At 35.9% G+C, this 251,691-nt stretch overlaps 58 protein-coding genes, 1 long non-coding RNA gene, 1 other non-coding gene and 2 pseudogenes across 75 annotated transcripts in view; 33 read left to right on the top strand and 29 right to left on the bottom strand.

Moving 5' to 3' along the window:
• Positions 1–994, bottom strand: part of LOC9329200 (DEAD-box ATP-dependent RNA helicase 42) — a 4,846-nt gene extending 3,852 nt beyond the window's left edge. The window contains exons 1-2 of the mRNA XM_021015076.1: positions 817–994; positions 7–741 (exon numbers count right to left, since the gene is read on the bottom strand). Of these exons, the coding sequence (XP_020870735.1) occupies positions 7–657 (651 nt within the window). The 5' untranslated portion in view covers positions 658–741; positions 817–994. The remainder of the gene's footprint in view (positions 1–6; positions 742–816) is intronic.
• Positions 995–2,326: 1,332 nt separating this feature from the next.
• LOC9326477 (AT-rich interactive domain-containing protein 6) lies at positions 2,327–6,959 on the top strand. 2 transcript variants are annotated; one of them, XM_021015083.1, is made up of 14 exons: positions 2,327–2,643; positions 3,001–3,308; positions 3,444–3,577; positions 3,664–3,703; positions 4,083–4,135; positions 4,232–4,277; positions 4,702–4,794; positions 5,269–5,391; positions 5,478–5,526; positions 5,603–5,666; positions 5,841–5,907; positions 6,020–6,070; positions 6,369–6,461; positions 6,571–6,959. In XM_021015083.1, exons 2-14 carry the CDS (start codon positions 3,015–3,017, stop codon positions 6,664–6,666), a joined length of 1,203 nt encoding a protein of 400 aa, XP_020870742.1. In that variant the 5' UTR covers positions 2,327–2,643; positions 3,001–3,014; the 3' UTR covers positions 6,667–6,959. The 2 variants fall into 2 exon arrangements, with proteins under 2 accessions (XP_020870742.1, XP_020870741.1); XM_021015082.1 differs by having other exon boundaries at positions 2,328–2,643; positions 2,996–3,308.
• A 2,893-nt stretch (positions 6,960–9,852) lies between these two features.
• Positions 9,853–11,513, bottom strand: LOC9329199 (AT-hook motif nuclear-localized protein 27). The gene has a single exon (XM_002890368.2). The coding sequence runs from the start codon at positions 10,993–10,995 to the stop codon at positions 10,051–10,053; it is 945 nt and encodes a 314-aa protein (XP_002890414.1). The 5' UTR covers positions 10,996–11,513; the 3' UTR covers positions 9,853–10,050.
• A 6,047-nt stretch (positions 11,514–17,560) lies between these two features.
• LOC9329198 lies at positions 17,561–19,109 on the top strand. 2 transcript variants are annotated; one of them, XM_021015092.1, is made up of 7 exons: positions 17,561–17,679; positions 17,807–17,917; positions 18,010–18,148; positions 18,237–18,368; positions 18,458–18,548; positions 18,627–18,780; positions 18,934–19,109. In XM_021015092.1, exons 2-6 carry the CDS (start codon positions 17,829–17,831, stop codon positions 18,767–18,769), a joined length of 594 nt encoding a protein of 197 aa, XP_020870751.1. In that variant the 5' UTR covers positions 17,561–17,679; positions 17,807–17,828; the 3' UTR covers positions 18,770–18,780; positions 18,934–19,109. The 2 variants fall into 2 exon arrangements, with proteins under 2 accessions (XP_020870751.1, XP_002893137.1); XM_002893091.2 differs by lacking the exon at positions 18,934–19,109 and having other exon boundaries at positions 17,562–17,679; positions 17,819–17,917; positions 18,627–18,898.
• Positions 19,110–19,229: 120 nt separating this feature from the next.
• On the top strand, positions 19,230–22,790 carry LOC9329197 (RNA-binding protein 24). Its single transcript, XM_021015087.1, has 7 exons — positions 19,230–20,242; positions 20,597–20,741; positions 20,889–21,015; positions 21,535–21,577; positions 21,681–21,979; positions 22,089–22,185; positions 22,267–22,790. The coding sequence occupies exons 1-6, from the start codon at positions 20,036–20,038 to the stop codon at positions 22,093–22,095; spliced, it is 828 nt and encodes a 275-aa protein (XP_020870746.1). The 5' UTR covers positions 19,230–20,035; the 3' UTR covers positions 22,096–22,185; positions 22,267–22,790.
• A 1,729-nt stretch (positions 22,791–24,519) lies between these two features.
• On the top strand, positions 24,520–26,893 carry LOC9329196 (increased DNA methylation 3). Its single transcript, XM_021015079.1, has 3 exons — positions 24,520–24,591; positions 25,173–26,349; positions 26,448–26,893. The coding sequence occupies exons 2-3, from the start codon at positions 25,197–25,199 to the stop codon at positions 26,690–26,692; spliced, it is 1,398 nt and encodes a 465-aa protein (XP_020870738.1). The 5' UTR covers positions 24,520–24,591; positions 25,173–25,196; the 3' UTR covers positions 26,693–26,893.
• A 304-nt stretch (positions 26,894–27,197) lies between these two features.
• Positions 27,198–29,954, top strand: LOC9326476 (probable inorganic phosphate transporter 1-8). Its single transcript, XM_002893088.2, has 2 exons — positions 27,198–27,971; positions 28,780–29,954. Exons 1-2 carry the CDS (start codon positions 27,286–27,288, stop codon positions 29,702–29,704), a joined length of 1,611 nt encoding a protein of 536 aa, XP_002893134.1. The 5' UTR covers positions 27,198–27,285; the 3' UTR covers positions 29,705–29,954.
• Positions 29,955–30,058: 104 nt separating this feature from the next.
• On the bottom strand, positions 30,059–31,602 carry LOC9329195 (cysteine protease XCP2). Its single transcript, XM_021015085.1, has 4 exons — positions 31,084–31,602; positions 30,753–30,988; positions 30,520–30,660; positions 30,059–30,429 (listed from the first exon to the last, which is right to left on the bottom strand). Exons 1-4 carry the CDS (start codon positions 31,559–31,561, stop codon positions 30,214–30,216), a joined length of 1,071 nt encoding a protein of 356 aa, XP_020870744.1. The 5' UTR covers positions 31,562–31,602; the 3' UTR covers positions 30,059–30,213.
• Positions 31,603–38,391: 6,789 nt separating this feature from the next.
• On the top strand, positions 38,392–41,976 carry LOC9326475 (monosaccharide-sensing protein 1). Of its 2 annotated transcripts, none has more exons than XM_021015077.1 (6): positions 38,392–38,871; positions 39,189–39,280; positions 39,402–39,962; positions 40,039–40,961; positions 41,086–41,273; positions 41,361–41,976. In XM_021015077.1, the coding sequence occupies exons 2-6, from the start codon at positions 39,202–39,204 to the stop codon at positions 41,815–41,817; spliced, it is 2,208 nt and encodes a 735-aa protein (XP_020870736.1). In that variant the 5' UTR covers positions 38,392–38,871; positions 39,189–39,201; the 3' UTR covers positions 41,818–41,976. The 2 variants fall into 2 exon arrangements, with proteins under 2 accessions (XP_020870736.1, XP_020870737.1); XM_021015078.1 differs by lacking the exon at positions 38,392–38,871 and adding an exon at positions 39,008–39,086.
• Positions 41,962–44,003, bottom strand: LOC9326474 (protein MULTIPLE CHLOROPLAST DIVISION SITE 1). The gene is made up of 5 exons (XM_002890366.2): positions 43,910–44,003; positions 43,501–43,788; positions 42,951–43,123; positions 42,422–42,809; positions 41,962–42,329 (listed from the first exon to the last, which is right to left on the bottom strand). Exons 1-5 carry the CDS (start codon positions 43,988–43,990, stop codon positions 42,171–42,173), a joined length of 1,089 nt encoding a protein of 362 aa, XP_002890412.2. The 5' UTR covers positions 43,991–44,003; the 3' UTR covers positions 41,962–42,170.
• Positions 44,004–44,092: 89 nt separating this feature from the next.
• On the top strand, positions 44,093–44,164 carry TRNAW-CCA. Its single transcript has one exon. It is a non-coding gene; the product is annotated as a tRNA-Trp (tRNA).
• A 2,815-nt stretch (positions 44,165–46,979) lies between these two features.
• On the bottom strand, positions 46,980–47,840 carry LOC9326473 (RING-H2 finger protein ATL80). Its single transcript, XM_021015090.1, has one exon. It carries the CDS (start codon positions 47,738–47,740, stop codon positions 47,147–47,149), a length of 594 nt encoding a protein of 197 aa, XP_020870749.1. The 5' UTR covers positions 47,741–47,840; the 3' UTR covers positions 46,980–47,146.
• A 3,539-nt stretch (positions 47,841–51,379) lies between these two features.
• On the bottom strand, positions 51,380–52,827 carry LOC9326472 (outer envelope pore protein 21A, chloroplastic). The gene is made up of 5 exons (XM_002890364.2): positions 52,549–52,827; positions 52,122–52,196; positions 51,886–52,038; positions 51,696–51,794; positions 51,380–51,597 (listed from the first exon to the last, which is right to left on the bottom strand). The coding sequence occupies exons 1-5, from the start codon at positions 52,639–52,641 to the stop codon at positions 51,514–51,516; spliced, it is 504 nt and encodes a 167-aa protein (XP_002890410.1). The 5' UTR covers positions 52,642–52,827; the 3' UTR covers positions 51,380–51,513.
• Positions 52,828–52,929: 102 nt separating this feature from the next.
• LOC9329194 (peptidyl-prolyl cis-trans isomerase FKBP18, chloroplastic) lies at positions 52,930–54,593 on the bottom strand. Of its 2 annotated transcripts, none has more exons than XM_021015091.1 (6): positions 54,280–54,593; positions 53,909–53,979; positions 53,731–53,817; positions 53,495–53,644; positions 53,292–53,380; positions 52,930–53,196 (listed from the first exon to the last, which is right to left on the bottom strand). In XM_021015091.1, exons 1-6 carry the CDS (start codon positions 54,536–54,538, stop codon positions 53,175–53,177), a joined length of 678 nt encoding a protein of 225 aa, XP_020870750.1. In that variant the 5' UTR covers positions 54,539–54,593; the 3' UTR covers positions 52,930–53,174. The 2 variants fall into 2 exon arrangements, with proteins under 2 accessions (XP_020870750.1, XP_002890409.1); XM_002890363.2 differs by having other exon boundaries at positions 53,321–53,380; positions 54,280–54,590.
• Positions 54,594–54,703: 110 nt separating this feature from the next.
• LOC9329193 (putative F-box protein At1g20800) lies at positions 54,704–55,580 on the top strand. Its single transcript, XM_002893086.2, has one exon. The coding sequence runs from the start codon at positions 54,929–54,931 to the stop codon at positions 55,460–55,462; it is 534 nt and encodes a 177-aa protein (XP_002893132.1). The 5' UTR covers positions 54,704–54,928; the 3' UTR covers positions 55,463–55,580.
• A 572-nt stretch (positions 55,581–56,152) lies between these two features.
• On the top strand, positions 56,153–57,840 carry LOC9326471 (putative F-box protein At1g20795). The gene has a single exon (XM_021015081.1). The coding sequence runs from the start codon at positions 56,318–56,320 to the stop codon at positions 57,707–57,709; it is 1,392 nt and encodes a 463-aa protein (XP_020870740.1). The 5' UTR covers positions 56,153–56,317; the 3' UTR covers positions 57,710–57,840.
• A 1,328-nt stretch (positions 57,841–59,168) lies between these two features.
• LOC9329192 (U-box domain-containing protein 44) lies at positions 59,169–62,937 on the bottom strand. Of its 3 annotated transcripts, XM_021013937.1 has the most exons (5): positions 62,612–62,937; positions 62,360–62,489; positions 61,662–62,216; positions 61,257–61,566; positions 59,169–60,944 (listed from the first exon to the last, which is right to left on the bottom strand). In XM_021013937.1, the coding sequence occupies exons 3-5, from the start codon at positions 62,196–62,198 to the stop codon at positions 59,374–59,376; spliced, it is 2,418 nt and encodes an 805-aa protein (XP_020869596.1). In that variant the 5' UTR covers positions 62,199–62,216; positions 62,360–62,489; positions 62,612–62,937; the 3' UTR covers positions 59,169–59,373. The 3 variants fall into 3 exon arrangements, with proteins under 3 accessions (XP_020869596.1, XP_020869597.1, XP_002890408.1); XM_021013938.1 differs by lacking the exon at positions 62,360–62,489 and having other exon boundaries at positions 62,593–62,937; XM_002890362.2 differs by lacking the exon at positions 62,360–62,489.
• Positions 62,938–63,177: 240 nt separating this feature from the next.
• On the top strand, positions 63,178–70,238 carry LOC9326470 (coiled-coil domain-containing protein 115). 2 transcript variants are annotated; one of them, XM_021013940.1, is made up of 7 exons: positions 63,178–63,238; positions 68,369–68,592; positions 69,067–69,184; positions 69,316–69,462; positions 69,551–69,597; positions 69,694–69,781; positions 69,865–70,238. In XM_021013940.1, exons 2-7 carry the CDS (start codon positions 68,425–68,427, stop codon positions 69,939–69,941), a joined length of 645 nt encoding a protein of 214 aa, XP_020869599.1. In that variant the 5' UTR covers positions 63,178–63,238; positions 68,369–68,424; the 3' UTR covers positions 69,942–70,238. The 2 variants fall into 2 exon arrangements, with proteins under 2 accessions (XP_020869599.1, XP_020869598.1); XM_021013939.1 differs by having other exon boundaries at positions 63,181–63,238; positions 69,548–69,597.
• A 75-nt stretch (positions 70,239–70,313) lies between these two features.
• Positions 70,314–75,972, bottom strand: LOC9329190 (epidermal growth factor receptor substrate 15-like 1). Its single transcript, XM_002890361.2, has 12 exons — positions 75,675–75,972; positions 74,183–75,221; positions 73,714–73,932; positions 73,456–73,628; positions 73,293–73,367; positions 72,720–72,791; positions 72,543–72,641; positions 72,186–72,257; positions 71,987–72,101; positions 71,807–71,875; positions 71,374–71,714; positions 70,314–71,114 (listed from the first exon to the last, which is right to left on the bottom strand). The coding sequence occupies exons 1-12, from the start codon at positions 75,813–75,815 to the stop codon at positions 70,536–70,538; spliced, it is 2,994 nt and encodes a 997-aa protein (XP_002890407.1). The 5' UTR covers positions 75,816–75,972; the 3' UTR covers positions 70,314–70,535.
• A 110-nt stretch (positions 75,973–76,082) lies between these two features.
• LOC9326469 (Fanconi anemia group J protein) lies at positions 76,083–82,201 on the top strand. Its single transcript, XM_021011145.1, is given in 26 exon segments — positions 76,083–76,707; positions 76,795–76,858; positions 76,955–77,030; positions 77,130–77,194; positions 77,284–77,331; positions 77,423–77,523; positions 77,601–77,736; positions 77,874–77,935; positions 78,004–78,077; positions 78,162–78,232; positions 78,304–78,391; positions 78,477–78,555; positions 78,649–78,738; positions 78,830–78,932; positions 79,045–79,138; positions 79,213–79,296; positions 79,399–79,555; positions 79,665–79,846; positions 79,951–79,995; positions 80,111–80,139; positions 80,222–80,391; positions 80,487–80,536; positions 80,538–80,606; positions 80,685–81,524; positions 81,598–81,722; positions 82,054–82,201. Coding segments are annotated over 26 exon segments (3,327 nt in total). The 5' UTR covers positions 76,083–76,382; the 3' UTR covers positions 82,154–82,201.
• A 908-nt stretch (positions 82,202–83,109) lies between these two features.
• Positions 83,110–83,995, bottom strand: LOC9326468. Its single transcript, XM_021014246.1, has 4 exons — positions 83,907–83,995; positions 83,612–83,798; positions 83,294–83,519; positions 83,110–83,135 (listed from the first exon to the last, which is right to left on the bottom strand). Exons 1-4 carry the CDS (start codon positions 83,993–83,995, stop codon positions 83,110–83,112), a joined length of 528 nt encoding a protein of 175 aa, XP_020869905.1.
• Positions 83,996–85,136: 1,141 nt separating this feature from the next.
• LOC9329189 (transport and Golgi organization protein 2 homolog) lies at positions 85,137–86,926 on the bottom strand. The gene is made up of 5 exons (XM_021014495.1): positions 86,590–86,926; positions 86,326–86,546; positions 86,011–86,241; positions 85,749–85,892; positions 85,137–85,644 (listed from the first exon to the last, which is right to left on the bottom strand). The coding sequence occupies exons 1-5, from the start codon at positions 86,666–86,668 to the stop codon at positions 85,504–85,506; spliced, it is 816 nt and encodes a 271-aa protein (XP_020870154.1). The 5' UTR covers positions 86,669–86,926; the 3' UTR covers positions 85,137–85,503.
• Positions 86,927–88,840: 1,914 nt separating this feature from the next.
• LOC9326467 (Fanconi anemia group J protein homolog) lies at positions 88,841–96,382 on the top strand. 3 transcript variants are annotated; one of them, XM_021014450.1, is made up of 29 exons: positions 88,841–89,253; positions 89,329–89,410; positions 89,505–89,580; positions 89,700–89,764; positions 89,882–89,929; positions 90,020–90,120; positions 90,199–90,340; positions 90,476–90,537; positions 90,624–90,697; positions 90,779–90,849; positions 91,246–91,333; positions 91,417–91,495; positions 91,582–91,671; positions 91,771–91,879; positions 92,218–92,311; positions 92,386–92,469; positions 92,587–92,743; positions 92,827–93,008; positions 93,189–93,233; positions 93,338–93,366; positions 93,451–93,572; positions 93,636–93,713; positions 93,804–93,928; positions 94,003–94,137; positions 94,223–94,437; positions 94,659–95,532; positions 95,625–95,696; positions 95,871–95,993; positions 96,079–96,382. In XM_021014450.1, exons 1-29 carry the CDS (start codon positions 88,872–88,874, stop codon positions 96,121–96,123), a joined length of 3,849 nt encoding a protein of 1,282 aa, XP_020870109.1. In that variant the 5' UTR covers positions 88,841–88,871; the 3' UTR covers positions 96,124–96,382. The 3 variants fall into 3 exon arrangements, with proteins under 3 accessions (XP_020870109.1, XP_020870110.1, XP_020870111.1); XM_021014451.1 differs by having other exon boundaries at positions 93,666–93,713; positions 96,079–96,381; XM_021014452.1 differs by lacking the exons at positions 88,841–89,253; positions 89,329–89,410; positions 89,505–89,580; positions 89,700–89,764; positions 89,882–89,929 and having other exon boundaries at positions 90,028–90,113; positions 96,079–96,380.
• A 133-nt stretch (positions 96,383–96,515) lies between these two features.
• On the bottom strand, positions 96,516–97,523 carry LOC9326466 (putative WUSCHEL-related homeobox 10). The gene has a single exon (XM_021014453.1). It carries the CDS (start codon positions 97,042–97,044, stop codon positions 96,631–96,633), a length of 414 nt encoding a protein of 137 aa, XP_020870112.1. The 5' UTR covers positions 97,045–97,523; the 3' UTR covers positions 96,516–96,630.
• Positions 97,524–97,716: 193 nt separating this feature from the next.
• On the bottom strand, positions 97,717–99,535 carry LOC9326465 (WUSCHEL-related homeobox 14). The gene is made up of 3 exons (XM_002890357.2): positions 99,100–99,535; positions 98,080–98,466; positions 97,717–97,952 (listed from the first exon to the last, which is right to left on the bottom strand). Exons 1-3 carry the CDS (start codon positions 99,287–99,289, stop codon positions 97,909–97,911), a joined length of 621 nt encoding a protein of 206 aa, XP_002890403.1. The 5' UTR covers positions 99,290–99,535; the 3' UTR covers positions 97,717–97,908.
• A 969-nt stretch (positions 99,536–100,504) lies between these two features.
• Positions 100,505–102,472, bottom strand: LOC9326464 (high mobility group B protein 3). Its single transcript, XM_021012555.1, has 8 exons — positions 102,330–102,472; positions 102,101–102,149; positions 101,876–101,971; positions 101,542–101,599; positions 101,382–101,426; positions 101,212–101,292; positions 100,889–100,975; positions 100,505–100,782 (listed from the first exon to the last, which is right to left on the bottom strand). Exons 2-8 carry the CDS (start codon positions 102,139–102,141, stop codon positions 100,765–100,767), a joined length of 426 nt encoding a protein of 141 aa, XP_020868214.1. The 5' UTR covers positions 102,142–102,149; positions 102,330–102,472; the 3' UTR covers positions 100,505–100,764.
• A 710-nt stretch (positions 102,473–103,182) lies between these two features.
• On the bottom strand, positions 103,183–105,164 carry LOC9326463 (high mobility group B protein 2). The gene is made up of 8 exons (XM_021012554.1): positions 104,978–105,164; positions 104,648–104,696; positions 104,422–104,526; positions 104,088–104,145; positions 103,954–103,998; positions 103,755–103,835; positions 103,588–103,674; positions 103,183–103,489 (listed from the first exon to the last, which is right to left on the bottom strand). The coding sequence occupies exons 2-8, from the start codon at positions 104,686–104,688 to the stop codon at positions 103,472–103,474; spliced, it is 435 nt and encodes a 144-aa protein (XP_020868213.1). The 5' UTR covers positions 104,689–104,696; positions 104,978–105,164; the 3' UTR covers positions 103,183–103,471.
• A 6,625-nt stretch (positions 105,165–111,789) lies between these two features.
• Positions 111,790–112,234, bottom strand: LOC9326461. Its single transcript, XM_021014237.1, has 2 exons — positions 112,103–112,234; positions 111,790–112,004 (listed from the first exon to the last, which is right to left on the bottom strand). Exons 1-2 carry the CDS (start codon positions 112,232–112,234, stop codon positions 111,867–111,869), a joined length of 270 nt encoding a protein of 89 aa, XP_020869896.1. The 3' UTR covers positions 111,790–111,866.
• A 1,952-nt stretch (positions 112,235–114,186) lies between these two features.
• LOC110224666 (putative F-box/kelch-repeat protein At1g20940) lies at positions 114,187–115,740 on the bottom strand. The gene is made up of 2 exons (XM_021011172.1): positions 114,508–115,740; positions 114,187–114,421 (listed from the first exon to the last, which is right to left on the bottom strand). Exons 1-2 carry the CDS (start codon positions 115,647–115,649, stop codon positions 114,337–114,339), a joined length of 1,227 nt encoding a protein of 408 aa, XP_020866831.1. The 5' UTR covers positions 115,650–115,740; the 3' UTR covers positions 114,187–114,336.
• A 2,429-nt stretch (positions 115,741–118,169) lies between these two features.
• LOC9329188 lies at positions 118,170–119,777 on the bottom strand. The gene is made up of 5 exons (XM_021014434.1): positions 119,457–119,777; positions 119,164–119,350; positions 118,855–119,079; positions 118,568–118,726; positions 118,170–118,488 (listed from the first exon to the last, which is right to left on the bottom strand). The coding sequence occupies exons 1-5, from the start codon at positions 119,537–119,539 to the stop codon at positions 118,351–118,353; spliced, it is 792 nt and encodes a 263-aa protein (XP_020870093.1). The 5' UTR covers positions 119,540–119,777; the 3' UTR covers positions 118,170–118,350.
• Positions 119,778–121,079: 1,302 nt separating this feature from the next.
• On the top strand, positions 121,080–125,037 carry LOC9329187 (bromodomain-containing protein 9). The gene is made up of 9 exons (XM_021013605.1): positions 121,080–121,607; positions 122,171–122,207; positions 122,360–122,438; positions 122,550–122,595; positions 122,683–122,781; positions 123,106–123,174; positions 123,248–123,596; positions 123,680–123,828; positions 123,905–125,037. Exons 1-9 carry the CDS (start codon positions 121,176–121,178, stop codon positions 124,574–124,576), a joined length of 1,932 nt encoding a protein of 643 aa, XP_020869264.1. The 5' UTR covers positions 121,080–121,175; the 3' UTR covers positions 124,577–125,037.
• A 749-nt stretch (positions 125,038–125,786) lies between these two features.
• LOC9326460 lies at positions 125,787–127,067 on the top strand (annotated as a pseudogene).
• A 2,784-nt stretch (positions 127,068–129,851) lies between these two features.
• LOC9326459 (probable serine/threonine-protein kinase PBL21) lies at positions 129,852–132,105 on the top strand. Its single transcript, XM_021011028.1, has 6 exons — positions 129,852–130,413; positions 130,501–130,548; positions 130,638–130,792; positions 130,886–131,075; positions 131,176–131,567; positions 131,649–132,105. Exons 1-6 carry the CDS (start codon positions 130,314–130,316, stop codon positions 131,907–131,909), a joined length of 1,146 nt encoding a protein of 381 aa, XP_020866687.1. The 5' UTR covers positions 129,852–130,313; the 3' UTR covers positions 131,910–132,105.
• On the bottom strand, positions 132,064–136,028 carry LOC9326458 (protein NLP4). The gene is made up of 5 exons (XM_021011026.1): positions 135,582–136,028; positions 134,375–135,185; positions 134,246–134,293; positions 133,262–134,171; positions 132,064–133,164 (listed from the first exon to the last, which is right to left on the bottom strand). The coding sequence occupies exons 2-5, from the start codon at positions 135,152–135,154 to the stop codon at positions 132,374–132,376; spliced, it is 2,529 nt and encodes an 842-aa protein (XP_020866685.1). The 5' UTR covers positions 135,155–135,185; positions 135,582–136,028; the 3' UTR covers positions 132,064–132,373.
• A 5,324-nt stretch (positions 136,029–141,352) lies between these two features.
• Positions 141,353–144,656, bottom strand: LOC110224639 (catalase-1). The gene is made up of 7 exons (XM_021011027.1): positions 144,412–144,656; positions 143,717–143,813; positions 143,169–143,446; positions 142,217–142,993; positions 142,031–142,120; positions 141,883–141,950; positions 141,353–141,772 (listed from the first exon to the last, which is right to left on the bottom strand). The coding sequence occupies exons 1-7, from the start codon at positions 144,424–144,426 to the stop codon at positions 141,619–141,621; spliced, it is 1,479 nt and encodes a 492-aa protein (XP_020866686.1). The 5' UTR covers positions 144,427–144,656; the 3' UTR covers positions 141,353–141,618.
• Positions 144,657–145,006: 350 nt separating this feature from the next.
• On the bottom strand, positions 145,007–148,376 carry LOC9326457 (catalase-3). Of its 2 annotated transcripts, XM_021011025.1 has the most exons (7): positions 148,268–148,376; positions 147,163–147,259; positions 146,712–146,989; positions 145,833–146,609; positions 145,660–145,749; positions 145,399–145,560; positions 145,007–145,307 (listed from the first exon to the last, which is right to left on the bottom strand). In XM_021011025.1, exons 1-7 carry the CDS (start codon positions 148,280–148,282, stop codon positions 145,248–145,250), a joined length of 1,479 nt encoding a protein of 492 aa, XP_020866684.1. In that variant the 5' UTR covers positions 148,283–148,376; the 3' UTR covers positions 145,007–145,247. The 2 variants fall into 2 exon arrangements, with proteins under 2 accessions (XP_020866684.1, XP_020866683.1); XM_021011024.1 differs by having other exon boundaries at positions 145,007–145,560.
• An 8,864-nt stretch (positions 148,377–157,240) lies between these two features.
• LOC9329184 lies at positions 157,241–158,182 on the top strand. 2 transcript variants are annotated; one of them, XR_002329743.1, is made up of 3 exons: positions 157,241–157,436; positions 157,768–157,895; positions 157,981–158,182. It is a non-coding gene; the product is annotated as an uncharacterized LOC9329184 (long non-coding RNA). The 2 variants fall into 2 exon arrangements; XR_002329744.1 differs by having other exon boundaries at positions 157,242–157,436; positions 157,768–157,891.
• Positions 158,183–163,686: 5,504 nt separating this feature from the next.
• On the top strand, positions 163,687–164,250 carry LOC9326456. Its single transcript, XM_002893076.2, has 2 exons — positions 163,687–163,887; positions 163,962–164,250. The coding sequence occupies exons 1-2, from the start codon at positions 163,708–163,710 to the stop codon at positions 164,199–164,201; spliced, it is 420 nt and encodes a 139-aa protein (XP_002893122.2). The 5' UTR covers positions 163,687–163,707; the 3' UTR covers positions 164,202–164,250.
• A 378-nt stretch (positions 164,251–164,628) lies between these two features.
• Positions 164,629–165,964, bottom strand: LOC110225390 (uncharacterized protein At3g43530-like). The gene is made up of 3 exons (XM_021015032.1): positions 165,720–165,964; positions 165,087–165,630; positions 164,629–165,006 (listed from the first exon to the last, which is right to left on the bottom strand). Exons 1-3 carry the CDS (start codon positions 165,798–165,800, stop codon positions 164,795–164,797), a joined length of 837 nt encoding a protein of 278 aa, XP_020870691.1. The 5' UTR covers positions 165,801–165,964; the 3' UTR covers positions 164,629–164,794.
• Positions 165,965–168,703: 2,739 nt separating this feature from the next.
• Positions 168,704–171,797, top strand: LOC9326455 (cyclin-B2-3). Its single transcript, XM_021012964.1, has 12 exons — positions 168,704–168,978; positions 169,221–169,293; positions 169,385–169,511; positions 169,608–169,655; positions 169,741–169,789; positions 169,895–170,041; positions 170,129–170,263; positions 170,374–170,463; positions 170,556–170,777; positions 170,864–170,962; positions 171,060–171,238; positions 171,331–171,797. Exons 2-12 carry the CDS (start codon positions 169,239–169,241, stop codon positions 171,461–171,463), a joined length of 1,284 nt encoding a protein of 427 aa, XP_020868623.1. The 5' UTR covers positions 168,704–168,978; positions 169,221–169,238; the 3' UTR covers positions 171,464–171,797.
• Positions 171,798–172,086: 289 nt separating this feature from the next.
• Positions 172,087–173,618, bottom strand: LOC9329182 (small nuclear ribonucleoprotein SmD3b). The gene is made up of 5 exons (XM_021012965.1): positions 173,353–173,618; positions 172,902–172,954; positions 172,721–172,787; positions 172,573–172,626; positions 172,087–172,381 (listed from the first exon to the last, which is right to left on the bottom strand). The coding sequence occupies exons 1-5, from the start codon at positions 173,509–173,511 to the stop codon at positions 172,319–172,321; spliced, it is 396 nt and encodes a 131-aa protein (XP_020868624.1). The 5' UTR covers positions 173,512–173,618; the 3' UTR covers positions 172,087–172,318.
• Positions 173,619–173,734: 116 nt separating this feature from the next.
• On the top strand, positions 173,735–175,741 carry LOC9329181 (probable dolichol-phosphate mannosyltransferase). The gene is made up of 8 exons (XM_002893074.2): positions 173,735–173,926; positions 174,366–174,465; positions 174,563–174,596; positions 174,678–174,754; positions 174,831–174,856; positions 174,944–175,108; positions 175,196–175,310; positions 175,409–175,741. The coding sequence occupies exons 1-8, from the start codon at positions 173,808–173,810 to the stop codon at positions 175,511–175,513; spliced, it is 741 nt and encodes a 246-aa protein (XP_002893120.1). The 5' UTR covers positions 173,735–173,807; the 3' UTR covers positions 175,514–175,741.
• Positions 175,742–175,868: 127 nt separating this feature from the next.
• Positions 175,869–180,779, top strand: LOC9329180 (gamma-tubulin complex component 5). Of its 2 annotated transcripts, none has more exons than XM_021011296.1 (16): positions 175,869–176,117; positions 176,196–176,456; positions 176,554–176,651; positions 176,756–176,918; positions 177,011–177,121; positions 177,288–178,286; positions 178,360–178,551; positions 178,631–178,730; positions 178,807–178,901; positions 179,073–179,267; positions 179,372–179,428; positions 179,507–179,578; positions 179,752–179,850; positions 179,986–180,117; positions 180,190–180,363; positions 180,449–180,779. In XM_021011296.1, exons 1-16 carry the CDS (start codon positions 175,986–175,988, stop codon positions 180,569–180,571), a joined length of 3,003 nt encoding a protein of 1,000 aa, XP_020866955.1. In that variant the 5' UTR covers positions 175,869–175,985; the 3' UTR covers positions 180,572–180,779. The 2 variants fall into 2 exon arrangements, with proteins under 2 accessions (XP_020866955.1, XP_020866956.1); XM_021011297.1 differs by having other exon boundaries at positions 175,870–176,117; positions 178,399–178,551.
• A 52-nt stretch (positions 180,780–180,831) lies between these two features.
• On the top strand, positions 180,832–182,937 carry LOC9329179 (probable acyl-activating enzyme 1, peroxisomal). The gene is made up of 2 exons (XM_021011298.1): positions 180,832–181,127; positions 181,290–182,937. Exons 1-2 carry the CDS (start codon positions 180,930–180,932, stop codon positions 182,757–182,759), a joined length of 1,668 nt encoding a protein of 555 aa, XP_020866957.1. The 5' UTR covers positions 180,832–180,929; the 3' UTR covers positions 182,760–182,937.
• A 1,504-nt stretch (positions 182,938–184,441) lies between these two features.
• LOC9326454 (uncharacterized protein At1g04910) lies at positions 184,442–187,538 on the top strand. Of its 2 annotated transcripts, none has more exons than XM_021013266.1 (9): positions 184,442–184,954; positions 185,038–185,100; positions 185,199–185,289; positions 185,441–185,517; positions 185,612–185,700; positions 185,792–185,975; positions 186,079–186,363; positions 186,451–186,782; positions 186,881–187,538. In XM_021013266.1, exons 1-9 carry the CDS (start codon positions 184,805–184,807, stop codon positions 187,311–187,313), a joined length of 1,704 nt encoding a protein of 567 aa, XP_020868925.1. In that variant the 5' UTR covers positions 184,442–184,804; the 3' UTR covers positions 187,314–187,538. The 2 variants fall into 2 exon arrangements, with proteins under 2 accessions (XP_020868925.1, XP_020868923.1); XM_021013264.1 differs by having other exon boundaries at positions 184,455–184,954; positions 185,399–185,517; positions 186,881–187,421.
• LOC9329178 (WD repeat-containing protein DWA2) lies at positions 187,467–190,244 on the bottom strand. Its single transcript, XM_002890345.2, has 13 exons — positions 190,119–190,244; positions 189,951–190,034; positions 189,708–189,840; positions 189,499–189,610; positions 189,266–189,365; positions 189,026–189,153; positions 188,759–188,828; positions 188,512–188,600; positions 188,366–188,411; positions 188,084–188,157; positions 187,921–187,994; positions 187,797–187,855; positions 187,467–187,685 (listed from the first exon to the last, which is right to left on the bottom strand). Exons 1-13 carry the CDS (start codon positions 190,161–190,163, stop codon positions 187,644–187,646), a joined length of 1,056 nt encoding a protein of 351 aa, XP_002890391.1. The 5' UTR covers positions 190,164–190,244; the 3' UTR covers positions 187,467–187,643.
• A 5,526-nt stretch (positions 190,245–195,770) lies between these two features.
• LOC9329177 lies at positions 195,771–198,445 on the top strand. Its single transcript, XM_002893070.2, has 3 exons — positions 195,771–196,952; positions 197,038–197,261; positions 197,338–198,445. The coding sequence occupies exons 1-3, from the start codon at positions 195,978–195,980 to the stop codon at positions 197,975–197,977; spliced, it is 1,839 nt and encodes a 612-aa protein (XP_002893116.1). The 5' UTR covers positions 195,771–195,977; the 3' UTR covers positions 197,978–198,445.
• Positions 198,446–198,743: 298 nt separating this feature from the next.
• Positions 198,744–199,501, top strand: LOC9329176. Its single transcript, XM_021011144.1, is given in 2 exon segments — positions 198,744–198,826; positions 198,828–199,501. Coding segments are annotated over 2 exon segments (684 nt in total). The 3' UTR covers positions 199,429–199,501.
• Positions 199,502–205,570: 6,069 nt separating this feature from the next.
• Positions 205,571–208,109, top strand: LOC9329175 (4-coumarate--CoA ligase-like 5). The gene is made up of 4 exons (XM_021011143.1): positions 205,571–206,989; positions 207,082–207,227; positions 207,517–207,584; positions 207,659–208,109. Exons 1-4 carry the CDS (start codon positions 205,786–205,788, stop codon positions 207,879–207,881), a joined length of 1,641 nt encoding a protein of 546 aa, XP_020866802.1. The 5' UTR covers positions 205,571–205,785; the 3' UTR covers positions 207,882–208,109.
• A 240-nt stretch (positions 208,110–208,349) lies between these two features.
• On the top strand, positions 208,350–210,705 carry LOC110224657 (4-coumarate--CoA ligase-like 8). The gene is made up of 4 exons (XM_021011142.1): positions 208,350–209,744; positions 209,818–209,963; positions 210,170–210,237; positions 210,314–210,705. Exons 1-4 carry the CDS (start codon positions 208,505–208,507, stop codon positions 210,534–210,536), a joined length of 1,677 nt encoding a protein of 558 aa, XP_020866801.1. The 5' UTR covers positions 208,350–208,504; the 3' UTR covers positions 210,537–210,705.
• Positions 210,706–211,065: 360 nt separating this feature from the next.
• LOC110225191 (4-coumarate--CoA ligase-like 4) lies at positions 211,066–213,852 on the top strand. The gene is made up of 5 exons (XM_021014245.1): positions 211,066–212,602; positions 212,971–213,110; positions 213,190–213,257; positions 213,391–213,493; positions 213,617–213,852. The coding sequence occupies exons 1-5, from the start codon at positions 211,378–211,380 to the stop codon at positions 213,728–213,730; spliced, it is 1,650 nt and encodes a 549-aa protein (XP_020869904.1). The 5' UTR covers positions 211,066–211,377; the 3' UTR covers positions 213,731–213,852.
• Positions 213,853–214,327: 475 nt separating this feature from the next.
• Positions 214,328–217,261, top strand: LOC9326453 (4-coumarate--CoA ligase-like 2). The gene is made up of 6 exons (XM_021014244.1): positions 214,328–215,704; positions 215,798–215,943; positions 216,033–216,100; positions 216,201–216,303; positions 216,392–216,529; positions 216,659–217,261. Exons 1-5 carry the CDS (start codon positions 214,444–214,446, stop codon positions 216,503–216,505), a joined length of 1,692 nt encoding a protein of 563 aa, XP_020869903.1. The 5' UTR covers positions 214,328–214,443; the 3' UTR covers positions 216,506–216,529; positions 216,659–217,261.
• Positions 216,587–217,206, bottom strand: LOC9326452 (auxin-responsive protein SAUR61). The gene has a single exon (XM_002890344.2). It carries the CDS (start codon positions 217,145–217,147, stop codon positions 216,704–216,706), a length of 444 nt encoding a protein of 147 aa, XP_002890390.1. The 5' UTR covers positions 217,148–217,206; the 3' UTR covers positions 216,587–216,703.
• A 786-nt stretch (positions 217,262–218,047) lies between the features above and the next one.
• Positions 218,048–220,492, bottom strand: LOC9329174. Its single transcript, XM_002890343.2, has 2 exons — positions 219,834–220,492; positions 218,048–218,704 (listed from the first exon to the last, which is right to left on the bottom strand). The coding sequence occupies exons 1-2, from the start codon at positions 219,947–219,949 to the stop codon at positions 218,497–218,499; spliced, it is 324 nt and encodes a 107-aa protein (XP_002890389.1). The 5' UTR covers positions 219,950–220,492; the 3' UTR covers positions 218,048–218,496.
• Positions 220,493–222,096: 1,604 nt separating this feature from the next.
• LOC9329173 (dehydrin ERD10) lies at positions 222,097–223,288 on the top strand. Its single transcript, XM_021014701.1, has 2 exons — positions 222,097–222,533; positions 222,619–223,288. Exons 1-2 carry the CDS (start codon positions 222,216–222,218, stop codon positions 223,069–223,071), a joined length of 771 nt encoding a protein of 256 aa, XP_020870360.1. The 5' UTR covers positions 222,097–222,215; the 3' UTR covers positions 223,072–223,288.
• A 2,850-nt stretch (positions 223,289–226,138) lies between these two features.
• LOC9329172 (dehydrin COR47) lies at positions 226,139–227,351 on the top strand. Its single transcript, XM_002893065.2, has 2 exons — positions 226,139–226,586; positions 226,726–227,351. Exons 1-2 carry the CDS (start codon positions 226,248–226,250, stop codon positions 227,179–227,181), a joined length of 795 nt encoding a protein of 264 aa, XP_002893111.1. The 5' UTR covers positions 226,139–226,247; the 3' UTR covers positions 227,182–227,351.
• A 685-nt stretch (positions 227,352–228,036) lies between these two features.
• Positions 228,037–228,836, top strand: LOC9326451. Its single transcript, XM_021015163.1, has one exon. The coding sequence runs from the start codon at positions 228,200–228,202 to the stop codon at positions 228,548–228,550; it is 351 nt and encodes a 116-aa protein (XP_020870822.1). The 5' UTR covers positions 228,037–228,199; the 3' UTR covers positions 228,551–228,836.
• Positions 228,837–230,535: 1,699 nt separating this feature from the next.
• On the top strand, positions 230,536–233,625 carry LOC9329170 (laccase-8). The gene is made up of 6 exons (XM_021013768.1): positions 230,536–230,691; positions 231,250–231,401; positions 231,525–231,769; positions 232,065–232,175; positions 232,312–233,271; positions 233,364–233,625. Exons 1-6 carry the CDS (start codon positions 230,593–230,595, stop codon positions 233,546–233,548), a joined length of 1,752 nt encoding a protein of 583 aa, XP_020869427.1. The 5' UTR covers positions 230,536–230,592; the 3' UTR covers positions 233,549–233,625.
• A 1,026-nt stretch (positions 233,626–234,651) lies between these two features.
• On the top strand, positions 234,652–238,406 carry LOC9326450 (putative tRNA pseudouridine synthase Pus10). 3 transcript variants are annotated; one of them, XM_002893062.2, is made up of 15 exons: positions 234,652–234,868; positions 235,006–235,340; positions 235,440–235,548; positions 235,720–235,831; positions 236,331–236,377; positions 236,496–236,567; positions 236,726–236,794; positions 236,885–236,965; positions 237,044–237,163; positions 237,252–237,326; positions 237,445–237,525; positions 237,643–237,716; positions 237,812–237,872; positions 237,957–238,012; positions 238,177–238,406. In XM_002893062.2, exons 1-15 carry the CDS (start codon positions 234,722–234,724, stop codon positions 238,250–238,252), a joined length of 1,515 nt encoding a protein of 504 aa, XP_002893108.1. In that variant the 5' UTR covers positions 234,652–234,721; the 3' UTR covers positions 238,253–238,406. The 3 variants fall into 3 exon arrangements, with proteins under 3 accessions (XP_002893108.1, XP_020870633.1, XP_020870632.1); XM_021014974.1 differs by lacking the exon at positions 234,652–234,868 and having other exon boundaries at positions 235,073–235,165; positions 235,264–235,340; XM_021014973.1 differs by lacking the exon at positions 234,652–234,868 and having other exon boundaries at positions 235,078–235,165; positions 235,242–235,340.
• Positions 238,407–239,180: 774 nt separating this feature from the next.
• LOC9326449 lies at positions 239,181–240,611 on the bottom strand. The gene is made up of 5 exons (XM_021014208.1): positions 240,497–240,611; positions 240,229–240,425; positions 239,917–240,135; positions 239,637–239,783; positions 239,181–239,549 (listed from the first exon to the last, which is right to left on the bottom strand). Exons 1-5 carry the CDS (start codon positions 240,609–240,611, stop codon positions 239,412–239,414), a joined length of 816 nt encoding a protein of 271 aa, XP_020869867.1. The 3' UTR covers positions 239,181–239,411.
• A 3,269-nt stretch (positions 240,612–243,880) lies between these two features.
• LOC9326448 lies at positions 243,881–245,136 on the bottom strand (annotated as a pseudogene).
• Positions 245,137–247,115: 1,979 nt separating this feature from the next.
• On the bottom strand, positions 247,116–250,857 carry LOC9326447 (prolyl endopeptidase). Its single transcript, XM_002890339.2, has 11 exons — positions 250,663–250,857; positions 250,090–250,309; positions 249,807–250,007; positions 249,656–249,726; positions 249,387–249,549; positions 248,680–249,273; positions 248,210–248,590; positions 247,989–248,128; positions 247,774–247,909; positions 247,577–247,690; positions 247,116–247,502 (listed from the first exon to the last, which is right to left on the bottom strand). The coding sequence occupies exons 1-11, from the start codon at positions 250,770–250,772 to the stop codon at positions 247,437–247,439; spliced, it is 2,196 nt and encodes a 731-aa protein (XP_002890385.1). The 5' UTR covers positions 250,773–250,857; the 3' UTR covers positions 247,116–247,436.
• Positions 250,858–251,691: the final 834 nt, after the last annotated feature.

Genomic DNA, 251,691 nt, shown 5'->3' with positions numbered 1-251,691 from the left:
GTTTCAGTCACGCTTGACATCATCATCACTCTCTTCATTGCCAACCTCTCGTGACCTTTCCCTTTCCCGGTTCCTCCTACTACCCCTTTCTTTCTCACGTTCTCTCCTATCCCTCTCTCCATCTTCACGTTCCCGCCTCTCTCTTTCTTTAACTCTCTCCTTCTCCCGCTCTTCCCGTTCCCGTTCTCTCCTCTCTCTATCCTTCTCCCTTTCTCTTTCTTTCTCCTTCCTCTCATCCCTCCCTCTATCTCTATCCCTTTTCCGGTCTTTCCCTCTATCTCTCTCATGTTCTCGATGCCCTCTCTCCTTCTCCTTCACTCTACGTTTATCCCTCTCATCCTCTTCTTCATCGTCATCCTCAGAATCACTACTCTTCCTTCTCTCAGAACGTCTCTTCACTCTCTCCTTATCCCTCCGTCTCCGCTCCCTCTCCTTCTCTTTACGTTTCTCCCTCTCTTCATCATCATCTCTATCGTAATCATCTTCAGAATCACTACTCTTAACTCTCTCAGACCGCCTCTTCCGCCTATCCTTCTCTCGACGCTTCTCCGAACCCCTATCCTTCTTCCGCTCCTTACTCCGATCACGATCTCGCCGACTCTCCTCCTCCACAACGTCCAAATCTTCGCTCCTATATTTGGATTTCTCTACCTCCATTCCTAAAATTCAGCTAGATAAACACGCAGATTCAATGAAAAATCAATGAAAATTCGCCCGCCGCGGCGATCCACCGCGAATTGCCTGATTCAGAATCAATGTGTGAGGAGATAATCTCAGATTAATCGAACAGAAAACAAACAAGGTTTTGAAGCTTACAGAGATAAATCTTCGATGGAGAAGACGAAGCTAAGCGAAGAATCTAGAGTGAACAAGAACGTCGGAACCCTAAACTTCTGGAAATTGTGGAAAAGGTTTGCTATAAATCTGAGATGGCGGTTTTTCTTAATTATTTATGTTAATAACAGAAATCAGCCGACCTGATTTGGATCCATATTAAGCCCATATTTGGCATGACGATTTTGGTTATATTTTTGGGCCTAAAGACCAAAGTGAGATTGCAGCTTTTTATTATTTTTTAATTTTTTTTTCCCAAATATAATTTCGCAATTTTTTTTAGTAAGATATTTCCTTATATATATCCCATTTTAATTGAAAATCTCTTAAATATAGAAGAAAATATTTTATAATAAATATTTTCCTTAGTATGTGAACTATACTTGGTAAGTTCACAATTACCACCACAGCTTTGAATTTATCAGTCAAACAATTTACCACCACAGCTTTGAAATTTATTAGTTTCAAAGAGGAATAATAAAAATACCAAAGAAGTTTAAATTAAAAAAAGTTTTATTTTTTTTCTAAATATATTAACCTAACGCATGTATTGCAAAAGTACTTTTTCTAAATATATTAACCTAACGCATGTATTGCAAAAGTACTGACTACTGAGAAAAAATTAATATTAGATACTAAACATATAATAATATCTAAATGTCAAAAAAAAAATCGGTTAATAATGTTTATCACGTGTAATTAATGTGTGGTTAACAAAAAAAAAATGTTTATCACGTGATATTATCAAAAATTTGTAAGTTTTCATTAATTTATGAATTTTTTGAAAATGTTTACAAGTTTAGAAAATTTTCAGAAATTTTTATCTATTTTTTACGTGTTTTGAAAACATTTACGAGTTTACAATATCTAAAATAATTTTTATCTTATATTTGAAAATGAATGATTTAGAAATTTTTGATAAGCTATTATATACATTTAAGTGACAAGCTTTGATATATTTTACGTGTTTTTGGCAACATTTACGTGTTTACAATATCTCAATATAGTTTATCTTACATTTAAACCTTAAGGTTTTGGAAATATTCATACATATAATGCATTTTACGTGTTTTTGAAAATGTTTACATGATTACATTGTCTTAATATAGTTTATCTTATATTTAAAAGATCAATGTTTTGAAATTTTATATACGTTTTAATATATTTGTGATCTTGAATTTCTTTGTATATATTTACCCTGTAAGAATATTGGTTATATCTTCATTAAGATGTTGTTTCCCACATCTTAACTCCAAATCATGAAACCTAAATTTTATTCCCAACATTATATACTTTAACTATCATCTTGAACCTCGTTTGAAATGTAAAATTATTTTATAAACTTTAACCTAGACCTAAATTTTCATACACAAATAACAATAGTTGGTATTAGATTTGAACTGTTAAACTTTTTTTCAATGTTTATCTTTGATTGTTATTGCATATAGTTGTCCCAATCAATATTCAACAACAATAGAAGGAACAAAACCCAAATTTACCAAAAATTAACAAAATCTAAAATACTAATAAATACAAAAAGAAGGAAAAAAATTGTTTACTTTTTGAGAGTAAAACAAAGTTGGCCAAGTTAAAAACCACATCCATCCATCATTTTTACTAATACCTTCCTCCATTGACAAAAGATTTCTCTCCTCTTTCGAATTTGTCTCTCCTTTTTCAGCTCTCTTCTTCTTCTTCTTCCAGTTTCTTTCAATCTCTCCGGCCGCTTAACCCTAGCGCGCCGCCGGAGGTCCTGCGTTCTTATCCCGTGCTTTCCTCGCCGTCGCCGTCGCCGTCGCTGCAGAACTCGTAAGCATATGTTTTTTTTTTGCTGCTCTCAAGCTTTTCGGTTTTCTCGGCTTGTTTATCTGTCGTAGTTTTGATTAGTCTGAGGTTTTGAAGTAATAGAGTGAGTGAGTGAGCTTTCTCCAATTCTTGATTGTGTTTAGTGAGAGAGAGAGGGAGAGAGAGAGAGGGAGAGAGAGAGAGAGAGAGAGAGAGAGAGAGAAGCTATAGTTTATAGGCGGAGAAGAAATACAATTCCTTTTTGTAATATTTGAAATCACCAATAGTCATTTAAAGTGTTTATCTTTTTCGTTTTTTTTTCCTGGATTTGTCTTCCTTTTGTATGACGGTGTCTTGCTGTGACTGACTACTCCAGAACAGAATTGAAGCATAAGATGGTGGATACCGAAATGCAAGAGCAAGATGTGACTTTTGGTGCTGAAGATGTCCTTGTTGAGACAAAGTATTTAGAGGAAGAACCTTTGGAGCCAGAAAATCATCAGAACCCTAGTGAAATCCCTCAGCCCCTTGTTCTTGGAGATGGTCAGGCTAATAATGGTCATGGGATGAATGGTGGTGTTGGAGTTGTTGACCACTCTGAAAGGAAGACTCGTAAGGTGCAAATCTTGAGTCCTAAGACTGAAGTTGAAAACACCAGAAAGCGGAAGACTTGGCTGCTGGATTCTGAGGTTAATAGACTGTGTTTCTTTAGATTTGGCTTGAAAAGCCTGTGTTTTTTTTGTATTCTCATGATTGAATATCACTGTTTTGTGGTAAAAATTATTGTGGTGATTGGTCACTTACTAGTTCACCTTTCTTTACAGGCACAGGGAATTGATGAGGCAGGGACACCAGTAGAACAAGTGGCGTTTCTAAGAGAAGTGGAGGCCTTTTACAAGGAGAATTTCCTGGAATTTAAACCTCCTAAGTTTTATGGACAGCCTTTAAACATTCTCAAGTGAGTTGTTGAAAAAGTGTTGCTTTTGTTCTTAAATAAACCATATAATCTGGTTATTCAGTGCCTGACTTTTGCATGCAATGTAGGCTATGGCGAGCAGTCGTTAATCTAGGTGGATATGAAGTGGTAATTATCCAAAACCATATCATTTTTAGTTCGCAGTTTATACGTCTTGGTTATTTAAGTTGGCTTGTATGAGTATCACCTACATTTTTATTGTTTGAATTGTGGATGACATGTGAACTGTATAAGGTATAACTATTGAATCGGTAAGCTAATTGATGATAAGGGTATCTATAACCATGTGGCTTTCAGGGAAGATTTATGACTTTTTAGTGAATAATTAAGCAGGTGTGTTAAAGAATGTTTGGTTGTTGGGAAACTGATTTATTTTACTGTTGTTAGCTATATTTGGGAGTATATATTCAATGTTTTCTTAATCTTCTGCTGAAATTGAATGTCTTATGGTCTTTAAGATTCCTTTGTTTTTTTCATGGTAATGTAGGTCACCACAAATAAGCTGTGGCGGCAAGTTGGAGAATCCTTCCATCCTCCCAAGTATGGCTGATGTTTCCCTTAGACTCTCTGTTAGACTTTGCCAGTTTTTCATAATGCTAATCTTTTTCCACATTTGGTTAAACTATCTTTATTCAGGACATGCACAACAGTCTCCTACACATTCCGCAATTTCTACGAGAAGGTGAGTTTGTTTTTGTGCATAAGTATCATATATTTATCCTGTCTTCATTCTTACTTATCCACTTCAGACAGTTCTCCTTGTGCTTCTTCTTGGTATGGTATGTTATAATAGTTAGTTTGATTCTTTGTCTTGCCGAGGTATGGCACTTTATTCTGGACTATTCTTTTGGCACTTTGAATGCACTGATTATTTTCTTTCTATCTTATCATATAGATATAGGTGTCAAAAACCTTGTTTCTGTATAAAGATTTCTTATCATTAACGTGGTGGAGGCTTAGCCTTATATACATACAATGAATCAATATTAAACCTAGATACATTAGGGAAATAACCAAACTATACATAAGTTATTTCCTAATTGTACAATAGACCCCGTATATCTCAATAAGGTGCATTATGATCTATATCTTTGCTTCAATTGCAGGCACTTTTGGAGTACGAAAAGTGTTTAAGGAAAAATGGTGAGCTTAACCTTCCTGGTTCAACATTGCCTCTGTCTTCCAGCCTCGAGAAAGAGGTAAGAATTTCCCCTAAAAATGTGACTTTTATGGCTTTTGGAATTTAGACACTATTGAATATATGGAAAAACTTGTAAATATGGAAAGTTTGGATGAACATCGATATAGCACCGTGAAAATTAAAGAAAAGTATCTACTTGTCAATCTATTGTGGGAAGGGTTCATGTATTGATAAAATGTTGTTGACACTGAAGAAATGATAGCTTAAGAGTTATTTTTCAGTATTTATCTAATGCAGATAGAACCTTCTGGAATGTATAATACCACCTAAACCTTTTAAACCCTACTATCTGCAATCTGACTGAATAAAGCTGTAGCCTTTTTGTGTCTGATACAAAAGCCATTAGAAATCCGTGTGCATAACCCTGTAGATTACCATATAAGTTCCAGAAAACCTAAAGAAAATTCATGTGCCTTTCTTTTTTCCCTTCTCCATATTTTTTTTCTTCCCTGATATAAGGACTTTGATGTAGGCAAGTAGCCATCAAGGTCCAGGGTCAGGCAGGGCACGAAGAGATTCTGCAGCTCGTGCTATGCAAGGTTGGCATGCGCAGCGCCTTGTTGGATCTGGAGAGGTTTCTGCGCCTGTTGTTAAGGTTTCACTTCAATCCTTACTACACTTTGTGATTCCATTATACAGAAATTTTTCATGCACCAGGATGATTTTCTCCTTTTGTTTCAGGATAAGGGCTTAAACTCAACCCCAAAGCATAAGAAACTCAAAAGCATTGGTAAATATAATTCTCAAGGCTTTGCTATTTTGTCAACGTGGGTTGCTTAACATTATGTTTTAAACGTTTTTTTCAGGGCTACAAAAACACAAACCACAAAATAGCATGGACCTTTTTGTTTCAAATGAAGCTGACAAACAGTTACGGAATGCTTATCCTCTCCTGCTTGCTTGCAATTCTAGATAGTTATATTAATTTTTCGTTTCTTCTTTCAATCCCTCTTAGCAGTAATGAGATGAAAACAGAGCATTTTCTTGACCTGAACATATATATTACTATAAATTAACGTTAAGGTTTCCTTTTTGTCTTGATAGGTCGGCTGCTGAGGTTGTTGATGTTGGACCCCTTGCTGACTGGGTGAAGATCAATGTCAAAGAAACTGTGAGTAACTTCTGCCAACGGCTAAAGAAACGCCAAAAACTTGCAAACTGGATGTTTGTTTCCAGTATGGAATTCTTACCAAATCTGTTTTCTTTTTTTCTTGAATTCACAGAAGGATTCCTTCGAGATATTTGCCTTGGTACCTGGACTTCTTCGCAAAGAGGTGAGCAGTCCTTTGTAACCATGTCTCGGAAAAGCTACTTGATAAGTCTTTGTCTTTGAATTTTGTATGAATGCATATTACTGTGGCAGTACATAGCAAGTACTAAGAAATTTGTTAGGTTACCAAAGCAGTTCCGTAGACTATTTTTCCTTACGTTATACACCTGAAGCAGCATAGATATTTGGAAGTTTTGACCTTTAGTTTCATAGTCTCAGTACACAGTGTTGTTGGCAATAAGTATTGTCTGGTAAAATCAATACTAAGTTTCGATTATTGAACGTAAGTTGTCTTTTCTCAGGTTCGAATTCAATCAGATCCTGCGGGAAAGGTGGTTATAACAGGCCAGCCAGAGCAGCTTGACAATCCTTGGGGCATTACACCCTTCAAAAAGGTAAAAGTTTTCTTCTATATTCCAGATATGTCCATTAACTGATACAGAGACAGCGAGACCTGTGTATCGAACTGAGAACCTTCCTGTCATTTTGATATGATTTCACCAGATTGTTGACTTATCAGCAAGAATCGATCCGCTTAACACATCTGCGGTCATGAGCATGCATGGCCGGTTGTTCATACGAGTTCCGTTTGAGCAGTGATGGATGTCAAGAGTGAGCTGGTCATTTGTTCTTGGTTTCTTCTAGGAATTCATCATATGTTTCAGAACCAAATTGTTAGGCGGCTGAAGCAGTTTTGTAACTGTGATCTGAGTCTGAAGACTGAAGTTAGGAACATGCAAACAAACATTTGATCTTACTGTAAGATTTGTCTTTTGTAAAATTTGAGATTAGTAGGAGAAACTGCTCTAAATCTTAGTTTAAATCCATTTAGGATGCAACCAACAATGATGATTGAATGATATGCTTTTCTTATACATGTTTTTTTTTATATAGATGAATAGATGTGCCTATCCAATCTACTAGTTAGTTCTAATAGTATACTTTTATGTTCTCATGCTTTTCGGTTTTTCATAAAGTTCTCCTGAGATGATTTGTTTTCAAAAAGTAAAAGTGAAAGTATGCAAATATTGGTGGTGCATCCTATTATTAAAGGGAAAACAATTACAGCAAAAACTATTGACATTTCCCTGAATCTTAAAAGTTCATGATTGTCCCTTCGGGAACATATGATTAAGAAAAAAAAAAGAAAAAAAGGTTCATAATTTTGAAGTCCACTCTAGTTTTAGACATCAGAAATATACAGCAGGATCATGACAGAAAACATTTGTTTGGTCTAAATAATGTTCATTTTACATAAAATAGCATGATTAAGTTTGTTTTAGTGGATTAGAAGGTAACAATCACACACACATTTTATATTTTAATTATCTGTTTTTTGTCTTTAATCATGCAAAAAGTTCACAGTGATAAAAAAAGTTTTTTTTTTTTTCTTATTCTGAACTTGGTGTAGCTCAATTGCATGTAAGGCACATGACATGACCGCATGGGAATTTGATAATATCTACAACTGCAATGCTTGCTTTTTCTATCTACATGTTCCAAGCCCCAAAAAAGCCATAGACAGTACAAGCAAATAAAAACGATTTTTACTCAAAGACATCTAATCACTAAAATTTTAACTAATTGTATATTATGGGATTAATCTGCAATTTGTTCCATAATATTTAGTTGCCAAAAAAGAGATCTTTGATTGAACATTCGCTCTCATCTTACAACAGACTAATTCAATTAACAATAATCATTCACATAACATATTCATCAAATTTTAGTAGCTCCACAAACCCAACTATCTTTTGGACTTTAACTTATGTATTGGTTATCTAAAAGCAGTTAATTTAATTATTTTTACTGTTTTAGTATGTTTCTATCATTATTTAAATAACGTTTAGGGTCTGACTGGTTGATATACATAGTAGAAAAGGAATTAGAAGAAAACAAATTCTTCTCAAAGTGTAATATAAAATAACCAGTCAAGAAAAAAGAGGAATAAAAGTAATTCTTCTGTATTCCTTAAAAAAGTAGAAAAATCATTCAACTCAAAATTAGAAGTTAGAAAATTTTCATCTCGTTTCCTCTAATAGTAGCTTTTCCTCTACTTTATTTTTTTTCTTTTCAATTCTTTCTGTTTCTTCTAAAATTAAACCAATCAGACCCTTAAACTTTCTTTTAAAAAAAAAAATAATACTGCTTGCTTAAGCTTCTTTTTGTTCCTAGTCAATAAATTAGTCCCTAGGGAATTGGAACATTCCTCTTTTTCACATATCTTGGTAATCAAAACCCCATTTTTGTTATGTTGCGGCAGAGACTAGCTCTTAACTGACACTACAAATGATTTTTGTTCATTGTTAATCTTCCCATGTTATAAGTTCACTAATTTGTATGTAACCGACGTACGTGAGATAACATTAATTTACTTCATGTTTCTACTGTGCTTTGTAACGGTTATCTTTAACCAATATACCTTGACTAAAATCCCCAAAACAATACTAGTATGCTCTAAAAATGGTTAAAGATCTAATTAATAGATGGAATGAAGATGTATGAGGACATATTAAATAAAAGAATAATCCCTCTCTTTTTTTTTTTGCATAATAGCAAAAGCATATTTTTCTATGAATGAATTTGTTTATTTTTTAGCGGGATGTTAGATGACGATTATACCATTCTATTTAAGGAAAGTGATTAGATTTTAGCAGAATATAGATTGAATTGAATGCTTCATTGCCATATTTTTATCTCTCTAATTAAACAATTATTTGCACTTTTAATTTCATGCCTTGTCCCCAATATCATTTTCTTGCTCTTTTTATCATTAAATATAGAAAAATCATAGTATTTTGTAGTGGAGGAACACGAAAATACTATTTGAACTGTTGGTTGAGAGTTGAGATACAGATTCTCCATAACAGCCAAAATTAAGGGGTTTAAAATCTCAAACCAAAAAAAGGATTGTAACATGAACAGTATATATGTGACCTACAAATATCGGTTTAAAGCTACTTGTTGCCAACTATTTGAATGGTGTTGGATTTACAACTCTCTTGGAAAGGATCGAACTGGTCGCATAGAAGCATGCATATATATTTTATGCATGAAAATAACTCTACTGGTCGAATGAAAAACATTGACATGGGCACATGGCCACTCCAAGCATACATGCATGTAATATTTCTAAATATTACTAGGTGAAAGAGATCGCTTAGACGGTCATGTCTTAAATTGTTTAGATAACACATTCAATAGGATCTTAAACGGTACAAAGGGCTAAAAATACGTTCCAAACAGTCAAATGATTTAACTACAAAATTATATAGATGCACGAAACCTTTTGATCAATATGTAAGTTAATTATTAACCTTATAGATATATCACATTGAAGTTGTGATCTTAAACGGTATACGCAGCTAAAAAGATGCTATATATAAGCGTCAAATATATTAATTAGATGCCCCAAACGTTTTGATCTATATGTATACTCATTTTTAACCTTGGATATATTAACTGGAATTGTGAAAAAGTTGAAAGGGAAATGTTACGAGAGATATGAGATATCAGATATGTATGACAGTATGAGTCTTAGGCGTTGATATATAAACATCAGATTCATATAATTACTTCTGAGATGTACCCACATATATATATATATATATATATATATATTTCATCAATATAATTAATACGTGGTTAAGCTTAAAATTTCTTTAAAAGAATAACGAACTCATTATTATATAGACCTATCTATAATCTATCAAATCGAGCTAATTATCATAAGAAATACAGGGTACTGCAGCGCACGAAACCCTAGCAATGAATAAAAGAAACGCATACATGTAAAGTTTTTTCTAGCAGCACGAGAGACAAATTATGCATTTCTCTAACATCTATGCAAAAATGAGAAGAAGAAAAAGAAAAAACACGAGAAATCATATGCATATCAACTAAATTTAAACACCAAAGATCCCAAAAGAAAGACGACTCCACAAGATGATAAAAACACATAAATTTCCGGACATTAAAATTCAATTAAAAAGGTGGTCTTGAAGGTGTTCCAGCTCCCCATCCAAGCAAATGAGGATCACCAGAAAACCCATAACCACCCACATTACCTCCTAACTGTCCCTGACCGGTCACTCCAGACGGCGGAGATGCTGATGGAGCTTGCTGCATCTGCGGTGGCCCTCCTCCTCCTCCTCCACCACCACCACCACCCTCTTCCTCCTCCTCCTCAATCGGTAGTCTCTCGAAAACCGCATTTGAGAACGAAGCAGCCATTAGTATAACCGGAGCTGATGCAATAAGGGGAGCCACCACACTTCCTCCGACCACCTGACCTTGTCCTCCAGCTAGAAATATAGACAAACCACCGGCACCAGGAGGTGCAGGAGGTGGCAAAACAGTCCCGGTTAGTGAAAGAATCTCAAACCTTCCATGTAAAGTCACAACTCCTCCTCCTCCGGACACACCACCGCCATTTCCGGGATTGACTGGCTGACGGAGAGTGACGTTAGATACGGTGCCGTTTCCTCCTAAAACGGAGACGCCTCTCCCTCTCCTCCTTGCGTAAGTGGAAACACTCTCAACTATATCAGCTCCAGGTGATACCTCAAGGACGTGAGATCTAAGCGCGTTGGGGCTATCGCGGGTTACTATGATCGGTGGCTTGGCTTTGTTCTTAGATCCTGGTGGACGTCCACGTGGACGTTTTCCGGGTGCTGAACTTGATGTATTCGGGTCTGAATCGGGTCGACCCTGTTGATGATGATCTTTGTTTGAGTGATCAGATTCTCTCGAATCATCAGACTTTTGTTGTTGTTGTTGTTGTTGATGATGTTGCTGGTGCTGATGATGATGCTGGTCGATAAGATTGATCCCACCCTGCGGTTGAAGCTGTTGGTGGTGAATCTCCGGTCTAAAGAGGTTATGGAAGTATCTAGAAGCTCCACCGCCTTGCTCGTAACCGCCTTCCATCGCCGCCGCATCTACTAATTCCCTGTCCCACCACTGCTTATTCGCCAGCTCAAATCAATTTCTTGATATCTTGATCCTTCTCGCTCATATATTGGGAGCTAGGTGAAGAAGAGCGTGAAGAGAGAAAAAGGAAACTCAGATCGAGAAGTCAAAACTCAGGATTTTGAGGAACCAATAGCTAAAGCATTAAGGTGTGATCGGTTACACAAGCCGACAAAATATAGAAACAGACCAAGAACAGAACTAAATTAAAGACGAAGCAAAAGATAAAAAAAGGTGACTTATGTTAAATGATCTCTCTCATGAAAGGTAAGAGGAAACCCTAGTTAGGTAGCTTAATTAGGGCAAGAGAAAGAAGCAGCTTCTTATTGCATACGAGTCGTATTTAGCGATTCTGATGTGCTCTGGAAAAAAAAAGGAGAGAGAAGCTTGAGATTCATGTGCGACTCTGCAATAAATTTTTGGTCCTCTCCTTGAACGAGGAAAGTAAAAGCAAAGACATTACACCGAGAATTTAGCGGAGAAACAGTCCCCTTTATTATATCACTAATATAATAAGTACTTTATTATTATGAATAATATGTTCTTTTTTAAGTACATTAATATTTAATACATTTGCACAAAAGCCGACAAAAAAAATTATGTGTGTAAGTGGTTATCCTTACATAAGATCCCAAAGAAAACTAGGGGTTCGTCGCAGTTTTTCTTTGGCTCCAATCGGATAAATATAAAAGAAATTTTGAGATAGAAGTCTTATATTTGAAAGCCTGAGATAAGATTTACGGAAGAGAAGCAAAAAAAATAATTGGTCAATTTGTTTATGAGAAATTATACGAAATAAAGAAAACGTATCATTTTTTGAAAAAAAATCAACACAAAATGTCAAGTGGAAGTTGGGTACAAAGATTAAAAACGAGTCCTATATATACTCTCCCTTTAAGGCGCGTGGAGGTTAAATTATTTAATACTAAATGTTATCATATTACTAATTTAATTATGGTTTTAGTAACTTAAAAAGGTTTTCGTAGAAGTAAAAGTGAGAAATAATTAAGTACTATTTAGTCTTCTCTTACTTGAGAAAATATTTCTATATGTAATTTTATTTGGAATTTTAATATATTTAAGCTTCTTTTTATTGTAAAATTTAGTATAAACTTGCATTAATTAATTCTTACTAGATATTTGTAGGCTAGTCATTTTCATAGTGCTGCTGATATATGTTATTATTCAGATTCAAACTGGATACATGAGTTATACAGTTAAACCTCTATAAATTAATACTCGATAAATTAATAAATACGATAAAATAATAAATTTTGCTGGTCCCAAGTCGGGTCAATGTAAAAATTAACCAAATTCGATAAGATAATAAGATAATAATTCTTTTCAAATCCCTATGTAAAAATATGGTCCCAATAATATCATAAATTAATAATCATGTGAATTTACATATATATATATATAAAGATAATATATTTTTAGTAGTTTTTAAAAATGAATTTCTATTCATAAAATAGCTAACTTATATAAGTTTTCAAAATTTAAATAAGTATAATTTTTATTTGAATAATCGTATAGGCCGTTCAAATACAACAGTTGAAGTCACTATGTTACATATTTTTTGTATACGTGAATTTATCTATAATCTTAGTTATTATTGTTTAAAAAATTTTGTCTTTCTTCTAAATATTAAATATTCAAGTCTAAAATTACCAAAGTTATAGCATCCAAAACATTACTTTTAGTCTTTTATTTAGATCAAATTATTTTTTCTCATATTTTTAAAAAAAGTTTTAAAAATTAAAAACAAAAACTCTCTATAAATTAATAAATATTAATTTACACTATAAATTAATATCACTATAAATTAATAAATTATCATGGTCCCAACATTATTAATTTATAGAGGTTTTACTGTATATAGTATATTATTACTATTTTTGTCAACTAATCTGGTAAAATGTATAATAATTTAAAATAAATAAATAGTATATGGTTAGCAAAGACAATTTTCTAAGAAGAACCCACGTTCTTTAATAAACAAACGGATACGAACAATCTTTACTATATAAAAAAAAAAAGAGAATTAGTCACTTTTAAGCGTTGCAGAACAATAATTGATTTAACTTTGCTTTATCTATGTCTGTGTGTTTGTTGTTACTAAATTATCTTGCTAAACCCGAGCTAATTAGATATCAAAGAATCAATGTTCTTAGTAAAGTTTCCCACTTGTTGCATCTGATATTTATTTATATCTACTTTAGAAAATAAGTGTATGATTATCAAGGGTTTTTTAACAATAGCTCTTAGTAATTTTTTAGTATTAAAATCTTAAAATTTATCTCTTACAAACATGTTTTGGTTTTTAGCTAAGAAACCTTTCTTACCAATCTTACCAGTTGCCATTTAATTAAATACTTTTTAATACTTAAGATTTACTTAAAATTTGGTTTAAAACCTACCAATAATCATGGTCTTAGCCGCATAACAAAGAACAATGATCAATCTAGGTAATGGTCCGTTATTATACTGAGATCTGTGTATATTCCTTTAAATATCGTAAAACGAGTGGACCCTTTTTGATGATAAGTTTGGAGAAAGTTAATGATCCATTAATGTGGAAGACTAGCTAATAATTATCACAATGTCAAATTAGTTGATACTACTATTTTATATTCTAAAAAATAATTGATTAGTTCTTCACCTTTCTTTTTACCTTAGGTCGAATTTGGTGTATTACTAATTAGAAGTATCTTCATACAAATTATATCAAACTTTTAATTTACAAAAATTGTTTGGGAAAAAACGATAATTAATCCCAAAAATACTTACCAATTGCATCAATCCATTCAAATAATTGCATATTAATTTATTGAACTGGCTAAACTCGATCCGACCCATTAATGCATGACCTTATATCGGACCGTGACTGGTTGTCTTAATTTTTAACTGCACCCATATAGTAACACCGAAGCTCCCTCAACGTGGACGCATGTGGCCTGAACTATGTGGGACCGAAACTCAGTAGGAAAGTAGGAAATGGATCGGAACCGTCCATCCTCATGGCATGCGGGACCCATGAACCGTCGTTTTCATCGGCGTAACCTGGCGAGTCAGGGCTCGGTGCAATGTACTTGAACCGGACACGTTAGCTTGGTCCGCACGTGCACAGACAAAAGTCACGTGCGGTCAAAAGGTCAGAGCATGAAAGTGAAAGCCAAGCTGTGTGACCACGTGGAGGCGGTCGGAATCATCGGTACTTGCTCAGTCAATACCTTATCCAATCACAGCCCTTCTCCCGAATCTATCAAACTTACTTTCGTTTCTTTTGCCCGTATTTCTAATTCTTAAAAGCAAAAACGTACGTGAACTTTTGTTTTTGAGTATTTTAAACATCGGAAACTCTAAACTGGTCCAACTCTTCTTCTTTTTTAATTGATACGTCATATGTAAATCGAAAACCGAAATGTGTGGATTGTGGAACGTCTACGGTCTATCATCGACAAACTTAGAAAATAAGTGGGAAGTGTACATATAATTTAATTTTAAGCGAGAGAACGCCAAATTAAGCACATTATGTAAGTCTAAATATGTGGCTGTCCTATGTTCTTACGCTACTCATCTAGATCATGAACCCATTTCACTCTAATTTATAAAGAATATATATATATATATATTATTGAATCGATACGTCCAGTTATTGTCGCGTGGAATTTAATGTTAAAACTTATAACTAACCGCAAATGCATTTGTCTATAAGTTAAGTTTTTGGTATTCGTAAATATTTACCAAACATGGAATAAATCAGTTATAATTATTCCGACAAACACACATACTGATCAAAACATTTTTTTTGTCAGCGATCAAAATATCGTAAGGATGCAGTAGATATATACGTGAGGTTTGAACAACACTAAAGAAAGGTTTAAAGAAAGGTTTCTATCAATTTGGTTCAGGTTCATTCAATTCTCCCATTGTCCTCTTACTACTTAATTGATCTCTTGATGATGTTGTAGCTGTTATTGTTCATCACATTAATATGGTAAAAGATTGTGATGTTTAGGGATACCCATCAATCAGTATGCTTATTTCTCTTTATTTCCTTATCAATCAAAATACCACGAGGCAGATACATACATACATATATATATATATAATTTGAGATAGTAACGTTAACGTCATCCATATCGTTTATATAAAAACAAAAATCACGTATCGATTCTAATCTCTACGGTACCTTTAAAATATGTTTTTTTTTTTGTTTTTAAAGCTTAAGCAATGAGTTCGCTGTATAAAATGGAAAAAATGTTAGCTAGTCTTGAAATCTCAGTTCACATTAATTTTATGTACGTTAGTTAAAAAGTTTTGGTTAAACTATTTCGTGGCTTTCTTAAACCAAATACAAAACACATGTATTATTTTCACACAAAAAACAAACAAACATGTATTATAGTGATTTTCTAACTCAAAATTTGATATATTTTCTCTAAAAACTCTCCAACCGATTGTTAACTATAATGATTTATTTTCTGAATGTAATATTAAATTATATTTAAAATTATAACTAATACATCGAATTTTTGATAAAATTAAAAACTGAAATTAGATAGTTGACTATCATGATTAAATTTACTATCATACTTTTTAAAATATTGTTCATTGATAGTTGATAATATGAATTTATGGATGCATAAGATCACCATTAACAAGGGTATTTTAAAGAGTTCTTAAGTAAGAAATGTAGCTTAGCTAAGACCCAAAACTAAGAAAAGTGGCTTAGCTAAGACCCAAAACTAACCTTAAGAACCAACCACATGTTATATTATTACTTTAATATTTCTGAAAACCATTTTTAAGATACAATTGTTAATCATGCTCTAAAGTCCTTAGTAAGAAAACAATCAACATGTCTAATCGAGTTCTTTATATCAAATTGTCAATCAAATCATACTTTTTAATTAGTTTGTCGCACGAAATCTAACATGTCCCGCATGTTTTCTTGTACAAGAAGAAATACGTAAAGATGAGTTGCATATTATTAGAGTGAATTGCTTTAGTAAATATATGGCACTAAATATATGGCAAAAAAAAAAAAAAAAAAGATTGGCCATTTGATGAAGTGGACGGATCTTATTGTCAAAATTTCCTCTATTCACTTAATTCTAAAATGGTACCTCATTTTATGTATTCTTTTGTTTTTTTATCCTAAAAAAAAAATCGATTTGATTTCGTTGACCTACGAAATTATCTACAGTATTGCGGTTGCATATAGTATATCGTATGATATGAATTTATAATAATAAATCTACATTCCTCGAAAAATTAATATGAGAATCTAAGTAGAGCACGACATATAATTTAATGGTTTGTGAAACATCATCACTATGTTATCATTTGGAAAATATGTTATTAGTCCAAACCAAATTTAAATATGTTACCATTAGTTCAAAAAAATATGTAAACCTAACTAAGTATTCGTCAATCTATATAACTAATATATAATAGACTGTAACTAAATTTGTTCTATAGATCAATAATTACATGGTCATATCCTTAAATCATAGTGTTTTGTGGTCATCGACTCTTATATTTTCTCTATATTTTATTAAGCATTTAAGCTATATATGATTATTTAACTCTTACGACTTTGACTTGACATTTTATTCTACATAGATAACTCTAATAGGATGAAATCTGTATTTTATTGCTCCTATCAATCTGGAGAACTTGGTTTCCCAAATATATACCTATGTTACTATAAAATTAATTTGTGTATAATAATATTTTTTTACCAATGTAATGATGCTCACAAGTTAACAGGAACTAGTAAAAAATCAATTATAATTAGTGGTCGCCAGACTCTTCACTATATTTTTTATAAATAAACTCAAAAGTAGTGTGATCCATCAGAAATTACGGGTCAACTTTTTCGATAATGCCCAATGCCATTCTCACATCTTTGGCGACTTGTGATCTACCACCACCCCATCCACCACTTTTAAAATTATTTTATAAATTATAAAGCCGGAGAATAAAACAAAACCAAGTGTCTTTTCGAAAAAATGCCTCTTTTATTGTTTTTCTAGTCAGTTTGTGGAGAAAACCTATCAAACTAAAAAGTGTTAAAAATCATTTTTGGATTAAATATTGTAATTTGTATATAGTGAAAATTAAAAGTGATTTATTGACGTAAGATAATAAAAATAAAAATAAAGGTGATATATTGAATAGAATTAACTATTTAAGAAGGAAGCAACATGGGCAAATTGCCAATTTGGTTTGTAAAGGAGCCCACATGTTTACCTGACTGTTTTGGACTTTCTGAGTTAGTGTCGAAGGCCTTCGGGCCCATAAAGCGGACCCTACACCAAGACAGGACAAAATATTCTTAGAACTCGCCACGTAGATATCACGACGTGGAGATCTGACCACGTGTAGACAGTTTCTGTCCTGATTCTCGTAAGAGTGACGTGGACGGTCATGATCCGCTGTCACTTTCACTTTGTCTACAAGCTAAGTATATTAAATTGGGCCTTAAATTAGCCCAATTAATTATGAAAGGCCCAAATCTCACTATCGATCGTCGACAACGATTTTGAGTCTTTCTCCGAAGTCGCCGGAATCGTATTCGCCGAGCCAAGTGTCGCATAGAAACTGTCATCTCCGGCGAGAGACTGATCTCTGGTAAGTGAATCGATTTCGCGCGTTTTCCATCTTCTGTTATTTCTGTGTTCCGTTGCTGAGAAAAAAAATGCCGAGATTGCTTCAAGCTTTTACTTTAACCGATTCATCAAATTGACATCTTCTTTAGGGATTGTTTCAGGACTCTTAGGATGCTCGATTTACACTACAAAGAATGCTACTTTCTCATCTGTCTTCTCGTCTTCATAAATTTTGTGCCTTGTTACAGCGATGAGAGACTGTAAGTGTTGTTGAAAAACCTCACATTATCCTCAAAATCATCAATTTGGATTCTTTATTGGTACTGTAGAAATGATGTTATATATATCTTAGGTTTGATGGAAAAATTTTATATGCTGGGAAGGAACTATGGAAGGAGACTCTGCCATTGAAATCTGGATCTCGAGTTTACAAATTACAAGAGCTGAAGTCAAATTCTTGGTATGAAGTCAAGATATCGTACCCAGCTTCTGTATGTCAAATGTGTTATATTGTTCTTACTTATGTTTCCATGTTTCTTCTTGTGCTTGTTGAAAATCTGATCTTGGTTATGATAACAGATACCGGCTTTGTTTACGCTGCAACTACTAAAGAACGGTGTAATGGGTTTGAAGCTTAACCATATGAGGAGATTGCTAAACACTGAGAAGTTGATCTTCAAAACGGAAAGTCTTGAAGAAGTTGATAACGAGGTATTGCTATCATCTTCAATCAGTTCCTACAACTTGGAAAGAGGCACGAATACAAGTTCATGAGTCTTTTTTTTTGTTTCTGATTATAGGACGGATTGTATGTTTTGGTGACTGTGGAACCTGAAGGAATCGTGGCTATACCAAATTCCAAAGAACGGGCGTCTATCATTTATAACATAGGCAAGCTTCTTTTGTTTTTGCTTACACTTGTAGTGAGTGTAGTGCTTCTTCTAAAGTCTGAAATTCTCATGGTGACAGTTTGTGAAGAACAGCTCTTAGGCATCCCTTACTCAAGCTGGTCAGTGGTGGTTTTAGTAGTGTTGTGTCTGGTGGTCGCGTTGATTCTTCCCCGGTTTCTCCCATCTTATCTTCTAATCAAAGATGTAGATCGTGATCGTTAAGAAGAAGCATGGTTAATAGCTAATACAGTTTTATCACATCTTTCTTTTGTTACTCTGTTCACTTTATGATGTTTGTTCATCTAATTTTGTATGATTTTTAGTTCTTACATGTCCATTGTCTTATTCATATACCTTACCTTACTTTACCACACCATGCTTTTCAGGGCCATTTCGATGCAAAATAGAGCAAAGAGGAGTAAATAAGTCTACATGTTTTCGAGTGATTTGTATTGTATATATATAGTTAGTACTTAGTAGTAGATCGATGGTCTATTAACGCTTATCCATTTGCGTTTCTATCCAAACATTCCACAAGATGAATGTACACCGTATTATTATCTTTTGGGAATTGGGAGTAAACTAAAAGAACAGAGGTAAAGAATCAATGAAAATAAAAAAAAATTCATTAAATAACAGTTAATTTCCCGGCAGTAATCCGCTAAATATGATTAAAAAAAAACTATAGAATTCGGACATAATCACAATTTGCTTATAATTTGATTACAGCGTTAGGCATATAAATTAGATGAAAGCGGGACCCATTTTTATGAGGGTGAAGAACAACTCCTTTTTTTTTTGTTTTCTCTCTCTCTCGAAGAATTCATGAATCATAAAATCACGCTTCATCGTCCTCGTCATCACCAACTTCTCCTTCTTCTTCATCAATGTTAAAACTTCCATGAACAAATCCTTCCCTTTTCCCCTTCTTCCTCTTTATCTAAATCCCTGAAACCACTCTAATTCGTCCATCTTTCTCTCTTCCCCATTTAACCAACGCTTGATTCGAATTCGTCTCCGAATCGTCTCTCTCGTTTCTGTTCACTATTCGTCGCAATCACCAATTGAGAAACCCTAGACCCATACTTGTACCTACCGGCGCCGACTCTTCTCTTCTTCCGTGGCCCATCTTTCAAAGTTTTAATTTTTAAACCCTTTTTCCCCTCCTAACTTCTTTTTTTTTTCTGTTTTTTTTCCCGGGAAATTTTCTCTCTCTTTTTTTTTTCATGATCATTTACTTGTCAAAATGTCAAGTATGATCCTTTATTAGGTTTCTTTGGGGCCGATCTCGCTTTTTCTGTTTCTCTCCTTATTCTCTTCGCAGACCCTTGTAAACCCTAGAATCTCCTCTTTCAATTCGATGGTGTTCTGTATCTTCATCTTCAGGTTTACTCATTCAATCTATCTCTAGGGTTTACTGGGTCAAGTCAAAGGTCCATACTTCTTCATCTTCTCGTCAAAAAAAGTTTCAGTCTTTGGTTCTAATTCATGGCGTATCATTCGATTCCGAGCTCTGGGTTTCATTACTTGAACTCTCCTTTTGGTGATACAACCTTTACTAAAGTCTTTGTGGGTGGCCTTGCCTGGGAGACTCAAAGCGAGACTCTTCGTCGGCATTTCGAACAATATGGTGATATCCTTGAGGCGGTTGTGATTACTGATAAGAACACCGGTCGATCCAAAGGTTACGGCTTTGTGAGTATTCTAATTTTGTTCATTCTTTGGTTTCTATTTTCTGAAGTTGGTTTATTGCTGCTTGTAATAAACATTTTCTGCTTCCGTGTTATGCTTAGGTATGTTTGGGTACTAAATGTTCCTCTAGACTCATAATTGTAGTGACACTTTTGGTAATTTGGTAAATGATCTGCTTGACTTAGGATTCCTAGCTCTTTAAATAAACAAAAAGCACTTGAACTCGAAATGCTGGTTTTGATGAAACTTCTGTCCATCTTTGCTAACCATAGGAGTCCCTTTCATTCGTTTGATTTTATATGTTCATGGTTGTAGACTGACTAACCGCTATATTTATGGTTTGTATGGAGGATTTAGGTGACTTTCCGAGATCCAGAGGCTGCTAGGAGAGCATGTGTCGACCCAGCACCTATTATAGATGGCAGACGAGCGAATTGTAATCTCGCTTCTCTTGGGAGGCCTCGGCTTCCAATGCAATATGCAGTGATACCCCATGTTCCTGGTCAGTCTTACTTCAGTATTCATCTATTCCTTTTCTTCGCACTACTTACAGAGACCTTTATAATTTTGGTGAAGTATTCAATTTTTCAATGGATTGCTGTTAACGTGTAAACCTTTAACTCATTGCATTGTTTCTTTTTTTGGTTAGGACGGATAAGACCTGTTTCCCCATATCTTGGAAGTGTGCAGAGTCCTCGCGGTTCACTTTTTGGAAGCCATCCGTATCACCAGCCACCTGCTTATAACTACCAACAAGGAGTGGTGTACCCTTATGGGTGAGTTACGCAATTTAATGCTCAGAAACTTGCGTTGCGATTGTATATCTGCTATAACAGACATGCTGTGACGAGCGTATCAGTTTTAATGTCTACCTGCTAGTCCATCTAACAGCCACTTTGATCAAGTGGCATTTTTCAATCACAACATGGACAATCACTTAGCCACTTAGGGATCTTGAGTGTAGCACTATGATGTGACATGTTGTGATTGGTAACTTGCAGGAATACAAAAATATAACTGCAGAGGATATGTGGCCGAGCTCAATTTGTTTTGGACAGGCAAGGTCATGAATGTTTTTGGACTTTGATAGTGCCAAAATTATCTAGATTCTTGGAATAGACATTTTGGAGTGGAATTTTAGACTTTTTTCCCCTAGCTTAGCATCTTCTTTTCATAGTGTAATGTATTCTAGCTGTTTCTGTATAATTGCTACTCTTCTTCTCTAATAATAGTGTCTAGCCTAAACTTTGCTCATATGTCTCTAATATTAGTTGTTCTTTTTGGTGTTCTTTCAGGGTTACACCATATGGACCTGACTACATGTACTCACAGTCTCAGGTAGGCGTTTGAAATTGTTGCAGTTTCTTCTTGCCTTCTTTATGCATTTTAAACTTTTATGACTTCAGTTATAAACTCATGTCTTCTCTTCATGGTGTTGTAGGGCTTCTATGGTCCTTACATGGGTCAACAGTACCTTCAGGTTTATGGAGTACCTGGGGCAGTTAACTCACCGGGTTATCAATATGGGCAATATAGTCAGACTATTCCTGGTGGTCACGGTTATACAGCGGTTCAAGGTTATTCACATCCAGGAAGTCATGTTCTACAGCTTGGTGCAACTTCACCTATGGCTGCTATTCAATCTCCATACCCTTCGGCTTCAACTCCAATGCAGCAACGTATCATTGTCCAGACTCCTCCTCAGTATATGCAGAGTAGCGGTTCTGATCAAACAACAGGGTGAAAAATGGATCAACATAAGCATATTCTTGGATTCATTTTGATTGTCCAAATTGGATTGGGGTTAATACGCACTTACACCACCTCATTGTTATTTGTGGGGTTTCAGTTATTAATCCTTGAAGACTGCAGAAAAGGGACAAATGCTACTCGGGCAGGATTCCTGTTTAAACTTTGCACATTATTTTTATTTACATTCTAGAGAGGTAAGCTTGTTTCCTTAGGTACCCCTTTAAGTTTCAGCACTTGCAAATGTTTTCAATCTCACCTCATTACCATTGTTACAGGTATTAAGTAGTCTTGCTCACTGAAGAAGTCAAAAAAGGGGGAAAGGAGAATGGAAGTTTCAGGTGTTTGTGCTTTTGTTGTCTTTAACCCTCTCATCATATGTATATAGCCCACAACAAGCTTGATGGCATAAACTATATGAATGGTTTCACCCCGGAAACAAGGGTTTTCGCGGTAAACCGGTAGGAATAAGTTTGGTGTACAAAGAAAGTGAATATATAAATAGATAAACTCATAAACACATACAGATGCATATAGAATGGTGGAATCAAAATCTGATTCTTTTATGTGGTTAAAGTAGTCTTCTTACTACACACTTTCTCAAGGCGTAGGAGTGTTGGTAAGATTATTAGGTAGACTTTTATGTCCTCTCAAGTCGAGTCCTCTGCATTGTAAGTAAAAAATTAATGACTATGGAGTTCACTTTAGCTTCTTTGTCTGTGGATATATTTTAGCTCCAGGATTCTTATCTTTTCTCTGTCTGTACAGTTTCTACTTTTTAGACTCATAAATTGTTCTTCTTAATTGTTTTCTGTCTATGACTCCCATCTTCTGCTCTGATTCCTCTGTTTATCACTTCGTTTACTACTTGTTTTCGAGATGTAAGATTGGTGTTTTTACTTAAATCCATCGTCATATAAACTTTTGTTAAGAAAAAGAGATATATGTAATTATTTACATGCTACTGTTTTCTATTCATTTCTCATGAGAAAACTCTTTAAGAGTCCCATTTTTTGGGGTCGAGGTATTTACCTTTCTTTCTTGGATCCATCAAATTAAAATTTTTGATATCAACACATAACTAAAATTACATTATGAGGTAGTGACATAGTAACGATGTTTTGATGCCAACAAAACTGAATCTAGAAATAGTTTAGTCAACACAAACAATGAACCAACCAGATTAATAGAATTACATCGGTGTATTTAATGTTCCCATTTTCCTACCACTTCTTCTCATTTTCTCATTTTCTATTCATTTACCACAGCTGATTTTGAAAATACCTAGGCCCCTTCGTTTGCTAACAAATTTGCAAAACGTCTGTTACAAAATTGTCCCACAAAAACTATATTTTTCTGAGAAATAACTAAATCCATCACTTATCTCAAATTTTAATAAATTTTTTTTTAATTATGTGTTCTTTAGCAATTTTACAAGAAAAAAACTTTAGTATCACTTTATTGGATTTTATTAAAATAATTATTATTTGACTTAAGAAAAGTACAAAAATTTAAATATCTAAAATTTTCAAAACAAAATTAATATACTTTTTTTCAAATTTTCTACATAGGTTTAAAAGACGTGCGAGTGAAACAAACTTTTGAAGATTAATAGTATAACTAGCAACGATCAAAGTTTTGTTCCTCGAAGCTAGTTGAACCAATGCTATCTGAAGATTTCTGATCATGCCAATGATTTCACTAATAACACTGCGACACCAAAGCCTAGTAATCGTGGCAGACAGGTCATTCACATTGCATCTTCTGTGAATTTTTTTAGCAAGTTCACCAATAAAATTGGCCAAGTTTGCTTCAATGTTCATTTGAACATCTTCTAAATCAGAATAAAATTCTAGAGAAATTTGTAATAATTTGAAGCCCAAATGTATCAAGACCTTTCAAAATTCCATCTTTGTTACTATCAGTTATGAGTGTCTGGTGAGCTAACATTCTACAATGAGCTCTTCTGGCTTTAACATAACTATTATACACAATTTGATAAACAAATTTTAATATATTTTTTATACTCTATTTGTATCATAAAGAATAAATTTTGAGGTTTATCATCAAGATTAAGAAAACAATAAATGATGTACATTTATTAATTATTTTTGTGTTATATCTTTTAAAAAGTTAATTTCAAACTGCTTTTTACTCCATTTACTCAAATCAATTGATATTGAAAATAAAAATGTATTAAATATACTACAGAAAATCATTTTTTGATATATAAGAATAAAAACTTAAAAATCATTATTTTTGATATAAATGGAGTAATTTTTTTAAACACCTTAAAAGAATAATCTTTTAACAAATGAAAAAGAAAAAGAATAAAAGACCAAAAAAAAAAAACATTTGGGCCTTACACTTTAAAAAAGCCCAAAAATGCGAAAACAAGACGGCACGTGGTGAGCCAGGTGACAAGCGATACCTACAAATGCGGTTATTTGAGGGACCCACGTGGTAGCCACGTGTAAGAAGCAAGGACCTCCATCCTCTTTTGCATTTTTCCCCTTTACACCAACAATTTCTTTCTCGCTTCCTTCCCTCTTCTTGCACACAAATCTCTCTTCTCCTCCTTATGCTTAAAACATCTCCACAAGGTAAAATCCCGTCACTGATCATTTTCTCTCATGTTTCAGTTTCTGATATCTTCTCGTTTTTTCCCCATGAATGTTGCTTGAATTTTCACAATCGCTGGACTTGTAAGGTTGAAATTGGCATAATCCCTATTCTGTGGTTTAGTTTTTATTGCAGACAATGTGGGATCGATTTTTGCTGTAAAAAGTACAAAGAGTGTCGTCTTCAAGCGTAGTGACCTTTAGATTTAAGAAAAATTTGTTGACTTTGAACTAACTAGTGAAAATTTGTTCGATTATCATATTTCTCTGGGTAAAATTGGACTGTTTTTGTAATGTGAAGTCTATATATGAAGCAAAGTTTTAATCTTTCTCAGAATTTCAACATAATCTTATCAGGTTTAGATTTTGATGTTAATAAGTGAAGTTTTTAGGGTTTGAAGATGTTTTCTCCTTAGTATAGTTATAACACAAAACATTATGGAGACTAAATTTATTGTTAGAGAATGGTTAAACTTAAGAATCTATGACTAAATCTGGCAAATTTGAGAATGTCCTTATTGCTTCCATATGTGACACTGTTTCCACATTCATATGTAATGCAGGTCCTTTTGTTTGGAATTGAAACCATGAGTCTGTGTAGCGATGGTTTATCGAGCGATCAGTATTTCTTGGTGAATTTCATCATGAGCAATTACTTGGGTCCTGATGTGTATTCGGATAACCCAAGATGTTCAGCTTCTCAAAGATTAGCCAAAGGTTCACCACCTTACACTTTGATGCACATTGGATCTTCCTCTTTAACTGTTGCGCAGCTGCAGAACTTGTACTATAATGTACTGAAATATGCAAAGTCCAGCCTTGTTCTCCATCCAGACATGATTTATATGTATCTCAAGGGATACCTACCTTTGGAACCAAGTGGAAAATTTCCTCAGTTCACGCATTTTTTCCCGACGAACCTTCACCCGCAGAAAAGGTATTCCCCGAGCCATGAGATTGTGAAAGGAATTGTTGTTATTGATGATCCTGCAGTTGCATTCATAAACAAGGAGGAACTCCAAAGATTCAGATACTTGTCGCGTTTGGACGACCTGAAAATCGATAGAGTCGTGTCTTTATCTCCTCGGGGTGTGAAGCTGGATGAAAGCCGGGAAACAGAGCTGGACTATTCAAGAAATGGGGAAGCGACAACAGCTAATGGACTTGTACGTAACGAAGACTACAATTCATCTGGAGAGCTTCAAGAAACGTGCAAGAAAAAGAAAGGGGAAGAAGCGGTTGCTAGTTGCGTAATCAGTGAACCAGAAAGACTTTTGGGAGACTTACCAGAAAGCCAGGAAATGAAGCAGGACTGTTCAAGAAACGGAGAATTGGCATTCAATGGAATTGTCTCTGACCAAGAATACTATTCATTTGTAGAGCCTCGAGAAACATGCAAGCGAAAGAACGAGGAAGAAGAAGCAGTTACTGGTCATGCTGTTTGTGGAATAAGTAAAACCCCTGAAAGATTTCGTGAGACATACAAGAGAAAACGGTTTAAGAACTCATCAAAAAAGGCAACAAACAAGAATGGCGAAACTTCTTTGGAACGAGAAAAAACAGATAAGCCTATACCTGTTCCTCCTGAGATGAAGGAAAGCGATGCAGAACCATCAGTTGTAACTACCGGAACAGCCAGTAAAGAAACTCTAGGAACATCTGTTGGTGTCGTCGACATTGGTGTCAACAAAGTTGCTTACTTTTTTCAGGTTGCTTTGCCCGGTGTCCGCAAAGATTACGGTATATAATTATACTTTGTTACCCATCTAACTATTTCTATACGCCACATCGGGTCTAAGTGATGAACACATGAATTGGTTTGGTCCTTTTGTGTGCAGGTGAATTCAGCTGCGAGATTGAATCAGATGGTAAGGTGATACTTGAGGGATCGACTACCACAGGCGAAAAAACGATCAAGAGGCATTCTCGGGTTTTTGAAATGAATATCCGGAAGCTGTGTCCTCCTGGACCATTCAAGCTGTGCTTTAACCTCCCAGGACCAGTTGATCCGCGTCTATTATCTCCTAACTTCCGATCAGATGGTATCTTTGAGGCTGTCATCATCAGACACAAAAACTCTTAATTAAACCGGAGCAAGTTGAGAATTTTAGGATCTCTCTAAATCTTTATGTTAATGGACATATATAGAAGGAAGGCGAATCAAACAGCATGCAAGGACAAATCTTTCACTTTTTGGACGTGACTCTATAGATTTTGCATGATTTTGCTAACTATATATCCGTTTTCGTAATGATTTTCATCAAACTGAGAATCCGTTAAGACTGTTTGTGTGTTGCTGCTGTTACTTGTTTAGTTGTTAGTTACTCTTCTCAATAAGAGAATTAAACCGAAATTAAAACCGTACTGAACCGAGTAATGCAAAACCGGTTTAATTTGGTTACTAATTGCTAGAAAATTTCAAGCAATATATGATGTTGTGCCTTAATGTGACAACATAGGAAAATTGAAGCTCTTATAAACAAACTGACCAAGTCTTTCTCGGAGTCAAATCATAAGCATATTCCATGCTCATAGCAATTAATTACTGAAAATAACAAAGAGACTTATTAATCCTTATAAAGATCGTTGTTCTGTTTCACTCATCATGAATTCGAAATTTCGATAAAAGAAACGAAAAAAACTCTGGATTCGGAATCTCAGATCAAGAAACAAACGATGCCGATAAAGGTATTGTCGTCGCTTGATGCAGCTCGAATACAATGGTACCATTTCAAAGCGATCATAGTAGCAGGAATGGGTCTATTCACTGACGCATACGATCTTTTCTGCATCGCACCGGTCTTGAAAATGATTAGCCATGTTTATTACAACGGTGACTCAATCAACACGGCGGTTCTTTCGACTTCTTACGCCATCGCTCTACTCGGCACAGCCACGGGTCAACTCCTCTTCGGTTACCTCGGTGACCGAGTCGGTCGTCGCCGAGTCTACGGACTTTGTTTGATTATTATGATCCTTAGCTCTTTTGGCTGTGGCTTTTCCGTGTGCACCACTCGTCGGTCTTGTGTTATGGTTAGCCTCGGTTTTTTCCGGTTTATTCTTGGTTTGGGTATCGGTGGTGATTACCCGCTTTCGGCTACCATTATGTCGGAGTTTGCTAATAAGAAGACACGTGGCGCGTTTATTGCTGCGGTGTTCTCCATGCAAGGGTTGGGGATTTTGGTTAGCTCTGCCGTGACCATGGCTGTTTGCGTGGCGTTTAAGAGCGGTGGTGGTGGTTTGGAGGTGGATGCGGCGGCTCCGACAGAAGCCGACGTGGCGTGGAGACTTATACTTATGATCGGTGCTCTTCCTGCTGCATTGACATTCTATTGGCGAATGCTGATGCCTGAAACCGCAAGGTCCGTCCAAAACCTTTTATTTTATTTTTTACCAATCACAAATCATAAAGGACGTAATGCACAAACAATGTTCTTGTCTCACTATTTATTTGCTATTTTTCCCAAATAAAAAATCTTGAAATCAACTAGATTTAATTATATCGTTCCTATAGAATTAAAATTACATTATTTGTCCTTCTGACGTACACGCAGTTTCCTTTGTTCTGTTTATGTGAACGATTCTCTAGTTTAGGAGCATATAGTATGTTATTTCAACCCATAAAAATAAAATTTTGTATGTTATATTGTTTTTCAAGTAATTGACATGACCGTTCCGATCTCACACACTGATACACACATACACATATTATAAGATTCCTTAAAAGCAATATTATTAGTTTTGGTATATATTACTAGCTAGATCTTAATCTTATAATTATAGGTATCAATTATTGAAAGGGTTACAAATTAGTAGTTAGCTTGAAAGGATCATTGACTTTCTGAGGGATAGATACCATAATTCTGTGGTATATACTCTTATCCTTACATGGCTACACCAATCATATATATTTACTTCTTTTTTTTTTATCACTACATTTTTTTTTTATTATATTCTTTGATATAATATTGACACATACCTCAGCTATCATACTACCAGCTCCAGCTAATCAATCAAGTTTTATCTTTTCATTACAACAAATTTAAATAATCCTCACACGTATACGCTTCCAGTTATTCCAAAAAACTAAAGAAGACAGTCAATAAAAAAAATAACGATTTAATTTCGTAACACATATTTATCAATTAAAATTGATATTGATGCATGCAGATACACAGCACTTGTGGAAAACAATATCGTCCAAGCAGCAAAAGACATGCAAAGAGTCATGTCAATATCTCATATCTCCGATGAAGCCACGACGGAGCCACCTCCTCCTCCTCCTCCGCCACCTTCCTACAAACTCTTCTCCCGCTGCTTCTTCCGTCTCCATGGCCGCGACCTCTTCGCCGCCTCCTTTAATTGGTTCCTAGTAGACATTGTCTTCTACACAAGCAACCTCCTCCTCTCCCATATCTTCAGTCACTACTCCAACAAACCTTCTTCCTCCACCGCAGAAAACGTCTATGATGCAGCCTTCGAAGTGGCGGAATTAGGAGCCATCATTGCCGCTTGCTCAACCATTCCCGGTTATTGGTTCACAGTTTACTTCATCGACAAGATAGGTCGTGTCAAAATCCAAGTTATGGGGTTTTTCTTCATGGCCGTTATTTATTTAGTTGCTGGGATTCCGTACAGTTGGTATTGGTCAAAGCACGAGCAGAATAATAAAGGCTTTATGGTTCTCTACGGTTTGATTTTCTTCTTTTGCAACTTTGGTCCCAACACTACAACTTTTATTATTCCCGCAGAGCTTTTTCCGGCTAGGTTTAGGTCTACTTGCCACGGGATCTCTGGCGCCGCTGGTAAGCTTGGGGCTATTGTGGGCACTGTTGGGTTCTTGTGGGCTACCAAGAAGATGGAAGGCGATGATAAAAACCAGGTTTATACCGAAGTGAACCGTATGAGAGTTGCTTTCTTGATTCTTGGTGGCGTTTGTATTGCCGGAATCTTTGTGACGTATTTCTTCACTAAGGAAACTATGGGAAGATCGTTAGAGGAGAACGAGCATGAACAAGATAACAATGATGAGATCGAAGTTGAGCCACAGATTGTTGACGGGCAATCCTCGGCCAGCACTTTGCTTCAGTCATGATCAATGATATCGAACACATAATCAATTCAAGTTCATACAAAGGGAGCCACATTCATTGTTTATTTCTGCTAATCTCTCCTAGAGTTCGTCTATATTTTGTTTCAATTGCTTCTTCCCCAAGAAGCTGTTTAATCTATGTTTCCTCTGTTTTTTCAGTTACTTTATTAACCTATAAACTGTTCAATCTAAAGATTGCTCTGTTTTTTTCAATTATTTCTTCCCCAAGAAACTATTTAACCAACTCTTCCTTTGTTTTTCTTCAGTTAATGCTCTATTCTTTTCTTCAATCATCATTTTTAATATTCTCTGCCTGTTTTTCTTCTTGGTTTGGTACAAGAAATTTGTTAATTATTCTCTGCTACTTATATATAGGTATTATTGCACATAGTTGTTACAAGACTTACATCAAAAGAGAAAAAACGAAGACACTGTAGTTTAATGACGAAAATATTCATATCGATGTTATGAAGATGATGATCAAATGCAGATAAGAGAGAATGATCTGATGATCACTTAGTTTTGGTGGGGAAAGAAGCCATCTTGTTGATTCCACAGAGACCCTCTGGTTTCCCAGTGTTCCTCTTCAGCCTGATGTAACCTTTCTCTCCCCATTTTGGTCCCCAAGAATTCTTCACAATTATGTAATCTGAACCCTTGCTTGATCCATACCCAACCGCAGCCACACCGTGGTCCAGGTCAACCCCGCACCGCCCATCAAACACACCCTTCATATATCAAATACAAAGTGATTCAACATCAACAAGAGCAATTAACTAACAACAATTTTCTTGATTCATGGTTTATAATGTACTTACGCCGCTGTAGAACTGGAACTCTCTACCAGAGGCGTCAATGGCGACACTGAGAGGCTGATGAGCCAATGCCTTCAAAAGGCTCTTCTCATCATTCGTAGGTACATCTTGGTGTCCATCAATGGTTACTGTTTCAGATTCATCCTGTTTTAAAAACAGAGATAATTAGAATGGAACCAACTTAATTGTTATTATTCCTAAGTTTATCTTTGATTTTGTTTCGCATATACGAAAACCTTTTGCATCTCGCAAGTTCCTTCTTCCATAGAGTAAGGATAATCCTCTTCCTTGCGTAGACCTCCGTTTTTAACAATGTACTCGAATGCATAGTCCATGAGACCACCGTTGCAGCCATTGTTGTAGGTCGTGTCACAGTCTATGAGTTCTTGTTCGGACAATGTTGTCAAGTTTCCTGTCACAATCTTGTTTATACCTTCCACTGCTGCCACTGTCGAAAACGCCCAACAACTTCCTGCGAAACAATTTTTAAAAAAATTGAACGCTTAAGTTACGAGTCAAAACTTTCATTAACACATCAGAGAGACAGAGACCAAGATTTCATATTACCACAAGAGCCCTGGTTCTTAACTTCAGCCACTGCTCCTTTCTTTCTCCAGTCAACAGACTTAGGCACAGCTTCAACGTCCCTATAAGCGAACTCCGCGTAAGATCTTTCTTCGTCTCGTCTCACTATATCAGTCTTGAGTCCTAAATACATTTTCTTGAACTCTTCGTGGCTCAAATCCGCAAACTCGTTGAGCCCGAGCCAGTAGCTTTTCACTTTCTTGTTAGTCTCATCGATGTGTTTCAGATTGTCCTTGAAAACTTCGAACCTAAGCAACTTCTCTTCAACGGTTTCATAAGCTTTCTCAAAATTGGAGATCCAGTTTTCAAAGAGTTCTATGAGTTTGTCATGAGATTCTAAATCCTCGGGGGAATATCCAACGATGGAGTAATCGTGGGAAGCAGCGACAGAGAGGGAGAGAGTTGCAGCGGATAAGGCAAGAGGAAAACAGAGGATTCTTGAAGGTGAAGAGAGAGCCATTTGAGTAAGTTTGTTTTTCTTTTGTTAGTTGATAGAGAAAATAGAAGAGAAGGGCGTGTTTATATAGGCTGGGGATTGGATAGAGGTCGCTCTTTTTGCTTTAGAGTAAAGTAGTCTGAATCTGAATCTTGTGTAAAGTCTGTGTCTTTAAGCTTAGTTTTGTCTTTCCATGAGGTTACTTTGACTCCAAGTACTAATTGTATATGGTTTATTAGTTCTCTGCAGAAGCAGAACCCTCTGCCTCGGTCAGAGGTAATCATTTAAGGGAGGCCTCTGGATGATAAGTATGATTAGGCTCCTAAACAAGCCCATACTGAGCCAACATATATAGAGTTGCTGAATTTGGATAATTTGAAGATCAATTTTTTCCCAATTTATTTACACCTACAGATAAAATAAATCATTATAAAAGCTCAATCAATACCTCAACACTTAAGGAAGCCCAAAAAGTGGCCCATCTATTGTTCCAGAATTTAGTCTTATAATTAGCTCTTCTGTTGTTCACTGTTCTAAAATGTTTAAACATAATTCTTAATGAGAATATATAAACTTCATAAAACATGAGATTACAGTGAAGTATTTTTCTGTCTTTTTATAAGATATTTATTCTGTAAAGAACAAAGTTTGACCTGTCAATCCACCAAGATTTCTGATAACAAAGTCAGGAGGATAAGGATCTTCGTTTTACTTAGTTTTTAATCAGCTTATGGATATAAATATTTAAGAACCTAATACGTATAAACTTATTTTTATAATGATGACCCACCAACCACTATGAAGTATGATCTAAATTAACACCATATTTTTCATAAAGTGGATTCATTTAAAACATGAATCATGATAAAGTTCAATTGAAAACTCACTGGTTCTAACTTTACAGGACATCTACTTGACTGCTTGTACAAATGAAATAAATGATTGTTATTTCTTATGCAGGGAAAAAATCAACAAACTACTCCCTCCGTTCTTTTATACAGTAAGTGATGTTTTAAGAGAATGCACATGGATTTAGAAATCATTTAATTTTTGTTTATTTCAAACTAAAACATCATTTATTATCTAATTAACCAATGAAAAAACAATCTACGGAATCTAAATAGTCAAAACTAATAAAAAGTAATTAATTTTGCATTGAAAATTGAAAACATCATCTATTTAAAAAGAAAATTAGAAACTTAAAACATCAAATATAAAAAAACAGTAGAAGTATATAAGAATGAAAATAAAATGATAATAAAACATATCATAAGATCCGTTTGAGGTGGAGACACGTGGTCGAAAATGCTCGAATGATTTGGGAGCACGAACTCTATCAAGAAAAAGACCGTTCTCTTATTTTTTAGGTCGTACATATGTAATATACTAATATCTATTGTTTTAGAGCTTTTTTTTTTTTTTGATAAAATATCATTTCAGAGTTAATAAATATGAAGAGGAACGTAGATATTTATATATATACTCAAATAGCCTTGTGCTGAGAAAGGAAAATCATCAACTTGTCACAGAGTTAGAAAACTATACGTATATATGCTATCAATGTTGCATTTTTCTAAAATTTATTATGGTTTCATATAAAAAATACTAGTAGAGGAGAAGTAATTGGTAGGGCATAAAAGGTTACGTGAGAAAGTGACAAAGCACTAATATTATAAATCACATGCTCTCTCATTGACGCCATGTTCGTCTCCCATTGCACTAACCCCATCTGTCTCTTAATTTTTAATAGTAATATAATGTTATTTTATAGTAATCTTTGTAATTTCCTTCCAAAATCTATAATATTTTTAGCCGTAAATTTACAGTAGATCCACGATTGTGTGTGTGTATGTGTATGTTTGTAATTCTATAGCTGAGATAATTAAGCCACATGATTACATGTGAATTCCTGTACGTAAGATATTCGCACGAAATGTTAATCCCCACCAATCACCAATCTATGATTCAAATTCGAAAAATGAAATGACTAAATAAAGAAGATTAACGAAAGGATCGTTTATGAAAAAATAACAGTGAAAACGTTATTAACCTGCGACAGTGATTGTGATGTTGATTTATAACGTGGATCCTCTGTATTTGCATGTTCCACATTGATCCGGTATTCCGGTCCTAAAAGTTTTCAACTTCATTGCTGTTTCTTTTTGGTCTCTTCTGCTATTTGGATATCAGAAGATTTTACTTAAAAATTAGAATTAATTACGGATTTTGCCATTTTTCATAATGGCATTTGTGGATTTTGCCATTTTTTTGAATAGTTTGTGGATTTTGCCATTTTTCAGGTTCCAAAAATATGATTTAACATGCGTTTCACTCGTTATGTTTGGGTTTAGTCGGTTCCATTTGTTCTTAGGGTTTAGTATTTGGTATAAAGTACGTATTTTTGCAAAAAAAAATCATAAATACATACATTTATAAGTGTTAAAAATGGCAAAATCCGTAAACTATTCAAAAAATGGCATTTTCGTAAGTTTTCCCAAAAAAAATGGCATTTTAGACAATAATCCCTAAAAATTATTACTAATTAACTTCTTAGGATTCCAACTGACGATATTGGAAAAACTAAAGAGTTCGAATGTTCGATTAGTGGATCAGATTTTAAACAGTGTTATAAATATTTTTTCTATTGGTATACAAAAACGCTGGATAGTGACGATAGTTAAAAGATAACAATTTAACATGAAAACAATACATTTTTAGAGACAAATTTAGCATATTAATATATTAATTAAAATTTTCTAAGGATAAATTTAAAATAATGTGACAAATAAGTTAGTTTTCGCAATGTTCTAAAATATGCTAGGCGCGCGGTAGTCGGACGGTAGATCACCGTATAGCGCCTAACTGTATATACGGTTGTATATACGGAGTATATACGGTGAATATATTTTTATAAAAATACATATATAATTATATATATATATATATAAAATTTTAAAGCAACGACAAACTATGATATTAAATTTTGAGAGCATTTATCCCACACAAATTAATTTTAAAGCAACGACAAACTATGATATTAAATTTTGTCGTTTATAAATATTTATTTTCTGGTTTTGGCGATTAAACCCCTCTTAACAAAGAGTAGAAGTTGTTAGTGAATTTAACATCAACCTTGCATCTTGGAAAATTCTCCCATCTTAAATAGAGAACTAGATCAGGACCCGCACATACGTGCAGGGTTTCTTATTTTAAGAAAATGTACTGTAATAAACTTTTGGTAAATATAGAATATTTTGTTGTTTAGTGATATATATTGTTGTATATATATTATAATGTACACAGAAAATTGTAAAATGCTATTTATAATGTTTATGACAGAATAACTAATATTGTGAACCATAGGTTAAATTTTAGAGTTTGAAATTGAAGAATAAATTAGAAAGAAAAAATCTTATTAGATGAAAATATAATATAGGTTAGATTGATGTAAACAAATTTATTTTATATAGTATTTATAACACAATCTTAGATTAATTGTGAGATAATCAACGACGTGGATGTATGCATAATATTTATAGGAAATAGATTGTACATGAAATTAGGTTTAATTTTGTGGATGATGACAAAAAATATTAATCTTAATTGCATATTTTAAATTTATGATGACAAAAATATTAAAAAAAATTCTAAAAATTCCTATGATCCTTATGCATTATCGCAAATATGGTGATTATGATTGTTCAAATACAACTAATGAGCTGTTAAAAAAATTCTATTAATGTTTGTTAGTAGAAAAGACGCTATTCAAATTTAATAGAAAAATAAGAATATTGGTGTGAATGAATATTTTCTCATTTTAAAGTATTTGCATTGCAAATTTAAACATTGATATTTAAATTATATTTTAATGTTTTTTGAAAAAATAAAATAATCAAACTTAAAAGAATATATATTCCAAAAGCTTGTAACAATTTGAGACCTAATAAAATAATTTACTTGATTTGATATATTATTTATTTGGCTTTAAATAAAATAATTTGATATATTTTTATATAATTCAAATTTATTTTAGTGATATATATTTTAAATAATGAAAACTACCCATTTCTAAAAAATATATTTCAAAATTTATATCATTTAAATTCTAATTAATATGTCAAATAATTGAATTTATACTGAAATATTATCTAGATATTTAGAATCTAAAATCCAAAATTATTTGTTGAATAGGTTATATTTTAAAGGATGAAAGTATTTAGTTTAGATTATATATGACAAATATGCTAAATATTTTTTCATATTTGGAAAATAAAATATTAAAATCATTTTTTTTCATGTGTACTACTAATCAGAATTAATTAGCATAGTTTTGTTAAGGAAATGAATTAAAATCTAAATTAAATGATAATTTGTTATATTAAATTAGATTACCGGAAATATCTAATAATATATTACCAAAATAATATACAATTTCGAATTAAATAACTTGATTTATTATAGAATCTTCTTTAAACTATTTCCAAAAATATTGGGCAGTTATTATTTTATTGATTTATTTTCGATTATTTAAAAAATGTTTTTTTTTTCTTTCTTCAAATTTTTAAAAAATCAATGGCATTCTATGTAATATTCTACAACTAAAAGGTTTTTTATTATTTAGTGATTCCCAATTAATAGTATAGATAATTAGTTTGTTATTTTGATGACAAAAAAATTATTTTAATACTATAATTTTTCAGTATTTGGTGAGTTTAACATCAATACCATTAAATTGGACAAATTATGATATTCACGTTTTTTTTGGGAGATTGACAAAAATAGCACTAAATAAAGTTTTTCTTCCAAAAGTAGCACTACATTTGAAAAGTTCCACAAATAACACTATAAAATTTAAATAAATATTAAATATGAATAATTTGTTGAATTAAAATAAATAAATAAATAAAATTGGAAATTTCCCGCCAAAAATTTTCCATAACGTAAATATATTTTCCCGCCAAAATTTTTTTATCAAAATTTTCCCGCTAAATTTTTTTCAACATTTTCCAGTAGAAAAAAATTCCGTCAAAATTTTCCCGCCAAAAAAAATTCACAAAATTCAGGAAGGATTTCACGAAATTCAGGAATGATTCTTTGAATTTCAGGAAAGAATTCCTAAAAGGATTACACGAAATTTAGGAAGGATTCAACGAAATTCATGAAGGATTCCACGTAATTCAGGAAGGCTTTCATGAATTCATGAATTTTAGGAAGGATTCCACGTAATTCAGGAAGGATTTCCCGATTCGTCAAATCCTTCCTAAATTACGTGAAATCCTTCCTGAATTTCTTGGATTTTTTTTGGCGGGAAAATTTTGACGATATTTTTTTTTCCGGGAACGGAAAATATTTTGGCGGGAAAATATTGAAGGGATTTTATTTTGGCGGGAAAATATTAACGATGAATTTGTGATTTTTTATATTTATTTATAATTATTTATTAATTTTAAAAATAAAAAATAAGGTGCTATTTTTGCCCAATAAACTTTTAAGTGCTATTCTTGTCCCAAAAACTTAATTTGGGGCTATTAGAGGCAATTTCTCTTTTTTTTTTTTGTAATAAATTCATTTTCTAGTTTTAACTGTTGCACCCTCGTTTTTAAGTAAATGGAAATTGTTGACACAATTTTTTTTTTCTTTTGGTAATATCTTTTTCCTCTGTTTCAAAATATAGGATATTTGATATAAAAACACAAAGTTTAAGAAACTAATTTATTCATTTAATGTTTAGATATTTTACATTAAAATATAATTTGGACAATGATATGATTTACTGCAGAATCTGAACAGTCATAAAATTATACAAACTTAATTTTTTGCATAGAACTTGAATTGTTTTTCCAAAACATCATATTTTATGATGCAAAATAAAAGGGGCTTTTGCAAAAATGCCACTTTTTCAATGCCACTTTTCAAAAATACCCCCTTTTTAAAATTTTATAAAAAATGCTCTTAAAAATATAAGATTTACCCAAATATGTATGTAATATTATTAAAACATACACAAACTACATTTCTATGTATCTAAAATCTTATAAATACTTTATAAATACCTTATAAATGCATTTTAAATACCTTTAAAAACCTTTAAAATATCTTGTAAAACCTTTGAAAAACCTTAAAAATCCTTTAAAATAACTTGTAAAACCTTTAAAAATATCTTATAAAACCTTATAAATACTTGGATCGAGTCTTCAAGTAGTAGTTACAATCCATAAGTACCTTATAAACCTAATAAAACTTTATAAAAATTTCAGATTTAAAAAGGGGCATTTTTTAAAATAGACATCTAAAGGGGGCATTTTTGAAAAGGGGCACACCAAAAAGAGTATTTTTAACAATTTCCCAAAATAAAATGGCTAAAACATCATATAATATAAACAGAGGGAATAGTTTTATTTACCGTTTACATAATCTATCAATATTGCTCTTTAATCAATTATTTAAAAGGTTTGTCCGTGCGAAATAAAAAAAAAAATTTGTTTTGCTTGTAAATTTGAAAAAACAAAGACTAAAAAGGTTCAACTTTTACACGAAAGTGACAGACGTCCGGACCACTCTTAAATATAACTTTCATATAATTTATTTTTTTAAAATCATCTAAATGAAAAACCAAAATGCTGTCAAAAAAAAAAAAAAAAAAAACCAAAATGTTAGTCTAATCCATGTTGCAATGGACGGACCCCATAAATTATTATCCTCCCAAAAAATCTACTCACAAACGAGTCATGACAATGATTTTCTATTAATATTCAGATATTGTTTTCCCCAGATCTCTCCATCGGAAAATCTTGATAAAATAAAGACGCTAGATTTTTATTAATGTAACTAGTCAATTTTCATTATGAGTTCTATATAAAGTTTCGAAAAACATTACCAATAATCCTCGTAAATCACTCCCCACCTTATATTTTTAGCCGCCAGAAGAACTGATTGGTGTAAAATCCAATTTTGTTGTTGTTAGTTTTTTTACTTTCCCGAGGAAAAAAAGTAATCCCGGCGGTGAGAATTTTTCTCGGCAGATTCTCCCTTGGGAACTTGCTCCGATCTCATTTCCAAAAGAAAAAACAAAACTTTTTTTTTGTAGCAATAATTGTAAAAAAGACAATCTTTTTGTCCTTATTGTAGATTCCATCGCCGGAGCCTGTCCGAAAATAAAATTAACTAAACTTGGCAAAATTCATTCAAACGAGTCCAAATCAAATCACCCCTATTTCAACGCCTCTTTTTCTCTGATTTATATATATATATATATATATATATATCGGTGAAATTTTAAGGCAAAGAGCAAAGCTTTCTCATTTCCTCGTAATTGCCGGCGAATTCTACTAAAGGTGAGACTTTTTTTTTTTCCCAGAAAGTGAAGCAATCTTTTGGGTTTTATTTATTTAGTCTCTTTAGCTTTCTTAACTGAAGAAACTAAAAAAGCAATTCTCTTTTCCCTCCTATAAATAAAGTTTAGGGGTTTTAATCTAATTGAGCATTCTGGGTTCATCAGATTTTTATAATTTTGTGAATTGGTTAAGATTTAGATCTGGATTTGGAAAAGATTAGATTTTTTTTTTTTTGTTTATGGTTGACTGAAAGCTTGAAACTTCATTTTAGAGAATCACACTGTATGGACTGATTTGAATTTTGATGGTGTTTGTAGGGTTGGTTGAGCAATGAAGGGAGCGACTCTCGTTGCTCTCGCCGCCACAATCGGCAATTTCTTGCAAGGATGGGACAATGCCACCATTGCTGGTTTGTTTTTTCACTCTTGTTGCTGCAATTGAGTTTGTTTGGAATCTTTAGATCATTATCACCATAAAACAGATCAATTATCATTTGACATTGAAACTGTTGCAATGTTAATTGTGTGCAGGAGCTATGGTTTATATCAACAAAGACTTGAATCTACCAACCTCTGTTCAAGGTCTTGTGGTTGCTATGTCATTGATTGGTGCTACGGTCATCACGACTTGCTCTGGACCGATATCTGATTGGCTCGGGAGACGCCCGATGCTCATTTTATCATCAGTAATGTATTTCGTCTGCGGTTTGATTATGCTGTGGTCCCCCAATGTCTATGTTTTGTGCTTTGCTAGACTTCTGAATGGGTTTGGTGCCGGGCTCGCGGTTACGCTTGTCCCTGTTTACATTTCTGAAACCGCTCCTCCCGAGATCAGAGGACAGTTAAATACTCTCCCTCAATTTCTTGGCTCTGGTGGAATGTTTTTGTCTTACTGTATGGTTTTCACTATGTCCCTGAGCGATTCGCCTAGCTGGAGAGCGATGCTCGGTGTCCTCTCGATCCCTTCTCTTCTTTATTTGTTTCTCACGGTGTTTTATTTGCCCGAGTCTCCTCGTTGGCTGGTTAGTAAAGGAAGAATGGACGAGGCTAAGCGGGTTCTTCAACAGTTATGTGGCAGAGAAGATGTTACCGGTAAGGTTTTCCTCTCTATCTTTCTTTGGTTATAATCACTTGATTCCGCTTTTAACGGTTCTTTTTATATTTTCAGATGAGATGGCTTTACTAGTCGAAGGACTAGATATCGGAGGAGAAAAAACAATGGAGGATCTCTTAGTAACTTTGGAGGATCATGAAGGTGATGCGCTTGAAACCGTTGATGAGGACGGACAAATGCGGCTTTACGGAACCCACGAGAATCAATCTTATATTGCTAGACCAGTCCCAGAACACCAGAGTTCAGTTGGGCTACGCTCTCGGCATGGAAGCTTAGCAAACCAAAGCATGATCCTTAAAGATCCGCTCGTCAATCTATTCGGCAGTCTCCACGAGAAGATGCCAGAAGCAGGCGGAAACACTCGGAGTGGGATTTTTCCTCATTTTGGAAGCATGTTCAGTACTAATGCCGATGCGCCTCACGGTAAACCGGCTCATTGGGAAAAAGACATAGAAAGCCATTACAACAAAGACAATGATGACTATGCAACTGATGATGGTGCGGGTGATGATGATGACTCGGATAATGATCTACGTAGCCCGTTAATGTCGCGCCAGACAACGAGCATGGACAAGGATATGATCCCACATCCTACAAGCGGAAGCACTCTGAGCATGAGACGGCACAGTACGCTTATGCAAGGCAACGGCGAAAGCAGCATGGGAATTGGTGGTGGTTGGCATATGGGATATAGATATGAAAACGACGAATACAAAAGGTATTATCTTAAAGAGGATGGTGCTGAATCTCGTCGTGGCTCGATCATTTCTGTTCCCGGAGGTCCTGATGGTGGAGGCAGCTACATTCACGCTTCTGCCCTTGTAAGCAGATCAGTTCTTGGTCCTAAATCGGTCCATGGTTCTGCCATGGTTCTTCCGGAGAAAATCGCTGGCTCTGGACCACTCTGGTCTGCTCTTCTTGAACCTGGTGTCAAGCGTGCGTTGGTCGTTGGTGTCGGCATTCAGATACTACAGCAGGTACGATGAAACTTTTGATTGTTCAGACACAAGTACTCTTGGATCCATCATTTTATCTCTTCTCGGATTATCTTGAGTTTTATATCCTTTAACATTCTTGACTTTTTGTTAACCTTCTATGCAGTTTTCGGGTATCAATGGAGTTCTCTACTACACCCCTCAGATTCTAGAACGGGCTGGCGTGGATGTTCTTCTTTCGAGCCTCGGACTAAGTTCCATCTCGGCGTCATTCCTCATTAGCGGTTTAACAACATTACTCATGCTCCCAGCCATTGTCGTTGCCATGAGACTCATGGATGTTTCCGGCAGAAGGTATATATAATATCAAAACCTATAAGATCTTTTACCTGTTTCCTTGTTCTCACATGATTCTAAAATCATCTCTGTTTCACTTTGCAGATCATTACTTCTCTGGACAATCCCAGTTCTCATCGTCTCACTTGTCGTCCTTGTCATCAGCGAGCTCGTCCACATCAGCAAAGTCGTGAACGCAGCGCTCTCCACGGGTTGTGTCGTGCTCTACTTCTGCTTCTTCGTGATGGGTTACGGTCCGATTCCAAACATCCTCTGTTCTGAAATCTTCCCAACAAGAGTCCGTGGTCTCTGCATCGCCATTTGCGCTATGGTCTTTTGGATTGGAGACATAATTGTCACATACTCACTTCCGGTGCTCCTCAGCTCGATCGGACTAGTTGGTGTTTTCAGCATTTACGCTGCGGTTTGCGTTATCTCATGGATCTTCGTTTACATGAAAGTCCCGGAGACTAAAGGCATGCCTTTGGAAGTTATCACAGACTACTTTGCCTTTGGAGCTCAAGCACAAGCACAAGCTTCTGCTCCTTCCAAGGATATATAACTTGTAACCTTGATTCTTCTTCTTCTTCATTTGCTGTGTACCTAAAGATTCTCTTCATCCCCTTTTTGTTTTGTTTCTCAGAAACCTTCATTTCGTTTTTGTTCCTTTTCTTTTTTTTCCTTTGTTTTGTTATCAATCTAATAATTACTCAATTTTCTCTTTCCTTGACCAAAACCGATAGTTTCAAAGATTAAAGACTAAAGCTCTTGCTTTTCTATCAGACTTCCAAGTTATGATGGTAAAGCAAATAGAAAAAAAAAACCTAGATTTACTACAAAGAAAATCTCCAGTTTCTTGGAACGCAAGTTTGATTCTCAAGGGAAAACCGTATTTACAAGTAGCTTAGTACGTTCTCAGGACTGGTTCGTTTCCTCAGAGGATGAATTGCCTGTATGATTATCCTGAGAATTTTTCTGGATATTCTCGCCTTCAAGCTTGGCTGAGAACTTGTATGGCCTTTGAAAATCTCTGGCATTTTGACTGTCAATACCCAGATTGTTCAATTTCTCTTCCTGTAGGAAACAAACTCATCAATCACAATTTCACGGTACTCGGTTGGTTCTGCGAAATACAAATATTAGTTCTCAGAAATAAAAAAGCTTACATTTTGTAAAGCTTCAAGCTTTTTCTGCATAGCTTCATGCTCAGCTCGAATCCGGAAAGGAACACCTTGCTTCTGGTAGACATTATTCTGGGCAAGGTCTTGATCGATATCACTAACGGTGGTTGCAAACGGATGATTGGCCGGGATCCATCTGACTGTCTCGGGATCAACATCAGGTGGTATCGAGTCTCCTTCTTTGAGAAAAATCGTTGGTCGCTTCCATTGGTATGCTCTTGACCTTCTTTTCTGATGAATAGTTTGTTCTTTCTCTGTAAGTGTGACTGGAGCTAGCCGATATACTTTCCCGCACATCTCTACAGTTGAGCTTCCTTTATCAAGTTTCACAAAAGGGTTGTTGAATGGGTCCTCGTAGTTAAGAGACTTGGAGCTGATAAAGAAAATGGAAAAACATCATGAGATTAAAGCTTTAGAGAAGTTAAACACACATCTACCTACATGAATCCAATGATGTGCTTGATTATTCAGAGTGAGAACTGGAAAGAAGATAAAGAGTGTGTGAGTTTCATACATGCCTCTTCTATCGCCAGACCTCAGCTGGCCACGTCTCACAAGATCAGTAACAGAGCCAGCACGCTGATTATCTCTTGACTTTCTTACTACATAAGCCCTGATCGCAGCGACCAAAACCGTAGCGGTGATGCAGATCCCGATCCAAATGCTGTTCCCTGAGCACTTCTTCATCTAAAACAGAGAAGATATTAAAATACCCCAATGAAGATCCAAATTCATGTGCCATAGTAGTCAATAAACAGAAGAACCACTAGAAGTTTTATCTAAACATGTTTTCTTTCGCCATTTCACCTTAAAAGCAAACGAACATATAAAGAAAGAGTGCTTAACGAAACTAAGAACATAACATTTCCTATTCAGGACAGTAAACAAATCAACTATCAATAAAACTCAGGAAAGATTCAAACTTAGGTAGCCTCTAATAGATAAAATGAACAATCTATATTCCACCATCAAAGAATTTGATATCACAGTGAAGGAGAAAAATCCATCAAAATCAGATTTTTACAGGAAAAATCAAAACTTGAAGCGATAAGAGAGAATCATACCACGAAGACAAGAGGAGGGAATGTGGTAATCATACTACGAAACCTCGAAACTGAATACTCGGAATCATGGGGAATAATGTCACTCTGAGCCGTAGCAGCAGTAACAACAACAACATTATTATCATTTTGAGTGTTCTGAATTTCTTCATCTGGAGTCGAGGAATTATCAATCGCTTTACACGCGAACCTTCTTTTAGTTTCAAATTGAACCCAGTTCAGATTTACGGGTCTCCGTCTGAAAATAACCAAACTTGAAGGAATCTGGAGCTTGGTTCTTCCAATCGACGACTAGGGTATCAAAAACAGCAACAAAGGACGCGAGATTTAAGAGTTCAATCACTGGAAAAGGAATTATAGGAGAAAGCAGTATTGGTGTTAGTGGAGAAGAAGAGATGGGTTCGATTGTTACCTGGAGATTGCAGAGAGAATGGAATTGGAGAGAATCAATGGATGCCATTTCATTGCTAAGGAACGGACCAACAATTCCCATGTTTTATTCAACCTCTTTATCATTAGTATATATATAATTAAGTGGTTATTCAACCTCTTTATCATTAGTATATATATAATTAAGTGGTTATACTTGGCAAGGGGATTCGTGGCGCAATGGTAGCGCGTCTGACTCCAGATCAGAAGGTTGCGTGTTCGATTCACGTCGGGTTCAAAATACCGAAATATATATTCGGAATTCCCCAATTTTTTTTTTTTTTTTTTTTAAGAAATATCTAGGGCCTCTAGGCCGTTAAGAGAATCCAGCAAAAGAAGGGAAGTGGCCACTTGGGCCGGTATCGGAATCATACATAGAAAGACCCCTCACAATATTTATTCCTCAGTCAAATTGCTGACAACACTTCGAATTCTCCACCGGTGCTTTTTTTTTACTTCACCAGTGGTGAATCACCACTATAAATATTATTCCCAAAAACATTTTTATTAATCAAAAAGGATCAATGAAACTGTATATATAAAAGGCGAAATCATCGCATCCACTAGAAATGGAACTTTCTAGTCGTGCCAAAAGGTCGACACTTAGTATATAAACTACAGAGTTTGATGGATTCTTTGCCTTTGCCTTGGCCATTTTATGGGTATTTTATATGTCTGTCTATGTTTATATTTAACAAACAAATTGAATGTTGTATTTCTTAAAGTGTGTTTGACGTGTAAACACTAATACTCTGTTTTAAAGAATTAACAATGTAGACAATGGTGTAAGAATATAAGCTAGACCGGGTAAAATATATACTATTTTATTTAGCAAATATTTATTTTGCAACACCCATTTGCAAAAAGTGGTATTAATCATTCACGTAATAAACAGAAACAATCAGTAATGCACAAAATAGTGCTGAACATAAATATGGGAATCTCCAGCCTCATTGGTAACTTTACAACTCTCATCATTTTAGTCTGCGAATTTATAGTCCTTCGACAAAACATAAAGTACTCTCTTCACTTTTTGGTTTATATATACTTCTCTTTCTTGAGGGACGATTTCAAAAAGATTTCTTACAAGCTAGCTAGTTTTCAAAATTTCATAACCATATTTCAGTATAAACATTTGTGATGATCTTAAACGATTATAAGATTTAGTTTGTAATGATCGTAAAAGATAAAACATTTGTAAATTAAAGCTCTACTTTTATACATGACCGAACTTCATAACAAAATAAACGAAAAAATACGACCTGGTAACAACCTCACACGAGCCTCTCACGTACGTATCCAGCGCCCGTAAAAGTAAACCCTATGAAATTCCTAATATGTTGTCAACATGCGGGTATTCTCTTGAAGCTCATACTCTCTTTTTTAGCAAAAGCCAAAAATCGATTCTTAGAGGCTAGAGATTGATAAAACCTAGTTTAACAAAAAATGGTTATGACAAATTTACCTTATAATATGTATTTTCTGATTTTGGGCGTACCGTTGGACGTTTCTAATTCTTAACACAATTTTTTAACTATTGCTATGCATAAATGTTCAATATCATATATTTTTCTCTCACAGGCCACTATAATTTGAACTTTAGGTTAATGGTTTATAATAAGTTCTCGTTGAACTTCAGGTTACTGGTCATAATTTTTTGTAGATTTAAAAATTGATTAAATTAAAATTATAAATATCTTATATATAATATATATGGTTAGCAGCACTACTAAGCACAAGGACGCACTTTCCGTAGTGGAAATGCTTGTGATGGGTGGACCATCCGTCGTATTTAATTCAACGGCTCCCCTACAAAACGAATAACTATAATATTCATTTTAATTAGTTTCTAAATAACTAAATCACCCAATTGTTGACAAACTAAACCATTAATTTATAAATTCTATAATTCCCTTCTTAAAACATTAACTTATATATTATACTTCAAATATTTTAACAAAGAACTTGTAGTTTAAATATATACATGATACATGATAACGCCATCTATTTGTTAGGTCAAATCTCAAAAGCTAGAACACAAGACAAAGAGAATTTGTTGAAGTCATCTAGACTCTTTCAATTATACTATACAATACCTATAATATATTATATTTCCACTGTCAATTTAACTCATTTCAAATTATGATTAATAGTTAGATAGATATATATAAAGAAAGGTACATTTATTTTTTCATTTGATTACTTAATGTATAACCCCAAAAAATGAAAAAGAAGTTGAAGAAACACGACAATTTTGAGTTTGCTGCTTTACAAAATTATAAGATGAAAATTGGAAAGTGAAAATTGAGCTAACACATTACATACCATTTGTATGTGTCACACACAATGGCCAGAGTTCCTTTCCCATTTACTAGGGAATATACCATGATTAGCTATTATAATAATCATGTAATCACCTGATTAAATAGTCTTTTGGTGCTTCCATTTCCTTTTAATAAAATTAGATGTATTCAAATGAAAGTCCACTGTGCACTCCAGTTTCGTTTATATTTATAAATATATAATTTATGAACCAAGTTTAATATTATAGTGGTTAAAGCTAGTGAGTGACTAATTGTTGAATTAAAAAACGCAATTGACTAGCTTGAGCTTCCTAGAAAAGGCTATCAATCGATAGTGTCCACTAATGAGTAATGACTACATATATTTCCTGAATATAATACTATATTTCATTCTCAATCAAGTGTCGTTGTATTAATTTGTATATTTTTCACACAAAAAACTTATGAAACAAACATGAAGTCACAAAAGAAACTTATTATGAAAATGATATAGTGATACATAATGCATAAAAATTTAAAATCAATCTTCATGAAACAAGTAACAATACCACACTATTTCTCCTTAACATTGGAAAATTTTATTTCCATAAAGTAAAATTGTTGATTACCAGTCAAATGTGCAAACTTAACAACCATGATTGGCTATTCGATGAAGTAACTTCGAGTAGGTCTACTATTTATTGTTCAGCAATTACATGAGTTTTTTTTTTTTTTTTTGCTATTACATGAATTGATTTGAAAAACCCAAAGTAATAAAAGGCTCAAATGCAAATAGTTAAATTTCCAATTCATACAACATTTACAAATTACAATAAACCATGTACATTAAGAGACTAAACACTATCACACTAAAATGATGATCTGCATTAAATTAAATTATACTAGTTTTCTAATAAAATAAATGGGAAAGTAAATGATTATGGCAAGAAGGAGCTGGGATCATCTTCGCCTTGTTTGATTCGGATCTCGATTTCGGGTTCGGATTCGGGTCCGGAGCTAGAGCTACCGGGTAAACCGCCACACTTGTGACACCTGGCAACAACCAAGATCTGACGGCAAGAAGGACAAGACGAGTGAGATCCTAGCCACGTGTCAATGCAAGACACGTGGAATCCGTGACCACACTGCGGTAAAACTCGGAGCTCATCGCCGGCGGAGAATTCAGCTAGACAGATCGCACATTCGACGAATTTCTCCGACTCCGGTGACTCCGGCGAGAAGGCAAGTTTCGGGAGAGATTGGAGAACCTTCTTCTTCAGGCCTTTGTTCGCCGCTGCGACTGGAGGTGGAGGAGATTGACCTTGAGATCCGGAGGCTGTTCTGTTTCCGGCTGCAAAACGACGGAGCCAGACGCATCGAGAAACGGCGATTAAGCCGAGAACACATATCAAAGCGCAGAGGAGAGCAGCGAGGATGACGACGAGATCGGAATTCAACGCGGCGTTGGAGTTATCAATCGCCGGCGACGGGGTGTTGGATTCTACGAGAAGACGGAAGAGAAGGCGAGCCATTTCTAGCGAGTAAGAAGTTTTGTTGTTGTTGTTGTTGTGTATAAAATTTGAAAAATGGAAGAAGATTGATTTGAGTTTGAGAGGGTTTGGGAGTGGCAACGAGAAGCAGAGATTTATAGAGGGAGAGATTTCTTCTGGTTTGGTCTTAAAAATATCGATGTCGGTTAAGGTTATTTCAGTCATTTACAACACGGTTTTTTTTAGTTTAATTGTTATTGACGTTACACTTATACACTTGTTGCTTTCGGTCCAGACTCATTGAAAATGAAAATCATTTAATTATGTGGATTTAATGTCTTTGTCACAATCTTATGTAAATTACTTAGAAAATTTTAAATATCATTCACGGCCTGTTATTATATGATTTAAAGATTATTTATCACATTAATGAAATAAACTCAACTTTTATTGGTTTGACTGAATGGTAAATTTGGCATTGTTAATTTGTAAAAAGACATTTACATGTCTTAAAAATGATTCTTTAAAAAAAAAACCCGAAAATAAGACATTTTTTTTATAAACGGAAAAAACGAAATTATGATAGTAGTACTTAATGATTGTCAGTGTATGGCTTGACCATTTATATTGTTGGTACCATTAAATATGTAACCGAAAAACTGTGGGCGTGTGTTATATTGGGACCTTGGGATGTTGGGAACTACAACCGAAGATTCGTTCTTCTGTCAGTTAACCAATAGTTGCCTTTTGACTCGAAGACACATACTTTTATCTTAAAACTATATACTATACTACTAGTATTTATCATCAGATGGATAAAATTAGAGAACTGTAAAATAATCCTGGTAAGTAAGTAATCAACAACAAAACTATACAACTATTTATTCGCATTTAGTTAGATAATAAACGTACCTAAGTAGTAGTATATTTTTCTTACATTTGTAAATCAAGTTAATAAGATTAAACAATGGAATAACTTTAACTAATATCACCTATAGAATAAGACGGAAACTCACTTATTTTGATATATTATGACCGAATGTTGGGTGTTTTTTTTTTTGGCCACATGGTCCATTCAAAGTGCAAAGGTGAATGTTCTCTTGACCAAAAAGGTAAAATAAATAAAACTCCACGGATGGTTGTAAATTGCAAAAGGCTATGAAAATATAAACAAATAAGAAAATTTTCATAAAAAGGTAGAGTCTTAGTGAAGATCAAAGATGCCTTGGTAAAGAAAGAGCATTGCAGATGCCAATTTAACTCGAACCGTCCATAGTAAGATCCTATAATTTGCACTCAAACAACTTTCCATGTTTATTGGTTTATATTTTAAACAATTTATAATTAGGTTAAACTAATTAGTGATTCAATAGTTTTAAGTATCTGTTCAACTGATGATTTTGGTAGGAGAGAACTTAATGACGACTCCCCTTGTGGCAAATTATGATTCTTATTCGTTATTGCTAGAATGCTAGGTGATTAATATTCGGAAACCACCAAAAGATACTATACTAGTATTAAGTTATTTAATAAAGACTTTTAACGTATATGAATTGTTAAATTCAAGTTTTGTAAGCGATTTCTTACGTGTAACTACTATCTTACCTTTGATAGCCGAATTACCCAAAGGAGAAATGGAGAATTGTTTTTGAGATACACATTACTTTGTAGGGAAAACATTTTTCGCCATCAGAATGATGCCACATGTCAGTCAGCAGATCGCTTTGCTTGTGTGCAAACTGCCATACGACACTATACTTTAGAGGAAGTTTATTACGTAGTGCATAAGCATTCAACCCCAAATCTAAACAAATACAATATTCTATTACATAATGTTTATAAAGACTATAGTTTAATATAAATCTGATAAGTTTCGAGTTTTATTTCGGTAAATGTGAATATATATATATATACGACCGAAGTTGTTTCATGTTTTGTATGAGTAGAGCTGAATTTATATAATTCTTCTAGACATATTAACTTTGTGGAGATCAAATAGTAGCCAGAATCGGCCGAAGATATGGTCGGCCTCGTGTTACGTTACTTACTTGTAATGACATAAAACCTTTGTGTCCGATGATGATACATAACTAACTTCAATAACAGGTGTAAGACACTAAGACTCAACGATTTGGTGAAAGAGAGTGGAGAGACACTTGTCAATATTTCTTTTAAAAGGTTTCTAGTTTAGATACCATTCATATATAAGTATGTGTTTTCTTGATTATATTGAGAACATTATTATATTGATTTTTAATCTTGTCACAGAAGAGAAACAATGGAAACACCTTAAACGTGTCGTTTAGAAATTATTGTTTGTTTAAAACTTATTATGTTCATTAAGCTTAAGTTTTTCTTTTTGGGTCAAAAATTAAGCTTAAGGTGTACACAAACTAATTAACAGATTATATCTAATCTTCCCCAAGAGAAGTAAACGAGGAGAAAACGTGTAAACTAGGAGTTTCCTAATATAGTAACTCGGAGAAAAATTAAAAATGAGTACTAATTTTCTGGTTGACTCTTTCTCGTTTCAGTGCACTCTCCACTTTCTGATAATCGCACCGCCCACTTCTTCTTCTCCCCACATGCTCTACTTTTTTCTCGTTAAAATTATTAAATATGGGATGACTAATACGAAGATCACATCTAAAACATGTCACTATACAAAACCTTTTTTCAGACAATATACTAAATGATTATGGGTAAGTCTATAATCATCTCGCATGACTAGCGTATAAATAGTCAAATAAAGTTATGAGGAAACTTCATTCCTCCACTAATTAATTTATTGCAAGTTTGAAAAAATAATGCAGCCTCGAGGAAAATGCATTGAAATTGACCAAACTCAGTCAATTTGTGGGCACGAAATTGCTCTAAGCCACATTTGCGGTTTATGACAATGACTTTAGCAATTTCCAGTGTCGTCTAACTTTTCAAGATGGCCTTCGAGTATTTTACAATCGAAGTCAAATTATATTTTGTAGTGATATTATCCAAAGATCAAATAATTAGACTATAAATAAGACAATAGAGACCCGATTATGTTGGAATATAAAGCCGCCTCTACTACTAACTAAACCGTTGTTTGGAACTTAATATGCATAGTTATCACGTGGCGTTTAGTAAGCTAAAACCACCACCAACTAACTAAAAATATGTGAATTTTTGTTAATGTTTATTCGATTTACTGTTGATATTGAAAACTAATGGTTGATTCTTGGTCATTGTGGGGTGTTATGCAAGATCTTTGATTCATGACCACCAGAAGCAAATCTTTATAGAACAAGATCTTCTGCACATGTGTGTGGGACTAAAAATTGTTGATTTTATACTGGTGGTGATGTTCAAGGCTCATATTAGCAGCATCACGATCTCAAAGTCAACCAGAACCGTAACGCAAACCAAACTATACCGATCTGAGATGACCGGATTTCTAATGTTTGGTTTGTGAATCATAACACCGTGCTTAGGATTTTTGGCTTGGTATGTATTTTCCGGTCAACTATTACAGTATCACAAAGTAAAGAGATCTCTAAAGGAACCTAAGTGGGGTTTAAGACCACGCATAAAGTCAAAACTAGTTAGATTCGGATTCTATCTTTAGACAAGGAAATAAATAATAGCTATATGAGCCTAGGAGACAAAAACTAAGTTCTTAGATGCTTGCAAGAGTAAAAGTGATTGATGATCTATGAATTTGCTCTCAATTGGCTGAATCAAAGTGAGTTTTTTTTCTATCAGTAATACATTTCTCAAAATGATACAAATATGAAAATGTGATCTGACTATTCTCTGTTTCTGTTCCTGTTTATTCATTACAGATCAAACCTCACATTCCATTTTCCTTTCAAGTTGGTGTTGAAAGTCCAATTGTTTTCTCTAATCTGCATATAAGGGACCTGTAACAGAGAAAGCAAACACATAGTATGTATAGTGTTCAGTGATCCAATAAGAACCATTGTTGTTTGCTTTTGTTAAAAGGTGAGCTCAAGCGTACCCTCTCAAACATTTCGTAGCCAATTCTGAGGCGTAAATCCTGATCTTTCTGAAACTTCCATATGTTCCAATCAAATTCAGCAGCTCCTTTCGCGTTCCTCTGTCGGGCAAAATCACAAAATCTCAGTCCATTCTTTAGTTTTAAAAACCATCAAAGAAACATAACTGATGGAAAAAAGAAAGAGGCAAACCTGAACAAAGTCCTGATCAAAATCACATCTTCCTTTGATATTAAAGGTTACAACCTCATCAGTTATCACAGGAAACTTCTTTTTCCCACGTACAAGACACCGAAGCTTTTCGCGTTTAACATAATGCAAACCAAGGCCAAGGCTTGTTGAAGCCTATACATATAATTCATGGTAATCAAAAAAAGGTTTGTTAAAAGGTTCACTCAAGCAAAGAAACACAAATTGAAGATGAAAACCTCATGGAAAAAGTGTCTTATCATTGCACAGAAGTAACTTGGCACTCCAGCTCCTGTATCTAGCTCTCCATGAAGCTAATCAAAAAATGTAAAACCAACAAAACAAAGTAAGAACACAAACACTCTCTGCTCTATATCCCGATAAGGCGGCGATAGACTGTAGCCAAAAAACAGGTTTAAGTATAATCTTCCAAAAACCTATCGATTCATCTTTATACCTACACAGCTATTTCTTCTTAAGACTAAAAGACTCTAAAGCCTGAACATAGAGAATAACTCCTAATTGAAATTTCTAAGAGGAAGACCATAAACCCTGACAATCACAAGTAAGAGGCTTTGGGCATTCAATAATCATCACATCTGGGAAGAGAATCAAAAGAAGAAATCCCAATCAAAATTGAACAGCCACTAATTTGAAGAAATTCACCTGCAGGCGAGTTTTGGAGTTCACCGGGAACTTCTCCTTGGCATGAATTTTCAAAGACCTGGAATTGGTAGCATATCTCAGAGAAGTCTCCATTTTTCTCAGTAGATTTTCTCGGGAAAAGAAAGAAGCTACCGGAGATATCGCTACCAAAGCAACCAGCAAAGTCCGCTCCGCAACCAAATTCTCACCTACAGACGAGCTGTGGGCATTTCGGTTACTATCGGTTTCGCTTCGGTTTACAAAATTTGTCAAACTAAAACCAAATTAATTATGGTTTGACATTCGGTTTGGTTTTCTCAGTTGATTTCAAACCATTTAAAAGTTTTGAATTGATTTGGTTTGGTTGGTTTAACATATTTCAACCAATGAGAAGCAGCCACATAAGAAATCATTACTTTTTAACAAATTTTCGTCCAGCAAATATTCCTCGGTTCTTTCAGTGTACCAGAGTTTGGTGTATAACAACCAGACACCAAATAAATACAGTACTCCAAAATTTACATCTTTCCCTCTTTTCTCCTTTGTTATCTTTAGACAAATGTTGGGACTTGGGACAATGCTTCAAATTTCTCTTATCAGTGTTCACTACTCTTCTGGGGGAGGTGTCACTCGAAGCAGCTCTATGTTTAACTCAAATGTAGCTCCAGGCTGCACAAACAACATACATGTTTTTATTATCTCTTAAACCCCAAGCATTATACCACATTTTTTGTAATTAGTTCTCTGCAAAAGACGGAGCTTTCCTCATATACAATTTGTAGTAGGTTCTCACCGGTATCTCATTCATTCCTTTCTGACCATAACCAGCTTCTGGAGGAACAATCACAGTTCTCTGCAGGAACAAAAGAAAGAAAGAAAGATGTCAAGAACTACTAACATTGCCTACATTACAAAGTAACTAAGTGTCATGCAAAGTAGGAAGCGAAATTGTGGCCCTGTTCCTAACCTTGCCTCCGACTTTCATTCCTTCGGTTATGTAATACATTGCTGGAGGAGGTTTTGGTGCAGCCTGTGCAGAGAACAACCCGTTTGGATTGTCAACGAATTCACGCTTCCTTTCCTTTCCTGGCGTTGATCCCACCTTGAACTCGTAAGGCTGTTCCAGAAACAAGTAAGCCACCGTCAACTAAAAACTATGCAGAATCAAAAACTGTAAACAAAAGAGATGGATGGTTTAGTAACCTGAGCAATACTACGATTTCCAGCTAAAAGCTTGGATTCTCGGGTAGAAATTGCAGTGATGCTTCTGTAACGGCAATCGAAATGCACCTGAATGTGGAAAAGACAGACACATTACAATGTAAAAGGCGAGAACTCGATTTCGATATAGAGAAATTACAGTGTGAATCATAAGAGAGACCTGAGCAGTTGATCCCTTTGTGGCTACTGGACCTTTGCCTTCCTCAATGTCATAGAATTTTAACCCTTCAGCTGCAAGAACAGAGTAACAGAAACATTGTGTTAATAACAGGCTAAAGTTTATGTTTTTACAATCTCCAGAAACTTCTCATACAAGTCAAGCAAATCTTTTTTTTCCCAATTCACAATTTTGTCGAATCAGAAACTCTCAAAACTCAATTAGCCAAGAGAGTAATCATGGGCAAAAACAAAGAACACTGATTTTGAAACTTAAGTGGAATCGATAATCGCAAAGAACGAATTCTGAACCCTAATTGTGAAAATCTGTGCAGAAGACGAACCGATAGCTAAGAAGAGAGCGAGGGACTTAACGGCCAGTGGAATATTCCTCGAGAGGGATAACTTTTCTGCTCCGTCTCTCTCTGGCTTCCGAAGAGCTCGGCGGTATAACAAAGAAGCTTGTCAATGGAAGCGAGCCGAGAAGGATGATACTCGCGTCTCTTCTTGATATGGGAACCGGAAAGACAACGAATTGTTTAATGGGTCGAGGTTGGTCAGCCTCAGAAATGATTCGAGGAAGACGAGAGTGTTGAGTAGATGCCCAACTGTGTAAGCTACTAATGGAAGCCATTGATGAAGAAGCATAGAGCTCTGTTCACATATCCATATCCTAATTTCTCACTGCTTGAAGTTAATGACTTTTTTACCCCTAAAGCTGGATAAGAGAAGAAGACTAGACATTCACCAAACGCTGTCGTTTTCGGAAACAAACTATTAATTCACCTTGTACTTGTAGTCGTTTTGGTTTGGTCTCACAAAACTGTCAAAACATATACATGCTTAAAAGCAAAAAAAGTCATAAAAAATCTTCCTTTTTAATAACAAGTTTTGCCATATTTCCTTAGGTCTATAAATATATATCCACTATAACATCACCAAAACTTCTGGAATAATTACACCATCACAGAACTAAGCAAAAAGCCCTAACTTTTTCCTCTCTTTTTTTCTTCCTAGATCAATCATGGATAGATTACCTTTTCACATCCTTGAAGAGATTCTCTTCAGATTGGATCCCAAATCTCTGGCTATGATGCAATGCACGGATCGATCTATCAACTCGCATATAACCGACGATCCGCTTTTCAAATCTGTATATAAGAAGGACCATTACGACGAGGGAGTGGTTCATGGGAACGACTTGAAAGCTAACAAGTGGGGAGTCATGGATTGGATTCCACGGTGGTGCGATGGTAAACGAGACTTTTATCAGTCCAAACCGTCTTTGACATCTTCTTCGATGGAACTAGATGAGAATGTGGACGTCGACATGATTAATCATGATGATGATAAACGAATCTCCTCTCTAAGCAAAATTACGAGACTAATTAGTGGAATCTCACCATATGCTCAGAGCCTGTTCAAGAAAAAGGGAAAGCTACTTGGAAAAAGATTGATGATTGAAGAAGAAACGAAATTGAAGATGATGATTGATGAGCCTAATTCTTCCAAGTTCCTAGACGTGGAGAGAATCAACAAAAGAAGAAGAGTCAAGTAGACAAAATTCGTATTGTGGCTAATTTTGGTTAATGGAATAGAAGTTTAAGAGTTATGTTTTTCCTTTGTTTTTTTTACTACTTTTCTTTTTATATGTTTTGCTAAGATATGATGTTACTTGAGAGATTTAGAACAGACTTCTAATTTCCAAAGCCCCAAAAAAAATAAAAGGCCATTAGAAAGACATAGAAATTTGGTGGGTAAAAGCAGATTAATGATCCTTCTTGTTATTAGCAAAACATATTTTTCGGAAAAGTTTAAGATTCTTTGATCTTTCGAGTGTTTAGTTAGCACGGAACTAGCTGATTAGTTAAGATGTTAACGGTTCCTACTTTTCCGTATAAAAATCAATCTATAAGAGATTTTTTTTTTTTTAAACTCATTTTTTTTTTTTCTGGTAGGCTTTAAACTGATTATAAAATCTAATCTATTTTTGAATTCCAATCATTTCTTCATAATACATGTATCTCATCAGTCAATAGGAAGAATTTATAGATTCTGATTATTTACTTTTTAAGTTTTAAAATGTTAATGAATGACTTACGAAACGTAAACGTTTTCGGTTTGTAGTAGTTCCTTTTTCGAAGAGATACTACAATTATTACCTTTATACTCATATATTCAGAAAACGTAGTCATTTTGTTAAAAAAGGAAGAGAATATTATTCATTCGAAATATTTCCGTTTTATCCGAAACGTTCAAACTTTTTTATTGGGAAATTTTGTTAAAAATAATTAATTACGGCGATAAATACATATGCACTAGAAGTAACAAATTACAGCGAATAATCACATCAAAGAACTAAGAAAAAACCCTAATCTCTTCCTCTCTCTCTCTCTTTTTGCTTAGTTCGATCATGGAGAGCTTACCTTTGCCTCTCCTCGAAAAGATTTTATTCAAATTGGATCCCAAATCTCTGGCTATGATGCAATGCACTAGAAGATCTATCAACTCGCATATATCTGACGATCCGTACTTTAAATCCAAATACTTGTCTGGGGTCGGATCCGGTTTGCTTCAAATCTCCGGCTTTGGCTCCACCACCCTCTTCTGCAACCCTTTCGTCAATTCTAGGTTATTCAGAAACAAAGCTTTCTTAGAGATCAAATCTCAGATTCTCTCCTTTTGTTCTGGCCTTCTCCTACTCTTCATCGATGGTCTCTGTGTCGCAAATCCGCTCACAAAGAGGTATCGATTCCTGGATCACTCTAAGTCAATGTTTCTTAGTCGTGTTGACAGAAGGGGAAATGTAAGCTTTTACCTTCGATGGCATAAAATGAATCGCATTGGTTTTGCGGTTGATCAAATTGATCGAACAACTCAGGCTTTCAAAGTTGTCTGCATGAACGATACTGATGCTTCGAATCCAGACGAAACCATGTATCAATTCGAGATTAGCACTGGAGATTCTTGTTGGAGATTGTCGGAAACAACTATTACTTGCACCGCAAGTGGTCTCATCAAGGATAAGAAACCGGTTTACTTTGACGGATCTCTTCACTGGTTGAGAAAGGACGGAAGCATTTTAGCTTTCAATCCAGAAACAGAGCAGGCACGGCTGATTCCAATCAAGTTTCCCCCACAACTAAGCTCTGCCAACTTGTTCGCAGCCGCAGAGAAGGAACTAGCATTGATATCAGCGACGGAGGAATTGATTAACGTTTATGCCCTCGAGGATACTCTCACCGATCCCAAGTGGGTCTTAGTGAAGCAAATCCCGAACGGAGTGTTGGACAAAGAAACAATGAGGTGCTGGAACGTTGGGGCATACGACGGCGAGTTCTTAGTGTTGTGGGAAATGAACAACAAGGAATGGTACGACGGAGTTGTTCATGGCTACGACTTGAGAGCTAACAATTGGGGAGTCATAGGTTCTGTTCCAGTGTGGTGCGATCGTAATCAAGTCTTTTACCACTTTAAACCGTCTTTCTCCTCTGCGATAGAACTGAATGAGAAGGTCGACGTCGAGACAATGGTTCATGGTGATGATGAAAATAAACGTATCTCCACTCTAAGCAAAATTATGAGACTGATTGATGAAATCTCACCTTATGCTAAGAGCCGGTCCAAGAAAAAGGGAAAAAGATTGATGACTGAAGAAGAAACGAAACTGAAGATGATGATGGATGAGCCTTCTTCTTCCAAGTTCCTAGACGTGAAGCGTTTTTGCAAAAAAATAAAGTTCTTAGGCATGGAGAAAATCAACAAAAGAAGAAGAAGTCAAGTTCGCAGGCGGAGTCGGTGTTAGAGAGCTTTGTGTTCTACGCCGTTGACGGTTCAATATTCTCGGACCACCGGTGAAAGACTTCCAATCGCTATGGTTTTCTATGATCGCTTATATCTCCAAGAACATAATCATCAAAATTGCTTATCACTTCATTTGACTCCGAAAAATCTCAAATGGACTAAATGTTTTCATTTTCCATGTTTTTTTTTTTTTGCCATGAGACCAATATAAAAGCTTTATTATTTTTGACTTTTTTTTGGGTTAATTATGGTTTCTTTTGTATTTAATTTACACTGTTTTTTTTTTTTTTTTCACCAGAAGAGGATATTGATCTTTTTATATGCGGTATATACATAACGATCTTTTTTTTTTTTTTTTTAATATGTTCCTCTGAAAAGTTGTATATTTTTGAATTCGAAGAATTCCTATCCCATCAGTCAATAAACCGAAATTATAGCATTTTAAGTGTTATCTCAGTAGTCAATAGAATCTTGTTAGAGATTAATGACTCCTAGATCCCTTTAATTGGAATTTTTTTCTTTTCTGAAACAAAATATTACATTTTTCCCTTTCTTGTCAACCTATTAAACTTTGCCTTATTAACCCATACTTTTCCTATTATTAATGGGTTTATCTTTACCAAATTGGATTCGAAATCCAAATGAAACAATGTACAAATTCGAAATTAATTAACGAGGGAGATTCATGGAGAATTGGAGATTGTCAAAAACCACAGTTACTTGCAGCTCAAGCAATTTTGACGAGCGTATGAGACCTGTTTACGTCAACGGATCTCTTCACTGGTTGAGAAAGGACGGAAGCATCATAGCTTTTAACCCCGAAACAGAGGAGGCACGGCTGATTCCTATCAAATTCCGCCAAGAACTGTGTGGTGAGTCATGGGGGTTGGATACTTGGATTCCAAGGTGGTGCGGTGGACTCACGGACATTTATCTGTTTTCACCGTCCTATCCCTCTGTGATTGGATTGGATGAGAAGCTGAAGCCTTGTGATGATAAACACATCTCGATTATGGGATTGATTGTTGGAATCTCACCGGAGAAAGTGAAAACGCAACTTAGAAAAAGATTGATTGAAGAAGAAGAAACTAGATTGATGTTAAAGAAGCAACGAAACTAATGTTCAAGATGATGGAAAAGCCTCCCAAGATCTTCTTTCACAATCACATGCATGCAACGAACCAACAAAAGGAGTGGACAACGTCGTACGTAGCACCTGTGGAATTAATATGTACCTTTCTTCTCAGATTATGTCTTTAATTTCTAGCGTTGTATGCTTATTACCTCACTGAGCAGCATATACCCGTGAAACAAATTATTCGGAAATAAATTAGGTCAAAATCTAAATTCTTAATCAACAGTAGAGGAGCCTCATATTTTGATGATTTCTTATTAGAGCCCGGATTTTTCTGGACCTGTTACCAAACTCTATGACCTAGTGTCGTAGCTTGTAGGCATTGTCTTTTAAACTGATTAACCTTTCCAATGTAGGATATAAACAAACAAATCAAATAGCTTAAAGCACACGCAAACAAGAATCGGAATTTACAATATATATACCCAGAAATAACTGGATGCCTATTAACAAGTAATACCATCAAAACAAAACAAAAAAACACAGTTTTAAATCACTAAAACTCACCGGACAGATTCAAAGAGATTCCCCTATGCCATATTTGGGACCATATTTGGGAATATACCTGAGAAGTTTGGGATCTTATCAATGTGTTTCAGCGCGTTCTCAGCGATCTGTCGCGTTCTATAATCAGCGTTTTGGAAAGCGTCCACAAGTGCAGCGCTCAGGGTCTGTTCCTCTGCCACCTCTCTTGCTATGACTTCAATCCGCAAGATCCTTTCCACCATCCAAACTGCTCTCCTCGTCAGCCTCTCTGTTCGGTTCTCCCTCAGGACGTTTAGTATATGCGGTATCCCCTCAGCTTCATCAAGTATCTTGACCCCTTTCTCTACATCTAGTCCGTCTTCGAGTAAGCTTGAAAGAGCTGCAAGTGCGGCCTCAACCACTTTCTCATTTTCATGGTCTAATAGAGCCACTAATTTCTCCACAGCTTCTCCTTCGACAAGGCAAAATGTTTCTCTTAATGAACATATTCCCTGGTGGATCTTGCATAGCCCGTTTACAACGTGTGGTTTTCTCATACATGAAAAGATCGACCCACAGTAGTTCAGAGGAGGCGGATCAGGCATCCTTGTCAGCTTTATAGACTCTAGTGAAAGATTCTCTAAAGCCATGGCGGAAACCATCTGGATGTTATCTTGACCGTTGGATTGAAGCAGATGAAGGAAGAGCGAAGCAACATTGTACTCACGGCAAAAGGTAATGGCCCGAGCCTCTTTGTTGACAACAAAAGTAATCCTAGCAAGTATACACACAAGTCCTTCCAGAAAAGGACTCACAAACCTCATTCCCTTGATATCCCCTTGGCGGATTCCAATCACTTTGGAGATGATTTTTTCAAAAGTACCAACTTCTAACATCTCCTGAGTAAGACCCAAATCCCTATCTGGCAATTCAGCTAAGAGCCCAGCAGCTGCGGCCTGTTCTTCAGTGATTGGTGTCTTTTCTGAAATGATTGCAACAAGGCTTCCGAGTTGTCCTGCAGTGCCACATAAGGCCTTAGCTAGTTCTTCACTCATGAATGGGGAAAGGTTATGAAGAAGCTTTATGGAAGCCAAACGCAAATCATCATTCTCTCGGACCTCTATAAACTGAACCAAACTGATGATTGCACCAGAGGTTTTTATTGCATAAACAACTTTTGGAACTGTTTTTGGGCAACTGGTGAGTCCAACAAGAACCTCCAACAGCTTGCACTGGATCGCTGGACCTGTGTTGCTAATTAGATGGAGCAGATTCTCCACTCTGTTGTCTGAAACAAGAGTGACTTTGTCAAAGTCATACCCGATGTTCACTATGTTAGCAAGAATAGTGGCAGAGACTTCTTTCAACCGAATTGGAAGGTTGTTTGGCCCCACATAAAACAGATCTTTGATAAGTGGGGGGAGAATTCCTTTGCTGATCAAGACCTTAGCACTCCCTTCGAACGATGAGATTTTGTTAAGAGCTTTCAAAGCAGCTTCCCGTTGGGGCATGTCACCACTTCTCATAAGATCGACAAGAGAAGAACCCACAGTCTGAGCCACAAGAACCTTCACATCGTTATTTAAGGGAAGCTCCCCGAGAAAGGAAGCCATAGAGAGTTTTGTTTCAGGTGAACCTGCAGATCATGTTTCACATGTGGTGTCATTATTCATGCATGAAACTTGCCGTATAACAGAGGAAAATAATTAAAAATTTGACCATCTGGGTAGAAGAAAATGACGCTTCTTACAAGCGAACATGTAAAATTCCAAGAGCAAACAAATTATAAGGCAGAATACCATAACACCGTTATGCATCCGTGCGACTTAAGGAAGATAATAACATGTTTTATGCAAATGGAGCAGAGAGAATATTTTTAAATTTAAAACCAAGCAAAGAAAAGCAGTTCTAAATTCAGCTGATCGTTAAGAAAGTAGGGATCAATCACCTTCAAGGAGTTTTCCTAGAAGAGGCTGGAGTCTACCATATGAAGCCATCTGCCTAACAATTTCCTCTGACCTCTCCATGTTTTCCAAGGTTCTATCAGCTTTCTCAACAATTGAAACATTTTCTGAGTTGCTGCTTGTCAGACCAATCAATAATATAAGTGCTCCATGAATGGAACCAATCTTCTCGCACAAAGCTTCTGATTTAGAGAGCTCAAACAGCAAGGAAACAGCTGCCTCCCTCCCCTTTGATGGCTCGTGTGATAAGAACTTAACTAGTGTACGCACAGTGTCCCCTTCAGCTACTATCGCCTGCAAGATGCTGAAAATTTAATTACAACCCGCTCAATTTTCCATTACAATGCTATACAAAGGATTCAGCAGAGATGAAAGAAATCAGATTCAACCTTGCTCTCGTCATCTCCTTCAACGACAACTTGAAGAGTTTGTAGAGCTTTATACCGCACTCTATGGCTACTACTTTTTAACATGTCGATGATCATATGGATAAGCTGAGAGTTGCGCACACCATGCCTATTTGATCGGATGGTCCTGCAAATCTGTCGCACATGCATCAAAGCTTGCAAAATATCGGTCTCAGCATTTCCTAAAAACAGTGACTGACGAGCAATGTCAAGCTTGGCAGCATCATTCCTGGATCTCCACTCTTCGATAGTGTTACGCAGAGCTATGCTGGGGCTTACATCAGTGCTGCTGAGCTCACGAGAAGTCAAAGGGCAAGATGGAGGTCTCCCACTGTCCCGACACTCCTTGAACCATTTTTCAATGGCTTCACGCTCGAATGTTCGGCCATTCTCTAAAGTGACAGGATCATGCATAACCTCCTTTGTCAATGGGCAGATGAATGCTTCATAGATATGATCTACTCCTCGCTCAAAATGAGAGCTATCATCTGACTGATTACCATCCGAGCTTCCAACCATCTTAATCCTTCAAACTCACTGCAAATAATAATCAAATACCACACTATTATAAAACATATCCTACACGATTGGATACATCAATGCAAGCGTCTGGTAAGAAAGTGTCCAACTTTGATAGTAAATGAATGAGAAAGTTATGGAAACACAAAAGGGGATAGTACCAGATATAGCTAATTTACTTCACAGTGCGGTTCTTTCACAGCCAAGGAAAATAAATTCAAACTTGCAATCAAAACTAAAACCTAAAATACAAAAAGTAACAGTCTCCCAAAATCACCATTCACATGAACCCTAATATAGCAAGATTACAAAATTTAGCAATATTCGTCAAAACAGGAAAAAAAAGAAGAAGAAGAAGAAGAGAAACATCTAATTAAAGCATTTCAAAAAATACCAAAAGAGAGCACACCAACCAGTTCCAATCGAAGAAGCGTTTCCTCAAAGCTATACAGAGAAGGAACAGTGCTTAAAAAAAAAAAACCAAAGTTGATTCTTCTTCTAAGTTGACAATTCGAAAAACGACCACTTCTTTTAATAATCTCCTTGAGCTAAAAGCGCGCGACAAAGTTTGAGTTCTTCGTCATCCATGGATCTAATTGGAAGCAATCGAGCTTGCTCCTACTAAAATCTCGAGCTTAAATTCAACAGAGTTGTTTTTATCTCCGTGCGAGAACGAGAGAGACAGGTAAAAAAGCGAGAGGAAATAACAGAGAAGATGTGTTGAAGAAAAAAATCGAATTTGTTTTTAAGAGAAAAGCACGAAAGGTTGACTAAAATCGAAAAGTCATGAGAGAGAGAGACGTGGAGCCACCAAACGCCAACTTGACAAACAGAGACAAACAGCCTGGCGCTGTGTACACACTCGATTTGTTCTACCCACCCACAAACATAACCGGGTTTGACCCGGAAGTGAAAATATTTCGACTTGGGCTATTGGGCTTAATGGGCCTTTATTAATTGAAATATTACGAAAATAGCCTCGTTTACTCGAGAATTGATTCTCTCTCTCGATCTCTCGATCACTTTGTTGTGTGCTACGTTCTCATGCCAAAGATTTGAAAGATAGAGAGACCACTCGTTCTCATGAAGAAGATAAGTTGACGAAGAATAAGATTACTGTGGAGACACAGGCTAGTTTGCCACTGAACCGAAAATGTTAATCACGACTGCCATTTTGGAGTCTGAATGCCACCTCACAATAGGATAATACTTCTTTACCCTTAATGAATATCAATATCCTTTAATTGAATTAATTTGAAAAGGAAAAAAAAACAATTGAAATTGAGAAATGAATTCTCGATCCAATCTCGAATCTGTGTTTTCCCTTCCCCCGACATTGTTGAAGCGAAGACACAGAGCCATGGTTGCTTGGAGATTTGCGGTATCGATGGCGATTGATCAAGGTAGGGAAGAGAGAAGACTGTGTATGTTCTCGGTCGAAGACATTGGAGGTAGAAGAAGAAGATGTTCACGGTGATTTGATTCATCGGATGATGTTGGTTTCAAGATTTCGAAATCGTTAAGCTGTTAGTTAGTTAATCTCTATCTCTCGGTGACAAGAAGATTTGTGTTATTGCGAGTAGACAAAAGAACTCGCAGGTTACAAAGTTTATCAAGAATGGTATGTGGTGGAGGTCTTTCACCGGCAATATTGTTTACTGATTCAAGGAATGCATGAGTTCAAGCAATTAGGCTCAAGCGATGAAATCAGAGATTCAAAGATTATTCAAGAAAGAAGAGGTTTGAGGCTGCTGCAGAGCACTAGATCAAAGGGAAAATTTACGATCGGTGTTGATGATATCTAGATGCTGAATGATGGAGATTATTCATTGGTAATGTTGAAGCGTCTGTTACAAGAATTTGTGAGTTAAAGGACGTGACTCATGGTTACAAAGATCAACGTTGGATTAACAATTCTCAAGGGCCAATTCTTGAAGACTTATAGTCTGTTTCCGCTGAAATCACAAGGTACAATGTGATGTTCTCTGTGAAGGTTTCCGGATACTCGATGTTTATATATTCAAGGATTAGAGTATAATGAAGCTCAAGGTTTTGAACACTGATTCTGCAAATGGATAGCCAAGATTAGTAATGGCTTCAGGCTGTATGATTTGTTAATCAAATCTGGTTGTTAAAGTTAGATATTTGCAGTGTTCAAGTATGGTTTAAAGATCAGCCATTGGATTAAGATTCTTGATATTGGGGGACGCCTTAGTTTAAGGAATCTTATGTGTGTTAGTGGTTGGTTAAAATTTATTGAAGCTTTGTTGTTGGTAAGCGTCAGTGGCACATTGTTGCTGGAGTAAAGGTGGAGTCTTAGAGAGACTGTTGAAACATAATGGTTTCGGTTTTAACAACAGATGTGAATGAAATATGTTATTATGAGTTAGTGAAAGCTCATAAACATAAAGCAAAAGAAGAATGATCAAGTCATTTGAAAATGAGTTAAGTTCAGCCGTATAAAGATATGTTGAAGCATTGGAAGCTTGTGTGCACAATATTCAGCTGTGTGCTGGAACAAGAGACTCAATGTGGTAAAAACAACATGAATTTGTTTGAAAAGATTGCGAAAATATTGAAGGAAACTCAGGTCAGAGTCTTCATAGGCAGTCTCAAAGTATATTTTCTGAAGATGACAAGAAATTAATGTGCTCTTGCTAGAACTGGTGGTGAGATCAGTGGTAAAAGAAACCAAGTAATTGAAGACGGTTTCAGGCTCTAATGCATACTATTAGTTCAACTAGGTACATCAAATTTGTATTTTTTTATTAAATTATTAAGTTATAAATTAAGATTTATATAAGAAATTCCCTAATAGAACCAAATGCATTGCTCCTGTGGAAGATACATGATTATTAATTAAAAGAATTCTTGATGACTAAAAATCCTTTGTATTTGTCGTACAACCATGTTCGACTGGGTACAACTAGGTTCGACTAGTACAACTAAGACCATAAGTATACTGAGTACAACTAAAACCATAACTATAACCATATATGTATAAATATATGTACTTGTCGTATTCGTACAACAATGTTCAACTGGATATAATTAGGTTTTGACAAGGTACAACTAAGATCATAAATGTATTTGTATGTGTATTTAACAAATATGAAAAACGATAAATTAGAGTTAACAAGGACTCCAAAAACATGTGGAACAATAAAGAAACAATTTTAAATAAATAAAACTTGAATTTATCATTTTCTTAGTGCATACTATTGTTTTCATATAAAATACTCTTTATAGTACAAGGAACACTTTATAGGTGATCACTTCTTTTGATGCAAAATAGGTGAAAATTATGATTTCGTACAAATTATATTATGAAAACCTCTTAAATGATAATTAATAGTGTAACATCATGTGTCCAACTTAAAATTACTAATTTTTATTAAAGTCCAACTAGAAATACACAAAAATCGCTAAAGTCCAACTATGAATATGAGAGTACAACTGGACAACTAGGTACAACTATGTTTAAAACAAAACAATTTTTTATTAATATCATGTTGTCTTTGGCCCACTTTACCACGTGTGATGATTTTAAATTAATATCCTGCCGCCAAAAATCATGCTTACGTGGGTCATATTTAATTTTTATTTTTTTATTTTTTTTATTTCGTTTAAATTTATTTTATTATCAATTTAATTAATTTTTAATTTTTTAAAAAGATTATTTTTAATTGTCTCAGTTGTACCTAAATGATCTAGTTGTACTTTCTTATAAGTAACCCATACACGTAGTTGTACCTAAATAGACCAGTTGTACCTACAAAACCAATTGAACATAAATATAATCTAAATATTTTTTTGGTTTACAAAAATATGAAGTCATTTGTTCTTAATCCACAACACAACAAAATACAGAAATGAAATACAAAAACATAAGTCATGTGCAATCTTAATCCACAAGTACGTGCAGACTTGACTTGTGCGCTTTCTTTCCAGTTCTTGATCAAGCTCTTCTTTCCAGTCAATGCCTTTTTGCATCTACCCAAATCAAGCAAAAAGTATTACACCTAGTTCTATCATCTAAACTCTCCTTGCCTTCTAGAAATCTCTTCAATCAATTTATGCATTCCACAACACAAACCTTGGCGCAGGAGGATCTCCCAACACCAAATCATCATTCAAACCACTATTAAACTCTCCACAAAACTCTTTAGTTCTTCATTTTATTGAACCAAATGATGTAGACTCCTTGTACATAATCCATATCTGAATTCAGAAACAAAAATCAACAAGTAAAGATACAAACAAGTACACATTCATCAAAAACATGAAAAATGTGTGAGCGGTATAAGGAGAGAATAATTCTAAGGTTTATGTCAAACTAAAGCTACAAATCTGATTAGAAAAAACATAGCTATCCATACAAAAAAAAAACTATTTAAAAGGATCAAAATCAAACCAAGCCTAACAAACCTCTAAACAAGCTATCCATACCAAAAAAAACTGACAAAACAGAAGCTACTCACACATATCATGTCTCCAGACAAAAAAAGTATGATCATTTATGCTTGCAAATTTCTAACCATCAATTTATAATTCGATCCCACAACTTACAAATCGATTTGTTGAATAACTCAAACCTATGAATCATTGACCCAAAGCTTGTTCATTTTATCCTCTAGATCAAAGCAATGGCAAAGTAAAACCAAACAATTTTCTTAAATCTCAATGCAAGAGAACCATAATCCTCATCAACATTCATTAAGCAAGCCCGACATGGATTCTTAAAACATGAGAAACAACGGACATTAAATTCTATCTAATTGGCATGACCATGAGTGCACAATGCCAAGTAAGAACGCATACCTCATTTTTCAGATCACCTTCCATAGAATATGCAGGTTGATTGGATCTTCCACCATACCTAGAGCTTGAGGATCTGATAGATGATCTAGAAGCCCGAATTGGAACAAGAGAAGGTGCACCAATATCTCATGGAGAAGCAGAAGGCATTACATGTGAAGAAGGACATGGTAATAAATCTCGTTGTTAATCTTTTCTCGTCGTTGCAACTAATAAAACCAAATTACAAATATTAAAATTCAAACACAACACACAAGTTGAACGTGGTGTATCTAGAATCAAAGCCTCACTTTTTCAATAATCAAACAAAGATACATCACTAAATAATCAAATCCTGGGATCCAAATCAAAAAGTCACGCACAATTGTCTCGAAATTCAGATCGGGAACTTACTCTTTCTCAATGACGGCAACATTCGTCGAGGCCAGCTCCGGGAGGCTGCTGCTGCTGACGCATGCGACGCTTCGTGAGGAGACTATCCCTTTTTCCATTACAATTACATTTTCCGTTTCTCTGGGAGGTTCTTCTGTTTCTAGCCCATCTCTTCCTTCTGTTGCGTCTATGGACGCTTCCCCTGAACCATTCAAGCCACCAACTCCTTATGTTGGATCAGTCTCTCGCTCAGCCTCTCGGGCCAACTCGGTCTTATCGATTGTAGTTTCTTTCGGAGTTTCTTTTTCACTCTCGGAATCCTCTTCCATGTCGGCGGTACCTTTCCGACTCTCAATCTTCGATGCATATGTTGGTGGGTCTATCAGATCAACTTCCATCTCCGCGGTTCCTTTTGGAGTCTCAAACTCCGAAACATTTGTTGGTGGTTCTTCTCCGACAGTTTCTTCTCTCCGACGCCTCTCCGTCGACTCGTATACCAAACCATCACCGTCTTTAACACGAGCCATTACTACCGGCGACATGATTCTCAAAGGATTACTATCGGGGGACGAACACTCCGTTAATTTCACTCCCACGGCGATGAACTCGACGAAACAACACTCCCACGGCGACGAACTCGACGAAATTTCACTTCGATTCCACGAATTCGAGAAGATTTTTGTTGATTTTCGATTTGGGAAAAAATGAGAAATTAGGGATTTGATTTGATTTTTGAGTAAAGGGGAAAAAAGGAGAAACTCAAAAAACGATCAAGTTTCGAAATCTCGTTTTCTAAATTAAATGGTTTTGGGTCGGATGGGCTTGGATCTGGATAGATTTGTTAGGTCGCATGGGTTTTTGGTCTTTTCATAATTTTCTGATTTAAATTGCTTTATTTTTAATTCTCTCATAAATAAAAATTAAATGGATGGCATTCCAGCATTTTTTTCTCTCAAAAGTGGCTTTCCAGCCATTGTTTCTCTCTACTCGTGTAAGCTTTGAATTGTTGATTCTCATGTGTTGGAGCTAAATTCCGATGGCGGAGATTTTCGAGGAAGGAGATGAATCAATGGATGTGAATAATGAAGCGGAAGTGAAACCTGAGGTGGGAAAAGAGGGAGGAGATGAGAATGTTTTGCAGTTTCTAGATTCGTTGGATGGGTATTTAACTCTTATGGATTCTCTGAATTCTAAGCTTCGAGAGGTAATGGGAATGAGTTTTCCTTCTGTTGTTTTGGTTTATCAAGCTAAAATGGGATCTTATGGGAATGATACTCTAGTTTTGGTATATATCATCATGACTTTAGATGATTGTCTTCTCTTGGAGATATACATATAATAGAGGATGATCTTTATCTACGGAAGATGTTACTTAGCCTGTGTTTAGTTGAATTTAGTGGTTAATTTTGGTCTCTATATCATTTTAAAGTTCAGATTTTGTATGCGTTTGGCTACAGTTTCTGTTGTAAGATTTTTTGTGCATTCTCGTTGAACGTCTAGAAATTCTGTGTTGAATTGGATTTGAGATTAAAAAGGATTGCGTGGAAACCGTTTTCGTTGAATATCTAGCTATGGAAGTCATGAGGAGAAACTTTTTAATGAATTTGTATCAGTGATATGATTAGACTCTGCCTTAATTAACTTATTTGGTATGGAACTGAAATGTGTTGTTTTGCAGGGATGGTTTGATCTAGCTAGTGCTCGGCATTCTATGGGAACTTTACGTATTAATAGCACTCTCTTAGACCTCAAGTATCATCCCGCTGCTTCAACATTGCAAGTCACAGACCAAGAGGGTAAGTTTGGCTTATGCTCTGAGCGTTTGATTGTTTAATGGTTTAATTTATATGCTATGAATTTATGAATACTTAGCATTTTTTTACGAGGAAGCAACTTATATACAGTTTATGTCTATGGACTCTTGTAGTTGAATCTTTGGGGTCAGTACCTCATTTTGCTTTGTCCAAGTGGGCTTCCAAGGGCGGTAGCGGAAAAGGCAAAGACTTGTCTACTGATACAGATTCGGAGATAGGCTCACCTCTCAGCCCACAGCTACGGCATCGAGGATTTTCTGGTAAAAAAAAAGACTTATCTGTTGGTTATTATGTGCTCTTTGTTTGTTTGTGTCTCATCATCTCTTGCTTTCTGTAATTTGATAGAAGAGAAACCATCAGCCAAGGATGAAACCATTTTAGTAGCTGATGAAGAGGTGAGCCAGAGCAATCATTTAACCTTCTGCACAAACTCTACTTGTTTTCAAAATGTAGAACGAGGGTTTTACTAATTCAAATGTCTTAATCTCCAGATTAAGAAAGAAAGAGCAAAATCTCTTTCGGTATTTGGAGGCTTAGTCTCGCCTAAGCTACGCGGCGCTCAACTTTCATTTGAGACAGGTAACATCATCATCACCACTAGTATACTCAAAGGAAGATTCCAGTTTACAACTGAAACTCTCTTTTTTCTCGTCATTGGACAGCTCTTGAAACTCTTGTGGAAATAGCCAACATGCGTGCATCAATGCTATCTGCCTTTGAGCGGATCAAAGAGAAGTGAAGTTCCTAAGTTACGACTGACCCTGAAATGTGCTCAATGGATTCAGCAGAAGCAGAATGGAGCCAATCTCAAAGACGAGGTTATGTGGAAGATGGGAATTTGGTGATGGGAATCATGTCTTTTTTTCAAGCCAGAGAGCTAGAATTTGCCAATGCTATTAGCTTGATTTTCAATTTTGTAGCTAAATCTTCGGTGTAAGCACAGTATCTGTTTCGATCTGGTTAAAGTTTTACCAGACTATCTTACGGACCTTGAGCTTTACAAAGATCAAAATAATAAAACATTTTGGAGAAGAAAGAATCAGAAAAATGGAGAAAAAAGTAAAATCTTGTACACACATTACATTGTCTTTTTATTCGTTCTCCACGACGAAAGCCTCAAATATTTCTTTCATTTAAGCAAATGAATTCTTACGAACAGAACAGAGAGATACAGTAGGAAACTCATACAAAGACAAACTTTACAAATTACAAATAGTCTAACGCTATTGTCTCATCCAAAACCAGAATTTGGTGAAAAAATTATAAGCTTTTTATAAAACAAACCACTAGTTCATCAAGCGAGGAAAAAAAAAGGGATGATAATAAACTGAGGCTAGAAGGAGTTCCAATTATCTGACCTTTTCTTAGGGCTTTCATCTGAAGAGACTTTGAAGGGACCCGTGGAACCAAACGGGTCTGCATCATCAAACGAGTATCCATGACTGCCACTGAAATCCTTTGTACTATTAATGGAGTCGAATCTTGAAAGCGAGGGACCACCAAAGTCTTTGCTACTGTTGATGGAATCGAACCTCGAAAGTTTCTCAGCGCCAGTGACGTCTCTCGAACTGTTAATTGAGTCGAACCTGGAGAAGGCAGCTCCACCAAAGTCTTTGGAGCTGTTGATGGAATCAAACCGAGACAGTCTCTCGGGCTGGGAAGAAAACCCGGCGCCTGCTTCACTGGTGTTGAAGGAGTCGAACCTTGAGAAGCTATCAAAGTTATTATCTCTTGCTGATGCATCGCTGAACCGAGGTGGAGAGTTCCCGAATCTTGAGAGTGGAGTGCTGGGGACTGAATCATCAAATGCAAATGGGCTCTTTCTCTGGGCGCCGAAGCTTCTTGAACTTGGAGAATCTGCTCTTCCTGTGTTTCCACCAAAATCGCCACCCGATCCATAGTAATCTCCATCCTGCCAATGTTGACATTGAAAATGCTAAGCTTGGATAAGACTCTGAATAGGAAACTAAATGATTCAGCATACAGAAGCCAAATGTACCATCCCAGATCTGAAAGCATGAACTTAACCAAGATATGGATTTTCAAAATCGTGTATAAATTAAAAGATCAGTTCAATGTCTATTCCATAATCACAACTGAAAGATTTGATTCAATATTTTGATGGATGGAGTAATGTGTTAAAGCGAGAGACACTATGTTTATGCACTAACCTGGCTTTTTGATGCATCAAATCCCCAGACTGAATCCACATCATCGTTAGTGTCAAATGCACTTGCCCAATTCGAGTCATCAAAGAATTCAGAATTCTTTCCCTGAGAATAATCTGGAGATGGGATCTCAGTAGCAGTCCTAGAGACAGGACTGTCTCTAGGACTTCTGCCTGATTCATCTTCACTGCGGCGGTCTGAGGTTTCTGAAAAAGGTCCATAGTTTTCATCTATATGGGTCGGCGAATCAGGTAGCCCACTACCATCATCCACCGTACCGTTTTCCTTCTCACGAGACGAGTTTTGCTCTTTTGATTTGTCAAAAGTGATCTCATTGCCAAAACCTAACAGTGGGAGTATTATCAGTCAATGTCCTTGTTATGTGCTTAACTATAGATATCTAAGTGTTAAACAAAAATAGGAAAAACCATTGTACCTTCATCTTCAAACTTATCCCATTCTTCATCCCAAAGAGCTGCCCCTTCTTGAATTCCAGGTTGCCAGCCTGTAAGTCATAACATAACAAATTCCACATGAGTTGTTTGTTTACAAAAACATGTTATTTGCAATCATCTACAATGAAAGCAAGAAGTCAAAAGGCGACGGAATCATATACCAGCTGGAAGGTCTACAAGGGCCTTCGAGTTAACCTCCAACCCATGTTTCTTGCAACGTTCAGTTAAAGCCTTCATCAGTTCCTCTAGATCTGATTGTATTCTGTCAGCCCGGACCTAAATGTGCCCAGTAAAGCATCAGATCATACAGCAGATACCCGACAGTTAAGGCATCCCATAAGCATAGAGAATAACATGTACCTGAAGGAGACCATCAGCACTTCCACCTTGCTCCATGTTCACAATTGCTTGACTCAACTCCATCTTCCGCCCCTGGATGGGTTAGCAAAAGTTCAAAAGTAACAGATTTCCGTAAGAGATGTGTAACAAAATTGTTCAAAGCCCCTTCACCAGTAAAGGAGAAAGAAGGAAGCATTCGACCATAGACTAAGGGGACAGGACAAGACGCACAACATGATCCAGAGAAAGAAAAAAGAAAATATAGTGATAAAGTTTGAAAAATAATAAGCCTAGTAAGGGAAAAGGCACATAGAAGAATTGGAGAAAAAATATACGGCTTGAGTGTACATAGTTGTTGCCACTTCAAATTAGTCATACCTCAATCTCGCGGAACCTGGCCTCTTCAATAGTTAATTTTGACCCTATTTCTGCAACTTGCTTATACTTCTCCTCATACTTCTTTGCCAATGTTTCAGCCTGCAGCAGAAATTGTTCTGGATAAGACAGAATTGCTTCTAAACAAATGAGAAAAGTGATTCTCTATGTGAAAAGCACCTCACGCTTGTCAGCAGAAGCCCTTTCGGAGATCTCATTTAATCTATTGTCACACCTGCTTTTGTACAAGACCTGACAGAAAGAGGAACGAAAAAGTGGGATAATAAGAATTGGATCTCAGCACTAGAACCTTACTCTCTGACACACAGGATGTAAATATAATCTACATAAGATAATAGATCAGGCTGAAGAAGTAGCTCTAGCAAAGCCTCAAACAGGAAATATGTTCCTATAGGAAAAGGTCAGAACTTCAGGGAGAACAACAATCTTAAACTTATAAGACCATTACCTAGATAACATTCAAGTTCTGCAGCTTAGCCTAGATGGTCAGATTCCAGTAGATTGGTCTTAATCTTACTACAATCTTTCACACTTTTCCAGAGAAAAATCAACTAGATATCAAGATTCCCTCTTTCAAAAGAGCTAACAATTTATTCAAGGATTTAATGAATACAAATATATCAAAGTTTACATCAACAATAGTTAACTACTTCCAAATATAGAAAACTGAGACAGATCAAAGTAATTTCTCACTTCTTAAATAACAAGAGTAATTTATAATGGAGTACTCACAATATCCTGCATTTTCGTCCGGTAGTATTCAAGTTTCTCCCTGGAGTCCATATAGGCATTCTGCTTTTCATCAACCTACATAGATTAGAAAATTATGTTTCACAAGCCTCCAAGGAAATGTATATGGAAATGCAACTCATCTAAGCTTAAATATCCTGATCACCTTTTCCTCATCAGCTGCTGCTTCTGGAAGATTTGAGCTTGCAGAATATCCATTACTTAGCTGATTAGGTGGTATACCACTGCCAGGGTGAGGGCCTGGTGCAGGAACTGGTGGTCTCATACCAGTCGTTGGAGTAATTGGCCGCACACCCATCCCTGGTTGCTGTACGAAACCTTCCAATAGGGAAATTTGACTTAAAGTAAAGTACCAGGGAAAAGGAAAAGATCATCACTAAAATGCATGAAATCTGAGTAATACCTTGACCAGATCCCCATCCAGCATTTGCATAGCCATGAGTGGGTGCGCCTGAGATAGATAACAGTGTTTCATCAAACATGATGCTGCTAGGAAGTGCGGTCGGGAGAGGACGGCCTTCTCTATACCGCTCCATCAAATACAATGAAATGCAGAACTCCCTCAGAGAAAGCATAGTATCATTATCCTGATCAGATAATTCCCACACATGCTTCAATACCTCTGGAAATAAGCAAAAGGAATATGTTAGCATAATCACTTGCATAAGTTATTAAAGGAACATAAGCCTCAGGAGGGTAGCAAATAAATTTAACATAACAGCACATGGTCTGTCCCATGAAGAAAAGAAGTTCTAAGAGGATTTTTCAATCCAGAATTGCATCTAATTACAACAGAGGTAACTTCATTTCACATAGTAACAGGAAAATTATATTCTTCATGTGAAGTGGACTGCGAGATTGAAAATCCTTACCCCTGGGTAACCTCCAGCTTAAAAATAGATTCCTTGCCTGCTCACCAGTGATTTTCCCATCCTTGTCACTATCAACTTCCATAAATACCTTTGTGTATTTCTGGACATCGGATGGTTTCATTTTTGGCCACGGAGGCTGATTATTTTCAGCAGGAGTTGAATGGCCAGATCCAACTGCACTTCCAGGTGGCAAACCGGAGGATGGACCTTGTAAGGACACTGCAGGCTGTGAGCTTGCTGCTGGCCTTGGCTGCTGACGCTGATTTCCTGGAGGTAACATTGAGAAAGTATTTTGTAGGGAATCGAGAGCATTAGGCTTTGTTGGAGGTTGGATTCCAGCAGAAGTAGGAACAATGGCTGAACTGATTGAAGAATTACTCAGAGTGGGTTCATGTTTTTGCTGGAAAGAGGAAAACATGTCACCTCCATTTCCAGATACAACAAGCGCCTTCGGATCAATTTGTGAATCTGGTTTTAAGCCAGGAGAAGGTGCTGCGAAGCTGCCCCCTCCAAAGCCTGATGAGTATCCGCTGGTGTTTCCCGCTACAGCATACAAATTATTTAGATTGAGCGTTGAACTACCAGGACCAGATACACTAGTTGGAACAGGCTGAGGACGCGCAACACTACCAACAAGAACTGGTTGGAATTGACCTGGTAAGGCACTTGGTCTATATTCTGGACCAGCTGCTGGTCTAAGTGAAGTCAGCCCAGATATTCCTTGATTTGGTCTTATTTGCTGGTTTTGCTGAGGTGGAAAATAATTCTGATTGACATTCGCATTTGGAGCTCCTGGTCCTCCAAACCCAGAAACCGGACCGACCGTAGTAGCAGTAGGATTAGATCGGGGTGCAGGAATAGCTGAAAGATTAATTTTGGGAGGTGGTATTTTGGCTGCTGCAGGAGTATTGAGTGCTGCATTAACAATCTCAGGTGTCAGATCTCTCTTGCTTTGTGCAACTGTTACAAGTCTCAGAGAATTATAAAAGTTTTGCCGATCAAGGAAACCACTGTGTGACCGATCAGAAAGCGACCATATCTACAAATGCAAAACACAACTGATCAGTAGACAATTTAATATAGAAAACGCCGCTAAATAGAACCCCTCCAAGAAAACTGTATGCCAGAAAATTTTCCAGATTCAAATACATAATTACTGGAGCACCAAAAGATTTAAAGCTTATATCCACACAAATGTACCATAATGTGAATTGACAACAACCATAGAATCTTACTATCATACACTTATAACTTCTCCAAAAGAAATCCTAGAAGGGAGGAAATGAAAATCCAAGGTCTCAAATCTGCCTCTTAACTTCTTATTCAGTTCATAGGCAATTCAAAATCTCGGAAATAGAACGCAGTTCAAATGGAACAATCAAAACTACGGCATTTTGGATATTCAAATCAGCTGCGTAGAAAACGAAATCAGATCTTTCTCCGGATAACTAAAAAAATCAGAAAGCAGAGAGATCCAAGAAGAAATGATTACCTGGGCGAGAACCTGCTTAGACAAACCAGATCCTTGAAAAAAACCAACAGCTTCGGCTCCACTGATCCGACCATCTCCGTCCAAATCTGCTCTTTTGAAGTAGGCCTCGAATTGATCCATGTTAGGATTCTGACCCGCCATCTCAAGGATCACCGGAGCTAACCAAAAACTTAGAGATCAGAGCTTAGAAATCAATCAAAATCCTATCTCCAGATTTCTTCTCCTTGTCCAGACGAAAATTGCCCGATTCCAACAGATGAAATGATGAATAATGAACAAAACGCATAAAATAAAATTAAAATTTAAAAAAAAAAAAAAAAAAAACGTATTAGACTGACACAGCAAAAGATCGAATCGTCTTAACGATTGTTTTTTTGAGTTTTTTTTCTTTCTCTTTCGCTTTGCTGGTAAATGGGCTTTTATAGGCCTAATTAACTTTTCAAACAACAGAAAATTAGTAAATGGGCTTTTAGAAGCCCAATTCTTTCCCTCGTCAATGAAGCGAAAGTACTGCCGTTCTTTCGTAACTGATCAGAACTGTACGTCGTTTTTAGATCCTAGCTTGTCAGACAAGCTGTAACAATGGCGAAAAAGGGTAATATTTTCCCGCCCACTTAATTTTAACAACGCAAAATTCTCGAAACTCAATTCTCTCCTACTTATTGTTTATCTTCCGTCACCGAATCCAACGATATAGATTAACGGAAGATGGCTCCCGCAACCAGCAAATCGGATTCGAAGGAAGAAGTGAAACAAACCCTAAACTCCAAAAACCCTAAAAACGTCTACCAAATCGGAGGCCTTCAAGTTGAATTCCCTTATCAACCGTATGGAACCCAGCTTGCTTTCATGAGCCGGGTCATATCTACGCTTGATCGTGCCCAGCGAGATGGTCACTCCCACGCTTTGCTCGAGTCTCCCACTGGAACAGGCAAATCTCTGTCTTTGCTCTGCTCCGTTCTCGCTTGGCAAAAGAGCTATAAATCGCGGTTTCCGAATGGAAATTTGACTCATTCGAGAACGCATCCCTCAGGTTCGTCATGACCCTAATAATACTGCATCTATGATTAGGAAGATTATTTTCTATTAGTTGTTAATTAGTGGTTATATCTCTCAACAGATAATGCTGCATCTTGTAATGTTGAGCCACCTGAACCTGCAATTCCTACCATATACTATGCTTCGTAAGCATTATTACATCATTAGTTATTGGAAATGTTGCAAATAAAGTTTATGTTTTTCTTCTTGTTATTGATTGATTGTTTGTTTTTGTTTCTTAGACGAACTCATGCTCAGATCACTCAAGTCATTCGTGAGTATCGGAAAACCGGTTACAGAGTTCCCATGACTGTATTGGTATGTCAAAACTTGATCTTGCTCTCTTTTGAGGATCTTGTTTTTTTTTTTATGTTTTATTTGCAGCTACTCATTAACATTGTTTCTTCATTGTGTTAGGGTTCAAGGAAACGTTACTGCACCAATAGTCATGTACAGGGGAAAGAGAATGTTGACGAAAAGTGGTAAGTTTTCATCCATAATTATACCATCTCATTATCCTTTTCAACTATAGCATAACACCTTTATACTAACATCTATTCTTTTATTCTAGTCGGTTGCTCCTAAAAGATAAGAAAAACATAAAATGTGCTGAGTTCAAGTGAGTTTTCCCTAATAATCTAAGTTCTTTGTGTTTCCTCATCTGTTGTTACCTCGTGCAATCCATGTAATTGCTTTCTTTAAACTTCCAGAGGCGTCGGTCAGATCTTAGCTTACCCATCACTTCAGCAAAACGGTCACAATGGGGTTCATGATATTGAAGATCTTGTAAAAATTGGAAAAACTGTTACAGGTTAGTATCTGGTTTATTTCACTTTTAATTGATTGTATTTTTCAACTTCTTAATCCTCTAATAATTTTTCTTTTTAGGCTGTCCATATTTTGCTTCCTGGAAAATGTTGGAGGTTGCACAATTGGTTTTTTGCCCTTATTCCTATATAATTGATCCTGTCATTCGAGGCGGAGTAAATCTACAAGGAGCGATTATAATCTTCGATGAAGCACAGTAAGCGCTTCAGAACACTTCTTAGTTTTACAATTACAATTTCCTGGTATGAAAAATCAAGTTTTCAAATTTCTTAGCATGCTTCATGATGTTGATGGTTAAGACCGTCTTCTACTAAAATCTTTCACTGTCCACAGTAATATGGAAGACATTGCTCGTGAAGCAGGAAGCATTAACATGGAAGAAGATATTCTTTTCAGTAAGTACTACTCAAACACAAGTTTTGTTCACTGAAATATCTTTACTAATGTGGCTTGTGTTATGCAGAATTGAAGAATGAACTAGAACAGGTGAGTGAGAATGAGCCAGAGATATATGAATCCTTGTATATAGTAGTAGAGGTAAGTCATCTATCTGGAAGATAATATTAAGAGGTAGCTTTGCTGTCTAATTTTTAATATTGAGTAATGTTCTATGTATTCTAGGGATTGATAAGCTGGATTGGGAGAAAAAAGGATTCACTAGTAAAACGTGATTCTGAGCACTATTTCTCTAAGTACGTCTTCCAATCTTCTACTTTACTTTTGAATTGAAAAATGGTTCCAACTCTGTTTATCAATGTGACAGTTGGACTGGAGACAGAGCTTTAAAAGAGTTAAAGGAATTCAATATCACTCCTGAAAACTTCCCAAACTTAGAGGCATGTTTTAACCAAGTAAGTCATTTCTTCTATGTTATCTGGCTAAGCCTGCATGCGTTTTTTACTATGCTTGAATGTGACGTTGTGCTTACTGGTCAAGGCGATCACAAAATCAGAGGCATCAGAAATGGACCCGGATAAGCCTTATTTGAGTGGGATATCTGTCTCCACACTAGAAGGTTTTTTTTTTGCGTCTCACTAACTTTGTTAAGCATTGATCTTTTGTAATGTAATCTTTGAGAATGAGAGCTTATTGAACAATTTTCATGCAGAGTTGTTTGCTACACTTACATACTTCTTTTCAAGAAATGGAAGTCACGTCCTAGATTATGAAATGGGTTTACAACGGTCTGCTAAGAGAGGTACAAGTGAATTCTTTATAGATAATGTGTGAAAACTTCACCCATTTTTTGAAAAACAAAAGGTGTTCATTGTTGCTTTAATGGGATGCAGGAGATAATGGGTGGACGCATACTTTCAGTTTGTGGTGCATGAATCCGTCTGTTGTTTTCAAAGACTTAGCTGATCTTTCTTTATCCATCATTTTAACATCTGGGTAAGCAGTAGTATCCTGTTGCTTACTATTGCTTCTGCAAAAGAGTTATGTCATTCTGCAAAGAGTTATGTTTCTTGAGCCATCCATCTCCTTGGTTATGAAATATATATAGGACTTTGTCACCGATGAATTCTTTCTCATCTGAACTTGGGATGCAATTTGGCACTTGTTTAGAGGCTCCACATGTGATTGATCCTAATATGCAGGTTCTGACTAAAGCTCTCCACTTAGCAACACATTCAAGAACTGAAATTATGATTTAACAATATATTTGTTCCAGGTGTGGGCTGGTGCAATCTCCAGTGGTCCTGGTAATTTTCCTCTAAATGCAAGTTATAAAACAGCTGATGCATATGCATTCCAGGTACTGCTTCAAGTTCTTTTTGCCTGTAAATTTGTTCTTTTTCGTAATGTGATTCGATATTTTTTTTGTGTTGTAAAACGAATGCTCTGCTTTGCATTGAAGGATGCTCTAGGGAAATCGTTGGAAGAGATTTGCAGTATTGTACCAGGAGGCTCTCTGGTATTCTTTCCAAGCTATAAGTTGATGGAAAAACTCTGCACGCGTTGGCATGAAACTGGACAATGGTCTCGGCTCTGCTTGAAAAGGGACTTTTTTATCGGTAAGTAACATCTATCTTCTGTGATCATGTAAAAACTGTTGCAACACTTCCTATACTGATGCATTCTTTTTCTTGTCAAAAACCTTAAAATAACTTTCCTTGGTTGCAGAACCAAGAGGAGGAGCCAAGGACGATTTCGAAACTGTTCTGAAGGAATATTATGATTCGATAAGCGGAAATAACAGATCGAATGGAAGAAATAGCAGAGTTAAGAAAGCAGGGTCTGTTATAACTGAGGCTCAAGATGATTCTAAGAGAGGATCTGCATTTCTTGCAGTATGTAGAGGAAAGGTTTGTTGTTGTTTTTTTGTCTTAGTTTCTGTTATTGATGTCTATTTAAAGGGACCATATGAGCATGACATGATTTGAGTTTAAATTCTACATGTTTCTCTTAGGTTTCAGAAGGGCTTGATTTTTCTGATGACAATGCCAGGGCAGTGGTATCCTTTTTTGAGTTTGAGTGCTCTGCTGCAATAGAAACTTTATGATATTTTTGATTTATACTACTGAAATTGGCTTATGAATGGACTGTTAAACCTTGATGATTACGTACAGATAATTGTTGGCATTCCATTTCCAAACTTGTAAGAATTCTATTTCAATTAAAATCTTTTAGCTTCGTTTGAAATCTTCGACAGTTTTTCTTACGAATCACTTTCTTGCCAGGGGCGATATTCTAGTCGAACTAAAGAGGAAATATAATGATACCAACAAATCATCTAAAAAACTTCTTGGAGGGAGTGAGTGGTATTGCCAACAGGCGTACCGTGCTTTAAATCAAGCAGCAGGGCGATGTATCCGGCATAGGTTTGATTATGGTGCCATCATATTCTTGGGTAATTTTATAAGACTTCAATATCTAATGAAACGTTTTGTTTCCAGTTCAGTTATGATAGATTTGAGGCTGTCTTGTTTTGGTGTCCCAGATGAGCGATACCGACAACCAAGGAACAGAGCTTCTATTTCAAAGTGGCTAAGGCAGTCTATCAAAGTGTATGATAATTTTGAAGCTTCTATGGAAGGATTAAGATATTTTTTCAACAGTGTCAAGGTTTTAAACAATCTCATTCCTTTCCTTCAAACTTTATTACATACATAATCATTAAAATTCTTTGAGAATTGCATGCAGGAGACAGTTGACAGTAAGATATTAGAGTCCCATGAGCAGAATTTGTTCCCTAAAAACCAAAGCAATGCAGATCCAGAAAAGGAAACCTCTGGTATTTCAGCAGCCAGTCCATGTTCTAGCTCAAAGAATGAAAGCTCTAGCCTAGAAACAGGTCTGAGATCTCTGAGGTCTCCTGATCAATTCTTAAAACGGCATGTATCTACTTCAAACTTCGGAAGACCTCCTCTTGGTGCTGAGTCGTCTGTAATAGTAACTCCGGAGAGATATTCCATTGGTGATACCCGTAGTTCGATTCTAGAAGCAGAGTCACCGTTGAACATGAGTGTTAATTCCCATGCTTTGAAGAGAAGAAAGTTTACTACCTCTCCAATCATCATTGACCTTGAAGAAGAAAACAGTAACTCTCCTGATACTAGACCCGAGGATCACACGCGTTTCACAAGAAGAATTGAATTTGGGTTTCCGGAAGTGGATCAGAGAGTGATGAGGATATCTTGTTCACTCTGCAGAAGTTCATTAGGTCACCCTGAGAACCACTCATATCCCAAATGCTTGTTGACTTCGTCGTCCAAAATGTATTTGCTGTCTCTTCTGAAAGAAACATCAGGAATTGGTTCTGCAGAAATGCCAACAAGTGTTTCAGTTATCATGACAGATTGCTCATTGGTTAATCAGAGACTCTGCAGAAGTTCTGAAATCTCAAAAGGTCAGGGTATTTGGTCCGAACAAGATGGATGTGTTTTCAAAACTATCTTTTGCCCTTTCTGTAGTGTCCCAAACACCTGCCTTGGAGTGCAAGTCATGGCTACTGATTCATCAAACGCCCAGTTTATGAGCAAAGTAAGCTCAACTTAGTGATTCATCAGAGTGCATTGTTTTGATATTAAGATCTCTTTTTACTTTTTTTTTGCAGATTTTATTCTTTGCTGATCATCTAGAAGTCACGAATGATGCTGCAAGCAAGCAAACAACGTTAACGCACAAGGTATTCTATTCTTGCATACCATTAAGTCTTTAGAAGCAATTCTGAGGTTTCAGTTTGGAATAAATGGAAGTGAAAATATTTTGAAATAGAACTGAAGTTATTTTATTTCTTTCAGGATAACTCTTGACAGGAAATTCCACAAATCTAGCATCTTATATGATGTGGCATAGTACAATCTGGGATCAATTTCATTTTGTTAAAACATAATCATTACCTATTGGTATTGTAGGAATCTCTTGCTTTTTTTCACACAACAATAACTTTTTTTTTCTTAACTTAAATATATATTATACACAATCTTTTTTATACAAATGCCTTGATATATTCGTTAAAATTAAAAAAAACATAAACTAACCTCATCAGCTTTTGGTATAATATATATGATCTGTTACAAGTTACAACTGATTTTAGACCTCTAAATATTGCATATGGGAAACAAACACTCGTACAAATCGGGACACTTTGCTCTATTGACCCAACATAATTAAAAAAAGCATGAGATAGATATACTTAGGTTGTATCAATGAGTCCCATGACCGCAGTTAGATCAGAGATCACTAGAAGCTATAATCACCTTCTCCTGCTCATCTCCCTCGACAAAGACCAAGGAGGGTGTAAAATACGATGTGGTGTCAAAGCTTCTGACAAAGAACTTTAACGGTTCTTGACCAATTGCTTGAAATTGCTCGATCAGGGTTCCCGAAAATACTATAACCTACCCTTAATGTCTGCATTCATTCTGCAAACCATGGCTCGGTGTCATCAACCGAATTGAGAGATACAAATTAAGTTGAAAGTACAGTGAAAGAGAAACTATAGATATATAAATAGCTTACGAATTGTATAGATGGAACCAAAATAAAAGTGAACTTTAAGTTGGCATAGGAGTCTTAGAAAATCAACTATTTATTTATGTATATCAAGTAGAATGTTCATAGACGACTGGAGATATATTTAGTGTGACCAAGGAAATAGGTTTCCGTGAATCTTAACAAGGTAAATAAATTAGAGAGATCTATTTACAGCATCAACGAGATTATTTAATAATTAGAGATAATAATATTCGGATGCTTCCCAATGTTTGTTTGTAACTCTACTGGATGTTGAAAGCGAAGTCGTGTGTCTTCCATGCACCATTCTCATCCATGTACCTCTCAAATAGCATCACTTCTCTAGTGCGTTTCACCACCAATGCTGTCGTACTTGTTGTTCCAAAGCGTTGCATTCCAAGCTGAATTGAAATGGGGAAAATAGAGATTAATGAAGGGATGGTGAGGAATCATAAAAACAGTTGATAAATTTCTTACTTCTCCAGAAGGATGGTTACGTATAGTTTGGCGAAACACCCCGTATGCTCTTCCTTCAGAATCATACATAAACCTCCCAGCACTATCGTTCATATGTGCTTGTTCATTGTTTCCCAAGTCAAGAATTATCTGGCTAAACAAGCTTTTCAGGCATAAATCCTGCATAATACCAACAAAAAATAACAGAGTGTTTTGATTTTAGACATAAATAAAGAAACTATACGAAAAGATTTGCAAAAATGGACTACCGTGACAATGCTACTCTATTACAAGACATTTGTAATTAATTACCCTGGGAGATTCTGTGGAATCGAGACCTTCCAAAGGAGAAAGTGTATGAACACCAAACGGAACGGGTTGTATTATGACAATTGGCACTTGTTGCGAGGGTTTCCTGATATGAACCATTGAATTCAAAGTCATGTCTGCGACTATAAGGCTATAGGACCACCCATCGGCCGGATCATCCAGTTCTCCATTATAATGTCTTTCCTCTTCACGCTGTGCCACGTGGAGAGCAAAATCCTGTGGACTCCTATTGCTCTGCAATCAAACAAAGCAATACCTTGATCAAATAAAGATATTCAAAGATGTTTGAACAATAATGAAAAGCAAAAAAATAAAATCAAACAAACCTCCAAGAATTCAATTGGGTACAACTCAGAGCCTGTGTTTTGATCAACGCGGTCAAACAGTATCTCTGCACTCATGAGAAAAGCGACTCGGCCTCCTCTAGAAATACCAAACCACGTTCCGCCGTTATCTTCGCACCGACCACTCAATATCTCGCCATTTCCATTCCAAGATGCCTCACTTATGACCCTATTAATCACTCATAGAAATAAAGATTAAAAAATCAGAAAAGTATTCAGAAACAATGTCTTATACACAAACTAAAACAAACACGTCGAATGAAAATGTTAAACTTGCCTATTTTCCCAATTTTCTCGGTTCATCAGCAGCGTGAGTTGGTTGTTGTTTCCCTCTCCCTCTGCCCAGTTGAATGCTACGATTCCCATTTTGTTTTTGAAAGAATATATAAGTTTTTTTTGCTATCTGAATCTCTTGCTCTCTGTTGTGCTTGTTGTGATTTGTGTTGTGACCCCTACTCTGTATTTATAGCCGAGAGATGATTCAACTGTGCTCTGCTTTTTCCTTAACTTGTCAACTTCTTCCAACGTAAGTACCCCAACGCGCTTAAGAGCTTCTTTATCCATTTTTGGATTTAGCTTTTGCTGTTTTCTGTCACCATCATACTTTCTCTTCCATTCAGTAACCACCAGAATATGTATTGCTATTTTAATTTTACAGATTCATGTATGTAAAAACGTTGAAAAAGTGGCTTCTAGTAGCATAAACTTGCTATAGTAAGTAAAATGGAAGACACATTGTTTCAATATCTCTCCAATTGTTCCACTTTTGCTCTATATTTTGTTTTTTTTTTCTTTTCTGATTGAGTAAGGAGGACTCAGGTCTATGTGTGAACCATTTAGAAGTATTTCTTTTACTATATTAAGAATATACAAGAAGTGGTTTACTAGTAGCACACAAGTTTAAGACTCAAATCCAACTACTCTTTGGTCTTAATTAACTTTGGTAGTCTGATTCTAGTGGCTCTAGTGCTTATTGAGTAAGGAGGAGTCATGTTTATGTGGAACCAGTTAGAAAAAGTACTTTTACTAATCTGAGTAAAATTGAAATGAAGACGTTAAAGAAAACACGATGGAGATGATGAGGTGACAGCTAGGGACTTTTTTGGTTGCGGATTGATTTTACTAATCTGAGAAAAAGGGAAACCAAGACGTTCAGGAAAACACCAATAATGAGATGATGAGGTGTTGTGATCTCCACTCTGTTTATATAGCCGAGAGATTCTCTCTCCTCTGCATTTTCCATTACTCTGAACAATCTCTTCATGTCTTGTCTTTCTTGTTATAGTTGTTATGATAAATGTCTAGTGTGCTTGCTTTTTCTTATTTTCTATATGTTCTTGCCTTTTCTAAATTCCTACTCTCTTGAATTTTCTTTTAATATCCATATATGTTCTTGCTTTTTCTTGATTTCATTGTTCTTGTTCATTACCGCATACGACGTGGTGTCAATGTTTTTGAGAAAGCAACAAGGGTTCTTGACGAATTGCTCAATCAGGGTTTCCAAAACGAGTATAAGCTATCCCAGTTGTGTACATTCATTCTGCAAACTATGGCTCGATCGATGTTCTCATTGGATTTGAAAAATACATGAATTAACGTGAAAGTAAAGTTAACGAGAAACTCTGGAAAAATAACTCAAGAACTGAATAAGATGAAATATAAACTGAACAGTCTACATAGGAAAGTTTCAGAAATCCAACTAGTTTTTATTTATTTAGAGGATAACGTTCATAGACTAGAGATTTATAGTGTGTGACCAAGGAAATAGGTTTCCCTGAACCGACAAGATTATGATGTATTAATTAATTACAGCATCAACAAGATTATTTAGTATAGATAATAATATTCGGATGCTGCGGAATGTCTCATTGTAACTAGATGATGGTGAACGCGAAGTCGTGATCTTCCCAGTTATCATTAAATTTCTCCCTGTACCTCTCAAAGAACATCACGTCGTTGGTGCGTTTCACCACCAATGCTGTCGTACTTCTTGTTCCATAGTGTTCGGATCCAATCTGAATCAAAAAGGTAAAAAAAAGAAGAAGAGAGATTACAATAATATAATGTAGGTGATGATCATAAAAAAGGTGGCTCAATTATAATGTTTTGAGTTTCTTACCCTCATGTCGACGACAAAAATAGACATCAGTGGGACTCTTTCGTAAGCTCTGACTGGATCATACATAATCCTAGCAAGCTCCCTTATTGGTGGTAGTCGTTCTCTGTTAATCATCTCACCAAAAGAGTTTTTCAGATGTAAGTCCTGCATGAGACCGAAAAAAAAGGGTTTGCTTTTAAAGCTATACATTTCTATATGAAAAGATTTGCAAATAGAATATCATAAAGAAAAACTCTGTTACAAGATTCTTGTACTAAATTACCCTGCGTCCATCTTCGGAATCGAGTCCATCTGAAGATAGGGTATGAACACCAGGACCAACAGGCTCTATATGGACAATGCCATTTTCAGACAAAGATGGTTTGGAGATATAAAACATTGAGTTTGAAGCTATGTCGGCCACAATTAGCTGATAGGATATCTGCGTGTTACGTGCGGTATGTCCGGTATCTGCAGCCAATGACTTTGCAAAGTCCTCTGGACTCTCGTTGCTCTGTAATCAAGTAATCAACGCAATCCAGTGGGAATCCAGATAGTTTAAACAAAAAAATCAACAAAAATCAATCATTAATCAAACCTCTAAGAACTCAAGAGTACGACGCTCGGCACCGATGAATCTGTCATTGACAAGTAGGGGCCATGCATCCACAAGAAAAGCGACTCGGCCTCGAATAGAAATACCTAACCACGTCCCATCGGTCTCTTCGCAACGACCACTCAATATCTGGTAAGTTCCAGTTTCATCCCGTTCCCAAGCCGCCTTTCTTATTGACCTATTAATCACCCATAAAAAAAAGGTTATTCAACAATGTGTGATGCACAAATTATAACCTAACACGTCGAAAGAATTTTAAACTTGCCTTGATTGCCAGTTCTCTCTGTTCTGCAGCAGCGTCAGTATGTTTTCTCCCTCTCTCCATTGGAATGCTACGATCCCCATCTTTTTTTTTGAAAGAATATTTAAGTTTTTTGCTATTTGAATCTCTTGCTCTCTGTTGTGCTTGTTGTGATTTTGAGTTGTGACCCCCTCTCTGTATTTATAGCAGAGAGATGATTCAACTGTGCTCTGATTTTTTCCTTAACTTGTCAACTTCTTCCAACGTAAGTACCCCAACGCGCTTAAGAGATTCTTTATCCATTTTTGGATATAGCTTTTGCTGTTTTCTGTCACCATCATACTCTCTCCTCCGACTAGGAGCCGTGTCTATGTGATGCAATTTACTTTTACAGATTCATGTATGTGGAAGACAAATTGTTTCAACATTTCTCAAATTGTTCCACTTTTGCTCTATAGCTTTTTTCTGATTGAGTAAGGAGAACTCTTGTCTATGTGGGAACCATTAAGAATTATTTTTACTATACTAAGAAAATACAACAAGTGGTTTACTAGTAGCACACAAGTTTAAAACTCAAATCCAACTACTCTTTGGTCTTAATTAGCTTTGGTAGTCTGATTATAGTGCTGATTGAGTAAGGAGGAGTCATGTATATGTGGAACCAGTTAGAAAATACTTTTACTAATTTGAGTAAAATTGAAATGAAGACGTTAAAGAAAACACATTGGAAGGCAGCTAGGGCCATTTTTGTTGGTTGTGTCTTGAGGTTTCAGTTTGGAATAAATGAAGAGTTTGAAATAGAACTGAAGTTATTTTAATTATTTCAGGACAAAGCTTGACAGGAAATTCCACAAAATCGAGCATCTTATATGATGTGGCATAATACAATCTTGGATCAATTTTTCATTTTGTGAAAACATAATCATATAAAGACAATAACACACATTCCGGTTATAAAACTCTGTCTAGTTCCATACCCTCAATCTTAATAACCTTTGCAACAAGCTAGAAAGCTTAAACCAGGATGTTTTCAGCATTGCTTGTCCGACCCTTTTTTTAGAGGCGTAAAGCAAACTTATTATAATGTGGCCTTAGATTTGTAAATTTTATTCATTTTTATTTATATTTTTATAATGTTTAGAAAATTATATAGGTGTTTTGTAAAGAAAAAATAAACTAATGAGGGATTTTTTTTTTTTTTTTTCAAACTACAACATCATATGATAAGCTTGAAAACTCTTACCTATGAAATATGTTTTGAAAAAAACTAGTGTTTTTAAACCCGACCCAGATAGTGAACCGGACTACCTTCTGGGTCATCGGGTCACTGGGTTAAACGGGTTCGACCACGGGTCAATTGATTAAAATTTTATTTAATATATTTAATATTTATAGAAATGATTTAGTTTTTATAAATATAAAAATAAAAATATTCTTAATATATTATAAAATATGAAGTCTAACAATATAATAAAGTGATTCAAATAAAATTTTTAAATCCAGTTTAAAAGTCTAAAACCGTAACAAATATTAAAATAGTATGAGATCGCGAATGACATAAATAAACTAATAAAACATCGCAAATTCAAAATAGCTAATCTCGGTTATTTCTCTCACCATTCCATTCATTCTCCTTAGACGGCACTGTGAAGTTTCATTAAAAAATTTAAAACAACAAATGAATCTAAAATCTAAAAAAAATTCTAAAAATGATTGAATAGAGTCTAAAACTCTATATTTTATTCCAAAATCAAATGATATTTTTAAAACTCATACCTAATCGGTTCAACCGGTTCACTGGGTCGCGGGTTAATGGCGGATTTTGTGGGTTTTCTCGGTTCTTAAAATGACGGATATTAGCATAAAACCCAAACCGAAAAAGTGTATGGGTCGTGGGTTAACCGGTCGGACCGGACGGTTCGGATCGGGCGTGAAAACATTGAAAAAAAGATTGCATAATACGATTATGAAAGTGGAGAGAAGACAATTGAACATGACACCATCTCAATTACGTGATTGCCTCCACACAAATGGGCTTTAATAAGCCCAGTTATGGTCCAATATCTTAATGAATACGGAAGTATTGCCGTTCTCTCTTAAATAATCAGAACTGTACGTCGTTTTAATGTCTCAGCTTACCACAGACAATAACAATGGCGGGCGCCAAAAGAAGAGAAACTCGAAAAGGGGTCGAATTTTCCCGCCCATTTATCTACAACGCGAAATGCTCGAAATTCTCTTCTCGTAGTTCTCATTTTTCTTCAGTCACCGACTCTCGACGAAGAAGATGGCTTCCACAACCAGCAAATCGGATTCGAAGGAAGAAGTGAAACAAACCCTAAACTCCAAAAACCCTAAAAATGTCTACCAGATCGGAGGCCTTCAAGTTGAATTCCCTTATCAACCGTACGGAACCCAGCTTGCGTTCATGAGCCGGGTCATATCTACGCTCGATCGTGCCCAGAGAGACGGTCACTGCCACGCGTTGCTCGAGTCTCCCACTGGTACGGGCAAATCTCTGTCTTTGCTCTGCTCGGTTCTCGCTTGGCAACAGAACTATAAATCTCGGCTTCTGAAAGGGAATTTGTCTCATTCGAAAGCTGCCCCTGAAGCAGCCACCGATCCATTGAATCACGGAGGCGGATTCATACCGGAAACGCAACCCTCAGGTTCGTCATTGACTTTTAACGAAATTGCATTTATGATTAGGGTTTATCTCTGAATAGTGGTAAATCTCTGAATAGATACTCCTGCATCTACAAATGTGGAGAAAGCTGAAACTGCAACTAAGAAGAGAACCAAAATTCCTACCATATACTATGCTTCGTAAGCTTTAACATCAGCAATTTTGGAAATGTTGTGAATATAAATTAATGGTTTTCTTCTTATTGATTGATTGTTTGTTTTTGTTCATCTTAAGACGAACTCATTCTCAGATTACTCAAGTGATTCGTGAGTATAGGAAAACTGGTTACAGAGTGCCCATGGCTGTATTGGTATGTTAACTTGACTTTGCTCTCTTTTGTGGACTTGCTTATTTTATGGTTAATCAAGATCATATGTCATATACTAAAGTTGTTTTCTTTTCCTCACGGGTCTGTCTTCATTGTGCAAGGCTTCAAGAAAACATTACTGCACTAATCGTCATGTACTTGGGAAAGACAATGTAGATGATGAATGGTATGTTTCATCAACATTCATACAATCTTATCTTTTATTAACTTGTAATCTTTTCCTAGTCGGTTACTCCTAAAAGATACGGGATATCCTCTGTACTAACTTGTAATCTTTTCCTAGTCGGTTACTCCTAAAAGATAAGGCAAACATACAATGTTCTGAGTTCAAGTGAGTTTCTCCTGATGATATAAGTTCTTTGTTTTTCCCCCTTTTGTTGTTAGCTCGTCAAATCATGTAACTGTTTTCCTTAACTTCCAGGAACGTCAATAAAATCACATCTCATCCATCACTTCAGCCCAGAGGTCACAATGAGGTTCATGATATTGAAGATCTTGTAAAAGTTGGAAAAAATGTTAGAGGTTAGAATTGGTTTATTAAGTTGTACTTTTAATTGACTGTATTTTTCTGTTTCTGAATCTCTAATAATTTTCTTGTAGGCTGCCCATATTTTGCTTCCTGGTCAATGGCGGAGAACGCACAATTGGTATTTTGCCCTTATTCCTATATAGTTAATCCTGTCATTCGAGCAGGAGTTGAAGTAGATCTGAAAGGAGCGATTATAATTTTTGATGAAGCACAGTAAGCTTCAGAACCTTCTTACTTTTAATATATTCACACTTAGAATTTGCTGGTTGAAACATAAGTTTGTAGATTTCTTAGCATGCTTGTGATGTTGATGATAAGGCCGTCTACTAAATCTTTCACTGTCCACAGTAATATGGAAGACATTGCTCGTGAAGCAGGAAGCATTAATTTGGAAGAAGACACTCTTTTCAGTATGTACCACTCAAACTATCCTTGCAGATATTCATGGTTTTGTTCACTTCGTTTCCTTTACTAATGTGGTTTAAGTGTTATGCAGAATTACAGAATGAACTAGAACAGATGAGCTTGGCGCAGCCAATGATTTATCAACCCTTGTGTGAAGTAGTAGAGGTAAGTCATTTTAACTGCAAGATAATTTTCGGATGTATCTTTGCTGATAACTTTTTAATATTGAGTGTTCTATGTATTTAGGGACTAATAAGCTGGATTGGAAGAAAAAAGGACTCATTAGCAAAACGTGATTTTCAGCATTATTTCTCTAGGTACGTTGATACTCTTCTTTTAAACATGTGCATTACTTCTAAAAATTTTAAATGTTTTAACTGTATTTATATTTTTAGTTTTCTTATTTTCCATGAGAACTGGTCTTGTTTGGACAACTCTTAACAGCTGAATACATTGTTACTCTATGTAGCATTGGTGTCTGAAATGTGGTTAGATATATACCTTGTGATAACCCACCAGAAAATTTTGTGCACTTGCATGTAGGCATAATCTGCATTGTATATGTAGTTATCAGATAATCTAGTGTTACCAGGAAATAATTCACCTGCCATTGGTTAACTTTCTTTCCCAAAACATTTCAAGTTAAGTAGGGAAACCGTGTTTGTAAAACAGTAACCAAGTATCATTTTAGTTCTACAATGACATGATTGCAGCTGGACTGGAGACAAAGCTTTAAGAGAGCTTGAGGAATCTAATATCACTCGTGAATGCTTCCCAATCTTATTGGAATGCTTTACAAAGGTTAGTCATTCCTTCAATGTTATCTGGCTAGGCCCACAGGCCTTATATGATGCTTGAATGTGCAATTGTGATTACTGTTCTAGGCTATCAGAACATCAAAGGAGGCAGAAATGGAATCAGATATGCTTTATTTGAGCGGGATATCTGTCTTGACACTAGAAGGTTTTTTGCGTCTCCCTAACTTTTTAAGCATTGTTTCCTGTAAAATCATTTCGAGGATGAGAGCTTATTGCACTATATTCATGCAGAGTTGTTCTCTTCACTTACATACTTCTTTTCAAGAAATGGAAGTCACATCTTAGATTACCAACTGGGTTTACAACGCTCTACTAAAAGAGGTAGAACTGAATTTTGATACACCTTTTGAACCGAATGTGTGAAAATTTTACCTGTCTGTAAAAACAAAAGGTGTTCATTGTTGCTCTACTTGGCTGCAGGAGATCCTTCTCGTACCTGGACGCATACTTTCAGTTTGTGGTGCATGAATCCTGCTGTTGTTTTCAAAGACTTAGCTGATATATCTTTATCCATCATTTTAACATCTGGGTAAGCTGTAGTTTCCTGTTTCTTACTATTGCTTCTGCAAAAAATTATGTTATCCAGTACAAAGTCACCTACACCTTTTTCCATCTGAAATTTTGCAAGTAATAACGGCCTGTTATATAAGTCTTGTTTAAAACCACAACGTCTTCAGTGTACAATGATCATACGCATTATTCTTTTTGTTAAGTTTTATCACACATTTAGTTTTTGTGCTTCACATTCAATATGTGCATAGCGTTCTACTCCCCTCCTTAACCCATTTGTAATTGTTAGCTTAATTTTTATTATTTTTTGAGCCATCTCGTTCAGTAATGATTAAGTTTTGCGGTTGTGAAATATAGGACTTTGTCACCAATGAATTCTTTCTCATCTGAACTTGGGATGCAGTTTGGCACTTCTTTAGAGGCTCCACATGTTATTGATCCTAATATGCAGGTTTTGACTTAAGCTCTCCACTTAGTAACAGTTTCGAGAATTGAATGTGAGATTTAACAATATCTTCGTTCCAGGTGTGGGCTGGCGCAATCTCCAATGGTCCTAGTAATTATCCTCTAAATGCAAGTTATAAAACAGCTGATACATATTCATTCCAGGTACCGGTCATTTTTAGTCACTGGGTCAAGCTCTTTTTGCTTGTAAATGTGTTCATCTTGTACTGTGATGCATTGTTTTTGTGTATCGTGAATGCAATGCTCTACTTTTCTTTGAAGGATGCTCTTGGGAAATCATTGGAAGAAATCTGCACTATTGTACCAGGAGGCTCTCTGATATTCTTTCCAAGCTATAAGTTGATGGAAAAACTCTGCACGCGTTGGCGTGAAACTGGGCAGTGGTCTCGGCTCTGCTTGAAAAAGGACCTTTTTGTTGGTGAGTAACTGTTGCAACAAATCATATTGTGATGGTTTTCTTTTTTCTTGTCAAAAATCTCGAATAAGTGTCCTTTATTGCAGAACCAAGAGGAGGCGCCCAGGACGAATTTGATTCTGTTCTGAAGGGATATTATGATTCTATACGCGGGAAGAATAAATTAGTTGGAAGAAATAGAAGAGCTAAGAAAGCAGGGCCTATTAAAACTGAGACTCAAGATGATTCCAAGAAGGGAGCTGCATTTCTTGCAGTATGTAGAGGAAAGGTTTGTTTTTGTTTTTGCTCTTGTCTTAGTTTCTATTAAACAAAGCAATCCAATCTTAAGATATTGGGTGTCATTGGATCCTATGAGCATGACATGGGTACCTTTTATCATTCAAAGAATATAGCGTGTTTAAAAACATGAATGACTTGAGGTTTGAGTTTAAAGCTATGCTTCTAACAGGTTTCAGAAGGGATTGACTTTGCTGATGACAACGCCAGGGCAGTGGTATCCTTTTTAGCTGCATTGTCTTGGATATTTTTGATAAATAAGATTTATACTGCTCAAACTGTCTTATGAATGGACTGTTAAACCTTGATGTTTACATACAGATAATTGTTGGCATTCCATTTCCAAACTTGTAAGAATTCCTCTAAATTCTTTGAGCTTTGTTCCAATCCATCTTAGGGGGGAACAGTTTTCTAATTAATCACTTTCTTGCCAGACATGATATTCAAGTCGGACTGAAGAAAAAATATAATGATACCTACAAGTCATCTAAAAGTCTTCTTGGAGGGAGTGAATGGTATTGCCAACAGGCCTATCGTGCTCTAAATCAAGCTGCAGGTGCAATGTGATAACTTGCATTCTGTCACTTCGTTATTCCAGTCAATTTTAATACTGTAACAGGTTATTCTGCCATGGTATATTTATTTATAGGACGATGTATCCGGCATAGGTTTGATTATGGTGCCATCATATTCTTAGGTAATTATAAGATTTCATTACTCAACTTTATTAAAAATTAAGATCAATTCAGTTATGATAGCTCTGAGGTTGTCTTGTTTTGGTGTCCAGATGAGCGATACAAAGAACAAAGGAACAGAGCGTCTATTTCAAAGTGGCTAAGGCAGTCTATCAAAGTGTATGATAATTTTGAAGCATCTATGGAAGGGTTGAGATATTTTTTCAACAGTGTCAAGGTTCAAAACAATCTCATTCCCTTCCTTGAAACTTTATTACATAATCATTAAAATTCTCTGAAAATTGCATGCAGGAGCAAGTTGACAGTAAGATGTTAGGGTCCCAGGACGATACTGTTGAGAAGAACTTTTCCTTGGAAAACCAAAGCAAAGAATACAGAAGGAAGGAAAATCAGATTCAGAACAAATCTAGTCAAGTGGAACCAAAAGTACATTTTAAAGCAAACAATTTATTCTGTGTTGTGGTGTTCTCTTATGAATTCATTTTGTTATTGATAATGAATTTGTGTGCAGGTGGAGGACGTGGAGAACTACACAAATTCGAATCCAAAATATCCTTTTATAGATGAAAGCAAAGCCTTTGGGGATCACAGAGATGTGGAACCAAAAATAGCTGAAGATTTGAGATACATGGGGCATTCGGCGCAGACATTTGTTCAAGTTAAAGAGGAAGCTGAATGCTGTAGAGAAGTTATTGACCTTGAGTGCGGTGTCCAACCTGAGCCTGGGTAAATAAATCAGACAAGTTTTCTTAAGAAATATCTAATTAGATCTGTACCATTTCTATCTCACGTGTAATGCTTGATAAATTGTCCTAAAGTAGCATGTTTGTTAGTGTTAGCTTCAACTAGAAGAGTAGCATGTCATGTGGACCTTGATTTGAAATACCGCAGAATGTAAGGTTATATTATGCAGATCCTTAAGAAAACTTAACAACCTTCATGTGCAGGTATTGTGAGGTATCATCGGTGACCAACTATGATGAAGATCTGGAAACATCTTTTGTCAAGGAAAGCTCTGGTATGATCAATGGTATTTCAGTTGCCAGTCCATGTTCTTGCTCGGTGAATGAAAGCTCTAGTCCAACAACAATAGGTCGGAGATCTCCGAGGTCTCCTGATCAATTATTAAAGCAGCATATATCTACTCCAAATTTCAGAAAATCTCCTCTTGGAGCTGAGTCGTCCGTAGTAGCAACTTCTGAGAGATATTCCTTTGGTGACACCCGTAGTTTGACTCTAGAAGCAGAGTCATCTTTCAACATGAGCGTTAATTCTCAAGCTTTGAAGCGAAGAAAGTTTACCAGCTCTCCTGTCATTGACCTTGAAGACGAAAACAGCGATGCTCCTAGTACTAGACCCTCGGAACACATGACTTTAACAAGAAAAATTGAGTTTGGATGTGGGAGTACGGAACCAAAATCCCAAAACTTCAACATATATTCTTTTCCAGAAGTGAATCAGAAAGTGCAGCTTTCTTGTTCGCTCTGCAGAAGTCCATTAGGTCTACCTGAGAATCACTCATATCTCAATTGCTTGTTGACTTCGTCTTCCAAAAAGTATTTGCTGTCTCTTCTGAAAAAAACGTCAAGAACTGGAGCTGCAGAAATGCCAACAAGTGTTTCAATTATCATGACAGATTGCTCAATGGTTAATCAGAGACTCTGCAGAAAATTTGAAGGCTCAAAAGGTCAGGGAATTTGGTGCGAGCAAGATGGATGTGTTTTCAATACTATCTCTTGCCCTTTCTGCAGTATTCCAAACACATGTCTCGGAGTGCAAGTCATGGCTACTGATTCATCAAATGTCCAGTTTTTGAGCAAAGTAAGCTGACTTTAGTGGTGATTCCTTTGAGTGATTGGGATTATTGTCTTGAGCTCTCGCTAATATCAAGATCTAATTTTACTTGTTTGCAGATTTTGTTCTTTGCTGATCATCTAGAAGTCACTAATGAAGCTGCAAGCAAGGATTCAACGTTAAAGCACAAGGTATTCTTGCAAACCCTTAAGTCTTTAGAAGCAATTTGAGGCTTCAGTTTGGGACAAATGGAGATGCGAAAGATTTTGAAACAGGACTGAATTTGTTTCAATTCTTTCAGGACAAAGCTTGTGGTATCAATTACACTGTGTGCATAAATAATAATAACCTAATGAATATTGTAGGAACCTCTTGCTGAGACTAATGCAGCTGTGGATAAGAGTGATGTGTTTAAGTCAATAGAAAGATTTGCATACTCCCCAAATCAGCAGCAAGATTCAGGAGGCTGGAGGACTACAAAATCAAAGGTCTGTAAAGACAATATTACCATGCATTCCGGTTTCTGTTTACATTGTTAGTCTGATCCCACACTTCAATCTTGATTCTGTGCAGTTGAGACTACCAAAACGCAATTTGCCAACGAGCCAGAAAACCTAGAGAAAGGATGCATCAACAAGATGAAGCGGTCTGATTCATAATGAGGAATAAGTCAAGACAGCCAAACCAGCACCAAGTTGTCATAAACGAACCAAGGAACTTTGCTCATGTGGCCGAAGAAAGATTGGTTTTTGCATCTAAACATGGCCCGCTTCGTTCAGAACTTAATTTATGTTCAGGTAGTGGCAATCCCTTGTTAATTCGAGTAGTTCATGATGAGTTAGGTACGTGTATATACATGTTTTACCAGAAATTTGTGAAAAGTAAATTCTACAATTAAAAAAAAAATTGTTGAATGGCCACAGAAAGTAAATTCTACACACGATGATATCAATTTATTGAGAAAACCAAAGAAGAGCAGAGGGAGGAGAGTTCTTCATCTTTGTTTCACTCTCAGTCTATAAATTTGTCCCTATTCAGCAAATGCTCAATCCCTGAAACCACAAAAAGTTCACCAATCATCTCTGACTCAATTAAACCAAAATACGATGCATAGACACATAAAAATCATATAGTAAGATATTTACCTAAATCAGGACTCGGGAAAAGTATATGCTCATAAGACTCAAACGCTCCAGAATCTCCTCCACAACTCTCTCTCTCATCAGTTGTTGTCACGGCCGCATCATCCGCCTGACCAGAGGTAATTGTCGTTGTCTGAGGTTGCTTTCGTTTGGACCGAGCTCGTCGGTTTTGAAACCAATTGTAGACACTTTTCTCCGTGATTTCTCCATGTTCAGACAGTTCCATCGTGATCTCTTTAATTCTCCGCGGATTTGGGGTTCCACTTCCTTCCTTGTAAATGTTCTCGAGAATCTGAAGTTGCATTGACGTTGGAGTCCATCGATGCCGAGTCGACATTCCATGAGCGCTTGACGATGCCACCATCGGATCAAAGTATCCGCCTCCCATTGAATTCATTCCTATTGTATATTCTCAAATCATTACCATAAAAATTCAGTTACGTGACCCTTAAGTTTCTCCCAAATCCAATTATGGAGTATTGTACGTACCTGATGAGAGAAGTGGGACAGAAGAAAGAGAATTGTGGAGGAAGACGAGCTGGTCACAAAGAACTGCGTAAATGGCGATTTGCTTACGGAGAGCCTCCATTTGCTCCTCCGTCATTACTCTATCATCAAACGTACCGTTTAGGCTCTCTTGCTCCATCTCCTCTTTCACCACTTTGTCTTCTCCTCTCTTCTTTTTACCATATGAAGAAGACAATGAGGAAGTGAATGAGCTATGTATACTTTTTTTTTTTTATAGAAATCTTTAGTTTATTTGTTACCGTTAACTTTAAACACATTTTTGGAAAGATGATCAATTGGTCCGATTTGTTTTTTTTTTTTCAATTACCAGTTAATTGAGGTAATTTTCGGATACAATTGGATTATAATTGATATAATTATATTCTAATTTTGTTGTCATATAACCAATATCCGATTTTATATGATTTTTGTGAGATGACAATACATTTAAATTTAATAACAATGGAAAAGGCTATTATCATAACTAGGATCGGTTTTTGTCAATTGTTTCCACTGTTTAGTGTCATTTTAATCGAGATTTACAGGCCAATATATAAACCGAGTTTTATATGGCCTCACTTTTCTTTCTGATGCTAAAGAAGGTGTGGGCATATCAATTTGAGGAACACAAAAGTACAATAAAAGACTTGTTGTTAATGTCACACACACAATTCTGTTTTATGAAAACAGAGAAAAGAAAAAAGAAGAGATTAGAGATCTTCTTCATCGTCCCTTTATGTCAGTCTATACGAATTTAACTCTCCATAAATTTCCCTATACTCAACAAGTGCTCAATCCCTGAAACCACAAAAAAAAGACAACCAACCACCGCTTCAAACTCAAAACTCAATTTGAACTCAAACCAATTTAAAAAAAAAAAAAGTTTAAACCTAATGAAATGCAAGAAAACTCAAATGATCTTTACCTAAATCAGGACTTGGGAAAAGTATATGCTCATAAGACTCTAATCCTCCTGAATCTCCACAACTCCTCCTTTCCTCCGCTGTCACGGTCACATCGTCAGCCTGACCATTAGCCGTCGTTGTTTGAGGCTGCTTTCGTTTGGACCTAGCTCGCCGGTTCTGAAACCAATTGTAGACATTTGTTTCCGTGATCTGTCCATGTTCAGACAGCTCCGTTGCAATCTCTCTAATCCTCCGTCGATTCGGTGTTCCGCTTCCTTCCTCGTAAATGCTCTCAAGTATCTGAAGCTGTGTTGAAGTCGGAGTCCACCGATGCCTAGTCGATATCCTATGAGAACTTGACGATGTCCCCATCGGATCAAAGTATCCGCCAACCACTGGCCTCACTCCTTTTTATACTCAAAATCATTACAGAAAAAATCAGTGACGTGACTCTTAAGTTTCTTGCAAGTACAATATATGTATTATCAAAACCACATAACACTAATAACCCTCATTCAAACCAAGCTTCTAAAAAATCGGCCACGAGGTGATTATACTCAAAATCGGATTAAATTTGGAGAAAAAAATAAATAATTGATCGAATTGATCAGTCTAAGCGATTATAAACTATATCTATAAATAGCAATACTTTAATAAAGAAAATTAAATAACAAATTTTTTTAGCAATGATGAATCGATATCTAAGCGGTAGGTAAACTGTCTTCGAATGTCTAAAACATTATGAAATTTGATTCAAAGTTATGCATCGAACACTAAAAAAAAAGCGTTTTGAGTTCGTTAGTTGTATACCAAACGGCAAACACAGTTTTCACTTTATAATACTAAAATCTCAGTGGTTCAAGTGTACGAATGGAAACAACGTTTGCATCGCAAAAAACGCTGCGTTTAAAACTTTCTTCTTACACACTTCATCTACCGTATGCAAAGAAGCTCAATGGTCTTTTTGTAAAAATCTAAGACATATAATAACGTGATCGTTGTAAATCAGAAGAACACACACTTAGAGAGAGAAGTGTTACCTGATGAGAGGGGATTGAAAGAAGAGAGAGAGTTGTGGAGGAGGACGAGCTGGTCACAAATAACGGCGTAAACGGCGATCTGCTTACGGAGGATCTCCATCTGCTCCTCCGTCATCACTCTCCCATTATACGCACCGTTTTGCGTCTCCCTCTCCATCTCTTCTATCAATTTGCTTTTCTCCTTTTCCATTTTTTTACTATATGAACAAGACAATGAGAAAGTGAATGATATATATTCTTTTGTTTAGTGAATAAAGGATCTTTTGTTTACTTGTTACCGTTAAATTAAACACTTTTTGGAAAAGATGTCTTGACTAATGATCAATTGGTCCGATTTAATCTTGTCTGTTACCAGTTTATTACAGGGTAGCTAGAGATACAATTGTAAATGATTAAATTAGATTATTTTTCTGTAAATAATCCAAATTTTTGGTCACAAATTAAAAACTTTGGAAAATTATGGCTATAACTAGGATAGATTTTGGTCAACGGTGTTCACAATTTTGTGTTAGAATTTCAACACTTTAATCGAGTTTTACGGGTCAAGATATCCACCATTTGGAAAAGAAAAATGTGTTCATCCAAAAATATCTAAGATTATCTTAATCCTATGTGTTGATGACATAATAAGACACCACACTAATATATAAAAACAACCTAATTAATTCCAGGTATTGGTTACATCAGTAGCTTGTATCCGTAGAGGAACACAAACTGTGTATCTTACTTTATGTATATAGTGGTTGGGTAAAGCCGGAAGCAAGGCTTAATCACAGCATTATATAATATATTATCGTTGTGACTTATGACTAATGATTAAACTATTGAGAAAATAAAGAAGAGCATGCTTTCTTTTGTTAGTTGATTAAGAAAAAAATATATGAATTTGACCAAAAAGGTTCGTTGATATAATAAAGATATTGATTATAACATAAGTGAGACTATTCTGCATTTCTGCTGCTATTACGCGGATTTCACTCAAATCTTCACTTTTGTCAAAATGATCAAAATTTTAACTTACTTCTTATGTTAAACGAAGTAATACATCCATAGAGAAACTCAATTCTCCTGTAAACTTTTATTTTTTTTCAAATGATGAAAAGGGAACCATATGACATGGCGTTGGTCCATTTGGAAAGTTCAAAGAATGGCCTTAAACCAATTTTATCAACCTGTGTGTCTAAAGTCAATTAACCAAACAAAAAGTAAAAACATGGTTTACACTTTATGGAACACATTGATTAAGAGCGTGATTATGCAATCGTTACAACCCCAATATGATAAAAGTAAAAACATGGTTTTATACTAATAATTTTTTCAGGGTTATAAATCCACATAAGACAATTATCAAGTTATCAACTACAAACAGAGTTTAAAGAGCATTAAGGTAATAACAAACGTAGAGTAATTAAAAAGCTAAATCATTCATTATATAAAGCTGCAAATCTCTCATTCATCTAAACATTCTACATACTTTTTCCATTACCCGTAGAATCAGTGGGAAGATAGGTGATTGCTTACTAAAACGAAACATCAGTAAAAAAGAAAGAGAAAAAAAAAAAGAGCCACTTTAACCAGCCGAATTAATATTTTAAGAGAAAAGATAAAAAACATCCGAGAGATTCCTTGCAGCCTTCTATATTATGCTACCACAACTTCAACTTCTTAGTCATCGTCTTCCTCCTACATTGCATATATAACAGAGTTAATACAATGATTTACTTCTTCATACCAAAGATATTTATTTAGATGCAATGATGCAAAATAGCTAATAGAATCAACCCCAAACCTCTTCACTCCCATCCTCAGCATCATCCTCATCGTTTACCTCTGAGACTGACTTGTCAGATTCCTCATCTTCCTTTGGACCTTCCTCCTGAAAACACAACAAACCACTGTTATTCAAGCACTACCACTAACCCAATTACCAGTTGCTTGTATCATCATTGTTTAAAATAAACATAACTCACACTTCAATCATATGATATTAGTATAAAAAGCCTTTCAATAATGTGACTACTGACTAGTATAAAGAAAGCAGACAACCCAATAACGTGATCAGTATAAACATAACACAGCCTTGTATGAACTGAATGCAAATAACCAATTTACCAGTTTCTTGTTGTAGGCTTTCATGTTCTTCTCATACTCGACCTTGCGCTTGTCAGCTTTAGCCACATAAGGAGCCTTCTCCTACATTATTATAACACCCACAGGTTAATAACACACTTGAAACAATTGACTTAATACACAACTATAGATAACTAGCTTAGAAAACGCACAGAGTCAGACAACGATTTCCACTTTTCACCACCAGCTTTGCCAACCTATAATCCATTGAAATTCATTGTTAGTAACAACTTCAAACACAAAAAGCTAAGGCAAAAAAAAAAAAAAATCATCAAACAAGTTTTGGAATAGGAGCAACAAATCACAACTCACAGCAGCGACAGACTTGTTCTTGGGGTGCTCCTTCTTGTACGTCTCACGGAAATCTTCCCTACAAATCATAAATCAACGCAAGTTTTAGCACACTTAAATAGAATCAGTTTATGAATAATTAACGATACTAACTGGATTATACAGTCAACGATCCAGAACATTTAGGAATGAACAATAACATCAATAGTACGATAGCAAACAAAAAATGGTACTAATCTCGCTTTTGAAAAAGAATCGTACGAGTCAGATTCAGAACTTTTGACCAGAATAAAGTTATTCCATAGAACCAAAGCAGAAGTACTAAACAGAGAAAATTGAAGAAACGAAGGATTACATGAACACGAAGAAGGCACTGGAAGGCCTCTTAGGTTTGTTTGGATCTTTAGCAGCACCTTTGCCTCCCTTCGCAGGCTTCTTAGTCACAGAGAGCCTATATCATCCATCACCAACAAAAATTGAGTCAGAAAACGACAACGAGTTTTGAATACGGATCTGAATCCAGAGATCTAGGAATTAACTAGAAAACAAAAAAATTAATCGATCTAGGTGAAAAACTCACTTTGCGTTCCTGGTTTCAGTCTTGGATTTACCTCCTTTCATGATTGATTCTGCAGAAACAAAAGTAGAAATAGGAATTAAACAGAGAAAAAACCTAGCAGCAGAGAATATTCGGTTCTAAGCTGAGGAAAAACAATTGTGGAGACGAAATTATCACATCTAGAGATCGAAACGCAGAGAATCAAGACGAATTAGAGACGGAAACTGGAAAAAAAATCGAAGGAAATTACCTTGAAGAAGATCTTCGTAGGTGTTGAAGAGAGAGAAATAGAGAGAGAGTAAAGAGAGAATAACAAGGTGTTTGTGAATTGTACGCTTTGTGAAGGAGATTCGAGTGAGAGGCCGAGAGATGAGAGGGTTAAGTGGGGGATGTTAAAATATCTGATGAAACAATTAAAAGATATTTCAATTTCCCACGACATGTGAAAATTCTTTAGGGGTTTAGGCGGGATTTCAAATATATTTCGCCACGTCATCGATCCGAGTGGTTTCTCATCACTGGCTTTTCACATTCTCGCGCCTTTTTTATCCTTGTGTTTTCTTCTGTGTTTCGTAAATTTGTATTTATTTATTTAAGAGAAAAAAAAAAAAAACAGATCGGTTAGGTCAAATTCGAAAGCGAGGCTTAATGACAGAATCATACTCGAATCTTCTCTTTCCTAAAATATTATTAATACTTTCCATATCTGTGTATGATTAACTAATCAATTCACATAATTAATTTCTTTAATCTTTATGTTTAATTTCCTTTTAAGCAAAATGAAAAGAAAACTGATCTCTAGAATAGAGATGGATCAGGATTACTTTTACTCTTTCTGAAGAAAACTAAGTCAACATGCCCTTGTTATATTTTACAAACTTGCTTAATTTAAGACAATTTAGCCATTAATCACAGTTTGTGAAAAAACTTGAGTAAGAACGATTTAGTGGTTAAACCCCCATCAACCTAACACACCATGATTATGGCACATTTGTGGATAATTAACGATGCTAGAGTTTAAGGCACATTTTTTTCTGACAAAATAATGCTTAAGGAATATATAACAACACTATGGTGACAATTTTTTACAAACTGACAAAAGATTTAACCAACATCATTAACGATTTATATCATAAATGAGAAAAGAAAACTAAATTGTTTTATAGGGCAAAGAGTACAGAGCTGCAAGTCTCACTTTCACCATCTAAACATTCTACAATTCACTTTCTCCATCCAAAGGGCTTTAGTGGGAGACCGTGGAAATACAAGATAAAAGAAAGACCCTTTTAATCAGCCCCATCAACATTTCAAGTAAAATAAAATAAAAAAGGATAATCGCCCAGAGAGATCTTTGCAGCCATCTATACTAATGCTACCACAACTTCAGCTTCTTTAGTCATCGTCCTCCTCCTGCATTTTAATAACAGACAAAAGTAACAAGAATTAAAAACAAAGGTCTTTATATATGCAATGATGTAAAAATAACATTAAAAGACTCAACCACTAACCTCTTCACTACCATCCTCAGCATCATCCTCGTCATTGACCTCTGACACTGACTTGTCAGATTCCTCATCTTCCTTTGGACCTTCCTCCTAAAACCACAACCATATCATGATTGGTCAGACAACTATCACTTTCTTTAAAATTGACACATGATTGACATTTGATTTACCAATTTCTTGTTGTAAGCTTTAATGTTCTTCTCATATTCAACCTTGCGTTTCTCAGCCTTAGCAACATAAGGAGCTTTCTCCTGAAATATTGTAAAACCCACCACACATATCATCAGACTTTCATTGTTACATTAAGAAACGTGACATTCTAAATCATAACTAAATTCTGGTCAAACTGTTCAGAAAAAGAGAACGTACAGAATCTGACAAGGATTTCCACTTGTCTCCAGCAGCTTTTCCAACCTGTAATTCACCATCAGTAGTCAGCACAACTTTATAAATCCAAAGATTAAGGTACAAGAAGTTTTAAATTGACCACAAATAACACTCACAGTAGCAACAGACTTGTTCTTGGGGTTTTCCTTCTTGAAAGTCTCACGGAAATCTTCCCTACGTATCACAAAATGTCAACACAAGTATTAACACACAGGATAAAGGAACCATCAACAATCAGTTCAATAGTGAGAATAATTCACAAAGAATAATAAGAGATTCGTTGGAGTACTATCAGATACTTTTTGACTCAACGATAGCAGACAAAGGATTCTCTATTAATCTCACCTTTAAATAAAGATTGGTAGTAACCAGATGAAAAAACTTTTGTACGGCAATAAAAGTTTTATCCATGGAAACTACTGAACACAGAGAATTTGAGGCGAAGATTACATGAAAACGAAGAAGGCACTGGCTGGCCTCTTTGGTTTGTTTGGATCCTTAGCAGCCGCTTTGCCACGCCCTGCTCCTTTTGCCGGCTTCTTGGTCACAGAGAGCCTATCACCACAAAAATGAAGTAACAAAACGCTTCAGAAAAACATACAACGACATGGACAGGAATTTAAATTCCAGAGATCTAACCAAAACAAATTCACAAATAGATCTAGCTGAGACTTACTTGGAGCTCCTGGTTTCAGTCTTTGATTTAGCTCCTTTCATAATTGATTCTGCAAACATATCACAAGATCAGCGAAGAAACTATCGCAAGCTGTAGAAAATTCGATTCTATACATAGAAGCGATAATTGAAAAATTATCATCTAAACAGATCGATACACATCCAAAATCGAGATAGATGCTACAGAAACTAAGCAAGTCAAGCATAAATCACAATCATCCAGAACATGAAATTCAAATTTTGAAACGTGGAATTCGATATGAATAGCCAAAAACCATCACCAAAACAGATCGAACACACAAAATCAAACAAGAAAAACGAAGAAAATTACCTTGGCGAGGAAAATCGTAGGGATCGAGAAGAGAGAGAGAGAAGAAGAAGGAATTTGTGATTGATCAATTTGTGGGAGATTCAAGTGAGAGGCCAAGAGAGAAGAGAGAAGGGCTTAGTGGAGAAAGGCTTGTAAAATATCTTTGGTCAATCAATAAAGGATATTGAAAAAATTGAAATTTCGCACGAAAATGTAAAAACTGAGGGGTTTAGGCGGGATTTCAAATATATTTTGCCAGGTCATCGATCCGTGTGGTTTCACGTTATTGGCTATTATCTTCTCAAGTTTTGATCCTTGGCCTTTGGTTATGTGTTTTCTCTTGTGCTTCTTCTCAGCGTGAGAATTCAGCGGCAAGCGATATGACTCATTGCCCTTATTTTGGTCCCTAAATAATTAATTTAAAATCATAGCAGTAATTACGGATATATTTATTCTCATTAATATATCAATCTCCTCGAGAATCCGGTTCGGTTTGCTGCGTCGGTCATCCGGTTTGATTTGGATTTATTAGTTTTCTAGGGTTTGTGGTTTTAAAATGCGAATTCGATTTGGGAGAAATTGTTCGATATATATGAGCTCCTGCATCGCCGCCTTGATTATGGAAAACATTTTGATATTTCAATCGTCCATGGATCTTTTCTTGCTTCGCTTTGTAGTCTTAGATTTTCACTTATATCCATTGCTCAATAAAATTAAGGTTTTTTGATGTTTGTGTAGTGTTACTGCTTGAATTGATTACATCTTTTTTGAGTTAGGATTAGAACTTATGGTGCAAAGAGGGAGAGAGAGAGCAAATGATGGGATACACTTGATCTCTGAACTTCACAGGTAAGTTTGCTTGTTGATAACTACTGGTCTGCTGATGCTCTCTCTCACACACTCTGCACCTGATTGAGGTTTTTGTTGCTGAGATTGATGATGTGAGACGTTGCTGTGATTTAAGTGTTGAAGAATTTGATGTGTAGTTTAAACATGAGGACAGAACAACTCGTATAATTAGAGTAATGATTGATTTTATTTTATATCAAGTTTATCATAATGCATTGGAACATGATATTTAGAAAATGCATCAAATATGTTTGAATGAAAGCGAAACTTAAATCCTATCCACCTCCCCCGCCAAGATAAGGAAATGACGGGATCTGGAAGTCCTTTTGAAGATTGTTTGACTAGTCATCTTTGTGAAGTTTATTTGACTGGTTCAAGGAATCAGTTAGTAAGAGACGAGCAAGTGAGTACGATGATTCAGAATAATATATTTTTGCTTGTTGTTGATACGAATATTTTTGTTTGTTTCATTATTTACAGATGATGTTGTTAAATAGAGAGGACAAATTTAACTTAAAAATATATATATATATATATATATATATATATATATATGTAATGATCAATGCAAGGAAAATCTCACCAATTTTATTTATTAAATTTTGATGGATTTGATTTATCAGATGACCCAAAAAAATGATGGATTTTGGAAGATAATTTAAATTTATAGATAATAAATTATCTTAATGAAATCATGAAGATATAGAAATACTATATATTTATAGTTTTTTTAAGATTGTCAAATGACCAATTAGTTATTAATTTCAACAAATAATGATAGATTTTTCTTAATTTCTAGATATATCTATATGTAAACTTTTAAAAATATTTAATGAATAACATTGGATTAAAGTTAATGGAAAAATTATTTTTTAAATATTTAATGAATAACATTCTATGAAAGTTGATTAATATTCACAATAATGTTGCATTAATGGAAAGATTATTTTTTCAAAAGAAATTTTAATAAAGTTTCTACAAATTCTTTGTTGGAATAAGTCTATGGTGAAATTTCGTAAATTAAGATTAGATACGTTAGCATGTTTGCTATATAAAAAGAAAAGAGTCATTACAAAAAAATGCGATGTGGTCGATGTGGTCCAAGTGCTTTTGACGATCGACAAAGTAACTTAATTAAACTGGTTTTGACGAATGCGTGAAGTTACTCGATTGAGAAATATATGAATACAAGGTGAAAGTAAAGTGGAAGAGAGAGTAAGAAAAGTTAAAGCAAAACCCATCCATTGGACTGAATTAATAGATTGAAGAAGATACAAACGAAATTTAAGTCATCGTCATAAGAAGGTTTAGAAAAACCAACCATTTATTTATTAGTTTTTAAGAGTATTAACCTCAGGAAAATAGGTTTCCCTGATTCGACAAATTTTTATTTATAATAGCGTAAACTAGATAACTTATGATAAATAATAATAATGATAGGAGGTTTGTATTAGTCATCAACATCACGGTTCACTTGTCGAATTGTCTAAAGCGGTCGTCCCAGTTACCAGCAGACTTCAAACGCTTCTCATAGAGGTGTGCGTGTGGTCTATTGGCTTTCACATCCAGTCCCACTGTGTGTTTTGTACGCGGCACCACCACATTGCCCTAAATAAATTCAAAAAATTAACAGAAAAGTAAAGTGGGATTAGAGAGAGAGAGCCAGAGAGGAGCCCGGAAATATCAATATGCATGCAGGTGAGTTGCTTACAGAAGAATCAAACATGTTGATGAAAACTGGAGGGTCCATCATCACATCCTCAACAATTTTCTCAATTGACACTTCTGTTTTTTCAAAGTCAGCAATATTAATCTTCGCAATAATCGAATTTCTCATAATTGTATCCTGCATATATATAAGACCAAAGTTAGGGTTTCATTTTTTCAAAAAAGATTTGCAACACACGCTTCTACTATATTTACCTGGTGAGAGCTGGAATCAAATCCGTTTACAGAAGAAATGGTATGAACACCATGAGCAACATCAATTATACGGAGGCTTCCCTCATCTCCAGGCATTTTCGAGACATAAACCATTGATCCAGAACCTATGTCTGCTAACACTAGGTGCAACTTCAACCCAAAGGATTTAGCTTCCGTTTGGTCCAAGAAATGGGCAAACCCACGTGGAGTCATTGTGGACTGCATAACCAAAGCAAATCTCGTGAGATCTTAATAATTTTAACAGAGAAATAAACTTTTATAATGACATTAATGTATTAGAAACACACTAATTATACCTTGAAGAAACTAGGAATCACGGTAGTGCTGTGTTTTAAATTATCGCTGTCCAAAAGAAAAGCAAATCGGCCTTGTTTATAACCTAACCATGAACCGCCCCACATCTCATCGCTACATTGCAATGTAGAACCCTCCACATCCGCAGCCTCTCCTTCCCTTTTGATCAAATTAATCAAGGATGCATATTAGTATTGACGTATAAATTAAATCCAAAAGATTTGAATAAGTTAAGACTTGCAAATGATCCCAGTTGTCTCTGTTCACGAGGAGCAAGAATTCGTTTCCTCTCCATTCTACTGCCGCTGTCCCCATTCTTCTCTCGTCCGGTTTGTTTAAATTCTTTCACTATTGGAATCTGTTTCTGATCTTGTTGTGATTTGTATTGTGACCCCCTTCTCTCTCTTTTTATAGCCGAGAGATGATTCACTGTTCTCTGCTTTTTCCTTTACTTACAATTTCTTCCAACGCGTTTAAGAGCTTCTTTATCCATTTTTGGGTTTCGCTTTTTCTGTTTTCTGTCGCTGTCATACTCTCTCCTCCATCGTGTAACCACCATGAGCCGTGTCTATGTTATACAATTTACTTTTACAGATTCATGTATGTAAAACGAAATTAGTAGCTTCTAGTAGATCAATGTGCTATACTAAGTAAAATGGAAGACGTAGAGTTTCAACATTTCTAAATTGTTCCACGTTTGCTCTAGCTTTTTGCTAATTGAGTGATGGAAGAGAAGTCATGTGTATGTGGAACCATTTAGAAAATACTTTTACTAATCCGAGTAAAATTGAAATGAAGACGTTAAAGAAAACACGATGGAGATGATGAGGTCCACATATTTTGTTTGCTATCGAATGAATCACTTGTGGTCTTGTAGTCGATTCTCTGCTCTGTTTTTCCTTTACTACTTCAACTACTTCACGCGCTTAAGAGATTAATTATCTTATTTTAGTATGGCTTTTGCTGTTTTATGTCATCATCATGCTCTACTAAGAATCTCGTCGATTGAGTACCGAGGAGGCATGTGTATGTGATACAAATTATTTTTGACAAAGATATATAGAAAAAAAAGGTGGTTTCTAGAGCACAATGTGCTATAGTAAGTACAATGAAGAAACAGAGTTTCATTCAATATTTTCCAAATTGATCCACTTTTGCTCTAGCTTATTGACTAAGGAGAGTCATGAGTAAGATACATTGTTTCAACATTTCTCAAATTTTTCCACTTTTGCTCTACAGCTTTTTTCTGATGGCGTAAGGAGGACTCATGTCTATGTGGGAACCATTTAGAATTATTCTTTTACTATAGTAAGAAAATACAACAAGTGGTTTCTAGTAGCACACAAGTTTAAAACTCAAATCCAACCACTCTTTGGTCTTAGCTTAGCTTTGGTAGTCCGATTCTAGTGGCTCTAGTGCTGATTGCGTATAGCGTATGTGGAACCATTTACAAAAGATACTTTTACTAATCAGAGTAAAATTGAAATGAAGACGTTAAGAATGATTTCTTTTACTATATTAAGAAAATACAATGAGTGGTTTACTAGTAGCACACAAGCAGAGCCGGCGCAGTAAATATAGGGGCCACAAGCCCAATTAATGTTTGGGCTGAATTATTATGTGAACAAAGCAAAAAAATCAAAAAATGTAAAAACTGTCTTTATGAAGGATCGAACTCAGGATACCAGATAGTATCTTTTAACACTTAAACCACTAGACTAACGAGACATTTTACAAATTTGGGGCCGATTAAGACATTTATATTATGGGGTCACAGGCACATGCTTCATTGGCTTGTGCAAAGAGCCGGCTCTGCACACAAGTTTAAGACTCAAATCCAACTATTCTTTGGTCTTAGCTTAGCTTTGGTAGTCCGATTCTATTGGCTCTAGTAGCACACCAGTTAGAAAATACTTTTAACTAATCTGAGTAAAATTGAAATGGAGATGATGAGGTGATTGATAGCTAGGGGGACTTCTGTGGTTATGTGATTGATTTTGTATGTTGAGGGTGTTTTCAAATCGATTTTAGTTGGGCCTTATTTGGGCTATGCTTCAATATTTTACATGAGATTTATTTCCCAAGCTTCGATATTTACTCTTGTTTTTTTTAAGGTACGTATAGTTGGGCCTTTATTTGGGGTAATACTTATTTTTTCAGTAAACGAGAGGTTCTATAGTATTCTTTTAACTCAAAAATAATTAAGAGTTTGAGTGGGCTTGCTAAACTGGACCCAAAAAAGAAAGGCCAGGCCATTTTTGTTCTTTTATCATATAACAAGAGAGAGAAGGAATTGAACGTGTTTGTGAGGGAGATTCATCCGGTTCGGTTTAATATCTCCCCGAGAATCCGGTTCGATTTGGATTTGTAATTTGGCTAGGGTTTCTGGTTTGGGGATGTGAGGATCAATTGCATCGCCGCCATAAATAAGGAAAACAATTGATCTTTCAATCGTCGATGAATCTTCTTCTCGCATTGTTTTCTAGTCTTTAGTCGATTTTGTTTATGTGCAGTGTAGTGTTATCGCCTGAATTGATTACAGTCTATTTTTGAGTGTTAGGATTAGAACTTAATTATGGTGCAAAGAGAGATGGGAGAGAGAGCAAATGATGGGATACACTTGATCTCTGAACTTCACAGGTAAGTTTGCTTGTTGATAACTTCTGGTCTGCTGATGCTCTCTCTCTCTCTCTCTCTCTCACACACTCTCTTCACAGGATTGAGATTTTTGTTCATGAGATTGATGATGTGAGACGTTGCTGTGTCTAAGTGTATAAGACTCTGATGTGTAGTTTTAAGTATAGAAGCAACTAGTCTTTAACTAGAGGAATGATTGATTCTGATGTTCATTGGAACATGATCTTTAGAAAATGCATCAAATATGTTTTTTGATGAAATGCCTGAGAGAAGAAACTGATATCCACCATTGTTGAAGTAGATGCCACTTTATTTTAAATGTCAAAGTCTGTGGATTTTGAAGCATTTGTGAAGTCTCTTTGACTGATTCAAGGAATCAGGTAGGTAGTCAGAGAGGAACAAGTGAGTGCGATGATTCGGAGCCTAAAGCACCAAATTAGTGTCATTTGGGAAATGGAAGCATCAAGCTGTCTTCTTGATCATTGAACTGACTTGGCAAGAACAGTGAGACGACACTGTCATATGTTTAGTTTTGAGGTTTGATCACTGAATTTGTACAATTATAGAACTTGATATTCTTCTCCTTTTGCTAAGCTTCGAATCAAACCTATATTTCCATATTCATTCTTAGTTTTTGGTCGCTTAGCCTCTTTAACACCAGTTTCTCGATGAGTTATCTCTGCATTTCATTCAAATTTCAAATGTTTTTTTAATCTACCCTTGTAATAGACATCAATGGTTCGACAAGTTGTATGATAAACCCCGTGTTTGTTGATTTGGTTTGACTATTCTTCTGCGTCATTGCTGCTATTGTAAGAGATTCTGCTTGGGTTTATACTACATTGTCTTATACCATTGATTTTAATTTTTAGACTAAATACTTCAACAATGAGATTACTATTAGATCAGCATAAAGAAACGACCATTCTCCTTTAATTCAGTTTGTTTCTGTATTACCTAATCACTCAAATTAAGCGTTGCGTTAAGAAGTTGCTCCATTGAGAAATACTTGAATACAAGGTGAAAATAAAGTGGTAGAGAAAAAGTAAGAAAGTATAGTAAAACCAACCATTTATTTATTAATTTTAAGGATTCGACAATATATGATTTATATAACAGGAGGGTCAACTAGATATTTAACTTATTAATAATAATAGGGAGATTTGTAATTATCTAGTCATCAGCATCACACGTACGGGTCACTTATCGCACCTAGCCCTACCCATTTACCATCATCATTCAAATGCCTCTCATAGAACCGCGCTTTTGGTCTGTTGGCTTTTATGTCCATTCCGAATGTACGTACTGTTCGATACTTCTTGCCCTAAATAGAAAGAAAAGAGAAAGTAAAGTGGAATGAGAGGATTGAGCCAGAAAACATCAATGCATGCAGGTGTGAGCTGAGTGATTTAATTTTCTTACAGGAATATCCAAAGTAACGAGAAAAAATGGAGGCTCCCTCATAAGATCCTCAACAATTTTCTGAATTGGCGGCAGTTCTGCATGTCCAGCAATCATAGCATTAAAGTTTTCTCTCAGACAATTATCCTGCATATAAGACCAAAAAGAGGGTTTGATTTTTCAGAAAATATTTGCCTTGAATAGATTACCCCTAACAAATTTTTTTCTAGTATAATACCTTTAGAGAGTTGGAATCAAATCCGGTTTCAGAAATGGTATGAACACCATGAGCAACATCATCTACATGGAGTCTTTTTTCATGTATAGACCTTTTCCAGACATAAACCATTGATCCTGTATTTATGTCTGCTACAAGTAGTTTCAACCCAGGCCCAAAGGCTTCAACTTCCTCTTGGGGAAAGTCCTCTACAAATCGACGTGGAGTCTTTGCGCACTGCATAACCAAAGCAAATCCGATCCGGCCTTGAGATCCAAATAATTTAACAAAAATAAACTTTTAACTATAACATTTATTTATGTATTAGAAATACACTAATTATATATACCTCGAAGAAACTGGGCAGCAGGTCAAGGTGAATAAAATGCTGATGGCTATTGGAAAGATAAAAAACTCGTCCTTCTTTATAACCAAACCATACGTTGCCCCAATTCTCTTGCGTACCTCTTAAACCATTAGCTTCCGACCAAACCATAGGGTCGGGTGTGCTGTTAATCACACAGAAATTTAGATAAAGTACAATTTTGATGCACAAACTAAACCCAAAAGGTCAAATAAATTAGACTTGCCTAGGTTCATAGCCTCCTGTGTTCACGAGGAGCACGAATGCGTCACCGCTCCATTGAAACACCACTGTGTCTGTGTCTGTGTCCATTCTTCTCTAGTCGGATTCGTTTAATTTTTTTCACTATTGGAATCTGTTTCTGATCTTGTTGTGACTTGTGAGTTGTGATCCCCTCTCTCTATTTATAGCCAAGAGATGATTCAACTATGCTCTTCTTTTTCTTTTACTTGTCAACTTCTTCCAACGTAAGTTCCACGAAAGCGTTTAAGAGCTTCTTTATCCATTTTTGGATATAGCTTTTGCTGTTTTCTGTCACCATCATACATACTCTCTCTTCCATTCACTAACCACCAGGAGCCGTGTCTATGTGATGCAATTTACTTTTACAGATTCATGTATGTTATGAAAAACCACGAAAAAAGTGGCTTCTAGTAGCATAAACTTGCTATACTAAGTAATATGGAAGACACATTGTTTCAACACTTCTCCAATTGTTCCACTTTTGTTCTATAGCTTTTTTCGGATTGAGTAAGGAGAACTCACTTGTCTATGTGGAAACCATTCAGAATTATTTTTACTATACTAAGAAAATACAACAAGTGGTTTACTAGTAGCACACAAGTTTAAAACTCAAATCCAACTACTCTTTGGTCTTAGCTTAGCTTTGGGGTAGTCCGATTCTATTGGCTCTAGCTAGTGCTGATTGAGTAAGGAGGATTCATTTGTATGTGGAACCACTTCGAAAATACTTTTACTAATCTGAGTAAAATTGAAACCAAGACGTTAAACAAAACACGTTGGAGATGAAGATGATGAGGTGGCAGTTTGTTGGTCGTGTGTTTTATTTTAATTTATTTAGGCATATATAGCCATTATTATTCGGTAACATTATAAGATCAAAATGTCACAATGCTAACGCATGACTTGAGATTCCAACATTTTAGTCATAACTCAAAGGACACACGGGACACATTTGTCCAAATCACTCATCTGGCTCACTAGTCCGGTACGGACCTGCTTTGCTTTGTAGTCTTTAGATGTTCAATTATATCCATTGTTCAATTAAATTAAGGTTTTTTGATGTTTGTGTAGTGTTATTGCTTGAATTGATTACAGTCTTTTTCTGAGTTAGGATTAGAACTTATGGTCCCAAAGAGATGGGAGAGAGAGCAGGTGATGGGATACACTTGATCTCTGAACTTCATAGGTAAGTTTTCTTGTTGATAACTTCTGGTATGCTGTGTCTAAGTGTATAAGAATCTGATGTGTAGTTTGAACATGAGGACAGAACAACTCGTATAATTAGAGGAATGATTGATTTTATTATATATCAAGTTAATCATAATGCACTGGAACATGATATTTAGAAAATGCATCAAATATGTTTGAATGAATTGCCTATGAGAAACTTAAATCCACCTCCTCCGCCATTGTTGTAGATTACACTACATTTTAAAATTGATAGCAACGGAAATGACCGGATCTGTAAGTCCCTGTGAAGAAGCTTGGATTCGTCCTTTTTGTGAGGTCTCTTTGACTGGTTTAAGGAATCAGGTAGTGAGTGAGTGCGATGATTAATAATAATATATTGTCTCAAAATAATCAAACAATGTGATAGTTTACCTTGTTGGATCAATGACTTCCAAAAGTGTAGTTAGATAGGAGATGTGTTGGTCATCAGAAGCTACAATCACCTTTGTCTGCTCATCCTCCTCAATAGAGAAATAGGAGGGCGTAAACATATAGAAGTCTTCGGACCAACATTCGACTCCCCCCAAAACTCGCCAACTGTCAGCTTCCACATTATTCTCCAACACCACTAGACACTTGCCGTCATATGCAACTACGTTCCAATATTTAAACCTTGTTTTCTCCATTGATACATTCTTGATCTGCCTTTCGAGTGCCCACTTGTGATTCCCAAGCAGTGTGTAGATTGAGATTTCTTTTATCGTCCCTGATATCAAGGTCATGGGGTTGATCTTATCTTTTGCTGCGAAAAGCACCTTCGTGTCCGGTGTTGGATGGAAGCTACAAGGAATCAGTCGTGCTTGCTCTGTCTCGGGATTGAATGCTATGAGGCTCCAGTCGTTTCTCAACCAGTGAAGATTGCCGTCTACGTAAACAGGTTTTATCCGCGTCTTGAGACCACTTTTGGAGCTAGTCGTTAGGGTCGTTTTCGATAACCTCCAAGAATCTCCGTCGCTGATTTCGAATCTGTACTTCGTTTCCATCTCAAGTATGCAGACGATCTTGAATCTCTTGGTGGTTTGAGATGGATCTACCACGAAACCAACGCACATCGCTCTCTCTGTACGACGAACAAGGGGACCATCGGGGTCATAAGGATCATACTTTTCGACACAACCAACTATGTGAGGCAGAAGCTTTGAACCAGAGTGATTCAGGATTCGAAACTTCTTTGTCAAGGGATTTGCGACGAAGAGATGACCAATGTATATTAGGAGAAGGCCGGAGCATGAGCCAAAAATGTAACATCGGTCGTTGATGAACCCTGCTATGTATTCTAGTGCCACAGAATCAGATGAAGAGACCAAAGGCTGGCAGCCGACGAGAGATCTGTCAGAGGTCGAAAGGTTAATCAAATTGGATCTGACCCATAAAGGGTATTGAGGTCCAAATCTTGGGTCAGTTAAATACGATTTGATAGATTTGTTTGTACATCGCATCATCGCCATGGATTTGGGTTCTAATCTGAAGAGAATCTCGTCGAGAAGATGCAAAGGTAAATCATTCATGATCATAGTTGAATCAAAGCAAGATTTTTTAGCTTGTTGATTCGATTATTTTTGTTTGTCAATTCCAGTTATTACTAAGGAAGTTATAAATAGAGAACAAAATATAATTTAATGATCATTTCAAGAGACAATCTCACCATTATAAGAAAATCAAAATTACCATGTTTTAATTAAATTTTGATGGATTTTAAAAGATGATTTAAAACTCTAGATAGTCTTTGATGAAATCATGAAGATATTATATAGTTATTGATTTCAACAAAAGGTCAAAAATATACATCCAATAATAATTACAATTTCTTAAATTCTAAATTTATTTCTTTTTACAATTTTGAAAATTAATTTTTAAATAAGAATGGATTAAAGTTCTCTATCAAAGTTGATTTAATATTCACAAAATCGGATAACACTCCCAAAATCTCCAAGATATATATGAATATGACACGTCATGCATTGGTTTTGTTACAAACTTAGTTTGTTTTTTTTTTTTTTTTGAATGAAAGTTAGAACTTAAAAACTTAGTTTACGGAAAAACTCTCTAGATATTCCCCCATCAAACATGTCTTCTTGAAAAAAAAAACATATGAATATTGCATTAATGGAAATATTGTTCAAAATCTAAAAATTCGATGTGGTCCAAGTGCTTTTGACGACAAAGTATTTGACGTATGCGTGAGAAGTTGCTCGATTGAGAAATACATGAATACAAAGGTCAAGGTGAAATTAAAGTGGAAGAGAACAAATTAAAACAACTCGGCCTTCTTTATGACCAAACCATACCACGCCACACCTCTTACAGCTTAAACCATCAGCGTCCGACCAAGCCAACGGTTCGCGTGTGCTGTTAATCACATAGAAAAATTAGATAAAATAATGATTTTGATGCATAAACTAAACCCAAAAGGTCGAATAAATTAGACTTGCCCACGTTCATTGCCGTCTGTCTTCATGAGGAGCACCAATCCGTCACCGCAATATAGAAACGTCACTGTGTCTATGTCCATTCTTCACTAGTCGGATTAGTTTAAAGTTTTTCACTATTGGAATCTGTTTCTGATCTTGTTGTGATTTGTATTGTGACTCCCTCTTTGTATTTATAGCCGAGAGATGATTCACTGTGCTATGCTTTTTCCTTTACTTGTCAACTTCTTCCAACGTAAGTTCCACGAACGCGCTTAAGAGCTTCTTTATCCATTTTTGGATATAGTTTTTGCTGTTTTCTGTCACTATCATACATACTCTCTCCTCCATTCACTAACCACTAGGAACCGTGCCTATGTTATACAGTTTACTTTTACAGATTCATATATGTAAAACGAATAAAGTGGTTTCTAGTAACACAATGTGCTATAATAAGTAAAATTGAAGATGCAGAGTTTCAACATTTTCTTGACTGTTCCACTTTCGAGCAGATTGAGTAAGGAGGACTCATGTGTATGTGGAGACCATTTAGAATTATTTTTTACTATACTAAGAATATACAAGAAGTAGTTTCTTGTATAGCACACAAGTTTTAGAGCTTCTGTATCCAATTTTGGATATAGTTTTTGCTGTTTTCTGTCACCATCATACTCTCTCCTCCATCGAGTAACCACCAGAAGTCTTGTCTATGTAATGAAGTTTACTTTTACAGATTCATGTATGTAAAACGAATAAAGTGGCTTCTAGTTTCACAATTTGCTATACTAAGTAAAATGGAAGATGCAGATTTAGTAAGGAGGACTAATGTGTATGTGGAACACTTTAGAAATATTTGTACTATACTAAAAATATACAAAAGTGGTTTCTAGTGGCACACAAGTTTAAGACTCAGATCCACCTATTATTTGATCTTAGCATTTGTAATCCTAGACTAGTAGCTATGTGATCTGTTTTAATTTTCTCGTATAATGATCATTTATGTGTGCATGTGGAATCATTAAGACTTATTACCCAAAAAAATAAGAGAAAAGAGATTTCTTGTGACACAAGTTGAAGATTTGCATAATATTCATACTAAAAACTTGATCACTTTCGACATGGAGATGTGAAATGAAGAACAAGGACAAGTCTGCTTAATTTCTCTAGGAGTTTTGCTTTTTCTTGATTTCAATGTTATGATAAATGTTAGTGCGTCTGGTTTTTCTTAATTTCTATATGTTCTTGTCTTTTCTAAACTCATACGTTCTTGTTTTTTTCTTGATTGATACCCATAAATGTTCTTGCTTTTCTTGATTTCAATGTTTTTGTTCATTTCTTAATTACGTTTCTACAAGTTCACAAGTACTAGCTAGAGTCTAGAGTCACTATAAAAAATAGTGATGTGGTACTGTCAACGCTTTGGAGAAAGTACTAGCTAGAGTCTTGACGAATTGCTTGAAATTGCTTAATCAGGATTTCCAAAAAGAATATAAGTTAGCCCAATTGTCTGCATTCACTCTGCAAAGTGCAAACTATGGCTTGGTGTTTATCACCGAAATTGAGAAATACATATATTAAGTTGGAAAATAGCTCAAGAATTTTATAGATGGAAAATATAAAGTCAACTTTAAGAAAATCCACTATTTATTAATTTATATCAAGCATAATGTTCATAGACTAGAAACCAAGGAAATAAGTTTCCCTGAATCTTAACAAGGTTAATTAAAAAGATGTATTTACAGCATCAACAAGATTATTTACTACTATAATATAATATTCGGATGCTGCCCAAAGCTTCTTTGTAACTCTACTGGATGTTGAAAGCGAAGTGGTTCTTGGTCCATGCACCATTCTCCTCCATGTACCTCTCAAAGAGCATCACTTCCTTGGTGCGTTTCACAACCAATGCTGTCGTACTTGTTGTTCCAAAGCGTTGGCTTCCAAGCTGAATAGAAATGGGAAAAAAGGAGATTTATTAAGGGATATATAGTGAGGATCATAACAACAGTAGATCAATATCTTACATTTCCAGAAGGATGATCATCTCTAGTTTGGAGAAACACCGCGTCTCTTCCTCCTGCAGCATCATACATAAACCTTCCAGCAATCCCCTCCATCTGTGATTTTTCAATGTTTCCCAAATCAACAATCATCTGGCTAAAAAGGCCTCTCAGGCGTGAATCCTGAATGATACCAAAAAATAAGCAAACAGAGGATTTGGTTTTAGACATAAAAAAGAAACTATACGAAACATTTGCAAAATGGTTGTAACAACTCTACTCTATTACAAGACACTTGTAGATAAAATTACCCTGGAAGATTCTGTGGAATCGAGGCCCTGGTAAGAAGAAAGTGTATGCACACCAAACGGAACGGTCTCTATTATGACATCCGACTTAGTATCCAAGGGTTTCAGGATATGAACCATTGAACTCGAAGTCATGTCTGCAACGATAAGACTATAGACATGCCTTTCATTACTCTGCTTTTCATGCAGTCTCAGTTCGTTGGCAAACTGGTCTGGACTCATATTGCCCTGTAATCAAAAGCAATCCCGTGATCAAAGAGATCGAAAAGAGTTTGGATATAAATGAAGAGAAGAAAAGCAAACAAACCAAACCTCCAAGAAATGAACGGGATACAACTCCGAGCCGCTGTTTGCCTTAACGCGGTCTAACAACAACGATGTATTCACGAGAAAAGCGACTCGGCCTCGTTTAGTGATACCAAACCACGTTCCGTTGTTAGCTTTGCACCGACCACTCAAAATCTGGCCGTTTCGACTCCAAGATGCCCCACTTATGACCCTATTAATCACTCACAGAAAGAAAAAAAGAATCAAAAAAGGTATTCAACAACAATGTCTGATGCACAAAATTAAAACCAAAAATGTAGAATGAATATTAAACTTGCCTGTTTTCCCAATTGTCTCTGTTCATCAGCAGCGTGAGTTGGTTGTTGTTTCCCTCTGTCCAGTTGAATGCTACGATCCCCATTTTTGCTTTTGAAAGAATATTATAAGTTTTTTGCTATTTGATCTCTTGCTCTGTGTTGTTCTGTAGTAGTGATTTGTGTTGTGACCCTCTCTCTGTTTTTATAGCCGAGAGATGAGTCTCTCTGCTCTACTTTTTCCTTTGCTTCTTCTTCTTCTTCTCCCAACTGCCCCACGCGCTTAAGAAATTCTTTATCCATTTTAGGTATAGCTTTTGCTGTTTTTCTGTCACCATCATACTCTCTCCTTCATTTAGTAACCACCAGAAGCCGTGTCTATGTGATCCAATTCACTTTTACAGATTCATGTATGTAAAACCACAAAAGTGGCTTCTAGTAGCTCAATGTGCCATACTAAGTACAATGGAAGACACATTGTTTCAACATTTCTCAAATTGTTCCACTTTTTGCTTATTGAGTAAGGAGTAAGGAGGACTAATGTCTATGTGGGAACCATTTAGAATTAATTTTTACTATACTAAGAAAATAAAAGAAGTGGTTTCTGGTAGCACACAAGTTTAAAACTCAAATCCAACTATTCTTTGGTCTTAATTTGCTTTGGTAGTCCGAATCTAGTGGCTCTAGCTAGTGCTGATTGAGTAAGGAGATGTCATTTGTATGTGGAACCACTTAGAAAATACTTTTAATCTGAGTAAAATTGAAATGAAGACGTTACTTGAGAAAACACAAAGGAGATGATGAGGTGGCAGCTATGGCCATTTTTGATGGTTGTATGATTGATTTTATATATGTTCAAATCGGTTTTAGTCATGCTCGATTTTTTTAGTGATGATTATATAGTGTTTGCTTAGTTGGTGCTTTATTTGGATTATGCTAATGTCATACTAAAATGTCTTTACCATATTGTTAGTACAAAAAAATGAAATCAGAAACATTCATGATTTTTTTTTCCCTCCCATAGAGGAAAGACCAGAGATGATGTTACCAAGACCCATAATCAAATAGATAATAAATCGACCAGAATGGTCCCCAGGAGAAGTAACAAAGCAGTAACTCAATTTATTAACCTGAGGCATGAAAAGAAACAGGGAAGCCAATTCATCAGCTCTCAAAATAAAAAGAAAAGACTCATTTTACAGAATTGTGATTTACCTTGGTTAAAGAAGCTCCCAAGGCCTTTCGAATGGCTTCCTTGTTGAAGTAGTCTCCAAAAGACCAATTTCTAAGCATTTTAAAGAAGGTGTGATGATGGTCAGTATCTTTGCTCACATCATGGAGATCATCATGTTCTCCACCAGCACGAATACACGTTCTCAGTGTTACATGCGTGATTTAGCTTGTTGAGCTCGGAATTTGGCCACTCGATGATCTTCGATTCTCCAGACATGACTACGACGACTGCCTTGAAGACCAAACAATATCAACGAACGCAACTCATATTTGGGCCTATAACGGCCCATTAAATTATTAGCCCAAACTTGTCCAGTAATCATAAGAAAAAGCACGAATTTCTCAGCACGTGCGAGTTCACAATCACACACATTAGAGTTTTTTTTTCCTAAAAAAACGTAAGAAAACACAAAACCAAAACGCCTGTTTAGGAGGAGAAACAGAGAGAGAGAGAGAGATAGAGAGAGAAAGAGGAGAGAGAAAGGGGAAATAGAGAGAGAGAGAGAGAAAATGGGTGAGGTAGCTGATACAATGACGAAGAAGAAGAAGAAAGGAAGGCCATCTCTATTAGACCTTCAAAAACGAGCTATCAAACAACAACAATTACAACAGCAACAACAACACAAGAACCATCAAGAAGACGATGACCACAACCACAACAATAGATCCGGCTCCAAAAACCCTAATTCTCTCAATCACAATCCAAACTCCGCCTCCCGATCCAAACGCCGGAACCCTAATTCAAACGGTGTATCTTCCGATTCCCCTTGGATCAAAGACGAAGCCGCTGAGGAAGACGATGACGAGCGGCGAGAGAAGAAACATAAGCTTTTACATGGATTGAACTCTCACTCTCATCGACATTCTCCTAATTCTCAATCCGGTGGTTCCGATCTGAATCTTGACAGACGCAAGATCGACGGCGGCGGATCTGATTATACGGTAGAAATTCAATTCCTTTTTCGGATATCGAATTCGTTTTCCCCAAATTGAAATTAGGTTTTAAATAATTTCGCGCGTTTGTTGAGTTCTTCTTCTTCTTCGTCTCTGCTTGAATTATAGTGAGTGGGAATGAGTTTGACTGAGTCATTTTTTCCCCCTTGGATTTTAATTGGTGGGAATCAGAATTCATAATTCTGCTTTTTCTCTGTAAATTAAATTTTCCCTTTTTCGTCTTCGGCTTAAGAAAATTCTCTCGCTTGTGTGTTTATCCGATTTTATTCTCTCGCTTTATTATATAATATTGATTTTTCCTGGTGATTAAAAGTGTTAGTTTACCTCTGAATTAAAGATGCCTCTCTCTGCACTGAAAACTGAAACCATCATGTCTGAAAACAAGTAGTTTCAGTTTGTCTTTTCCTCACTTACTATCTATCAGTTCCTTGCGTGAACGTGAAACATAAACACATGTGTACTTTGTTTTCTCTGTGAGTTTACGAAAGCTTTACCTTTTTAATGGACATACTTTGGAGTTGATGATCTGTTGGTTAATACTACTCTTGCAGGGAGAAAAGGCTTCGAAAGCGACAGACATTCTTCAAGGTTTATATATATATATATATATTAATTCTCTTTTTTAATTTTAATTCTTGAAAAAGGCAAATAAACTGATAAATTTCGTACGAGGATAAAAGCGTAGGGGAATTTTCTGCGGGGATTAAATTAAAAGGAATTTTTGGATTACATGTGGACAGGGTCTCCCGTGGAGTCTGGCCCCACTACATCTTTGCCAGACAAAAAGTTGTTAGTCTTCATCCTCGATAGACTTCAAAAGTATGTTCATTTCCTTCTTCTCTGTCATTCTCTCGTTTCTTGTATCTTTGGTTCAAGCAACTACTGGGTTTTGGTTTTTCTGATCGTTTGTTGTTTTATAAACACTTGAAGGAAGGATACTTATGGCGTTTACTCAGATCCAGTTGATCCTGAGGAGGTGAGAATGTCTTTCTTGTTGATGTTAAGCTCGTTAATATTACGAGATTCTGTTTGTCTTATCTGTGTTTCGGTATGTTGTTTGCAGCTTCCTGATTATCATGAGATTATTACGAATCCAATGGATTTTAGCACATTGCGGAAGAAATTAGACTCTGGAGCATATGCCACTTTAGAACAATTTGAGGTATGTCTTTGTACTCCTCTTTTTGGATCAAGTCCTCTCCTTGATGGTTTTCATGCGTTCGATAGCTACAGAAAGTTTTGTTTCTTAGCATCTTCATTTTGAAACTTCGTTAGGACTTCTTATGGAGAACCATTGCTTGATGATGTTTATTTGTGTGCATTTTCTTTCAGTTATGAGATTTTAAGGCTTTACCACTGCTAAGTGTTAACTAATGAAGATACATGTAGTGTAGGGTGTATGTTATTTGTGAGGAGATTGGTGTAGGAACAACCTTTCTTTTCCCCTCTCTGATATATAAAGCTTCTCGCCCTGTTCTTTTTGCAGAGAGATGTGTTTTTAATATGTACAAATGCAATGGAATACAATTCAGCAGACACTGTATATTATCGACAGGTATGTCCTTATTCTTCTTTCTTTTGATATTTCATTCCAGGATTCTGAAAATAGTGTGTAATTTGGTTTACAGGCACGGGCTATACAAGAATTGGCGAAAAAGGACTTTGAGAATTTAAGGCAAGACAGTGATGATGAAGAACCACAAAGCCAACAACAACAACAGCAGCAGCCAAAAGTTGCCAGAAGAGGCCGTCCGCCAAAGAAACAGCCTGAACCATCTTCGATTGACCGTACTGCTTCTGAAATTTCAGCTGATGCTCTCATTCCTGGAGATAGCTCTAATAAGTTTTCTGGTGCTTACAATTTAAGAAAGGCTCCTCCTTCATACAAATTCCGTCAAGCAGAATCATCAGTTAGAATCAATCATAACAGCGAAACCCAAAGTGGTTGGTCGGTAGACTGGGAGAACGAATTTCCATGTACAATAATCTCTGCCTCTGCTCTACCTTCTTTCATACTTTCTTTTTTTGCCTATATGAACCATCTTCTTGTTTCTCTGTAGCTTCGGTTGTGAAGGCGGTTAACAAGTATGGGATGAAACATTTCAATGTGGACGATAACAGACGCGATACCTACAACCACCTCTCGACTTCTACCCAGGAACCGTCGGTTTTGACAACGCTTGAAGACGAGTTAAAACAGTTAATTCCAGTACGTATTTACCAGCTCTAATATTTCCTTTGTATAGAGAAACAAGAGTCTGACCATTGTTATCCTTATTCATCAGGTTGGGCTGAACATGGAGTACGGTTACGCGAAGAGTCTAGCACGATATGCTGCAAATATCGGTCCTGTTGCCTGGAAAATTGCATCGAGGAGAATCGAGACTGTATTGCCCTCTGGAATCAAATTTGGTCAAGGTTGGGTTGGAGAGAACCCAGCAGGACCTGAAGAGGATGATTCTCAGAAACAAAACTTATTAATGTCGTCCGGAAAACAAAAGTGTTCTAATGACTTAGCGTCTGATGATCATTCGAACAGAATCCTGTCTCCAACCGCTTCAGTCTCGAGCGCTTTCATAGGAAACAGACATTCTTCTTCTCAACCCATCGAAGAGACCGCACCACCACCTGCGAATCCAGAAATTGATCACCCATCATCCTCCTCTCACCAGGCAGGGCCGCTAATCAAAACAGAGAGCAGCAACGGCCTTATCCGCGGATTCAGCCATAATGCAAATCAGATGCTCGGAATTGCGAGACAGCAACAACCAAAGGTAAGCAACGAGGCCACACCGGGCTCGCAACAACAAGGGTCATTGTTTCCTTACACCAAACAGGAATTCCACCGATTTCCACCGGACCTAAACGCTAGGCTAGTCTCACCAAACTCCCCGGGCTCTAATCAGCAGACTGGTTCGTCCTCGTCGCAGCATCCGGATCTGGCATTACAGCTCTGAAGATGAGTATGGATATTTGAAAGAAGAAGAAGAAGAAGAAGAAGAGGCATTTTCCATTGGCTATCTCAGCCATAGATTTTCTGGAATGAAATCTTGTGGAAAGTCATGGCTTATTTGTTGTGACATGAAAATATATGGGACAAGTCTCTCTCTCTATTGTACAGATTGTTGCGACTTCCATAATTTTTTTAGGGGTAAAAAGAGAAAACAAGAAGAAAAAGAAAAAACCACAGGAGTCACGCAGGCTGTAGAATATATAATTTTTTCTTTCCCAGAATTTTTCAGATATATTTTCGTTATGTTCTTCTAACCTTGGCCATAAAAAAGGAAGATAAACAAAGTAATGTTAGATTTGTGTCCTTGGCATTTGACCTTTTGTAAGAGTTGTAAGTTTCTTTCTTGGAAGACTTTGCCGGCTTCGATTTTCAAGCTCCTCGGTAATGAGAACTCTGATTGTTTTTTTTTTTAATCTTAATCAGTCATGTGCTTAATCAGAAAACATAGTACTCCTAGTGTATGTTTGACCATCAAATTCTAAATTACATTAAAGGTGTTCGATCGTATGCCTTCGTCAATGGTGTCTTAATTTGACATTTTGTCAAGAGAGGGGCTCACGGCATCACGGGATTTACGTGAACGTCTCTGTTTGGTGGGTCTCGACGTCTCGTGATATTTATTTTCCTCTCTAACCATTGGTTTATCTCTTCACCAATGATACTGATATGAGTCATATCGTAAAAAAAAAAACCGTTTTATGTAGTTGAAGCAAACGATCTTGGATTTCGATTTTACACGTATGTATATAACTTTTAACGGTTTATAATAGATTTGCTCTGTTTCCTATTTAAAAAGGGTAATAATAATATATACTACTAGTTTTACTTTTTTGTTGAATACACAGTTATAATTAAGGAAGACATGCAAAATGATGTAAATGTTCTTATTATAAAATGATATTTACAGAATTGAAACAGATTATAAGTAGCCCTATGATGAGAACTTGCGTGCCAAGCAAGTCGCTAGAAACAGCAGAGTTCTCCGTTCCCGGCGAAGGTAGCAGAGAAGATCACCAACGAAGTCGTTTTCAATAGCCAGCTTTTTTTATCTTTCGCAATCTAGACTTATATATAGGCCCTTATATGTTATCTTTGTTTTATCTGAAAAGCCCTAGGGTTTTGTTATATTATCGTTTATAAAGAATCAAAGACTAGGGTTTATCTGACGAAAAGAAAAAACAGAGACTTTAGGGACAGCTATGAAAACACGGCGCAATACACGATCTTGTTCGAATTCAAGGAAAAGAGGAGAGCAAAACTCCGAAACGATCCTCCCGTTCGATCTCGTTATCGAGATACTCGCGAGATTGCCGGCGAAGTCTATAGCGAGATTTCATTGCTTATCGAAGCTATGTGCTTCCACGCTTGGCAATCCATATTTCACCGAATCTTTCTTCACCATATCTTCGTCACGCCCGAAGCTATTGTTCGCCTTCCCAAGAGACGGCGAAACGTTCTTCTTCTCATCACCAAAGCCTCATGATTTCTTCTCCTTTAGCAGTCAATTTTCATATGAGCTTCCCTATTAATCGTCCCTGTGATATTTGTCGTCCTGTTTGTGGCTTCGTATATGGTTTCAACAGTCATAGGACATAAAAGGGAAGAACAATTTCTGTGCCACTGATATGTATCCCTAGCACAGGGCAATCATGTGAAAACGAATAGAACTATAATACAAGCTATTTTGGGTATGATCCGATCGACAAAGAGTTCAAAGTATTATGTATGACCCGGTCAATTTTAGGAGTCTTTGGGGAGCATCAAGTTCTGACATTAGGAACTGGAAAGAAACCGTCATGGAGGAAGATCAAATGTGGCATGGCACATTCTCCTGTTCCTGTGGATTATGAAGCTAATTATCGTTATCCCCGGCCTTTATATGATGGGATATGCATCAATGGTGTTTTGTATTACTTAGCCCAAGTTTGTGATGACTTAGACGGCCGGGTCCCCTGATATAGTTTGCTTTGATATTAAGTCTGAGAAGTTTAATTAGTTATGTAAAGAAAGCTCATGGCATGAAACTTAACTCAGGAGGTAAGCTTCAACCAACTCTTGTAAACTACAAGGGTAAAATAGCTAAACTCCAGCCAAACATTGGTCCTGGCTTAATACGATATACTTGAATTCAACTATGGGTTTTAGAAGATGCCGAGAAACATCAATGGTCGAGTTATATCTACGTTTTGCCTCCTCCTTTGAAGAATATAATCGAAGAGGCAAAGTTACGATTTGTTGGAATGAGTGACACGGGTGATATTGTATTGTCGCCATACAATATATCTGACTCTTTCTACCTTCTCTACTACAATCCCGAGAGGAACACTATCACTAGAGTTGAAATCCAAGGAATGGAAGCCTTTAAGCCTCATAAAGCTTACGCCTTTCTAGACTACTATGCAGAGAACGTTGTAAAGCTTAAGCCAAGATCGTAACGTAGTCCTTTTATTATTGAATTAAGATCCTAAAGTATATATCTTTGATCAAGAACTTGTGATTATAAGAACACCTTTTCTTATTACTTTTGAAACTAACTCAAAACAAAAGTACACAAATCTCTCAATCCCTAAACTCTCTCATATGACATACCACATCTTTGGTAGCTCATATTTATACACACAAAACATAAAACCTAATCATTAAACCGACTTGTTTAAACCGACTTAGAGAGCTTAGGTAATATCTTGTTTTTAGATAACTCCTAAAAACCTTTTATCTTTTATCTCAAGTTAACTACTAACTCTAGTTAACTTCTTTGATCATAAGCTTCTTAACTCAAGCTTACTTCAACAATCACCCCCTTAAGCTTGAGAACTTCTTGTGATACGTCTTGAACTCCTACGAGATCCCTCATTTCTTTAAACTTGATTCTCCCTAAGGCTTTAGTCAAGATGTCAGCCTTTTGTATATCCCCTGGAACATGATCCATTGGGAATTTTGGCTTTGATGAGTTCTATGTTAGTCATCATCCGTATGTTAAACAAAAAACACTACAATAGAGCCAAGGAATTTTAGTTGAGGAGATTGTGGATGGATTAATTAAAATCATACGAAACTGTAAAGGTAGAATCTAGATTCCAAACGAAACCATCACATATTTCTAAACCCACAAGAAAGACAAAATGCATCATATCGTTTTTGAAAACATGGACATATAAAACGATATTTTTTCAAACAAAAACTAAAAGAAATAATAACGGTTTTGAATGGTTGCATATTAAAATAATACTAGTTGTAGTTATAGATTTTTTTTTAAATAGCAATGGAAACTAAAAGTAATATTTAATGGCAACACATTAGCCATTAAATATTAGTAGCAGTAAATTCACAATAAAGTTATTAACGCCATGCAAAAATATGGAGGACACATAAGAACGCTCATAATAATTTTCTCATTGGTTAAAAATCTTAATTCCATTAACATGCTTTAAATTGTAGGTCAACAAAAATGTCATAAATACGAGAAAAAAACAAAAAAAAACAGCTCGATGATTAAAAAAAAAAAAAAAAAAAAAGAAGAAGCAAAGATATGATAGAAAAAGATAGGTGAAAAATTCCAAACTTATCAGCTAATAATTGATAGATTATAAAGTAGCCATTATTATTCTTATGATGACAGGAACAGAATTTACTAAAACGGTAAATAAAGTCAATGCGGGGAAGGCAGAGGACAGTGAATATGACCCACTGAAATACGTAAGGTCAAGATAATCTAATCTGGACCGTCCATTTGTCAAAATCTCAACTTCAAAATCCACTGTCGGCCTCATGGGTGTTCTCTCAAAACACTGTACTGTTCGTCGAGGCTACTATAGTAATTCGACCAAGCGTGGTTATCAGAGAGGGTATAGTCGTAATTTAAAGCACGAAGAGGGGACCAAACCGGTTTAAATGCCAGAGAAGAAGAGAGGAGGGGGATAATGATAAAAGAGTTTAATTTTGGGGGAAACATTTTAAATTTTGATTTTAGAAAAGAAAGATAGAGAATGAGTTTAAAAAATTAAATTTTTCTTTATTGGAAAAATGGGACCTAGTTGGAAAAGAACAAAACGAAACTCGTCGTCTTCTACCACTTAAATATTAGTAGCTCCAACTAAAAAAAAAAAAGAGTAGAAAATAAATACATAAGGAAGAAGAACAAAAATTCAGTTGTTACAAATTTAGGGGGTTTATTGGATCATTGATTTGAATGGAATTGAAAATCCAAGTAAAATCATGTGTTATTCAATCATTGATTTTAAAATTCTTATAAAAATCATGTGGTATTGGTTCAATGATTTACAAATACTAGTTAAAATCACCCTTTATTCAATATTGAAGATTTGAGTATGGATTTGATTTCATATTGGATTTGAATGGATTTGAAAATCTGTTTTAGTTATAAATAGAGAGATTGAAATCCTTGAGTTCCACCAAGTTATTTGGGTGGATTTGAAAAAAAAAATATTAGTAGTTTTTATTTTCCATAATGCAAGTATGATGTAGAGTAATGTTTTGAATATTAAAAAGAAAAAAAAAACTGCTAATACAAAAATCACGAAAAATCTTCGTATAATACTTTCAAGCATATCAATCACAAAAAAAAAACTGCTAATACCAAAGATCATGAAACACCTTCATATAAAAGTATATTTTATCATATAATAAAAATCAAAAATACTAGAAAACAAAGGGTAGTTTTCGAAACCAAACAAGACTAGACGAAAAATTCTAGAAAACTAACAATACTAGAAAACAAAAAAATAATTAATCTAGCATTCCATAATGTTACGCTTAATCCAATCATGACGCTCATTAGTGGACATACTAACAAAGACTTATTTCATTCCTAATTGGTGAATCACTTTAACCGCATCGTAACGAACGGTTTTTTTTTTCCAAATTATGGACTTCTTTGATATCTTCCCATATGTGTGGAGAGAACAATCAGTGGAGAGAAACAAGAGCATCAAACATGTAGAGTGATTCAATTCAGAGTTCATAGATAAGAACATGATAGGTTATTTTGTTTATCATAAAAAATTTCATGTTTTAAAATTTTATAATTTCTTTTCTATGATTTTCAAATCCATTTTACTTGACTCTAAAATCAACTTTATTTGATTTTCAAATCCACATTATTTGATTTTAAAGTCAGTGAATTATGTGTGAATTTCCAAATGTTATAAGGATTTCTAATTCTATTCAAATCAATAATCCAATAACCCCTACTAAGTCTCTCCCGTGATTTTCTGGTTTTTGCTCTACTGTTTAAACCCTTTTTTTTTTTTTTTTTTTTTTTTTTTTTTTTTTTGATCCTTGTCATTTTTTGTCGTGATTAGATGGAATTTGTATAATTTTAGTAACTCTACATTTTTTTTTTAACAATAATTTTTCTCTCTCTGTCTTCCTGCAATCTATCGCCGATTCAATAATTCGCTTTACTCTGCCCAAAAAGTTTGTTCTTTTGTTTTCTGGGATTATCCAAGGAGAAGAAACAGAGAAATCAATCTCTTTTAACCCTTTTTTTCTTAGTTTCAGACCCAAAATCCTAGGTTTCGATCTTTTTTTTTCTCTTAGTAATTTTGTCAGGTTTTGTGTCTGGTGTTGGGATTTTCGGAGCTTGGTTTTCTCAAAAACCAGCTCCATTTTCTAAAATCCCTTCTTTAGTCGCCATTGTTGTAATCTTGAAGAAAAAGAAGATGACTTGTTGTTTCTCTTGTTTGAATCCTCGAACCAAGGACATAAGAGTCGACATTGATAACGCTCGATGCAACTCTCGTTACCAAACCGATTCATCAGGTTCTTTTTTCTTTTCCACAATTCGAAAACTTTCATTGTTTTTACCTCTGAAGTTTTCATTTTTGTTTTTTTTTTTTGTGATTTCAGTTCATGGAAGTGATACAACAGGAACAGAGTCGATTTCGGGTATTTTAGGTGAGTCATGAGTTGTTTCTTGATTATGACCCTTTTATTGTCTTTTTCACACATTTTTTGGGTTAATTGTCTGTCCGAATTTGGAACAGTAAACGGTAAAGTGAATAGTCCGATACCTGGTGGTGGAGCTCGGAGCTTCACGTTCAAGGAGTTAGCTGCAGCCACAAGAAACTTCCGGGAGGTGAATTTGCTCGGTGAAGGAGGCTTTGGCAGAGTTTATAAGGGACGTTTAGATTCAGGACAAGTCAGATCTCTCTCTCCCTCTCTCTTCCTCATGCCCTCCTTTTACAGAGAAACTCTGTTTTTATGAGATTTTGATTTGATTTGATGAAAACAGGTAGTGGCTATTAAGCAATTGAATCCAGATGGGCTTCAAGGCAACCGAGAATTTATAGTAGAAGTTCTTATGCTTAGCTTATTGCATCATCCGAATCTTGTTACATTGATTGGTTACTGTACTTCTGGTGATCAGAGACTTCTTGTCTATGAATACATGCCAATGGGAAGCCTAGAAGATCACCTTTTTGGTTAGTTACTTTACTCCTTTGTTGTTTCAAATGTTTTGCTGTTATTTTCTTTTAAGGATTTTCAATTTCAAATGTCGTACTCTTTTGTTTAATTTTTCAGATCTCGAGTCCAATCAAGAACCATTAAGTTGGAATACTCGAATGAAAATCGCGGTTGGTGCAGCTCGCGGAATAGAGTATCTTCACTGCACAGCTAACCCTCCAGTGATTTACCGCGATTTGAAATCTGCAAACATATTGTTAGACAAAGAGTTCAGTCCAAAACTCTCGGACTTCGGATTGGCGAAACTCGGTCCAGTAGGTGATCGAACTCATGTATCGACCCGTGTCATGGGAACTTACGGATACTGTGCTCCTGAATACGCAATGAGCGGGAAATTAACTGTTAAATCGGATATCTACTGCTTCGGTGTAGTGTTGCTTGAGCTGATTACTGGGAGAAAAGCTATTGATTTGAGTCAAAAGCAAGGCGAGCAGAATCTTGTTACTTGGGTAAGAAACCTACTAAACCGATTAATACGTAGTTCATAAAATCCTACTCTAGCTATAACCAAAACTTTGTTGTCTCTGCAGTCACGTTCATACCTCAAGGATCAGAAGAAGTTTGGACATTTAGTGGATCCGTCTCTACGAGGAAAATACCCAAGACGGTGTTTAAACTATGCGATTGCGATAATAGCAATGTGTCTTAACGAAGAAGCTCATTATCGACCGTTCATAGGTGACATAGTTGTGGCACTAGAGTACTTAGCCGCACAGAGCCGATCTCATGAAGCTCGAAACGTCTCGTCCCCATCACCGGAGGTTACAAGAACGCCGCCACGAGACTTGTAAAACACACAAACAGTCTTGAGCTTTTGTTAAGAATTTCAGTTTGATGTTATGTAAAAATGTTTTTTTTTTTTTTTTTCCTGGAAAACAATATATATTTGGTAAATGTTTTGTTTTTAATTTCTTTTACTTGTTTGTTTCCTATATATGATGTATATGACAATTATGGAAACAATTAAAGTTCTTTTATATGTATCTACATTTGAAAACAGCATTACATAGGAATTTCAGAAAACAAAAAAAAACCATCTTCAATATCTCAGGAAGATAAGATCTTTACATGTTCTTCTCTTCTTGTCTCTGGTGCGTTTTTAAAAACAAAACCCAAAGCACCTCTCCTAGTAATCTTTCAAAAAAAAAAACGAAGATAAAATTATGAACAATTGTAACAGAACACAAAGGTATTATTATCTTCTGTGTCATGTCCTAAAACGCTTCTTTTTCTGTTTTCTTTCTCTGATTTGAGGTCAGTGCCATAAACTGTATTCTGTAGCTGAAGAACGTTCAGGGAAATGATGAGAAGAAACCTGAAGCAAAAGCTTAATGGTGTGACTCGGTGTGGTTCTGCAGACATCTACACACTCTTCTACATCTTCGTCGCAAGTCAACAAAACCCATTCATTGTCTTCGTCTAAGTACTTTAGATCATACCTGCTCATATCCTCTATGCTAAACCGCTTCCCGATCTCCCACAATAGATCTGTTAACCTGCGCGAATTCCGCATCCGTAATCTGATCTTCTCTTCTCCGTAGCTAACTTTAATCCTCAGAAAGTCATCATCTTGAGATGATAACAAGTTGGTGCCTTGAGGGATGTTTTCTAAACTGGAGAGAGTCAAAATTGTCTCATCAAGACTAGAGCTTTGAAGCTCAATTTCGCTACTTGTCTTCTTCAATGATCCTACTACATCAGTTGAAGGAGGATCGGTTGTTGCACCGCTGTTTAGTTGGGTTTCGCTGGAGCAACATTGGCTAGAGTTTGAACTGTGACTATATGAGGATACAGGGGACTTTGCTAACTGCACTGGCGGCGGAGGAGGAGGCGAGGTCTTGGCTTGTGATGGTTCTTGTGACTGTGAGACTAAATTTGGGAAATTCGCATAGAAGGAACCTATCGGAAGAGGACCAGAAACACCTTGAACCGAATCAATAACCCGTTGGATCTTCTGCAGAGAATGTCCCACTTTCTTGATCTTTCTTGAAGGCCATCTCTGTATACCATGCTGTCTGCATATTCTCTTCAAGGTCGTTGGACAAACTGAAAATTTTCCAAGAGAAGAAAAAGGCAAAAAGAAGAGATCAGTCTTGGGACTTTCCGATGAATTGAATCGAGAAGATAAAGAAATGCTGCTTACCACCAATATTCTTGGCTGCATCTTTCAAGCTCCCTGCGAAATACTGTCGAAGAACATCCAAAGTGATGGTTTTATCTGCTTTTGTACGCTTTTTCTCAGCCATCATACTGAAACCGCCACTAGAGAAAGTGCTGCTCTCATTGACATTAGAATCCATGGTGTAGTCAAAACCTCTTTTTAAGCCAAACCCATCATGTGGTTCTCCTCCATCAAATACCAATCCAAGATTCTGAGGATTACTAGTATTATTACTCCGCTGGATTTCTTCGAGAGAGGCGTTCCATGGGGAATTTCCATGGAGTTCCGATGCGTTTTCTATCTTTGGCGTTACTATCTCTTCCCTTTCTATCACTTCACTCTCTTCTTCTAGTTCTTTATCTGTAACAGTCCTTAAGCTTCTAGGCACATGAGCCATAATAGTTGAAAGAGCATTCAACATTGTCCTCTGTTCCTCCAGATCATCGCATTCTTTGGGCAAAAAGAACTCTAAGACGAAATCAGCAGGGCCCGTGTGGATGCAGCGCAGGCGAATTGCAACCGCGCCATGTAAACCGTACATATTAGCATGGTGAGAGAGAGGGTACTCTGATTTCTTGTAGTTAGATACATCAGACGAAAAGCAAGGTCCATTGGTCAAGAAGGCTTGACCTGCAACTCCTTGGCCTTTCAAGAGGTGATGCTCAGAGCAAGCTTCGTGGAACTCGCGAACTGTTGGATCACCAACATAGCAAGCATCATCAATGGTTGATACGCAATGGATGTAGTTCTCATCGTTGTGACGGCACCCGCTTTTGTTTTGTTGTTGACAAGAGACCCATGTCTGAGCTAAAGGTAGTTTATGAGTCTCACAAGCACATCTCAAGAGGTTTCGGATTTCAGGTAATGCAGCTTGGTAGGATAAGTCACATCCCTGATTAAAGAAGAAGCAATCTGATTTATACCACAAATCGGAACTTAAAGAACTCATGTAGTTTCTTTGATTACCTTTAGAGTAGGCGGAATCGGAAGTTCGGTGCTCCTAAGATCAACTGCCTGCAAAAAGGAAACACATACATCCCTCTCAGAAAACCATTTCAATAGCAAAAGCTGAGAGCTTCAGAGAAGGACACAAACCTGAAGTGCTCTGCAAATGCTTTCAAGCTCAGGTCTTAGTTTAACCATCTCAGTGGTCATTACAACCTCAATAACACCCAAACAAATCTTACTACCTTGTTCAAACACCGGAATCGCCAGCGTTCCACGGACACCGCAGTCCTGAGCGTGGTGTACTCTCGGATACTCCTCGCTCTTGAAAAACCTAACATCAGGAGTCCATTCAGGAAGCTTCCCCAAGAAAACCCTTCCAGGCAAACCAGTTAAGGCCTTTGAATCATCTTGCTCAGCAGAGAACTGATATTTCACAGAGATCTCTCTATAGTTTGCAAGTCTTTGACACAACGGATCATGGCTAAAAGGTTGTTCCTTTGTGGTCAAAACTCGCTTACCGCCTCTATTAACCGGAACCCATAACTGAATAAGCGAGCCTCTCTCCGTTGTGTAATCTTTAATGTATTCAACTGCTTGAACCAATCTCTCAGTAACAGAAGAACCACCACCTCCTGGTCCAATCCACCATCGTTTGTTCCATTGAAACTCATCAAGACTCGATCTTTCTACACAGTCCTGACCATACATCTGAGATACAACTCCCGATGTACAGAGAGCTGATGTATCTTGAGTTGGAGACCACATGAAGGAAGATGGATCAAAAGGGCTAACAGAAGAAGTTGAAGGAGCTATGTTAAGAAACTCAGATCCATCTGTTGTCTCTAACCAACAACCATCTAGTAGCAATCCATCCATGAAGTCAGCGTCCATAACGGCGTTCTCAGATTGAAGAAAACTATCTTCCATGGATATATCTCCAAAATCAATGAAGCAACATCTGAAAAAACGAAGCATCCATTTTAAGAAACAAAACAAACAAAAGTCCGAGATCGAGTTTTTGTTTTTTTTGTTTTTCTTCATGCTTGCATTTTCAGAAAGTGATAGGACTCATGAGTATAGAATTCACCAACCGATAAAGTAGGAAATTAAAGGGCACAAATCAAAACATTTAACGAAACACTAGTCAAGCGCAAATCTTGTCTAAATCTAATTCATGAAGACAAAATGAAATAATCCAACACAAACAAAAAACCAAACTTTTTATTTGATTCCTTCAAACTGGTCAAACCATATGGCTCAATGAAACCCAAAAAAAAACGAACTTTGAACTAATCAGCTTCGTTCTCAACGAAAAACCAAACCTTTAGAAGAGAAAGTAGAAGGAAAAACTCACAAGTCAGAGAGAGATTCTCAAAGATTCCTTCCTCAAGTGGGGTTTAAAGTTTCCTCTGTTGCAATTTGTTGTCTGAGTTAGAAGGAGCAAATGAGAAAAAAACCCAAATCTCAAACCAAAAGAACAAGAAAAAAGAAAGCTTTAAAGATGTCTGATGGGGTTATTGTGTGTTACTTCTTCACGGAAGATGAATATAAAAAAAAGAAGAAGAAATTTTAAAAACTTTCTAAAATGAAAATTTGTGGATCGTTATCTTCCTCTATGCATCGGGACATAGCGAGACCTTACTGCGAATTTTGTTTTCATATAACTATCACATTACTCTCTCTCTCTCTCTCTCTCTCTCTCTTCCAGGCTGCTTGGGTTTTTCTGACTGGAGGAGAGATAGAAGATTCCTCCACTTTCTAGACAGAGATTACAGACACACAGGGAATAAACAAATGAGCAACCACATGTCTCCCTGCAGTGAATTCCTATTTATGTAAAAAAGTCAAAACCTTTTTTTTGTTTTGTTTTACCAAATAGAATTTCACCAATTATAATATTACTCCTTCCGTTTCTAATAGTTTGATGTTTTGGATTCTTCACACATATTAAAAACTCAATCATTGTTTAATCATTTTAATATTGTTTTTAATTTTAAATATTTTTAATAATTATCAACTAATAGTAGTTTAAAAAAGTTAATGATTTATAATCATTGTATCTTGAAGTTTACAATTTATTATTATAATTTAATAAAAATAAAAAAAAAAATGCTAGAAAATCAATTTTTGTGGAACAAACAATAATAGCTAGAACATCAATCTTTTAGGAACAGAAGAAGTATTTGGAATATCTGTTGTATACATTTTGACAATTGATAACAAGAATTTAGAACTATAACTATGAGTGAAAATAGTAAAAGCATTCCCTTATTTCATTAATATTAAGATTTTTTTTCCTACGCTGACTATTAACATTGTGTTTTTTTTCCTGCGAAAACATCGTTATATTATAATATCTGTCGAATTTCTAAGTCTTTGTTTTAGAGAGAGTTGTCCGTAACCAATGAGTTTACATGTGAAAATAAAAATCATCGACAAAGGCTTGGTAGAATACAATCAATGGTAGAATAAGATCCTAATTTTTTTTTGGAAAAAAATCAAATATAATGGCTGTACGTATCTTTAAAATATACCATATCTGATTTCGCCAATTTGTTCTTCAAAAGCTTATTGTATTTGGAGACTGATTCTTCAACATTTTATTGTGGTGATGACCAAAGCTAAGCGTTTTCCATTTTTAGACTCTTGTTGCTATTAGAGGATAACTAAATAATTAATAACGTTTACAATTGTCAATTTTGTTACATGTTGGCATAATCTTTTTATAATTATAAACAATTAAAGAATCTTTAAAGGATTATTATACTCCTATAGCCTATAGGCTTATTTGGAGAAGTTATAAAGTAAATAAAAATAAACGAGTGGGGGAGTAGGTTCTTCCCTCAATTTGGTCAGAAAAATATACTCCATCTTGGGGGAGTATTAATCTAATCAAATTGACAAATATAAAGTAGTTCAGTGAAACAAAAGTTTCTATATAGTGGAGGGTATTGTGTAGCCAATACCATCTTCGCCTCGTGAATAGATTCCACCGCTAACATATAGAAATATTTTGTTAGGCCAAACCATTGAGTGGTTATTAATATACGTACTTTCGTTTTGTTTTACGATAGAAATTTGGGTACCCTAGGAAGTTCGAACAAAAATGCAGGACGTTTTCATTGTTTGAGCAAAATTTTAATGAACAATTCATTTATCCCTATTCCCTAGTATATTATTTTACAAAGTCTCATAGAGTTATGTGGAAAACTGGAAATATAGTTTTCCTGTCACAACTTTTCAACATATACGTTTTTACTTAGTAAACCACAGCATAAGAAAATGGATGAATTTTGTGGATTTGCGGGACGGGTTAATCGATGTGGATAATGTTTTTCGAAGGACGTCAAAATTGTTAGATTTAGGTAAAGTTCGTGGAAAGCGATTCAACCGTTGGAGTCATTATATTACAAATACATATCCAAACTCTCAATAAGAGAAAAAGCTATAGACTTGTTTATAAAATCAAATTTAAGAAAATATTTGGTTGTGATCAAGTCAAGGGATTATCCATGGTCTAGCTAGTTAGATGGTATACAACAAACTTAGAAGGAGAAATAAAAATAAAATAAATGATGCTATCAAAAAAGGTATGATAGTTTTTGGGAGGGGAACTGGATTGGACGAACTAATGTTCAATCCACATTTACTAATAAGAGAGTAAGAAGATGAATATAGGGACCGTTTAGCTAGCTATTTGATTGCCATTCCATAAAATATACGTATCATATTTTTATATATAAAAATTTACATAATTCGTATTCGGTAGGATTTCTTGATTATTAGTTTGAATCACGTTGATTGTAGGACAAAATAGCTTTTGGCGGATGATATGTAACATCAATAAAATCCGGTACTCTCAATCAAAATTCAAAGTCATATCTCATATGAACAAGTTTTTTTGTTCCTGACGAAAAATCTAAAATCAGAAACAAAACAGAATGGAACATAACAAGATTTAAGTTTACCCCTACGAGTTATACTATACGTAATAAGGATACGTTTATACACGCAAGTGTTGCAGTCTACGTACACAGGTAATACAATCTAATTAAAAAGACGAAACAAGTGGTACATGACTGCGTTTCCTCCACTTGGGTTATGTCTCACGTAATCCCAATTAGGTACACACTACTTCTAATAAATTTACTCATGACTTCCAATTTCAATCAAATTCAGTTCTCCTTTTTTTTTTCCAATAATAAGTGTGTCACACTACTTTACATATTTTTATTTCGGTCCTACTATATAAAAGAAGTTGGATTTTGATCCTGAACATGGATTTGATTAATATTAATATATCTATTTAATTAATGGACTACCGAAATACTAGATTTTTTTTTTTGGTAAAGAGTTTTATTTATTTATTTAACTATTTATTTAAGAAAATTTAACATTTTACCTTTTTGAAAATTTCTACTTACACAGCAGGATAAAGCTAATGACCAACTTTTTCGTCTATATCAAATTCGAAAATATTCAGAATTCATAGATGACACGTATAGTTAAGATCTAAATATCATCTTTTAGTTTTAAATATGGTCAACTTGGTTTCTAATTGACTGAATTATATAGAGCTTTAATTAAAAAAAGATATTTATTTGAGAATGGATTGAAGAATATGATAAGTCAGCATTAAAAAGTTTTCGTTAGGTCACTCATATGGCTGTTGGGAATTTTATATATTTTAATGAAACAAAATGCAACACTCCTCCCATACACAATATATTCCTTCATTGTGAAGAAATCTGAGACAAAACTATTTTTCGTTTTTTGTTTTTCTGTGAAAAAAAAATGAAAAATGATATAGATTCTAAATAATTCAAATAAATAATAACGAAAAAAAGGTAAGTCTTTAACAGGGAGAAAAAAAATAGTTCATACAGGGCAATCTCTTGCATTAGACAACTTTCTTTTAACTTCAAATCTTCGATCATGTTTGTATGTGGTGTCCGGTTAAAATTTAGATTTTTGATTTTCGATTGCTTGCGACTAAATTTATTATATTTTTTTTGACTAAAATTGAAGTTTGGTGATTTTTGAATGTTTAGGTAAACGCTTAGACATCTGATTTTAGAACATAAGATCTCATGTCGAAGTTTAGCAATGCAATGTTGAAATTTGTATAAATCCCATCAATATCTAACATATGGTATAAAAGCGTTGAGCTGATTACTGATCCCGTCAATGTAGTAGAGTGTGATTTGTTTTGTTGAACTTCATAGGATATTAACAAAACAAACAATACAAAACTAACTGTGGGTTACAAAAATATTGTGTTTATATATCTTATCCATTTATATAAACTATACCATGATACTTGAGCTTTGATAATGATCACATCCACCGAACACAAATCATGGTCACATCCACATGAATCTTTCATTACTTTTGTTCAAGCTGTTGAGATTTAAGTCCCAACGGGTAAATTGGAATCTTGCACTACTTTAATTGTATATAGTTTATTGCCTAAACAGCCAATAATCAGTTTCGTAAACAAATAAAATGTAATTAAAAACAGCCAAATAATTCTACAAAATGTTATAGAATTGCAAAGAAAACAAACTTTATTGGGCTAACCAATGAATAGAAAAGAAGATTCTCACTACACAATTTTAAATTATGATCCGGGCAAATAGAAATATAGAATCTCTTTTCATAGGGCATTGAAACGTATAAAAAATGATTAAAATTGCGGACAATGATATAAGAGATCCCTTAATAAAGAGCAACGAATGAATATAAGGTTGGCCGAATCATTAACTGCCACGTCAAATAATTGTGATAATTTTGCACGTCTTGGTTAGGTATAAAACCTATATACCTTTTTTTTTTGGGTACGGAGACGATATTATTTATGTTGAGTACATTTGTTGGTAGACGTAAGACACAGGCCCACGAAATTATACTCTTGCATTTATACACCTCAAAACTATATATTTACATAATTACATTTTATCGTTTTGTAAAGTGCTCAAGTTCCGTCACATGCAATCAAAGTCTTCTTGATTTCGTCATCAAGATATTGACATTTCCTAAATGGATCCGAGATCTTGTTTAACGACAACCAAAACACGTTAAATTGTTTTTTTCCCTATCGTTAAACTGCAAAGTTATGAATTTTAAATATATAAAAATCCCTCGACCATTAGCAAACACAATTCACTATATACCATTTCATTGGAAAAACAATCTTGTCACTAAATATGACTACTCGATTACTAAACTTTCGCATATAATTTTCTAGTCAAATTCGTATTATCAAATTTAAAAAAGAATTAGTCTAAATGTGTTTATGTTCAAGAACGGTTCTTAATTGTTGAATTCTTTGTCGCATAAGTCATTGTTCATTGATCTCTAAAATACCCTATAATCCAATGTCTTTAGCTACTACTTAGACATTATCTTGCACACTAGCTACCACTTAACAAATTGTTTATTTAATTTTATTTTTTCGTAAAACTAAAAACTGTATTTTTAAACATGAATAGTATATAGACATTATTTAGAGGGATCAGTATACAGTTTAACCAGATTTAAAGAAGTTTAACATGACTGAATTAGACTTTGTCCCAAAAAAAAACATGACTGAATTAGAAAACTCAGAATAAAATGGTGCTTACCTGAGAAACTCAAAAATACAATTATTGGTGATTAATACTTTTAAAGTTTTATGTGGCTCCATGTGTCCAATTTCTGATTTGAGCTGAGGTTCTCTTTAAGAAAAGAAATTACTAGCTAAGACATCAGATTAGTCAGACTGTATTAGCTAATAAAAAGTTAAGCGCAACAAAAGTATATATAAAAATAATTATAAAAAAAATTAGTCTGCTCTCTTTATTCTTTTTCATGTCCACTAGCAGCGGAATTAATCAAATACTCCACCCCCACTTACATATAAATTATAAATTATGAATGCGATATAGCATCATAACGATGACCAATTAAAAGGTATGACGTGATGACTATACCAATTTATCAAAATATGGACGAAGACATTTAAACTTTTTATCAAGATCGTGCGTCTGACATTAGACCCCAATAAAATTCCAACTATAAGCTCACGTCATAGACGCAAATCGGGAGAAATAAATACTATATTACAAACTACATCGAGAGCAAATAGATAATAATAAAAAAAACAAATATAATTTTAGAGTTGAACAATTGGGTGACAGCGATACTACGTAATAAGCTATATTAGTCATAGCTTTTTATTATTTGCCTTAGAAAAATATTCGTTAATATTTTGAAGAGAAGATTACAAACATGAACTAGTACCCTTCTTTAAGCATTTCACTGTTCAATAAACGACATTACTTAGAAACCAAAGCGCAAGAGGCGGATATTGGGTTTAGAGGATTTCACTTAGTCTTTAGAGATGATATCATTCAGAAGTTTGGCCTCACGTTAAGACGAGTCGCTAGTTTCTGTCCCAGTGATTTGTCTGCCTGAGACCAGTAAGAGATCCAAATGCTGCGGATTTCGTGCGTGACACGAGGCTCCGAAAGCGCTTCAACAAAACGCTTTACGAACCGCTCTTGCCTATTGGGTACCAGACAAAAGAAAATTAGAATGAATTATGACATTTGTGGTTCATGTGTAAGAATTGTTGATTTTGCAAAGTGGTTTCTGAGTTTATTTATAGTGTTTACCTGTCTGAATCCCAGGAACGGTATCTCTCCCCTGGTTGCTGGAAGTTGTTCTCCTTCCCAATGAAGCACTGTGATATAACGATGACATTTGAGTTTAACTACGTGGAAAAACTTGTGATCAATATTAAGGCATGTAGAGGAATCTGACCTTCTCACGATTTCCAGTGCAGACTATAGGAGTTGTAGGGTATTTTTCGGCATGGCGAACTGGATCCAACCTTGAAGGGAAGTAATTGACCTGGAATTGGAAAGTAACAAATTTACTTCATATAAATGTGAAAATGGTGGTGAATTTAAGTATCTGAGAGTTTCCAGAGCCGAGAGAGATTATTACCTCCTCATCCCTGTGCATGAAGTTCATAAAACCATCATGGTGATTGTTGTGGTGAGCACATTTAGGGGCATTGACAGGTAGTTGCAGATAGTTTGGTCCAAGACGGTGTCTCTGACTATCAGCGTAGGAGAAGATCCGGGTCTGGAGTAGTTTATCATCTGAATAGTGGATGCCTGGAACCACAAGAGCAGGACAGAAAGCAATCTGTTCGTACTCGTTAAAGAAGTTGTCGATGTTTTTGTTCAAGACCAAGCGGCCAACAGGTTGTAGAGGCAAGATATCTTCAGGCCAGATCTTTGTGACATCAAGCGGATCGAAATCGAATTTGTCTTCGTGGGCAGGATCCATCACCTGAACGAAGAGATTCCACTGTGGATAGTTCCCGGCTGCGATCGAGTCATAGAGATCTTTAGTAGCATGGCTGTGATTGGATCCTCCAACTCTGATAGCTTCCTCATCCGACAGGCATTTGATCCCACAAGTCGGCTTCCAGTGGAATTTCACATAGTGAGCTTTTCCAGCTTTGTTGATTAGCATGTAAGTGTTGACCCCAGCACCTTCCATGTGCCTGTAGTCCTGTGGGATACCGAGATCATCAAAGAGGAACGAAAACATGTGCAAACTCTCTGGGTGGTGGGAGAAGAAGTCCAGTATTCTCCAGTTCTCCTGAATGTGGGACTTGGGATTCGGTTTCAATGCATGGACCATGTCAGGGAATTTCATTCCATCACGGACGAAGAATACAGGGAAGTTGTTCCCAACAAGATCAAAGTTCCCCTGAGTTTGCAAACAGAGGGTAATAAGAATCAGAAGAGTACAATATGATTAGCAATTAATCAAATAGGTGGTAAAACGAAATAGATGAGCAAATAAAACATTCCAACAACAGCAAACACATAGATATTGATTACAGAAAACAGAGAGACGATGGAAGGATAAGACAAAAGCTAACCTCTCTGGTGTAAAACTTAACAGCAAAACCACGAGGATCTCTGAGAGTCTCGGGACTGCCACGCTCATGGATGACAGTTGAGAAACGAACAATAACAGGAGTCTGAGCACCAGGTCCTCGAAGAAAATCAGCAGAAGTAAGTTGTGTAATGTCATGAGTGACTTCAAAGAAACCCTTAGCACTGGCTCCCCTGGCATGAACTACCCTCTCAGGAATCCGCTCCCTGTCAAAGTTGGCGAGTTTCTCAAGCAGATGATAGTCCTCCAGAAGAATTGGACCTGACAGTATACAATATCATCGTTTCACATTTCTAAATTTTCAAGAAAGCAAACAGAATAAACATTGGAAGAATTAATAGATTTGGCATATAAATGAAGGAAGAGAGCTGATTCACGCAAGTCCAGAAAAACACTAATGACATTCTTATCTAAACGTTTATAAAAATTATTTGGCTTCCATTACTCTAGCTTTAAGGACATCTCTGACAACCACTGGTTCAACCTATTTGCTATAATTTGTATTCGAGAGATAAAGAAAGAGAGACGCACCTCGAGTTCCGACAGTCAAAGAAGAGTTGTTGTTCCAGACAGGAGCACCCGAGTTTGTAGTGAAGAAAGGGGAATCATGAGCGCTTGAAGGACGAACCTGCAGTCAACAAATAAATTCAGAAGAATAAAAAATGCAACTGGATCAAAAAATTTAACCAAATTCCCTTAAAATGGAGAAACGTCTTTGACAAATGAGATACTTGTAACTAGATAGATAACAATGCCACAAAGTATATGATCCATTTAACTTAAAATTCAACTAAACAAAAAGTAAGATACAAATCACGAAAACGTTAGCATTTCCGAGCTGATATTTAAGGTACAATGATATTCACAATCAAACACAGTGATAAAGAAACCTTAAAACATGAGCCTTAAGACTTGTTTGATTAAACAATCAATAGACGAAGAAAACATGTAGAATCCTAAATATGTACCAGTTTTCTTTTCTAATATTCAACGCATGTAAATCCCAAACCTGATCTCTGCTAAATATTAAAGAAATTGAGTTAAAGACCCCACAAAAACCTCAATAGGTCGAACAATCACCCCAATTTTGCATATCATTTTAACCGAGAGAGATCGTATACTTTGTAGTATTCAACACCAAATCAAAAACCAAATTGATACGAAATCAAGTAAGGCAAAATTTCAGATTACAAAAAAAGGAGCCTAAAGAGAATCGATCGATGTACCCTGTATGGATCCATGATGCCGCAAGACTAATTTTGATCCCAAATTTTCCTTTGTGATTTTTTTAGTTGAGTCTCTCTACGCAAATCGGCGTGCGTCTGCACTGTTGTCGATTTTTTTTATAGCGAGCCAAAAGCTAAAATATCTTATTTTAGCTCAATCCCAAAATCCCGCCGCGATAAAATGAGACAAATCTCGTTATGTATCGCGATACAAGCAAAAAACGTATGTGTTTTTTCTTTGTTTATCCTTATCCAAATGATAATCAAACTAATTACGTGTGGATGATATATCGTCTTTAATTTCGTCAGATTCTATACCATTAATAGACAATTGTGGATCCAATTCTGGATTCTCCTTAAAATTATACATAACCAAATATTTTCTCTGTTTTTTTTTTTTTTTTAATCTAATGCTGAATTAAAAATGAGAGAGTGGTGATTTAGGTGAATAACCAAAAAAAAAGAAAAATTAGTTTTTTAGAAAGAAGGTAGAGAGAGATAGGAAGAGAAAGAGAGTGAATAGAGGGGTTAGAGGTTAGATATTTAATTTTGTTTTTTTTTTAAATTATCTAGTGCAATTTCTCTTAAAAATATATGTATACGACCACCATAAGAAACATTGATTTATTGTAAAAGAGATTACAAAGACACAGACTGTGCGACTAAAACCGAAGGAAACAAGAGTCTATGGGATTACAAGCATATGCATTATTATTATATTGACATGAAACAACAACACAGGTGGAATATCTTTTGACGGATTTAACGACCAAGCGATGATGGATCGATGAGATTGTGTACCTCGCATTAGACTCAACTTATCTGGAGATTGGTCTCTAGATGCTTGGCCTCACGTTCAGACGGCTTGCAAGTTTCTGTCCCAGAGATCGATCAGCCTGAAAGATAAGAGAGATTATAATGTTTAGTTTGCTGAATATTTGGTGAAAAAGGAAGCAGAGATTTCACTGAGTGGTTTTTTGTTCTCACCTGAGACCAGTAAGAGATCCAGATGCCGCGGATCTCGTGGGTGAGACGTGGCTCCGACAGAATCTCAACCCATCTCTTAACAAACCGGTCTTGCCTGTCTGGTGCCCATGATCTGTACCTGTCTCCAGCCTGTTTGAAGTTGTTCTCTTTCTTGATGACGCACTGCAACATTAGCAGTTTCAAGGTTTTCTTAGCAGACACTTTTCAATATATTGAGTCTGAGGTTTTCAAGATTTAAAGAACGCATGTCATGAATCAGACCTTTGTTCGGATTCCAGTGTAGGAGTTTGTAGGGATAGGAGCTTTCTCGGCACAGCGGACAGGATCAAACTTTGAGGGGTAGTAATTGATCTGTAAAAAGCAAACACCCTATAAGAATTTTGATTCCAAGTCAAAAGACTAACAATGGTAGCTCAAGTGGTACTAAGACGTACCTCCTCGTCTCTGTGCATGAAGTTCATAAAACCTTCATGGTGATTGTTGTGGTGAGCACATTTGGGAGCATTCACTGGTAGCTGCAGATAATTTGGTCCAAGACGATGTCTCTGAGTGTCACCATAAGCAAATATCCTACACTGGAGCAGCTTGTCGTCTGAGTAGTAGATTCCAGGAACCACAAGACCCGGGTTGAAAGCGAGCTGCTCAGTTTCATTGAAGAAGTTGTCAATGGTCCTGTTCAGAACCAAGCGACCAACCGGTTGCAGAGGCAAAATATCCTCAGGCCAGATCTTGGTCACATCAAGTGGGTCAAAGTCAAACTTATCCTCATCCGCAGGATCCATGGTCTGGATGAAAAGTTTCCACTCGGGGTAGTTGCCCGATGAAATGGCATCGTGGAGATCCTTAGTGGCATGGCTATGATTGGCTCCTCCAACAACCTTGGCCTCTTCATCAGTCAGATTCTTGATCCCGCAAGTTGGTTTCCAGTGGAACTTCACAAAGAGAACTTTTCCAGATTTGGCAACAAGAGTGTAGGTGTGGACACCGAAACCCTCCATGTGCCTGTAATCTTGTGGAATACCAACATCATCAAACATCCAGCACCATGTGAGCAAACTCTCTGGCAAGTGGGACATGTAATCCAGAATCCTCCAGTACTCTTGGATGTTTGTTTTCGGGTTTGGTTTCAGCGCGTGGACAACATCCGGGAACTGAATCCCATCACGGATGAAGAACACCGGAGTGTTGTTCCCAACAAGATCAAAGTTCCCCTGAAATTATCAAAACAGTAGCAAGACACAAATCAGTACAGATTCTAAAGAAGCTAAAAGACTGATTAAATTAAAAATGGAAACTTAAATCTTTTCTTATACCTCTCTGGTGTAAAACTTGACAGCGAAACCACGAATATCCCTCATGGTTTCAGGACTAGCACGTTCGTGGACAACGGTGGAGAAACGGACAATAACCGGAGTTTGAACACCAGGAGCTCTGAGAAAATCAGCACAAGTGAGGTTAGAAATGTCATGGGTGACTTCAAAGAAACCCTTAGCACTGATTCCTCTGGCATGAACCACTCTCTCAGGGATCCTCTCTCTGGTGAAATTGGCAACCTTCTCGATCAGATGGTAGTCCTCAAGAAGAACCGGACCTGCTCAATACGAAGCAACACATGTTAACTTAAAAGAACACATCAGACTCCATTAACAAGATCCTAGCTTTAGACTCTATATCTCAGTTTCATCTCTTCCATAAATCCAGCAAGTACAAGGTTACAGTTCCGATTCTTATGGTTAGATACTTTGAATTCAGGATTACAAATACCTCTCTCTCCGATGGTGAGGGAAGAGATGTTGTTGGAGACTGGAGTACCACCGTTTGTGGTGTAGAATGGGGCGTTGTACGCGCTCGAAGGACGATACTGCAATCACCATAATTCGGAGGTGAAATTTGGTTAATTGAATCAACAATCGAACGGATTCGACATGAACAATCCACAAAATTTGTAGAAAGCCCTAATTTTCTGATGCAACCCGAACAAATCAAAACCCGGTTTCCTGGTCGGACCGGATCGCCAGGTGGTCCATCCCGACCAAAGACCATTATTTAACGAAGAAGTCTTTAGATTTGGTGACGAAAACAGTAACATGTCGGAGTAGTATATATTTATTCGATTGTTATACTTTTTTAAGTATATTCAAGTCTTGTTTGATCTACATAACACTTTTAATGATACGAACTGATAGAATTTTGTTTTATTTCGTCGGTGTGCGAGAGAACTTTTGTGTTGTATGAAAAAAATAATTGTATTGATAGATTAACCGAGTGTTTAAAATATACTTATCGTATGTTTATATCTAACTTAAACGATTATTTAAATTTGATTATTCAAACGTGAAGATTTGATTACTCAGGTGTTCAGTATATCTGAGAAATCATTTAGTTGATGATTTGGCTAAAATCACTAAAATAATATACCGTCGGACGTTTAAACTATCGATTAAATCATCGGAACGTCCGATTTTAGAGCACGTGTGTAATGAAAAAACATAAACAACAAAAATCACTTCTAATCTAAGGAAAAAAAACAAGAAAAAACCACATGTGGCGTGTCTTTCTCATGCAGTGGTTGTTTATAGATCAAAACGTTTTAGTAAAAGATAGCCAGCCAAAACAAAAATCAACATCATCGACTTAGAGTTCAGGCGATCATAGAATTAAGTAAGTCGTTTTTGAGCAAAAAATCATTTTAACGCGAAGATTTACGAACATAAATCCAATCTAACTTTATTTTTCTCATCAAAATCAGCTAAAAACGAGCATAACTAAACAAACATGATCTATTCAAGATTTTTGACAAAAAAAAAAAGAAATGATCGATTCAAGATAAGCCTAAAATAAGAAGAAAGAAGAATATGGAGATATATACCTTGTAAGGATCCATGGTGATGAAAGAAAGTTGACGATCCCCAAATAATGCTTTTGAGGTTTTGGTTTAGTGAGAGTGTTGAGATCCTCTATGAAAGTATATATAGTGAAACTGCGTGTGTTATGCACAATAATGGCTGCCCATTGTGGAGGGGTAATTTTGTCCTTTTGGAGATCAATTTATCGATACAGTAAAAATGGGCCATTGTGTTTACTTTTCCTTGGTGATAAAACAATAATGCCCCCCAGCCCCCACTTAGATATTTTTTTTTTCCGTTTTTTTGGCGTCAACCTAAAAATTATTTTCGTTCGGTGACTAAATTATAATTGCTGACCCCGACAAGTCAGCATTGCTCGTTGTTGTCCGGTGCTTCTGAAGAGAGTAAAAAGATACAATATCTTTTGAAAAACAATATTTGTGACTGATAACAAAATGAAAAACACCAAATCTAAAAAAAAGCTGTAATGTAATGGATGTCAAAAAATAAAAAAATGATCTAAAAGTATATTCTATAACTAGTTTTCTCTTAAAGAACCCAAACTCCCGTTCGGTTTCCAAGTTGTTTATTTCCTGATTTGAATCTTATTACTATCAGTTCATCTATAGAAAAGTCTCCTGATATACATGTTTGATCTTATCGTATAGAAACTCGTGTCAGACACAAGTTGGAAGTTGGAACTGTAGATCTGAGGTTTCTTTGTTATCATTAATGTTTTCATAAGTATATACTGTAGTTTTTTACCCAAAATACAAAAAGTATATAATTTCCAAATTTGTCAACATGTATAAACAAGTTAACAGCAAAGGCTATCTATAAATTACAAACATGCGTCAAACATGAAATTCATTATAAGATCGAAGGATAGAAGACAGTTTTGGAGAGTTGAACAACAAATTAGTTCTATTCAAAATATGTGGAATTAGTTAACTTAAACCGGGTGATATTATTTTAGTCTTATCCGATCCGATTTGAGTTTGCGTATTGCTTTTGAATAATCTAATATTTTATAAAACTATTCGATGAATTATTAATAGATGATCATGTATCTATAAATCATGGGTTGAAAATTCAAAAAAAACAATTATTTATAAAAATACGAAAAAGCTGAATTGACATTATTGAGTGGGTATGGTGGGGGGTCGATGTTGTGGCGAGCATATGGCGATAATTAACACGTTACTTCGATGATGAACTGATCCACATTTTTGATTGAGGGGATTACTTCGGGTCCCTTTTTAGTGTAAACAAGTTGCTCTTGTTACTTAGTTTGATATTATTTACAACTAGAGCTAGGTACAACAATCAACAGTAACATACTATTCTCAGAAAGTTGCAATCATTAGAAGACAATCTTCATCTATCCCCGCCTAACAAAATTCTTTATTTTTATATATTTCATTAAAGGACATATTACGCAGTTGCTCCTCCATAAACATTAATTAATATTGTAGTAGCTCTGTTACAAAAACAATAATCCAATAAGCTATAAGAGATAAAAGTGGAGTAGGGAGGGACTCAGTTATAAATTTAGAGTTATTAGGACTTTTAATCCTCTTCATCATGCCGCATATTAAGTGCAATGACTAATATAACTAACATGCAGATATTTTGTGTTATTTTGTATCCACATCACGTGGACCACATTGGTCATATGCAAATGTGGTGTTACTAATACTATCACTGGGTAAAACGTGTTGTTTCAAAGTTGGATCCAGGGTTTCAGTTTAACTATGTGTTTTATAAGAGAGAATTTCAAATCATAGAATATATCTTCGTGTTATCAAATGTGAGATAATTACAGATTAGAGGATAGATATGTTATTCAAATATTAATCCTACACTTGAAATGATCATGAACCCAAACCTGATAATCTAGAATTTACCACCCCTCCCCCCAAAAAAGAAATAGCTATCTAAAACATATCATAGTCCCCTTATCAGATAAAGCTGAAGAATTCTTCTTACCACAGTCAAGTCTCTTCGTTTGGTGACGACAAAAGTAAAGAAAAAATGCCAGAAGCCTAGAGAAAGTAGTACGTACGTAGCCTAGCTAAATTGTACTATGTATATAATTAAATTTATAGAGTTGTGTATACGATTCTCGCAAGTTTCGTCATGGTGTAAACTCAAACTCAAACTTTCATTGATGGTGTAAACTGTTTTTTATCCTTTTTTTGGCATGGGATCATGTATTTGGTTATGCTTAATTGTGTAACTCAAACTTTCATTGTGAAATGAATATTAATTTACATTCTTATCAAAAAAAAAAAAAGTTTCGTCATGGTGCATGCGAACAAAAGTTAAATTGTCAATTGTTTTGTAGCTAATTAAGAGTGAGTGGTATTTACCAATCGGTAATATATAGTTCATTTGGTTTCAAAAAAAATTTGGAGAGGAACTTTGAGTTCTTGTTCCCATCTCTATTTGAGAAATGGTTATATTATCAAATATTGGTCGTGAACAAAAATAAATCATGGATCAAAGAATGAAAACTCATAATCTCTTCGTAAAAAGATAAATTAAGAGTGATGTTTATAATATAATTTTTACTAGTTTAGATACCGGGAATCCAACACATATGATAGTAAAATTGTCTACTTAAAAAAAAAAAAAATTGTCTAGTTGTCATCAGTCTTATGCATAAATAATAAGATTGATGTAGTGATTTGTTTCGGATTTTTCCTTAGAGAAATGTGAATGTTGCATTTTGTCACCAACTATATGAGTGCATGATACCATGGTCTGGCATAGGGGCGGACGTAGATGTATCACTACTCATGCACGTGTCCCATACAAAATTTAATAATTTTAAAGTTTCTTATGTAATTTGTAGTGGTGAATGCTGATGAAACAATTGGTTTGATGTATCCCCCATGTTTTCTACTGATTTTTATAGCAAATTGGTTATTACTCTCTATTTTCACTATTTTCAAATAATAATATTTTTTATATTAGTATTTTTTTCCCTCTTAACTCTTTTTGTTATTGTTTAAGATAATTATTTTAATACAACATACTATAACAAATGATTAATATATCAAAGAAATTTGTTTCATTTACATGTTTTTAATAAAGGTTCATATAAAACTTTATATTAAGAATTTATGTATTAAATATATTGTGCTTCATGTTAATTATGTTTCTAAATCCTCTCTTGATATGGCATGTATTTACTCAGTAATAACGTATACTAGATTTGAACCCGCGGTACACCGCGGGGTTATAATTATTTTTTAAAAAATCTAAATATAATTATTTTTGTTTATTAATAGAGAGTATACTATAATATTTCGACCTATTTTATAAATGTACCATCCATATGTCTATATTAATAGTTTTGAGTATATTAATTGTGTTTTAGGTTTAAATGGTATATCTATATATACACAAACGACATTTGGCTTTTTTCTTCTTCTTACCTCAGTTTAGGAGAAAGATTTTTCTTGCGGTACACCGCGGAGCTATTATTTTTTTTAAAAAAAATTTCCTTCCTTAAACTTCCAAATTTAGATTTTACCCGCGGTACACCGCGGGTCGATTTTTTTATAACTAAAAAATTATTTTGCAAAATTTTAAGTTGTATTTGTTTTGTTAATATTGTTTATTTTGTTTAGTGTTTCTGATTTTATAATTAAATTTTGATTTTTAATTCTAGGATTTCATCCATAGTATATTGTTTAATATTAATATTGATCTAAACCCGTTGCACCATATAACCCCGTCCCGTAAAATTAAACATCATTTGTTATTTTTTTGAATAATATTTTTATCCACTACGGGTCGCAGGTTCATGCGGATAAGCCCGTAGAGAGTTGCGGGTTTGCGGGTCGACCCGCCAAAAGAGAAGCTATCTTTTGAAACCCTTTGTTTTGTTTAGAGTTTTAAGAAAATATTCCTAAAAAATAATTTTCATTATATAAAAAAAAAAAAAGTAGAAGAAATTGTAGTATCAACATTCCCGATTTTTACATCACTCGTTACAATTATTATTTTTTTTTTTGTAGATAAAATCAGAAGTTAACTAAGTCGAGATTTTTAAAAAGATTGAGTAGAGATTTTTGGTAAATTGTTGAGAACATATTTGATTTCAAAATCTTTACTTAAATAAAATAAATTTAAATAATTAATGCTAATGGCATGTCATTGTAAATACTTCTCAATTTCAGGATTTATTTGCTAATTGTGATCCAAAAATGTATATATAGATGTGAGTAATAACTAAACAGCATAGTAACACGCAACATTTTAGAATTTAGTTATTTTAGTAAAGAATAATGATGTATCGGTACGTCAATTTAAAACACTGTAAAAATTTTATTTATACATTTTAAAACTAAAAAGTAAATAGATAATGAACGTTGACAATGATGTTTGTACTAAAACTCTTAGATAATAAACGAGGGCAACTGGGAACCACTTGGAGGCTACCACGTCCAAATCTTACCCTTGTTTAGTTACTTTTTGGTGTTAACCCAACCAATGAAAATTGGTTTTGGTGATTCAACAAGACAAAAAACGGGATTACACCTTATCCTTTCTTTTCTTTTTCGTTTTGTTCTTTGGATATCGAATTTTGTCAATGGAGTTGAAAAATCAAAGAGAAAAGACAAAGATTTCTGGCAGTCGAATCTTATGGTACCCCGTTTTCTACTCAGATGGGGACCTGACTAAAATTTAATCTACTACTATATATGATAGCGTTAAGTTCATAATAATTTAAAATATATAAGTATGTTAGTATATTATTCTACCTATGACAATTGGGCATGAACTAGCGTAGTGCCCAATCTCAAAACATAATGTACATCGGATCATCGGATTCCCGTATGGGCGGTAGAAACGACACCACCTCGGATAATGACCCGTCTCACCGCATGTATAGTAATACGGCTTCCACTGTGCTGGTGTTGGAGTCACAAGCGCCTCCGTATCAGTCCTCCGGGTCTCTCCCCGTCTGATAGGATCATTTTCCTGTAAATTATTCTATGAATCTCATGATACTAATAATGGTTTAATTTAACAAATTTCTTAGTGATGTTTTTGATTTTTATTTTATTTTTTGTAGTTTGTTTAAAATCTCAAAATATATATAACTTCGGTCAGACCGACTCACTCATGAAATTAGTCGGACGGATTTAAATTTGTTGTGGTATGACCTCCATTTTTTATGCTGACCTAGATGCTCTAAAGTTATAACCAACTAACAACTTTATGAGGCAGAGTTCAAAATCATATGATATTGAATTTGAATGTACATAACAGTGGGTATAAAGTTTTGTTTTGTTTCTTTACTACAGACTAGATATTAACCCGCGGTACACCGCGGGTCTATAATTTTATTAAATAATAATAAAATTAATTTTTTTTTAAGATGATCTATAGATATATGCTATTATTTTGTTTGATTTAAATGTATGGTACACACGATATTTTATAACTAAAGATTTAAAATTTGAAGTTTTATTTGTTTTGTTAATATTATTTGTTTAGTTTTGTTTAGTGTTTAAGATTGTATAGTTATATTTTGATTGTTAATTATAGGATTTCACCTGTATTAATATCGACCCCAAATCCGTCCGACCATATAACTCTGTCCCGTGAAATCTACATCATTTTGTCATTTTCCAATAAAATTCAAATATTTCTAATATTCGAAACTTCATTTAATATCGACCCAAAATTCATAATAGTATTTTGATTGTTATATCTAGGATTTCACCCGTAATATACCGTCCCGTATTAATATCTTTTGTAAATATTTATAATGTTTAAATTTCTTATAAATTATTATAAAATTCAACTATTTAATATTTGAAACTTTATAAAATTCCTAATATTATAAATATTTAAAACGTTTTATAAAAATAAACTTTTTAAATGTTTAAATAATTATAATATTTTACTTTTAATAAAGTTTAAATGTTTATAATAATTTGAAACTATTTAAAAGTTTCAATAAAAAATATTAGAAAACATTAAACATGAAATACATTGGATAAGAAAATAAAATATATATGATGTGATTGTTAACCATATAAAACATGTAATTGTTGTAAAAGGTTTTAAAAGATTAGAAAAATTACACTTACCAACCAAAACTCGGATCCACAGGTTTTAGTAAAAGTATATATCATAAAAACAATTAAAATACATAACATTAGAATAATGAAAATTAAGAATAAGAACTTTATTTTATTAACAAATTCATTTCCTTTTTACGTTAAAGAAAATGATTTTAATAGAATGGACTTGTTATGTTAGCCTATAAAAGAAAATCATTTACAAACATTATGAGGAAACATGAAATTATGAAAATGTAAAAAAATACTGGACATTAAAAAAAATTTGTATCTGAAGATAAGAAGAAGGACTAACTAACCTTTTAATGCATACCTTATTTGATAGTTTCTTTGGAAACGGAGTTGATGATGTCCATAATTTCCAAAGATCTTAAAATCGAAAGCTGCAACATAAGAAAAGTAGGTGACAATTAATTTTTTAAAAGAAAACAAACGTGAAATATAAAATGTACTAAGAACATTGTTTAAAAGAAGCTATATAAATCTCTATTACGAAAACGTTTAGTATTGTGGATCAATGGTTGAAAAGATCTTTTTTATATAGATGAATGAAAAGTACTCGAGAAGTTTAGGTTTGATCTAAAAATTAAAACAATTTTGCAAATATTTGAAAATTAAATATTTGATTCCTAATATATTTGATTTTGTATTATCAACTGAATAACGTCTATATGCATGGTGGGATTTATGAATGAGGAAAGCTAATTAAAGATATTTCCATTTGTTTTAGAAAGTTTGTTGAATAATATCTAAACGAAACAAAAAAAAATCTTTTAAAGATATTTTATGAGAAATAATATATTCGCCAATTTGGGTTGGGGATCAAGTATATGAAAATCTCGTAAATATTATATGTTATATTTATTACATATACTAATTTTCACATTGTAGTTATTTAAATCAAAGAATTTAATGAGTTAATTATGGAATACAAAATATTTATGTAAATCAAAAAGTTTAAAGAACCAATAGCGCTGGAATTGATTTTTTTGCTATAACGATTACTAAAACATTTAAGTAAATAAAGATATTTCGTTATGATTTTTCAGCATATTCGAATTGTTGATTATTTCGAAATTTAAGGATGTTTAAGAAATCATGATTGATTTCCGATTTCATAAATTTTGATTAGAATTAAAAATAAAAGATTTAGTATTTAGATAAAGAATATACTATAATAAGGATTATTAGTACTCGAATATATTAGGAATATTCGTATTGTTAGTTTATTTAATTCAAAAATTATAATTTGCGGATTTAAAGGAAGATCTTCTCGAGATTTTAGGCATATAATCGAGATTTTAGTAACAAACTGTGATCACATTAAATTTTCGAAAGATTTGTGTCGAAATTGTTAGAAACAAATTAGGATAGATAATGTTTGGTTAGTATCTTTTTAATATTTTCAAATCTTTAGAATTAAACTCATTGACATTATATTGTTGAATTTATTTTTTAAAAATGACGTAATATTAAATAAAAAAATAAATAACTAACTATTTTCATTTGATGGTGTAGACAAATTATTATTACTATTTATGTAATTTAATTACAAATAACAAATATTAATTTTTATAACAAAACAAATTATTTTCGTAATAACAATTTTTCCCCAAATCAATCTTTTACAAAATATTTATTTTAATCACATATTCTTTCTATATAGAAATAAATAGTTAAATAATTATGGTTAGAAGTAGTTAAGGTAAATAACAAATATGGTTAGTTTAGATATATTATATATATTTCTAATTTAGGTGTTAATTAAGAATTAATGTCGTTTTTATTACAAACTTCCTTAAATTTCTTATTCTAGATCCGAATAGAGTTAAACCCGGGTAAAACCCGGATCCAAAAGACTTTTTGCAAAAATCCCCTGTAAAAATGTATATGTAGATTTAAAATATATCAATTAAATTCTAATCATTTAATGCAAATCTACTAAACATCTATACTAGTATAATCGCAGCACTTTTTGTGACGGGTGGGTAAAAAACTTTCGGGTATATCAGATATCCGACCCATTTTAAAAATTTCTTCACAAAAAATTTGTTGGGTCAGGTTATATTTAACCCAACTCATACACCGAATATTCCATATTTAATAATTTAGATTTTTAGAAGATTTGATTAAGATTTATAATTATGATTCTCCTATCATCTTTGTTTCATTTGTTTTTAACTGTTTTGAATAATCATATAATACATAAAGTAGAAAAAAAAAATCATTTTTTTTCTGCATATACTGTGATTCGAAATTTTAAAAACGGACATATAATATCCAATTGACGAAAATGTGTGTTCAACGTTCTACATCGATTAAAATATTTAGACAATGATTCAGAATCATATCATAAATAAGAACATTAATAAAATAAATGAGTTTTTTGGCGGGATGGGTTTGGCGGGACGGGTTTTTGTATCAGCAATAATAAAAAGATTAAAATATCATTAATCCGCCGCTTCAATACGGATTTAATCCTTATTTTTTTTAATACAAATCACATGACGGGTTAAGAAATTACGGAACGAGTTATATTTCGGAAATGATTTATATGGCGGACGAATTTGAATCAATATTTATAAACCGCTTTAATACGGGTTAAATCCTCAGTTTATTAATAATTATCTCGTGGACTCGTGGTATACCGTTACTTAATAACAATTGTAAACTATAATATAAATAAATATGTTATAAGGAGATACAATTTACAAAATATTTTTATACTAACTTTAAAATTAAATCATCCCACGGTGTACCGCGGGTTAAAATCTAGTTGTTTGTTACAAAAGTCCAGTACATTTTTGTGCCGCAAGCCTAATGGGCTTTAGTTTGATGGTATGTATTGGGCCGACCTGTTAACAGGCTTCTGCATTAGAAAAAGAAAAGAAAAAAAAAAAAAAACAGAAAGCCGAAAATGGAAAAGGTTATCTGCAATTGAAAATTTGAAAGTTAATTCTAAAAGATGATGACACAGTTCTTATTTCTCCCATTCCTCCGATCAGATCCAATGTCTGCCGATTTAAGCCCCATTTCGCTCTCTCACCAGCTTCTTCGTCTCTCCGATTACGATTCCTCTGAGTCTCAGGTTTGTTTTTCTCAAAATCAAGTTTGCTTTGTACTGTTTGTCGATGCATGATTGGAAATTTTCATTCTAATTCGTCGTGAATCGCTTCTATCAGTAGAGATGGTTGGAAATCTATTTTGATTTATTCGTCGTCATGATTCAGTAAATTTTGGTTTGAAATCGATTTTTGCTTCGGATAAAATGATTGGAATTTTGCTTTCTTCGTCGTTTTCTCTCAACAGATTTGGTTTCGAATCGATTTTGAATCTGATTCTGATATTCGTAATTGCATCGCTAGAATGACCTGACCTCCCTTTTGTTCTGTTTTCCATCCATTGGATGATGATTCTAGATCGCGTACGGCTTAAACAAGCCTTGGCCATCTCTTAAAACATGGATCTCTCTTGATATCATTTTAGGAGGAAGCTGATTACCAGTTTACAGTCACAGCATATAACTGGGCTATAGCGTATCTTGTGAGTATGTCTATTGATCTTGTCTACATGACTACATCAAGCACGTGGTTACGAAAATCGGGTTAAACATTGAGGCTTATTCGTTGCAGTGAATAGCACGACCGGTGATTCCCACTTTGAGTTGCTCATAATGGGAGAGTTACACAAACTAAGGCATGACATAAGTGATAAGCCTGATTGCTACAGTTTAGCAGTGTTTTTGCCATCTCTTGCTTACCGTTCTTGGCATTGTGAACAAACTGTTAACATTTGTGATCAAGTTGGTTATATGGGACAAACATTCAACCTTCATTGGAACTTTAGGACTCTTAATCTGTGAAAGAAATCGTAGGTACAAGACGAGAAACAAAATAAACTGCGAGAGAACGAGGAAGTTCAGAAACTATGATCATATACATACACACGAAGAGCAACCTAAAAGAGTAAAAGATATACATGTCATATTGGTTTAATGTTTCTATATCAATGGAAACAAAATGTTATTGTTGTGGTTCTACATAGAAACCCAATGTTCACACTTCTACAAAAATGGCTTGATTGATTTAGATGTGATGGATGGTAATAGTGTATAGACTATAGTTGTCGAAGATGCAGTATATCAATGCCATAATTATGTAAACAACTGTAATATCTTTTTTCCCATAAAAAATGTAGTATGATATTCGAATGATACACATGAAGATCTAAACTTTGTGTGAGATTTCTTGCTTGAAAAAGAAAGTCATTTAACTTGAGATTAATATAAAACGACTCATCGTCATTTGGTCAAAGGAGACGTATTTCAATCTTTTAAATAGAAGTATTTTTTTTTTGTTTTTATAGAAATGTATATTAACAGTATAATTTTCAAAAAAAAAAATTAGTTGTCTTCCCCAAAATAGAAAAAAAGAAAGAAAAAACCCAAAGAATTTGAATAAGTTACACACATGGAGGAAAAACAATGATATCCGTTGAGTAGAAGGCAACTTTCGATTAGGAACACGTGGCTTTAATCCAACGGCTGAGATGAACTAGCCGTTAATTTTAAAGAAAAATAAAAATTTACAGACAATATATCGAGACACAGGCTAGTTTGCCACTGAACCGGAAATGTTAATCACGACTGCCATTTTAGAGTCTCAATGCCACCTCTCAATAGGATAATACTCCTTTACCCTTAATGAATTGAAAAAGAAAGAAAAAATAAAAAATAATTGAAATCGAGAAATGAATTCTCGATCCAATCTCGAATCTGTGTCTTCCCTTCCCCCGACATTGTTGAAGATTCTCCCCGGAGCTGAGAGCTCGAGAGAGTGACTGACATTTCCGGCGCAACAGCTTTACTTATCTCCGCCATTGTTGGATCGAAAGATCGAGAGGTCGACAGATTTGCAGCTCGTCTACTCCCGAAACGCTCCTCCTCTGTTTTGGTTAAGTCATCCATTTCGCCGGCTGTCGCCTCCTCCGTCGCAGCGTCTTCTTTCTTCCCCTCCATTCTTGGATCTCGATTGAAGCAAGTAAGTTCTTAGAAGAGTATTTTGATTTGCAATGGTAGAGTTTGGCAATGGTAGGTGTAATGTAGAAATCTCTAGATAGTAGGATTTATGAGTTCAATCGTGTTGAATCTGAGGGAAATTAGAATGTAGCTCCTCCTTTGTATCGTTTGTTGCAGAAGGTAATGGTACAACTGAAATTGAATAATACAACTGGTACATATATGATAGTGTAGTTCGACTGGTACAATTGGTATACCTGTTACCAGTGTTCAAGAAAGCGCTAGGCGCTAAGCGGGCGGTGACCCAGTGCCTAGCGCCTAGAACGTCTAATCGGGGCCTAGGCGATTTTTTAGGCGGTTTAGACGTTTATAACATAAAATATTATAAATATGATATTATATATAAAAGTTATATAAAATGTCTATATAAAACTAAAAATTATGAAATTATAAACAAAACTAGATAAAACATTTATTTATATTTATATTAAACAATATATAAATATGTATAACTATATATATAAATAAAACTCTAATTAAAATTGAAAAAAATACATTAAACAAGATCTATGTAACTTTAGGCGGTCAAGACGGTTATCTAGGCGTCGCATGAGAGCCTAGCGCCTAGTCGGGGCCTAGGCGACCGCCTAGACCGCTTTTTAGAACACTGCCTGTTACAAGTGCTGTATCGAAATTAGTGATTTATTTTGTTCTATCTGCAGTGCGATGAAGAAGAAGATCCAGACAAACATATATTTTGACTATGGAGGGTACTATTCAGAAGAGCATGAGTGGAATTGCAACAATTCACTATATGCTATAATGTTTAAGACAACATCTTTGGAGAGAATAACATATCCAGTGTTGGTAGATAAGATCTGTAAGAAGATTGCTATAGACGGAGCGAGAAGGAAGATGAAATTGAGTTACATGATATGTAAAGGAAGGAGAGAGTCTTATATTTTAGATGATGAGGATGTTTGTATATTCTTAACATCATTGGATAAAGAGGGATTTAGACCAATTTTGCATGTGGAGTTATGCAATCTTGAAAGTAATCAGATGGTAGAGCTAGTACCAAGAGTAGAGAGAAGAAGTTCATGCGGTTTGAATTATGGGGAAGTGGCTGCCAATGATGTAAGGACTGATGATGTAAGGACTGATGATGTAAATAATCAAGGAAACTTGAGTACTTTTAGATGGGGGGAAGGATCAGAACAAGAGAAAGAGCCTGCTATAGGTAATGAACCGATTATTGAATAGCTCATGATAGAGAATGGTGTAAATGAAGATTGTGAGAATGATGTTAGGCATGAATATGTTGAGCTTTCACGGCCTGTACAACCAAGTGAGGAAACAGTTAAAGAATGGGAAGATGGTATGGTTTTGGAAAAAGATCAAGAATTTCCTTCTAAGGAGGCTGTATGGGATTTGGTTAATAGAGCTGCAAAGGCCGAGTTGTTTGGTGTGAGATGTGTGAAGTCGGACCCGGTGCGACTTATGATTGAATGCAGTCAAGCTTCCATGGGTTGTGAATGGTATTTAAGAGTTGCTAGAATAAAGAAATCAGATTTTTGGAGTGTAAGAGTTCACAAAAACATGCATACATGCTCTAGGTGTGAGGAGAGTACTAGATATTTTAAACAAAAAGGCACACCACGATTAGTAGCAAGTGTTTTGCATGAGGACTTCCGTGGTCAATTGAAAACACCGGATCCTAAAACCATCATGACTCTTGTTAAAGGAAGACTTGGTTTGGATTGTTCATACTCCACCGCCTTGAGAGGGAAAAAACAACATGTTAGTGATATGCGTGGGAACCCTGAAGTTTGCTACACGATGTTGTATGCTTATCTCCACATGTTGAGAGAGGTGAATCCTGGGACAGTAACGGAAGTGGAATTGGATGCAGAAGAGAGGTTCAAGTACTTATTTATCGCTTTAGGAGCAAGCATTGAAGGGTTTAAGGCAATGAGGAAAGTGTTAGTGATTGATGCAACTTTTCTGAAAACTGTATATGGTGGGATGTTAGTTATTGCAACAGCTCAGGATCCTAATCGTCACCATTACCCCATTGCGTTTGGTGTAATTGATAGTGAGAATCATGCTAGTTGGAATTGGTTTTTTAGAATGTTGAGAAAGGTAGTACCGGATGAAGATGGTTTGGTTTTCATAAGCGATAGACATCAAAGCATCATCAAGGGAGTGATGGACGTGTTTCCAAACGCATCACATGGTCATTGTATATGGCATTTGTCCCAAAACCTTAGGCCAAAGTTGACTGGGGACAAGGACGTAGGTGTTGATAAATTCAAGGAATGCGCTCATGTATATACTAAGACCGAGTTCAACATTCAGTATGGTGATTTTAGGAGAAGGTATCCTAGAGCTGCTGAATATCTAGATAATTCTATTGGGGTTGAACAATGGGCTAGGAGTCATGCTGAGGGAGACAAGTACAACATAGATACTAGCAACTCCGCAGAGTCAATGAATGCTGTGTTTAAGGAAGTAAGGAAGTACCATCTATTACCGATGATTGATGCGATATTGGAGAAGTTTTCCGAATGGTTCAACAAACATCGAAAAGATTCTGCCAATGCATCGAACACGACGCAGGTGGTGCCTGTTGTGGAGAATATATTACATATCCGATGTCCTATAGCTGCGAAGTTGACGGTCACTGAGCTTAACAGCTACCGACGCGAATATAGCGTAATTGGAGTTGATGGTTTAACATATTTGGTGGACTTGGATATGAAATCTTGTACTTGTAGGTGTTTTGATATAGACAAGTACCCTTGCATCCATGGTATAGCCGCAGCCATTAAGCATTGTCGGAATGAATGGAGAACCACGGAAGTAAGCATATATGGTCTTTGTTCGAAATATTACTTGATCGAGACGTGGGCATTGGCATATTACAAAACGATTTACGTTGTGCCGCATGAGTCTCAATGGACTTTCCCAGCTGACTACGAGGAGAAGATCGCAAAACCGCCGGATTACAAACCAAAGAAAGGTAGAAATCAAGAAACCCGGTTTCCATCCACCGGGGAAAAGCGACGAAAGAGGACCCAAAACAAGGCACAGCCTGGCATTAACTTGGAGAGTTGGTTGCAGCCCCCTCCCAATGATGAGAATGGTTAACTTGAGTTTCTGTGTTTTACTTGTATTTCTCGCATGTGCATTAACAATTCAGCTGGTTCAACTGGGTTCAACTAAGAACATGTCTGTGTCTCGTTTGTGCATTAACAATTCAGCTGGTTCAACTGAGTTAAGCTAAGAACATGTCTGTTTGTTTTAAGTTGTATTTCTATTCGTTTATATACTGAGTTCAACTATTACAAGTATGCGTCCATAAGTTTAGCTTTAACTATTCAACTGGTTCAACTTGTACAGCTACGATAGTATTATAAAACAACATATTTTAAAAAAAAAAGAAATAAAATAATAATTCTATAATATAATCATAATAGAATTAACTTTTAAAGAAAATTTAAACATTTGAATACAACTTTTAAAAAAATCTATGGAAAATGATGTTCTCACACAAACAACCCCTTATAGTATAAGGGATACTTGCTATAAGATAACCTAAATCATAGTGAAAGAAGTTGGACAAATGATTTGGTAAATATAATATTATGTAACCCTTGGATATGCCAAATAATTAAGAATAATCATTTGTCCAACTTATAATTAGTTATTTAAATACTAGTCCAACTGAAAACAAGAAAAAGTGTTAAAAGTCCAACTATGTTGCTCCTAGTACAACTGGACAACTATGAGTATATTCAGTCATGGGTCCCTCATATTTAATACTATTAAACAAGTACAGCCGCCAAAGTACAACTGTTTATTTTAAAAAGTATTTTTTGTTTATTTTAAAAAGTATTTTTTGTTTTTAGATATTCTTTTAAAAGGAAAAGGAAGATAGATCGATAGATCTAGGGTTTTATTATAAGCTCTGTCTCCCTCTCTTACCTAGTTTCTCTCTCTCTCATTTGCGAAACCCAAAAAAGTAGAGAAGTAAAATTCCGGCGAGCGAGAGCGGAGATCCCGACGGCGAGAGGAGAGATTTCGGCGAACGACTCCTATCTCTCAAGGTTGGTGCTTTCTAATTCCTAGATCTAGGGTTTGGGTTTGTCGATTCGGATTTGGATCTAGGGTTTTCTTATTTGGGGTTCTCCGTTTTTGATTGGGTTTGGGTTTGTAGATTCGGATTTGGATCTACGGTTTTCTTATTTGGGGTTCTCCGTTTTTGATTTGTATATCCTAGATTCGGATTTATATCTATGGTTTTTAAATTTCTGATTCTTCTTGAGGAGTTGCAGTGAGAATGCCAATCAGTTATACTCAAAGCTCCGAATCGGAGCCGAGTGAGGATATGAGTTGGGCAAGAGCTGACGGTAATTGGGGTATTCCGAGATATTGTTTCTGTGGAACCTACGTTAAGCTTGTTGTGTGTACCACTGGCAATAATCAAGGAAGAAAGGAATACAAATGTCCAAATTTTGAGGTATGATGAATTTTTTTGTATTGTTGATGATGAATTCGTTTTTCTTATGATTGATGAATGATGCTTATGCTTAGGATGGTGGAGAACACCTTCAAAAGTGGTGGGATGATGCGGTTAATGAGGAGTTTACTGTCGTCCATAACAAATTTGAAACCCAGAAAGAATCAATCCACCACGCTTACCAAAATCCTATGTTGGAGTCCCTTCGCGAGTCTGTTCGAATTATGCGTGCTCAAGTCGATGATCTTCAGAAGCGTTTGGAGGAGAAAGAAACTGAGATTGGTAGGCTGAAGGAGTTGCTATCTAAGTGGTAGTAATAACCACTTATGTATTTATGTATTCCTCTAAGAAATCTTTGTAGACTTCTTATGTTTGTAATAACCCTATGTAGACTAATCTCCTTTATTTCCTATTAGTTTCTTAAGTTTGAACTAGTAACCTAGTTTTATTTCTAAATGTTTAACAAGTATTTATGCCTTTGCTTTGACATAGTTGTACCACAAAGTTGTACCGTCTTGACCAGTTGTACCGTCTAGTTGTAAATGTCAAATATTTGACCTAGTTTTATTTCTAAAAGTTGTACCACAAGTATTTGACCTAGTTTTATTTCTAAATGTTTAACATGTATTTGACCAATTTTATTTCAAAAGTTGCCTTTGCTTTGACATAGTTGTACCACGAAGTTGTACCGACTTGACCAGTTGTACTGCCTTCACCAGTTGTACCGACTGAACACAGTTGTACCCAAAAGTAGGAAATCTAAAATTAACCAAAATAACAAGTACTAACTCCAGGTACAACCAAAATAACATCAACAATAGTTCCTACTTGTTCAAAACACAAATAATCATGTCCAAAAGATTTTTTAGTTTTTTCCTATACCACCAGCACACATCAACCATAGTTCTTACTTCTTTCTCCTTCTCTTCGGCTGCACTTCCACAAATGGTGTCTTAATATGTTGGGAAGCTGCCCTTGTTCGCTTTTGTCCGGTTGCTATTACAGGTCCACCCTCTTGCTGCAACATCCTCTTTGTCTTCTTGCCCTTCTTCTTCTCTTTTCCTTTCATCTCTTCCTCATTCTTTTTCTCCTCCTCATTCTTTTCCTCCTCCTCATCACCTTCATACAATGTACAAAGAAAACAGTTTATTAGTCCACTTTAAGAGTTCAATAAATAACCAAGAAACTTCTACACTCACCTTGTTCTGGAACAGTTGGAGAAATGGGATTATACAAAACCAATTCCATGGTTTGACTCATCTGCCCACCCTCAAAATCAGTTCTTGTCCCATATTGTGTTTCCAGAGGCGACCCATATGGCGGAAACACCGGACTATGATATCCCTGAGCTGCCACAGACACTTCAAGAGTCTTCACTCTAATCTCCATATCCCTAAACTTCTCCTCAATGGCATGAAAGCCATTGTTCACCACCTCTGTTAGTGAGGCAAGAGATGCAACAACTTTAGCAATATCAGAACTCTCTTTCTCAGGGACTTCTTGCTCAGGGGCTTGTTGCTCAGGGTCTTCATTCTCAAGAAACTTATTACCAATCTCTCGGGACGCCTGGTCCAGCTGGTACATTCCTTCCCACCATATCTTTTTCTTCTTTTCTACTAGACGCTCTCTCCAACTGTCAACAATGATATCAATCTGCCCTAGGCCATCATCAACATTATCTTCAATGATTCCAGCCAACAGAGATTTTTCATATTGGTCTGGTACCAATATGCTGTCAATATCCTGTGCATACACACACATACATTTAACTTAGACTCTTTGTCAAATACATGACACAAACCAAATAATCAAATGAAGACAGAAACTCTAACCTTGCTAGTCCCAAGCTCTTGATATATTTCTTCCAAAGGGATACCTTTCATGGCAGATTCTTTAAACTTGTGCTTGCACATCCTTGGACAGTCATTTGCTGCACGTACAGGTACTCTATATTTCAGTCCAAGATGTGGAATAGCCTCATAAGCCAGAATCTACAAAAAAACACACACAGTTAATATCATAAAACAATATATACAACTTCAAATACTCAGACATCAAAAACAAAGGATTACCTCCAAAGGTATAATGAATCCACTAAAGCTAGGTTGAGCTTTAGGTTTGACAGACCCATTCAAATTCTTCATCATATTCCGGATCCCTTTCATACATTCTGAGAATGAATACCTGCCCCATGGATATGTCTCACATGCATCCAAATCATCAACAATCCTTAAGAGAAAGGATTCTATGTTTCCATCACTTTTTGAGCTTGCTTTTAGTATCTTGCATAAGAAATACAAGACTACTAACTTCTTCTTATCAGCTCCTTTCCAACTCTTCTTTCCCTTCAACTTAGCTAATACATCAGATGCCTTTATCTTCTCAGTCCTTTTGAAGATTCTCTTCACAAACCTCAAATTCCCCATTTCCTCATGCTTCTCCGGGTATTCCTTGCAATTAAACCCAGTTAGCAACGCATGCTCTTTGATGGAATACCTAATAGGTACTCCATTAACCACAAACCAACACTCCCTCTCAAGATCTGTGTCAACTGTGCGCAGCATAAGCATCCACATGCCTTGAGTCATGTGGTTTGGCTCCCTAGGCATGTGGAATACATGCTTGAACTGAGAGTGACTTCTGAACCATATTGCCTCGTCTTTAAACTCTTTCTCTATCAAGTTCACTGTCTCAGTCACTTTACACCTAGTTCCTATTTTACACCCTTTGGTGTATTCTGAACTATCTAAGCACATCTTCTCTGGCGGAAGTGGCTGGGAATCATCTTCATCATCATCATTATCATAATCATCATCAGCTGTTATACCAGCAACGTCCTTACTAGCTTCAGCAACCTCCTCCTCTATACCATCTTTAGCAGCAGCCTCCTCCTCTATACCAACATCCTCTTCAGCCTCTATATCATCTTTACCAGTACCAACATCACCATGCTCATCCTCTTCACTAGCATTACCAGCAACATCATCCTCTTCCTCATATGTATCCTGCATATTCAAAACATAATCGTTGAGTTTAAGTTGTTGAACTACTTGTCTCAAAACACACAATTCAAACAAGTATATAATCGGGATAAGTTGAACTAGTTGTATCAAGACACATAAATTCAAACCTATATATTCTCCGCTTCAATTATACCAAGAACTAGCATCAAAATTATATATACTCATATTCAAAGACAACCTAATTCACTAGTTGAACTAGTTGTACCTTGAATACCATTAATCCATTCTCAAACTAATGTATATACCTGAGCAATTGTAGGTTCTATCAGACTCTCATTTGCAGGTTGACTATCGGAATCCTCGGTCTCTCCTTCTGTCGTTACTCTTTCCAACTCGACGGTTTCTTTTGCAGGTTGGCTCTCGGAAGCATCAATTGCTGCATCTTCTATCAGATCAATTTGCATCCCGACGGTTTCACTTCCAGGTTCAGCATCCCCTGGTTCTCTCTGCTCTCCGGTTTCTTCTGTAGGCTCGACCATGGTACTTGAATCCACTGGCTCTCTCGGACGCGCCGCCGTAGATTCATATTCACCTTCGGCGTTTCTAACACGAGCCATTCCAAAATTTCTCAGATTTTCAATGGCTTTGGAAAAGGGCGGTGCGATTCACTGCGAAACTCGACTGAGACGAAGAGAAGCGAGAAGAAATCGAAGAAATAGGAGAAAATATCGAAGATTTCGAAGGATTATCGGAATGAAATCGGAGAAGAAGTGAAATTGGAGAAGTTATGGTTTTTTCGAGAAAAAACGAAAAGGTTTCGTTTTTTTGGTTATCTCTCTCATGGGCTTGGTCGGATGGGCTTTCGATCGAAATAATCAGTTACTCTGTTGGGCTTGGATCGGATTAATCGAAACGGTTATAACGTTGGATATTTGCTTTGGTTTTTTCGTCTTTTCATAATTATGGATTTAAATCTCTTTAAATTTAATTCATCTGATAAAACAAAAAAAGAAGGGTGGCATTCCAGGTTTTTTTTTCTCCAAAAGTGGCTTTCCAGCCATTGATTCAATCTTTTTCTCCAAAAGGTACAAGACGAGAAACAAAATAAACTGCGAGAGAACGAGGAAGTTCAGAAACTATGATCATATACATACACACGAAGAGCAACCTAAAAGAGTAAAAGATATACATGTCATATTGGTTTAATGTTTCTATATCAATGGAAACAAAATGTTATTGTTGTGGTTCTACATAGAAACCCAATGTTCACACTTCTACAAAAATGGCTTGATTGATTTAGATGTGATGGATGGTAATAGTGTATAGACTATAGTTGTCGAAGATGCAGTATATCAATGCCATAATTATGTAAACAACTGTAATATCTTTTTTCCCATAAAAAATGTAGTATGATATTCGAATGATACACATGAAGATCTAAACTTTGTGTGAGATTTCTTGCTTGAAAAAGAAAGTCATTTAACTTGAGATTAATATAAAACGACTCATCGTCATTTGGTCAAAGGAGACGTATTTCAATCTTTTAAATAGAAGTATTTTTTTTTTGTTTTTATAGAAATGTATATTAACAGTATAATTTTCAAAAAAAAAAATTAGTTGTCTTCCCCAAAATAGAAAAAAAGAAAGAAAAAACCCAAAGAATTTGAATAAGTTACACACATGGAGGAAAAACAATGATATCCGTTGAGTAGAAGGCAACTTTCGATTAGGAACACGTGGCTTTAATCCAACGGCTGAGATGAACTAGCCGTTAATTTTAAAGAAAAATAAAAATTTACAGACAATATATCCGCTCTTCTTGTCTTCAAAATCTCTATTACTCTTTTTTTTTTCTTTCTTTGCCCTTATATAGAGAGAGAAGAAAGATAGAGAGAGAGAGAGAGTGAGGGATCTTCAATATCGAAGCCATTAGAGGGAAAGAGAGCGTGGTTGAATCTTTGGGTTTTACTAAAAGATCTCTCTTTCTCTCCTTTGTTTGATCAACTTGGATTCAACGGGGAAAAGACTATTAGGGTTTAGGAGATTCACTGGGTTTCTGAAGAATCTGTGATCAAGGGACAAGGGTTGACTTAATTTTGCGGTGGTTCTTTGAATTGACTGTAAAAAGGTGATATTTTTGAAGAACAAATTTGTGGGTTTTCGTTATCTGGGTATTTGGGATTTAGGTCTTGTTCTTGATTGGGACTTTTCGAGATTACTAAACCGGATCTGTAGGGTTTTGATTGTCAAGACTAGTTTTTTTTTTTTCAATTTCAATTTTAAAAAAACCCTGCTTTTAAGTTGGGGGATGTTTCAATTTTGAAATTTGATTTTTCAAGAGAGATTTAATGAAATAAATAACCCCCGCAGATAACGAAGAAGAAGAAAATGGTTAGATCAGATGAAAATAGCCTTGGATTAATCGGATCAATGAATCTCCAAGGTACCCTAAAATCGAAACGATTTTGTTATCAAAAATCAAAACTTCGTCTTTAATTTTTCCCCTAAATTGATTTCGAATTTACTTGGTGCAGGCGGAGGAGGAAAGATCAAGACGACGGCAACAAAAGGACCGACCAGAAGAGCACTAAGCACTATTAACAAGAACATCATTGAAGCGCCGTCTTACCCTTACGCTGTTAACAAAAGATCACTGTCTGAGTAAGTTTACTTTAAATCCTCAGATTCAAGATTAGTTTTTTTTTTCTCCCTTTGATTTGACTCTTAGGAACCCAATTTCTTTCTCTGATTATGCAGAAGGGATGGCATTTGTAATAAACCACCTGTGCATCGACCAGTTACTAGGTAAAGTATAGATCTTTACTCTTGTCTACTTTGAGTATCTCACATTGTCTGATTACTGAGATTTTTCTACTCTCTGTTGGTTCAGGAAGTTTGCTGCTCAGTTAGCAGATCAGAAGCCACAAATCCGTGAGGAGGTACCCTATTGTGACACTGTTCAGTGTGTGTTTCGTTTAGAGCAATGATGACATAGGAAACTAAGAAATTAGACTGGATTTAAATTTCTGATCTTTAACTCTTAGGAAACCAAGAAACCAGACTCGGTTTCAAGCGAAGAACCAGAGAGGATTATCATTGATGGGGATGATAGTGAGACAGAAGGAGGCGACTTTAATGAGCCAATGTTTGTTCAACACACTGAAGCAATGCTGGAGGAGATTGACCAGAAGGTATACATATTCACTAACCCCTTCTTTGTTTTTTTTGTGTGCAGAAGTGTTAATTGAGTTACTCATATTGTTTGTGTCTTTCAAAAGGAGAAGGAGATTGAAATGGAAGATGCAGACAAAGAAGAAGAGCCTGTGATCGATATTGATGCCTGTGATAAAAAGAATCCTTTGGCTGCGGTTGAATATATCCATGATATGCATACCTTCTACAAGAATTTTGAGGTTACTTTGTCTTGCTTTACATGAACTTTTGCTGTTTTGTTCTTTCTCTTCGAAAGGATTCTAGTTTCAAATCTTGTACTTATGTTTGATTCATTCTTATGATTCTGTAGAAACTTAGTTGTGTGCCTCCTAACTACATGGGCAATCAACAAGATCTTAATGAGAGGATGAGAGGAATCCTCATTGACTGGTTAATTGAGGTAAACAGATCCAGACAAAAGCTATTTAATGTCACTGTTGTTGTCTCAATGTGCCTGAAGATAAATTGACTGGATCATTTTATTTCGAGTAGGTGCACTACAAGTTTGAGCTGATGGAAGAAACTCTTTATCTCACAATCAATGTCATCGACAGATTCCTTGCGGTTCATCAAATCTTGAGGAAAAAGCTTCAGCTTGTTGGTGTTACTGCTTTGTTGCTTGCATGTAAGTATGAAGAAGTTTCAGTTCCAGTGGTAGATGATCTCATCTTGATCTCTGACAAAGCTTACACTAGAAGAGAAGTGCTAGATATGGTGAATACATAACTTTCTCTTGATCATTAATTACCATAGGATGATGCTTCAATGTTGAATTTACCTGTTTTTGGTTTCTATTGCAGGAGAAGCTAATGGCCAACACCTTGCAATTCAATTTCTCTCTACCAACTCCATATGTTTTCATGAAACGCTTTCTCAAAGCTGCCCAATCTGACAAAAAGGTACATATCTCCCTAAATAAATAAAAACTTGAATCTTTATGTTCGAACCATCAGGCCTAATATCTAAAATCTGTGTGGTATGCAATTGTGGTTTCAGCTTGAGGTTTTATCGTTCTTTATGATCGAGCTTTGCCTTGTGGAGTATGAGATGCTAGAGTATCTTCCATCTGAGCTTGCGGCCTCGGCAATCTACACTGCTCAGTGTACACTTAAGGGATTTGAAGAATGGAGCAAAACCTGTGAGTTTCACACAGGCTACAAGGAAGAACAGCTACTGTAAGAACATACATTGATGGTTTCGAATTTCTTTGAAAACCCCAGATGAGATTTTCGAATTCTGACAATGGTTTTTTTGTGTTTTATTCTAGGGAATGTGCGAGAAAGATGGTTGCTTTCCATCACAAGGCAGGAACAGGGAAGCTCACAGGAGTTCACAGGAAGTACAACACATCTAAGTTCTGTCATGCTGCAAGAACTGAACCAGCTGGGTTTCTGCTTTAATGGAGGAAAAAGACTATAATAAGAATCTAATATGACTTAACTCGAGTTTTTCTTTTGAAAAAGAGTGAGAGAGAGAGAGAGATAGAGCAAGTTGCCCAAATAGGAGATGTACAATTGTTGTTGGTTCGGTTCTTCTCTTTTTAAGGTCTTTAGATCTTTCTTCACTTGAGAGAGAATAAAAAGATGCAGTCAGTCTTTTGATATCATGTTTTCCTATATTCAAATTGTGAATCGATCCTAATAATTTCATGTATAGAATTGTTGTAACTCAGGAAAATCTATGACCCATTTTGGTTAATATCACTCAGGAACTGAACCTCTAAACTGAATCAAATCTATAAGTCGTTTTGGTACTCTGGAACTAACCTCTAGACTGTATCAAATATTCTACAAGTCATTTTGGTACATGGCACTTTTTTGGATTGTAATTTGGGAAAATAGCTTCAGTGAGTTGAACAAACATTGTAAAGGGGAGATTTAGTCAATGGTCATCTACTTCTAGTATTTCATTATCTTGTTCCTTCAATTAAACTTTGTTTTATGATATTCGTTATGATCTTAGTCTAAGACCTTTTTGAAAACAATGTGCTTTGTTTTACTCATCTACTGTCAGAAATGAAGAATGCGCAAAAAAGAAAAAAGATCATAACGAAAACTTGTCAATGATTTAAACATCTTGGTACCCCAAAATACAGAACTACTAGTGCATCTGGACATATCTCTCTTGTTCTCTCTTGTTTGGTTTTACAGCGTACCCTAAAGCATAGATAACAGAACCAAGAAAGGCGGCTTTCACCTGGATATCGCAGAAGGACTGTCTCAGAATCAAAGCTTACATGTTGAGCGTAAAATCAATCATCTCCTCACAGGTGGTACCGCTCCCCTTCCTCCAGTTCCACGCCCGGGCCCGGCAGCCGGCTTTAAGATAATATCACAAAGATTCAAGACTCCAACCATTAGTAATGGCAAAGAAGAAGAAACAAAGCATTAAAGGCTGGTAAGGATTTCAATATGCTTAATAAGTTCCATAAAACTTCCTAAAATTGCTTTTATGAGCACTAAATCATGAGAGAGAGAGAGAGAGAGAGAGAGAGAGAGAGTGAACTTACTTTCCCTCGCATTGCAGCTCTACCTCTGCCAACACCTAGTGATGAGCTCTTTCCCTACATTGATTAAGCAAATAAGGTATGATGTTTATAGAAGATATACATAGAGACTCTAATTCATTCTGCATCCAGGTTCAAAAAGCATATATACCTTGATTCTAGCATCTAAGCGCTTGAACATTGGAGCATGCTTGAGAATGTCTGGTATGACCATAAACCTGTCAAGATATATCCGCAAGTCAATTACTAATCAGTTAGGGTTACAAGAATGATCCTATGAATTACATAAACAAGGAAACAAGCACAAGTAAAAGAAGTGTTAGTTACAGCACCTGACTTTGCTGCCTCGAATGAAGACATGCTCAAGCTGTGATACCTTACCATCCTGTAACACAGCATTGGAAAACCCCAAATGAAAAGTTAAGTGACAATTAACAAACGACGCCACTAAGTTGTATTTGAAATACACGTATGTTGACAAATTGATGAGTCCTATAGATCAATAATAAGCTTAACCAATCTGAGTACTATTCCCTAAGAGTCCAAATTTATCTAATGTCTCTCACAAGATCACCAATTCTAGGGTTTTATACAGCATAAATTTCAAGGATACTTAATCCCCACTTAGAAATCTAAATAAGAAGCAATCCAAAATTTCTCAGCTCACCAAATCTAGGGTTTAACAGCACTAACATCAAACAATGAAATTAAAAACGAAACCTATGGATCAAAAAACAATCTCTTATAAAATGAATCGAGATCTTCGAAGTAACAGTTGAATACCTTGGCGGTGTAAGTAATATCCTCGAGCTGACAGTTCCAGTTATCCTCACACTCAATCATACTTCCTCTGTAAAGCTCACCGCTCTTTAGCTCCACCGTCACGATATGACCTGAGGCCTCGTGAAGAAGCTTCACCGGTATCCCCAAACTTCGGCTCATCTCTCTCTCTACAAAAACCCTAATTAAAAACCTTCTCCTTTAACTCTGAAACCTAGAAAGAAAAAAATGGCGGAAGGAAAGAGAGCGAGTCAGATGCGATTGACAATTTTACCTCTTTAAAAAGCTTTCCTGATTTATTGTTGGGCTTTATATTAGGCCCGTTTATTATATTAAGCCCAACTTGAGAAACTTGCTTTTTAGTCCCTATATTTTGACATTTTTAATCCTTATTTTTGTACAGATGACGGCTGATTTTCAGACGAAGGAACCACCGTTGCGAAAACTCGCCGGAAGATATGGCGGACCAGATGGAGCCCAAAGGAGAGAAGAAGTACAAGTATAGCATAATCATTCCTACATACAACGAGCGCCTCAACATCGCTATCATAGTCTACCTGATTTTCAAGCATCTCCGGTAAATGAATATTATTTCTTTTGATCTTTTCACGTTTCTTCTCTAATTCCATAATCCGGTTCGCGAAGAACTTTCTGTTTTTTTTTTCTTTGACTGAATGCTAAAATTCGAATCTGATCGCCAATTTCAAGTTATGGATCTCGGAAATTTTCCGATCATGTTTCTAGCTTGCAGATCCTAATTCGTGATTGTTGTTTGTGTGCATGAGCTAGTAAAGGCCAATGTAGTGATCCCTCAAACTATATAGGATTAGTTTCAGGGTGTTTTAAAAACTTTGATTTTGTGATCGGAGAATGATCAGAAGCTAGATGTGCTAATCTCAGATCGATTCTGGCTGTGGCTGCTTATTAGAAATTTAATAGAATTGCACTTGTTAAGTAGACTCTTCTCTGTTAAAAGTTACTGAGAATTTGCTTCGTCACTTATTCGTATGATTTAGGGACGTTGATTTTGAGATAATTGTTGTGGATGATGGGAGTCCTGATGGCACACAGGAAATTGTCAAGCAACTGCAGCAATTGTATGGTGAAGACCGTATCGTGAGTACAATTGACGTTTTAGGACCTTAATTGGTAAATTATTGCGTGTTCTTCTGTTTAGGGGAACTTATGTTTTTTTTGTTTTTTTATGATGCAGCTTTTAAGAGCTAGAGCCAAGAAGCTTGGTCTGGGTATGTAATTTGTATCTACATTGTCTTCTAGTTTTGCTTAACAAGAAGTGGAATTAATCTTCTTGGCATGACCAATCTCAGGAACTGCATATATTCATGGTTTGAAGCATGCTACGGGTGATTTCGTCGTAATCATGGATGCTGATCTTTCACATCATGTAAGAGCCACCAATTGAGTTTTCTTGTTTACCCCTCTAATTGTTGAGCTAACCCAGTCACTTTTCTTTTGTGCAGCCAAAATACTTACCAAGTTTCATCAAGTAAGAAAAAGAAAAGTCTCTTGATCTCTTACTAATTTCACAAGCTATAGTAACTTCAATTGACTCTCTTTTTTTCTTATCATGAAGGAAACAACTAGAGACAAATGCAAGTATAGTAACCGGTACACGATATGTAAAAGGTGGTGGTGTACACGGGTGGAATCTTATGCGGAAACTCACTAGTAGAGGAGCAAATGTGCTAGCTCAAACACTTTTATGGCCCGGTGTATCGGATTTAACAGGATCATTCCGGTAAAATTCAAACAACCTACGTGCATCTTTTTTACTGACATCATTCAATAGTTTCATTTCTGACCTCAGCACCTCTTTGTTTGGAAGGCTATACAAGAAATCGGTGCTTGAAGACGTGATTAGCTCATGTGTGAGTAAAGGGTATGTCTTTCAGATGGAAATGATTGTTCGTGCAACCAGAAAAGGATACCATATTGAAGAGGTCTCAATTTTTATATCAATTCACTGTGATTTTGATTCCTTGTAATCTCTTTACTTCATTCATATTCATGATTCCCTGGTGCTCATCTTCATCTGCAGGTACCGATCACTTTTGTTGACAGAGTTTTTGGAACTTCGAAGCTCGGAGGATCTGAAATAGTGGAATATCTAAAAGGCCTTGTCTATCTTCTGCTCACGACTTAGAGACACCAAGCAACTCAACAACACATGTGTCTCTCGTTATAGTTTTATTGCATCATAGATTCTCTTAACATTTGAACTCTGATCATGTCTTTTAGAAACTTCACTTTAGCTTTTTTGACTTCCGAGAGTTACATCTTTTGAGACTCAAAAGTTCATATTACAGACGTTGTTCATTTTGAATACTGAGTTGAGATATCTTACATTTGATAATCAAATTACCTTAACCAACGAAAAAAGGTTTTATGTTTCAGATCGTTCGTAATAATCTTAACACAAATGTACACTCTTTGTTGTTACTTTGATTAAAAATTCAAATGCGCCTTTATAATTTCGGCCCATTTGAGACCTTTTCACTTGCTCTGGCTCTCACAGTCTCACACTCTCACCGACTCTCTCTCTCAAATTCATCCGCATCAAAGCTTCTTCGATTTCCCTCCTAACAATTGGATATGGAAAACCAAAATTCACAGTGATGTCCGAGTCGTTGCTTCGAGTTGATCGCGCTTGCTTAGAAACCCTAATTCCAGGAGCGATGTGCAGTCGCAGAGTTTGGACACACTCAGAACTAACTCCTCCTTCAGTGAGCGTGAATGAATCCGATCTGGTAATGCCGCAAACACTTATTCTTCAGTTTCTTATCGTCAACGCAATTCAACCCTTATTCTCCGCATGTTTGATTTAGGTGAAAGGTCTCTTACAAGCTTTGCAAGGTTTCTCAAGTCCCTTCATTTTCTGGGACCAAAAGGAACAAACTTTCCGCGCTAAAAGTGAGATACGAGTCTCTCATTTGTCTCAGCCAAGCCTTCATGTCCTTCTCGCTGGATTTTTGTATGCCGCAACATGTTTGAAGCTTGTGGAGTCTATTGTTGCTGGAATTAATACCTCTCTTAGATCTCCTCCTACTTTAATGGGATTTTCGAACTCTGTCTCTGGTTGGCTTGAGGCAAGTAGTCCACAACTCCCTTTTCGTGTTTTTTTATTTGGCTTGTTCTTGAACCTTTGTTTTGTTGAGACTGATATACAATTGGGCATTCGAACAGAGACTCAGAGATATTGCTTTGAATGAGGAAGTGAAGATCAACGATTTTAATGTTGCTGTCACTCCAACTCTCTTGGGATTAACTACTTCTTTATCTAGGTGTGTAGCCTAAGTCATTTTTATATCGATGATGCTGTTTCTCGGTTCAAGAACTATATTTTATAGTAGTCTTCACCTTTTTTTTTCTTCTTTCTTTTTGCTAGTCTGTGTTCAGGTGCTGAATATCTTTTCCAAGTTGTACGAGGTGCGATCCCTCATGCGTATTTTGAGTCGACTTCAGCTATTTCAACCGCTGAAATTGCTGTCCACGTTCTTGATTACCTTTACAAGAGGCTGGATGAAGTATGCCTTGTCCAAGGTGGTGAGGTTGTGGCCGTTTTCATGAGTTTTATGTTTTTTTTTTTTGCTTTTGTTGCTGCTCACTTCTCTAATTGGATTATTGAAAATATTTTGACCAGGTGGAAGGATTTCATGTGCTGCTGCAAATATTTGCTGGAAGTTTATTGCCATATGTAGAAGGTTTGGATTCATGGTTATTTGAAGGAACTCTTGATGATCCTTTTGAAGAGGTAGGTGTTCTTGGAGTTGTATTTATGGTCCATGGGTTTTCAACAATTTTCCTCTATCTTTTTTATGCCAACATCAAAGTATATTCTTTACAAGGCTAGCAAATTGAAAGTTTGATGATGATGAAATTCTTAGTTGAGGTGAAGATTAACTTTTGTTTCTTCGCAGTTGTTTTTTTCAGCCAACCAATCTGTCTCCGTTAGCGATGCAGAGTTTTGGGAGAAAAGCTATCTGTTGACGAGGGTGCTGGGTCCAAAATCAAATGTAACTTCGCTAAATCAAAAGAAAGGAATGAGTGGAAATGACTCCAATTCAGTTTCTGACAAAGACAAAGAGCAGAATAATCGGGTGTTATGCCCTCTATTCATAAAAGACATCTGTAAGTCGATTGTTTCTGCTGGAAAGTCACTGCAGCTGATGCGGCATATTCCTTCTACGTCTTCAGAAAAGTGTGGAAAGATTCAGTACCATGGGCAAAATGATTTTGGGAATTCGGCTTGTGGCATACTCCTGGCTGGGAGGAACAGCTTTAGAAGCACTGCAGACTTAGCCTTGTCTGAAATCTTCTGTCTATCACTTGCTGGTCTCATAGGCCATGGTGATCATGTATCTAGATACCTGTGGAAAGATGAGACAGATGAGTGGGAGATTTCTCCAACTTTGCCATTATATATAAGTGGAAGGCTAGTGGATGGCACAGGTGATAGAGATATTTCAGCTCTCACATACTCAGACCGAATGTGGTATAAGTTGTTGGTTGGTGCTGTGCAAGAGAAAAGATCTATAGACGCCAAATCAGAACTCCAGAGTCCATGTTATGTTAGTCATGTTAAAGACGAGAAAAATGTTCTCGTTGCCGAAAAGGTGTTGCAGCGGTTGTTTTGTCATGAAAACCCTGTTGTTTCAGTATCTAAAATGGATCTTGAGAGGAATAAGAATGCATGGAATGTCTTGAACTTATCACAAAACTATTGCCTACCCTCGTTAAATGATGAGAGTTTGTTGAGTGCTGTTTTTGAGGGATCTGGCGTGGCAGATACAGGATTGACCGGAACAAACTACAAATTTGGGTTCCAATTCGGTAGATCTGAATATCTTTCTAATCAGGATGACACCCAAATTCTAGAAACGTTATTTCCTTTTCCCACATTGCTTCCGTCATTCCAGGTACTTAGATACTGATCATTTTATGCCCATTCCTTCACTTTTGTCCCATTTGCAATAGTTTCTGATCGCTTAGTTTGAAATATTTGTGATCAACAAAAACAAAACAAAAAAGCCGAAGCTCCATATGTCAGAATTTCTACCTTTCCAAAAGAATAGTACACTTCCTTCCAGAGTTCTCAGCTGGATGCTTAAGGCAGAGCCAAGGGATACTCCACTTCCTGTTGTAATAATGCAAGAATGCTTGACAATCTACATCAGGAGGCAGGTACTGTGATGTAAGCTTTGCATTGCCACTTGTTGCTACGACATGCATACTTACCTTCTGATAGTTGTGCGTGTTGTAGGTGGACGACATTGGCAAAGTGATTTTGTCAAAACTAATGAATGATTGGAAATTGATGCACGAACTTGCGGTGTTGCGTGCCATTTACTTGTTAGGTTCAGGTACGTTTTATGTGCTTCAACTTCTTTGGCAATAGGATCGTAACTGGAATTTTAATAAATCCTTTAAATTTTTCAGGGGACCTTCTGCAGCATTTTCTGACTGTCATATTCGATAGACTGAGCAAGGGAGAGTCATCAAATGATGATTTTGAGTTGAACATAATCCTTCAGGTAACCACGTTTGGTGAACTTCTTTCTAGAAACACTGCTCTCATCATTATAGTTATCTCTAGTAAACAGATTCTGTTTGTTTATTTTTTGCTTATGTATCCCTGTTTTCTATTGCGGTATATCGTGTTCATACAAACAAACTTAATTCAAAATTGTAATGGTTATTTACAGGAATCTATTAGAAATTCAGCTGATGCCATGTTGTTAAGCAGTCCTGATGCATTGGTGGTATCTATTTCCAGTGAAGGGTCTTTGGACAGAGACAAAGATGACAAGGGTGAAGTCAAACCCCGTTCTTCAACTCGTAAAAGCCGCGTTAACAATTTTGGGATAGATTGCCTTGAGTCTCTCAAATTCACATACAAGGTGTAGAGAAAAGCATTTAGTCTTACACCCAATTGCAGCGTACTGGCATATTACATGTGCTACAGCTATGGGCATTTAAAGATCTTAACAAATTTCCTTTTAAGGTGCCGTGGCCGCTAGAGCTTATTGCGAACAGTGAGGCCATTAAGAAGTATAACCAGGTGAGCCTTTCTCATCCAGCTAATTTTGGTGGGGAAACAGTGTGTTGTTCTATGTGTTAATTATTTAAATGAAAACAGGTGATGGGATTTTTGTTGAAGGTCAAACGAGCAAAATATGTGCTTGATAAAGCACGAAGGTGGATGTGGAAGGTCTTTGATATCTCTCAAACTCATTTCTTTCCATTAAGACTGCTTCATTTGACATCCAAATCCAATCTCAGATAGCCTGATTAGTTTTTTGATATATACGTAATGTAAAGAGGAATCATAATAATGAGGTTTAGTTTGATAAACTTAGTGACTTTGGTGTTTGTGTATTACAGGGTAAAGGCTCTGCAACAAAAATCCGCAAGCACCACTGGTTACTGGAACAAAAGCTCCTCAATTTTGTGGATGCTTTTCATCAATACGTAATGGACAGGGTATTGTCTGATACTGAATTGTTATAATTACCGTATTAATTTGCGTTGTTATAAGTGGGTGCAAGTGTTTTTGCAAAATTGAAAGTTGATGTTATAGCTTGAATCTTATTAGGCCTGACTGGATTTTGTAAACAGGTATATCACACTGCATGGCGTGAACTGTGCGAAGCTATGGTAAAAGCAGGGTCTCTAGATGAGGTGATAGATGTACATGAGACGTACTTGTTATCGATTCAGAGGCAATGTTTTGTGGTTCAAGAAAAGCTGGTAATGGACCATTATTATATGCATAATAAATATTTGGGTAAAAACTAAGTATCTGGTGGGTTCTGTATACAGTGGGTAATCATCGCAAGTCGGATCAACATGATTCTCGGGTTAGCTCTAGAATTCTACTCAATACAACAGACGCTGAGCAGCGGTGGAGCAGTTTCAGCTATCAAGGCTAGATGTGAAATGGAGATAGACCGCATTGAGAAACAATTTGAGGACTGTATTGCATTCCTCCTTAGAGTAAGGCCACTCCATTTTATCTAAAATTCTGTGTACTCTTTTCTTGTCTCCTCAGTTTAATAAATGTGTATATTGGAACTCACAGGTATTGACTTCAAAGCTGAACGTGGGACACTTCCCTCATCTGGCAGATTTGGTGACCAGAATCAATTACAATTATCACTACATGTCTGACACTGGAAGCTTAATGACTGTTTCTGGATCATAGACCAACTCGTCCAGGAACCTGGACTGCCAAATCTGATGTCCATTGAACTAATCTCAAATGCTGGATGGTCTCGCCATTCTTCACCAAGTCTCAGGCTTTTTCTTGAGCTCTTTTATAGTAGTAGTGCCTTTCAAAGCCACTGTTTTTAATTAGATATGTAAATTCAATTTGTAAAATGTGTTTTCCAAAAAAAAAAAAAAAAAAAAATGAATACATACATGTGCCATGTGGTGTGTCTCTGTTTAGAGCCCACACACACTATAGACTGATTGCAAAAATCAAATAGACCATTTGCTTCATAAATAATACGACAAAAAAATCTAAAGCTACTACATTTCCGGCGAAAAAAACTAAGAAAATGGAGGGAACTATCAAATCTCCGGCCAATTACGTTCCTCTTACTCCAATCAGCTTCCTCGATCGATCTGCTGTCGTCTACGCTGACAGAGTCTCCGTCGTTTATGGCTCCGTCAAGTACACGTGGCGCCAGACTCGTGACCGCTGCGTCAGAATCGCCTCCGCTCTCTCCCAGCTCGGAATCTCTACCGGAGATGTGGTCAGAAGCTCTCTTTCACCGATTTTGCCTTTTCTTTCCTTATTAGCTTGTTTATTTTGTTGATCCCATGCAATTTGGAGATCTTTTGTGTTCGTAGATCGATGATAATTTTGGATTTCAATTTAATCGAAACTTAGTTTGCTGCGTTTTCTGATTCTCAAGGTTTCAGTGTTGGCCCCAAACATTCCAGCTATGGTTGAGTTGCATTTTGGTGTTCCTATGGCTGGAGCTTTGCTTTGTACACTCAACATTCGTCATGATTCTGCACTTGTAGCTGTCTTATTGAGACATTCAGGGACAAAAGTGATTTTTGCAGATCATCAGTTTCTCCAAATTGCTCAAGGAGCTTGTGAAATCCTCTCGAAGAAGGGTGACAAGGTCCCGATTTTGGTCTTGGTCCCAGAGCCTCTTACTCAATCTGTTTCAGGGAAGAAGAGATCTGAGGAGGATATAATGGAATACGAAGATGTTGTGGCGATGGGGAAATCGGATTTCGAGGTTATACGACCAACCGATGAGTGTGATCCTATATCTGTTAATTACACTTCAGGTACCACTTCAAGTCCCAAAGGTGTTGTTTATAGTCACAGAGGTGCTTATTTGAATTCTCTGGCTGCGGTTTTACTCAACGAAATGCACTCATCGCCTACTTATCTATGGACTAATCCCATGTTTCATTGCAATGGCTGGTGCTTATTGTGGGGTGTTACCGCAATTGGTGGGACTAATATATGTTTGAGGAATGTGACGGCCAAGGCTATATTCGATAATGTTTCCCAGCATAAGGTGACTCACATGGGAGGTGCGCCAACAATATTGAATATGATTATCAATGCGCCTGAATCCGAGCAGAAATCGCTTCCCGGGAAGGTATCTTTTATAACCGGTGCTGCACCGCCACCAGCTCATGTGATTTACAAGATGGAAGAGTTGGGCTTTTCTATGTTTCATTCCTATGGGTTAACCGAAACTTATGGACCAGGCACCATCTGTACATGGAAACCTGAGTGGGACTCTTTGCCTAGAGAAGAACAGGCAAAAATGAAAGCCCGGCAAGGCGTGAATCATATAGGGATCGAGGAAATACAAGTTAAAGATCCTGTAACCATGAGAACTTTGCCAGCTGATGGTGTGACTATGGGTGAAGTTGTCTTCAGGGGAAACACAGTGATGAATGGTTACTTAAAGAACCCTGAAGCAACCAAGGAAGCTTTTAAAGGAGGTTGGTTTTGGAGTGGCGACCTAGGTGTTAAACACCCCGACGGATACATAGAGCTGAAAGACCGATCAAAAGACATTATAATCTCTGGAGGAGAAAACATTAGCTCGATTGAAGTCGAGTCTACTCTGTTCACTCATCCTTGTGTTCTTGAAGCAGCTGTTGTTGCGAGGCCTGATGAGTATTGGGGTGAGACTGCTTGTGCATTTGTGAAACTTAAAGATGGGTCTATGGCCAGCGCGGAGGAGCTTATAAGCTATTGCAGGGACCGGCTTCCGCATTATATGGCTCCGAGGAGTATCGTGTTTGAGGATCTTCCTAAAACATCGACCGGAAAAGTTCAGAAGTTTGTTCTGAGGACCAAGGCTAAGGCTTTGGGAAGCATATCAAAGAAAGGCAGAAGCAAGTTATGAATTGGTAAGCTCTTTTTGTTACTTCCAATCTCTATGAGATGTCTTATAAATTGATTACTGTGTATAAGGTCATGTTTGTGTCTAAGCTAAACCGGAATGGAAAACTTAAACCAAGTTGTATGTTTCTGAAATTAATAAAACCGGGATGAAATTGGAATTCCGGAAAATTAGATCCCCAGCATTCTGATTACTGATTAGAGTTGATCTGTGGCAAGTGGATGGATATATATTTACTATATTATCTTTGAAGGGAATCAATCTTTGGATCATTGTCTCTTAATTATCTATTTTTTGTTGTTCTTTACTGGAATTTGTTTATTGGATTTCGACTATTTTAAGAAAGCTAAATAAAGTACTACTGTTGTTAGAAAGTCGTGTATTGTTCTACACATACATGTCATGACTCATGACATGGTACAATATATAAATCGATTTTCTTACGATTTGTTTCTTCTTCCCTAAATCGGTTTAAGAGGTTGGTATCAATCAATTTGTATGTTTTTTTACCCTTCAAATCATAAATAAGAAATTTAATTTACTCTCTAGTTTGATTATTCTACATAATCATTTTCAATAATTCAATGATATTTTCAATTTTAATGCAAAATTCTATTGATGTTTCAATGAATTGAAAAGTATATTTCATATTTATGGATGCATGTGATACAAAATATATAATTACAAAACTTATAATCACTAAATAAATTTGTGTACCACCTAACAGTCTAACAAATAACGTTGTATAGTATTTACGAAAAGTAGATGTTAACATTGCAACGAAATGAGTGAACTTGCTATAAGTCTCCATCCATCCCTATGGTTGACACTTGAAACACTATTGTTCACATGGTGAAACTTGTAGTTGTAACAAGAAATAATCATTCCGTGAACGCGTAAAGATAAACTTAATCATCTACTAATCAATTTGCGTGTGAACTATCTTTTTGCTCAATCAATTAATACGAGTGCTTAAACCAACGTGACTAAACCGGACCATGACTCGGTTAGACCATAGGTAGAATGGTAGTAGATGATCTCAAACCGTAGATTAATTTCCGATTTTGGTTAAGAGTAGGGATGCAAGAATTCTCAAACCGGTTCACACCATTTATGTTCATCGATTGTGACAAGACCAAGTAAACAGAAACTGGTATAAAAGACAGACAAAAAGAGTATACTTTCTTTCGCACTTCACGCTATTGTTCACTTACACTCTTTAGCAAAAAGTTAATAACTGAAATAGTAATTTGAAAATATTCTTCTTTTTACTAATATAAAGATGAAAAAATAGGGATGATAACAAATGTAAAGCAAAGAGTGATATTTACACCATTATGGAAATTTAGACAGTAATGGTTTCTTAAGTGATTTTAGAATAACATAGCTTCCAACTTGCTCTTCTGTCAAAAAAAGATGGTTAGAGTTCACAAAATGCTAAACTAGATAAAATCAATTATTAGTAACAAATAATGTCTAGATAAGTATAAAATTAAACAAAACAGGAAATTTAACAATCAAAACGAAATAGAGAAACAAATAGAAAAACTTTCATTTTGCAAGATTCTTAAAATCCAGCTCATAGTTTATCACCAAAATTAAAACAATCAATGAAATTAATTAATTAAGGAGTAATAATTAAAAAATAAAAAAAATAAAATAAAGCTGTTAGAACTTAGAACGAAGTGCTGGAGGCGGTGCCTCATTTCTTTCAGAGCCCAGAAATCTATAAGAACTGTCCCAAAACAAATAACAAAAAAAAATTCTCAATCTTTCTCTTTATCTGTCTCTGGTATATAAAAATTCAATCTTGAAGCGAAAGAGAGAATCTACAATGATTGTTGTGGTGATGGAAATGTCGTGAAAAACCAGAGGAGAATCACAAATAAAACAGAACAGACATACTTTCATTTTGAATCTCTGTAACCAGTGTACTCTTAAAGAGAAAGACTTTTGTTTTTGTCTCCATTGGAATCTCTCTGTCTCTGTCTCTCTCTCTCTCTCTGGCGTAGAGGCGAAGGCAAAAGCGCCGCGTGTAATAGCCTTCAATGGCTTTTCAGCGGCGGCGCTACAATTACTACAACCGTCTCCGTCTTCTCCTCCCTTTAATTTGCGCCGTCTCTGGAGCTCTCCTCATCCTCTTCGCTCTTCTCTCCATTCTTTCCCCTCCTCCTGATGATTCCGATCGCCGCATCTCCGTATACTCTCTCGCTCTATAGACTTGTTGATGATGAGATTCTGATCTCTGTCTCTTAACGCCATTGTATCTGTTTAATTGCAGAAGCAGATTCACTATGGAACCAATGATGAGAAGAAGAACATACCAGTGGTTTTCACAGTTCCGGTTAGGGTTCTTAAATTTGATTGCAAAGTCTGAATTTGTTTGTTGCATCTCTCTTTATTGGCTCCTTTTGTGTTTGTGTTTGTTTTAAAACGAAGCAGAGAGGTGGAGGGAAATTGGATCGTGATATCTGGCGTTCATGGAATGCTGAATTCTTTTATGGTTGTTGTAATGCAAGCAGCAAGTTCCCAAGTGTGTAAAGTTTTTTACTTTTTAAATTAATTTTGGTTTTTAAAGTGTTATTTTTAGAATGCTTGAATGTTTCTGCAATTAGCTAATCAGCCTGGTGTTGAATTTTCAGGAGGTTTATTAGTCACACTACATTTTGATTTTCTTACTGCAGATGCTAAAGCAATTACTAGAAATGATCGATACTTGGCGATTGCTACTAGTGGTGGTTTAAACCAACAACGGACTGGAGTAAGTTCCTTTAGCTTCCTCTGGTTTTATGGTGATTTTTGTTGTTGTTACTTAACTCTTGTTCTGAGTTTCACAATGTAATTACTTCTTTCAGATTGTAGATGCTGTTGTTGCTGCACGGATTCTAAATGCTACGCTTGTTATTCCGAAGTTGGACCAGAAATCCTACTGGAAAGATGCCAGGTTCTTGCTAAGGATTTTTCTCAAGCGTTCGTAAAAATCAAAATATTATGCATCTTAGTAACATCTTACTTTATGCTTTTTATATATGCAGTGACTTCTCGAACATTTTCGATGTCGATTGGTTTATATCATTTCTCTCAAAAGATGTCAAAATCATTGAGAAACTTCCACAGAAAGGAGGGCAAACATGGAGCCCTCGCAGAATGCGTGTACCGAGAAAATGCAATGAGAAATGCTATATCAATCGGGTGTTACCTGTTCTTCAGAAAAGGCATGTAAGTTTTCTTGTTTTTCTCTCAATCTTTACGCTTCTTAGCATCTAAAGGTTTTTCTCTATGATGCTTATATATGATTTGGTCATGTAACTCTTTGTTTCAGGCAGTTGAATTGAATAGATTTGATTACAGACTCTCAAACAAGTTGAGAGAAGATTTGCAGAAGCTGAGGTGTAGAGTAAATTATCATGCGCTTAAGTTCACTGATCCAATTCTTGAAATGGGTAACGAATTGGTCCGAAGAATGCGGAAAAAGAGCAAGCACTTCATTGCTTTACATCTAAGGTTTGAACCTGATATGCTCGCCTTCTCGGGATGTTACTATGGTGGTGGTGAGAAGGAGAAGAAAGAGTTAGGAACAATCAGAAGGAGATGGAAAACTTTACATGTATGGATATAAATCTTATCTGTGCAAAGGCCTTCTTTTTTTCTTGTTGGATTTAATGAGTTAAATATTACGAATTTCGCATTGCAGGTAAATAACCCCGAAAAGCAAAGGCGACAAGGAAGATGTCCGCTTACACCAGAAGAAGTTGGATTAATGCTTAGAGCTTTGGGATATGGAAGTGATGTTCATATATATGTTGCATCAGGTGAAGTATATGGAGGAGAAAAATCATTGGTTCCTTTGAAAGCACTTTTCCCACATTTCTATTCAAAAGACACCATAGCTACAAAAATGGAGTTAAAACCATTTTCTTCTTATTCTTCACGAATGGCTGCACTTGATTTCCTTGTGTGTGATGAAAGCGATGTTTTCGTTACCAACAATAACGGAAACATGGCGAGAATATTAGCCGGTCGAAGGTAGTTTATTAACCAAAGCTAATCTTTCTTCTTTCTGCTTCATTTCTGTTTTCAAAGTTGTTAACTTTTTGTGTTGAGTGATTCTTGGTTTTATGTAGGAGATATTTTGGACATAAACCGACAATTAGGCCAAATGCGAAAAAGCTATACAAGTTGTTTATGAGCAAAGAGAATACTACTTGGGAGGAGTTTGCTTCAAGAGTCAGAACATTTCAGAGAGGATTCATGGGAGAGCCAAAGGAAGTACGAGCCGGAAGAGGTGAGTTTCATGAGAATCCAGCGGCTTGTATATGCGAAGATACCGATGCTAAGGCAAAGGCGGGAAAGATGGATTCGAGAAAACTTGGGAAGAAAAACAAAAAAGATGATGAACAGAATGTAGATGAAGATGCAGAGTCGTCAGAGACAGATTATGAGGAAGACCAAACTGATTTACAGGACAGAGGATTGTATAATGGTACGAGATTAGATTATGATGATGCATTATCTGTTTCAGAAGAGCCTGAGCTAGAAGAAATGCTATCAGATTGATTCAGTTAAAAGAAGGATTCAAAATCCACTTTTTATTGTGGTCATATACCTCATCAATATCTTCTGTACATAGAAATCCAATCCGAGAAAGAATGACCCCTTTTTCCAGTTTATTTTCTTACTTATTCCGATAAGAATTAGTCGTTGAGTCTGTTTAGTTCAAAGCAACTGAATATTGGTACCGAAAGAATCTGGGTGAATGATAGATAGATACATCATGATCCACAAAGATTGTGTCAAAAGTACATTGCTTCAAATACAATAGTGCCAACTTCTTTACCAAAAGATGGGTCCTGTCTGGGTCAGAGCAAAAGAGATGCTGAGTTTTTACTATATTCTTGGAAGGAAAGGCTTGACGGATTCGATGACGACCTAACATTTATATACGCAACAGATAATAATCAGATGAATCCCCCCCAAGCTCTTTAAATGAAGTTTAGGTTGATCTTGTGCGAGTATATGGGGTAGAGAAAGTTTACTTACTCTTCCGTCATATGATAATGATGCAAAAACCCAAGGCTCACGTGAACTCCAAGCAAGGCCTGTGTTTTAAGTATTGTTTAGTTCACAAGATAAAATGGTAATCGTAAGATGTAAGAGATTTTACCATAGACACTGTCTTCATAGTCAGTGTATGAGTTAAGCAACGGGTTCACACGCTGTCGTGTGGATTCCACAGGACTGAGAAATATGGTAACAATGAAATCAAAACAGTGTTGGAAAAAAATGAAAATCATGGGTGCGAGGACGTTTAGGAGATTTGAAATAACCTTTCTGAGGTTTTGTCATCACTGGATGATGCTGAAGCAAACCACAGGTTGACAGCCGAATCTGTTCCAGCGCTCTGTATATTTACTTGAATGAATCAGAATTGACACAAATTATAAGTGTGCAAAGTTAAAGCAGAGGCTTTGTTTTTCTAAGCTAAACCGTAGGATGTACCAAAAATAAAACTGCACATTTCAGCTAAAAACTGCGACTGGCATACATAGCTACCAAGTGGAACGATTTGATTGTGTTAAGAAGAACAAAGGAGAAAGAGAGTAGAGTACCAGAATCAGTCCATCATACTCAGGGTTACACTTGACAGCCCATGTCCTGCAAAATTTGACAAAAACATACAAAGGCACAAATTCAAGGATCAAGTTCTTGGTTCCTGTAAAAAAAAGTTTTAAAAAGGAAGCAGAAGCAAACATACCAGTGTGTATGACCAGGAAGCTCTTGGACAGGAACCTTGGCCTTCCGGAGATCCCAGACATGTATGCCAGATTCATCCTCTGCAGTTACCTACATAACCGAATGTTTAATCTATCACAGCATAGATATGATAATACTTTTATGCTAAACCAAAGGTTGAGTTCCACAACAATGAGTTCAGCTCAATGCTCGGATACGAACTATAGAGTACTTCGTACTGTTTTGGAGGTACAAGAGAGGAGTCTTACAAGTATATGTTCTCTCTTGGGATTGTAATCAACACCGCGTACATGAGCATGTTCAATTGACTTAACCTTCCTTCGTTGGGCAAACAACATGGAGAAAGTCAACATGTATAGCATGGGTTCATGTGAGGAGGTAAAACCAAAAGCAACTAACAGTAATTTGACATTGAAACCCCCATGAGAGCATGTAATAACGTCTGTGAGTAAAACCAACGCGTAAAACTTCCTAATTGCATGCCGGAACAGAGGATATTAACAGTGATACCATACTTCATAGTACGCAGGTCCCAGAACTGGACAGATGATTCACCAGTTGCTGCAACAGCATTTACATCATGTGGATCCCATGCTCCACCAGATAAAGAATGCAACATCCCAGCTGAATCCTTAGATAGAACCTATAGAAACCGAAACCTGTTAACCGAAATACCCTACGAAAGATCTAAATACATGAGAGAAAAAAGCACAAAAAAAAAAGAGGTTGTCGCAATATCCTCGTAGCTAAATCACCTCAGCAGACTTTTTCGAACAGTCTAAGCTCCACAAGAAAAGATTTTGTTCATCAATGCTGATTAACTTGTCACATCTTCCAGAAGGCCACCAAAGAACACTGTTTCCACAAGAGAGAGAGAAGTTGAGAGTCAGCTTCAGTAAATGATTGAGGAAAAGGAAGAAATAAGTTCTTAACACTTTAACATCACTGTTAGCAATAGACTGCTGAAACGTTTTGATCATAAACTCACCAATTAATCTTACCAACATGTGCATCAAGAGATGCAACACGCTCCAATTGTGGAGAATTCAATTGACCATATAACTCAGGAATTTGCCAAATCGCTGCTCCAAATGATTCACCTTAACGGATAAAACCATTATGAGTTTTTGACACATTCAAGCAAAGGCTAATACGAAAAGATTACTAAAAATCTCTAATTTCTTGCAACTGATTTACCAGTGGAGAAGACAGTAGAGAAAATGCGTTGATCGAAAGGGCAAGAAGCAAGGTCCCAAATCTCGTTAGGATGAGAGAACAAACCCTCACATATAAGCTCAGATCCACCAGAGGACAAACGAAGAAGATGAACCTTAAAAGTATCTCAAATGGTGGAGGTAAAAAAAAACAAAACTTTCTTCAGTATCTTCCCGATTGAAATTTAAAACAGAAGAAGAAATCACAATCAAGAAATGGGTTCACCTCATTTTCTTCTTTCAAACTTAAAGTTCCGGTGAGAAAGCTTGTGTAATCCGTATCAGCTTTCACATCCGATATACATCTAGCCTGAAAACAAATGAATTTCGTCTTTAAAGAATCTTACTAAGGAAAATTAACGAAGATCTGAAGAGGAAGAAGATGATGAATCACCTGATACTTCAAACCGTATCCGATTCCCGACGATCCTCCTTGCATTGTCGCCTGAGCCGACGCACTGATTCAGGTAGAAGACGACGACCTGAAGCTGATGCCCCCGAGAAATTTGATTTTGCTGGTTTCGTGTTAGTGTTGATACTAATGGGCCTAACTTAATATATTCAGGCCCAATTAATTTATGTTACAATTTCACACTCTTGAATCTTGTTGACTCTTGAGAAAATTTTCCAAACGTTTAATAGTAGAAGGTAAAAAAAATCATTGAGGAAAGTAACTAGAATAATGAAAAATTATAACAGATCAAAGTAGTTCATAAACAAACTTCTAAAAAAATATCTCTAGTCAGGTTACCTAAAGGGGTTTTCAAAGGAATCAGCCCAATTAGACTCCCATAAATGTCTATTAGGCCCGGTCATAGTTAGAACGTTGTAACGTTTGTTTGATCACCCAAAAAAAGCATAAAATCATGAATCCATCATCAGGAAAAGAATGTTATCATTACGTTTGTTACAACGTATTAGTAAAGACACAGAGACAAGGTACTTGAGGCTTTCATGATATTATGACCGTTACTTAAAAATGATGTTTGTTTTTGTGAGTATTTTTTCCAAGCCTGGCAGTAAACATCAAAATTGACGACTATGAAATGTTTGTTAACCAAAAAGTAAGAAAATCGTGAAAAAAAACTGACAATAGGTCTGCCTATTAAAACAACGACTATTAGTTAAACTCTTATCAGCTAATAAGTTGGTTAAAAATGAAATGTACATAAAACAGAAACTACAAACATAAGAAAACTCCTAACTACGAGATTATTAACCATTTCACTTACAAAAGTTGTACGATCATAAGTGTCTTTTTCTATTGATTTTGTCGAAAGCCCAATGCGCCTCTTCGTGTTCATGTAAGACTCTAAAGTTATCGTCGTTTTGTTAATATGGGTAATTCTTGAATGGAATAATGTTTAGTTGAATCAAATATAATACGCATGGGAATATCCTAATAAGAAAAGTAGTGATAAGATGACAGAATTTGAGGAGGTGGATCTCCACCATCCCCAAAAAGGAAACATTCCACTCTTTTTGTTTCACCCAAATATATAGTTAAAAAAAATTCTTTTAAGAGATGGGCTGGTTTAGGAACTAATTATAAAGATCCTCGTGCATTCTTTATATATATTAACCCCCCGCTACGCGGGGGTTTGTTTTTATTGATTAATTTAATATATTTTTGGCCTTAATTTTCATTTATATAAATATACATTGACATACAGTAATTAATGCAAAAATACTATAATGTTTTTTTTTTATTATTTCAAACATAAATGTTCATTTATTTATAGTTTTAGTATCATTAATGTTGTTTAAAACTTAATTTGTTATAGTAAAAAAAGTTTTGAAGATAATTTTAGTATAAAATAACTTTAGTATAAAACGTATTAGAAATATGATGTATTATAGCGTTTGAGTCTCTAAATTTTCTTAAATTACTATTGAGCCTATATTTCTATTTCAAATACACAACTAAGAAAACTATAACATAAATTTAAAATGTAGTTGATTAACAATTGTCAATAATTTATGTGTTATAATATATTTGTATTTTTAATCATCTTGATTTATTAGCCTCTATTGGTACTAATTGGTCTTTGAAGTCATATCATATTGGTGTTACTATCTTCATTATCATTTTTATGCCATAGTAACTATAGATTTTAATCAAAATGGGAGCTCTTTATATGTTTAGAAATTTTTATGCTATCATAAAAAGATACTATTCCAAATCAAGATAATTACTTGCCAAAAAACTTTTCGTTTAATTTTTTATTACATTGTTTTACACAATAAAATATTTTCAATATGTTTTCTAACAAATATCTTTTGTAATTATTTTAAGCGCCACAAAGTGATAAAATGATCTTTCATTTTGTTCAAACAACTTCAAATTTCTACCAGTTATATATTCTAATAACTAAATTTGAGATTTTTCTTATTTTTCATGTGGTGTTTTGAAGAAGTTTAAATTTTTCTTTTCCTAATGCTAATTATGAACTGTAGTATATAACTAAATTTGACATTTTTGTTATAAATTATAATACTTTCCTATTAACAATAATATCCGACAAAAATTTTCTAAAATACCCTCAATCACTACATTAGAATTAAGAATATTTCTTCATCTAATATTAAGTTAAAAAAAAAAAACTTTTACATAAATTATTTCATAATTTTCCTGTCTTCTATGCTCTTTCCAATTCCAATTAACTACATTATTTAAGAATCATGAAATTTTTCATAATTCTAATTATGAAATTATTTTTAATATATTATAATAACTAAATTTGAGATTTTTCTTAGTTTCATATGATGTTTTGAAGAAGTTTACATTTTTCTTCTTTAAATTTTCCTAATTCTAAGTATGAAATGCATTTTATATGTACTAATAACAAGTTGTCCAAAAAAAAAATGTACTACTAACTAAATTTGACATTTTTCTTATAATGTTTTTAATATTTTTTTTTGTCTTTTAAAATCTTTCCAATTCCAATTAACTACATTATTTAAGAATGAGGGAATTTTACTAATTCTAATTATGAATTCTTTTTTATATATTCTCCTGACTAAATTTGAGATTTTTCTTATTCTCATATGATGTTTTCAAGAAGTTTACATTTCACTTGTTTAAATTTTCTTAACTCGAATTATGAAATTAATTTTTATATATACTAATAACTAAATTTGACATTTTTTTATTTTCATAAGTTGTTTTTAAAAAGTTTACAATGTTCTTTTTTACATGTATATTATTTTTTCTTTCCTTTTTTTATAAATATTAATATAGAAAATAGTAGAATTTAAAAAATGTTAATTAATGAGATGACAAAAAATGTTAATTAGTGAGATGGCAAATCGAGATAGGTCGATTAAAATCCCAAAATAATCACTACTTAACTTTTTTTAAGATTCTACTAATTTTCTATATTTTAGATTTTTGTAAAATAGCAAATCGAGATTGGTCGACACAATGGACAGGCATGACTTCTCACACACCACACTATAAGACTCCTCGTCAAACTCGTGTCCACACAGTAAAGTCACAATACTTGTTCGGTTGTTCCACAGTCAAACTCTTCCAAACAAATAGTTTACATGTCATTTTCACCGACGACATCACTATTTGATTATCAAAGTCAAAGCTAACATCGTTCTCAACCAATAAGCGCGACAACCCGTAGAATGAAACAACTTCTCCAAGGTTTTGTTTCAAAAAAAAAAAAAATTCTCCAAGCTGAGATGGAACTGCTTCTTCATAGATAAAGTTAAGCTCTTGTTCATCCCCAAAGTCAAAACCTAGATCTTCTTCTTCAAAGGTTTCTACAAACTGAGGTTGAGCTGCTTCTTCAGTTTGATGGTCAGAGTAAAAAATAACATCTCGCTCATCCTTTAAACCTAGACCCTCTTCTTTAAGCTCTCCTTTTTTTTCAAGAATATAAACTATTCTCTTTCTGTATTCCATTCTAAATTATAGAACGATATTTATACATAAAACCAATGCTTTAGCATTTAGAAACCTTCTTGTTTTTTTTTTTTCCTTTTTTTGTCAAGTAGAATTTTTCCTTTTCATTATTAGCCTTTTCCTTTTCATTTTAAACCCAAAAATTTTCATATGTTTTTTTCAAACATTTGACATTTCTCTTCTTTACATATATATTGTTTTTTCCTTTTCATAAATATCTTAATATAGAAAATATTATAATTAAAAAATGTTAACTAATATGATAGCTAAAAATGCTAATTAATGACATGTGCAACCACGATTGGTCGTTTAAAATTCCACGTGGACGGCCTCAGAAACTTATAGCCTCGACTTTTATCAGTGGCGGAGCCAGAAACTCTATTCATCGGGGTCAAAATATTTTTTTTCTTCTAAAATATGCATAAAAGGTAGCTTCATAAGTCGATATACTAAAAGATGTGAAAGATGTTTTCTTGTTTCCACCATCACACGATCAAAGATTGATTAAAAACACAAAGAAGAAAGAAGAAGAAGGTAAAACGTTTTTAGATCAGGTCAAAATAAATGTTAAAATATTATATTAGTTTATATTAGTAGGTTTAATTGTAGTAGATTTACTTAAAATAAATTTTATTAGGCTAATATTATCTATAAATACAGTGTAATTATTGGGTTTGTAACATAAATTTTTCTTATAGGGGTCAATAGTTTTATTGGATTGGGATCAATAATTTTTTTTATATAAAAATTCAACTATTTTTAAAAATTTCACCGGGTTAATTGACCCCTATGAATCTTCTCTCCCTCCGCCCCTGAATTTTATATAGTATAGATTGTGAAGTTTTCGCTTTTTTCTTCGTCTTATCTTCTCAAAAGCCCCAAACTCAAAAAGTTCCAACTCTCACACTTAAGTTGAAGACCTAGGTTATGACGTGTGCAGACGCTCGGTCATGCTCAGTTTTATATATTTATCTAAGATAAATAGATAAAGTTAGTGTAATTGACAAGAATTTAATGGTACGTAGTTATCAAAAAAAAAAAAAATCATGAATTTTAGGGTTTTATTCTCCAGACTTATCATTGAACCGATTAATTCCAATCATTCATCTAATAGAAGTCAGAAGAAACAAACTTTCGAACAACTTTTTGTGGAAAAAATATCCATCGTCGTGAGTAAATTGCTACAACTAGAACAAATACTGATTAAAAATGATATGTGTGTATATCTTCGTTAAAATTGTAATATTTGTATGTAGAAAGTAGAAACTGATATTTGCAGCTAAAGTCGTGAGTTTTGAGTTCTGAAAAAAGGATTAAAATATGAGTTCCGTACCTACAACATGTGCATGTACTTTTACTCTTTTAGAGCATGATTTCGTTATAAATTATAATAATACTTTACGTTACTTTGAATCTCAAACCTTTTTTATTTTAACTTTTCACTTTTTAGCTTTAACTTTTTTACACCACGTCTTTTTCCACTTTCTATACTTCATTGATTTTCAGAGTTGAAAATTGCATAGTTCCTCCATTGCAAAAAAAAAAAAAAAACGTCATTTGAACGACAATAAACCAATGCAACGTTTCAATAAAACAAGAAAACAATCAATGCAATATGTTCATGGTGAACAGAAAATTAAAATAGTTGCAACGTTTATTGTACTAATTATGATTAATTAGGGTAATTTCAAGATTGAAGTTTGGTTGCACGTCCTTTCTACCACAAGAAAAAAGAAAAGAAACGGCTATTATTCGTATAATCATTTATGTGGAAGTGTCACCACTCTATATGAGCTTTTCCTTTTGAAAATGTAATGCGCTTTTACTAGTTTAAATTTGGCAAGATGCTAATTACAAATGTAATCCAGGCTCATTCAATGGAAACAATGCATGCAAATCTAAATTCTATATTGAACTATATGGATTATAAGAGATACATACTGGATTATGAGAATTAGAAGTTTATAACCAAACAATAATAAGTGTGATCAAAATTAAGTGATAAAAAAAAAAAGAAAAAGGAATTTGCTGAGTTGTTGACATGTGAAATTAAGTGATTATTTTTCAGTTTTAACTGATAACCATGATAATTTTTCTCACCAAAAAAAAAAAGACGTTATTTAGTGGGGATCCCGCCACAGCATTTGGGATCCTTTGTCTTAAAATGTAGTAACTCATTTGCTCACTAATGTAATTCTGTCTCCAGTTGGCCAATAATTAGTCATTCTATATTAATTACACCTTACCTTAATCACGTAATTATTTCTCGTGACTTTTTTTTATATATATGTCAACAAATCCAAGCTTTTGAAAACCACAACTTCCCCCACGACCGTTATGGGTTGCTCCCCCTCAAAGCTCGACGGTTTACCGGCCGTCTCTCTATGCCGTGACCGCTGCAACTCACTAGAAGACACTCTCCGGCGAAGCTACGCCTTAGCCGACGCTCACTCAGCTTATCTCCTCTCTCTAAACACCGTCGGTCCTGCTCTTCATAGATTCTTCCAACTAGCCGTCGAGTCTCCACCAGATGTTGAATCCGAAGCCGACCAATCCCCGGAGACGTATTCGCCGGAATCCTCTTCTCCATCTCACTCCGTTACCAGTTCAGATTCCGATTCGCCTCCCAAATTCGATTCGGATTGTGAGGAAGAAGATGAAGGTACGAATTGCGATCTTTTCAGCTGTCCAAAACTCGAATCACTAAATCTTAATCATGACTCGTTTTACTCCCGGAGATACGAATCCGGCACCAGAACACCGCCTCCACCGCCGCCGGCTCCGAGTAATTACGCTTGGGATTTTATCAATTTCTTCGAGAACTATGAGTTTCCGTACATTACGAATGCCAAAGATTTGAAAGATAGAGAGACCACTCGTTTTCATGAAGAAGATAAGTTGACGAAGAAGAAGATTACTGTGAGCCAAAATATTAAAATAAAAGAAGAGAAGAAAACTCTGAGAATCTCAAAGAAAAATAGGAAGAGTGCTCCTAAAGAATCAAAGAATCATAAAGTTTCATCAGATTTCTCTGAAGTCACAAAGCAATTGCAAGAAATGTTCAAGAAAGCTTCAGAATCAGGGAATGATGTTTCGAAGATGTTCGACACTTCCAGATTCAGATACTACCAGAAAAGCTCTGTTTATCAATGTAATGTTCGAGTTCTTCTTCCTTCTTCAAACATTCTCTACACGAAGAAGGTGATGACTCCATTTGATCCCAAACCAGTGGAAGAATCTGATTTCAATAATCTTTCATCTACTCTGAAGAAACTATTTATGTGGGAGAAGAAACTGTACCAAGAAGTAAAGGTATAATCAAAATGCTCTGAATGGTTTGTAGCAAAATTATCGAATTGTTTTATGTTCCTTAAGACTTTTGATTTGTTATTTACAGGCTGAGGAGAAACTCCGAACTTCTCACATGAAGAACTACAAACTATTGAGGAGATTGGAAGCAAAAAGTGCAGATCTAAGCAAAGTTGAAGTTATTCGTTCTTCGGTTCAGTGTTTGTCTACAAGAATGAGAGTCTCTATCCATAAGATAAACAACATTTGTCTGACGATAAACAAGTTACGCGATGAAGAGCTCTGGTCCCAAATGAAAGAATTGATCCACAGGTATTAAGCAACTACCATTACCATAAGTTTTTAAGATTTTGTTTGAGAAATCGAAGCTGATTGTATCTCAATTTAGGTTGTCTGTGATGTGGAGCTCTATGCTAGAATGTCACAGGAGACAATCTAAAGTGATCGCAGAGGCTAAGAAGCTTGATAAGATGACAATAAAGGAGAATCTAGACTTATCTCAGCTTGAGCTTGCTATGGAATTGAAACTGGAGTTGAGGAACTGGAGCCTAAGCCTGTCCAACTGGATAGACGCTCAGGCTCAGTATGTTAAAGCTTTGAACAGTTGGCTAATGCGATATTTAAAGCAAGAACCTCAAGTACCAACACCAGATCTCTCAGAAGAGCCACCATTGTTTGGTGCTATTAACACTTGGTCACAAACCCTTGAGAGATCACACGGAGAGAAGGAGTTTACCGAAGCGGTTTACACGATTTTGATGCATGTAAACCGTCAGGTTGAGAAACAGAGGATGGAATTGGAAGAGCAGAGGAATGTTAATGGTAGCGTAAAGGATATAGAGAGGAAGCTCATGATGTTAGAGAAGGAAGAGCAGAAGATGCAGAGGAAGATGAAGACAGTACCATCTGTTGAATTAATGGGGAGTTTAAATCTGAAGTCTAACATGGAACAGATATTCAAATCTATGGAGAAATTAGCTACAAACTCAAAGCAGACTTATGAGGAACTTGACTTGATGTGCACGTAATGTACGGGTTTGTTTTAGTTCTCATCAGTTCTGCTATCTATCATGTATTTTCTGTGTTCTTGAAAGAGTTTTGAATTTAACTAAATTGAAAATTTTGATTATGGACATTCCACATATATCTATAATCTATATGTATACCCCTTTAGTGACCTTTAACAATAAGATAGTACATTCCAATCATAAATATTCAATACATATATGATATGACTCTGTGTTTAGTGTTTAACAGGTGATGAATTCGACAAATTATTAAACCAACAATACAAAAACAAAATTCTGGAACATTTCAGATATAAATAAATAATTCTTCCGTTTTGTTCAGATAATACAAACACTAGCTGGCTTGGTTCATGCATGGTTTGTGATAAAGGTATCCGATTATAATTTAAATTAACATTGTATTTTTGTTTTGTTATGTAGACAATAATATCGAAGCAAATCCATAATGTGGCCCTAATCTATTGCCACTTACATAAACGGAAGGTTCCTAAATACCACTAACTTCAACTAGTTTGAATTTGTAAACTAAATGACCTGTTTCCAACACTAATGTCTTCACGTATGTACAAAAAAAAAAAAAAACAACTCGCAAAGAAAAGAAAAAAAACTAACCTCGGGGTTCCTTCTTCGTACTTTCCTCATTCTCCTCAGATCCATCTTCAACTCCAATTGAAACAATCCCTATTTATGGGCGTAACCCCAAGATCTCACTAAACCCTAATCACAAATCTCTCATCAAGCAATACCCTTTTGAGGTTTCAGTCGAATGGCGCTACTGGACTTGGAAGGTTTGAGAGAACTACAAGACTGCGCAAACTATCTTCTCGATCACTGTCCAGAAGCAAGAGAGTCAACAAGGGAAAGAGAACTGGATCGAGCAAGTCTCTGAAGCTTCACTAATAATGTTAGATGTCTGTAATGTGTCGAAAGATGTCATGGCACTCGTGAGACATGGCCTGCAAGATCTTCAACTGACTCTGCGCTGTAATGGATCAAACCTTAGTGAAAAGATTGCAGCGTATAATCAGTATAGGAACAAGCTCAAGAAGGAAACGCTCAAGTGTTTAAATAGTCTAAAGAGTATTGACGGAGGAAGAGGGATGATGGAGATGCAGAGCATAGAGCAGAACCTTCTGTTTGTTGCTGAGGTTTTGAGAGAAGTGAGAAGAGCTATTGTGACTATGGTTGAGTCTCTGTTCTCGCTCGTGTGTGTTCCTTGGCTCGAGAGAAAACCGAGCATAGGGTCATTTTCTTCCATCTTTACAATGCAGTTTTGCTGCTTTGATGATGCGTGGGACAAAGTAGCGATGCAGAGCGCAAATACAAGGTTGGAGGCTGCAGAGATCACTGTTGAGGAGCTTGAGATCGAGTTGGAGTGTATTTTCCGGCGACTGATTCAGACCAGAGTTTCACTTCTTAATATTCTTACAGCTAAGACGTCTCCGGTTTGATTCCACTTCTGGAAGACAGCAATCAGATATATACCTGTAAAAAATTAGAATTCTAAGCAAATACAGAAATATTTAAAAGTAATCTCCTCACAGATTCTCTTTATTTCAACCGAAACACCTGAGAAGAAAAAGAGATAAACCAGAAAATTTTGGCCAGAATCTCCTCGTAGTTTCTCATCCATTGTTTATTATTGCTCAAAAAGTGAATGTTATAAAACAAAAAGACACAGCAGTGGAAATACAGACATAACCTAGTGATAATCTCCAAGAGAAGGGCAAGAACACAAATTAGCCAAGAAGAAGGAAGTAACAGAAACCAAATCTTCAAATTACGAAACAGAGGAACAAAAAAGACTCAATAGAGTCTTACCAACTCTGTGCAGTGTGCATGATCAAGAACCTAAACTCATTATTAAACTAAATATAATCATTCACAAGGAGTTCACTGGAGAATAAAAACTGTGTGAATTATTTAATTACAACTACAAGTAAAATTTCTTTGATCAAAATGTATGAGAAACAAAGATGGATTGCTTCTGATCCTGATTCAGTTCCTCTGATTATCAAATTGATTCATAAATCCAAGGAGCAATTACCCGAATTCTAGAAACATAACCCTAACATGCTCAATTACAGAGAAACAAAGAGAGAGAGAGAGAGAGAGAGAGAGAGAGAGAGAGAGAGAGAGAGAGAGAGGTACACCACCTACCTTCCGGCTTCACATTTCAGACAGGCAAGCGCCCGGATGATTCAGTTCAAGCGTGTGTGTGAATATCGATTCGGCTCTTTGGGCTTTTAACAAAAGGCCTGTGGAGATGAGAACTTGTTTCTCAAGCAAATGAAGATCAAAAGCAACTCAAGGCTTAACTCTAGTCAAGTTAAAGTTGGGTTGGGATACTTTTGGGACCACAAAGGGGAGCCTCTCCGTTTTGTCAGTTTGTTCTCAAAAGGGTTGCGGTTTGTTTTAGCACAAGGAAGCCCTAGTTAGCTGTCTCTATATATAGGTGCTTATCTTCATTGAGAGAAGCTAAGGGAGAAGGGAGTAGAGAGAGAGAGCAATAGCACAATGTAGATCTAAGAAGAAGAGTTAGTAAGGTATAGAGATGAGAGAAAACATGTATTAGTATAAGCTTGTCATTGTTGTTCTCTGAGTTATACAGGAAGTGGTACAGAGTGAGTCTAAGTACTAGTGAAGGGTATTAGACGGGTCACTTGTTGCTTCTTGTTTGTAATACCTTCTTCTTCATAGTGAAGTTGTGGATCTATCGATCCTAACCGGACGTAGCGGCTCGTTAATGCCGTGAACCGGGTTAACAAATCCTTTGTGTGCTCCTCTTCTTCCTTCATCTTGCTCTGTTTTATCTTCCTCCTCTTCTCGATACTTTACTTGATTTGTTTCCGTAATATGGTGTTGATGACAAATGAGACAAAGCTTGAGCCTTTGAGAGGCTAAAAACCTCTACAAGTGGTATCAGAGCACAGGTTAGTGCTGAAAGACTCAAGCTTTGCTCTGAATCTTCAGGTTCCGTGAGAAAGATTCAAGCTTTACAAAGAAGATGCAAGTTTTGTCGAAAAAAGGTCACACCTTTATCAAGCAATGGCTTCGGGAAGTGCAGCTCTAGAGAAGAAAGATGGTTTGGAGATTATATCTCATAGAAGACGGAGTGTCTTGTCCATCTAAGAAGAACTAGACTTGCTAGAAGCATTGAGAGTAGAAGACAGAAGAAGATGCAAGATTTCTTTTGAAATCTGGGTTTCGCGGAGGAAGCTTGTCATGAGCTCTTGTGGTGTTCAGAGATCGGCGACAAGGAATTCAGAGAGATTCTCACCGGAGAAGGCTGAGATTCCGGCGGAGTGGCTCGAGTTTCCGACGACGTCGTGAAAGAGAAGACGGCGCCGTCACGAGCAGAACGAGTCGGAGAAGAAGAAGCCTTGGGTTTTGCTGTCGAGGAAGAGACGCACGGTGAGAGAGAATCACGGAGATGTGGTGGCCATATAAGTCACCGGATAACATCTGGATGGTGGCCGGCAAAATCATCTTACGATGGTCGACGGGTGAGGAAAAGAAAGGTCAAGGTACGACAAATTGTTTTCTTCAAGTTGGACCAAGATGGGCCTTGTCTATCATTAGTGAATATTCTAAGTGGGCTAAGATCTCTTAATGCCCAAAAGTCAAAAGAGGAACAAGGCACGTTTCTCTTTGACGTTTTCTCTTTCGTTGAAGTGTTGAAATTGAAACTCGAAGGAATTCAACAAAGGCAAAGGCCTCACCAAATTTCGTAGAGTTTTTTGGTCGGGGGTGCATCAGTTCTTGTCTGTGTTAATATCAGAAAGAGGAGCTTCAATATATGAAAGAGATGTGAAGGCTGGAGCTTAATCGAAGTTATGAAGCTCGGAGTCCTTCAGAGAAATTCAGAGATGGAAGCAAGAAGCATTTGATCGAAGATGGTGATTCTTGATCATTGTTGAAGAAACCGGTTAAGAGTTGATGTCGAAATTGAACATCAATTTCAAGACTCAAGTTTTGGGAAACCTTATGTCTGATTCCGCTGCAGTCACAAGGGATTTTGTGATGCTCTGTATTGAAGTTTCAGGTTGCTCAAGTTCTGCATATTTATTGGAAATGGAAGTTTGTTGGAACACAAGTGTTATGTACTGGTTTTACAAGAGTTAAGCCAAGATTCAATGATGGTTTTCATGTTATCTTCTGGCTGAATCAGTTTTGGTAAAGTCGGTTTCAGGTGGTGTTCTAACTATCGTGTTTCCAGCCCGGTAACTCATAAGATTCATGGAAGTAGGGGATGCCTTAGAATCTTGAAGCTTATGGGCGTTTTATGGCTGTGTGTGTATCAGTAAAGGTACTCTTGGTTCAAATTAAAGGAGGTTGCAGAATGGTTATCAAGCAAGTCATGTTTTCTGCTTATTCAAGACAGAAAAATGTTATGGAAACTTCATTGGTATTGGCTGAGTTTTGAAAGGGGTTTCGGTTGCAGGTTTATCTCTGTGTGTAGTTGTCAGTTCTTGTGAATGAGAGAATCTACGGGTTGTGGATCATCAGAGAACGTGAAGCTACAAGGCTGCTATTTTCAAAGGGAATGCAGCGTGGTTTGTAAGCATGTTGTTTGGTGTAAGCTGGACAGTTTGTGCTTGTTTGGTCATGAGAACGAATTCTCTTGACAAGGTAATGGCAGCATAAAAGATTCATGTTCTGTGCAAATTTGTGTTTGGCATAACACATGGTAATTTTGCTTAAGGAACAAGGAGTTCTTATCTCGGGTGGAGCAATATTTTCTCAGAGTGTATCTTGTGTTTTGTGTTTTTTGGATCAGATCTTCAAGTGTTAAAAGAAGCATCTGATGGTATGCAATTGGCTGTACTATTTTCTTGTGTCGAAAGTCTTCCTAGCCAAAGGGTGTTAGGCGGCGTGTCCTGTTCGTTTGAACAGCGGTGCAAGACAAGTATATAGTGGAATTGGCTACAGGAAAGTACAAGATTTTATTTATGGGAGTGAGGTATGGTTTGATGGTGTATCAACCTAAGTTGTTTCACAATTAGATCATGAAGAATGTTCCAAGTAAAGAGAGGACAAGGCTGCAGAAATTAAAGACAAGTTCTTAGTGGTTTTCTGATTGCAAATGGATCATTTGAGGTGGCTGAAGGAAGAAAGAAGATGTGTCTCATGTTTTGACACACTTTCTCAAGCAAGTAATCATGGTGATTCATAAGAACGTGGAAATGAATCCAAGATATAGTGAAGAGTAGCTTTAATTCAGATTGGTGAAGCTCAGCTTATAGAGACAAAGTGCATCCAAGGGTTATAGTTTCAGGTGGAGTATTGTTGCTACAAAAGGAGCAATGCATATCCTTATGGATATTTTTTTTTCATGGTGGAGCTATGTTTGTGGATGGTGTCTCAGAAGGTTAGCTGAAGATAAAAGAGTTAAAGGGCCGAGTAACTCACTAGTTTATCAGATTCATGGAAGTTCAGTGTGCTAATAAGAAAACAAGTCAAGAACAGTTTATTATCAACGGGTTTTCAGCTGAAAGAAGGTTATAGCCTGATGGTACAAGGCTGGCTACAGTTTTTGGTTTGAAGCTGATTGTTGGTGATGATATTCAGAAGCAGAGCTGCAGGTTTCTATGATGGAGTTGCAGGTTTCTGAAAGCTTTTCAGAAGACCTTAAGATGTAAATAGAGATGAAGACATTGAAGTGGTTAAGTGAGTTCTCTAAAGGAGAAACTGAGAGGAGACAAGCACGAGTGTTGCAGGAGTTGTCTCAAGGTTGCTCACTTCGGGAATGTGAAAGTGTTGTGTATCAAGTTTGATAACAACCCATCTCAAAGCTGGTCTTGGTAACTGAAAAAGGAATCCTAGGAAGGATGTAAATGCAGAGAATGCATTTGGAAGACAACAACTAAGGAGTTTTTTTTTAGTTTTGGTTGTCTGCACCAAAAGGGAGTATATGTAAGTATCCTCTCAGAAAAAGATACTTGCATACCATTCAAGTGGAGTATCTTCTAGTATCATATGATGATAAAGAAGAAAAAGACTGGTTAAGTCTGAAAATCGGATGGTGCAAGGTTCAAGTCGTTTGGTGGAGGTCCGCAGGTTTTGCAAGGACTGTACTATAGTAGAAAGTGCATCAGATTTCTAGAATGGATGTGGAAGGTGCTGTAAGGATTGTCTCAGGGTTATCACAAGGTCTTGTTGATGTGAGACAGGTTTAAAGATTGCTGGTAGTGGTTCAAATCTGCTGGTAAAGGCTCTGTTTAAACAGAACTGTTGAACAAAGGATGTGTTCTGGATTGGTTTTGTTAAACAGGTTTGTAAAGGTCATCTAAAGCTGTTGTGGTACTAAACAGGCTGTTTAGATGGTTTACATGGTGAATCAAAGAAGCTTCAGGTTTGAGCTTAAAAATGATTCTGGTTTTCTGCATTTGATTCAAGTGAATTCAAAGGGTTTTGATCTCAATGCGCATGAGGAAATCCTAGAAGCTAGCAAGGGAATCAAGTTTTGCAGAGGGTTATTTGGTACTTCAGTCACTGGTACAAGCTCATGGCCTTAACAGAAGCCATGGTGGAGAATGTGTGATTGGACGTCTAATAAGCGGTGAAGCTTATGGAATTTTATGTTGTGTTTAACAAGCTGGAAGTGTTCTCTTGACTTGTTAATGGAGTTGTCTGAGCGGTGATGTCAAGTATTCAGGTGTCGAATGCATCATAGGAGGTGATCAGGGAAGAATTGAGCTTAATGCAAGACTGCATTGGAGCTGGGTTTCACAACTTGTGATCTAAAGATGTATTGATGGCTCAGGTTCAGCAGTGTGAGTAGTCACAGCTGAAGTGTATTGAATATAAGTTTAATACAGGAAGGATCAAGCAGGTTTATGGTGTTTAAACTGCTTAGAAGGTACTCTCTCCCTCTCTCAAGTGTGTGAAGGTTGTGTGGATTGATCAACATGTTCTCAGGTGGAGATTTGTGGAGATGAGAACTTGTTTCTCAAGCAAATGAAGATCAAAAGCAACTCAAGGCTTAACTCTAGTCAAGTTAAAGTTGGGTTGGGATACTTTTGGGACCACAAAGGGGAGCCTCTCCGTTTTGTCAGTTTGTTCTCAAAAGGGTTGCGGTTTGTTTTAGCACAAGGAAGCCCTAGTTAGCTGTCTCTATATATAGGTGCTTATCTTCATTGAGAGAAGCTAAGGGAGAAGGGAGTAGAGAGAGAGAGCAATAGCACAATGTAGATCTAAGAAGAAGAGTTAGTAAGGTATAGAGATGAGAGAAAACATGTATTAGTATAAGCTTGTCATTGTTGTTCTCTGAGTTATACAGGAAGTGGTACAGAGTGAGTCTAAGTACTAGTGAAGGGTATTAGACGGGTCACTTGTTGCTTCTTGTTTGTAATACCTTCTTCTTCATAGTGAAGTTGTGGATCTATCGATCCTAACCGGACGTAGCGGCTCGTTAATGCCGTGAACCGGGTTAACAAATCCTTTGTGTGCTCCTCTTCTTCCTTCATCTTGCTCTGTTTTATCTTCCTCCTCTTCTCGATACTTTACTTGATTTGTTTCCGTAATATGGTGTTGATGACAAATGAGACAAAGCTTGAGCCTTTGAGAGGCTAAAAACCTCTACAAGGCCCATTAAAATCTAAAAGGGCTCCACCACGTCAAAAAACATATGCTTCACGTGCCGCTAACAACGACCTGGAGAATTGGTGGAAATATCGCGGAACAAGAACGCCAACGTGTTCTTCGGCTGCTTTAGCCTTTTCTTATGACATATAAAAAGTCAAACCTCCTTCTGAACCATAAATTAAATTTCCACTGTAGTGTCAAGTTACATAGAAACAAAATCCATGGCTTCAGTGAATTCTCGAAGTGGTTTCTGCAACTCAAACTCAACATTCTACAGCAAACGAACACCAATCCCACTCCCGCCAAATCCATCACTCGACGTCACTACTTTCATATCTTCACAAGCTCATCGTGGCCGTATCGCCTTCATCGACGCTTCCACTGGTCAAAACCTCACCTTCTCCGAGCTATGGCGTGCCGTGGAATCCGTCTCCGATTGTCTCTCCGAGATAGGGATTCGCAAAGGCCACGTCGTCCTCCTCCTCTCCCCAAACTCAATTTTATTCCCCGTCGTTTGTCTCTCCGTCATGTCACTCGGCGCAATCATCACCACCACCAATCCTCTCAACACTTCAAACGAGATCGCTAAACAGATTAAAGATTCAAATCCAGTCCTCGCCTTCACCACATCGCAGCTCCTCCCGAAAATCGCCGCCGCCGCAAAGAAGCTCCCGATCGTGCTCATGGACGAGGAACGAGTTGACTCAGTGGGAAAAGTAAGAAGATTGGTGGAGATGATGAAGAAGGAACCGAGTGGGAACCGAGTCATGGAGCGAGTTGACCAGGATGATACGGCGACTTTGCTTTACTCTTCAGGAACCACGGGAATGAGCAAAGGAGTGATCTCGTCTCACCGTAACTTAATCGCGATGGTTCAAACCATCGTGAATCGATTTGGATCTGATGATGGAGAGCAAAGATTCATCTGCACCGTTCCTATGTTTCACATCTACGGCTTAGCTGCGTTCGCTACTGGATTACTCGCTTACGGATCTACGATCATCGTTCTCTCCAAATTCGAGATGCACGAGATGATGTCAGCGATTGGGAAGTATCAAGCCACGTCTTTGCCTCTCGTGCCTCCGATTCTTGTGGCGATGGTTAACGGTGCAGATCAGATTAAGGCTAAGTATGATTTGAGCTCTCTGCATACGGTTTTATGCGGCGGAGCTCCGTTGAGTAAGGAAGTGACTGAAGGATTCGCGGAGAAGTATCCGACGGTTAAGATTTTGCAAGGTTATGGGTTGACTGAGTCAACGGGTATAGGAGCTTCTACGGATACTGTTGAGGAAAGTCGGAGATACGGTACCGCTGGGAAATTGTCGGCAAGTATGGAAGGGAGGATTGTGGATCCGGTTACTGGTCAGATTCTTGGACCGAACCAAACCGGTGAGCTTTGGCTTAAGGGTCCTTCCATAATGAAAGGTACATTTTAACTCTGATTTGAGTATCGTTTCTTGATGACAGAAATCATCAAAGCAGGAAAGTTTCTTACCAATTTTGGTTGTTCTTGGCAGGTTACTTCAGCAATGAGGAAGCTACGAGTTCAACTCTTGATTCTGAAGGATGGTTAAGAACTGGAGATCTTTGCTATATCGATGAAGATGGATTCATATTCGTTGTTGATCGGTTAAAGGAACTGATCAAGTACAAGGGTTACCAGGTAAAATATACACTCAGATTTAACCACGATTGATATTGATGCTATAGACTATAATTCTTATGCAGCTGGTGAATCAACCAGATCATCTTGTTGTTTTAGACTTTTTTAGTAATGAGTGACTAATCGTTCCATTGAACCAATAAGTAATTTCTGAGCACTTGATATAGTATGATTGTGTGTGTATGATAGGCTTGGCGGGATGGAGATTTAGTATATTCGAACATTACTCTTACATATCAAAGTGATGAAAATTGTGCTAAACTCATTTGGTGATTATAATATTGCATAGGTTGCTCCAGCTGAACTAGAGGCTTTGCTGCTCACTCATCCTGAAATCACTGATGCTGCAGTAATCCCGTAAGTCACTATAACACTCGTCCTTTTTGTACCAGAAACAGTCTATGAGTTTTTAATGTTTTGGTGATTTGCAGGTTCCCGGACAAAGAAGTGGGGCAATTTCCAATGGCATACGTTGTAAGGAAAACTGGGAGCAGCTTATCAGAGAAGTCCATAATGGAGTTTGTAGCGAAACAAGTAGCACCATACAAGAGAATACGAAAAGTTGCTTTCGTATCTTCCATACCAAAGAACCCTTCAGGAAAAATTCTACGCAAAGATCTCATCAAGCTAGCAACTTCCAACTCCAAGCTTTGAGATTGTTATGAGAGCCAATCTCCATGTATTATTATTTTTTGTGCTGAATAATTGTAGTAAAATCTGTTACTATATATGCATCCATGTTGAAGTATAACCATGTGGTCTCAAAACACAGAAAATTACACATAAATAATGTGGAGACCAGTATATGGTTTATGTAATAGAGTATATGTTCAAAACATGTTTATGATCAAATATTAGATCAGGGCCAAATTATAAGACAAATTCATTTAGCCAAAGCTAAAAACATGGATACTACACCAGCTATATTTCTGACACCATTTAACAAATTTCCTTTATTATATGATGTAAAGATGTACCTGATTTATTGTCTTCCTGGATTTGTCTGGCAGTTTCACGTTCGTTGTATGGACATAGTGTAGTTTGGTAATGAAACTTCTTTAACATGGAAAAATAAATAAACCGGAACTACACTTAGATAGGTCTTGGCGCATTTAGGTTTATATATCCATTAATCCATAACCTTGGAACAGCTATAGTCTCTCTATGGTTCTGCTCTTTTTCCACTTACTAATGCATGCTTTAAGACACCTGAATTTTAGACTTTGTGTCTTAAAATCTCAGAGCTGCATCATCCATCTATCCTCCACCTAAAGAAAATGGCGGATTCCCAAAGATCATCGTCATCGCTGATCAATCCTAGAAATGGTTTCTGTGTTGCAAACTCAACATTCTACAGTAAACGCAACCCATTGCAACTTCCAGCGAACACCTCGCTTGACGTCACAACATTTATGGCCTCTCAAGCTCATTGTGGCACTACTGCCTTCATCGACGCGGCCACAGGTCACAGTATAAGCTTCTCCGATTTCTGGAGAGCCGTTCATAATGTCGCCGACTGTCTCCACCATGACATCGGCATAAGGAGAGGTGACGTCGTACTCATCCTCTCCCCTAACTCCATCTCCATCCCCGTCGTAAGCCTCGCCGTCATGTCCCTAGGGGCCGTCATAACCACCGCGAATCTTCTGAACACTGCCAGTGAGATCTCTAGACAGATTGCAGACAGCAAGCCAAAGCTGGCCTTCACAACTCCTGAGCTAGCCCCAAAACTCGCAGCCTCCGCCGATATCTCTGTTGTCTTGACGGAGGAGGAAGAGGAAGAGCGCGTGAGATACACTCGGGGAGTCAGGGTCGTTGGGGTTTTAACCGAGATGATGAAAAAGGAACAGAGTGGTCCGCGAGTCAGAGACCGAGTTAACCAAGACGAAACGGCGATGCTGCTCTACTCGTCGGGAACCACAGGAAGAAGCAAAGGAGTGGATTCGTCTCACAGAAACTTAATCTCGCACATAGCAAGATACATCGCCGAGCCATTTGAGCCAAATCAGACTTTCCTCTGCACCGTTCCGATGTTCCACACCTATGGATTACTGATCTGCGCCATGGCCACCGTAGCGTTAGGTTCGACTCTGGTAATTCTCCGGAAGTTTGATCTCCACGATATGTTGGCGGCAATCGAGAAATACAGAGCCACGACTCTGGTTTCGGCGCCGCCGGTTTTGATAGCTATGATCAACGGCTCAGAGCTTATCAAGGCCAAGTACGATTTGACCTCCCTGAAAACGGTTAGATCCGGTGGATCCCCGTTGAGCAAGGAGGTTACAGAGAGTTTTCTAGAGAAATATCCAACGGTTGATATTTTTCAAGCGTACGCTTTAACGGAATCAAACAGCGCGGGGGCTTCCATAGATTCGGTGGAGGAGAGTCGGAGATATGGTGCCGTTGGGAAGTTGTCGTCCGGCGTGGAAGCGATGATTGTAGATCCGGGTTCGGGTCGGATCTTGGGTGAGAACCAAACGGGAGAGCTTTGGCTCAAAAGTCCCGCCATTGCAAAAGGTACCGGGACCCCTAAGTAATTCAAATCAAATATTTTCAAAATTAATCTTATATTTTTTTTTTGGTTTAAAAGGTTATTTTAGAAACGAAGAAGCTACAAAAGAAGCTTTTAATTCAGAAGGATGGCTTAAAACTGGAGATCTCTGCTACATCGACCATGATGGATTTCTTTTTGTTGTGGATCGATTGAAAGAAGTTATCAAATACAAAGCTTACCAGGTTACATTTTTTCTTGTTTTATTTCGTTAAATTTTGTTATCGATTAGTTTAACAAAATGATGATTGTTTTTATGTATTCGAACATTACTCTCTTATTTAAACATCCTCTGCAGTTTTTTTTAGACGTATAGATTAGAAAATCATTGAATCATTTGATCGATTCTGAAACTGTGCTTAAGTTCTTTTGGTGATCATGGCATATATAGGTCCCTCCAGCTGAACTAGAAGCTTTGCTGCTCACTCATCCTGAGATCATTGATGCTGCAGTAATTCCGTAAGTCAACAGCAATACTCTTGCCGTGTTGGTACCAGAAACAATTTTGAGTTTTGAATGTTTTGGCGATTTACAGGTTTCCGGACAAAGAAGTGGGGCAATTTCCGATGGCGTGCATTGTACGAAAAAGTGGAAGCTACTTAACAGAGAAGTCGATAATGGAGTTTGTAGCAAAACAAGTGGCACCGTACAAGAAGATACGAAAAGTGAAATTCATGTCTTCTATACCAAAGAATCCTTCAGGCAAGATTCTACGTAAAGATCTCATCCAGCTCGTCACTTCCAACTCCAAGCTTTGAAACTGTTACAAGACTATATAATGAGAGCCCAATCTCAATGTATAAATATTAAATCTATCACCTCTGTGGCTTTGTGGAAAAACCAAAACTAAATAACACTCTCCATCCATTTGGAAATATGACCGTAATTTGTTATAATCAAAGATCCGAACACTAAGTACGTACTCCATTATCGCCTTAAGTAGTTTGCCAGCTTATGTTGGATAAGTAAAACAAGTCACAGAGAAGCAGCAAGATTTCTTATATTGTCTAATTCTTAAAATAAAAAATATTGATATTTTCTATACAAAAAAACATAGAAATTTGTCAATATCCTTATAACTCAGATATCCTTACAATTTGAATTTTGTTTATCAGATTTAACAAAAAAAAAATCAAATATTTTTAACAAAAAACATTACATTAAAACTTAAACAGTATTCTATATTAAAAAGGTATTTCTTGTGAAAAAAACAAACAAATAAGAAGTAACATTTCACCAATATCTCATTTAAAGTAATTTTGGATGAGTTTTGATATGTGCTAACAAGTCCAATTTGGGCTATAGTCTTCACAAAGCTGCACTGTGTGGTGAGTCGAAATCGACGTCTATCTCTTCCTTTCTCGGTATTACTTGCGAATTTTATTTAGTGGTTTTGATTGATAGCTATATTTTCTTGGTAAAGGGTTTATCGTTTTGATAATTTTCATATACTAAAACTACTCTTTATCTACTTGATTTACACATTAGCACTCTTCGGGAAAAGAAACAAAAAATAAATTTGTATTAACCACTCTTCAAATTCTTCCGCTGGGTTTGTGTTCTGCTCAGAGAGCTTCATATTCACACGCCTGAGAATAAATGGCAGATTCTCAGATATCTCTCATTGATCCCAGAAGCGGTTTCTGCAAATCAAACTCTACATTCTATAGCAAGCGCCAATCATTGAGTCTCCCGCCAAATCTGTCGCTTGACGTCACTACATTCATCTCTTCTCAACCGCACCGCGGCACAACCGCCTTCATCGACGCCGCCACGGGCCAACGTTTAAGCTTCTCCGATCTCTGGAGAGCTGTTGATAATGTCGCTGACTGTCTTTATCATGACGTCGGAATACGGAGAGGCGACGTCGTCCTCATCCTCTCTCCAAACTCAATCTACATTCCCGTCGTTTGCCTCTCCGTCATGTCTCTCGGCGCCGTCGTCACTACCGCCAACACTCTCAACACCGCCGGTGAGATCTCTAAACAAATCGCCGACAGTAATCCAACTCTCGTCTTCACCACTCGCCAGCTGGCACCCAAACTCTCCGCCGCTATCTCCGTCGTCCTCACCGACAACGAAGACGAGGAGCCTGTGGAGTTCACTCGCGTGGTCAGAGTCGTTGGGGTTTTGAGCGACATGGTGAAGAAAGAACCGAGTGGGAAACTAGTCAGAGACCGAGTCAACCAGGACGACACGGCGATGATGCTTTACTCGTCGGGAACCACAGGACCGAGCAAAGGTGTGATCTCGTCTCACCGGAATTTAACAACTCACGTGGCGAGATTCATATCGGATAATTTGAAACGAGACGATATTTTCATATGTACCGTCCCGATGTTCCACTCCTACGGGTTATTGGCCTTCGCTATGGGCACCGTAGCATTGGGTTCGACGGTGGTGATCCTCCGGAGATTCCAGCTCCACGATATGATGGATGCGGTGGAGAAGCATCAAGCCACGGCTCTGGCTTTGGCGCCACCGGTTTTAGTAGCTATGATTAACGACGCAGATCTGATCAAGGCTAAGTACGATTTGAGCTCACTAACAACGGTGAGGTGTGGTGGAGCACCGTTGAGCAAGGAGGTGACTGAAGGGTTTCTAGAGAAATATCCGACGGTTGATATACTCCAGGGGTATGCTTTGACCGAATCGAATGGCGGAGGGGCTTTTACGAATTCAGTGGAGGAGAGCCGGAGATATGGCACGGCGGGGATGTTGACGTCTGATGTGGAGGCGAGGATCGTGGATCCGAATACGGGTCGGGTCTTGGGAATTAACCAAACGGGTGAGCTCTGGCTCAAGGGTCCTTCAATTTCTAAAGGTAAAAAACAAGGACGCTATATCACTAGATTTTTTGCTCGCGGTTAAAAGTAATAACTTGATTCATTTTTTTGTCAGAGGTAAAATTGATCATGTCAGATCAATGTATAAGTTGAATATAAATTTAATTGTAATTATTGGGATCAAGTTTATAACTTTTTATGAGACAAATAATCAAATTTAGCAAGAGCCAAGAAGTCTAATTTGATTTCCAAGTTTTTTTTAAGAAGTGATGGATTTTGCATATGGTTTTGGATTTAGTGTAAGTGAATTTTGTATGTATCATATGATTTTAAAGTGTTATTATTTTATTTGACAACGTTGCATATATTTTTTTGAATTAATAATTTATATTTATTTGAGTGTAAGGTTATTTCAAAAACCAAGAAGCTACGACGATTAATTTAGAAGGATGGCTAAAAACAGGAGATCTTTGCTACTTCGATGAGGATGGGTTTCTTTTTGTTGTTGATCGATTGAAAGAACTGATCAAATACAAAGGCTATCAGGTTAAACATCTATCTTCATTATTTGACAAACACTGTAAATTTCAAAATAAAGATCTAACGATTCGAATTCGATAAACAGGTACCTCCAGCTGAACTAGAAGCTCTTCTAATTACTCATCCAGACATTCTCGATGCCGCCGTTATTCCGTAAAATATTTCATTACTTTTTTTATTTTCTTCCATTATAAAACACCATGAATTTTTCTCTATAAAACGTCAAAACAACGTGGAGTTTCGTGTTGTTCATGTATGGTTGATGGTTCTGTTGTGTATCACAAAGGTTTCCGGATAAAGAAGCAGGACAGTATCCGATGGCATACGTGGTACGAAAACATGAGAGCAATCTCACTGAGAAACACGTTATTGACTTCATCTCTAAGCAGGTCTGCTTTTATAATCACAAAACAACACCTTCTTCTTTACCTTGTTTTTACTTTAAATTATTCTTAGGTAGTAATTTAATTTTATGATAGTTGGTTTTAAAAGAATAATAAAATTTTGAACAGGTAGCACCATATAAAAAAATAAGAAAGGTCGCATTTATAAATTCCATACCAAAGACTGCATCTGGGAAGACGCTTCGCAAGGATCTAATCAAACTGGCTACTTGTAAACTATGAAAGGATCTTATTATACTGAAATGTTCTTTCAATAAGAGAGAAATTGTAATATATCTATAATGCTGAATAATTTAAATTTAAAGAGACTCGTATGAAATATGTTTGAGACAATTTTCTGATAACACGATATTATATCTTATTCAAATTTATAATTTACAAAAGTGAATAGAAATAATATAACAAATGTATGTGTTATGACTTATGACGAGATGAATAATCCGAAATTCAGCATTTTAATCAAAGAAAAAAAAAAGAAACCAAAGAAAAAGAGGGATGGACGATCGGCTCAAAGTGAAGTGGGCTAGTTTTACCCATATAAAAAATTCCACGTCATAGAAACCAATCTCTTAAAAAAAAAAAAACTGTTACAAAAATCAGAAAAATACAGCGTCAACAATAGACGCTACGCATTCAAAAGATTAAAATTAAAATATAATTTGTGTGGAGCCCACCGTTACTATGCATGTATAGTAACTTACTTTTTCTTGCCTATATAAACGAACGAATTCGTTCGTTGTAAATCACAATTGATTCTTCAACAATAAGAAGTTATAAGAACTCTCTCTCCTCCTCTCATCTCTTTATTTTCAGTATCCCGATCCTTCTGCGGGTATAATTTTCTCTTCATTAAATATTTATATATCTACCATAAAACAAAACAAAAATAACGACCAATCACTGAGAGGCTTTCGATACAACCAAAGTCCCGTAACATGGCGGTTAAACACGGCGGCGACGGCAGCGAAATCGGATCCAGCACACTGACGATAGATCGGAAAAGCGGTTTCTGTGAATCAACATCGATTTTCTACAGCAAACGTGAGCCAATGGCTCTCCCGCCAAATCAATTTCTCGACGTCACGTCTTTCATTTCGTCACAGCCTCATCGCGGTAAAACTGTATTCGTCGACGCCGTCACCGGTCGTCGTCTTAGTTTCCCCGAGCTCTGGCTCGGTGTCGAAAGAGTCGCGGCTTGTCTTTACGCATTAGGTGTACGCAAGGGAAATGTCGTCATTATACTCTCTCCAAACTCAATCCTCTTCCCCATCGTCTCCCTCTCCGTAATGTCACTCGGCGCAATCATCACCACAGCTAATCCGGTCAACACTTCCGACGAAATCTCCAAACAGATCGGCGATTCGCGTCCTGTTCTCGCCTTCACCACATGCCAACTCCTCTCCAAACTCGCCGCCGCGTCGAATTCGAATCTCCCGGTGGTTCTCATGGACGAAAACCACGTGCATTCACAAACTTACGGTGACCGCGTGAAAATAGTCGGGAGGTTAGAGACGATGATTGAAACGGAACCAAGTGAGTCACGAGTTAAGCAACGAGTCAAACAGGACGACACGGCGGCTCTGTTATACTCATCAGGTACGACGGGGACGAGTAAAGGAGTAATGCTGAGTCACCGTAACCTAATCGCATTGGTACAAGCATACCGGGCCCGGTTCGGTTTAGAGCAGCGAACCGTTTGCACAATCCCAATGTGTCACATATTCGGATTCGGTGGTTTCGCGACGGGGCTAATCGCGTTAGGATGGACAATCGTGGTTCTTCCCAAATTCGATATGGCTCAGCTTCTCTCGGCGGTGGAGATTCACCGTTCTTCGTACCTTTCTCTTGTGCCGCCGATTGTGGTTGCTATGGTTAACAGAGCAACTGAGATCAATTCCAAGTATGATCTGAGCTCGTTGCACACTGTGGTGGCTGGAGGAGCTCCGTTGAGTAGAGAAGTGACGGAGAAGTTCGTTGAGAATTATCCGACGGTTAAGATTCTACAAGGCTATGGTTTGACTGAGTCGACGGCCATAGCTGCTTCTATGTTTAATAAAGAGGAGACTAAGAGGTATGGAGCCTCTGGATTACTGGCTCCAAATGTGGAAGGTAAGATTGTGGATCCGGATACGGGTCGGGTTTTGGGTGTGAATCAAACGGGTGAGCTGTGGATTCGAAGTCCTACTGTGATGAAAGGTTTTTGATTCTTGATCTTTAGTTCATCTGTCTGTGAAATGTGTTTTGTTTTTTGTTATTGGTGTTGTCTGAAACTTCTTGGGTTGTTTATAGGTTATTTCAAGAACAAAGAAGCTACTGCTTCTACTATTGATTCAGAAGGATGGTTGAAAACTGGAGATTTGTGTTACATTGACAGTGATGGGTTTGTCTTTGTTGTTGATAGATTAAAGGAGCTCATCAAATGCAATGGTTATCAGGTAAATAACTACACTCAACTTCAGTTAATCTTTCTTAATGCATCGATCATCTGAATTGTCAAGTTGATGGTTTTGGTAATGTTTGTTAGGTTGCTCCAGCTGAACTAGAGGCATTGTTGCTTGCTCATCCAGAGATTTCTGATGCAGCAGTAATACCGTAAGTTTTGCTTTTAACAATGGACCATCAGCAAATTCTTCTCTTTAATGATTCTTTTTTTGGCTGAAGCTTTTACTTTTCTTTCTTATGGTTTTTGAAGCATCCCTGACATGGAAGCTGGACAATATCCAATGGCATATATCGTAAGAAAAGCTTCAAGTAACTTATCCGAAAACGAAATCATGGGGTTTGTCGCAAAACAGGTTTTTTTCAACAATGCAGATCATGTTTTTTTAACTACTCTGACCGTGGTTCCTTAGGTTTAACTGGAATTCTGTTTGGATTACATAGGTATCACCGTACAAGAGGATTCGCAAAGTCACATTTTTAGCTTCAATCCCCAAAAATCCTTCTGGCAAGATTTTAAGAAGAGAACTTATAAAGCTCACAACTTCAAAGCTCTAGTAGGAAGCTCTGTCGCACTTCGCGGTTAGTTAACCCGTTTGTTTGGTTTAAATGTTAATTTACTTCTTCTACAGATATCTCTGTCAAAACTGAATAATGATATACAAACTGAAAGCTTATATAGAATCTCTGTTTCTATATATATACAAACAGAAAAGACCTTTGTGTGTAAAAGCGCTCTCCACAACGCACAAACTGTTAAAAAACTAGAGACTGGAGCTTGCTCTGATCATGGGCTGCGTTGCAACGAAAGAGAGGGAAGAAATATGAAACTGATGAAGCTCCCTTGCACGACGTGCTCATGGGGGACACATCCTGATTCATCGTCTTCTTCTTGACACCATCATCACCACCATCATCATCATGGTCAGACAAATTCCTGTTTCTCAACAACATGAGGATGTGATCCATCAAACCTCCATCGCAAGGAACCTGTAAAGGGCCACAAATGGTGGAACCAAACTCTTCCTCTGCCATCTCCAATAAGACCTGAAAGATTGGGTGTTTGAGATAATCCAACGGCAAAACAAACCTCCTGCCTTCTCTGGTGTACACAGCGAAGTGTCCTTTCTTACACTTCCTCCACTTCTCCATCAAATCGGTGAGTCTAAGCCTCGAGCAAGACCTTTTCTTCAGAGACATATAGAGAACTTTGATCTGTTACAAATATAATACCGTTGTGTATACTGTTAGTATGTTACTGTCTGAACTATACTTGCCTCTCTCTCCACATATATATACTACAAAATGTGATTAGTGTTTGTGGTAGTTGTTTTGCGGCCCAAAAAGAGGATTAGGAATGTGTGGAAGGGGTAAGGTAGCCGTGTAATTCTTCATTATTTGGGTTAAAAGGATATTACTATATGAGAGTAAGTGGATGTATTATTGTCTTGGATCTCTATCAACAATAATTTTTTTGGCAAAAAAATCTGAAATATGTATGATAAAAATAAAATTAGTATTATATAAACCAAATTGTTAAATCTAAAAAAGAAATTGTCAGTTAAAATCTGAAAACAGATAAAAACGAAAGATATTTAAACAAAACTATGTATGAATATACTAAAACAATTGTTTTAAATTAATAACTAATAAATAAAGTAAACTGAGGTTCATACCATAAAAAAAAAAGTAAACTGAGGTAAGAAAAAAAAGATGTGCATAAACGATTTTGATTGCGAATGGTAAAGAACACTTACATATAATTTAGGCCACATAGTATTAGTTTGTGAGAAGGTAAAAGGAGATGTGGTGGTGACAATAGAGCATGTGAGATGTGACCGTTTAGAGCAAATTGCTGCTGCTTTTCTTTGTTATACTCACGTCCTCAACTTCTCTATTCTTACTTTCTTGTGTATCTATCTCCCCTATTTTAATTTCTTCTCGTCTTTTTCTTCAAGTCACATGAAATCCTACAAGCCCTCACTTTTCAACTATGTATGAGTAGTCCCGAGTAGTACACCGTTCTAATTTCTATTTGCTGCATCTTCATCTTTGTGATATGTACCTATGAGGTCTGAACCATAAATTGAACCAAAAAAATTATGTAAAAGGATTGGTTTTATTGTTTCAGAATAAACCAAGTAGAAGCCGAAATCAGACAAATTACAAACTAATCTTCGAGACATTCTAGAAATAATGCAAGCTTCAATATTATTTTTCTCATTCGTTTACCCTAAACCGTCTGAAATTCACAACCACAATTACACATGAAACACAACTCTTTCGAACACATGTATTTTTTCTCTGAACAAAACCAGATTGCAGCCTAATGCTAATCAGAAAAATGATTGTCTGATTCTAAATCTAAAATCCTGAAATCGCCCGGCTCAGCCACCCTGGCCTCACTCTACCCGTGCCGTGAGCATAACTGTCATCTTCATCCATTAAACGCGTAACTGGATCAGCACGGAGAACCAGGAGGTGAGTTTTGTGGCTAAGTAAGAGAAAAAGATTGCAACTTCTCATATGGGGATGGTGATGTTGCAACTTTACATAGATAGCGGAAGAAGCATCCTTCGCTTCTTCTTTCTGGCTAACCTCACTTGCTTTGTGACCTTCATGCAAATTAGTAGCATCAACGTGACACATATCAAGATGAATGCGAGTTGTAACCGCTTGAAGTACAAGGAAACCGCTGAAAACACAAAGAATGCTAAGATGACTAGCTCCCAGATGACAAAGACTACAACATCCACCCTGGATAAAACCAAATAGAAGCTTATTAATAAACATGTAATTCATGAAGATTTGAAGCTTAATCCGTAAAAGTCAAACAACAAAGGACTCAATCAATGATTGTAAGAGATAAGAAGGAAGAGAATTTCGATCAATTTAACCTCATAAAAATGGGATTCAATCTTGAAAAGAGATTTAAATCGATTAACTACAGTGTAATTTACTTAAGAAAAAAAACAAAGAGTTTGCTCTACATAATCTTATGACAGTAATATGTGGGACTTGTATCCTGAGAAAGACAAGTACACGATATATTTTGTATTTGATAATAAGTAGCTCCTTCTTAGCTAGAAAACGGAATGAACCACATTGTATACGAGTGAGAAGGCGATTCGAAGGGAAACAAGAAACACATGGGTGCATTATTACTCTCTTTATCGTATCTGTCTATATATCACAAAACCCCACAAGCACACAACGATAAGCATGAACTGCTGCTGATCCTATAATGAAACTTCAATAATTATACCGCAATATGGATGGTGTTAGATATTATATTTTCAATCGAGTTAACCAAAAACAGAAATAGTAGTGAGACTGAATACTCTAAGTAAACACACTATACTCGAAAACCTATAGCTACTTTACATACAGAACTAACTTCATCTTGCCTGAAATGACAATGTCAAAGTCTAAATAAGGTCTTCACAGTGCAACTAGCTTGACTTACCATAAATAATGCCTGATAGAGCCAGAGATCATTATTCACTCCTCTGGGTATGCAAATTTTCTCTTCTGTGAGTAAAAGAGTGATATAATGTGCAATGAAGCTGAAAATATCTTAAAAGGAAAAACTTATGCTTTACTCAAATTATGCATTCCTTCAACACACAACCAAAATCTCCCCTTGCCAGATTTTAACAAAGAGATGATATCTAATTCTATAAATCAGGATCATGTTAACATTACATTCAGATCTCCCAAACCCTAACTTTCAAATGTAAAATTAATGTAACCAAATCCAATTCTCTAAATATTATGCAACCAAAGCTCACATCCACCAAAGAACATAACTGTACGAAATACAAAGACGATCATTGGAAAGCAAAAAAAGCACAGATCTCGAATGATGAAAACAAATAATCCTCACCTAGAGGAAGAAGAAAAACTCGAGGTCGACGAGAAGAAAGAGACAGAAGCCCAATCATGCTTAGATCGAATCTGATATTCCCTCAGCTGCTCTGCTAGATTCGATCTTGTTATCATCGCTTTCCTATGCTGCGATTCTCCGATTTCACCACCACAGAAGAAAAAAACCTTTTCTTCTCAGTCGACTGATATAGCCGGAGAATCCGTCGGAGAAACACGATCAAGATCAATTCTTTCGAAATCGATGAATCTAACAACGGGAAACAACTCTGGAGATTCAAATTTTTTTCAGAGACGAAACAAAAAATGTTTCGATTCGTCTAAAGTTCGTTAGCGTAGACTCTTCCTCCTTTCCCCTGTCTCGGTGTCAAAATCCCGGGTCGGGTTATAACTTTTCCGGTTTCTTAACCCGATTTGATTTTAGAAGCCCATGTTAGTGTAATGATGTAAGTATTATTTTACACATTTGGGCCCTTCGAGATCTTAAATTAAACAAAATATTTTGAGTTTCGTTTTATGGGAAAATCGCCGTTGCGTGTACGGAAATTAATGGAGTTGGATCATTTGTGTGTTGTTGATCTATGAAATTGTTTTATGTTTGGGGTACCATAGTCTCATTAAGTCATTATACTCAAAAATAAGATTTTTAGAGGGATAATTGCAGATGTATAGTATAATTTTTTTTATTACTATCGAAACTTTTGGATGAAATTTTATATGTGATCTATTGATCATTCTTCTCTTTTCTAGATAGTTCTAATTCTTATTATATTTCCATTTCCATCTGAGGCTTATCCTAATTAAACTCTTCGACTAGGTGTACAAAATAATCTTGTTTGCAATCAATTAATTGTTGTTCAATATAGCAACGAAAAGATTGCTTTGTTTGGTATGTGTCGGTACAGTGACCGTCCTAATGCCGAAAATAAAAGATTCGGTATGTGACTCAAGTTGCGTGTATATGAAAACGTCACAATTTATTAAGTGGCACGTCGTCGTGATGAATCTTTCAAGTTTCAACCGAACACGATTCATATTAATCTTCTTATAATTTATTAAATTATAAGCAAAATCCGAAATGGTGCGTTCTCAATGGTCCCATCTGTCCAATCTTATTTAAAATATAAAATGAAAAATTTAATTAAGCTTACATAAGTAATATAAGCCGAAAAACAACACCACATACATAACATATAATTTAATTCTTTTTAACTATTTCAATAACGTTTCTTTATCTTAAATAAATTTACTCCACACCTTGGAGACTCGAGAGCTTCCGACTTCTTCAAAGATAAATTTTTACTTTGCTGCATGTTTTTTCTTTCTTTTTGTAACGTCTTAAAAAGGTAATTAACGTCAAGTTATTTCACCGAAAGTCTCTGCCGACGTGGCATAAGAAGCCAGACGGCCCCACATGACCGACATCAACGCTTAAGCCAATCAAAACCGACCATTCAGTTCCATTTGTGGGCTCCTGAAACGTCCTTTCGACACGTGTCTACCATGTATTGGCTTGATCCCTCCATAGTCTTTCTATTTACTGACAGGTAGTATCAATTATTTATTTCTACGTGGCATGATGGCTATGGCTAGTTAAACCTGTGAATAGATCGGTCAAATCTACTCTCTATTTATTTTAATGTTATTGCAATTTGATCCCGTTATTTTTATTTCTTAGAGAGATAACCCTAAAAGTATTAGAACATGTCTTTGACGTTTGAAGTTCTTCTACAGACTTCCAGTTCTCCTAGTTGAATACAAATATAAAAAGTCTATAAATTTCACATATTTTACAGTTTTGTTTCAAGGCTAAAAATTTTAAATACAAAAAATCTCTTATTTAAACCTTTTAGTATTTTTCGAACATATACCTTAAATCGTGAGGATGACACATCTACTAGTTCAAACTTTAAACAACTACACTATACAGTAGATTCTAAATAATACAATCAAATAATATTAGAAGGAAGTACTTCGACCAGGTATACCAAACTTCTATACATTTCCCGTGAAATAAAAGTACATGACTATGCAAATATCTAATTAGTATTAGTTAACTCTTTAATCTGTATATTAAAAACATAAATCCTTAAATTAAGAAAAAGAAGGTGGTGATTTCATGATATTTATCCACCGACGTAAGAAATAGTATACGTCCTTTGCCATATTTTAAAAAAAAAATAATTAAAATCTTCAACAGCGTGTGACCTCCGCGTTGGCCTGGACCCTCTTCTTCACACTATAAAACCCCACTCATCACAATAATATTCATCACACAGCTCTTGAAAACTATCATAAAGCAACTTATAGCTCAAATCGAAATTTTGAATATTTCTCTTTATCATTCTCGTTAAGCGTTAATTAAACCGATTCAAGATTAACTATGGCAGAAGAGTACAAGAACAACGTTCCAGAGGAATCATCAACCACGACGCCGGAGGTTAAGGAACGGGGACTGTTCGATTTCTTGAAGAAAAAAGAGGAAGTGAAACCTCAAGAAACGACAACTCTCGCATCTGAGTTCGAGCACAAGACTCAGATCTCTGAACCAGAGCCGTCTGTGGCCAAGCACGAAGACGAGGAACTGAAGGAACATAAGCCTACTCTCCTTGAGAAGCTTCACCAGAAACACGAGGAGGAAGAAGAAAACAAGCATGGTCTCCTCGACAAACTCCACCGTTCCAACAGCTCTTCTTCCTCTGTAAGTAAAAGTTTGATTCGTTTATAGTTTTTTTGGTTAAATCTTGAAACAAACTCATGGTTTTGAAATTCTGAATATTCAACAGTCAAGTGATGAAGAAGGTGAAGACGGTGAGAAGAGAAAGAAGAAGAAGGAGAAGAAAAAGATCGTTGAAGGTGATGTGAAAACAGAGGAAGAGGAGAACCAAGGAGTAATGGACAAGATCAAGGAGAAGTTTCCATACGGCGAGAAACCAGAGGGTCATGATGTACCAGTCGTCACCACCATGCCAGCACCACATTTGGTAGACGATAAAAAACCAGAGGAAGAAGAGAAGAAAGGATTAATGGATAAGATCAAAGAGAAGCTTCCAGGCCACAGCAAGAAACCAGAGGAGTCACAGGTCGTCAACACCGCACCGCTGGTTGAAACAGCAACACCGATCGCGGAGCATCCGGAGGAGAAGAAGGGGTTTATGGATAAGATCAAAGAGAAGCTTCCAGGTTATCATGCCAAGACTAGTGGAGAGGAAGAGAAGAAAGATAAAGAGTCTCTTTAAGAGAAAAAGATGAAAGAATGAATAATAATGATGTGGGAGTGGAACATTTGTTGTGTTTTTTTTTTTTAATGTTGATCATTATCTCTTTTCTTTTGTATTTCAAGCTGTGTTATCCAAGTTTGTGTTTAGTGATAGATCATTTGTGTTTATTATATAAAACTATTTATCTATTGGAAACAATCGTATACTCAATGGAGCTTAAATGGATGATTTCTCATGAATAGTGTTTATGTAAAGAAAATCAGAATTTCAGATGAAAGCATGCTAGCGTTAAATAAATATATGGTGACTCAATAATTTCACCTGGAACTATTGTTGTTCATGAGAACTGTAAGATGTACCAACTTTTCTTTATGGATTTCGTTGAACCAAATGACATGCTAAATTTAATATAGTTAGTATTTAAAATTTTAGTTTTTCCAAAAAAAAAGTATTTAACATTTGATATATATGGAAATTATAGCTACATTCATAATAATAGACCAGTTCAAGATCACATTTATGGATTTAATTATTAGTATTTTTGTACATAAATGAATATACTAATTGTGGAAGCCCCTTGGCCCATTGGTTGACCAAGGATTGATTAATGCTTCTACACCAAGAGGTCTGGGGTTCGAGTCCCAGATATTGCGATTTATTAACAAATTTGCATATTAATGGAGGCAAATGTGCAAGAGATCTCCAACGATGTACAATTATAGCCGTTCGCCAGGATTCTACGCAGAGAAGGAAGTGTCGCCAGGTTGTGGATCATGTTGGTATTCATCAAGATCACGAAGAAGGAAGTGTAGTCTGTCGTGAATCTAGTAAAAATCGGAAAGAATTATCAGTTGTAAAATCGTCTATGTAATAGTTCTCATAATTTTGCAATTAGTAATAAATTTAGACGACGAAAAAAAAATGAATATACTAATTACTTCTTAATATTAGTAGTGAGTGAACTAGGCAATAGACTTGTCAATTCGTAAAAGAAAGAGTTTTTAAAATTTCAGTTTATAATAGACTTATATTTGACCAAGACATATGTAGCCTAGACACATATCATCATTGTCTCACCATCTTATTTTTTGTATACATGACGTATATATAGAACCCGTGCATAGACTTTATAATCGGGCCGTACCCGCATCATGTGCTTGATTGTTAATTGAAAGTCGTAGACCTTGATCCGTTTTGATAGCCTAATTGCTAAATTTTCGGCACAGCATATCATATTTTAGTGCCGAGGTATTTGATATGGCTATGGTTCAATTTTTAAGATTTCCAGTTTAAAATATATAAAAGCCGGTTTGATAATGGTTTAGATTCGGTTCAACATTTGTTTCTAATCAAATAGTACATCTCTATAAGATCAATTCATTTTCTATATGATTCTTTGAGAAATGCGGTTAGATTTTTTTTCGTTTTTTTTTTAGGTCAGGTAAATTTACATGTGGTTACACAAATTTGTTTATATTGTAGTTTGTAAAAGTTTAACGCGATAAATTAATTAAAATCAATATAGCAAACGAAAACGATTGCTTTGTTTGGTATTATGTGTCGGTAGAGTGACCACCCCAATGCCTAAGTTTTTTAAAATTCGGTCTGTTAATTACGGGTCGCGTGTTCATGAAACGTCTCAATTTATCAAGTGGCACAACGTCTTAAATCTTTCAACCGAACACGATTCATATAATTTAATAACTTTAAGCAAAATCCGAAATTGTGCGTTCTCAAATGCCCCATCTGTTAAATCTTATTTAAATATAACGATAAAGCTTTCGTCCGTTATCATACAAGCCAAAAAACGACATCACATACCTAAAATTTCATACTTATAATATAATTATTTCAATACCGTTGTTTATCTTCTGACAAATTTATTTCAAAATTAAAATCTACTTTGATGCATAATTTTTTTTTGTTAACGTCTTAGTTCTTTTTTTTTTTTTTTTTTTTTGAACAAATTAACGTCTTAGTTCTTAAAAAGGCAATTTATTAGAGGAGTAATAATGCCATGTTTGTAATTTACCCGCAAAATATCTGCAATCTAGCTATAGCCGACGTGTCTAATGGCCCACATGACCGACAACTATGCTTAAAGCCTATCAAAGCCGACCATTCAGTTCCATGTGTGGGGCCCTTACACCTCTTTTGACACGTGTTAGTAGTATATTGGCTCCATCTATGCCTTCTACATTATTCTGTTTTTCTTCTAATTCGTTCTAACTTCTAAATTATTCTAATGTTTACATTAGTCTTTCCATTTATACTGATCTTTTTCCATTTATACTGATCTTTTGGCTGGTTAATGCTGTTCATATTTCGGTTATAATTACTTCCTATTTATTTTACTTTACCCCTTTATTTATAAATTTTAGAGACATAACCTGAAAGTCTTAAAAGAGTTGGAAACACCCCTTTTGAAGTTTGAACTTTCTTTCATATTTTTTTTTAGTAAAGTAAAAGGTCAAAACAATTTAAAATAAAAAACAAGAAAAAATGTTAAAAATTGTTAAGTTCTATTTCCAGACAAATTATTTAGTGTTTTGTTTTTTCTTCTTACAAAAAGCTTGAAATAATATGATGGTGACATAACATCAAATTCAAATTCCAAACCACTACATTATACTCCTAGTCCATTGAAACTCTTTACTTATACATCTGTTATCTATTTAATTTGATAAAATGCAATAAAATAATAGAATAAAAGGATGGACTTCAACCACGTAACCATAGACTATAGTTTGATACAGCTCCTGTAGATAAAAGTACATGACTATGCGATTATCTAATATTAGTTTAACTCTTCATCTACATATTAAAACATAAATCCTTAAATTAAGAAAAAATAAGGTGGTGATATCATGATATTCATCTACCGACTTAAAGAAAAAGGGGTCATTATGCAATTCCAGAAATAAATATCCATCTTTTGGATTACTAAATAAATTAACTAAATCTTTACAGCGTTTTGACAAAAAAAAAAAAAAAAAAAAAATCTTTACAGCGTTACCTCCGCGTTGGCCTGGACCCTTCTCTTGAGTCTTGAGTCTCTTGACACTATAAAAACCCCCGCTCTCTCTTCTCTCATCATAAACATTACTCATTCACAAAACAATCTAAAAGCAACTACACAAATCTCACATATTATTCTGTTTACTGTTAACCTTTCAATCGAATCAAGATTAACTATGGCTGAGGAGTACAAGAACAACGTTCCCGAGCACGAGACACCAAAGGTCGCAACAGAGGAATCACCAGCGACGACTACAGAGGTTACGGATCGTGGATTGTTTGATTTCTTGGGGAAGAAGGAAGAGGAAGTGAAACCTCAAGAGACAACGACGCTCGAGTCTGAGTTTGATCATAAGGCTCAGATCTCGGAACCGGAGTTAGCTGCGGAGCACGAGGAAGTGAAGGAGAACAAGATTACTCTCCTTGAAGAGCTTCAAGAGAAGACCGAGGAAGATGAGGAGAACAAGCCTAGTGTCATCGAAAAGCTTCACCGATCCAACAGCTCTGCTTCCTCTGTAAGTAAAAATTTATGAAATTTGATTTGATCGAAATGGTTGATAAGAGATACTTATATACAAGATTTAGATTAGTTTTGTAGATCTTGATTGTACCAATAATCATACTCATGGTTCTTGAAATTTGAATATCTAACAGTCGAGCGATGAAGAAGGGGAGGAGAAGAAGGAGAAGAAGAAGATCGTTGAAGGAGAGGAAGAGAAGCAAGGACTAGCGGAGAAGATCAAGGAGAAGCTTCCAGGCCACCACGACAAGAAACCAGAGGATGATGTACCAGTTTCCACTACCATCCCGGTACCAGTGTCGGAGAGTGTGGTGGAGCATGACCAAACCGAGGAAGAGAAGAAAGGACTAGGGGAGAAGATCAAGGAGAAGCTTCCTGGCCACCACGACAAGACTCCAGAGGATTCACCAGCTGTTACCAGCACACCGTTGGTTGTAACGGAGCATCCAGTGGAGCCTACGACGGAGCATCCGGTGGAACATCCGGAGGAGAAGAAGGGCATTCTGGAAAAGATTAAAGAGAAGCTTCCAGGTTATCATGCCAAGACCAGTGAAGAGGAAGAGAAGAAAGTAAAAGAGACTGATGATTAAGAAAAATGGTTAAAGAATGAATAATGATGTGGGAGTGGGACATTTGCTGTGTTTTTGTGATCATTATTATATTTCTCTTTTAAGTTGTTCTTGTGGCTTTCGTTGATTGCATTTGATCTGTAATTTCATTTTATCTTTTTATATATAAAATTTGCATATTTTCTAGTTTATATAATTTCATTTGGTATTCCATAAAACTCATCGCATACTGTTACAATGTTACGTTTGGTGATTACGTTATTCACATGATCACCTCGAATTGACAAACGTTTCAAATGATGACATGCATAAGAGGAAAAGAAAGTTCGACGGTATCCAATTGGCTCAATTGACAAAAGTTTCAAATGATGACGGTGCAAGAGGTTGCGAGTTCTGCTTTTCCCATGTAAGTTCGACGGTATCCAATTGGCTCTCTCTAGAAGAGAGTTCTCGTCCGTGAATTAATATATGGTGTTTGATTGACAAAAAAAAAAAAAAAAGGGAAAAAGAAAGTGAACAAATACTAAAACCAGCAGATAATGTTTATCACAATAATACGAATATTTCATTTCAGTTTTTTGCCATCTGGCTTGGTTGGATTTTTGACATATATATCCAAACATTTTTAAACTAGATGAACCCATCATCATCAAACATTAAACACTGATAATGAACAAAGAGAAAAATAAGTCTTTTGATAACAGAGAGAAAAATAAGTTTTAGTTATATAATAAAAATAAACAAGACAAATAAACCATTAATATTATTATGTTCATTCTACATACTTGATTATATGATTACTATTTATGCTATAACAATTTTTTCTACCATGAATTTTATTCATCTCATTCATATTTTTGCCTTTTGGTTTGCGCTTTTAACCTTCCAACTGTATTAGAGGCTATGAAAATCAACGATAGGCCTTTTCTGAATCGAAAGCAAAAAAAATGTATTGGGCATTTTCGAGAGCCCTTTCTTTTTCTCTCTTAGAGACGATTGATTAAACTCATTCCCCTTTGGGTTCATTTAGACATCGAAAATGGCTTCGTCTGCGCCACAGGGATCTGCTGATCCTCTCACCGGGAAAGATCCGGCGAAGGCTTTAACAGCTGTAGCGTCTGGATTCTTCGAGAATGTGAAGAAGAACAAGCAAAGCTTCTTCCAGTTCTTCGCCATGACTGGGATTTTGCTTCTGAGTTTCCGATCGGTAAGTCAGAAGTACCGAATTCACGATCTGGAGGAAGACACTGCTGTTCTCAAGAAGGAGCAAGATAGTTTGACGGATCGTATGAGTAAAATCAAGAGCGATCTTCTTCATCAAGCTTCGATTGACTCTACCGGCGTCTTTGCTTCTCGTCTCCGTCTACTTTTCGGCGACGATAAAAAGTGAACGGAGATTTGATTGATTTTATGTCAACGAGGTTACCATTTTCTTACTCGTATGATGGTTATTGTAGTTCTGAAACACATGTCTCTGCCTGTAATGGCTCTGTCTTTAGATTGGAAGGTTTTAGCTAATGAATGAGTAGGGTTTTAAAGGTTGATGTGATTCAGACAACGGTGTATCGTTTGACTTATTTGAGAATCTGTTTCGTATTTACTTTGTTGTGGCTGAATCGTTTGATTTAGTTTCGATCAAGCAATTGTAAGTTTCTTCTGAGGCATTTCATCGAACACTTTGACTGCGTTTTAAAACTTTGCACAGAATTTTGGGTTATAGTGGTTAAAATCAACAGCAATAGATGGTGTCAATTCAGCTCTTGAACCAAACAATTCAATGTAGTATAAACATTGGTGTTGGTGAGTAAGATATGCAATCCGACTGTGTGTTAATCTAAATATTCAATAAAATGCTTAATTACCATAATTTTACAATATTGTATCTTTGATTACACATCATTTTATGGTAATCAACTAGAGTAGTAGAGAGCAAAAAAAATCATTTTGATTAATTTATAGCTGCTTCTAAAGTAGCACATTAATCTTGCTTGTTTAACAAAGAAAAAACATTAAAATCTTATTGGTTTTAAGTATTAACCATGTTGTTAGGTCAGGACCTTAGCTGGGCTGACTAGCTGATGCAGAAGACAAGTCAGAGTTCAACGTATTACTTTTCTTTTCTTCCTACCTTCATTTCCACAAATACATTTTCTCTATTCCACCCATATTTATATTTCTCGTTTTCTCTATGCCACTCTCTTCATCCATAGAATCGAATTAGACAAACAGTCTAATTCTTTTCCTCCTCGAACACTAAAATGGCGGTAAAAGGAAGGAGATACGCCGCAGCTTTGATAACCGGTTCTAATCCTTTCGTCATGAAAATAACAAAAAAAGTAATAGGGGCGTTCCGAGAATCGAACTCGGGACCTCTCGCACCCAAAACGAGAATCATACCACTAGACCAAACGCCCTCATTGATTGTTATATCTGCACCACAATTAATATAACTTATTTCTGTGTAGGTCCATACTTTTTTTGAATAGGTACACATTGACTTGTATACGTTTTTGTATGTATTCACAGTTTCTCAAAATAAGTATTTTCATAAAGTCAGTCTAGTTAGCCTCAAAAGCAGAACCATTTCTAAGTGCTTCTTTAGCTTCAGCTTCCATCTCGAGCTTCAAGAGACAAACCACATGTAAATAAGAGAGGGATTATTGGCCATTCCAGTGAAGCTACTTGCGCTTGCATCGCATCGCTTAGAGCCTCACTGAACATTTCAGTCATTAGGTAACAAAGACACCTTCTTGCCAATACTGTTGATGACATTGTAGGAGCTCCACTCATGAACTGCAAAATAGTGAAGAATTCTTTGGCGAAATTTTTTTTTGCCAAATTTTTTGAAAATTCTTCATCAAAATACGAAAAAATGAACTATTTTTTTTTAAAAAGGGAAAAAAAAACCTTTAAAAAAATACAAAAATAAAGTCATTCAAATGTCACCTAAAGTAGTATATAATACTAATATCATAAATAAAATGGAGGTTAATATTTAAGTTTTAAGATGTGACATAATATATATATAATGACTTTGGAAACATCAATTATAATAGATTTTTAGGCCACAATCAACAAGGGACGAAATCGTATTCGAAACTTCGACTTTACGACTTCGCCAAGCAACAAATATAAAATAAGAGACCAGAGAAGGAATGTTTCAGAAAGCACAGATATTTTACATGCAAGTGCATGAAAACTAATCCAAGAGACATGATAGTTTGCAATTTTTATTTTATTTTTTGTTTGTCCTGTCAAAGTGTTTGAGATGGCCATTTCTAATATAATAGTGGGCAAATTTTATCAAAACATTTGCCATATCTCTCTCCTTTAAGTTCTTTACTTCCTTCTATAAATACGCGTATGATCATGAGTCTCTCACAAAGTCACAAGTAGGGCAAAAATATCATATTCCATATCTTTACATCAACAATGCCTCGACTTCATCATTATCTCCGAAATCAAGTCTTCCTCGTCTTTTTTCTCTTCTCTTCCATTGCCTCAGCAGCTACTGTCGAACATGTTTTCCAAGTATTTACTCTTATACCAAATTCTCCTTCTTTGTTTTTCTCTCCTCTATAAAATATAATTCAAAAAATTACCGACTAATTTTATTACTGTTGGAAACTATATATTACAAATTTTCATTTTACACTATATACTATTTCTTAAAATTGGAAAAGTTGGTGGTGTGCACGTACGTGCTTTTGTTTTCCTTCATTTCAAAATTTATTACCGTATTTGGTGGATCGATCTAATATACCCCCGAGTTTTAGTATATTTTATCTCAAGATTTTATAAATACTCTTAGCAAAATAAGATTATATAAATACATAGTGGTATATTACGAATATATAAAGCGTGAAATGTTGTTTTTTTGTTTGCATTTTACTTTATAACTTATATGTGTATTAAACTGACTTAAGATGTTTAGATTATAGACCTATTGGGAGAAAAAAATATATACAAAATATAAGACAACGCATATAAACTAGTATTGCTTTTAACTTTTAACTTTGCCATAAGAAAATGTTAATAATTGCCAAAAAAAGAAGAAGTTAATATATTAACGGCGTCTGACAACAACAGGTCAAAGACGTCATGGTGAAACCGTTATGCAAGGAACAAATGATACCGGCAGTTAATGGAAATCTTCCCGGTCCAACGATCAACGTTAGAGAAGGCGACACTCTTGTGGTTCATGTCATCAACAACTCAACTTATAATGTAACCATCCACTGGTAATTAAGTAACTACTTATTGATCTCAATATTGTTATTATTATTTCTTCTTTTATTACGGGCTTTGATATCAATTTAGGTGTTAGTAAAAGTTATTTCTTGATTTTACACATATATGTATAGGCATGGAGTTTTTCAGCTGAAGAGCGTATGGATGGACGGTGCAAATATGATAACTCAATGTCCGATTCAACCTAGTTACAACTTCACATATCAATTCGATATTACCGGTCAAGAAGGTACATTGTTGTGGCATGCACACGTCGTTAATCTACGAGCCACTCTTCACGGGGCTCTACTCATCCGTCCCCGATCCGGCCGTCCTTATCCTTTTCCTAAACCCTACGAGGAAGTTCCTCTCATTTTTCGTAAGCATTTCGATTCCCTTTTTTATTGTCGAAATCAATTTTGGCCATTTGGGACAATGGCAATTCTCAATTATATTTATTCAGTATAATATTAAATTAAAAGATAGATTTGTTCAAAAAAATAATGTTTTTCCAAATAGCTATTATTTACAAGTTGTTACGACTTTTTCGATCTAGGCCACATCCGGACGAGTTGGTTCGGATTAAAATAAACATCCACCAAATATATAAAAGACCTGATATATAATATTCAAATTGTTAATATAATTTGTTTGATAAAACATGAATATGCCAGAACAATGGTGGGACACAGATGTTAGACTTCTCGAAATACGGCCAGCTCCGGTTTCTGATGCTTACCTCATGAATGGCCTCGCTGGAGATTCATATCCTTGCTCTAAGAATAGTAATACTCATTCTTGACTTGAATAAAAAGTTACTTTGATCTTCTTTTGTAAATTATCGACCTCCTTATTACTTATTAACACAACAATTGTTAACAAAAAAACATAATTGACTTTTTTGGTTTTTGGCTTCCCTAGGAATGTTTAACCTCAAGGTAGTACAAGGAAAAACATACTTGCTAAGGATTATAAACGCAGCACTCAACACTCACCTCTTCTTCAAAATAGCCAATCACAACGTCACAGTTGTCGCTGTAGATGCTGTCTACACGACACCGTACCTAACCGATGTGATGATCTTAACCCCGGGACAAACCGTTGACGCACTTCTCACCGCCGACCAGCCCATTGGAAAGTACTACATGGCCACCATCCCTTACATTAGTGCCATTGGGATACCGACCCCTGATACCAACCCCACCAGAGGCTTAATCGTCTACGAGGGTGCCACGTCATCATCGCCCGTGAAGCCGTTGATGCCTGCGCCGAATGACATACCCACCGCTCATAGGTTCTCATCAAACATCACTAGCCTCGTGGGTGGACCACACTGGACACCAGTGCCTCGCCATATAGACGAGAAGATGTTCATAACGATGGGGCTTGGCTTAGACCCATGTCCTTCGAACACCAAGTGTATTGGACCGTTAGGTCAAAGATATGCTGGTTCTCTCAACAACCGCACTTTTATGATCCCGGAGAGAATCTCTATGCAAGAGGCTTATTTTTACAACATTACTGGAGTCTACACCGACGATTTTCCCAACCAACCACCGGTTAAATTTGATTACACAAGATTCGAACAGCGTACCAATTCTGACTTCAAGATGATGTTTCCGGAAAGAAAGACTAGCGTCAAGACAATTAGGTGTAATTCTACAGTCGAGATCGTTTTGCAAAACACCGCGATACTCACCAGGGAGAGCCACCCCATGCACCTTCATGGCTTCAACTTCTATGTGTTGGGTTATGGATTTGGTAACTACGATCCTGTCCGTGATGCAAGAAAGCTAAATCTATTTAACCCACAAATGCGTAATACCGTTGGTGTACCACCAGGTGGATGGGTTGTCCTCAGATTTATCGCTAATAATCCTGGTTAGTTACATTTATATATATTTTTAGTATCTACTACACCAGTTAATTATTAATAAATGGATTAATATGAATATGAACTTGTATGTTTGCAGGTATATGGCTGTTCCATTGTCACATGGATGCTCATTTACCATACGGAATTATGATGGCTTTCATAGTTCAAAATGGGCCAACTCCAGAAACGAGCTTGCCATCTCCACCGTCGAATCTTCCGCAATGCACTAGGGATCCTAGGATCTATGACTCTCCGATGACTAATGTTGATTTGTCTTACTAAAAGTAGCTACGTTCGTTATTTTTTGTTTCTTTCTAAATACATTTTATATTGACTATCAATCGTAGTCAATTGGTCATTGCTTCCACATTTTTGGAAATCATTATTTCTTAAAATTCTGTATATTTCTTGTCTTTATTCAAAAAAAAATTAGTGCACTACAATGTTTGAACTGATTTGTACGAGAAACAATAAATTTATTTATATAAAAATGAATACTCTAAAATAAATAAGTTAGGGAAAATTAGCATTGGTATCACATTTTGTCCAAAAGTTATCATTTCTACCACATTGGAAGTCCAATTATCATTCATACCATATTGTGTTTGTAAAATGACCATTTTACCATCCAACTGGTGAGATAAGGAACTGATGTTGAAGTGACCCTCCGAAATTTCTGCCGTCCTTCTTCTCTCTCCTGGCGCATTGGTAATCGTTTTCGTCCCTCTGGCTGGTAAAACAAAGTTGTCCCCGAGTAAATCCAGATCTTCGTCTTCGGCTATTTGGCAGAATAAAATAAAGATCAAGTTGTCCTCGAGTTAATCCAGATCTCTGCCTGGTAAAACCACATCATCTGGCGATGGACAATTAAGAAATGTTGTTTCCGAATAAATCCAGATCTCTAGCTGGTAAAATCACATCATCTGGAGATGGAAAATCAAGAGATCCAGTTGTCTCCGAGTTTAACTCATATCATCTCCTTAAACATTTTTATTAATTAATTACTTGCCTTGACCTACTAATTAATACTTTACATTATATTTTAGTGTCTAATAATCATTGTCACCATTTAATTAAATAATGATTGTCTCCTAACTTTTTACTATTTTAAATAAAACTAATCATAGTCTCCAAATAATAAAACTAACCCATATCAACTTTTTACTGTAGCTCTTTCCCCTGACACATTCCTGAAGCAGGCAGAAAGGTAAAATCATCGAACCTCTACCACACAAACACCACAAATGGTATGGATGCTAAATCGATTTGCGGTAGATTTGCTAGAATTTTCTAAAATTATGGTACATTCGGCAAAATTTTCCATAAGTTAAGGTCCAAATTTTATATAAATGAATATAATATAAAATAAACACAGTTCAAATTGGTTTTGTAAAAAAAACTGAATAAGCTCACTGCTAATTGTTAGACGCCGCCTTCTCCAAATTTCCGAAGCAAATGTCCGCCGACACAGGACCCGCCTCCGGCGACTCAGCTGGTTTGCCCAACGGCCTCGTAAGCCATGGTGACTCTAAGACACGGCGCGTATACGAAACAGCTCGATCTCTGCATTCCGGTGCTGTGAAAGATCTTCTATCTCTCGGGGTCCGTATTCTTTTCTCTTGCTCTCACTAGTTTTTAGGGTTTCTATTTCTCACAACTTCTCCGATTCCGTTTCAATCTCTTTTTGAATTTGTTTTCCCCGATTTTTAGTAAGTCGGTGTGTCTGTGTGCTCTGTTAGGTCTGCGAGAGATGTATTTTCCGATTGGTAGCCGTCGAGGCTTTTGATTCCGATATTTCTTCAGTCTCGACTTCAACTCTTCACAGTTGGCTCAAATCCGGTGATGGTGAAACTGGTTCATCGGAATCTAGCTGTTCCAGAATCTGCATTGTTTGTTTAGGTATATTGCAGTTCGTTTTTTCCGATGCCAAAAAAGAGCTGGTGAAATCGGATTCTAGTAGTGATTACGTTTCAAGGATAACGGACTTGGTGAAGCAGGATCGTCATGAGTTCGATAGCTTTGGTCTTGAAGTCTCTGTGCCATCAACTATCATGGAGAATGAACGTGCACTCTTGTAAGCTTCTTCGCTTGCATCAGCTAAAGAGTTTTTCCTTTTTATCAGTTTTGTTTTGGTTCTGCTCTAGTGTTGATGTATCTACCTTTATATTTATAGGTCATACCTTAAAGGAAAGTATAGCACCGAAGTTTGGCTGCAACGCGACAAATTTTCTGTAAAGGATGCTTTGAAAGTTCTACTCTTGGATCAACTTAAAGCATCGTTGGTGAGTCGGTGATTTGCTTGAAAGTGTTTCTGTTTTGGAAAATTGTTGAGTTGTTGCTTAGGTTTTCACCTTTGCTTCTATTGCTTAGTATCTTATACAAATGGATGTTATAACCTGCAAAATCTGTTTCCAGATAACAAAAGTCTTTGCGTTTCTTCTCTGTTTTGGCAGGGCGCTGAATCAGATTCAAGCTCTTTTCACATCCGTTTGACATACACTAAAGCATCAGACGAGGCTCAGGGTGCTTCTGAAACAACGCATGAAAGTAAGAGGAGGAAAACAGGTATGTCGAGACTCTACAATCACTTAGGACTCGGTTGAATCTTTTTCCTGAACTCCTGATTCATAAATCATTTATGACATGGTGCATCTATAATTGCTTGAAATATCACCGATACTTGTGATGTTTAAGGAGTTTGTTGATGAAAGAAAATTTGACCTTCATGTACGTTATTCTTCCATGGTTACATCTGAAGGCTCTTTGAGTTTTCTTTGAAAGCTTAAGGAGTAAACATCCAATTAAGCCGACCTCTTTATCTACGCTACTTCAACGTCTTGCATAGATGTCATACTTCTTTTAAAGTGAATATATTCTTAGTTTTGGTCCTTGTCTAGCCATGCATGGTCTATGCCCTCCTAATGACAGTTTATACACTTTCCGGATCTTGTGCCCATCTACATCAATTTCTTACACATTTTATTGAGATAATACATTAGATCCCGCGGATCAAATTTCAGAGTTTTCAAATGCTATTTATTAATTATATTTTATGTATATGCAGACGCAGAGAATGGATCAAACTGTATTTCCGAGAATTCATTTGAAAAGGTATTTGTTTGCATGTTTAACCCATAGATTTATATTAGAGTTGAACTTTCTTTTGTCCTGATTGTCATTATTTGACTAACAAAAGCTCATGTTCTCGTCATTTTTCTTATATAACCAGGTGTATGAACCATGCATCTTTTCAGTTCATTGCAACAGGATGCCTATCTTTTTTAGTGGGAGATACTTTAAAGTAAGTCACTGTTTTACATGTTCTTGAGGCAGTGTATTGTAACCTCATTTGTGTGTAAATTGTAGTTTGGTAACAATTGGATTCACAGATGATCGAGCAGATTTTTAACCTCTTATTGAGTATCTATCTCAATTGATGGTTCGATCTTATTTTTGCAGTACTCCAGAAATGTTAGTCAATCACGATGGATTATTGATGATGAAAGAATGGGCGAAGCGTCTGTTGAGGTAATAGTCTCTTAGTGGTCATCTGGACTTGTTTAAATTATTTATTCCTAAAGATACAGTGACTTCAATAGATATTTATATACTTTTCAGGAGATACTTGGCGGAAACATTCTTCCAGCATGCCTTGGGGATTCGTACAAGTTCCACGCAGCTGGCAGAGAAGATATTGATGTGAGAAAATTACCTATTTCGGACGTCATATTCATATTCAACAAGTTTATGCTGATAATATAAAAGACCTCTATTCAGGTACGAATGTTGGGTTCAGGTAGACCTTTCTTGATCGAGGTTCAGAATTCTCGCCAGTGCCCGTCTGAACAATCATTGAAGGAAGTTGAAGAAAAGATAAACAACTCAGAGAAAAAACTAGTAAGACCTAATTAATTGAACACATATGTTATATCAATTGATTATGTGTGCCTTTTTTGCAAGCTTACAAGTAGTATTTTGGCTACAGGTCGGAGTAAAAGACCTTAAATGTATCGGAAGTCAGTGTTGGGCAATGATGCGTGAAGGAGAAGCAGAGAAGCAGGTCAGCATTGTTAAATCATATTGAAATACTGAAACCTTTACTAAACCAATACTTCAGTTAGAAATGTAGTGAAAACTTATCAAACTAACCACTCCAATGTTTTTTTTACGTACTGCAGAAGCAGTATGTTGCACTTGTATGGATTTCTCGTCCACTTGAAGAGAAAGACTTCAACTCAGTTTCTTCCCTGAAAGAATTGGTGAGTCATTTCTTTAATGATTGTTAAGCATAGGTACAAATCCATTGTCGATCCTCAAACCCTGTTCTTTGTTCCTAATAGAAAGCGACTTTCTTCTCCTATATAATTTCACTGCAGAAAATCTTGCAGAAGACACCAGTAAGAGTGCTTCACCGACGAAGTCCATTGGATCGTGAAAAGATTATACATTGGTTAGTGAAAATCTATCGTGAGTTTCAGATTTTACTTACCTTGAAGCTTCTTCTGTTTAGTAATAATAGTCAGTGTTTGTGGTTCCAATACTCAGGATGAAAATTGAAAAGATAAAAGGACACGCTCACTACTTTCTATTGCATCTGTGCACCCAGGTTGCTACATCTTCTATAACTCACCTCATTATCATTTATCATAATATTGAAAGATGGGCAAGTTTTAACTTTTCAATAATGCAGGCTGGAACATACATCAAAGAATTTGTTCATGGAGATCTTGGTCGTACCACTCCCAGGTATAATAAAAGGAGCTCCCTTCAATATTTTAGATTTTAACTATAGGCAAAAAATTGCAGTTAGTGTTTAGAAGAATGGAAACAAGTTTAAGCATATATATATATATACCGGATCTGTGAAATAGCATATTAATAAAAGAGAGTTTATTTCGTTTCGGTTGCAGCATGGGATCAATTTTAGGGTGCAGAGCGGAGATAATACAACTAGATGTGACTGATGTGAAAATGGGCGACTCATGAATTATTACTAAGTAAAAGCCCGATGTTCTTCCTTGTTTAATTTCCGTTAAAATTCATTTTTTGTCATAATTTATTAGTTTTGTTTTTAAACAAATTATTAGTATTTTAAAAAATATATCGATTGGTAATAAATACTGTATTAATTATTTCAAAAGTTAACTAAACAAATAACAATGAATTTGCCATGTGGTTTGCATTTCTGGATTGGCCGTGTTTTACTGATTAAGGAGGAGTCATGTCAAAACAGTTTAGAAATATTTATACTATTCTAAAAATATACAAAAGTGGTTTCTATTGGCACACAAGTTTAATTAAGACTCAAATCCAACTGGTATTTCGTCTTAATTAGCTTTGGTAATCCAAGCCTAGTTGTTATAGGTGACCTGTTTTATCAAATAGACACTATGTACATGTGGAATCATTTAAGACTTAACAAATAAGAGAGAAAAAAGAGAATTCTTGTGACACACGTTGAAGATTTGCATTCATACGCAAAACTTGATCACTTTCATATTAAAATGGCAAAATCTAAAAAGGGTACCATAGGGGTTCTTAGTGGCTCCATACTAATATTCCAATTGGTTTATAACTTTGGTGATTTGTGAGATACTAATTATGATAATTTATGAAAGTAATCATTTTGGAAAATAGTAATCTTTTTATCAGCCGATAAAACTTCAGAGTTTCAAAACAAACAGTTTCATATGAATAGTTGCTTGAAATTGCTGGATGATGGTTTCCAAAAATACTATAACCTACCCCAAGTGTCTGCATCCATTCTGCAAACTATGGCTTGGAGTCAATCACCCGAATCGAGTTAAATGTAAAGTTAATTTAAAGAGAAACTATAGATAGATAAATTGCTTAAGAATTGCATATCGATGGAACCAAAATATAAAGAGAACTTTTAAGTTGGCATAGGATAAAGTCTAAGAAAATCAACTATTTTATTTATGTATATCAAGCATAATGTTCATAGACGAATAGAGATATATGCAGTTTGACCAAGGAAATAGGTATCCCTGAATCTTAACAAGGTAAAATAAATTAAATTAGAGAGAGAGAGATCTATTTACAGCATCAACGAGATTATTTATTTAATAATGAGAGATATGTAATGATATTCGGATGCTTTCCCAAAGTTTCTTTGTAACTCATTCTAGTGTTGGATTTGGAAATCGAAGTCGTGTGTGTGCCATCCACCATCGAGTCTGTACCTCTCAAAGAGCCTTACTCTCCCAGTGCGTTCCACCGCCAATGCTGTCGTACTTGTTGTTCCAAAGAGTTGCATTCCAAACTGAATCGAATTGAAAAAAAGTGATTAACTAATTGAAGAAAATGGTACGAGGGTGGGTCATAAAAAATGTCCGATTAAATTTCTTACTTGTGGATGCGCAGCCAATTGGAGAAACACCGCGTCTTCTTCTTCCGCATCATCGTACATAATCCCAGCAATCTCCTTAAGGGGTGGTAGTGGGTTGTTTCCCAATTCAGCAGTCATCTGATTAAAAACGTCAAACACGAGTAAATCCTGCATAATACCACCAAAAACAAAAAGACAGCGTGTTTGATTTTAGAAATAAGAAGAAGAGACTAAAAAAAGATTTGCAAAAATGAACTATCCTAACAATTCGACTCACAAGACACTTGTACTTAATAATTACCCAAGGTTCTATGGCATCGAGACCCTCGTAAGGAGAAAGTGTATGCACACCAAACGGAACGGGTTGTATCATGACATTCCACTCAGCTTGCACGGGTTTCCTTATATGAACCATTGAATTCAAAGTCATGTCTGCAACTATAAGGCTAAACGACAATAATTCGTCCACTTCTTCACCCTGTGCCACGTCATTGGCAAAGTCCTGGGGAGTCATATTGCCCTGCAGTCAAACAAAGCAATCCCTTGATCAAATAAAGATATTCAAAGATGTTTCAATTAAAATGAAAACAAAAAAATATGCAAAAAAACTAACCTCCAAGAATTCAATTGGGTACAACTCAGAGCCGGCTTGTGGATCGACGTGGTCTAACAATGTATCGACACTCACGAGAAAAGCGACTCGACCTCCTCTAGAAATACCAAACCACGTTCCGTTGTTATCTGCGGAACGACCACTCAAAATCTGGCCATTTCCATTCCAAGATGCCCCACTTATGATCCTATTAATCACTCATAGATATAAAGAAAAAAAGCATCAAAAAAAGTATTCAACATCAATGTCTGATGCACAAAATTGACACCAAAAACTTTTAATGAATATTTTAAGCTTGCATGTGTTCCCAATTGTCTCGGTTCATCAGCAACGTGAGTTGGTTGTTGTTTCCCTCTGCCCAGTTGAATGCTACGATCCCCCATTTTTGTTTTTGAAAGAATATTATAAGTTTTTTGCTATTTGAATCTCTTGCTCTCTGTTGTGCTTGTTGTGATTTTGAGTTGTGACCCTCTCTCTCTATTTATAGCCAAGAGATGATTCAACTGTGCTCTGCTTTTTCCTTTGTTGTCAACTTCTTCCAACGTAAGTATCACAACGCGCTTAAGAGTTTCTTTATCCATTTTTGGATATAGCTTTTGCTGTTTTCTGTCACCATCATACATATTCTCTCTTCCATTCACTAACCACCAGAAGCCGTGTCTATGTGTCGCTATTTACTTTTACAGATTCATGTATGTTATGTAAAACCACGAAAAAGTGGCTTCTAGTAGCATAAACTTGCTATACTAAGTAATATGGAAGACACAGTGTTTCAACACTTCTCCAATTGTTCCACTTTTGTTCTATAGCTTTTTTCGGATTGAGTAAGGAGAACTCTTGTCTATGTGGGAACCATTCAGAATTATTTTTACTATACTAAGAAAATACAACAAGTGGTTTACTAGTAGCACACAGGTTTAAAACTCAAATCCAACTACTCTTTGGTCTTAGCTTAGCTTTGGGGTAGTCCGATTCTATTGGCTCTACCTAGTGCTGATTGAGTAAGGATGATTCATTTGTATGTGGAACCACTTCGAAAATACTTTTACTAATCTGACTAAATTGAAACCAAGACGTTAAACAAAACACGTTGGAGATGAAGATGATGAGGTGGCAGTTTGTTGGTCGCGTGTTTTATTTTAATTTATTTAGGCATATATAGCCATTATTATTCGGTAACATTATAAGATCAAAATGTCACAATGCTAACGCATGACTTGAGATTCCAACATTTTAGTCATAACTCAAAGGACACACGGGACACATTTGTCCAAATCACTCATCTGGCTCACTAGTCCGGTACGGACCTGCGGTTTAAAGAGATTGTTCATTTCGAGACTCTTAGCGGTTGATTAAAGATGGGAAAATGAGTTACTATATTCCAAAATAGTAAGGAGGAGTCATGTGTATGTGGAACCATTTATAAAAAAGTACTTTTACTAATCGGAGTCAAACTGAAATGGAGATGATGAGGTGATAGCTAGGGATTTTGTGGTTATGTGATTGATTTTATATGTGGAGGGTGTTTTCAAATCGATTTTAGTTGGGCCTTATTTGGGTTATGCTTCAATATTTTACATGAGATTTTTTTTTCCCAAGCTTCGATATTTACTCTCGGTTTTTTTAAGTTACTTATAGTTGGACCTTTATTTGGGGTAATACTTATTTTTTCAGTAAACGACAGATTCTATTTATTCTTTTTACTCAAAAATAATTAAGAGTTTGAGTGGGCTTGCTAAACTGGACCCAGAAAAGAAAGGCCATTTTTATTCTTTTATCATATAACAAGAATTGGTTTATAGGAGCACACAAGTTTAAAACTCAAATCCAACTACTCTTTGGTCTTAGCTTAGCTTTGGTAGTCCGATTCTAGTGGCTCTAGTGCTGATTGAATAAGGAGGAGTCATGTGTATGTGGAACCATTTATAAAAAGTACTTTTACTAATCGGAGTAAAATTGAAATGAAGACGTTAAGCAAAACACGATGGAGATGATGAGGTGGCAATATATCTGGAAAAGTCGTAATCGGTTCTTATTCGAAAACTTCAGAGAACCACCTTTGGAGACTCTGGCCTTGGCCTTGCGAGAAGCTTCTGTTTGGAAGAATGCAACCTTAAAAGATGTAGCTGATCCATAGCATCTTGCCCGTTCGCTACAATCCCGCTCTACTCCCTCCCGTTCTTCGGTGTGCCAGATTGATGCTTCTTGGCATTTGGAGGATACCCTGAGTGGACATGGTTGGGTCTTAGTTGACCAAGACTGTATTCTTCACCTTGGCCTCAAAAGTTCGAGAAGAAGCCTCTCACCGCTCCACGCGGAATTTGACACCTTGATTTGGGCAATGGAGTGTATGATTTCGATAGGCGATACCTCTGGCGCATTCGCTTCCGATTGCTCTGACTTGATCTCTATCCTTGACAATCAAGACGTTTGGCCCTCTTTTGCAGCTGAATTGGCCTCTTTTCGGTCTCTAGTTTGTCTTTTTCCTTCTTTTAACATTAGTTTTCTTCCTCGTAGTTCAAATACTCGAGCAGATTGTTTAGCCAAAAAGGCTCGGGCTCGAAATAGCCTTTTTTCCCATGTAAGTACGTCGGTTCCTGATTGGCTCTCCCTAGCGGAGAGTCTCTTCCCGATATCTTAATAGAAATGGTGTTTGATGAAAAAAAAAAAAAAAAGATGAGGTGGCAGCTAGGGCCATTTTTATTGGTTGTGTGATTTATTTTATATGTTAAGAGAGTTTTTAAATCGGTTTTAGTCATGCTCGACTTATGTGTGTTTTATTAGTGATGCTCGATTTATTTGGGTCTATGTGATGTAGTTTACTTTTACAAATATATGTAAAACGAAAACGATTTTGTTGGTTGTGTGATTTATTTTATAGAAGCAACTAGTCGTTTACTAGAGGAATGATTGATTCTATTATTATATGAGATTAGTGAAATGCATTGGAACATGGATCTTTAGAAAATGCACCAATTATGTTTGATGAAACGCCTGAGAGAAGAAACTGATATCCACCATTGTTGTAGTAGATGATGACACTTTATTTTAATGTCAAAGTCTGGGTACGACCGGACAACTGCCGATATCAATTAATATATTTTTTTAGGATATGATCGGACTTTGAAGCATTTGTGAATGTTTCCTTGACTGATTCAAGGAATCAGATAGTGAGAGCAGAGCAAGCTGTCTTCGTGATCATTGAACTGACTACTTGGCCAGAGCAGTGATACGACACAAACATATGATTAGTTTTGAGGTTTGATCACTGAATTTGGATACTCGAGCAATCTTCAGTTATGGAACTTGTCATTCTTTCCGCTTTGAATATTATCTATATTTCCATTTTCATTCTCAGTTTTTGGTTGATTTGCCTTTTAACACCAGTTTCTACATGAGTTATATCTCCATTACATTCAAGTTCCATATATGTTTTTTATACTGATCTAGTAAACAGATATCAATGTTTTGAGACGTTGTATGATAAACCCTGAGTTTCTTGATTCTTGAAGTCGAAGTTTCTTGAGTTAGGTTGGACTATTTTTTCTATGTCCTTCCGCTATTGTAATGTATAATCATTGACTAAGAGCTTCTTAGAACTTATTTTAGAATTGAATTACGTAAAGCATGATGTTGAAATTAGAAAAGCAAATTGGAAACAAACATTCCTATAGATCAGGACATGACCCAAAAAAAGTAAAGCATGAGATAGTTTACTTGGTTGTATCAATGAGTCTCATAACCGCACTTAGATAGCGGATGCGTTGGTCATCCGAAGCTACAATAACCTTTGTCTGCTCATCCTCCTCAACGGGGAACAAGGATGGCATAAACTTATAGAAGTCTCTGTCATAATGGCTTGGACACCATGTTGACCCCAAAACTCTCCAACTGTTAGCTTCCATGTCATACACATGAACCAAACCTTTGAAATGATGTTCCTTAATGTTAACCACCATGTCGTAAAAAGGAACCACAACTCTTAATCTATCCTTCATCTCCCTCACCACAAGATGCTTGCCATCGTATGCAACCATGTTCCAGCGTTCAAGAATATTATCTTCCATAGATACGTTCTTGATCTGCCTAGCAAGGATCCACTTGGAATTCTTGCGTAGTGCGTAAACTGAGATTGTTTCTTTCGTCCCCAATAATAAGGTCAAACGATTGATATTATGTCCGCCGCGAATAATAACTTCATATCCGATTCCCGATAGAATATGGAAGGAATCAAGTGTGCTTGCTCTGTCTCGGGATTGAAAGCTATGATGCTCTCGTCGTTCCTCAACCAGTGAAGAGTGCCGTCTAAGTAAACAGGTTTCATCCGCGTCGTGAGATCACTTTTTGAACTAGCGTTGATGGTTGTTTCTGATAATCTCCAACAATATCCGTCGTTGATCTCGAATCCATACACTGTTTCCATCTCAAGAATGCATACGATTTTAAAACTTTTGGTCGTACGGTTTACAGCGAAACCAACGAACATTGCACCACCAACTATCCAAGGCAGAAGGCTTGAACCAGAATGATCCAAAAGTCGAAACGTCTTTGTGATGGGATTTGCAACGAAGAGACCATTGATGTATATTAGGAGAAGGCCGGAGCATGAGCCAAAAATATAACATCGGTTACTAAAATTCAATTTTTCTAATTTCAAGACTGACATAGAATCGCATGAAGAAACCAAACGGTGGCAAAAGACGGAAGTGTCACCGTAGCTGCAAAGGTTAAACAAACTAGGTCTGACCACGGAAAAGTCCGAGTCGTGAGATATATAAGATTGGAAATATTTATTTGTGCATCGCATAATTGCCAGAGATTTGGGTTCCAATCTGAAGAGGATATCGTCGAGAAGATACAAAGGTAAGTCATTCAGGATCATAGTGAAAATGAAAGTTGATGCGATTATTTTCGTTTATTTCTGTGATTTAACAATCAATTCAGGGAAAATCTTATCATTATAATTATGTAGATATAAAATTTATTACATTTTAATGTATTTGGAAATAAATTATAATAATTTCAATTGTATTTGATAAAAAAATTTAAATTCAAAGTATCTACATATACATTTTAGCAATACTTTTTTGTTTTAATTCATTTGGATCCGGGTTTTGACCCGGTTTTAATTTGTTCGGATCATGGATAAGAGATTTAAGGAAATTTGTAATAAAAACAATCTCATATTTGGCCAATATTAATTCGCAGAATTCAGTTTGTTATTATTACCTAAACTAATTGCCACATTAATCGTAACTTAATAACTTTATTCTCTAATTGATTTCGAATATATTCACAATCTAAACTAATTAATATCACATATCTTATCTCATCTATTGTTCCTTTAAATTCTACTATACAATCTTTTAAATTCGTCAATATGGCTCTAACAATTCAAAGAAAGAGTGGTTGGATTAAAATCCAAACTAAAAACAAAACAAAATCACAATTCAAAGAAAGAGTGGTTGGAAAATAGAAGTTTAACTAATTATATATATATATATATATATATATATATATATAAGTTCTTAATTTAATTTGTTTTTGCAGAAAAATAGAAGTTTATAGCAATCCTCTTTTGATTTGATCTTATTTTTTAAGCATGAAAGTATTATTGGAGAAAGAGTAATGTGGTGTACTACTTAAGCAAGGATCAACAATAAAAATGTTTTAAAAACAAAATATATATGTAATTTGATCACATTTATTATATAATAATTTTATGAATTACAGTTAGTTTTGATCCGTTTTAATTTCTTATTATGTAAAACAAAAATATTAATGAAAAGAGGTTAATGACAAAATCAAAAAAAAAAAAATGGGAGACTCACAAAAATGCCCCTTTTTCAATACCCCTTTTCAAAAATGTCCCCTTTGGATGTCCATTTTTAAAAATACCCCTTTTATGTACAAAATGACTAAATTACCCTTCTTTTAATAAAAATCCCTCAATATTTGGAAACCTATTGTAATTAATATCGATTTATCAGTAACAAATAATTATTTCTTAATTCAAAAATTCTTCAAGAATATTGTTTCATGCGGGTTGATTTTTTTTTAATAAACAATAGGTTATATCAATAGATAATCTTAAAAAAAAATCGATTTTTTAAAAAGAAACATAGCCCTTGAGTTTACTACTATTTACGATGGCATCCCATTGGCATTTATTATTTAGATTTTCAAAATTACATCAAAGATATTAACCTAAACAATCATTGCCGAAAAATCTTTACAAAATATATTTATTAGCCATAACTATCCTTGCTACAATTACATTCATACTGCATTGTTATAATATTTATTTACTCAAAAAAATTACAAACCAAAAATATCATTTTTGACATATATAAAATTACTTATATTATTTAAAAATATTATAATAAAATGCAAACAACAAAAGAAATTTAATTTAAATCCGTCATACATCGTTACTTAATGAACTGTATGTTTTCATTTCTATATTTTAAAAATTGAAACCTAAAACATACTAATCGTACACTAACACTAAATAATATATAGATATATATACATTTTTTTAAAAAAACTATTGGTTATATCTGTAGATAACCTTCAAAAGATTTAAATTTTGACTTTTAAAAATAAAATATAGCCCCGCGGTGTACCGCGGGTCAATTTCTAGTTATATACATATTTATAGTGTTATACATTACAAATAATATAATTAGTTATTAATTTGAAATATGTTAGAAACTGTAATATCCAAAGATAATAAATATTTTTAATCTAAAAAGTTATAAATTTAATAACAATGGATTCAAACTGAAGGTGAAATTCTATCCAATCCATCTATATATCAACAAAAAAGACTATTTGGGGTCTAAGAAAATGCACAACTCAATCTATTAGTCATTAATTTGAAAATATGTTAGAAAATATAATATCCAATGATAATAAGCAGGGGCCCAAGTCTCTTTACAATTGTCACATAAAATCAAAAAAAATTTCAAGTAACTTTTGACGGGAAATGGGTTTGATGGATGTGCATGATACTAAAAGAAACATGTCTCCAATGATAAGAAGCATGGGCCCAAGCTATGAGGCTCCCATTGAATTCAAAGATACTTCTACTCAAAAACATTTTCTTCATAAAGACGACTGTATAGGCAGAACAGAAGTATAATTATAATATAGTAGCTCTCTCTAAAACATAACAAGAAAGATAAGTTAATCTCTTCGTGTAAGTTCTAGTCGATCCATGAAGCATCCACCATCTTCGCCATGAACGAATATCGATCAGCCGCTTCGTCAATCTATTGCAACTCACAAACATATTTATATTGTACAAAAACATTAAACAAAAAAAGTCTCATGTTTAGATAGTTACCATCTTTTGTGTTGGACGTCCTGCTCCATGCCCGGCTTTTACTTCTATCCGAGCAATTATAGGGTTCGTCTGTGGACTATTCTCTAAACTCAAACCTAATTCATATTGCATTGTCTGCGAAAGAAAAATCGGGTTCAATGGAAGATGAAGAAGAAGAGGACGATACAAAAAGCAAACAAAGAGGTTGAGAGACAAACCGCAAGCAACTTGTAAGTATGAAGTGGGACGACTCTATCGTCGTGATCAGCAGTTAACAACATGGTTGATGGGTACTGAACAAACCGATCTGTCTTCTGTTCCCATGGCCTCTTCACATTATGCAGAGGCGAATACCTTATTTATTACACATTAAAACCATCAGATATCTACCAAAAGATAGAAGCTTTATGGTGACCTTAAATAAAAGACTTACTTTATCAGCCAATGGAACTCCTCTTCCTTGTCAGAACAACCAAATTCAGAAGTCCAAGCATGTCCTATGGTAAACTTGTGAAACCGGAGCATGTCCATGACCCCAACATGAGCGAGAGCACACCCAAAGAGATCCGGTCTCTGCAGTAAAGGGTAGAAAAACAAATTATGTAACTATGTGATTGCTATTTTCATGAGATAAATATTTCTTACTCTTTTTACCTGATTAATGCAAGCCCCTACTAGAATACCACCGTTACTACCACCTTCGATACAAAGTTTTCTCGGTTGTGTATAACCAGCAGAAACCAGATACTCAGCCCCAGATATGAAATCATCGAAGCAATTCTGCTTATTGGCAAGAGCGCCAGATTTATGCCATTCCTCACCATACTCACCACCACCACGGATGTTTGCAAAACAGAACACGGTACCTAGATGCCTACTAAGCACAATACGGGTCGCGCTGAAAAACGGCGTCATGCTTACGCTAAACCCTCCATATGCATAGAGCAAACATGGGTGTGATCCATCTAGCTTTATATCTTTTCTAGCCACTATAAACATTGGTATCTCTGTTCCGTCCTTACTCGGATAAAAGACCTATAAAACATAGTCATGAAAATATGAACTCAAAATTAATGTTTGTATTCCAGATTCAATACTTTGTAATGGAGAAAGCATATACATACCTGAGTGACTTGAAATGCTGTTCTATCGAATCCAGGTACACCGATTTCACGAAATACCGTAACTTCTGGAGCTTCATGGGATAAGTCACATTTGTAAATCACGCCAGGTGTAAGGAAACTTGTAAACCTAAAGAAAAAGATGGTGTCTTTACGCCGAGCAAAAACACCACATACCGAGCCAATATCTACAGGTAATCTATGAAGCAAGGAACCAGATTTCAAGTCTCTAATCTGCAGGATGTGTTTTACATCACTCATGTAGCTAACAACCAGTTGATCTCCATTAACTGCAGAAGCTGTTGAGAGAACATCCTTTTCATGTTCAGCGATAACATCAGTCCAACTGCTCGGTTCCTTCAGATCAACCCGAACTAATTTGTACTTTGGGGCATCTTTGTTGGTTAAGAAAGTAAACAATGTCGCATCGTTTGCGATAGCAATGTATTGTGCGTCAAATGTGTCGATAAGCTTAACAAATGGAAGTAGAGCGTTGCTTCCTCTAAAACCTTCTAGACCTTTAGGAAGGGATGAGAGATCACAATGATAAACCTTGTTTACAGGGTCACAACCTTCTTCAATTGACATGATTAAGTACTGCATTGGAATAAAAAAAAAAACTCAAACCCGAAACTTAGACTTTCTGCATCATAAGACTAGATTTAGGTGAAACCATCACCAAGAGAGATGAGAAAAGAGCTAGCTTTTACCTTCCCATCATCAGTGACTTTAGATCCAAACATATGTTTGGGATTATCTTGGTCTCTCCAACACAAAACATCTTCGGATTGATCCATCCCAAGAAAATGGTAGTATAACTCATGGTAAAGGTTAGAGTTAGTCTCTGTACCAGCATCTATCTTCTCTCCCTCTCTACAGAAACAAAACCACAATCAGAAACAGTAGTAAAAACTCAAACTTTCGAATAAAATTCCTTAGCTTTACACCAAAAAGTTTATTAGTTAAACCAAAGACTCACTGTGGAGCTGGATAGCGACTGTAGAAAAAACCTTTCCCGTCATGTGTCCATGTAATTCCACTAAACTTAACCTGATTTCAGAACAAGATTCATGTCAGTGTCAATGATAAAACTTCTAACTCATGAGTAATTTAACTTGAAGAAGCCTTACCCAAGATAAAGAATCAGACTCCACTTTCTTATCTTCAATCTTCATCACTTTAATTGTAACCCAATCACTACCACTGGAGCTAAGCCCATAAGCCAAATACTTAGCATCCTCACTAATAGATAAAGTGTTTAAAGAAACGGTTCCATCATCACTAAGAGTATTAGGATCAAGCAAGACCTCTGCTTCAGACTCCAAATCATCCTTATAAAAAAAAAAAACCAATTTCAATTCAGAAACCCACTTAACGAAATTGGAGATGGAAGACGAGTTCAAAACAGATTACCTGAACATGAAGCACACTCTGAGCTTGAAGACCTGAGTTATGGAAGTAAAAGTAGCTGTTCCCTCGCTTAAAGGGCGTATCGTAACGAGGATAATCAATAAACTCTGTGAATTTGTCATGAAGCTTTTCTTTCGTTTCGCAAGTTTTGAGCACTGATTCTGACAATTTCACTTGCTTCTCTACAAATTCTTTCACTTCTTCAGCGTCAGGATCTTCCAACCTACCAAGAGAGAATCGATCAATTTTGTTAACCGAATCCTAACCAAACCAAATTTACGATTGTACCAAACCGGGAATTTAATGAGCAAACAAACAAAAATTGGTCCCGAAATTAGTATACTGGACCAGTAAGATCAATAATGGGCCAAAAAAATCGATAGAGCTGGTCCAAAAAAGCTCGTTACGCGATTGGTCATGATCTAAAAATATCATTCATTACGATAAACAGACAGCAGAAAATTCCAAAGCTGTCCGGTAATAAAAAATCTCCGTCAACTCAATTCAACAACAACGTTATCATAATAAAAAAAACAAGAGTAGCTAGTCACAGCTGAAAACGCAAACACTTTTTACCAGCGGTAAGGATCGGAGACGTTAACGCCGTGATAATCTTCAACGACGGACTCATCACGCTTCGCCGTTGGATACTGCAACCGCTCTTCAAACGCTGAGAGAGATCCCATTCTATCTAAACTTTCCGACAAAAATAAGCTAAGGACTTAATGAAGTCGTTGGCGTTAAGTTTCGTCGTGGAGTCGAAGGGAAAAAATAAGAACCCGTGTCGATAGTGTATTTATATATAGGACACTATGTTAACCCGCGGTACACCGCGGGCCTATATTTTTGTTAAATAGATTTTTGTATTTTTATTTTAAGGCTTTTCTTTAACATATATGATATTTTTTATTTAAATAAATATATAGATATTGTATATGAATGTTGTTACGTAATAAAAAATAAAATGTGTATTTGGAATTTGACCCGCGGTGTACTGCAGGTTTATGTTTTTTTCATGTTTAATATAATTTACTAAAAAATATATTATATTGGATAAAACATAAATTTTTTAGATTTGTTTAGTTTTGTAAAACAATATAAAGATATTTATAATTTTATTTGATTTGATCATTTTCAGTATAAGTTTAGACCCGTAGGTTAATATTTTTTTTACATATAGTATTGTTATATTTACTTTAATATTGTGCATATAATAAAATACTAAATCAATATTTCACAAATTTAGTTTTACTATCGCAAAGTTAACATCGTTGATAAATATGAATCATAGAATTAAATTTGATTTAGTCAATATTCGAATAAACTTGTATAGTTGTATACTTGTATGTAACTTCATTTCTCTATATATGTAACATGACACATCCTTTTTAGTCAACCTAAGACTTATCATTTGTTGAGGTTAAATTGTTAGAAGTAAAAATACATATAGTATAATAAAACCATACAATGATCTTTTATTAATTTTTCTGTCTTTTTCGATCCATTCTTGACATCAGTTGCTCTAATGTTAATGTTTTTAAAAACTTGGAAGATGAGAACTAATCAAAACGGGAAGATCCTACATATTTTTCTTTTCCTGCAGGG

This window comes from Arabidopsis lyrata (assembly GCF_000004255.2).
Source record: "Arabidopsis lyrata subsp. lyrata unplaced genomic scaffold ARALYscaffold_1, whole genome shotgun sequence".
NCBI lineage: Eukaryota > Viridiplantae > Streptophyta > Magnoliopsida > Brassicales > Brassicaceae > Arabidopsis > Arabidopsis lyrata.
The sequence above is the reverse complement of the archived record's forward strand: the minus strand, read 5'-3'. Positions and strand labels throughout refer to the sequence as shown.

Excerpts from the sequence above, each read along its gene's own strand:
- LOC9326477 (XM_021015083.1), top strand. The coding sequence starts at position 3,015 with ATGGTGGATACCGAAATGCAAGAGCAAGATGTGACTTTTGGTGCTGAA. Across the intron at positions 3,309-3,443 it reads CTTGGCTGCTGGATTCTGAG|GCACAGGGAATTGATGAGGC; the intron begins GTTAATAGACTG and ends CTTTCTTTACAG. Across the intron at positions 6,071-6,368 it reads CTGGACTTCTTCGCAAAGAG|GTTCGAATTCAATCAGATCC; the intron begins GTGAGCAGTCCT and ends GTCTTTTCTCAG.
- LOC9329199 (XM_002890368.2), bottom strand. The coding sequence starts at position 10,995 with ATGGAAGGCGGTTACGAGCAAGGCGGTGGAGCTTCTAGATACTTCCAT.
- LOC9329198 (XM_021015092.1), top strand. The coding sequence starts at position 17,829 with ATGCTCGATTTACACTACAAAGAATGCTACTTTCTCATCTGTCTTCTC. Across the intron at positions 18,369-18,457 it reads TTGAAGAAGTTGATAACGAG|GACGGATTGTATGTTTTGGT; the intron begins GTATTGCTATCA and ends TTCTGATTATAG. Across the intron at positions 18,549-18,626 it reads GTCTATCATTTATAACATAG|TTTGTGAAGAACAGCTCTTA; the intron begins GCAAGCTTCTTT and ends TCATGGTGACAG.
- LOC9329197 (XM_021015087.1), top strand. The coding sequence starts at position 20,036 with ATGGCGTATCATTCGATTCCGAGCTCTGGGTTTCATTACTTGAACTCT. Across the intron at positions 20,742-20,888 it reads AGTGATACCCCATGTTCCTG|GACGGATAAGACCTGTTTCC; the intron begins GTCAGTCTTACT and ends TTTTTTGGTTAG. Across the intron at positions 21,016-21,534 it reads GGAGTGGTGTACCCTTATGG|GGTTACACCATATGGACCTG; the intron begins GTGAGTTACGCA and ends GTGTTCTTTCAG.
- LOC9329196 (XM_021015079.1), top strand. The coding sequence starts at position 25,197 with ATGAGTCTGTGTAGCGATGGTTTATCGAGCGATCAGTATTTCTTGGTG. Across the intron at positions 26,350-26,447 it reads CGGTGTCCGCAAAGATTACG|GTGAATTCAGCTGCGAGATT; the intron begins GTATATAATTAT and ends TTTTGTGTGCAG.
- LOC9326476 (XM_002893088.2), top strand. The coding sequence starts at position 27,286 with ATGCCGATAAAGGTATTGTCGTCGCTTGATGCAGCTCGAATACAATGG. Across the intron at positions 27,972-28,779 it reads CTGATGCCTGAAACCGCAAG|ATACACAGCACTTGTGGAAA; the intron begins GTCCGTCCAAAA and ends TGATGCATGCAG.
- LOC9329195 (XM_021015085.1), bottom strand. The coding sequence starts at position 31,561 with ATGGCTCTCTCTTCACCTTCAAGAATCCTCTGTTTTCCTCTTGCCTTA. Across the intron at positions 30,661-30,752 it reads GAACTTGCGAGATGCAAAAG|GATGAATCTGAAACAGTAAC; the intron begins GTTTTCGTATAT and ends TTTTTAAAACAG. Across the intron at positions 30,430-30,519 it reads AGTTCCAGTTCTACAGCGGC|GGTGTGTTTGATGGGCGGTG; the intron begins GTAAGTACATTA and ends TGATATATGAAG.
- LOC9326475 (XM_021015077.1), top strand. The coding sequence starts at position 39,202 with ATGAAGGGAGCGACTCTCGTTGCTCTCGCCGCCACAATCGGCAATTTC. Across the intron at positions 39,281-39,401 it reads GGACAATGCCACCATTGCTG|GAGCTATGGTTTATATCAAC; the intron begins GTTTGTTTTTTC and ends AATTGTGTGCAG. Across the intron at positions 39,963-40,038 it reads TGGCAGAGAAGATGTTACCG|ATGAGATGGCTTTACTAGTC; the intron begins GTAAGGTTTTCC and ends TTATATTTTCAG.
- LOC9326474 (XM_002890366.2), bottom strand. The coding sequence starts at position 43,990 with ATGGGAATTGTTGGTCCGTTCCTTAGCAATGAAATGGCATCCATTGAT. Across the intron at positions 43,789-43,909 it reads ATTCTCTCTGCAATCTCCAG|TCGTCGATTGGAAGAACCAA; the intron begins GTAACAATCGAA and ends TTGATACCCTAG. Across the intron at positions 43,124-43,500 it reads TCCCTCCTCTTGTCTTCGTG|ATGAAGAAGTGCTCAGGGAA; the intron begins GTATGATTCTCT and ends TCTCTGTTTTAG.
- LOC9326473 (XM_021015090.1), bottom strand. The coding sequence starts at position 47,740 with ATGGCTCGCCTTCTCTTCCGTCTTCTCGTAGAATCCAACACCCCGTCG.
- LOC9326472 (XM_002890364.2), bottom strand. The coding sequence starts at position 52,641 with ATGGAGACTTCTCTGAGATATGCTACCAATTCCAGGTCTTTGAAAATT. Across the intron at positions 52,197-52,548 it reads ACTCCAAAACTCGCCTGCAG|CTTCATGGAGAGCTAGATAC; the intron begins GTGAATTTCTTC and ends TTTTTTGATTAG. Across the intron at positions 52,039-52,121 it reads TAAGACACTTTTTCCATGAG|GCTTCAACAAGCCTTGGCCT; the intron begins GTTTTCATCTTC and ends TTATATGTATAG.
- LOC9329194 (XM_002890363.2), bottom strand. The coding sequence starts at position 54,538 with ATGGCTTCCATTAGTAGCTTACACAGTTGGGCATCTACTCAACACTCT. Across the intron at positions 53,645-53,730 it reads GAAATCGTAGTATTGCTCAG|CCTTACGAGTTCAAGGTGGG; the intron begins GTTACTAAACCA and ends TTTCTGGAACAG. Across the intron at positions 53,197-53,320 it reads AAGGAATGAATGAGATACCG|CCTGGAGCTACATTTGAGTT; the intron begins GTGAGAACCTAC and ends TTGTTTGTGCAG.
- LOC9329193 (XM_002893086.2), top strand. The coding sequence starts at position 54,929 with ATGGATAGATTACCTTTTCACATCCTTGAAGAGATTCTCTTCAGATTG.
- LOC9326471 (XM_021015081.1), top strand. The coding sequence starts at position 56,318 with ATGGAGAGCTTACCTTTGCCTCTCCTCGAAAAGATTTTATTCAAATTG.
- LOC9329192 (XM_021013938.1), bottom strand. The coding sequence starts at position 62,198 with ATGGTTGGAAGCTCGGATGGTAATCAGTCAGATGATAGCTCTCATTTT. Across the intron at positions 61,567-61,661 it reads AAGGAGATGACGAGAGCAAG|GCGATAGTAGCTGAAGGGGA; the intron begins GTTGAATCTGAT and ends AGCATCTTGCAG. Across the intron at positions 60,945-61,256 it reads TCTAGGAAAACTCCTTGAAG|GTTCACCTGAAACAAAACTC; the intron begins GTGATTGATCCC and ends CATGATCTGCAG.
- LOC9326470 (XM_021013939.1), top strand. The coding sequence starts at position 68,425 with ATGGCGGAGATTTTCGAGGAAGGAGATGAATCAATGGATGTGAATAAT. Across the intron at positions 69,598-69,693 it reads TTTTAGTAGCTGATGAAGAG|ATTAAGAAAGAAAGAGCAAA; the intron begins GTGAGCCAGAGC and ends CTTAATCTCCAG. Across the intron at positions 69,782-69,864 it reads TCAACTTTCATTTGAGACAG|CTCTTGAAACTCTTGTGGAA; the intron begins GTAACATCATCA and ends GTCATTGGACAG.
- LOC9329190 (XM_002890361.2), bottom strand. The coding sequence starts at position 75,815 with ATGGCGGGTCAGAATCCTAACATGGATCAATTCGAGGCCTACTTCAAA. Across the intron at positions 72,102-72,185 it reads GTGCTGATGGTCTCCTTCAG|GTCCGGGCTGACAGAATACA; the intron begins GTACATGTTATT and ends GGGCACATTTAG. Across the intron at positions 71,115-71,373 it reads TTGATGCATCAAAAAGCCAG|GATGGAGATTACTATGGATC; the intron begins GTTAGTGCATAA and ends CAACATTGGCAG.
- LOC9326468 (XM_021014246.1), bottom strand. The coding sequence starts at position 83,995 with ATGGGAATCGTAGCATTCAACTGGGCAGAGGGAGAGGGAAACAACAAC. Across the intron at positions 83,799-83,906 it reads CGAGAAAATTGGGAAAATAG|GGTCATAAGTGAGGCATCTT; the intron begins GCAAGTTTAACA and ends AGTGATTAATAG. Across the intron at positions 83,136-83,293 it reads TACACTTTCTCCTTTGGAAG|GATTTATGCCTGAAAAGCTT; the intron begins GTCTCGATTCCA and ends GGTATTATGCAG.
- LOC9329189 (XM_021014495.1), bottom strand. The coding sequence starts at position 86,668 with ATGGAGAGAGGGAGAAAACATACTGACGCTGCTGCAGAACAGAGAGAA. Across the intron at positions 86,242-86,325 it reads GTACTCTTGAGTTCTTAGAG|AGCAACGAGAGTCCAGAGGA; the intron begins GTTTGATTAATG and ends ACTTGATTACAG. Across the intron at positions 85,645-85,748 it reads TTTTTGTCGTCGACATGAGG|ATTGGATCCGAACACTATGG; the intron begins GTAAGAAACTCA and ends TTTTTGATTCAG.
- LOC9326467 (XM_021014450.1), top strand. The coding sequence starts at position 88,872 with ATGGCTTCCACAACCAGCAAATCGGATTCGAAGGAAGAAGTGAAACAA. Across the intron at positions 89,765-89,881 it reads GACAATGTAGATGATGAATG|TCGGTTACTCCTAAAAGATA; the intron begins GTATGTTTCATC and ends ATCTTTTCCTAG. Across the intron at positions 90,341-90,475 it reads ATAATTTTTGATGAAGCACA|TAATATGGAAGACATTGCTC; the intron begins GTAAGCTTCAGA and ends CACTGTCCACAG.
- LOC9326466 (XM_021014453.1), bottom strand. The coding sequence starts at position 97,044 with ATGAATTCAATGGGAGGCGGATACTTTGATCCGATGGTGGCATCGTCA.
- LOC9326465 (XM_002890357.2), bottom strand. The coding sequence starts at position 99,289 with ATGGAAAAGGAGAAAAGCAAATTGATAGAAGAGATGGAGAGGGAGACG. Across the intron at positions 98,467-99,099 it reads TTTCAATCCCCTCTCATCAG|GAGTGAGGCCAGTGGTTGGC; the intron begins GTAACACTTCTC and ends GAGTATAAAAAG. Across the intron at positions 97,953-98,079 it reads TTTCCCAAGTCCTGATTTAG|GGATTGAGCACTTGTTGAGT; the intron begins GTAAAGATCATT and ends TTGTGGTTTCAG.
- LOC9326464 (XM_021012555.1), bottom strand. The coding sequence starts at position 102,141 with ATGAAAGGAGGTAAATCCAAGACTGAAACCAGGAACGCAAA. Across the intron at positions 101,972-102,100 it reads ACTGAAACCAGGAACGCAAA|GCTCTCTGTGACTAAGAAGC; the intron begins GTGAGTTTTTCA and ends TGGATGATATAG. Across the intron at positions 101,600-101,875 it reads AGTGCCTTCTTCGTGTTCAT|GGAAGATTTCCGTGAGACGT; the intron begins GTAATCCTTCGT and ends TATGATTTGTAG.
- LOC9326463 (XM_021012554.1), bottom strand. The coding sequence starts at position 104,688 with ATGAAAGGAGCTAAATCAAAGACTGAAACCAGGAGCTCCAA. Across the intron at positions 103,999-104,087 it reads AGAACAAGTCTGTTGCTACT|GTTGGAAAAGCTGCTGGAGA; the intron begins GTGAGTGTTATT and ends GGTGAATTACAG. Across the intron at positions 103,836-103,953 it reads GGAAATCCTTGTCAGATTCT|GAGAAAGCTCCTTATGTTGC; the intron begins GTACGTTCTCTT and ends ACAATATTTCAG.
- LOC9326461 (XM_021014237.1), bottom strand. The coding sequence starts at position 112,234 with ATGCAGGATAATTGTCTGAGAGAAAACTTTAATGCTATGATTGCTGGA. Across the intron at positions 112,005-112,102 it reads TCGTTACTTTGGATATTCCT|GGCAAGAAGTATCGAACAGT; the intron begins GTAAGAAAATTA and ends CTTTCTATTTAG.
- LOC110224666 (XM_021011172.1), bottom strand. The coding sequence starts at position 115,649 with ATGATCATGAATGATTTACCTTTGCATCTTCTCGACGAGATTCTCTTC. Across the intron at positions 114,422-114,507 it reads GAAGTCATTGATCCAACAAG|TCAAAGAGACCTCACAAAAA; the intron begins GTAAACTATCAC and ends TCCTTAAACCAG.
- LOC9329188 (XM_021014434.1), bottom strand. The coding sequence starts at position 119,539 with ATGGGGATCGTAGCATTCAACTGGACAGAGGGAAACAACAACCAACTC. Across the intron at positions 119,080-119,163 it reads ATCCCGTTCATTTCTTGGAG|GGCAATATGAGTCCAGACCA; the intron begins GTTTGGTTTGTT and ends TTTTGATTACAG. Across the intron at positions 118,489-118,567 it reads ATGATCATCCTTCTGGAAAT|CTTGGAAGCCAACGCTTTGG; the intron begins GTAAGATATTGA and ends ATTTCTATTCAG.
- LOC9329187 (XM_021013605.1), top strand. The coding sequence starts at position 121,176 with ATGGGTGAGGTAGCTGATACAATGACGAAGAAGAAGAAGAAAGGAAGG. Across the intron at positions 121,608-122,170 it reads GCGGCGGATCTGATTATACG|GGAGAAAAGGCTTCGAAAGC; the intron begins GTAGAAATTCAA and ends CTACTCTTGCAG. Across the intron at positions 122,439-122,549 it reads ATCCTCGATAGACTTCAAAA|GAAGGATACTTATGGCGTTT; the intron begins GTATGTTCATTT and ends AAACACTTGAAG.
- LOC9326459 (XM_021011028.1), top strand. The coding sequence starts at position 130,314 with ATGACTTGTTGTTTCTCTTGTTTGAATCCTCGAACCAAGGACATAAGA. Across the intron at positions 130,793-130,885 it reads GACGTTTAGATTCAGGACAA|GTAGTGGCTATTAAGCAATT; the intron begins GTCAGATCTCTC and ends TGATGAAAACAG. Across the intron at positions 131,568-131,648 it reads AGCAGAATCTTGTTACTTGG|TCACGTTCATACCTCAAGGA; the intron begins GTAAGAAACCTA and ends TTGTCTCTGCAG.
- LOC9326458 (XM_021011026.1), bottom strand. The coding sequence starts at position 135,154 with ATGGAAGATAGTTTTCTTCAATCTGAGAACGCCGTTATGGACGCTGAC. Across the intron at positions 134,172-134,245 it reads CGATTCCGCCTACTCTAAAG|GGATGTGACTTATCCTACCA; the intron begins GTAATCAAAGAA and ends TTCTTTAATCAG. Across the intron at positions 133,165-133,261 it reads TGCAGCCAAGAATATTGGTG|TTTGTCCAACGACCTTGAAG; the intron begins GTAAGCAGCATT and ends GAAAATTTTCAG.
- LOC110224639 (XM_021011027.1), bottom strand. Across the intron at positions 142,994-143,168 it reads TTAAGTTTTACACCAGAGAG|GGGAACTTTGATCTTGTTGG; the intron begins GTTAGCTTTTGT and ends TTGCAAACTCAG. Across the intron at positions 142,121-142,216 it reads TCATGCACAGGGATGAGGAG|GTCAATTACTTCCCTTCAAG; the intron begins GTAATAATCTCT and ends TTCCAATTCCAG.
- LOC9326457 (XM_021011024.1), bottom strand. Across the intron at positions 146,610-146,711 it reads TCAAGTTTTACACCAGAGAG|GGGAACTTTGATCTTGTTGG; the intron begins GTATAAGAAAAG and ends TGATAATTTCAG. Across the intron at positions 145,561-145,659 it reads ACACTGGAATCCGAACAAAG|TGCGTCATCAAGAAAGAGAA; the intron begins GTCTGATTCATG and ends CTAATGTTGCAG.
- LOC9326456 (XM_002893076.2), top strand. The coding sequence starts at position 163,708 with ATGCCAATCAGTTATACTCAAAGCTCCGAATCGGAGCCGAGTGAGGAT. Across the intron at positions 163,888-163,961 it reads ACAAATGTCCAAATTTTGAG|GATGGTGGAGAACACCTTCA; the intron begins GTATGATGAATT and ends GCTTATGCTTAG.
- LOC110225390 (XM_021015032.1), bottom strand. The coding sequence starts at position 165,800 with ATGTGCAAGCACAAGTTTAAAGAATCTGCCATGAAAGGTATCCCTTTG. Across the intron at positions 165,631-165,719 it reads AAGAGCTTGGGACTAGCAAG|GATATTGACAGCATATTGGT; the intron begins GTTAGAGTTTCT and ends GTGTATGCACAG. Across the intron at positions 165,007-165,086 it reads TCCAACTGTTCCAGAACAAG|GTGATGAGGAGGAGGAAAAG; the intron begins GTGAGTGTAGAA and ends CATTGTATGAAG.
- LOC9326455 (XM_021012964.1), top strand. The coding sequence starts at position 169,239 with ATGGTTAGATCAGATGAAAATAGCCTTGGATTAATCGGATCAATGAAT. Across the intron at positions 169,512-169,607 it reads AACAAAAGATCACTGTCTGA|AAGGGATGGCATTTGTAATA; the intron begins GTAAGTTTACTT and ends CTGATTATGCAG. Across the intron at positions 170,963-171,059 it reads CTGCCCAATCTGACAAAAAG|CTTGAGGTTTTATCGTTCTT; the intron begins GTACATATCTCC and ends TTGTGGTTTCAG.
- LOC9329182 (XM_021012965.1), bottom strand. The coding sequence starts at position 173,511 with ATGAGCCGAAGTTTGGGGATACCGGTGAAGCTTCTTCACGAGGCCTCA. Across the intron at positions 172,955-173,352 it reads ATATTACTTACACCGCCAAG|GATGGTAAGGTATCACAGCT; the intron begins GTATTCAACTGT and ends GCTGTGTTACAG. Across the intron at positions 172,627-172,720 it reads GCTTAGATGCTAGAATCAAG|GGAAAGAGCTCATCACTAGG; the intron begins GTATATATGCTT and ends TAATCAATGTAG.
- LOC9329181 (XM_002893074.2), top strand. The coding sequence starts at position 173,808 with ATGGCGGACCAGATGGAGCCCAAAGGAGAGAAGAAGTACAAGTATAGC. Across the intron at positions 174,755-174,830 it reads ATGCTGATCTTTCACATCAT|CCAAAATACTTACCAAGTTT; the intron begins GTAAGAGCCACC and ends TCTTTTGTGCAG. Across the intron at positions 175,311-175,408 it reads AAGGATACCATATTGAAGAG|GTACCGATCACTTTTGTTGA; the intron begins GTCTCAATTTTT and ends CTTCATCTGCAG.
- LOC9329180 (XM_021011296.1), top strand. The coding sequence starts at position 175,986 with ATGTCCGAGTCGTTGCTTCGAGTTGATCGCGCTTGCTTAGAAACCCTA. Across the intron at positions 176,652-176,755 it reads TTAACTACTTCTTTATCTAG|TCTGTGTTCAGGTGCTGAAT; the intron begins GTGTGTAGCCTA and ends TCTTTTTGCTAG. Across the intron at positions 176,919-177,010 it reads GCCTTGTCCAAGGTGGTGAG|GTGGAAGGATTTCATGTGCT; the intron begins GTTGTGGCCGTT and ends TATTTTGACCAG.
- LOC9329179 (XM_021011298.1), top strand. The coding sequence starts at position 180,930 with ATGGAGGGAACTATCAAATCTCCGGCCAATTACGTTCCTCTTACTCCA. Across the intron at positions 181,128-181,289 it reads GAATCTCTACCGGAGATGTG|GTTTCAGTGTTGGCCCCAAA; the intron begins GTCAGAAGCTCT and ends CTGATTCTCAAG.
- LOC9326454 (XM_021013264.1), top strand. The coding sequence starts at position 184,805 with ATGGCTTTTCAGCGGCGGCGCTACAATTACTACAACCGTCTCCGTCTT. Across the intron at positions 185,101-185,198 it reads CAGTGGTTTTCACAGTTCCG|AGAGGTGGAGGGAAATTGGA; the intron begins GTTAGGGTTCTT and ends AAAACGAAGCAG. Across the intron at positions 186,364-186,450 it reads GGAGATGGAAAACTTTACAT|GTAAATAACCCCGAAAAGCA; the intron begins GTATGGATATAA and ends TTCGCATTGCAG.
- LOC9329178 (XM_002890345.2), bottom strand. The coding sequence starts at position 190,163 with ATGCAAGGAGGATCGTCGGGAATCGGATACGGTTTGAAGTATCAG. Across the intron at positions 188,829-189,025 it reads TGGGACCTGCGTACTATGAA|GAAGGTTAAGTCAATTGAAC; the intron begins GTATGGTATCAC and ends TGCCCAACGAAG. Across the intron at positions 188,158-188,365 it reads AGTATGATGGACTGATTCTG|AGCGCTGGAACAGATTCGGC; the intron begins GTACTCTACTCT and ends GTAAATATACAG.
- LOC9329177 (XM_002893070.2), top strand. The coding sequence starts at position 195,978 with ATGGGTTGCTCCCCCTCAAAGCTCGACGGTTTACCGGCCGTCTCTCTA. Across the intron at positions 196,953-197,037 it reads AACTGTACCAAGAAGTAAAG|GCTGAGGAGAAACTCCGAAC; the intron begins GTATAATCAAAA and ends TGTTATTTACAG. Across the intron at positions 197,262-197,337 it reads ATGAAAGAATTGATCCACAG|GTTGTCTGTGATGTGGAGCT; the intron begins GTATTAAGCAAC and ends ATCTCAATTTAG.
- LOC9329175 (XM_021011143.1), top strand. The coding sequence starts at position 205,786 with ATGGCTTCAGTGAATTCTCGAAGTGGTTTCTGCAACTCAAACTCAACA. Across the intron at positions 207,228-207,516 it reads TCAAGTACAAGGGTTACCAG|GTTGCTCCAGCTGAACTAGA; the intron begins GTAAAATATACA and ends AATATTGCATAG. Across the intron at positions 207,585-207,658 it reads ACTGATGCTGCAGTAATCCC|GTTCCCGGACAAAGAAGTGG; the intron begins GTAAGTCACTAT and ends GGTGATTTGCAG.
- LOC110224657 (XM_021011142.1), top strand. The coding sequence starts at position 208,505 with ATGGCGGATTCCCAAAGATCATCGTCATCGCTGATCAATCCTAGAAAT. Across the intron at positions 209,964-210,169 it reads TCAAATACAAAGCTTACCAG|GTCCCTCCAGCTGAACTAGA; the intron begins GTTACATTTTTT and ends TGGCATATATAG. Across the intron at positions 210,238-210,313 it reads ATTGATGCTGCAGTAATTCC|GTTTCCGGACAAAGAAGTGG; the intron begins GTAAGTCAACAG and ends GGCGATTTACAG.
- LOC110225191 (XM_021014245.1), top strand. The coding sequence starts at position 211,378 with ATGGCAGATTCTCAGATATCTCTCATTGATCCCAGAAGCGGTTTCTGC. Across the intron at positions 212,603-212,970 it reads GGGTCCTTCAATTTCTAAAG|GTTATTTCAAAAACCAAGAA; the intron begins GTAAAAAACAAG and ends TTTGAGTGTAAG. Across the intron at positions 213,111-213,189 it reads TCAAATACAAAGGCTATCAG|GTACCTCCAGCTGAACTAGA; the intron begins GTTAAACATCTA and ends TTCGATAAACAG.
- LOC9326453 (XM_021014244.1), top strand. The coding sequence starts at position 214,444 with ATGGCGGTTAAACACGGCGGCGACGGCAGCGAAATCGGATCCAGCACA. Across the intron at positions 215,705-215,797 it reads AAGTCCTACTGTGATGAAAG|GTTATTTCAAGAACAAAGAA; the intron begins GTTTTTGATTCT and ends GGTTGTTTATAG. Across the intron at positions 216,304-216,391 it reads TGGGGTTTGTCGCAAAACAG|GTATCACCGTACAAGAGGAT; the intron begins GTTTTTTTCAAC and ends TGGATTACATAG.
- LOC9326452 (XM_002890344.2), bottom strand. The coding sequence starts at position 217,147 with ATGTCTCTGAAGAAAAGGTCTTGCTCGAGGCTTAGACTCACCGATTTG.
- LOC9329174 (XM_002890343.2), bottom strand. The coding sequence starts at position 219,949 with ATGATAACAAGATCGAATCTAGCAGAGCAGCTGAGGGAATATCAGATT. Across the intron at positions 218,705-219,833 it reads AGTTTTTCTTCTTCCTCTAG|GGTGGATGTTGTAGTCTTTG; the intron begins GTGAGGATTATT and ends GGTTTTATCCAG.
- LOC9329173 (XM_021014701.1), top strand. The coding sequence starts at position 222,216 with ATGGCAGAAGAGTACAAGAACAACGTTCCAGAGGAATCATCAACCACG. Across the intron at positions 222,534-222,618 it reads CCAACAGCTCTTCTTCCTCT|TCAAGTGATGAAGAAGGTGA; the intron begins GTAAGTAAAAGT and ends AATATTCAACAG.
- LOC9329172 (XM_002893065.2), top strand. The coding sequence starts at position 226,248 with ATGGCTGAGGAGTACAAGAACAACGTTCCCGAGCACGAGACACCAAAG. Across the intron at positions 226,587-226,725 it reads CCAACAGCTCTGCTTCCTCT|TCGAGCGATGAAGAAGGGGA; the intron begins GTAAGTAAAAAT and ends AATATCTAACAG.
- LOC9326451 (XM_021015163.1), top strand. The coding sequence starts at position 228,200 with ATGGCTTCGTCTGCGCCACAGGGATCTGCTGATCCTCTCACCGGGAAA.
- LOC9329170 (XM_021013768.1), top strand. The coding sequence starts at position 230,593 with ATGCCTCGACTTCATCATTATCTCCGAAATCAAGTCTTCCTCGTCTTT. Across the intron at positions 231,402-231,524 it reads TATAATGTAACCATCCACTG|GCATGGAGTTTTTCAGCTGA; the intron begins GTAATTAAGTAA and ends ATATATGTATAG. Across the intron at positions 231,770-232,064 it reads GGAAGTTCCTCTCATTTTTC|AACAATGGTGGGACACAGAT; the intron begins GTAAGCATTTCG and ends TGAATATGCCAG.
- LOC9326450 (XM_002893062.2), top strand. The coding sequence starts at position 234,722 with ATGTCCGCCGACACAGGACCCGCCTCCGGCGACTCAGCTGGTTTGCCC. Across the intron at positions 236,966-237,043 it reads CTGGCAGAGAAGATATTGAT|GTACGAATGTTGGGTTCAGG; the intron begins GTGAGAAAATTA and ends ACCTCTATTCAG. Across the intron at positions 237,164-237,251 it reads ACAACTCAGAGAAAAAACTA|GTCGGAGTAAAAGACCTTAA; the intron begins GTAAGACCTAAT and ends TTTTGGCTACAG.
- LOC9326449 (XM_021014208.1), bottom strand. The coding sequence starts at position 240,611 with ATGGGGGATCGTAGCATTCAACTGGGCAGAGGGAAACAACAACCAACT. Across the intron at positions 239,784-239,916 it reads TCGATGCCATAGAACCTTGG|GATTTACTCGTGTTTGACGT; the intron begins GTAATTATTAAG and ends GGTATTATGCAG. Across the intron at positions 239,550-239,636 it reads AATTGGCTGCGCATCCACAA|TTTGGAATGCAACTCTTTGG; the intron begins GTAAGAAATTTA and ends AATTCGATTCAG.
- LOC9326447 (XM_002890339.2), bottom strand. The coding sequence starts at position 250,772 with ATGGGATCTCTCTCAGCGTTTGAAGAGCGGTTGCAGTATCCAACGGCG. Across the intron at positions 249,550-249,655 it reads AGTCGCTATCCAGCTCCACA|AGAGGGAGAGAAGATAGATG; the intron begins GTGAGTCTTTGG and ends TTGTTTCTGTAG. Across the intron at positions 248,591-248,679 it reads CAGCATTTCAAGTCACTCAG|GTCTTTTATCCGAGTAAGGA; the intron begins GTATGTATATGC and ends TATGTTTTATAG.